This window comes from Fringilla coelebs (genome assembly GCF_963513975.1).
Source record: "Fringilla coelebs genome assembly, chromosome: 6".
In the NCBI taxonomy this organism is placed as follows: Eukaryota; Metazoa; Chordata; class Aves; order Passeriformes; family Fringillidae; genus Fringilla; species Fringilla coelebs.
The window spans coordinates 6,605,238-6,860,966 of record NC_140034.1 but is presented as its reverse complement, the minus strand read 5'-3'; the positions used below and the strand labels follow the sequence as shown (position 1 = coordinate 6,860,966).

The 255,729-nt window shown below is 42.9% G+C and overlaps 1 protein-coding gene across 1 annotated transcript; it reads left to right on the top strand.

The window, feature by feature from the left end:
* Positions 1–17,706: 17,706 nt before the first annotated feature.
* KCNH5 (potassium voltage-gated channel subfamily H member 5) lies at positions 17,707–167,742 on the top strand (the record flags this gene model as incomplete). The annotated part of the gene is made up of 11 exons (XM_084207176.1): positions 17,707–17,922; positions 30,679–30,802; positions 38,187–38,293; positions 42,594–42,722; positions 56,935–57,050; positions 61,605–61,997; positions 76,636–77,065; positions 117,584–117,783; positions 129,110–129,362; positions 139,854–140,050; positions 166,795–167,742. Exons 1-11 carry the CDS (start codon positions 17,850–17,852, stop codon positions 167,740–167,742), a joined length of 2,970 nt encoding a protein of 989 aa, XP_084063302.1. The 5' UTR covers positions 17,707–17,849.
* Positions 167,743–255,729: the final 87,987 nt, after the last annotated feature.

The following is a 255,729-nucleotide window of genomic DNA, read 5'->3' as shown; positions in this document are numbered from 1 at the left end:
TGAGCTCACAGAGGAAGAAGCTGCCTGTCAATGTTAAATGCAAAGGAAACAATCTCGGCTGAGGAAACTCCTGCAGTGCAAAATATCTATTTTGGAGTGCATGGACTGTACCTTCACATGGCTGCCAGGTGCTGGTATTCCTTCCCTTACACCTGTTCTCAGTCAGGGCTGGAAACAGGACAATGGGTCTTTTGTCTGCAGCAGCACCTCGGGATTTTGCCCTCGTGTTTTTATTCCCTGTCATGAAACCACAAAAAACTTTTTGTTGCTTTGCAAATCTTTCTCAGCAGCAACACACCTGATTTTTGGAGCTACTGTGGCTGCATATCACAGCAGAAGATAAACCAGCTTGTTGATATGGTAATCTAGATTGCAAAATTTGCATATGAAACAAAAAAATAGAGTGTATTGAAACAGAGTGCTGAAGTGAGATGCACCCCCCAGGTAACTCTGGAAACGGTCACATTTTGAAAGTAATCACTAAAAATTAAAAAGACACGTGACAAAACCTCATGAAAATCCCTTAAAAGCTTAATACAAACTTCATTAAATAACAATCAGAGCAGTAACTATTTGTGGTTCACTCTGGTCATATGAGCTCTTTTGTGGCTTGATTTTCTCTTGATTAAATTCTTTGTGAGAGCTGCTCTCAAAGGCAGGAAAAACAATGGGTTAGTTTCATATACCTGATTTAATCAGATTGCCCAAATTATAATTTTTCAATGCTGCCAGGGAATCAGAAACAACCTCATATTCTTCTCCTCAGTCCCAGTCATTTTGGCATCCACAGTGTTTTGGACCAGGGAAGTGTGAAGGAAACAGGTGGGAGCAGCAGTGGAGTTTCAATAAGTGGTTCAGGCCAGTGCAGCACTTACATCGGGTCATCTGGCTGTAGAATCTTGGAGAACTTTGTACTTGAAATAATCAGTGGACCCAAAGTTGCTGTGAGCCCCAGCTGTGACTTCTCCAGCCCCTTGGTTGCAGCCACTGTCAGTGATGCCTCTGGTTTTAGCTTTTGTATTTGTGCTGCTTTAGTGTGCAATTCTGAGCTTCATATGAGGAGATGCTGAGCTCTCTTCACAGAGCAGGGAGACAAAACAATTCCTTCTCTAGCTGGGGACCAAGGACAAATGATCCAAAATCTCAGGCCCAAGAGCACAAACAACAAATTGAAGAGAGAAAAACAAGAAATGATGGGACTGCATGGGCTAAAGCTATAAGTGAACAATTAACTCCAATATGCAAATGGAGCAGAACTTATGAAAGTGTGAGACCCAAGTGACCAGCTGTCCATTTTGTGACCATTTTGGGTTCATCCTGAGTGTAGCTGGGCTCTTGTGCTGCCCAAGGTGTATCCACTGAGCCCTTTTAATAAATCCCTCCTTTATTCTTTAACTCTGTCCAGCCTCTGTTCTAGGTCAGCCTTCACAAGGCATCATCAGGACAAAGTGGGAGTTCTTTGATGGGTTCAGTTTCAATAGAGAATTGCTGATTGTGTGTTAGAGAAGAAAAGGTCTCTCTGCAGATGCCCAGATAAAGTGGTTTATCTGTGCTGAGTGCCTCTTGCCCTCACCTGATGCCATTTGGATGAGATCTGGTCACACTGATGCACCTTTAGGGGTCTATTTGCACCATGTCTTGTGGTAGCCTGGCTGAAAAATACCCCAGCTGTCAAAAATAAACCTATACATCATTCCCTTTTGGTTTGGGATTTTTTTTTCCCCCCTAAATTTTGTACTCCAGACTTCAAGTTTGATAAGTGAAAAACCATTTAATCAAAACACCTTTCAAAAAAGGAAACTACAAATTAAGAGGACATGTTGCCTTAACAAATGTCTTCAGTTAATTTGAACCGGCCAGCTGCTTGAGGAATCCCAGAAGGATGGAACATAAGGCTGTGCCTATTTTTCACCAGCAGTCTCTAAGAAAATTTACCAATTTTTCTATTATTTATTAAGGTCTTCTGTGTTCTTTTATAGAAATCTGCCCAGGAGGGAGCAGGACTCAGCTTCTGCCTCTGATGGCCCAGGCAGAATTGCATTCTGTGTTTGACATGCTGGTCCCTCAGAGCCTGGAAAACATGAAGAAATTTGAGATGTCCTGCAGGAATGTGGAAGATATCATGTGCCTTGGAGCTTGGTGAATTTCCAGCAAAATTTACTTTTGCTCCAGATTCATATTAATTCCTCCAAATCTGCCAGTTGAGACACTCTCAGCTAAGAAAACTGGAGGAAATCGAAAATCAGGGCAGACCAGAGGCACCCTTGCACATTGGGTCTGAGTTATGAGAAAAGAACAGCTTTAGGTACCTCTGTGAACCTGGGGAAAAAGTCTCCACAATGCAAAGCAGCTGTGAAAAGCCAAGAACATTATGGAAGCTGTGTTAACAAGGGAATAGGGAGTAATAGAGAAAGTCCAGGGGCTTGACAAAATAATCAGAGCTGGGCAGCAGTTTAAGAAACCTCACAAGGATATAAACCAGAGCTGCTCAAGTGATTTGCACCAAGAGCTGCTGGATAGATGTAAGCACTGCAAGGGGTTGGGTTGTTTCACTTCAGAGGGATCTCAGGTGATACAGGAGCGCTGGGGAGAGGGAGGGGGATTGGCAGCACCAGAGGAAAAGCAGGGGTGATGCTCTGGGGGAGCTGTGTGTGACACAGAGCTCCTGTGTGTGACACAGAGCTCCTGTCTATCTGCAGGGCACAGAGGGGATGGAGAGGGATTGCACCGTGTGGGGACATGGACAAGGGCACATGGCTTCAAGATGAAGACAGATTTAGATTTGATATGAAATTCTTCCCTGTGAGGGTGGTGAGGCCCTGGCACAGGCTGCCCAGAGAAGCTGTGGAGCACACATCCCTGGAAGTGCTCAAGGCCATTTTGGATGGGTTTTTGAACAAGCTGGTCTAGTAGAAGGTGCCCCTGCCTGGGGCAGGAGGTTGGAATGAGAGGATCTTTAAAGTCCCTTCCAACCCAAACCATTCTGTGATTCTGTGATTTTTTTATTTATTGTGGGCTGAAACAGGATTCAGAACATAAGGGCAACCTGAAGCTGCGGGATTTGAGGAATAAACTAGTAGATGAAGTAAGAAAAAACATAGAAGATCTGAATAAAAAGAATTTCAGGTAATACTTTCAACACTGAGTCTCTGTTCAGACTACACAATATAGGATTAGTAAATCTTATTTATTAAAAGCAGGATTGTGTTATTTAATTTCCAATTAATATCCTTCTAGGCAAAGAGAACAGAGTAGCTGGAGACAGCCCTGCTCATGCTGCAGATCAAATTGCTTTTATCTCTTTTAAGGGTGTTCCTTACTGATGAAGCTCCTTGTTCCTCTGCCTGCTTATTCCAGCTCACAGATCACCACAGTATATTCACATTTCTAAAATACATAATGCTTTTAGAATTGGCCATGGGTAAAGATCATCTTCAGATCCTGATCGCTGTTACTCATGATATGGAACATGAAAAAGGGAAGTGTTCTTTTCCCTTTGCAAAAACATCATCTCCTTGGGTGAGTTTGGTGGCTCACTCCATTGCAGTGCTGCTCTCTGAATCCACTGTGCTTATTTGTTCTGAGCCTGGGAGGAGGCAGGGGGAGGAGGTAAGTGCAAGAAGAGAAGTTTAAGAGGCAAGGGATCAGGGTCAAAAGGAGGAAAAAGGAGAGGGGTGAGAAGAGGCATGAGGTGGAGGGAGAAAGAAAAGGCTGCAAGAGGAGGGAAAGGCACAGACACCCTGAGCTGGGAGGGTGTGGGAGCCTGGCAGGGCACAGGGGATCTGCAGATCTGAGCCAGCAAACACATCCAGCTGTCTTCTGCCCAGCTCATGGGGTGCAGGAGTGTGGAGGGACAGAGCTATCCTCTGTCTCTTTAAAAGGAAAGAAGCCCAGAAGTTTCTCTTATAGATAAGGTGAAAAGCCACCTCATGGGACCCAGGAGACTTCACTTCAAACTTAAGGATGGCTAATTGGACAAAAAGCCAAAAAGTCCCACCTGGGCAATTAACTAGAAAAAGGAGTGAACAAAGAAACTAACTGCTTTTGGGAGGTGTTTTTACCAAGAGCAAGAACGTCTAGCACCCGGCTCAGTTTTTCTGTTTGTTATTTTTTGCCTTTTATTAAATCTTTTTGTTTCTAACACTGCAACAGAAGCCATCTTGCTGATTATTGTTCCTCAGAGTAGCTGAGCTATTTTGGGTGTGTTATAGGCTTCCTAGAGCTCATTAGACCCAGCTCGAAGAGGTTACTGTAACAATTGGGCATCACCTGGAAGGAGGCTGAAATCTTGGAAAAGCTTGTCAGGAATTGATGTAACCAGGACAAAAGAGTGGTTTAGAAGAGGCAGGCAGTTTTGCTTCACAGCATAGATAATTCTGATTGTATTATGTTTTCTGGTTTTGTTGGCAAATACCTGACAGCATGAGACAACAAATGGCTTTTAACTTATTGTTTTCTCTAAGGAAAGCATTATTTTTTAAAGATCTCCCCATTAAATCTGCATATACTTGGAGCCTGAAGAAAACAATCTGATGGAGCAAGAGGATGGAACAGCAGAAAATCTATTTGCTAAGTCCTGCAACGGAGAATATATCTTTTAATGCAAAACAGTGATGGCAAGGGAAGCTTTAGACAGCTTCAAAGCAAAAGCATCCAGGCAGGCAGTCCTGCAGGACTTCAAAACCTTGCGTGGAGACAAAGCTTTTTGTACATCAGAGCTTGAAATTCAAATCAAGCAGAGATCAAGCCAAGCCAACTTTGAGCATTTTGCATTTCACTTGATGTCCTTAAAGGCTGCAAGAGGTCCTTTATCATTTTCTTGCATCACATGCCATTTTCAGAGCTGCTTTGCAGGAGTTTCTTTGCTCCTTTTCTCCCAGTTTCCTTGAGTGGTTACACAGATCTGTAGTGTATCACATGTGTTTTTTAAAGCTTTTGTTCAGCTGGATTCCCCTTCCCTCAGCCTCAAAGGCAGATTTACAGGAATCTTTCAGAGATATGACGCTGCATTATTTTAAAAGCTTTGCTCTTCTTATCTTCATGGCCTTGGAGGTCACAAAGAACTACATGTGAGAATAAGCATCAGGTTCCCCAGCAGGGAATAAAGTCAGGCTGGATTGCAAAAAACACTTTAACACATGCATCCAGATACTCTTTGCAGTGTCTCCCCTCTCTCCTACCACTGATGAGATTTCTTGAATTTATTTAAAAGAAGACAGGAAAAGGAAGTGCCAGGAAGAGCAAAAATATCCCCAAACCTTTTTCAAAGGACCTGAAATAACATTTTAATTCCATCCAAATAATGCTGGCACAAGAGTGGCTCAGTTAAGATATTTTATGACAAGACCAGCAAAAGAATTTTGTTGCCTAACTGCTGATAGGGTTTATATTTCATCAATGAATATCCAAAAAATCATCTCATGTAGAATGTTTTCAAATTAAGTGCAGAGAGGAAATTACATTTGCTTTTGTTGAGGGAGCAACTGGATATTGGAAAATTGTTGCAGGCTTTGCTGGATTTGATTGAGAGAAATGCTTAGAGCTTGGTTCTCTGTTCCTTGTGTTTTATACTGCAATTTCAGCCACGCTGTCTTTCTCCATGTGCTATTGCAATTAAGGAACCTGGCTCTTTTATAACTTACAGCTCAGCTGGGCCAGAGATGGGAAACTGGGAGACTTTGGGTGTGAAACTTTGGTTTGCCCACATCCAGAGACAGCTGAGGGGGCTGGAGGGGTGGTACCCAAACCTTGGCTCCCAGGGTGCAATACCAAAACCTGCTCCAGCTGCCTCCTGATCTGCTGGATGAGACCCAGGTGGCTGAATTAGCACCAACCCCCCTCTGCCTGGGACCAAGAATAAAAATGGGACAAATAAACCTGGCCTGAGAAAAGCTGTGCCCAGCCAGGGGTGCAGGGTGGGGCAGGCAGAAACAGCTCTGCAGGGATTTCAGCAGGAGCAAGGAGCAGTGCTGGTTCTGGCTGTGCCTGCTGAGGCTGAGGGAGATGAGGTTCAGGTGGCACAAAATATCTGCTTGTGTTCCCCTGCATTTCAGGGTTCTGTCTTTTCATAGAGAGCTCAGTTTGTCCTTCTTTCTCCTAACCCTGCTATCACTGCATGCTTTTATCTGAAGACAGAAATTAGGCTGTGCTACAAGGAGAGGAGCTGCTCCAGCAGCTGAGCTAAGGGAATGGAGTGGGATTAAGGGGTGATGGTTTCAAACTGAGAGAGGGCTGCTTTAGGTTAGATATTAGCAGGAGTTTCTGGACTGTGAGGGTGCTGAGGCCCTGGCACAGGTTGCCCAGAGCAGCTGTGGATGCTCCATCCCTGGAAATGTTCAAGGCCAGGTTAGATGGGACTCTGAGCAGCTTGGTCTGGTGGGAGGTGTCCCTGCCCGTGGCAGGGGGTTGGGAATAAAGCATCTTTAAGGTCCTTTCCAACCCAAACCATTCTGTGATTCTGTGACACTGACAGTCCCTTCAGCTCTGAGCAGTTCCTCCATCACTGTGCTGCACACCAGCTGTGTCCCCAGGAGGAGGCTGCTCCTGCAGATCCCCAGCCCTGCCTTCCCTGTCTCTGAGCAACCCTGGAGTTTGTTGCATCCCAGGCTCAGACAAGAGGGGGTGGCACAGGAACCCTCCCAAATGGAACAACCTCAACGGTGGCATTTACAGGAAAATGTGAGAGGATGGCAATTCCTGCTGTGTGCCTCCAATTCTGATGCTCTTTCCAGGTGAGGACAAGAGGATGATCTTTGCATTTTGCTCTGCTGCATGGCTCTGAGCTATTTGCTGCTGCCATAACCTTAAAGGTCTTTTCCAGCTGGAATGGCTCTGTGATTCCACAGTGAGTGGTTTCTTTCTGAGGGATGAGCTGCTCAGCCAGCTCTGGAGGATTGGTCCAGCAGCTCCTCTGGGGATGTGCCTGCCAGGTAGGAGGTCAGGGAGTGTTCAGCTGTGGCTGGCAGAGGCTCTTGCTGAAAGGCAGAGGTACAGAGAGGGGTACAAGCAGCCTCCTGTCACTCACTGGAGCGATTCCTGCCTCTGGAGATGTTGGCTCTTACTGCTCCTGAGACCAACAGGCAGCAGGAGGCTCTCAGCATCCTCTGCTGTGCAGAGCCAGGTGAGCCACTGTGCTCAACATTCCCTCAACAGCAGAAGTGCTGTTGGCCAAAGGAATTCTGGTAAAAAGCCCTTCACTTAATTTCGTGTATTTTTGTTTAATTGTTCCTAAGAATTTTTTCAAGGAAGGGCAATTCCAAATTTAGGTTAAACTGACTACAGAACACACACCCAGCTGGAGATGCTGTTAGTTTTCAGTTTGGTGGTCTCCTCAGAAATTACTGAAATCTGTTGTGGAAAAGCCAAAAACCCCAAATAATTTTGGCTTTAAACACAAATCAGCACAATTAGCATTTTGCCTTTTCCTAACAGGGAGCACAGAAGCCCCAGGCTGCAGGACTGCTGGCTGCTTAGTCAGGAGAGCAGGAGACTCAGGGGGGACCCTGCTGCTCCCTGCAAGGAGGCTGCAGCCAGCTGGGAGCTGGTCCCTTCTCCCAGGTGACAAGTGGAAACAGCTCCAGCTGTGCCAGGGGAGTTTAGATTGGAAATTAGGAATAGTTTTGTTGCTGTAGGAGCATCAAACACCAGAACAGGCAGTGGTGCAGTGACCATCCCTGCAGGGATTTGAGATGTGTGGATGTGGCACTTGGGGACATGGGTTAGTGGTGGCCTTGGCAGTGCTGGGTTAAAAGCTGGGCTCAGTGTTCTCAGAGGTGTTTTTTGACCCTAATGATTCCATGAACCCATTATTCTGCAGTTTCCACGTGAGGACAGGGTATTGCAGAGCACTCTGATGGTATGGGCTGCCTTTGTAGGTACAGAAACAATTTATGTACCAGAATGTGACCCTGTGCCTGTGAGGGAGGAGAGAAATTAATTCAGGTGAATCTGGAGCATAATCTCTGTGCCCATGCAAAGCCTTAAATGTTGTGTGGGATGCTTGAGTCAGCAGGAGGAGATGAGGAGTCCCTGTGGGCACAGGCGAGGGTTTAAGCTGTGTATAACCAACAGGGGGCATTAGGTTGATGCTTATTAAATGTGTATTTCTATTCCTAGCAGAGAAAAATCTCCGAGTAGTTTGATTGAAAACAGCAGGATGCGAATCTTGTACCCTATAAAAAATGCAGGATTCTGTTGTTTAGTTGTTTTTTTTCCCCCAGAAGATTTAATGACTGTATAAATCTGCTTTTCTTTAGGTCTAGCTTGTATCTATTCTGAGACAAAGATAAGTGAGATAGATGTAATTAACAATCAGATGATTTTTGAATGATTTGCAACTCAAAAAGCACTTGAAAAATAGAGTGTTTCTGGTACAAATTTGTTTGTATTGATAATTCCCAGTTTTCTAACCAGAAATTAATGTAAGGCTGCAATTATATCTTTCTGATGGAAATGAGATTCTGCTGCCCTTAATTTTGGAGAAATCCTCACCCTGAATTATTTGATTACTGAATGCAAAGGACCTCAGGGAGAAGCTCCAGTGCAAGCACAAATTGTGGTCTTTGGAAATGAAAGTAATATTTATTACAGAGATAATTATTATGGCTACAACCACTCATACTCCTGTGCATGGCATTATTCATACACACGTTCCTTTTATATTTATATTTTGTATTCACAGCACTGACTGTAGGAGCAACATTTTCCTCTTCACACATGAAGTGGAAAACTGTAGCCTGCTCTGCACTCCTGTCACACCCCAGCAGCTGGAAAACTTTTTTAGGTGAAGTGATTTCTACAATCTGTAGTTAACTTGAGCTGCATTTGGAAACATGGAAATAGATTAATGAATTAGATGTCAAATAGTTAGGGGATACAGCTGTGACCTAAAGCAATGTCAAAACAAATTATTGTCCCAAATGTTCAGATGCTCTGTTTCAATAAGTTGATTTAATTACCTGCCTTATGGTAAAATGGGTTTTACACCGCCTAATAACTTCTTCCAAAGTAAAGTAAAAGTTAGGATTTTGAAATAAAGAAATTATCAACCTCCAGCAGTTGCAGGCTTTTTGCCTGGGATATTCTCAGCAACTCTTGTTCCCCCACTGTCAGAGAAGAGAAATTTTAATGAATCAGTGGCATACAGTAACTCCTTTCCCCTGAGCCCTCTTTAAACCTCTGTCATAAAAAAAAAAAAAAAAAATTAACAAAAGACTAGCTTGGTTCATTTTTATCCAGCAAGAAGTTGTTTGGAGGGAGGGTTGGTTCCAGTTAATCAGTGGCTTGACTCTGAGGGACACACCTCATCCAAAGACTTTTTTCCACAGTCCCAATGTGCTGCAGGCAGTTCAAGGTCTGTAGGCTTCAGGCTGGTTACCCACTATAAACAGAAAAATGTGTTTTATCTTACCCTGTTTGTAAACACAAGGGAAGGAACCAGATCACATAGAAAGATTTTTTTTTTAATTTGTTTGGTCAATGCCCTGGCACATCCTTCCTTCTCACTGAGCAGAATTTTGTGTCCCCTAATACTTCCCTCAGGCTGAAGAGCATTTTAAGCAGGATCCCATCTGCTGGGCCAGTTTGTGTTACTCTGTGTCTCCAACAGAACAGCAAATTAGGGACACCTTTTCCATGCTAATCAATTAGTCACATAAGATGCTCCTGCTTTCCAAAGAAGTGCTGGAGTAGCAGCTGTGTGACTTGTTATGAAAGGTCTGTGTGTCAGCAGATTCTGCCTCTGTGTTGTGTTTTTCTGCAGAGCCAGCAGCAAATCCTAATAAAGCTTAATGTGAGAAAACATTGCCAGTGAGGTGATAGGTTGAGATTAACTGCACTAAAAAGAGGCAATTCCATGCTAAGTCTTTTTTAACTTCTCGGAAGAGTCACTATTATAAACATACCAATTTAAGGGCTTCTTTCTGCTCCCTTGAAAATCAATATGAAAACTCACACTGAATTAATCTAAAAAAGAAAAAGCAGCCAGCCAGCTGCTTATCCTACACTTGGACAGCCACACTTTCTGGCTTTCCAGTAACACAAGTTCTAACAAGTATGTTTAAACTCAAAATTAGCCCCATGCTGAGCTCTAATGACAATTTCTAAAAAAAAAAAATAATTAAAGAATTGCAATTGAGGTGAGCTCTGATGCAAGTAATTTCCTTCTCAAAGATAATTTTTATAGACAAGTGTATATAAATAAGTTTAAAATTGGAACAAAATACCCAACAACTTGTTCTTAACTGCATCACTGTTACTATAACATATTCCCCCAAACATATAAAACACTTAGATTGCCTGCATTGGAAGCAAATGTTGTGTTTAACACCTTTTTCTGGTTGTTTGGGTTTCTAGGTACCTAAGTTCCAGGACATTTAGTGTCACCCACTTATGTCCATCCTTCAGCTGCCAGAAAGTCTCGAGATTTTCTAGCATACTTGAGGCACAATCCCCAGGGAACACTTTGGACTTTCAGTTCTGGGGAAGGTTTTTTTTCTGCAGCTCCTGCTGACTTCAGAAGAGGCCCCAAAACTGGCGTGATTTTCACATGGAGAAGGGTCCAGAAGAGGTCTCAGATGTGGGAATAACCTGTGCCACCTCTGGGGAGGAAAATGAGGTGTCTCACTCTGCCACAGGCACCCGTGGTGACTGACTGCTCTGTGCCCCTCCCTGCCAGCGCAGCTTCCCACCTGTGCGCTACCACCTAAGGAAGGACAAAAACATTCACCATCCAAAAAAAAGAGCCATAATGAAAAGTAGAGCCCCAGATCCCTGAGTCATAGGAGCAGGGACTCTCAGCTTGCCCTTTTTCACCAGAGAAAATGCCTTCACTTTGGAATCCCCCAGAAGGGCTGGAAACCTGCTCAGAGCACAGCCGATGAAGCAATTCCTGTCTTGGAGTCTGCAGGAAGCCTGGAAAACAGCCCTGATGCAGAAATTGGCTCCATTCTCCAGCAGGGTGCTGGAGAATGGCTCCATTCTCCAGCCATCTCATCTCCCACATGTGGCCATGGCTCCAGAAGAGTGGGGGTGATTTGCTGCTGCTCCTTTCACACTCCCCCACTTCCCCTGCGTGCTGGAATTGCGACCTTTGGGGTGCAAGGGGGGATGTCATGCTCTTTGGGGCTTCTCTCAGACCTAATCCAGGCTATTATCTACTCCTGCCAAAAGAAATACCCCTTTCTGCTACAAGGGCAGCATTTATTTCTGAGCTTCCTGCCCCTGTGTTGCCAAGGATTTATTGCTGGTTCAAGTAGTCCAAAGACTTCCCCAAAATGTGGAACCCTGGAATCAAGAGCAGGGTTTTTTAACTGTACTGCAAACTGTACCCAGGAAGGACCTGTGAGCCTGTGCAGTCCTTGCTTCTGGCATGGATTTCCTCAGAGCATGCCTGCAGGGATGATTTGGGGGTAAAAATCCAGGATTAGTCAAAAAGGCCAAGAGAAGCAGAATGAGCTTCTGTGACATGTTCTTAGATGGGCAGTACTTTAAATGCAAAATGCTTCTTCTGAGATAAACCAGTGGATTGTTTCCAATTCTGAATCTTTTCTGTGATGGTTCAGCTATTGGCAAAAATAAGCTGAAGAGTATGATGTTGAAGCACTGTCATCCCATCTTCCCGTGACTGTTATTTAATGTATTACCTGTTCAGGGTAAAAATATTTTCCCCTTAAAAAAAACCAACACAAACAACAAGTCCCCCCAAAAAACCCCACCAAACCCCCCACAAAAAACAAAACAAAAAAACCCCACCAAAAACCCCAAACCCCCACAAAACAAAAAAAACCCAACAAAAAACCCAACAAGCAAACAAACGAACAAAACAAACAAACAAACAAACAAACAAAAAACCCAAAAAACCTCCCCCAAAACAACAGCAAGAAGAAAAGGGCATGAGTCCATTTTTCTTGGTCCCCTGTAATTAATGCAGTGATTTATCTCTGTAAAGCCTGCCAATAAATTATTGGTTGCTATCACCTTATTTCTCAGGACGAAACCCTGGGAGAGGAAGTTGCCATGGACTCACCAGAGCCCCCAGTGATTAATGTGGGTGCTGATATTTGCTGTCCTCATGGTGGAAGAACATTTCCTCCCCTTCTTCCACATACATTTTTGACTACTGAACACCAACCATTTACTTTTCACATCATACTTTTCACATCTGTGATTTACTTGTCCCAAAAATTGCTTCCTGGGCATCTGCAAGGTGCCATCCTATGGCACTGGTCATCCTGGGGCTTTAGGTTAAATCAGAGGACTCTTCTCTCCTTTCCAAGCAGGAGTTTGAGATTTCCACCTTTTATCTCCTGAAAGGTCCTGAAGACATGAAAACTTTCACTCTTATCATTGAATCCTTCCCTAGCCACAGATGTGCTGCAGCATGGGTCAGGATTTCCTTTCAGGGTTAGAATTGGGAGCTCTGTACCCTTGAAAATGAGGGACTTCCTTCCTCCCAGGGAGAAAGTCCACAGGAGCCTTGGTTTGGGCCTTGCAGCACCTGCCTGATGCTGTGATAATGGACTTTGAAAGTTCAGATGCTCTTCAATTCTAGGTGTTATTTTAGGTCATTTCAGAAGCTTTAATGGCTCCCTGTGTCTGCACAGCTGGACTCATGATAACTGAAGCACAGACCTTGCAGGTGAAGGAATATGAAAAACAACATTAATAAAATGATAATGTGTTAAAGGCTCTTTTCCCAAGTGTCTGATTCTGGCTAAAGAAAAGGCTGTTGAAAAGAAAAATTGGGTTTCTAGGCACTCCAAAGGGAGGCAATGGCCATATAATGGCTGGGTTGCTTCTGCCCTTATGTCTGTGCATTGCAACACAGTCTTCAGTTTCATTCCCCACAATATTTCATGTATGTGTGTGTATAAACTTCTGACTTGTGTGCAGCTTTGGCCAACTTGTGCATCTTTGGTGTGCCCACTAGAGAAAATGAAAGCTATGAAATAATAAGGCAAGGGCTACAAAAAGTGTCATGTTGAAAGCAAGCAAGAGCTGTTCCTGTTAAATGTCCTGTTAAACAGGGATCTTCCATGAAGCTGAGCAAGTCATTCAAGCCTAGGCTCTCCCATTCTTCCTCTCTTTTTTAAGAGCTCATGGAGAATGCAGAGGTTGTGATCTGGAGAAGTGCTTGGCTCTCACAGCTGTAACCAAAGCCTCCAGACACTGAATGCACAAACTTCTGCTGAACTGGGACTCCTCTGCTAAAGCATCCTGGATGTCTCAAGTTGGACACTGTGATTTCCCTGACCATTTTGACCTTAATCTCCCTGTGCCCCAGTTTCCTGTCTGATCCTGGGATGACGAGGTAAAATGCAGAAGATATTCAATGGTGCCTACAAAGCACCAGCAGATTAGTGGTGAGCACCACACACACACAAAATTAATCATGCCATACTTGAGCAGAGGTTGGCTGGGGTCCCAGGAAGGTGGCACAGGGCCATGTTGAATGAGAAGTGTAAAAGGGAGAGGCTGAGCCATTATCCATGCCCTGAGCCATCCTCAGTGCATCCCAGGTGCAGGATACACAGGGAGCCTTAATTCCTCCCAATTCCTGTGTGCTTGGCTCAGCTGAATGCTGTTGCTTCCCTTAAGTTCTGCATCCCTTTGCTTTGCACTGCCAAAGGGACTGAGGGACAGGAGATTCATAACCTCCAGGTCTAGCTGTCCAGACTTAACTTGCCCAACACAACAGAGAATAAAGTATTCTCTTCGGTGCCAAATTAGAATCCGGCGAGTACTTTGGGTCTGAGGTTTCATCAATATTTTCCATCAATTTTTATACCAAAAGCAGCGACTTTTGTCAAGTTTTTATCGATTTCCTGTCCACCAAAGTGCTTTTTCAAATTTGTAATGGGGTAAGAAGCAAAACCCCTCAAAACAGGGAAGGAAAGGAACAGCAACTTTTTATTTTTAGGAAATAAACAGCAGCTTTTTATTTTTAGGAAAGAAACAGCAATTTATTTCCCCCCCGCTCTGTTTTTTGTCACCTAGGTATTTTTCTGGTATTATCAGCTGCTGCTATGAGCAGAGGCATTTCCTCCTTTTTGAAGGCTACTGTCTGAAGGCAATGCAGAAATGCAGATCTGATGCCATCCCCTCAGCAACTTTCAGACTCAGATTCCATTTTTATGGTGAGCAGGATGGTGGGCTCAGAGATGCTGCTTTGCTTCCTGCAGATTTCTGACAAACCCCCCCACAGTTCTTGGGTAATGTAAAAAATCTAAAAGGTAAAAAAACCCCTGGCCTTATAGTCCTCCCTGCTGAGGAGAAAAAGTTGCAGTATGAGCTCCCCTGTTGTCCCACCCCAGTATCTGACAACAGATGTACTTCACTCATGGAGAAGGATTTATTAAGGGTCTAGTGCCTCTTAGGAGAAAAATCTCTTCTGCCACATTCTTTGGTGCAGAGTTGTTTTGCCTTTAAGGAGAAAACTCTGCCTGCTTTTCCACCATTAAATGTTAAGGATGTTAAAATGAAGGATGTTAAATCCTTCAAATGTCTGTCTCTGGCATTTGTTTCCCACTCGAGCTGTTGTTACAGTAATACATGCAGGTCATTGAAAATCAAACATTGCTAATTTGGAGTTCATATGTACAAACCACATTGTTCATAACAAAAGCCCACGTTCATCCTGATGGTGGTTTTAGAATGGGAAAGCTTCTGTGTGCACCTGGGGTAGCAAACAGCTCTGAGCCTTGCCAAGGGTGTCCCATGACTCAGCTCTGCTCCCCACATTTTTAGACCTGTGAAGCTGAGTCTCACTGGGTCCCCAGGGTGGTCCCAGGGAACCTGACTCACCTTGCTACACACAGCACTGGCAGCAAAGGAGATGTGGAGCTGTTCAGCAGCTCGGATGTGCCAATGACTCAGGCTGCTGGATTGGATCCGTGCCTGACCTGTTTATGCTGCTCTGTGTCTCCCTGCTCTCCTAGGAGCCCTGGGAGCGATGATTCTTCAATTCATAAATTCACAGAAGACACATTTAAAGCTGTGTGCTGTGAATAAGAACCAGTTCTGAAATGTTTAATAGTCCCTGAAGTAAAATAACCCTCTCCTGTAGGTTTAGATTCCAAGGGTCAGCTCTTCACCACGTGCAGCTGAACTTCATAGTGCGTGCTGTCTCCACTCGCTGTGGGAGCTCAGTGCTTGCCCACTGCTGGCTGGATTTGGGGTATTGTGCCTTTTGTAGAAATACCAGAAAAGAGGGAAGTCACCCTGAGCAGCTGCTTCAAATTTCAGAAGAAAAGAAATGGTGAAGCAGAAGAGGAAGGAATCGTGATTACTTTTTCTCTGGTACAGCGATGTGCTCATTCCCTTTCTGCCTTTTTTTCCTTTTAGGAAAGGAAAACTTGTTTCTTCCCTTAGAGAAACAAAGTTTGCAAGCCAGGAAGAAAGAAGAACTAGGAATGCTCTGATCAGCCATCAGGAATGTTGTTACATTTAGCTTAGACTACTTTTTTTTTTCTTTTAATGTTTTAACATTTAATTAATTCCTTAAAATTGAAACTGTTTTCAGTTACCTAAATAAAAAATAAAAAAAGGCATTTTGAATCACAGTGGGTTTTCTGCCCCACTTGAGAACAGCAGGTTGAGCCTGGGGTATTTTTGATGTGGAAAGAAGCTGCCTAGTTGTCTTTTTCCTACTTACACTGACCTCAAACCTTTCTGACAGTTTCCTGCGTGGTGGTTTGATGCTGTTTCCAAGCACAATTCGAAGATTCCCAAAAGAAGACAAGAGTCTCTTTGCAGTTCCCAGTTTGCTTTCTTTGTCAGACTCTGCTTTTCAAGGTTATCTTTAGCCTCGTCCAGCATTCCAGGAAAAGAAAGAAGTGTCCTTTGGAGTTTTTTTGCAACCTTGGTATAGAAGCATCCCACCACGTCTTGCCATTTCTGTCTGACGTCTGTGACATTTATAGAGATGTTTTTGGAGCTTGTCCCTCTCCATAACCTATTGTTTAATTAGAGCCACTGGAAATACAGCAAGAGAACTTTAAGGAGGGATCTGAAGTTGAGGAGACGGAGCAGGGAGGATGGAGTGACTCTTGGGCATGAAAAGTTTAGTGGAAAGGGTGAACAAGAAGGGGTTTGATGAAAAGGGGCGTGGAAGGGCAAGTAGCAAGTCTAGGTTTCAAAATGAGGTTGGGAAGTGAGTAGAAAAATTCAGATTGGTTGGGAGGGAACTGGGGAGCAGAGGTCTTGGCAGCACTGTCCAGACAGATCAGTCACCCAGTATTTGCCTGTGCACAGCTGGGTTAGGTGAGCTACAGCTCACTTGAAACAAACAAAGGTGTTGCCCTTCATCATCCAATTACCTGGAGGAAAATTCCCCTGTGCCTCGGGGCAGCGCTCAGCAGGAGCATCTTTTAAACCACACCACTCTAAGGAAAGCCCTGAAGATGCCAGACCTGGGAGGAAAACAGGAATGTTTGACAAATCGGGTGTGGTTCACACCTCAAACTTGTTTTCTGTCAGCATCCCCAACTGAGCTGCTCCTAATTTGCATTTGTTTAAATGAAAGGAAAACCAGACATTTTCCAGGAACAGCAGAAGTGGCACCCAGGAAAGTGCTGCTCCAGCAACAGCTCCTGGTGTGGTAGACATTTTAAACTTTAAGATGTGGAGTGCAGGTGACCTCAGTGTGCTTTGCTGGACCAAGACTCAAGCACAGGAAGGAGCAGGTGTTGCAAGAATGAAAAAATAAATAAATAAATTGCTTTTCTCACAGTGGAATGATGTCCTCTGAGAGAAGCACTGCTGCTTGTGCCAACCAGGGCAGGAGCGTGCGGCACAGCGGGATGTGCTCTGCAGAGCACGCTCCTGCTCTGGACAAACACTGATTTTCCATGTCTTAGTTCCTCCTACGATCCTTTCCTGTCTGCAGCAGCATGCTAAATTAGCAGAGGCAGAAGCAGTAGGTCGAGAAATTCCTTCCAGGATTTTACTGTCCATAGCTTTAAAAAATACTGTCCTAGTCAAGGAAGGGCTGGAGGGAGGAGGGCTGGGTCAGGAACAGGGCAAAGCGTGCTCGGGAGCTCGGGTGTGGCGGCTCCCGGCACTGACTCACCTGCTCCTCCGGGGCTCCGGCGCGGCAGAGCCCGCTCCCAGAGTACCAGGAGAAAAGAGGGTTCCAACCCCAAATCCGCCTCCTGTTGCCTCGCACGGGCAGAGGGAGGAATCCTCTAAGAAATATCTTGATGCCTTCGGGCAAGGCTAGTGGTATTTAACACGTTACGTTGCACTTCGCGTTTATCTTTTGCGGGCAAAGCGCGGCCGCCTTCCAGTGTGCCACACAAGCATTCCCGAGCGTTTTCCCTCAAACCCAACCGCTGGGGAAAAAAAAGAAAACCAAAGAACAACCACAAACAAAACAATGTATAGATGCAAAACCAGGGGGTTTGCCGAGTCTCGCTCAGGGCAGAACTTCACAGGGGACCAGCGACGGGGTGGGGGGGATGCTCGGGGGGAATGCTGGCCAACTCCGCGCGGTGCCTCCCGCATCCTCCCCATCCTCGGGCGTCCTTCCCCATCCCCTCGGGTCCCCCCCGCATCATCCCCATCCCCTCCCGTCCCCCCCCATCCCCGGGCGTCCCCCGGCCCGGCGGGGCGGGCGCGCAGGCGCAGGGGGGGCGGGCGCGGCGCTGGGTGCGCGGAGCTCGGCGCGGCCCCAGACCGCGCTGCAGCCGCCGCGGGGGCGCCACTACCATGAGCGGCCGCGGCCGCCCCTGCGCGACTCACGGGCACCGGGCGCTGCCGCCGCCGCCGCCGCCGCCGCCGGCCCCCCCCCGCCGCCGCCGCCGCCGCCGCTGCCGCCGCGCACCCCCGGCCCCCGAGCCCGGCGCTGCAGGATGCCGGGGGGCAAGAGAGGGCTGGTGGCACCGCAGAACACCTTCCTGGAGAATATCGTCCGGCGCTCCAGCGGTGAGAGATCCCCCCGGCATGCATCCATCTGCCCGTCCATCCGTCCCTCGGTCCCTCCGGCGCCTCGCCCCGGCGTCGCCGCGCCGGTGGGTCCGTGCCAAAGCGGTGCCTTCAAGGAACGCGATCCGCTCGTCCCCTCCGGAGCATCCCCTCGCGGTCCTTGCCCTGTCTCCCCGCACCTCTTACATCGCGATCGCTACTGCAAATTCGAACCGACTTCTCTTTTATGAGACAATAAATTGTCATCCTCTTCGCTCATCGGGTCTTTTTTAAAAATAATTTTTCTTGTTGTTTAGTTTTGTAATAATTAGGACTTGCAACTGTTTCCATTCAGGGGGTTCAAAGTTTTTTTGCAATTCTGTGGCACTTTAAAGTCTGTGGCGAAGGTGCCGGGAAAGCGGTGAGGGAGTGCCTGTGGTTTGGATGATGGCAGTCCTGTGGCTGAGCAAATGGGTTAAGAACGGTCTGCACTTGGTCATTTACGGCTCCTCTGTTAGGTGAATATTTACAGGGCTGGTTCAGGACTGTGGCATCCTGTTACTCCTTGCTGCCGGAGTTAATTTCACCCTTTCTAGTGCAAAGCACTGATCAAGAGCACTGTACACAGCTCCGTTAAAGTTACGATGTGTTCGCAGCCCACTGTCTCTTTGGGTGTGCTGGTGTAGATGCTGCTTTAGGCAAGTCCTGTGCTAGTTACATTCATTTTTTAATGTAGTTTTTGCGCAACACGTAACTACTGAGACATAGGTGTGTTTGCACAAGTGTAGGAGAGCCTGGCTTTGGGTTTTGCTAAAAGATAACTCCTTGTTCAGCCCAAGTTCAGGGTGATGCTACCATGGGGAAGCACTGCTGTGCCAGCATACACCTGGGGACAGGAGTGGGAAAGGTGAGCAGAGCATAGAGAAGAGTTACTACATTTAGTATTAATCAAGACACCAATGGGTTGTGAAATTATGCTGAAAAATGTTCCTTTCCACCTTTCCCTACTGCACAGTGCTGGATGTACCTGGCAGTCACACCAGCGTGGTCTGGTGTGCTGGCTTGGAGTGGATTTTGAAGGCAGGTAGGGAATTGGTGATTCATGGATTTTCCTCATGAGCAGGAATGGGATGAAGAGTTGGAATTGGTTTTAAAATGTTGTGTGTTAAAATGCCAGCCTTGTATTGAGCTGTTTTTGGGGGGCTTCCTCCCTGTTGTGTTGCCTCTGTCAGTTCCATGGTCGGCAGCTGACTCCCTGTCAAGCCCTTTAGCTGCCCGATCTCCAAGAGCTGCTTTCCCACAATAGTGTATTTATTTCCCAGAATATTAAATACAGGCTTAATTAATAGGCATTTATATAGCACTTTCCCTCTGACAATTTCAAAGTGTTGGGTGGAATTTAATTACACTTCACAGCTCCTTGTGGAAGAGGACATACAGAGGTTTTCTCAACCTGTTCATCAAATTATGGCATGAATGGGGGCTTGGGGCATCACAGCTGATTTCCCTAGGTCATGCAGCATGTCAGTGGCAGGGCTGGGAGCATGGTTTGGGAATGCCATGGTTTTGTATTGTGCTGTAACTAAATCCCACATCTTCCCTGGTGAAAGCTCAGTAAAGCTTTGAGACATCAAAAATTGGAAAAACTCAGAAGGCTTTTGAACATTATACTTTAAAAGCATGTATCCCCTCCAGTTTTTAACCTGGTTTAATTTAGGAGCATAAATCATGCTGATCTGGTCATTCATTCTGCTTTTTCTATGCCACTGATGATGTCTAAGCATGGTGTTTGCTAGAGAGGTAAATCTTCCCTGTTGGACACAAAGAGGAAAGCAGATTGGGAATTTGTATTTAACTCATGTAAGTTGTCAGTGCTGTGAGCTGAAACATGATTTAGTTCTTATTTTTGTCATCCAGGACATAGCCTTATTTATCCTTTATAGAAATAGTAATTTTCATTGGATTCAGTACTGTTTAATCCAAACTTAATAGTATACAGTGGAGCAAATCTGGTTCAAGTATCTCCTGCCAGTGCTTGGAAGAAGACAAGGATTTGGTCTGCTGGGTTTGTTTTTAGACTTGGATTCACCAGGTTCCAAGGGATTTTTCATTGAGGAATGGGATGAAGGGAAGACTGATGAATGTTTTTTAAAATACATCTTCAGCATTCCCCCCAAAAGCCTTTCTGTCACCATTCCTGGTTCAGGCACATTCTCCTTTGAGATTTGTCTCATTCATGCAATCCCATTGCTCTTCTTGATCATAAATCTTTTCTTAACAACCAAGAGAAGGTTTGTAGGTACAGGTAATAACTTCTATTAGGCTACGGGTACTGCTGGAAAAAATCAGGCAGGCATTTCAGCAGATAGGCTCTTCTTCAGGTGAAATAGAAGCAATGGCTTCAAAATGAAATGTTGATGGAGATAAATTACTCAGAGTTACCAGAGATGGATCCTAATAACAAAATTTATAGACAAAATTGTAATAATTCTAAAATGTGAAAAGTCAGGACTGGGAGCGGGTGTAGTGGGAACACGGTGTGCAGCCTTGGTGTGGTGTCTGGTGTTAAAAGCAATCATATATTAAATTTTCGTCATTATTTGGGCACTTTCTCTTTAGGAATGTTGTTTTTACCTCATATTTGGCTGCTCATCAGGTTAAAATTGTGGGAGAAGCCCTCACAGTGTGCAGCCATGAGCAAAGCACCAAGGAGCTGAGCAGAAAGGAAAGGGGTGGCTGTGACTGGGGTGGCCATGAAATGGTGACCATGGCTCTTTGCCCTCTGGGTTGGGGAGTGGGAGAGCTGGGCTGCCCTGCTGGATGCCCTGCTGGATGCCCTGCTGGATGCCCCTCTCCATGCCAGGGTGTTTGGGAAGGATGGAGCTGCTGTCAGAGCGATGCAGAGGTCCCACTGTGTTCCCCTGGGGGAGCAACGTCTCCTTTGGAGACAACTCTACACCCTGGAGCTTGTGAAGTGTTTTAGGTCAGCATTGAAGGTTGGTGTTTGGGCAGCATCACAGGCTGCAGGTCATTCCCAAAGCATGGCAGCCTCTGCTTTGCAGGGTCCTTGCCCTCCCCACAGCTGAGCTCCACTTAAGGAGAGCCAAAGCCCACGGGGAGAGCCCTCTGTCCTTAGGGCTGCTGTGCCTGGTGAAAGGGACAAGCAGACCTGTCTTCAGGGTAATCTCAGTGCACTCCCTGCAACCTTTTTTTTTTTTTTTCCTTCTTTTCAAGCACAGTGAAAATACACTCAGGCTTATCTGAGGCTCACCAAGATTGATACGATCTCGCTACAGCCTTGGCTGTGCCCTAGATCTTAAGAGCACCAGGTGTTTTGCTGAGCTGAAAGGTGTTTTGTGAGAGCACTGGGCTAAATCACATTAAGGTGGCTGCCTCTTACTGCCATTAGTATTTGGGATGTTTAATAAGGACCATCCTAAGGGCAATGTTCTCTCCCAAGATGTTCTCAGCAGGCTGTGCCTGTTATTACTGATATTGTTGTTCACTTTTTCAGTGCATTCGGAGCTCTGAGTGATGCTGACCTGTGCTCAGCACTGTGGAAGTGCAGAGGGTACAGAATTGGGCAAGTCTCTCGATCAGGGCTGGGATTTATGGACCTGTCCCATGGGCAGAATCATCCAGCAAGTTGAGCCATGCAAGTTTTGTCTTGCTTTCACAAATTCTATCAGCAGAAAAATTAAGTATTTGTTAATGGCATAATTTGCTTTTATGGTAGAGCATGAATTTGGGGAAAAGGTGAGTTGGACTTGGCAGCAATCTGCGATAAAGACTGCTGACAGTTTGGAAGAGGGGATGAATTTAGTGAAAAACTGTATATAATCTTATCTATATGATAAAGAGTCATCATTACCTGATATTGCTTCTGTTGCAATAACTCTTAGAAGCTTCCTCTTGAAAGTGGGTCTTTCACAAATGCATTTTGACACTGGGATGAAATCTTAGCTCTCTAAGGCTTACATGGGAATTTCAGCATGAGTTTGAATGAAGCTAGCATTTTATTCCTGACCTTTTTCAGCTATATGCTATATTCCTAAAAAGCAATTCCTTCACACAGACCTTTATGCCCTGCTGGGTCCCTGTGACTGGTGGGTGGCAGAATCAGCCCTGTTCATAGGTGGTTTTTGTCAAGGCAGATTACCTGGAAAGGAGGGGGAGACAAGTGTCACATCTGTGGCAGTAAGACACATTTTGAATTTTTATTCCACTGGTGTTACAGATTAAATAAGTGTCTCTTGTCTCTTCTGTTCTTACTAGCTGTGTAGGGTTCCTGTCTTCCAGGCAGGGATGTGGGACGTGATGCATGTGGGCTTCTCTCCCCTGTATTAAAACAAGCTGCATTTTCATCTGGCACCAATTAAATCACACATGCTGCACAGAGGAAGTTCTTTAAAGCAAAGTACTTCAAGTTTAGTGGATGTCTCTCACTTGGGATCCTCTGAGAAAAATGCAGAGCTCAGCAGTTCCCTAAATCCCCGCATAAAAGCAGGATGCACCGTGGGGTGAAAGTCTCCATCCTCCAGTTCAGCTCAGAAGTTAAAGAAGGGATTACCAAGGTGCTCATGCCATTGGGGTTTTCTTTGGCATTGGAAGGCACAGGGTTCCTTCTGCAGTTTCTGTGCCTGCAGGGAGCTTGCTGACATGTAAATCAATGCAAAGTGGATTTTTACACTGACAAGCATTACTAGATGACATATGTGAGGGGTTTGCAATTGCAGACACCCTGTTTTCCTTGCTTTTCAAGTGGGCTCGCTGAGCACAGACAGATTGAGCATCTCTGTTTGCTGCTGCTGAAATTGGGGGAGTTCTACATGGTGTAAAGTGTTTATTTTTACTTTTAAAAAATAGTTATGGAAGCTCTGTGCCATTTTATTAATTTAGAAACTTAAAGAATGCCATGTTAGTGAAAGGAAAAGCTGGATTTTCTTGAGATATGATCAGCTGCTTTGTGGTTTTATTTCCAATTGTGCCTCTGCTTTTCCTTCCTTCCTTCCTTCCTTCCTTCCTTCCTTCCTTCCTTCCTTCCTTCCTTCCTTCCTTCCTTCCTTCCTTCCTTCCTTCCTTCCTTCCTTCCTTCCTTCCTTCCTTCCTTCCTTCCTTCCTTCCTTCCTTCCTTCCTTCCTTCCTTCCTTCCTTCCTTCCTTCCTTCCTTCCTTCCTTCCTTCCTTCCTTCCTTCCTTCCTTCCTTCCTTCCTTCCTTCCTTCCTTCCTTCCTTCCTTCCTTCCTTCCTTCCTTCCTTCCTTCCTTCCTTCCTTCCTTCCTTCCTTCCTTCCTTCCTTCCTTCCTTCCTTCCTTCCTTCCTTCCTTCCTTCCTTCCTTCCTTCCTTCCTTCCTTCCTTCCTTCCTTCCTTCCTTCCTTCCTTCCTTCCTTCCTTCCTCCCTCCCTCCCTCCCTCCCTCCCTCCCTCCCTCCCTCCCTCCCTTCATTTTTAATTTTCTTCTTATTTTTGTAAATTTTCTTTCTTATTTTTGTAATTTTTTTCTTATTTTTCTTTCTTATCTTTCATTCTGTACTTGGTGGGAGAGGTTTCCATCCTCTCTTTTTGGGAGAAGTTTGAGAGCTGCTGAGCACTTGCCACAAGAGGTCACTGCAAGAGTTGCTGCATTCCCAGGTTAATGTTGAAACCTGGGAGAAGGAAAATAAGTAAATTGATTTTTCTTTTTTTTTTTTTAGGAAGCATTCAGGTTTTCTTGTTGCAGTTGGAAGGAGTTTTCAGCCAAAGACTAATCTCAGGAAGTGGAAATACATTTAATTAGCCTGTTTTACAGGGTGCTGTCTGGTGGTGAACTGGGATTTTAAGTTATTCTCTTGGATAGCTGAAGGAAATAGGATTTTCTGATTTGATAACATTAAATAATGGTAGATTTTGGAGTTGGTGCTCTAATAATCTGCTTTTCAGATAAAAAAAAAAAGGACAATACTTGTTTAATCAGCACACTCAGGGGACTGGCTATTGGAACTGCTAAGCCCTGGCTATCCCAAGTGCCCAGGGCCTGACTCCCCACCCAGGAGGGGTTCTGGGATCAGTCCTGGGGAAAGCTTTGCTCCAGCCCCTGGCACAGGGAGGAGAGCACAGGGGGTGCAGCCCATTTTCTGCCCAAACAGGTTTTTTTTTTTGTTGAAAAGCAGCCAGGCTCTGTGGAACTGCATCCAGGACTCGCTGCAGGCTCGGTGTTTGCAAGAAGAGCCCTGTGTCTGAAGAGCTCCTGTTACCACAATTTTCTCCTCTGGGAATGTGAAGGCAGCACTTTCATTTGTATAAAGCTGGAAGTCTGGATTCTGCTTCTCCTTGAGGGTGCCTGTGTGCCTTGAGTGAGAGCTACAGCGTGCTCCAGTTTGAATTTAGTCCCAGTACATCTATGTTGTGTTCTGCATCATTTTAATAGAGAGCAGATCCAGCAGTGGCATTTAGATGCTAACTGGGATAGGTGAGGGTTAGTTTAATTCTAGGATAAATGGATGTGTGGAGGAGAAACTGATCAGAACTGTATGAAATGTCATTTTTCAGGTAACTCCTGGAGATGCTCTCATGCCCTTACTGCCCCAGAGCTCTTCCTGGGGTCAGTGATGTGCCACAGTAAAGGCAGGGGCTGTTTGTGGCCTTCCACATTCCAAATGACTGCAGTTCATTTTCTGACTTTCGAGGAGGTGAGTTTCAGGCAGGCTCTAATTTTTCTTCTTGAGCTCGCTCGCTAAATTGCTGAAAGCTGCTGTGTTCCCAGCTGAGTGGCTTACATGTGGATTTAATATTTCAGCCAGGGCTGGATTATTCATCTTCTGTTTTATTTGAGGAGCACGTTTTTGAGGCAGGAAGTGGATAATTTCAGCCTAGTCAGTGTGATCACACCTTGCTCTGGGTTTAGCCTTCTGCATCTTTATGATATGAGTATTAAATAAAGACAACACTGGCACAGAAAGGTGATGTAAAGAGTCAGTCCTTTGAGAGGGTTTTTTTTTTTCAGGCAAGCAACACTTAATGTACTGGGTAAATTGGATGACACTGATGTTTTGCATGCTTTAAAGACACTGGGGAAATTATAGCTTTGTTAGAAAACAGCGCTGTGGTTTTACAGACAGGAGCACAAAGTGCTGGTGGAGGTTGTGCTTCAAGAGCAGGGGTTTGTCTGCAGCCAGCCCTAGAGCTGGAGGGATGCTGGTGCCTGTTGAGGCAGATTTCAGAGGGCTGTGCCCTCCAAGAGGGCTTAGGATCTTCCTCTGTATTCCATGGGGATGCAGCACATCTGGAGCACGTGGTTGGAATCAGCAGACAACACTGGGGATTGTCAGGGCCAGGACTCGCTCAGAAAAGCTAAGAAAATTCAAAAAGAGACCTTTTTTATGACACCCCTCCTGAGTACACCCTTTCCAAGATGCTCTAAACAAGTCTGCAGCAATTTGCTGACCCTGTGTAGATTTGAGGAGCAAATCTGACAGCAGTTGAAGCGGTTTGGGGCTTTTATATTAGCAAAAAAAAAAAAAAAAAGGCAAATTCCAGATATTTCTCGGCCCCCATGAGGTCTGAGCTGCCTTTGCTGTGCAGTGGAAGGGTGGTAGTTCTGAAGGACAGCTCTGTGTAAAGTTGACAGAGGTAGGAATTTGTTCCTAGATGAAAATGCTGCTGCCTTTTGTTATTATAATCATTATTGTTTGTGTTCTGCTACTACTTTATTTTCTTTAGAGCATCTTTTCAGTGGTGGCCTTTCTAAAAAAGGTCAGTTGCCAGTTTCCTTGAGAAGAAGGGGAATTCTCAAAAATGGTGATTTAAACCATTTTGGTTGCAAGTGGTACCCAAGCATTCTTGAGAAAAGATGATTAGAGACAACGTTTCTCACTTGGTTAAGCATATCTCCTGGAATGATTTAGCTGTTCTTGCTCTCCTGTCATTACATAATATGACTTTTACACTGCTTTAGGCAATTTGTTAGTTTAAAAAATTGTTCGCGCACTGTGGTCTTTTTATTTTGTTTTAATAACAAACACAAGGCTCAGCACCGTGTTTGAGTGCCAGCTACTGCAAGGTAGAGTAAGATTAAAAGCTTGCTGCTCTACAGCATAGGCTGCCTTTATACAAAAGAGCTTTTTTTACAAAATAGAAGCGTGGCAACAGCAAATGCAGTGCCTTTAAAAAATGTGTTTTCCTCAATTGTGTTTTCCAACGTGAAGTTTTGCTGACTGCATGCCTCTAATACCCTGTTTCCTTGCCATCAGCATTGAACCTTGCAAATAGGAGAGTTATGTTAGTTAATGAAAAGCCTGCTGCCTTCCTGAGAGGAATCCTGCAACTCTGAGATAGATGAGTCTGCTGGCAGACCCTGCTTTCCTGACAGACAGACAGACAGACAGACAGACAGACACTGGTGTTCAGAGGTGTCCAGTCAAGAAGCATGTACAACCTACAGAGTTGTGATTTGGGTTCCCTGCAGTGCATCAGAAAGGGGAATGGCTGGAGAAGATGGTTGGTGGAGGCAATGACATCAAGGCAAGCTTAGAAATAATAAAAATTGACCTTTTATCTGTAAGGAAATGGAGAGTGCACTTTCAGTGCATTGGAGAAATCCAGGAAGGATGAACACATCACCAGAGATTTCGGGATAATCGTGGTGTGAGTTTTGAAATCAGCTGCATGAAAGTGTTTTCAGAGTACAAGTTATCACACCATGGTCATCTGGATCCCGGTTTCCTGGAGTTTCTCCATGTGCTGGATCAGACCAGAGTCTGTCAGAGTTACTGTCCTGCTTTCAGCAGTCACCAGGGTCTTGCTGACCTGTGGGGAAGTCCCCAGCTTCTCTAGAAAAATACTTGTGAGATTGGGAGCTTCACAGAGAGAGATTTTTCTTTCTGGGCACAGCAGGGATATTGCACAAGTTTTGGTTGACAGCACCTTCCAGATGACATCAGCTCTATTTGTGCCCTGCCATTCATAACTTTGGCTGTCCTTGGCAATCCCTGTTGTGACCTTTCCATGAAGATGTGACATAATTAAAGTAAATTCATGTGTTCTGGTGTAGGTGGAGTGGCTGGGTTCAGTGATGCCCAGTTATAAGTAACTAAACTCTCTTAAGAAACACTTGTTACTGAGAATACTCCAACAGAACATATTCTCTCAAAAGACTTGCTTGCAGAATGTAGTTCTTGTCTCTTGGATCTGACAGGAATATGGCAATGGAGATCCCAGTGCTGCTGCCTTGCCCATCACCCTGCCATTTCCAGGCCTTTTGTTGGTTCTTTTCTTTTTCTTCTGAAGGGACCTAAAACACCCCTTTTATCTGTCAAAACTTGAGCAGGGAAGGAGAGGTTGCCTCTCCCATGAAGGGAGTTTGAACACCTCCATTTTTGGCTGCCCTGTGGCAACTGGAGCTGGAGATAAAATGAGGTTTTTTCCAGCCCTTGTCTCTTACAGCTGGTTGAGGCAGCCAGCTGGAAATTGGACAGAGTGAAATTTGCCATAGACTTGTGGAAATAATAATCAAAGACACAACTGTGATGACCTTTCTTAGCCAGGAAATCATGAATCTGAACTGTGGGAATATGAAAGTCATGCAGGACTTAGTCCAGAACTGGCTGGGGATCCATCCTCATTGGAGGGAACTGCAGAAATGGACTTTTAATGAGTAGTTAGTGGTGATAACATGATTTTACAAAATTATGGTTGCAACCAGAGAGGTTCTCTCAAAATGTCCTGTCATTCAGTACACAGTTTGGATTTTTACAGCTGGGTATGGATTGGCTCACGTAGAACTAAATCTGCATGGAGTTATGATTTGTAACTGTAAAATAGGGAAGAAATAATCGTGTCTTGGTTGAAGAAAATAATGACTCATGATAAAATATAAGGTAAATTAAATACAGAGGGTTCTGTGAATACTGAGATTTGGGTACCCTATAAAACCAAAGGGTCAGACACTGACCTGTTGTTCCTTCAATTTTATCAAGTTGCTCAGTGAGCAGCAGCATTAATGAAACGTGGATTCCTGTGGATTTGTGCCTGCACTGGGATTTATTGGCCTCTAACAAGAGGCAAAGATTGATTTAAGATTTTCCTTCGGCTGGAATTGCACACACACACACACACACACACACAGAGATATTGGTAATGGACCTGGCAGTGCTGAATTTGCAGTTGAGCTCAATAATCTTGGAGGTCTTTTCAAACCTAAAAGATTCTATGATTCATATTCCTGTGCTGAGAATGGGTGAATGAGCTTTGCTTGCTTGGGAGATGAGGGTAAAAAAGAAGTCAGTTAAGAAAAGGAAAATTCAAAGGGACAAAAGAAAACATCATCTAAAATATGGTCTAATTTCTAATATGAATATTATGGATCTGATCTAACATTAAAAATTAAAAATACTAATATCTACCAAGATGTTTCTAGTATCTTTTTTACCTCAAATTTTATGGGATTTAAAAGAAAAACAAACCCACAGCAATTTGGCCCGAGCTTGGCTTTACATTTTGTCCCTCCAATATTTCTTGTGGATTTGATCAGTTTGGTGGGTGCCTTATCAAACATTTTGAGACCCTCAGGTGCAAAGAAGTAAAAAATCCATAAAAAACAACCATTAAATGCTGTTTATCTGGCTGCACCACATATCTTCTGCTCTGTGCTCTGTCCTGAAACAGGGATGGGGTGGGAATACCCGGCTGAGTTCGTGCCTGAGGCTGGGGAGGCTTTGCAGGAGGGTTGTCTGCTCTTGGGCTGGGGAGCTCAGGGATGTCAGAGCACCCCTGAGTGCATCATCACCAGGCTGTGCCCTTTGTGTCGAGGTGTGTGAGCAGAATTTTGGCCAGAGATGGTTTTATGAAGACAAATCTTTCCAAATTTAACTTGCAGCCTTGGGTTGTGTCCCCGTGGGATGGGAAATTCAGAATTGCTGATGCTCCCAGCATCTCCAGCTTCAGGAGTGGGGTGGTGCTGGGGTGGCAGCCATGGGGTTGGGGGGCTGGGGGTGTCTCCCCTTTTCCAAACTGGAGGTGCTTTTGTCATTCCTAACGATGAAAGGAAAGAACCTTGCAACAGTGCTGGAGTGGTAAGACAAAAAGCAATTCTTTAATGAAAGCTGCAAAATATGGTGCACAAATATGGCTCTGTGCACATGTGAAAAAGGATTTTCACTTTTTTTTTAAGGTTAATTAATTAGTGTATCTAGCCAGTACATCCAATAGAAAATCAGTCACCCAGTAACCCACCCTTGGGTCAGCCCTTTGGGGTTGCTCCTGGGGTTTCTTTGCCCTATTTTCTTGTTATGTTATTTAAGTTCAGGTGGAAAACAAAATGTCCTTATGAGAAATTCTCTCCTGAAGTATAAGATTAAACAGAATTTCAAGAATGTGATAGAAAAGGGTTGGTTTATTATGAGAAAGGGCAGGAGACGTACTAGAAGGTATACACATATTAAAAATCTACAAGGTAAAAATAGATGAAAATATCTAAAAAGCTAAAAAAATCTTTAGACATCAGTGGAGATGCAGGTGTGGGGGGAATGCCAGTATAGTGAGATGAGCTCCAGCAAACCCAGGGGCCCAAGGGTTTGAGCTGGTGGAATCCAGAGATATTTTATGTAATGCTCAGGCTTTACTCCATGTCTCCTACTATTTGTAGTGAGGGCATCTTTCTAGGCAGGAAAGCAAATTTTTAAAGTTGACATTTAGGCTTAAAGACTATTTGTGATGGATCTGAATAAATGCCTTGAGTGTAAAAGTAGATTTCACAAAATCTAAACTTCTATTTCTCCCATTGGTTGGCTTTTAAATATTTTAAAATCTGCTTTTCTGTAGAAAATCCAATAATCTCCAGATTATTTTTTTTCAAAATTCATGCTTATAAAGAAAAAATATAGAAATACTATTTTTAAATACGTGTTCCATATCCAATAGAATAATGTTTGCAGAATGTACAATCCAGTCACAGTTATAAACACTGAGTAGGGCATGTGTAGCTCATGAAAGCTCAGTGTTTAAACTTTTAGGTTTAAATCAGTATGCACACCTGAGTGAATGTCTGTTGTTGTCATAACCATTCTTTGGCTATTATGAGGAAAATTTGTAAAAATATCCTTCCCCCCCCGCCAAGAACTGCTGAAAGGAACATTTCCTGTAATTTTTATGCAGCAATGATTGTTAATAGTTATATTTTAATAGCTTTTTAGCACCAGTGAATGGGACCATATAGTTCCATAGCTGTAGTCAAAATGAAATTGAACACTAACAGTAAAAATAAAGAAAACACTGAAGATTACCATGGACTGCAATTTTAAAACATCTGCTTTCCCCAGTGTCACCTGGCACTCTGTCCCTCATCCCAGGGATGCTGGCTGTGTCCTGCAAAACAGACTCAGACCTGCCAGGAAGAAAAAATTCCTCCACTCAAGCAAAAGAGGCATTATCAGCTTTGGGCACGCATACAATTCAGCATTTAAAACTCATTTTGCACGTTAATTTAATGTTGCTTTCAAGAAACGTATCAAATAAAAATAAAACATGCTGTCTTGCCCAGATGTGTTTAATAAATGATTGCTTTCTAAATTGTTAAGGAATTGGGGCTTATATTGGTGTTCTGTGGTGTAGGAAGCTCCTTGCATTGCCAGGAGTTGTCCTGTTTGAGCACAAATTCTGTTCAGATGTCCACTTGGATTTCCCTTTGAAAAGATAGAAATTCCTGTCAGGAATAACTCTGCATCTGCTGTGTAGCGCAAGGAGGATTTCCTTCTACTTTGCCACTGACAGCAGCCCTTCTCCCTTTTGCTCTTTGTCCTTTCAGAATCCAGTTTTTTGTTGGGAAACGCCCAGATTGTGGACTGGCCCGTAGTTTACAGTAATGACGGATTCTGCAAACTCTCTGGGTACCACCGAGCTGACGTGATGCAGAAGAGCAGCACCTGCAGGTATGTGCCCACTGCCTTTCTTGCTGCCACTTGGTGCACTTGAAAACTTCTAATCTGCTGGGAGGAATGGTGAGGTTTTGGGAGAAAGGATCGAGGTAAGGAAAGCTCCATTGTGCGGATGTTGAAGTCTTAAAACAGGATTTAAACGAAACTGATACAGAATTTATACAGCTCACAACTTACACAGAACGTGGTAAAGCACCTTGAAATTTATCCTGGCTAGTATTGGTGAGAATATACTCCAGCTAATGATCCAGTAAAGAGAGTGGGGTTTTAGGTAATATAGTTCAAAGGCACTTTTGCTAGATTATTCTGAGTTCTGCTGTTACATGCCAGGAGGCAGTGGGCTCCTCTGCAGCCCGTGCTGGCCCCTATTATTAAGCATACACAGAGCCCAGTAATGCACAAAGTGCATCTTTATTCCCAAGAGAGTGATTAGGCTGCTGATATATTTACTCTAAGCATTGCAGCTTTATGGATTTTTTCTTTTACTGGTGGTCTTTCAGGAGCCAGCAGCTGTGATTTGTTGCTGGATGTGCATTTGAGCTGTGCCTGCTGCCTCCTTTAGAAAGAGATGCTTTTGGGGAAGGACTGGCTCCCTGATGTGTGGGAATGTGTGTGTGAGCAAAGCAAACAAGGGACAGGGGCAAGCAGGGAGGGCTGAGATGCAAGTTTGTGCAGGTTTTCCCTTTCTGCCTTCAGGGACTGACCAATTCCTGGCATTGGGGACAGAGGATGGAATATCTGGAAGTGTTCAAGGCCAGGCTGGACAGAGCTTGGGGGAGCCTGGTCTGGTGGAAGGTGTCCATGGCAGGGGGTTTGGATCTTTAAGGTCCCTTTCAACCCAAAGCATTCTGTGATGATTCTGTGATCAGCAGTGATGATGGGAGATGATGCTGCCATGCCCTGGTGATCAGCTGATGCTTCAGCTGGCAGGGGCAGGGTGGGCAGGGAGTCTGTCCCTGGATGGCAGTCACTGCTTCCTCCAGAAAGCAACACGTGCTGGTTATTGTGAACAAGGTGCCCCAACGAAGGCAGGAATGATGAATCTGACTCCATGTTCTCAGAAGGCTAATTTATTACTTTATTATACTATATTATATTAAAGAATACTGTACTATGCTATACTAAGGAATACAGAAAGGATACTTAGAGAAGGCTAAAAAGCTAATAATGAAAACTCCTGACTCTTTCCAGAGTCCAGACACAGCTTGGCCCTGATTGGCCAAAGAGTCAAAACAACTCACAGCAGAATCCAGTGAAACAATCACCTGTGGGTAAACAATCCCCAAACACATTCCACAGGAGCAAAACACAGGAGAAGCAAATGAGAAAAGAATTGTTTTCCTCTTCTCTGAGGCCTCTTTCACTGCCTCTCAGCTTCCCAGGAGAAAAACCTGGGCAAAAGAATTTTTTCAGAGAATGTGAATGCCACGCTGGTGTGTGGTCACTGCTCTCATCTGCAGGGAAGAGGAGGAAGCAAGGTCTGGGACTGCTCTGTGCAGCCAAATGTCCTCTCAGGGGCAAGAGGCAGGAGATGGGCACGTGCTGTTGAAATAAAATATTTGTTCACACAGTAGCAACAGAGTCAATACACTCTGTGGGGCTGAGGCAAACAGCCTGATCACAGCTGCTCTGGAGATACATACACACTTTCCCCTTTGCTCTCTGCCATCCTCTGTATTGAACTGTCTGTGTTTGCTGTGAGCCAGTGCTTTTACAGCCTGGCTATAAAATAATTACAAATACAGAATGAGATTGTAGGAAATTGTTGAGGAGGGGAAGGTTTAGCAATACCTGTCTGATAATGATGCACATGTGCTTGAAATACTGAGGGGACCAAAAGGTTTGTTCCATCTGGGTGCTTACTGTGAACGTGATAATCTCCTGTTACCATTTATAAGGATCCTGTTTTGAGCCCATTCAAACAGGTCACTGAGGTGAAATGTACAAATCAAGGAGGAATTACTGTGGGAAATGGAATTGGTAGCAAAGATTGCTTTTTTCTTTCACCTTCATTCTAGACACCCACATCTGGATTTTGAGAGGAGCCTTCTCTACACTCAAAGCACTGTTGTGGCTGCCTCTTGGACAGCTTGGATGGGGCTTTGATCTGGTGGAAGGTGTCCCTGCCCATGGCAGGGGGTTGGAACAAGATGATCTGTAAGGTCCCTTCCAACCCAGACCAGTCAGGGATTCTATGAGTTACAGGAGCAGAGAGATGTTTCTGACTTGTTAGGAGACATTCCAGAGCTGTAAGAGCTGGACAGATTTTGGATCAAGTGAGAGCTGGAGAGATTTTGGATCAAGTGAGAGCTGGAGAGATTTTCAGTGTAGGTAACATGGAGCATGCAGCCTCCAGAGCAGTTGGAGCTGCTCTCTGATGAGAGATACAGAGATGATTGGTCTTAAAGGCAAATGGTTCCTGCTTGGACTACTCAGCAGAATGTAATTGGAGCATTTTTTTTGATATCTGGGGCTATTATTTACAGTATTTTCTGAGTCAGGCTCCCAGTCCAGTTTTGCTATGTTACGCCCAGATTATGTTATATAAAATTTGCTTTATGTGCAGGGTTTGTTTTACTGCTCTAAGACAAGTGCTTTGGGCTAAGAGTGCTGTGGTGCCACCTCCTTTGGAAGGGTCTGCTTTTCAATGCCAAAAATCCAACCAGATTAAATACACAGATACAAACAAGGCATATCTATCCCCTGATCCAAGTTGTTTTTATTACTGATCACAAATGTGATAAAGGACAATTTATAAATATTGCAATGTTTGGTGAATTGGCCTCAGGGTATAAGTGCTTCAGAGTCATCTTTCAGCCATACTTTTCTCCTGGTAGTCCAGTGAGAATTCACTATATTCTCTTTCCCACCCCATCCCCTGCATTGGGACTGTTAATATGCTCTGTAGGTGTGGCAGTCATGGGCATGGTTTAGTGATGGATGTGGCAGTGTTGGGTTAGCAGCTGGATTTGATAATCTTAAAGGTCTTTTCCAACCTAAATAATTCTGTGATTTTAAGTCTGAGCTGGTCTTGCCTGATACAGATCACAGGGAGAGGTCTCCAGCTGAAGGCACTGGAGGTGTGAATGTGATTTTTGTTCCAGCTCAGGCAATGAGTTAGTTGTGTGACAGGCTGGTAATTCCTTTGAATTTGTACTTCTCTCATCTTTTTAATCAGCAACAGTATGCTCACTGACAGGAAAATGACTTAGAAATCCCTCAGTATGAGTGCCAGTCTCCTTAGTTTCACAGGCACTATATAAAAAGCACATTGTACATAGGAGTCAGGCTATACTGGGTGATGGGAGTTGATATGTGTTCTTTCTGAGCTCATGTGGCACTCAAAATTGCATGTGTAGCTTGGGCTGATATATTGAATGATTGGTATAAGTAAGTGAGTGCTAAAATGCATAGAATTTTTGGGTGGAAGAACTTCTGCTGTGCCAGGTGAAAATGAGCTGATAATCCAGGAGGAAGGGGGCTCCTGTGTGACTGAGACACCTCTAACCTCTGTTTAACCAAAAAAAGCCCTGCTGGAGGTGCATCAGTAAGTCAGTCAGCATCCAGGAAAATCACTGGTTTTGTGCCCAGTTGTCCCCAGACACGACCATGAACACGTTGAAAGAATAAACAGTTGTAAAATACTGAAATGCAGTTTAATGTTGCAGGTTATCCCAGTGTTCTCTAAATATTGCTGTTTATCAGCTAAGCTCTGTGATTTCATCCTGCCTTTGGAAGAGCAGGCATCCTTTAATGGACCTACCCTGGCATTTGGCATTTGGCATTCACTCCAGGCTTTGCTCTGCTTGCCTTTCCTTGCACATGAGATTTTCACAGCCACTGTTCCCACTGGAATACTTGGTCAGCATCTCTGCCCTGCCTTGTTTTGATTTACTGCCCTGACAAGTGGGATTAAAAACCAGTCTGCAAGGGAAATCCTGGCTCTAGGGAAGCTAATGGCAGAATTTCCACTGTGCTCAAAGAAATGGGATTGTGCACGTTGGGTACAGCTGGACTTGAAGAAGGGTAGATTTGGTGCTGGGGTGGCACCTCTGTGGCCTGAGTTTTGTCTGTCCTTGCAGTGCCAATGGTGTCTGCTCTTCACCTTGCAGAGTTTTGAAGCTAAATATGTACAGATGTGCGTCTGTATTTGCTGTTCCTGCTGTGTGGATGTTTTGTCTCTTGTAACTGATGCCCTGACTGCTTCTGCATGAAGAGAGCTGTAAATCTGGTGTAGGGTTGGATGCCTTCTGTGCTTCACTTTTCCTCTGTCCTGGATAATTCCTCTCAAAGAGCTGCTGCTGCCCTGCAAACCCAGTGCTGCTCTGATGCTGCTGCTCTGCATCCTGGCAAAGGACAGAGCAGCACAATGTGAACTTTCAGACGAGGCTTTTCTGTGCCAAGAGATGCTTTAACAGGAAGGTGGGAGCCCAGCAATCCTAAATGACAACTGGTCTGTTTGAGGTGGAGAAAATAACTAAGATTGTGCCTCTCTCTGTGTACCTCAGCAAGTCTTGCTTCTCTTTGATAAGTATGTTTTCTATGTAGTAAGATTCCCAGTAGCAGAGTGGTTTTGATATTTATGTCTTGTACAGTTTGCACTCAAGGCATTTGACAAGCACAAAATAACAGAAAAAAAAAAGGCAGAAAAAGACAGAGTGATTGACTAAAGAAGTAGGAGTCCCTCCATGTGTACAAAATAGGACAGACTAAATTAAATTAAACTTGTGATAAGCAAAAATCTTATATAACTTGTGCAGTGAAAGGCTCTGAGGTTCCTTTGGTGCTGTTAAAAATTGCCTTCTGAAAAATGTTTTTATTGTTCCAGAAGCCTTTAAAATGTCTCTTTATGTGTGAATACAATATGAGATTTGAGCATTACAGGTTTACTGCAACAATGAGCTGCTTGTAATTTAAAACATAAAGTTGATTGATCATGTTCTGCAGCACTAGCTGGTATCGTCCACCTCTCATCATCAAGTAGGATTTGTCATTTTAACACTAATTAGTGATGACTTTTTGTATTATAAATCATGTAAAATCAAGCACTCAACAATTCTTGCTATTTTTTCCTTCAGGACTATGAGAAACATTGTTTTAAGTCTCAAGAAAACAAAAAAAGAGATGCATCAGAGCATTAAAAAAGGCATAGATAAAAAAAATTAAAAAATCAAACTCTTTTAGTTGTCATCTCATGTATAAATGCATCAAAGGTTATCAGGTGAAATGGGGAAAGGCAGGTCATTTGAAAAGCAGCGGTAGGCTGTGTTCTGCATGTCCTCGAGACAGCTGTGCATGTTAATGACAATCAGGACATTACTGCCTAGGTGAAACCATTTCCTGCTGTCAGCTGCTCTAGTGGCACCTCCTCTGCTGTCCCAAAGGTGACACTACCCCAGCACTGCCACCTTCACCACAAAGCCATGTTCCCAAGTGCCACATCCTCATGTTTTCTGGAGACTTCAAGGGTTGGTGATCCCACAGCATTCCTAGGCAGCCTGCTTCAGTGCCTGAGCACCCTTTCAGTGATGTTTTTCCCAACAGCCAATCTAATCAATGCCTGTGCCTGTGTTACCAATGAAGAGGCAGCTGTAGGGACACTCAGGTGTTGCAGCCACTCTGATTCCTCCATCAGCCAGCCCAGGTGTTGCATTTGCTGGGAGTGTCCCGACGAAGGCAGGAATGATGAATCTGACTCCATGTTCTCAGGAGTCTAATTTATTACTTTATAATACTATATTATATTAAAGAATACTATACTATACTAAAGAATACAGAAAGGATACTTATTAAATGCTAAAAAAGTTAATAAATGGAAACTCGTGACTTTTTCCAGAGTCCTGACAGAGTTTGGCCCTGATTGGCCAACGAGTCAAAACAACTCACAGCAGAATCCAGTGAAACAATCACCTGTGGGTGAACAATCTCCAAACAAATTCCACATGAGCAAAACAGAGGAGAAGCAAATGAGAAAAGAATTGTTTTCCTTTTCTCTGAGGCTTCTCAGCTTCCCAGGAGAAAAATCCTGGGCAAAGGGATTTTTCAGAGAACGTGAATGCCACAACCAGGCACCACCCTGTTGTGGGAGCAGCTCCACTGCTTCCCTGGGCTGGCTGTGAAGGGAAAAGATTCATGGTCTGGCCTTCATTGAGTACTTTAATGCTTGCTGAGCCTCTAACCACTGTGTTGTTTTATTGTTTCTTTCAGAGCAGTAGACATAAAATAAATGTTTATTGAACCTTTGGAGGTCTGTTGATCAATAAGAGAAGCTGCACTGAAACCACAGAGGCACTGATAGCTTTTCCCTTTCATATTCTCAGGGTTTTCTGTTTTAGGTTTTAGCTGAGGCTCAGACTGTTTGTGAACGAAGAGAATGGGGGGGAAGAAAAGTCTGATCAATTAAAAGTATATTCATCTAAGTGTCTGAAAGCTTTTATCTGATGTTCCATTTTCTTTCAGTTCTGTAATTGGGAATTTGCACAGAGCAGCCTTGACTTATTTTTAATCCAGGGGAGACCAACAATAAAAGCCTGGCTGTTTCCTTACAGAGACTGTCAAAAGCAAGGTCAGGGGGTTGGGTTTGCTTACACCAGCTGGAGGTCTGACCTGGAAAAGAATGCAAAGATGAGATGCTTAAGTGGCAAGAAATAGCAGAGTTAAAATTACATTTTTATATTCTCAGCCTGGACAGGGATGAGCCTCCAAAAGCTTTCTAGTATTTTCCACTGAACTATTAAGGAAATGCAGTATGCAGTAAGGAAAATGAGGATGAATTTGGTTGTCTGATAGTAGTGCAGGCATGGATACACATTGCAGTCATTTGCTCCTCACTGTTTAAATCCTGCCTCTATTTGGATTGGTATTTAGTAAAAGAATTCCAATTATCTTATTGTCCCAGATGCATCTTGACAAGATTAGATTTGCATCCATTGGTTCAGCCAACAGCCTTTACCTGTAGTAACTTACATCCCTCCTCCAGAAGGATTTTCAGGAGGATTGAACAAAATTTGGGAGATTTTAGAGGTTTTGTTCAATTTTCTCTGTTTTGACAGGAATACTGCCATGGCCTGCAGCTGTGGTGATAATGGTTTCATAAGCTGTCAGCTCTTTTTCTAACCTTGTATCCTTAAAGATATACTCAGTAAAGCACTTAATGAAGCATTATGTTGGATTTATTTGCAGTAAGAAGGTGGTCATGGTTACTCGCTATTGTAGGTGTCCTTGTGACACTCTAAATATTTAAATGGAGTATAAATCATAATTAAGCCTTGGTAAATGTCAGTTTGTAGCATCTTTAATGCTTTTGCTGTTTAAGGTGACTGTAACAATGTTGGTGTTTGTCTAGAAAAAAAGAGATTTTTTTTTTTTCTTTTTTCAGTTTTATGTATGGTGAACTGACAGACAAGAAGACCATTGAAAAAGTCAGACAGACTTTCGACAACTATGAGTCAAACTGCTTTGAAATTCTCCTCTACAAGAAAAACAGTATGTATATATTTGTGTGTGGTGCTGGGAGTGATAAAGCATATTGAAAGCATGTAAGAGACTGAAAGAAATTTTCATTTTGACATATGGGTAAATTTGGGGCAAGATTTGGAGGAGAAACAGGCACTTCGGTTGCCACAACTCAGGAAGAGATTTCTCTTTTCAGGCCAAGCATTCAGATTGCCAAGAATAGTAGCTGTTCCCTGCTGTCTCTAGTCTGACTCCTTCTTTCAAAAATATATTTAGTTTTGAGGATTGTTTCCCTGAAGGGAAACTGACTGGGTTAAGTGAAAAGAAATGCTGAATGAGGTTCCCCCACATCCCTCAGGAAACTCCCCCATGTCTCCACAAGTGAGAAGCCAGGCCCTGGTTGTGGAGTGGCTGCTCCTGGTGGTGTTGAGATGCCTCTGTGTGAGTAAACCAACATGTCCCAGCTCTGGGGAGAGCACTGAGCCTGGCACATAGCCCAGGGTTAGTTAGAAACCAGGGACTTTCGTGCTTAAAGAGATTCAGGGCCTGTGGTCCTTCTTCTTGGTGGCATTGGGTTTGCAGGCAGCTGCCAGAACCAGAGATTTTCTTCATTTTGTCATAACCACAAGCCATTCCAGCCACTTTTGCAGTACTGGCTTGTTGACTTCCAGCACATTCTGAGCACAGCCCATGCTGTTGTGTGGCCTCACGCTGGATTTGTGCATGGTGGACAGATCTGCTGGGCTGGTGGTTGTGATTCCTGTTGTTGCCACTGGAAATGAATGGCCTCCTTCACTAGCACAGACCATCTTCCAAGGCAGAAAGCCAAAACTCAGATTTAAGGTGCTCCAGAAAAATCTGGTTCCTCTACTATGCACAGAATTAGTCCAGGTGGCTGGGTTGGTGGCCAGGAGCAGCCCAAGCTGGAAATGTTCTCCCCAGTTGGGCTCTCAGTACAGGGTGCAGGTGCTGTGGGGCTGGGGATCTTTCCCCCTGGTTCTCCTGCCTGTAGCCCAGAATCTGAGGCCATGCATCCCCTGGGTGGGCTTTGATGCTGACATGGGATTGCCAGAGCTTCTCCCTGCATGCTGTGGCTGAGGGAAGGGAATGTTGTGCCTCAGGAATGTTGTGCCTGACTGCCCCACTTCACTGCAAACTCACCTAGACCTTTCATGACATTGAAGGGAGCATCCTGGACACTTCATCTTATGCTGTATCTCTGTTTTCCCTTTTTAGACTCAATCTTCCTGTGTGGGCACTAAAATAGCAGGAAATGCCTGTAGAGTTCTCCAGTTCTGCCTGCATCAAGGCATTTTAGCCAACATATTAATTAAAGAGAGAAGCCAGAGCAGCTCTGAAGTCCAGCTGTTCCTGCAGGTGCCCAGGGGAGCCCTCCAAATGACCTCTTTTTGGTTCCTAAGCATATGGATGTGTCTGTTCCACAGATCTTCTGCTTCTCTTCCTGTTTTCTGTACATTCCAGGTCACCTGGATGCCCCCTCCCATCAGGGGAATCTCCTGGGACAATCTCATGTTGAGTATCTTTGCCGGGGGTGGTGCCCAGCACTGCCATGCCCTGTGTCCATGTTTTTTCCAAACTGGTTCCCAGAGACCCTGTGCTCTCTCCAACCCTGGCTTCTCCTAGTAAATGCTGCTCTTAGCTCTTGCTCTAGAATGGGCCTGAATTTTATTCCTTCCTGTTTTAATTATGTATAAAAAGAGAAAAGTCTTCTCTTGGTGACTTTCCTGTAACAAGGCAGATGCTTTTTGCTTTGGGTTGTGGACTGTCTGCTGGAGCTTGATGATGCTGCAGAGATTTATTGAGCTGTAGTTGCCTTAATAAAATCTTCACCTTTGCCCAGATCTCCAAGCCTACACTTTCCATAAATTATGCAGGATTACAGAAGGACTTTATGGAAAATTACTCAGTATTCCTCTCCGGGCTTGAGTCACTTCCCATCCATAACATCTCTTGTCAGCTTCCTTCTCCATCACCCAAAGCCCAGAACCTCAACCCCTCACTCGTGCTAACAGGCTCACTCTGGGCTCCAGCTCAGCAGCTGGTGTGCTCAGGGTTTCCTTCCATTTGTCATTCTCTGAGCCTTGTGGAAGATGGTCCTTAAGAAGACACTGCCTGCTTATCCTCCAGGCTGAAAACTGGAGCAGAGAAGGAAATAAAGATTAGTTGTCTGTTGGTATGAATGTACTTCTGCAGAGTGTAGGTGTGGAAAGGCTTGTGTTTGTCACCTACATGAGGCTTGCAGTGCCTTCAGAGCACCCTCCCACCCACATTTTTAAACTGTAGGTCCAGGTGTGCTGTGAATTTTTGATACTGTGGCACAATATGTTTTTTTTGTTGTTGTTGGGTTTTTTTGTTTGTTTGTTTGTTTGTTTGTTTGGGTTTTTTTTTTCCCTTCACCCATTCCCTTTTGCTTCTGGCAGAGGGAGATTTTGAGGTTTTCAGGTTGTTTTCCCCTCCTTCTCTGCTGTGTTAGAGATGATCTTTAAGGGCTGATGTTCTCTGGCAGCATCTGTTTGACTTCTGCCTTCAACACTCCCCTTGTGTTCTAACCCAGCTTGTAGCTTCCAGCTTCAAGACTTGAAAGCTTGCAACAACTCTCTTCTGCTTTGCTGCATTCCCTTATTATATAGTCCTTACCTCTGCCCACACAACTATTCACCAACCACATTAGGCATGCCTGCATATACATACATATATATATGTATATGCCTGCCTCTCTCTGTATCTCTATATATGAATATCTATATGGTGATACTCAGGAAACCTCTTTAGCTGCTTTTTCTCATTTTGCTGCTTCTACAGCAGTAGCCACCTTGCCTCTGTCTTTGATTTTTGTCAGCACCCTTGTGCAGGGTGTTTTGCCTTCCTGCTTTCGTCTCAAAGGGTACCAATGGATTCCCAGGTATAAGTGCAAATTACTTCTCCAGAAAGCTGCAGCACTCTGTTTTAGTAGTTATGAAGAGTCTTTTGTCTTGGGTTAGCAACTGGGAATTAAGATAATCAAGTAATCAGCATAATAGCTTTGGAATTATCACAAAAAGCAGTCCCACGTCTCTCCCACTTCTCCAGTTTACTGGTAGTGAGTTACTGGTTTAATCTGGGTTGAATTTCAATAAACCCTTGTGGGTTTTAACCTTCCCCACAGTAATCCTAGCCCAAATGGTTTTCTCTGCCCTCTGGGACCTGTGCTGCAGCTCCTGGCACAGCTCCCGGACCTGGTGCATCAGAGGAGGTTTGGGGGGGCCAGCAGTGCCCATGTGGGATAACAGTGGGCAAGAGGCTTGTGTCAATGTGTCAGCTCCCAGGCAGCTCAGGAGAAAAGCCATTCTGTCAACTGGCTGAAAGCACATCAAACCCCAGAGGTAATTATCTGGCTGTGAAGGCATTTACGGTGCAGCGTGCGTAGGTGCTCGTTTGGGAGGGAGGGACACGGAGCTCTGCTGGATGGAGAACATCTGACATTCCCAGCCCTGCAGGGGAGCTGGGTGTTTCTAAAAAAGTTGCTCCAGTGTTGTAGGATTTCACCCCTTGTGGAGCACACCTGCATGTAGGGCACTGCCACGTGTGTGTCAGCCTGGAAGCTTCAGCTCCCGAGAACCTGCAGGAGCCCTCTGCAAACAGGGGGGATTTACCAAGAGCCAAGCTGGCCACTCCAAAACCAAGGGCTCTTTTTGGCTTTTTGTTTGGTGGGTGGCAGGATTTGAAAAACACTTGGTTTCATTTCAGAAGTTAAATAGAGATAAATAACTGTGCTGGGAGAGTGCTGCATGGGGCAGGGCAGTGAGGAGGTGGAGGTGTGACCTGAAACACAAAAAAAGAAATCAAATCGGATTTGTCCTGATAGGACATAGAGAGTCCAACTCAAGTCCTCTTAAATAATGTAGTAATAGAAAATTTGGAGCACTTCACAGTATATTCCATCATTTTTGGATTTGACAGCTCCATATTATGTAAAGAGGGAATCAAAGATGCCATTCACCTGTTTTTTTCTCACCTTTCTACATTTCAGACCTAAGTTTGTGCAACATGCTGGGAAAAAACAAGATCAAGAGGGGAAGAACAATGTATTTTATTTCAGAATAAATTTTTATATAGCCTTCTGTCTCTGTTTATCATCTAGTTAGATTAATGAAACTGTCAAAATAGGAATATGTTGTTTTCCTTGGAGGAAGTAAAATTAAAAACTCTGGAAGATGCAGAAATATTGAGATACACAGCTGAACTACATGTGTGTGTTAATAGTGGGTAAATGGGTTGGGGGTAGTCTGTGCTACACCACATTCCAATGTCACTTTTTTCTCTGCTCCAGGAACCCCAGTTTGGTTCTACATGCAAATTGCACCTATAAGAAATGAGCATGAAAAAGTGGTTTTGTTCTTGTGCACTTTTAAGGATATCACTTTATTCAAGCAACCAATTGAAGATGATTCAACTAAAGGTAAACATGAAATACATTATTATTTTTTGTGAAGGATAGTAGTAAATGCTTGAGCTCAGACCTGTCCCAGGGATGTGTCATGTCTGTGTCTTGAACTGAGGAAATGTTTTGTGACCTGTCAGAGTTTCAATGCCACTCTTCTAAATTATTTAAAAAAAAAGGGTAAGTCACCATGAGTGGAAATTCCCTACCAATATTTTTCTAGAGTCACAAGCCTTCATTTTTCTTTGTAATTCACTCCTTCATCACCACAGCAGGCACTTTCTAAAAATTACACAGTTTTGAGTTGTTTGAATGCTGTGCTGTTTTGGGAGATCTTTCTGTTACAGGACAGGTGTCATCTTTTCAGGAAAAAAATAATTCCAGCTCCTTGTGATGAGATGCTGATATTTCTTCCCATTTTCCCTCTTGGAGGTGAAATGTGAGACAGCCTGCTTGAGTCATTTATTACTGCTGAGGAGTGATGACTGCATGGCAGTGGGCATTGTGCTTGTTACTTATCAGCTGCAGGGCAGGATTTTGTTGGAATACTCTTGTCACTGAACAGCTCCTGGCCAGACCTGCAGCCTTGCAGGAGAAATTTATGGGGAAAGGTTCAGAGGATCTGACAGCATCATCGTCTGCTTTAGTTACAAAACATGTGTCTTGTGTCAGGTTTACATGTGTATTGCTTTGGGTGAAACAATGCATGCTTACATAAAGAAGGACATTATCCACGTCTCTTGGAAGTTGCCTCCTGATTATTAATTCTTTACTATGTTTTTCCCTTCATGCTTGAAGAAGGTTTGATATCTTACTTGGAGCTGGTGTGCTCTAAGCCATGTTCTTTAGGATAAAGTTGGTGTCATTTGAATGCAAACAGTTTCTTAATATCTAGATAGCAGTTATTGCTAGTGTTTGGATAACTGAAAAGTCAGTTTATAAAGGCAGACTTAAAATGAAAGGCTCCCCTCTGAGCTAACACTAAATATGACAGGGGTTTTTTGTCTAGAGAGTATTATCCATAAAATTATAAGATCCTGATATAGGAATACCTTCTCAGCCATCATAAACTTTATTGCCTCTACAATTTAGCTAGCAACCCGCAAATGTTCTTTATTTCACTTTCAGCTCCATAATGTGGAATTCTTCTGCCTGGAAAGAATTGGAGTTTTTTAGGGTAAATGTCAGTTAATTAAAAGGGCTTTATAGGTATCTGAAGGCAGGGGACTGGTCCTTGCTGCAGTGTATGTAATACATAGTGTGAGCTCATCAAGGAAAAAGGCAGTCTTTGCAAGAATCCTCTTGTAAGGTTCCCTATTTGATGCTTTCTGGGGGAGCCAAGATGTAACTCACGTGGAGCCAGCTCCCAAGCCCCCTTTTTCCCAGCTCTGCCCCACTTTCCACAGGACTGAGTTGCACTGAGAAGTGCTGGACTGCAGCAGGACAGAGAAAACATACTGAAGGAGGCTGTCAAATGCAGAAATGATGAATGTTGCCTCCTTTGGATTCTCAGCATGGGGGAATCAGACTCTGCTGCCTTCCCTGGGGAGGCAGGGATGTGCTCCAGGGGCTGAGGAACAGAACCCACGTGGCATCCAGAACAGGCATATATGTTGCTATGGGAAAGAGCAGTAGCAGTGACTTGTGTGCTGCTGGTCTGCACTGGAGAGCACCATTAGTTAAAATGCCAGGTATTAATGATGGACGTCACAAAACATTGCCTTCAGCAGCCAAAGAGGTTTGGCTCTATGTCTAAAGAGCTCTTACTTCTGTCAAAGTCATACCCCAAAACCCCCAAAACTCAACCAGAACATTGCAGAGGCAGTGCAGCCACATTTCCCACATTTCTTTAAAGCACAGAATTGGAGCCTTAAGAATCTGCTTTGGTTAGAGCATTGATCTGTGCCTCCAACAAACCTCATCACCACAAACCACTGACCCGATTTTTCTTCTGCTTCTGTATAAATTGAAGCTTGTCTTTTGCATCTTTGATATAAAGAAAACATATTCAAATATTTGCAGCACTTTGCTACAGGGGTGGGAAAACAGCACTGTTGTATCACCCCGTGTGTCTCAGCTGCGTGGATCTCTGGAATCCCACGGCACTGGGATCATAGTGGGTTTGTGTCAGACATGGTGCTATGAGAGATACATAATTCATTGTCCCTGCAGATAACATTACAATGTGCTTAGAAACTTCCAGGCCACTTTCTTTTTGAATTATGGGATTGGTAAACATGCACGTTAAAATTTAGCAGAGAATTTTTAAAGTCTTGTGGGGAAGGGTTTCAGTAAAATGCTGCTGCTGAGTGCTGGGATTTGCCATTGAAAGGGCTATTTTTTTTTTTTTCCTTTTTAAAAGAAGGATATTTCTTAAGAAATTCTGCCAGGACCATGCCATACATAATACATAACTATGGTGCAGATGAGTTACTGTGTGTTACTTATGGGAGCAGTAAATTTGAGATAAAAAAATCAGCAGGGATAAAATATTGATGCCATTATGCAATAATCTCTCCATACCAAAATGTTCTGCACTGTTCAAAGGTGTGTTGCTTTGTTGTGAAGCTTCAGTATATCATGCCCCTGTGAGGTATTTAAATCATGCCATTGGTTATATCTACACTGCAGAGTGTCTGTGTGTCCCCACTCCTGGAAATACCTGGTGGGGTTGGCCAGACCTGCTTGCAGTGGCGTTGGCATCTTGTGGAGACCTTGCCAGGGAACAGCAGGTTTGGGGGACAGAGAGTGGTGCTGAGGATGCAGATCTGCCCAAAAGAGTCAAGCAGCTTGTTGTGTTTGGAAAACAGGACAGAAATGAAACAGCTGTCTTACTACAAAGCACGTTGTCAGGGTGAGGGTTTGGTTTTTTTTCCTGATGTGGGTTTAAAAACGTGTTTGTTGAGTGCAAAAAATGCAGTTGACTTCACGGGGACAAGCCCCGTGCGAGCAGAGGGAATCAGAGAGGTCTGGGACCCTGTGACAGATGGTGTGTCTCTGCTTACCTGTGTGCTCACCACTTGCTCTGTTGATGCTGAAAGGAGGAGGAGGAGGAAGGGAGGAGGAGGGAGCTCTGCTTGCCAGAGGGAGTAAAAGTAATGAAAATTTTTCCCAGGCTCACCCAGGGGGCTGTGAATTTTCTGCAGACCAGAAAGCTGTTGAAACTTACTGGACTGTAAGCAAGACTTGAGAAAAGGGATATTTAAAAGCCACCTTCTTCTCATAAAATACAGTGACAGAGATCAAAACCCTTGTTTTCTGAGAGGGTACAGGCAGTTGACTGAAGATTGGACTGACTTGTTTTCTTGTTACTTGTGCTCCAATCTGTTATTGCTGGGTGATGCGTGGGAGACCTATGATGTATGGCAATGTAACAGTGACCAAAACCTGCTGTAAACCCATTCCTTGTAAATGGAAAATTACTTCAAAAAGTGTCTAACCAGTCAAAAGTGTCAAAACCCCCCAGCAACTCTAGCAGAAGCAGGAAAACTGGTGATGGAAGGAAGGTTCAGCCTCCTGGTTGGTGTGTTCCCTCCTGGGTGAAGGTGCCACCGGCAGCTTGGAGTTCTGGAGGGGTGGAGAGAACCTCCTCCATTGGTTTGGGTTTGGATTTATAGTGCCCCAACTCCTGAGCCAGTGGCTGATGAGCTGTGGATGGGGGCAGTGTGGAAGAAGAGGTGTGAGAATTCGTGGTGAGGCAGGAGATGCTGGTTGCCCTGGGTGGTCACTGGGCCAGTGCTTTATTTTCTGGTGAAGGAGCTGTGCTGTGCTTGTCTGATCTCTCCTTTCCTACTCCTGCTCCTCTTTGCTAATGGGAGTATTTGTCTGATCTGGATTCAGCAGCAAGCAGCAGGTCCCACCTGTGGTGGCAGAGGGCCAGATGCCCAGGTCTCCGTGCACAGCAGAGGTGGAAGGCCATTACAAGCATATGAAAGATCCTATTATATATTTTCTTTAGGTGAATAAAACCCAAAGGATCTTTTTTTTTTTAATGTTTGTACCATTGTAAGGTCACAGTTGGATGCTTTTATCAGCTTGCTGAGCTTTTATTCTGTCTTTACCCAATGGCCTTTTAAAAACATCTGAAGACTTTCAATTCCTCCAAAGACACACAGTGGCAATAATCTTGTGTTTATTTGTTAGGAAAAAAATTAAGCCATTTTTCTGGGCCCTAACTATTAGAAGGGTGAATGGGGCCACTTAAAATCTTAACACCATTTGAAGCCAGGAGTGCTGTAGAGTCTATGGAACAAAAAGTTTAAGTATAGGGAAAAAAAAAAAAAAAGACCAGCAATTTTGGTTAATAGTGGAGTTTCACCTAGTTGTGCAATGGTTTTATTCCTTTTGTTATCATTGTTATCAGTGAAGAAAAAAAGGGGCCTCTATGTAAACTTAGAATTTTTGGAATTGGCTGGGATTCTCAGTGCTTATCTGGAGTCTCTGTGGAGTGGAACGTCAGGCTTGTCACATCTGCAGTGATGGGGAAGTTCTAGTGAATAATGATGGGATGTAGAATCAGGATGCAAAGTTGTGCTAATGAGCTCCCTACAACTCAGGACAGTGTGCTGTTAACAGATGGGATCAGGAAATGGCACAGCAGGATCCTGAAGTTGCCTTTTTTTTTTCTTTTTTTTTCTTTTCCCTTTTCACTTGCTAGAGCCAGACTCTGATAATCAAGTCTGTCTGGGACAATGCTGTAATGCTTCCAGTGATATAACTCTTTATGGTTATATAACTCCATATAATGATACAACTCTATCTCAGAGTGTGACAGGGCTATAAAAAGTGTAGTAGTTGCAGAAATATGCACTTATGGCTTGCTAATCCTTGCTAAGCCTATAATTCTGATCCTTTTTTATCTTTAATAAGTGCAAGTTATTAAGCATATATAACTATTTGCACATGGGAACCTTTTTTTTCCTTGAGGGTGTATCCATCCTGGTGATAATAGAAGAAGTGGGTGGAGGGATTAGAGCATGAAAATAAGGTTTCTACCTTTAGCTGAAGCACAGTGTACCCTGTTGAGTACATCACCTTGACAGTAATCCATCACAGTAATTTAGTAGGTTACAATTTGGATATCCTTAACATGTTTTTATTGCTCTTTTCTGTGGCTGTAATAACAGGGGTCACAATAGAGACCCACTTGTTCTCATGCTGGTTCATTCTGCTGTGATCTGCAGTTTCCTTCCCTTCCAGACAGCAAGGAGATCACCTCCAGAGCTCCATTCTCCCCTGGGTCTAGAGTGCAGATTCCAGGGACTCCTAGGCTGGGAGAAAGGGCTTTGGTTTGGGAGGGGTGACAGGAATGGGCATTTGCCAGGACGCCAGGTGGGTTTTCAGTGCCAAGAGCAGACAACTCAGTGCAATGATTCTGAGAGAGAATCTCTTTTAGTATTTAGATAAGATAATATTCAGATAAAATACTATTTTAGGTAGTATTTTAAAGCATCCATTTGGGAAAGGCACAGCTTGCCAGTAACCTTCCAAGGTTGCTTTTTTCCTGTTCTTGCAGGACAAGCACACCTATTATTCATCCCTGTTATGTCTTCAGTGGTGTGCTGCTGGCACTTTCTGCAGACACTGCACAGGCTGAATAGTTACAGAGAGATTTTCTTCCTCACTTTCAGGAGTGGTGCTCCAAGGCCTTATTTCCCCTCCCCCCTCCCCCTCCCCCTCTGTATCCTTTTTTGCTTTACTGCTGCTGGAGACCCACCATGATGAAGGAGAGGGAATTTCCTTTTCCATATCCAGGGCTGTTTAGTTTCTTTCACAGAAATGAAGTACTTTTTTTTCTGAATCTGATACAGCCTTTGGAGCCCTTTGTGTGCTCCATCAGCAACCCATCAATGCACATTAACTGTCTGCAAATTTCTGGAAGTTTAATGTGCAATGAAAATGAAATCCCATTGAAATGAAATCTAGCCCTGTGAGAGATTGAATTAAACTGGAAGCTGATCTTTGAAGCAGAAGCTGTTTGTAGATGGATACACTTTGTGTGTAGAAAACTGAACACTCATCATTAGCCAAATCTAAAATAATAAGTATAAATGTAGTGGGGTTTAAAAGTCTGATCTGTGTAACACAGGGCATTCCACTTCACTAAGCTGCTCCTCTGCTGAACCCATGAACTTGTGTGTAACTAAATCATCCCCTCCAGGGAGGCATCCAGTATTGATTTAGAAGAGGCTGAGCATCCACTACATTACTTACTATGTTTTGTGCTTCTCCATTAGGCTTTTGGCATTAAAGAAGTGTCAAATTAGCCTGGCTTCAGCTTCTTGATGTGGCATCTTCTTATGTCTTTTTTCCCAGTGTATTAAGAAAGTCCCACTAAGGCACTTACACATATAATCAGCTCATCACTGTGCCTCCGTTTGATAAAGTAAATGAGTTCAGCTCCTTAAACCTCTGTCTAGACTGAATTTGGAGGTCTGGTGATGGCAGATACATGGATATTTTAGCTGCCCTTTAATCCATCTCATTGGCAGCAGTAGGGATGAAGCTGTGGTGGCCTGGATTTCATCCTCCCAGGTCCCCAGTGAGTTTCTGCAGCAATTATTGTGGCTGGGTGGGTTTCCAGCTAATTCCTCATTATTGCTCATTGCTCAGCCTGCAAGCCCAGTTCTTACTGTTATGGATCCAAGGAGCAGGTGACTTTTTGCCAGAGCCAATTACATGCTGAATTGCTCATGTGCCAAGACCTTTGGATCCTTTTCAGGTCTTGTCTTGCTTGGGACATTTCCCCCTCCTGCGCTGGAGTTACAGTTTTCATTGCTTTTCTCTGGATGATTGTTTTCTATTTAAAACATGTTTTAATGGCACGTGCCCAGGCATCAGCATATCATCCTGACTGTCCTCAGTGTTGTTTAACATTCCTTTAATCCTCCTGTCATTTGACACTTCTATCAGTCATTTCCTAAGGACTTTCATACCCTGGAGATAAGCCCTGAATAGGATGCCTGGCCACTGGTGTCCAGAAGGATCCCAGTAATAAATTTTTACTATTTTCTACTGCTCCTTGTTTGATACTTGCCAAATAATAAATTCTTCACCCATATAACCTGTAATTTACTGAACTGTGTGGTCTCACTGTCTTGTTGAGAGTGTCACACAAGGGTCAATTTGGTGAAGATTGCTGTGCAAGAAGCTTTGGCCACTCTTTGTCTCTGGGGTGATTCAAATGCAGAACCAAGATGAGATGATGTGATGGGATGAGCACTCCTATCTGACCAGCTTGTAAAAGCCAATTAACTGATATTTACAGTAATTAGTATTTTTTCCCCCTTCTTCCCCAAAATTGCATCTGTTTTTGTATGTTTTTGGGAACTAATACCCCAGTGTCCCTGTGTTTATGTATAAAGTTTAGCCTTATTTGCAGAAAAGTAAAATGTAAGGAGTTGGGCACTGTACATTTAAGGCTATTTGAGAATTAAATTAAAAAATATTTTGTAATTTTAAAATGTATGCCTAGTGTAGTCTAGAGTTATATAAATCTTAGCTCTCCTTATCAGTAGATCTCAAAATGGCTTGCAAATTAGGTAATTAGCATTATCTTCATTTTAAGGAGGAGAAACTGAAGCTCAGAGAGGTAAAATGATATGCCCAAGATTACCCATTAGTTCTTCATCCATACTGAGCTCTGCAGCAGTTGCAGTGGGTGGATGGTATCTGGGAAGACAACACTGAGCAAGAAGGGAGGTTGGATGTAAAAATTATCCCAGGAGGGCAGTGCATTTTCAGACAGTGGAACACACGGAGTTTCAATTCCAGAAATTTATCCCAATATTTTGAATTTCATTTTAATAGACTCTAAGTCCAGAAATATTTTTACTGCACCATGGGAATGATTGAACAGTGTTTGACTATTAAGCTGTTTATTCAGAAATCTTGTTTATTCCCCTCTGTCTCTAAAAACCCAGTACTGGGATTATCAAGTTTTTCAGAGACACAGTGAACTCTCTCAGACATACTTTGCCTGTAGTAAAGAGCAAACAGCCAGCCATTGTCATGATTTTACTGCTTAAGAGTCTAGAAATAGTTTGGATTTATACATGCAAACTCTTTATGCCAAAGGATGATCTGTGTTACCAATTGAATTCCACACTTCCTAACTCTGAGCAGTGCTAGCTCTTTGCTCTCGTGGGTAAGTCATAAATTATGTATTATTTAAGCATTCTGCATGTTAACTGTTTTGTGCTTCACAATGACATCAGAACAATCTTCCCATGGCTGGGATCTGTTCCCTGTGCTCCTGCAGGCAGGAATCAACACCAGCGCTGCTGGAATTGCCCTCTGCAATTGTTTTTTACACTGAATATAATTCTTAACCCAAGTGTATTCCCTGTAATCTAAGGTAGGGGATAGTTCCCTGTTACACTGATTTAAAAGTCATCATTATTTAAGACCAGACAAACCCTGACAAAAAGGTTAATTGCAACCCAGTAGAGCTGCATTAATGCTTTATTAGGGGCATCTAGTCATGTCGAGGTTTTTCAGAGCAAGTGCACCATAAAGGACATTAACATTTCACCTTGAGATTTTAAACTCTTCATAAACTCTGATGTATGAATTTAGCTTTAAAATAACATAATGTAGTTTATGAACTAAATATTTTTTTTCAGTGTGGCTGCTAGCTGGGTGGTTAGATCTGCATTTGGAACTGTACACAAACCCAGTCAGAGAGACTGCAAATTTTCAACTCCTAATTAAATTATGGTGAGAGTTCTAAAGGTTTTATCACTTGCATTTAGTTACATTTGAAAATATTTTCTGTTTTGTGAGCCTTGTGAGCTTGGAAATTCTTCTGATTCCAAGGTTTTGTCTCCACATAACCTTCAGGAAAGAGTCTCAGATGTCTTTTCCACCCTAAACAATTCAATGATCCTGTCTCCTCCATTCCAGCATCACTTCTGCTTGGGGAAGCCTCCCTTGCTGCACTTTATTTGGACAGATTTTACTCTGTTTTTTTTTTAAATTTTTTTTATTTTTTATGCTCTGCCATACACTGCATCAACATCTCTGACCTGGCTGATGTTTCTCCCTGCCCAGGTAGGGCAGCAGAGATGAGGAGCAGTGTTGGAGCTGCCTGGGGGTGTTTGTGTGCTGGACTCATCTGCAGGGTGTGTTGTTGGGGAGCAGGCTGGTGACCAGAAGGGCACAGAGAGGTCCCTGTGGCAATGCAAGGGTGCAGCTGGCAGAAATGTGAAAATGTGAGGTCTCTAAATGAGTCTGGAAAGGATTTTGCACACAGGGAAACCAGCAAGTGTGGCAGTGGAGGGGAGGTTTGTGCAGAGCAGCTGCCACAGAGCTGTGCCCATCCCAGCTGTCCAGTGTAAAACAGAATGATGGATTTGGGATCCCAGGGAGAGGGATGTGTGGGCATAATACTGCTGTTGTTGGAGGAGGAGATGATGGAAAGGCATGTGCTGTAGTGAGTAGTGGGATAGTTTGGACTTCCTGGTGGTGGAGGGAGAAAAGGATTGAGCTCTAACCTTGAAATACCATTTCCCCCTCAGGCACCATGAAGTTTCTGTAGTGGTGTATGAATCTATACATTCATAAACGACTGAGTGGCTAAATGAGCTCCTCAGACCCTTCTGGAAAGCTTTTCCTCCTCTGTGGAGGTGTTGGGTGCTCTGACTGCTTCACCTGACTATTCCCTACCTCCCCCCTGTGCTCCTGCACTCCTCCAGGCATCCTGTCACAGCATCAACAGCTTCAACCAGTGTCACAGCATCCAAGGTTTAGGAAAAATGCCTTTTAAAAAAATTATTTTGATAATCCTGTTTTTATTTCTCTTCAGAGAAACCTCTGGCTCAGCTGTTGTGTGAAGGATGTCACAAAGTCATCTCTGTCTCAGTCAGACCCACATTCACAGGGCTGTCAAATTGGCAATCTGGTTTAGGGCAAGAGGCATGGAGAAGAGTGGATGTAAAATATTTAATTGTGTCTAAAATGCATGGAGGAAGAAGGAAGTTGCCAGCTTGGAAGGGCAGCATTACAGCTGGGCCAAGGTGGAGAGTAGTTTAGCCCATGTCCATCAGCATGCTTGCCTTCTTCATGTCTTGTTCTTTTAACTCTTAAACCTCTAGTTTACTGAGAATGCAGTCATTTTACTTTGAATAATGGATAGAAACAGGCAAATATTTTGCTAGGTTCCTGTTTAAGAGAGCATTGTTTTGGATCCTGAGAATGAATGCATATCATGAGGGGATTTTTTTAAAGCAGGGGAACAAATGCTTCTTATTTTGTCCCTGCATAAAAAAGTAATTAAAGAGAACCAGGGGAAACAATCATTTTATTTATAAGCTATTCTAGAATTTTCCATTTGAGGTGGTTCCCATCTTAGTGTGGAACACCCTGCTTGTAAGGAGAAGCAGCTGCTGGCCTGATCTGGTGTGTGACCTGATGATGATGCTTTTATTCAAGAATCTGACTGCAGTGGTGCAAGTTCAGGGTGCTGTTTTTCAGGCAGTGCTGTGGAAGAAAGATGCAATCCACCTGAGCTGAAGAGAGCATCAAAAATGTTGCATTTTCTCATAAGTACATTTTTGTTTTTGCCCCTCTTGCACCTGCTATTTGTGCATCTCCTTTACTCCTTCCAGACTGAAAATATCTGTGAGGACAGACGGTCACTAATACTTGGGATAAAATTATCATTCTTTTCAAGTGTCTGTCTAAAGAGGAAAAGAAAGGAGAGAACCGTTTGAAGAAACATTGACAGCAGTAGGCAGCTATGCAAATTTTCCCTGGTCTATTTAAACATACTCATTGGTTTTAAATATAATTCTGAACTTGTCTTGTCTACAACAAGGTCAAGAAAGAGAGAAATGTACCCTCTGCAGATTATTTCAGACACAAGGCAGCCTGTGTGCATTTTCACCTTCCCACTCATAACCCAGCATCTTGCTGTTGCTGTGTTTTTAATTCTCTTGGGTTGTAAATAGGAAACAAAAGAACTTGGTACTTTTTTTCACACAATTGCAGATGGGTAGATTGGAGCAGGTAAAATAATGCCTGACTTGGTGCTGAATTGGAGAAAAAAAGTCATGTTAGTGTATTCCGTGCTTCCAGTGTCCAGAACCAAGGGCTTCACAGGGCTGAAAGAAATGTGAAAATGTGAAGTCTCTAAATGAGGCTGGAAGGGTTTTGCAAGAGGTCTGCTCTGGCACAAAGCAAAGCTTTGGTCTTGGTGGAGAAAGGACATGATGAAATGGTTTGTCCTGTGAAAAGAAGAGGTCACAGCAGATGAGCAGAGTGGTAACTTTGAATGCTAAAATGTGTGGCTTCTTTCTTTCACATGACATTGATGATCTCTTATGGTGGTAAAAAGGATTTGAAAAAAAAAAATGGTTTTCCTTTCTTTTTATTTTTACAGCAAAAGTGTTGCTGTTGTCTGGTGTGCAGCTTATTGCTCCATCTTCCCTAACTTCCCCAGGAATTCTGCATTTGTAGTTAATGTAGGATAGATGCTTTTCTTACCTAGAACTGTGATAAGGGATTTCTTACCAGTTCTGCTTTTATAAGAGAGGTATTTTAAACCCTGTATTTTTATGAGAGGGATCTCTCAGCCTGCAAAGCACCATGACAGAGGATTTCTAGAAGGTACATGAAGCCATCTCCTGTCATTGCCAGCCTCTGACTCTTCTCCAGATCCTCCTCACTGCAGGAACTGGCCTCACCAGTGAGGAGGACATGGGAGGGATCACCCTGCTGGACCTGCTGGCAGTTCTGTGTCTCACTCAGCCAAGAATTTCCACCATGGATACGTTCAGCTAGGTCCTCTGGGAATCCCCACACCATCTTCTGCCAAACCACTTTCCAGCATGTATTGTCCATGGGGTTGTACCTCCTTAGGTACAGGGCTTTTACCTCTCCCTGCTGGACATCCCCATGTCCCTGTTGGGAGCTGGAGTAGTGACAATGCTGGGATGTGACAAATGAGAGTGATTTGGGCTGCACCCAGCAGTTTGTCTGTGGTGGTTTTGTTTTTGATGAGCACTTTTGCATCACTCCTGTATCAGCTGTGAGGCAGGGTGACAAAATAAAGGTTGGGGACTGGCCCATATTTGTCCTTATGGACCACAGGGAAATATTTTTCCAGGGGAAGAGGACCACAAATGAGTACTTGAGTGTGTGAGTACCTGCCCAGGACTGGAAGGGAGTGAACACCTTCTTGGAGGAGAGCTGCTCTTTTTCCTTGGTTCTTGCTGTGTGTTTGCAGTGACCCAGAATAAATCACCTGCATGCAATGTGGCCTCCAGCAATTACTAGAAATGCTGGGGCAGAGCTGTCACAATGCTGTTACCAGGCTCACTTGGTCTTTGAAATTGCTGGTTTAGAAAAATAAAGAACAGTTCTGACTTCTGTCTTAAAGCTGTCTCCTTCCTGCAGTTTTATAGACAATTAGGGAAAGGAAAAGCACAAGGATTTTTTAATAGAAATTAATAGTTCACAGATCACTGTAGTCTGCCTTGACCTTGTTAAATAGGGAAAGTGCACATTCCTAATTGAATATCCGTGTAAGCTCCAGAAGCATGAGACGCATCCAAAGCTCACATTTAAAGTTTACATTTGAAAAGTTAATAAAATGCTTCTATTTTTTACCTTTTCCCAGTGAATTTTTTATGTGCATTTTTGAGGTCATGTATAAATAGCCAGACACAAATGTTTGTGCAGTGCTGGTGGTGTGTCACGATATTTTAAGCTGTTCTGATTGTTAAATGATGAACAATGGATTTACATTTCGGTGAATGTGATAGGTACGTGGTAAATGGCAAAGCCAAGTTTGTACATAATTTTTTCTTGAAGTTTTACTGTCTTTTCTCTTCCCTGCTTGTTATTTCATCTCCCCCAGGGCTTCCCTTAACATCCCAAGTCCCTGACTCCTATCAGCAAAAGGCATTTAAAAATAAGCCTAGCACTGGCACAGGTTGCCGAGAGCAGCTGTGGGTGCCCCATTCCTGGGAGTGCTCAGGACCAGGTTGGATGGGGCTCTGAGCAACCTGGTCTGGTGAAAGGTGTCCCTGTCCATGGCAGGAGGTTGGAAGGAGATCATCTTTAAGGTCCTTTCCAACCCAAAACATTCTGTGATTTTGTGATTATTCTAACATAGAAATGCTGTGTTTCCTTTCTCAGATATATGAATATTTTCATTTAATTTTCACCTACTCAGCATTCACATTAAATGAAAGTTAAACCTTCTCCTGACCCCTTTCCTGTCTGTAACTTCTTTGATATTTTATCCACAACTCTCTGATAAAACAATGACATTATACCTGGCTAAACTGAATGTTCAGCATCTCCTTCTGTGTCCTTGAGAATATATTTCCTTCCTAAAGATACTTGGATTTTCAATTATCCTGCTCAATACTGAGGTGCTACGCTGCTGAAAATCCTGGTGTTTTCTGTGCTGCACCCATCTGCCCCATCCACTGATGCATCCATACCATCACAAACACTGGGGTGTTTTTCCAGCAGGAATGACTTGCTGACATGTCCCTGGGGCTGGTGCTCCTGTCACTAGCAAACTGCTCCTGGCCAGGTGCTGCAGGAAAATGTTCCTCAGGGGCAGCTCACTGTGTGGGTCCCAGGCTACAATTAAAGCAGATGTTTAGCATTAGTATAATAGCTAAATTTATTTCTTAATGCCATTTGAAATCGAGTTCTTAATCTGATTTCAAATGCTTAATGATATTTTTTCTTTTAGTTTGAAGCATTGCTGCTGGTGCAGTCTTTTAAATTTTTTTCCAGTTTATTTTTGTCCCCGAAGTTTAGCTGGGGCAAAAACCAGTAAAGACTTAAGGATCAGACTTCGGGGGATGCTCCAGTGCTCCTGAATCACCAGGAGCCTTTCTGTACCCGGGAAGGATTTTCCTTCAGCTTTTGCATGAACTTCAGTGGCTTAGAATTAGATTTCAGCAGCAGAGAATGTCCCCAGAAGGCTGATAACAGAATGCCATCCCTCCAACACAATTTCTCCAGAAGGCAGAAGAAAGAATGCTTTGATTCCTTTCACATTTACCTGTGCTGCCTTGAAGGAGCAGTATTTTCCCTCTTTCGCAAGGTCTTTAAGCCCGGAGCCTGAAGCTGCTCTGTGCGGCAATTTAGAGAAACCGTTCAGGTCTGAGGCTGAATATCGCTGAGCAGAAAGGAGCTTTACTAACACTAGACGAGGCCTGAGTCGTTCTGAAGTGATTTCTGACACGGTTCCCTTCTTTCTCTGCAGGCTGGACCAAGTTTGCCCGGCTGACGCGGGCGCTGACCAACAGCCGCAGCGTCCTGCAGCAGCTGACGCCGATGAACAAGGCCGAGGTGGTGCACAAGCACTCCCGCTTGGCCGAAGTAAGTGGCTGTCCTGGGCTGACTATGTGATGCTTTTATCCCCAGTTGTCTTGTTCTATCGATGCTGAATAATAAGTTTTGCACCTTTAGGACTCGTTCCAGGGAGTGAAGGGGGGAGAGGAGAAGCAGCAGTTTGTTTTCAGACACTGCACTCAGTCCTCCACATTCCTGCTCCTGGACTGTGTTGTCTGCGGATGGACAGACAGCAGGACAGAGCTCTCTCCTTTGTTTTAGTGAGTTTAGCAGGCTGAGGCAAAGACGTTCCCTGGACTGTGTTTTTTTCCCTTTTCTTTGGGCCTGTTCAGACCTGCTCTGCCTGAACACCCCGCGGAGCAGCGGCAGCTCCACCCGAGGCCCGCCGGGCCGGGCCGGGCCCGCGGCATTGCCGGCCCCGAGGGACCGAGCAGAGACGGAGTGAGCTGAGCTCAGCCCGGGGAGGGCACTTCTGAGTTTGTCATCTCTTTTGGAGCAGCAAGGGGTTTTATTGTTTAATATTGTTTAGGTTTTATTGTTTAATAAACAGGTTTTTTCCCACTTTTCTCCAAGGAGGCATTTTCTCCCGGACCGGTTGAGGGGAAGGGCCGATTGAATCTGCTTCCCTAGAGGAGCCCTTTGGGGGTTCTCTCCCAAATTTGCCCTGACCCAGGACAGTGGGCTGGACACCAGCTTCTCCCTTACTGGGGAGGTGGGGGGAAGAAAACCCACCCTAGTTCCCATTGGGAAAGGATGTTCTTAGAGGAAAATATTTCCTGACTGATTTTTTCAGCCTCACCTCCACTCATCGTAAAGCAGCTCCACGTGGCAAGCTCACATGTTTAGGACAGGTCATAAAAACACTTTTATTTAAATGACACTATTTCTGTGCATAGAGTCCTCAGCTTCCTTGGTGTTCCTTAACGTGGGGTGCATGATGTACTTCCCTACTGTGCTGTCTCACAGTGACATGGAACCAGGATTGATGTCCTTGAGTCCCTCTCTCAGGAAAATGGGATTGTTTGGGAAACCTCCTTGGTAGCATCCCAGTCTGGGTCCCCATGGCCTGCATATATACCCTGATCTTGACTTTCCTGCAAAGCCATTCCTACAATATTTCACTCATCACTTTTGTCGTCAGAACTGATGAAATGAACTCTTTGGCAGGATGCAAATATCTCCTTAACAGTGCAGGTGGTGCAACGAGTGAATACCTTCAGGTTAACTTCTGAAACAGAGGTACTGCCTTCATCTTCAGGTCTGCTGGTAATGAAAAATAAATTGGTCAAAAATACAGGGTCAAAATATATGAGATACTGAAAAAGACAGCTCTTGTGCCAGAGAACTTTTCCTGTAGAACTTATCCTGATAGCAGCTTTAAATGTTTGGTTTTTTAGTTTCATTGCCTTTCTGGTTTTAGTGAACTTTGATAATAAAAATCTCAAATTATCATAATGAAAACCCACAGTTTTCAGGTGTTGGCAGTGTGGCATTTTCCCTTGAATGATCCCATACCAATAGCTTGGATAAATGCTGACACCTCATGGTTTTCAAATTCATGATGTTTCAGTGTCCTGTAAATCCAGTTACAGCCATTCTTGGTTTAGTCTGGAGAAGGGAAGACTGGAGAAGATATGGTAACAATATTCAAAGGAGTCCAAAGCAGCTGTAGAGAATGAGGGAGGAAATTGTTCACCAGGACCACTATAGCTAGAGGAAAAAAAAAATGGCAAGGGAGAGTTAGATCAGGCAGCAGCAAAACCTCAGGAAAGGGAGTAGGTGTGCTCAGGAATAGCTGGGATGAGGTTGTACTCAGGAGCAGTTGCTTGCAGAGTGTGCAAACTCCTCTCTTAAAAGTGGTTTATGGTTGGAAAGTGCTTTGTAGGCAAAGTGCTGTGAGGAAGGCAGACTGAGGGGCGTTCATCATCACTGCACAGGCCCCATTTTCCATATTTCTGGATGTGAGGTGGAGCATTATCTTCATAGCTCATCCCTTGCAGAATGTGCTGCTCACCTTATCAGACTTAACAGTTACCAGTCATTTTTATTAGCTGTGTACTGGAATAATTCAGACAGTCTGTGGTGAATGCAGCTGACTAACAAGATATTGTGTATTCTTTGGTGATTAAAAATCCATGCAGCATGAAAAAAATAATCATTATAGTTCAGTGGTCTCCACAGCCACTTGCCACCCACTCACCATGTCAAACTCAGCATGAGATTATGTTAAGAATAATAATTATGCTTTTACAGTATCGTGGGAGCTCCCAAGCACTCCACCACCAGAGGCACAGGGAACTATCAAGCATATGTTAATCACATTCTGCTTGAGCCCTAAGTAGTTTATTTTTCCAGCTCTAGTGAGGACATTTCCAGCTCCTGCCCCAGTGAACAAGGCAGGGAACAAACAGGCCTGAAGAAACCAGGGAAGAAAGTCCCAGTGCTGATTTATCAGCAAAGTGTTGGGCACTGATGTGTCCAAAGAGATATCTGGAGAAAACAACCAAATTATGAGGCAAAGCCAAAATGGTGTGTTAAGTGCAGGTGGAAATTTTCACTTTGAAAGAAATTTTCACAAGGCTGCTGTGAGAAAATTACTGTGTTGATTGCTGCTTTAATTCCAGGGAAAACCCCATGGATCCACCAACAAGTTCAGTGTGCTGCAGTGGTTATAGGAGCATAGAAGTGCTGGCAGTGAGTCTGTCCTGGGAACTGGGGGAGGGACACCTGAAGTTGGATGTTTTTATAGGTCTCATCAGGGGTTTGGCATCTGTGCTTGTCTCTGGCAAGTGCCATTGGGACCACAGAGGGCTTTGTGTTACACTGGGGCTGGCGTGACACGAGGCTGTTGGCAAAGGGAGCAGCCACGGGCTCCTGGAGGTCTCTGCTGCTCTCTCACTGCTGCCTGTGTAGTGGGTGCAGTGCTTTTCTGGCCATGGGATAAATCTGTGCAGTTCTGCTGACCCTGTAGAAAAGAAATGGCTAATTAATGTAACAAGTTAGTTTTTCCTTGTGTCAGCTCCACTGACTTTCCCTACAGATCCTGATTGCTACACGTGGGCTGAGGGAGGGTGGGACCAGGTAGGGAGGAGCAGGTTTGCATCCCTTCAGCCTGACATTGGCCCAGATTTGACATCTTGGGAAGCCACATCCCTCATCACAGAATGAGAGAGGCTGCTGTAGTGATCAATTGGTGTTTCCTGGAGAACAGATTTTCAGCAGAGACAGACTTTTACTGTCTGATCTCAGCAACAGCTTTCTCTTAAAAGCACCTAAAAGACAAGACTGCAAAGAATTAATGGAGAATCCCTATCTGTGGTGCTTGAGATCATATTTTTAGTTATTATATGGTTTATTCAGAGCCATTTATTCCTCTCCATTGAGGAAGGATCCTGTGTTTCATCAACTTTATACATCTGAGGCTGCTGTTTTCAATCCTGGAAATATGGTGCATCACCCAGTATGGGGCAGGTGTAGGGCTGAAATGAGTTTTAAAGTTGCTGTAATTACTTATTTTATCCCATAAAGACTTCAGATCCCCAGATGGATCCCCAAATGGATCTTTCAGTTGTCAGTGCAATAAATTGCCACGTGTGCATTCCTTTGTGCTTTTGTTTCTTGTGTTGCACTGAGATAAGAGGTAATTAGATTAGCTGGAAATGCCTTAAGTGAATTTGGCTTGGGTTTTGCAGTGTTTCCAGTTCCACAGTTTTACAGCAGTGAGCATGCAGGAGATTATAGTTCTATGCAGAAAAAATGAGAAGTAATTACAGGAAATAAAGGAGAACCCACTAGTGATATTGAGCTTGTGGGAGCAACAACTTTTTGAAGAAAATACGAAGGAAGTGTGATATTGGCAGGGTTTTAGGCAGAGGTTGTGCACATGATGCCTCATTTTAGGAGGTCAACCAGCAAAGCTGGGGTCACCTTTGATAGGTGTTGCTCTAGCTCAGCAGTGATTTAAAAAAGAGGTCAGGCACAAAGAATTAGTCTTGAAACTACAAATCTGAATGAGTGTTCATGTTTAGATTATGTGTAAGGAAGAAACTCTTTTATGTGAGGCTGGTGAGGCATGGGAGCAGGTTGCCAGAGAAGCTGTGGCTGCCCCATCCCTGAAAGTGTTCAAGGCCAGGTTGTATAGGGCTTGGTACAACCTGATCTAGTGGAAGATTCCCTGCCATGGCAGGAGGGTTGGAGATAGATCATCTTTTAGGTCCCTTCCAACCTAAACCATTCTATGATTCTATGTTCATAACTGCAAAGCATCTGCTGGTGTGGCAGTACCCTAAACCTCTGTATGGAGCCTCTCTTCCCTTGCTGTTGGCACGGTTTCCCCTCAGTCCATCTGCAAAGACCTTCCTTTTTGCAGGAATATCCTGAGATGCCATGCCTCTCCCATTCATTGAGTGATAGCTGCCTCTACACACCCTAAATAAATCAGATTATTTAGAAACTGTGAGTTGCCTTGGAATGTCCAACAAACACAGTCCCATCTCTGCTGCTCCTCACAGAAGTCTGTAAGACCCCTCACTGGATCCTATTCACTGAAAACAGTAACATTTGCCTCTCTGCCTCTTACAGGTTCTCCAGCTGGGATCTGATATTCTTCCTCAGTACAAGCAAGAAGCTCCAAAGACTCCACCACACATTATACTCCACTATTGTGCTTTTAAGACCACCTGGGACTGGGTCATCTTAATTCTAACCTTCTACACAGCAATCATGGTTCCATATAATGTGTCCTTCAAGACAAAGCAGAACAACATTGCCTGGCTGGTGCTGGACAGCGTTGTGGACGTTATTTTTCTGGTTGACATTGTTTTGAACTTTCACACCACCTTTGTTGGTCCTGGGGGAGAGGTTATATCTGATCCCAAGCTCATAAGGATGAACTACCTGAAGACATGGTTTGTGATTGATCTTCTGTCCTGTTTACCATATGACATCATCAATGCCTTTGAGAATGTGGATGAGGTAAGTGGCTGTAGTCTGTCTCAAAAGGATTGTTTTAACTAAGGATTTATTTAGAAGCTTCTTCCCTGGTGCCTTGTGAAGGCTGACCTAAAGCAGAGTCTAGACAGAGTTAAAGAATAAAGTAGGGATTTATTAAAAGGCCTCAACAGATCCACCTTGGGCTACACCCAAGATGAACCAAATTGGTCACAAAATGGACAACCAGTCATGAGTTCTCTGACTTTTGTAAGTTCTGGTCCATTTGCATATTGGAGTTAATTGTTCAGTTACAGCTTTAGCCCATGCAGTCCCATCCTTCTTGTTTTTCTCTCTTCAGTCCATGTTGTTTACGCTTTTGGGCCTGAGATTTGGATCACTTGTCCTTGGTCCCCAGCTAGAGAAGGAATTGTTTTGCCTCCCTGCTCTGTGCAGAGAGCTCAGCATCCCCTCATATGAAGCCCAGACCCACACACTAAAGCAGCACAGGATCTGAAAAATATAACAGCTAAAACCTGAGGTATCACCCAGTGAGGTAGCTCATGCTCTGGCCTTGAGCTGCTGGGATTTACCAGCAAGACACTCCTGTGTTAGTGGAGAGGTGTGTGAGGGTTCCAGTACCATTTGTGGATGTTTATTTTAGAGATGGGGGTTTTAGAATGGCTTGAATGTCATCCAAAAGCATTGGTGCAAATCCCTGTCCAGGTAGGCTGGGCCAGTTGGGATGTCCCCTGTCACAGCCTTCCTTTTCAGCTCAGTCTTTGGGCAGCTCTAACCCATTGCAGGCCTTGATTACAGTTCTGTATTTCCTCTGACTGAAGCTGGTGACAAATTTGCCACTTATATGAAAGCAGGGAATGGCTGTGAATAAGCTTTTTCTAAAATCCTGCCCTAGGATTACCTTTTGAACCAGGCTGTAATTTTAAATGTTTGTTTGAGAGGGAGATTTATTTCGATTTTTTTGGTACAATTCTTCAACCACAGCTAAAATTTGAGAAACTGTTTGAGGAGAGAGAACATAAATATCATAGATGGATGCTGAATGAAAGCTTTTTAACGGCCAAGAGTGTTAACATTTATGCAGTCGAGCTTGTGGCCTAAGCTAATACAGAAAACAAGCAATAACTACAACAAATAATGCATGCACGAGTCAGTGTACAGAAATTCATTATTAAAATGGAACTGTAATGGCTTTAGGACTTGTTTTAATTTTTCTCTAGAGCTTTTTATCTTCAGGGCCATAAACAGATAAAAAAGCCTCTGTTCATTTTTGAACATTTTAACAGTTTTTTCTTAGAACACCATTTAGTGGGGTTGTTTGTTTGTTTGTTTTTTAATTCTCAATTCTGCACTTACATATCCTCACTATATAAAACCTACATTCTTTTTTTTTAATGCAGGCTTTGCTGCAAATTTTGTAGAGCTCCTTTAAAATTCCATCCCTGCCTCTGTGTGCTGAGTAGCATCTTTTGACATTGTTCCATTTTATTTATAGCAAATATGACAGAAGTGATAATACTTGCAGCTTAAATTCAAGATCCTATGAGGGCTGCCCATCTGAAACCAGGTTGTACAGTCAGGCTGTGGAAGAAGGTGATATTAGCAAGGTTGTAGACGTAATACATCTTTTTAAGGTAACCAGTTTCAGACTAAGAGGAGCCTGATTTTTATAAAAAATGCAGCATTATCTCCAGATTTTTGTGCTGTAATATGTAAAACAAACAGAAAATTTCTGTGCCCAAGCAGGACAGATTTAAAGGATGAGGTTAACCTTTTTCTCTAACATATACATGGGAAATAAACCATCTGCAATATTTGTGACAGGGAAGAGAATCTTGACAGAGCATTATAATTGAGACACGCCTAAAGTGACAAACTTTAATCAAAATGTAGTAACCATAGCAAGGTATCATGAACCCCAGTGATCCTAGAGCACCTGTCATTTACTTTCAAACAAATGAAACATTAACCCCTTTTTAATAAAGGAGACAACAGTAAGATTCCCTTGTCATGAAGCGCTGTGTTATGGCTCTGAAGCCTCCAGCAGTTTATATTTACTTGATTTCCCTCCCCTCCAACTCCAGCTTTCCCTAGTGTCTGAAAAGAACTGAAGTGACTTTGAAAACAGGTATGTAAACAGTCAGTCTTTCCTCCCTGGGTCTGCATTTCCTCTTTTCCATGTCCTTCAGGGGAGATTTTTTTTTTTTTTGGTGATATGTCTTGATTTGTGACATTTAAGTCTTTCGAGTTGGTTAGAGTGTTCTGGGTGGTTGCAGTTATTAATGCTCTTTATCTTCATTTGTTTTTTAACATTTATTTCAACTGGTGCTTCTTGCCTGGGATTTAACATTTTGGCCACCCAGCAAAAAAACCCAGGGTGTTCAAACACTGTTCATAGGTAAAGAATAAGTAAATCCATAATCTTAATTTGGGAGAGATGCTCTGATTAAAAGCAATGTTTCTCATTAGAAGGTGTTTGTTTCCTTCTTAAGGCAAACAGGAGAGAGAAGAGTTCTTTTAGCTCTTGATTCTGCAAGGTTTTAGCTCTCTCTCTTGGCCCTGGGTGTTGGATAAAAGTCTTAAAGTTGATGATTGTGGCATTTCAGATAAAACTGCAGAAAATGAGCTTAGCAATAAAGACCTGGGGTGCAGGTCCTGGTGCCCCTTGGGTTCTTGGTGTGGTGGTGAGGGATGGACCCAAATCAGAGTGAGCAGCCCTAAAAGCCAGCTGAGTGAATCTGACCCTTGTAGTCCCACATAAAGCATCAGATGATTTTTTGCTAGCTGTTAAGGAGCTAGATTAGAAAGGGGAGCACCATTAGAGGGGGTTTCTTTTCCTCCCTGTGGGTAGATCTCTCACTCATGAAGAAGGATATGGCCAAGGAGGTTTGGGATTTTGTCTCTCTGTTGTATCTGTAGACTGCTCTATATGATACAGGTGCTTGAAGTGAACTAAGATGCCTTAAGCACTAGAGCGCTTTTTATGATGCTGAAATTAAGGAGATAAATTGAGAGATTAAAAAAAATAAGGCTGAAAAAAGGAAATGTGTGTTTTCTTACCAAGGGCTGTAGTTTAAAAATGCAGCCAGGCTGGGCCAGAATGGGAACTGTGTCTTTTCCCTCACAGACAACTTCAGGTGAAGGCTGGAGTTCCCACCTGAGGCAAACATGGCTGTAAATCAAAGTTATTTTGTTGCTGAGTACATGTAGAGCCTTGGTAGAAGGATTTGATGGAGAGGATTATGACACACAAATTGAGAACTGAGGGGGATTAAGATGATTTGAGGCAGAATTAGAGGTGTAGGTTTCCAAGCCTGGATCACAGAGCCAGGCTGTTGGAGTCTTCTCAGGGGTATTGGGATGTGTGAGAGGGAGAGGGAAAGGGACCATAATGAGAGACACCTTGTTGACATCTAAGATGATGTGATGGATGAGGAATTAAGTGACTAAGTGGTATTGAAAAGGCAGGAAAACAAGGTAAAATAGGCTGGAGAAAAATGAACTAATGGAGAGGAAAGTGGAATCCTTAGTGGGATATTTGAATTAGGAAACTTGCCAGGATGATAGTCCTAGAAAATCAGAAAATGCATATCTTTTCTAATTGGGCAGCATATCCTGCACTGAAATACATTCTGGCTAAACCAAAATCATACAGAAAACTTTTCCTTTACAGAAGTGGGACAGGGGACAACATAAGTACATACTGGGGAATCCAGGCAGTTTTCAAGGAATAAACCAGAACAGAGTGTGTGTGCTCAGAGTCTCTGAAACTTGGCTGAATTTTTTTTTTTTTTAAGTATAAGAGTTCCCTGAAAATTCAGATTTAGTCTAAAAGTGTCTGCCTGTCTTCTTTAACATTATTTAAAAAAAAAAAAAGGACACTAAACTTTGTATTAAAGGGGAATATGGTGTTTGGATCCAAAAATTTTGGTCCCATGAAGTTCCTGTAGGTATGTAAAGTATGTAGAGGCTGGAAATCAGATTTTTGTCTTGAAGTTCTATGTTTCTTGCAGTGCTTCTAATTTTATTTTCCCTGAGTAATGAGCTGCATGTAACAACTCTTCCACTGCTGTATGCTCAGTTTATAAAATTTATAGAATCATGACTCCCTGATTTTGAAACTGGAGAGTTATGTTGCCTTGAGACTTAGCCTTTATATGTGTTCTGCCACTTGGAGAGATAAATATCCAACCTCTCTCAGTCTAGGCCACCAAACAATTGTTTGGAACCATTTTTTCCATACAAGTCAGAATTATCAGCATCATATTGTGATGAAATTGTCAGCAAATTTACAGGTGCCCAAGAATGTTGATCAGGTATGGTAAAACCGTGCTAAAATCTCCCTTTGGGACCAAATACATTGATTGGCATCCCAGGACACCAGGATGTTGGGCAGGTGTTTGGCTCTTGTCTTCACATGCATTTGAGCATCTGCAAGTAAGTATTTTGAGTAAATATTCCCCAAACTAGATGGATGGACAAGCTTTTGGCCAAATGGAAAATTCTTCCACAAATTAAGGGTTAAATTCAGTTGAGAAAGCCTTTTACTATTTTGAAAAATATTTTTTTTTCCTGGGAATTTTTACTGAGATTAATGAATTTCTGAGTTTGTCATAGAATAATACCTAGAAGCTAGATCTGCTCTGTGCCAGAAACATGGTCCTGAAATGACATATCATGTACTGTGGAGAAAGGGACACAAAGTCAGGGTGGCATCCAGATGGTTTTCAGATGAGTTGTATAAAAGATTCTTTCTGCGGAAATTAATTTTTGCAAGCCAATGGCTGGAAATGAAAGCAGAGAAATTTAAATGACCTAAACCAAAGTTCTGTGCCTGTTGTTTAATAATGTAAGACTACATGACCCAGTGGCCTTTAAAATTTAGTGATCTATGCAGGGCACATTAAAGCACGGACTCCTTGTAATTGTAATTTTATTTTAATTGCCACTATCGATCTATTTCAGCATTGTCAGGAACTTTGTATCACTGCAATTAATAGAAACTAAAATTGCAATGTCTGTAAATTGAAAGCAAATAAAAGCTGATTAAGCTGGTGTAGCCACGTTCACACCTGCAGTGCTTTACTGCAAACATTCCCTTTGTAGGAGGTATTTGAAGGAGAGTTTTTGGGCAACAGGCTGAGCATGGAGAAGATAATTCTCAGAACTAAATCCTGGCTGCAGCCAAGTGTTAAACTACAGTGGAAATTCCTAGCAAGTAATGACAGAAGCACTAACCCTGGGACCTGGCATTTCCCCCCTTGTTATGCACTCAGAAAATAATTAAATATGGAGAATGCTGTCATTCTGTTGTAGTGTGTGAAAACCCACTAGAATAATAGAACAATACAGTGGCATGGGTATGGTATTAAGTTATAAATGTATCCACTGTAGGTATATATTTTGTAGAATTTCAACCATTTTCACCCCTTTCACTTAGTCACCTCTATCACCCCATTGTACTGACTTGCAGAATTGCATCTCTTCTCTTTGGCTTTTATTCTAGGATTTTATTAAAGTTCTGCCACTGTTAAATTAATCAGCCTTTAATTTTTTTTTTCTAAATTAATTAACCAGATACTTTAATGCTGTACAAGGTCTGGGATATGTCTGCAGGTTTCCCTGTGGAAACACCTGAAAGTCTCCATGATGTGAGAGGCAACTTGTGAAAGGAAGGAGCTGAGCCAGAGCCAGGGCAGGGGGTGGTGGGTGACCTGATAGCCTCATACACCTCTCTGACGTGGGTTATGGCATACTGAACTGTAATTAGATGTCCCAGTGGTCTTTTTTTTTCCATTTTGAAAAATATTTTATTTTAATGTGATGTATATATTAGTGGGAAGCAGATGTTGGGTACCATCCATTTAAATAAAATCTTCAGTCAGAGCTGTATAAGCTGATACAGAGTCCAGCAGAGGAAATTGTTTGTGGAGCACTTTCAAGGGAAGCTTGGAGTCCTGTGTGATCCCTTTTGCTCACAAAGGAAGGGAAGGCTTACAAAGGAGATGAGGAAATGAAATAATCTGATCAGATGCTCACTGAAGTGAAGCTGATGGGGGTAGCACAAATTCCTATTTTGTCCTTTGCCCACCTTCCCTATGTGAGCGAAAATTATCATATTTCATGACAGTCCCCTTTTTTTGGGCACTCTAACAAATAAGTAGTGCAACATGCCACATCTCCCTTATCTTGCATCTAGAAGAAATATTTTGCAATCACCCTTCTCTTTATAACCTCAGTTATTTACTGTTTGACATGTGCTGCACTGTATGGTTGTGCCATAAACAGTTCACTGGAATTTTATTTATAATGTTAGAGATTATTGACATTTGTGTTGGAGGAAAAAAAATAAAGGAAATTTTCTCCATCCCCCTGGTAAAAAACCAGAAGATAAATCCCAAGCAATGAATTTTGGGGTACGTTTGGAAAATGCACTAAGAAACCTGCTTGCTTACATTTTGCTTTAAGGACTGAAATTTTTGCTCACTCAAGTCTCTACTCCCATTGCTTCCAGTGGTGCAGGGTCAAGTATTAACTGGCCTCTGCTTGTATCTGGACCTGGGGTCTAGATAGCTGGTGTAGAAGAAGGAAAGCCCTTTACTCCTGTGTGTATCTACAAAATTGAATACAACTCTAAATTCTGCTCTTAAAGTGGTGATAAATCAGAAATGTCACTTTTTTTTGGGGGGGTTTTTTTTGGTCATGTGTTCATTTTGATTTGTAGCTCTGCAGCTTTATTATATTAATTGTTTACCAAGAAATAAAGATTTCTGATACAAGTTAGAAGATTTATTTTAACATAAACTCCAGAAAAGCAGAATTAAGGAGCCTAACCAGGGATTTTGGAGCTAAGCTCTATTTAAGTAGCTAAGCTCAAAAATTTCTTTTGGGAATGATTTGCTGGTTGCATTTCAAACAGCCTTTACCTCCTCCAGGATACTCCTCCTGCTCTGCACAGAATAGAACTTTTTAGTTGTGTGCCTGCAGGCTCACCTGCTCGTGTTGGCAGGCTCACCCTTTCAGTCACTCCGAAAATCTGTAAGCACTTTGTTTCCTCTTACATTGTGTGCCATCATGTAACAACTGTTTGGTGGAGATTGCCCAAGGTTTACAAAAATCCTGCCTCTTTCTCTGTTTCAAAACTTTAATTACAGAATTCACAGAATCAGCTATGTGCTTTATTTGGGTGATTTTTTTGTTTTTGTTTTTTACTTCTGGTAAGAGAAGGGAAAGGAAAGTTTTGCCCACGCATCTTTAAAGAAAGTATTTGGACTGTATTTCAAAATTTGTTAAGCATGGGATTCACCTGATGAAAACATGAGGACTAACATTGTCCACAAGGAGGTACAGGCACATCTGGGGCAGGGCTGCTCATGTTCTAAGATGCACCTCCAGAGTAGGTCTGAGGGGTCATTCTGCCCTAAAACTTCTATTTCTCACCCTTGAATGTAGTGACACTGCTGTGATAGCTCAGATGCAGACTCCTCTGTGGTCTAGTTTGGGCTGGGGTGAAATATATCCCCCCTTGAGACTGTATTTGCTTCACTTTGATTTTTCAAAGGATAAAAGCAAAAGCAGAAAAAAAAAGGTGGGTGTAAAACAAAAGGACTCATGGGGTCCTTTTGACTCTCTGAGTCATCAGCTCTGGTGAGAGGTTCATTGTATCACCCATCCTATAAACTGGTGGTCAAAAATCCACTTTTCTTCATGATGTCTTAATAAATCTCTCTTAATTTGCAGTCTGTGCATTCCTTCCTGTGCCAACCTCCTTGGTTAAATATTTCTTTTTCCTTCTTCACGTTTGTCTCCTCGATGTGCTTAGAAAGAAGAGTCCCCTGCATAAACGCCCCTATTTTTCTTTCCTTAGTTTAGGCAAACTGTTCTTGTTTAGACAACTCATTTATGAAATTTTATGAGCATTTTTGTGGCTGTTCCAGCTGCCTCTCTCTGCAGGAAGTGAAGTTCAAATGCATCTCTTTAGGGCAGAGCTTTACAGATTACTCCAGGTGGGGAATTCATCTTTACTTTGCAACTGGGGTTTGGCTTTTCCTGTTGATGGTGGAAACATTCAGCTGATCTGTCCTGGAGCTGGATTAGCCTCTTCTGTGAGTGCAGCTCACTGCTTGCTCTGAGTTGTGTGGGATGGGTATGTGGGATTAACCCATATACCCAAATATTTCTTTTTCTCAGAAATCTTCAGTTAAAGACTCTTGTAGTTGTAGACATTTTTGTTAATTTCTGCTGCAATGGATGCCTTGGGACTCTATATTGTCAAGCTTTATCATATTTTCCTTTATTTGCACATGGTTATTCTCTGTTCCTGACAGTGTGTTCCAAAGGTGCCATTAGCAGATTCTGTGACCATATACTCTTTCTATGTCGCTAAGAAGTCAGAAAAATCACTAGGAGTCACCACTTGTAACCCCTGCTAGACTCTCCTTTTAGGATTTCCATTTTCCCACCCTGTCCACAAGTTCTTCAGTCACCCTGGTATCCCAGTGGTGGTCCCTGTTTTCCCTGTGTTTCATAATAATTTCACCTCTTATGTTACTGAACTACTGCATTTCTTGCTTTAGAAAATGGGCTGTGGTATCAGAGAAAGCTATCAGGAAACCTTGGATAGATCCCAGCTAGCCTGAGCTCAGCTAACCTACTGCTCCACTGATTGCATTTTGATTTATCTCAAAGTTTCTAATTACTCTTTCCCTTAACATTTGTTCAGGTAATGTATTTGTTTATTTCCTTCTTGATGCATTAGATTTTCTGGGAAATAGCGACATCATTTTTGAAAACTAATGCTCAGGATTAATTTAATTTTTAGCCCAAGCCTGGATAATTTTTACTTCATTGCAGCTTGATCACTTTAATTGTTCTTTTTTTTTTTCAATTTTGAATTTGAAGGATCTTTGGATATTTATTTTAGTATTCTTTGGAAGGAAAAGTTCAACCTGGCATTTGGCAATTCTTACTTTATCTCTGCTTCTTCTCAAAGGTGTAGTTTTCTGTTGATCAGTTTTTTTATTTCTTATATATTGTCAGTTCTCTGTGTTTTCTTCCTCTGGGTGATTATTTACTCATTTATAACTGATGCCCAGCTTTAAAATTTTTTCCCTTTCTTTGAGTTACAACCTTTTGTACCTTTTGATGTAAGGACATTTCAGGTGTCTGACTCTTCCACCTCTCATAGTCCACCTGTCTTCACTTATTACTATCTGTAGTTCAATATTTATGATTTACCAGCTCTTGCCCTTTTGAGAGCAAGAACCCCAGTCCAGTTTACTTTGTGATTGTTCATTTTTTTATGAACTGATTCAATTCCTTCCTCAAGCCAATGGGGACTTGTGCAAAGCCCTGCCAGAACCGAAGGTAGTGTAGCATCACATTATGTGGAGTAATTGGCTGTTAAATGAAGAAATGAGCATGCAGAGCATCTCAGCCTCCTGTTATTAATAGCATTTATTCCCCAAGCTCCTCTGGAGCAGGATCAGTCTCACCTTGGGAGGCAGTGCTCTGTATTTCTGTTTTTCTGGTGCACAGTACAGATTGGGTTGTGTGCAGATCCAGCTCTCTGGGTTTCTGGGGGTGGGTTTGATTTCTCCTCGCAGCAGCTGTGTCAGCGATAGCCCTCAGCTCCTGTGCGCTCAGTGGCAGGGGAGGGAGGTGATTCATCCCCTCCCCATCTGTCAGAGGTGGATGGGGTGAATCACTCCCCTGACATGCCCCACTTCTCCTCTCTAGGGAGGAAGGATGGGCTGCTCACAGGGTCAGGATTGTTGGTCATCAGCTTGCAGCTTTCTGTGGGATCCAGAGGGTGCTTGGAGCTCAGTCCATGCTGTGGCCACATAAAACCATTTTGCTCTTGCACACAGGTGAGCCCTGGCTGCAAAATCCTCTGAGGATTTATCACTTTGATGGAAGTTTTGCTGTAGTTGCTTGTGTCCAGCATAAAGATACTAGCTTAATTTTAGTTTAACATCTGTATATGGTGCAATCACCCCTTTCACTGCATTTGCAACACATCCTACCAACATTTCATAGCTCTGGTTCTTGGCCACCCCATAAATTCTTCAAAACCCCAGTGTGCTGAACATTAAAACGGAGTGAAAAGTTGTTCTTTTTTTCCTCTGACCTTTTCTGAGACCATGTTTTCTATTAAATGATGCAGTACCGATCCCCATTTTCAAAGCTCAGATTATTTCAGTTTTAGAACACATTTAAAATGCGTATTTCGTTTCTTTTTGTTGTTGTTATTGCGTGTGTACCCCCAGCTAGCAACAAATAAATAAATAATCATGGAGTGAAATCTAATTGAAAAAGTGCCTAGAGTTACAAACACATTGCTCCCTAGTAGAAAGAAAAAGATATGCATGATTTACCATTCCAGCATCCTGGGATTTAATTTCGAGGTTTAAGCAGAATTTTGTATATTTAGATGGTTGAAACTAATGGCTGTTTTTGTTTTTTATTTTACTTTAAAAAAATAATTTATGCAATAATTTCTAACTTCAGAAAAGATTAATTAGATTAGCAAGTAACCAGCTATTCTTTCTCAGATTTTACAAACATGCTGCTCTGCTATTCTGCTGCTCCTTTAGTGTAGAGCAGACTCCGCTCTCTTTTCCCTGGTTTAGGAGGCTTTAGGTAGAGTCATTGTGGACTCAGATTATTTCCTGCCCTTGTTAACCTTCCTTTTCCTTTGGTTTCTTTTCCTTTTGTTCATTTGGACAGTGTTCCCTTCATCCTCATGCATGTTTGGCTCTTGACCCCTGTATAACACAACTTTATCAGCTTCATCCTTCCTGCTGCCTGGCTTATCAGAGATTCATTAAGTGCAAGAGAATTTTGCTCCCTGTTCTTGCTGGAGGTGCAGAGATCTGTTCCCATGCCTTGCATGGCAATTTTGGGAAACATCTGCCTCAGTCCTGTGGCTGGAAAAGTTCAGCTGGGTGCAGACACACAGCTTAAACCCTTCTTTCATTCTGGAGGACAGCAGTTTGACAGTGTGGTAACATCTGAAATGGCAAGAGTCAGGTAGTTTTAAAAGGAAGGGTTGGTCCCTCTGCATGTCAGACTGAGTGGTATTATCAGTTGTGGCTCCACTATCAAATTTAATTTTCCTTCTTAGTGTATCAAGAGAATTTGAGAACACAGACTTTGCAAAGTGCTTGTGTCAAGCAACCTGGGCTTTGTTTAATCATGAATGTCTAAGTTAATTCCAAAGTTAAACATCCATCCCTCAAAAATATCTTTCTGGATAAATTTGACAGAGTCTACATCTTTTGTACAGCCTCAGCTGTCTCCTGAATTGAAATGGTGGTACAAAAATGGCTGGTTCAGAGCCACTGCTCTTGTCCTCTCCTGATCCAGTGGTCTTAGAAGTCCCCAGGAAGGACTCCTGTGACTCACATTGGGAATAGTTAAATGGATGATGTGTGTCAGATGGGAATTTGGTTGCAAATTTGACACCCAAAATGCGGTTTTGGAGTAGGTGGTTTTTCAGTGGAAGGATTTCTGCAGTTGAGATGATTGATGATGAGCAATCTGAGTGCCTCATCTGATTAGGAGGTGATAAAATACATTAGCCAAAACCCCAAGGGGCTGGATTGGATGGTTGATAACATAAGGAGATATTCTCAATTAGAGAACACAGCCCAGCAGCTGTTACAGACAGTTTGCCCAGCTGAAATGGCAATGGAGTCACAAATGCTCCTCCCAGAAGGTTGGATTTCCAGGATCCAACGTGTGCTTTATTCACACAATAAATAAATCCAAACTGGATTACATGCCCCATTCACAATTTCTAATCACCTCTCTGTTCCTTGAGTGCTGAAGTTACTTCTGTCAGAGCAGATGCTCATCCTGGAGTAGGAGGGTATCCAAAGTATTCATTATGGAGCATAAATACAGTTAAAAGAAAAATGAAATTAAAGTCAGCCTGCAATCAATTGAGTTTAGAAAACTGAATTTCTTAATTGCCCAAATGGAATTCAAGGCAGTTAGTCTTTCACCTAACTTCTGTCAAAGATGTTGCTGAGTCTGAGGCAGAGCTTTGCATATTAACAATTGTGTATTAATTGTTGGTGATTTTGTAAGTATGAAGGTGCCAACCTGACCCAACCAGTGCTTATATAATTGATACATATATATGCACTCTACACATTGTATATCTCATATTCATTTAGCCTTTGTTTAGTTACTGTTTCCTGCAAAGTGCTTTATGGAAGAGGCTTTTGAAGCTTCCAATATTGTCTTTCTGTTTTGGAAGATTAGACATGAAATGTGAATGTTCAATATATCTCTTGATTTTCTGGCCTTAAGTAAGGGGTCAAACTGAACAGGCTTTAAGATTTACAGTGAAACTTACTTGAATGAATTACTCTTTGGCAATAATACATTTCAATGTCAGCTAAAATGAAATATTTCTCTTTGTTTTATACATAAGAGATGTGATTGTTGCCTGTGCTTAGGGGGGAAAAAAAGACAGCACAGACTTTGAAAGAAATGCTGAATTTTTGTATTATTTGTATAACTGCTAAATTGTCCATGTAACTTAGAGAACATGAAGTGTGTGTGGGGGATGGAGGTCACTCTGTAAACTCTTCTGTTCTTTTCTACAGTTGTTTGTGCAGTAAAAAGTGCAGTGTAAGCTGTGTCACTGGGACAAACTTAAACTACTGGGTATAAAAAAGGATCCCCCAAGTTTGACTTCCAGGTTTTTAACTCCTTCCCTAGCCTTAATCCTGGAAATGAATGGTGATTCTTTAATAAAAACAGCATCTCTGTTTGACCAATGCAACAGGATTTGGTCCTATGAAAAAAGCCTGCTTTTTTCTCCCTCTTTTGAAAGTTGTAAGCTTTCAAACTCAAGGTTAACTCAGTAAAATATACTGAATATTTTCAGAATAACTCTGAAACTAGTCTGAAGTCCTCTTTTTTTTTTTTTTTTTTTTTTTTTTGTGTAGATATTGTTACTGTGGTGTTGGACCCTCGTTCAGTAGCCCATTGGCCACAGTCCATTGTGTCAGGAGTATTGGAAGGGACTTCCCTTCCCAGTTTATTGGAAAACTTGGTTGTCAGAGTGCCTCCCAGTCATAAAACTTAAAGCAAATAAGTAGATATACATTTAGATGGAAATAAGGATGATACTCTGATCTCTGTCTTGTGTAAATGCAAAATGCAGAAATCAAAATGGGAAAATTCCACTTCCCTCTATGGTATTAGTCATATGAGAGCCTGAATGCAAATATAGAGCTTCAATTTATTAAGGATTTGGGGATCTGAAACACATTCCAACAGGATTTGAAAAGCATACAAGAACTGTGCCAAACAGATTACATCTAGAAATATCAGATGTATGTTACCCTTCAAATGCTGGGAAAAGGGAGGGAAGATGCAAAAGAAGGAGAAACAGAGGTGCAAAAGAGACAAATGTTTTTCTGGTATGGAAAACTCCAGAAACTCCAGTCTTTTACTGTTTGATAATATAATTAGCCAGTGTTTTGACTAGACTGATTTGATAATGATGCATAGAAAAGGGCAATTTAATCTTGGCACAGTAACTAGGAATGTTTGCCTCATTGCTTTCTATGTCTTAATTTCTACTTTAAATTAAATGTCTTCAGCTTCTGAATGTTTTATATTAGAAACCTTCCTTTACAAACCTTCTATTTTGAGCCACTAGTTAATTTAATGCACAAGTTAGTTATATCATGGGATTGCAGTAGATCAAGAGCATATTTTTGTTCTCTTTCTGCATCTCTAAACTCCCAAACCATTGTGCATTGAGAAGGACATACACATTTCTCATCCCTTCTCAGATGTTTCTATTAACTTTCTGATGGTCCTTGTGCTCTTATTCCCTAAATATTTGTATTTCCATTTATTTGTATGTCATCTATCTTGCGTGACAGGAAAAAACAACAACACTGCAGCAACACTTGCTTTAGGAAAATATCTGTTGATTGGAAAGGAAATTAACCCTGAATGCAAAGGCATGTGCCTTGTGGTCCATGTTTCCCTTGCTCAGGAAGGTGATGTGCCCACAGTTGTTTAATTCCATGTTATTCAGCTCCTGTTTGGTGGATGAGACTAGCAACAGGCAGATTTCTCTGAGTCTCCCACTGTGATTACATTCTGATGTTTCTCTTGAGCATCTCTTAATGTTGAGGGTTCTTAAAGTAGGTGTGCCCCTGTTTTGGCCAGAATAACAATCCTCTGCTTGGATTTAATAGAAGGCCGTTCCCTGGGAAACTTCAGGAAGACTCCACAGGGTTGGTGTAGTTCCATCTGTGACTCCTCTTCCACTTCCTTTTATCTTCATGTGGTCAAAAGTCTCCAATTTACTTCAAACTGGTGAAGCATTGAACCACTCCTTTTGTAATAAACTTGCTGTTTCCACTTAGGATTCTACAGAACCCTTCTGTTGCTTTGAAAGACTGAGTTTGAACAAAGCAATTTATCCACCTAGTGAGTGCCAAACTCAATTTAGACTGATGAGGACAAAAGCACTGGAGGGACAGGAGGGTTTGATCTTGTATTCCGTTATCTGGGCCTGAAAAATGGCATAGAAAGATTTTAAACAGATGCAGAAATTGCTGTATAGCCTTCTGTGCTAAACCAGCAGGATATTTCAGATCAAATAATGCTTTTTATTCCTTTCCAGGGAATCAGTAGCCTCTTCAGCTCCTTAAAAGTGGTGCGCCTTCTGCGGCTGGGTCGGGTGGCCCGGAAGCTGGACCATTACCTGGAATACGGTGCTGCTGTGCTGGTGCTCTTGGTGTGTGTGTTTGGGCTGGTGGCCCACTGGCTGGCCTGCATCTGGTACAGCATTGGGGACTACGAGGTGATCGATGAACTGACCAACACCATCAAAACAGACAGCTGGCTCTACCAGCTGGCCCTGAGCATCGGGACCCCATATCGCTACAACACCACGGGCTCGGGCCAGTGGGAAGGAGGGCCCAGCAAAGACTCCTTGTACATATCCTCCCTCTACTTTACCATGACAAGCCTTACAACCATAGGATTTGGGAACATAGCACCCACCACTGATGGGGAGAAGATTTTTTCGGTGGCCATGATGATGGTTGGCTGTAAGTAAAATCTGATTTTCTTGTGTTTAAGGGTGTTTCTGTTGCCAGTACCATGCTTGTTGAGTCTCAAGCTACATCAGAGAAGGTACAGGTTGAATATTAGGAAAAAATTTGTCACCAAAAGAATAATAAAGTACTGGAATGCTCTTCTCAGGAAATGGTAGAATCACCATCTCTGGATGTGTTTAAAAAAAGTCTGGACATGGCACTTGGTACTATAGCCTAGTTGAGGTGTTAGGGCATAGGTTGGACTCGATGATCTTAGAGGTCTCTTCCAACCTCATTATTCTGTGTGTGATTCTGTGTGAGTCTTGTATAGTGCACTTGCTTTAAGTTTTCTTGACATCCTAAAAAAACCTGTGTTACCTGTAAATTATCATGAAATTAACTTGGAATTCTTGAAAAGAGGTATTGAAATTATGTAGTTGCCGTGCCTTTTAAATTGCTGGCAAGGCTAAGTGGTCTGGGTACCTAAGTGTGCCCAATGGCAAGTTTGTACTTGGGGCCTCATCTTTGTGCTTTAAAGATGGCTTTTATCATGTTTGTAAAGACTTTGCTAGAATTTGTTTAAAAGTTACAAAGTGTATTTGAATTCAGGTAGTCTGAGTTTTGCTTATAAACTTACACAAGCCTGGAATCATTTGATGTGGTTTTATCCAATTCTTGAAACGTTTAGTGATTCCATAAATTGATTGTTTACTTTATGGCACTGCTTTGAGATATAAATCCTGATTTTATCTTCTGAATGTGGTGGCCTTTGTCATCAGCAAAGCTGGAAGTGAAGGAAATGATGAGACAATGTATTGCACCTTTTTTTCTGCTTCCTGCTGTTTCACAGCTCTGCTGAAATAGTCCAAAATCAGGAGTGGTAAGGCACAACTTTCATTTAATGTGCTGCCGAGGTTACCTCACTGAGGTACTCTACAGATAACCAGAAATCTTCAAAATAGAGTAGAGACAACTTAAAATGTTAATACCATTTGGAGAATTATTTTCCTGTTAAATCAATAACGAGTGATATTTCTGTGGTGCTATTTCCTGAGCACCATGCAAACACTAAGCAATTATGTAACAAGAGAGCAAACAAAACCTTTTGATAATAAGATCTGCATAATCTCTCTGATAATTATCTCAGCTAACACTTAGAGCTCATCTCTGAGAAATACTGAACTATAAATGGATGTTTTCTTGCCACAGTCTTTCTAGATCTTTAGAAGATTAAAGACATTCGTTTGGAGATTTTAAAATGCTTATTAAAAAGAGAGGTTGCAATTTTAGGACTCTTGCAGCATGGGGCAATGAAATTTCTGCTGAACACCATTGTTACATGATGGGTTGATATGTTGCAAAACATTTCCAAGTCCATAAAAAGCAAATCCCCAAGCCAGAGCACTAGTTAGCTATTGCAGATAGTCATCAACAGCCCACAGGAGCTGATGTGTTGTTTGTTGACACTGGTTTGTGGTATTTACAGAACCTGGGGACTTGGAGAATAAAGTGGATATAGAGCATTTTTATGCATTGTAATATTTGTTGTTGGTTTTTTTTGGGGGGGGGGTTTATGGTTGTTTTGGTTTGGTTTGTTTTGGTTTTGTTTTGTGTGCAGTTTTTTTGTGGATTTTTTGTTTGTTTGGTTGGTTTTGTGGGGGCTTCTGTTGTCCTGTTGAGGGGGATTTGACAGAAAAAGCTAAGTGGTAAATGACTTAGGGTGCAATGAGAGCCATAAAAACATGATGAATGCCGTTACTACTATTTGTGATGATAACAACAAGAACAAATACAAGAACAAAATACATGCATGGCCTCAGCAGGTGAAAAGGAAGGGGAGATGGTAACCTGCTTTGTGTCTGTTCCAGGTGGATTGTTTCCTTGCTTTTTCATCTCTGAAACTCATATTAAAATGGGGAATACAAAGTAGCAGGATCAAAGTTGACGCTGACAACAGCCTGTGTATGTGGCACTGGCTAACAATTTCCATAAGTGTAACCTACAAAATTACTAAATGTTCACATCAAATTTATAAGTGGCAACTGTGAATTTAGCAGTTGGGAAATTGTGTGTAGGATTATAGGCTTTTAGACAAAGTCAAAAGGAGAATATAAAATTTAAGAAGTGTGGGAAAAGGAATACTGAGTTGCTTATTGCATCAAAATAATAACACCAAAATAAACGTGCCTTCTCTTGTGGGGTGAAGAGCAGTGGCAGGCAGGAAGGCTACAGACAGCAGAAACCTTTTTGGTTTATTTACAAGTAAAATTTACAAGCAAAAGTGCTCAATTATGATCAAATAGTGAATCTTCTGCAACAACATCAGTGCAGATTTAAAGATTCCTAATCCATGCGCATCAGTGTGATGAGTGCTCCTGACTGAAATCCAAACCTTGATTGATCTTTTTCCACTGGTTAGAAAATAAACCAGCTTTGGAACAGGCACTGGTCATGGGCTTAATATTTGCAATATTTGTGCAGAGAGATCAGACCTGCAGGATCATATAGACATGCTTTTCAGAGCCAGCTGCTGAAAGCCTGGCACTCTGAACTCCAAAATGAAACAGGAAGCACAACAAATAGTTGATGGAAAATACAATTTCCCAGGCATTCAGAGTGTCCACTGAGCTCAGGAAAAGGATTTGGCCTCATGAAAAGGTGTAACTAAGAACTAAGTTATTTTCAAACCAAGATGATTTCGTTTCTCTTTTGAAACAGTGTTTTGAGATAAACATTCAGTAAAATTCAATTACGGTTCAGTCAATAAATGTGTCTGGTCCACAAACACGCTCCTGTTATAAGCAGAGAGAGGCTGTGAAATACCTTTGGTAGTTCTCCTGAAGAAGTTTGCTAATACCAATAGCTGATATTGGCAGTGTTTTTTTTTTTTTTTTTCCAACAGACTATGCCAAATAAATGTTTTAAACTTAGCACTGGAATCAGAGATAGTAATTCATCACAATCCCAGCTGCCTACTCATGCAAACTGCAGATAGGAAAGGAAATCTTGCCAGCCTTGTCAGCGAGCTGCAGCTTGTTCTGAAAGCCCAAGTTTCCTATTCATGCTGGCAAAGTTATCAGGACCTGGGAGGAGTATTTGGAGAGATTTGCAAATCCTTCTGGTGGGCAGGATTGCAGGATGGTGTTCTTGTTAAAAATAGGCAGATTCAGATTCTGTAGGTGCTGATGAAGCATTGCTTGGTGCGGGGAAGGGGCGGGGGAAGCCCTGATGGATGGGGAGCTTTTCAGCTGGATTGGCAGCTTGTCACTTGCTTGTTCACTGAGGACAGATCGAGTGGGATATTTAAGCTGAAATGCATCACCTGTCTTGCAGGAAAGAGAGCTTTGAATACTTAACCTCATCTTGTGGAGCTTGCTTCAGATTTCTTTTTGCCTCACTTGTTTTATCTTGGTGTCCAGTGCTGCTCAGCAATATTTTTTTTCTGTTGCTTCTTGACACTTGAAAAGCTAAAAATAGCCAACAAAGCATCCTATGACAAGGAAGCAAGGTTTTTACAAGGGGTGTTGTTTAAATACCTATTGTGAGTTTGCTGCCTAGAGTTGCTGAATATGCATTGAAAATCTGATTTTTGTAGCGCCTTTTGTGTTGATCTAGGTCATTTCATCCCTTCTCTGTGAAGAGCAGAACAAATAGGTAGGTCTGTCTCATCCTTCGAATGCACCAGGAATCATTTATCATTCAGGAAGGACCTTTGTTGTAAACCCCCCATTATCTTCTGTCAGCTCAGAACCTCCAAACAAAATCTCAGCCTGTGCTTCTGTGTGTTGCTCTACTTCTGTCCACAAGCAGCTGTAAGGCTCCTGCAGCACAGCCAGAGATGCAGATGTAAGCTGACTGGGATTGTGTCTTTCACAAAAAAACCCACCAAAAAATTCCAAAAAAACAACAACAACAACTTCCCCCCCCCAAAAAACCCCAAACAACCCCAAATCGTACATTGAAAAAGAGTAGAAAGAAACTTTTGCTGCATACACCACTATCACTATCCTGCAACTCAGCACAGCCAGGCCTTCAGCAAGCAGAAAATAAAAGGGAGAAAGCATTTTGGGGAAGGTGGCAGTGTGGTTGGGTGAAATAGCTTGAAAACTTAAGGAGAGACGAGTTTTTTTAAGGAACAAGTGTGAATGTTTAAACAACAACAGTACAGTCATATGCTTTCTTCCTTCCTGTACTTTCACTGTGAGAACAGCAGGGAGCTTCCCAAAGTTTAGGCAGGGATAGAGTTTATTTTCTTCCCAGTAGCTGGTACAGTGCTGTGTGTTGGATTTAGAATGAGAATAATGTTGATAGAACACTGAGGTTTCAGCTGTTGCTGGGCAGTGCTCTCAGAAAGTCATGGACTTTTCAGCTCCTCATTCCCTGCCAGGGGGGAGGCTGGGGGGGCACAGGGAGCCATCGGGGACACAGCTGGGACGGTGACCCAAACTGGCCAAAGGGACATTGCACACCATATGGCATCATGTTAAACAATAAAACTGGGGGAGCTGGAGGGTGACTGGTCAGCAGGCAGTGAGCAATAGCATTGTGCAGCACTCGTTTTTTCTGTTCTTTTACCATTATTATTATTTTTTTTCCCCACTTCCTTTTCTGTTCTGCAAAGCTGTGCTCATCTCAGCCCATGAGTTTTGCCTTTTTTCCTGATTCTTTCCCCATTCCAGTGGGGGAGAGGGAGTGAGCAGGTGGCTGGGGGAGTTTTAGCTGCCTACGAGGTTGAAGCACAGCACCCAGCCTGGGGCTCAGAGGGTCTCTGACACATTTCATGCTGCTGGTGTAATCTGGAGTAATGGGCTTGACCCTGCCCATGTGCACCAGTGAAATGGCTCTGTGTGGCACAGAGCAGATTGCAGCATCAGTCTGGCCCCATAAATACAGCAATTACAGGAGTTTATTTGTCCAGTTGAGTGGACCTGGCATGTACATCCAGGCAGTTGGAGAAATCAGTATATTCCACTGGTCACTGAAATGCTCCAGGGATCTGTGCAGCAGGGGAAGGGCAGAATGAGACATTGAAGGCAGGGTGTCAGTGAACATTGAATAATTCAGTTTCTCAGGCTGTGAAAAACTCAGAAGAATCTCTTAGTTACCCATTGGTCCCCAGAATTGCTGAGCAAAGGGTGCTTTGTTGTTCTTCCTTAAGGGAAATACTTTTATCTATATACATAATTACTTTGGCTCCTATTTACTCCAGTTTTATGGGGAGATGATTGTTCAGTTTGTGGGAGAGATGATATTTTTCAGTGACTGGTTTTAAATTATAGTGAAAACAGGCCTGGCAATTCACATTGGTTTTGCATATGAGCAGAAAAATTTGTTGTAATGATTGTACAGGAAACCTCCTCTGGAAAATGGGAGTAATTTCCAGATTCCTCTTTCCAGGACATTCTAGTTTAATGGTTCAAAATGCTAGCTTCTTGTTTTCATCTTAAAATACCCAGGTTCATGATTTTCAGCTTTGAAAAGGAGACAGATGTAATTGCTGCCACTTGGACCCCAAGTTATTATTGTTCATGGGAGAGATGATGAAGGAGAGTGTGGGTGGGTTCCTCTTGATATCCCAGAATCACAGAATACTTTGGGTTGGAAGGGACATTGAAGATCATCCAATACCAACCTCCCTGCCATGGGCTGGGACATGTTTCACCAGAAGATGTCTGCTAGACACATAAATATAGATATCATTGATATCTTAGTTATTTCTAATGTTATTTCTAATAAACACATAGATGTCCTGCCCTTCTTCTAATTTTATTAAACAGAGAGAATAGAGGACAAAGTCTCAAGCTACGTCAGGGAAGGTACAGGTTGAATATTAGGAAAAAAAATTTCACTGAAAGAATAATAAAGTACTGGAATGCTCTTCCCAGGGAGGTGGTAGAATCACCATCTCTGGATGTGTTTAAAAAAAGTCTGGACATGGCACTTGGTGCTAGAGTCTAGTGGAGGTGTCAGGGCATAGGCTGGACTCGATGATCTTAGAAGTCTCTTCCAACATCATTATTCTGTGATTCTGTGACTTGCTCTTGCCTTTTTCAAACCGGTCAGATGTTCTCATCTGAGCCACCTCTGGCCCTAAACTCGCCTGTATTTGGCAAACAGCACTGAGAGGCTGCTGACTGCTCGTGGCACCCCCCTTGCTGCTGCTCAGCTCTTTCAGAGCTGTGACGTGGGGTGCCAGGGGCTGTCAGTCAAGCCTCCATTGATCTGTCAAACCCAATTCATGATTGAAGTGGCTTCTCTCATTGTTCCAGCAGCGTTTGGCAGCTCCCTACCAATATTTGGTAGTTAGCCACTTGAATGCCATTTGGATGAATCATGGAAGTTTATCCAGCAAATTTGTGCAGCAGTGGCTGAGCCCACGCGCTGACACAACAGTGTATCATTGTAGGGAAGCGCTTGTCTGGCAGCCTCCCAGACAAGCAATCCCAAGAGCCCATAGGATTTAATTTTTGATCCTGAGGAAAGTGTGTAAGATAGCACCTTCCAGCAAAAATCACTGCCAGCAACGTAGATTAAATTGTATTTTTCCTAGCAGCAGATACTAATATGAGAAGGTTTTACACCTGTAGGAATTCATAGGCTGGAGTGTTTAGCTCTGGTTGAAATCCAGGTCTGCCCCTAAGGGTGTCCTACAAGAGTCAGTTGTGTAGAAGGGCAGTTTATTTCCCTTTCTTTCCTTCTTTTCCTTCATTTTCCAGAGGTCTGGGATGTGGGGGAGATGTGGCTCTGCATCAAGTAGCAGCAGAAGGATTTGTTTGACCTCTTCAGCAGTAGGGGACTAGTGCCAGTTTTTGTGCTGCTCTTAAAGTTTCTTAAAATGGGGGCCAGTGAGGGGATGTCTCTTCCAACAACAATACAGCCCTGCTAGCAAGCTCTTAATTGTTTCTTAGAATCACAAAATGATAAAATGATTTGGGCTGGAAGGGACCTAAAGACCATCTGGGTGCCAACCCCTGGCATGGGCAGGGACACTTTCTACCAGGTTGCTCAGGGTCCCATCCCTGGCCTTGAACTCTTCCAGGAATGGCACATCCACAATTTCACTGTGCAACCTGTTCTGCTACAAACAGATGTAATCCTCAAGCAATGAGAAAGGTCATAAGTTGTTTAACACCCAAATCAGGAGAGAGTAAAACTGTACATTCACATTTACCCATTAGTGCAAAAAGAAGAAAGTGGCACAGAAAGTTACAAGAAGTTGCCTTGCAAGGGGAAATTTCTGCTCTTGAGTGCCATTGAAAAAGCATTTTGACACTTTTGGATTGCTGAACCATAGCCCAAGTGCTATTAGCTCTACAAAGAAAGGATATCAGGGTCTTTCTGTGATATCTTTTAGCTGTTACCAATCTTACTTATGTCTCACAGCTGGGACAGATGAAGTATTTTGAGCCAGGTTATTGGTGTCAGTGCAGCAGTTGAACTTGGCAATCTCAATATTCTCTGAGCAGCTGCATGGAAAAGCCTTAAGAGTATAATCACATCTCAATAGCCTACAGTAAAAAAATCAAATTACTCTTAGGGAGTAAAAGATGTAGCATCATCCACTTTTTAATGGAACTTGAGTGTAAGAGTGAGATTGTAAAATCGTTGTTTAAGTTGGAAAAGAGTTGTAATGTCATTGAGCAAAACCATTACCATGGGGTAAGCTGCCAAGCCCACCACTAAACCATGTCCTCATATACCACATCTACACCTCTTTTAAATATCTCTAGGGATGGTGACTCTACCACTGCCCTGGGCAGCCTGTTCTGGTGCTTGACACCCTTTCTATGAAGAAATTTTTCCTAATATCCAATCTAAACCTCCCCTGGTGCAACTTGAGGCTGTTTCCTCATGTCCTGTCACTTGCTGCCTGGGAGAAGATGCTACCACCCTCTGGCTACACCCTCCTTCCAGGGAGTTGTAGACAGCAGCGAGATCCCTCCCATCTTTCTTTTCTCCAGGCTAAACACCCCCAGCCCCCTCAGTTGCTCCTCATCAGATCTGTGCTCCAGACCCTTCCCCAGCTCTGTTTCCCCTCTCAGGACAGGCTCCAGCCCCTGGTTTTATCCGCCAGATTGGGGCCTTATGCGCCTTGTTTTGCTGTAATTCTGTCAGAACAGAAGATTTTTAGATATTCAGGTTCTAGTTTATAGCAAAAACATGTGTCTTTATATAGAGCTTTAAAACTGTAAAACAGCCTCCTTGGGAAGCTTTATGGGATTTTTTTTGTCAAGGTTATAGCTAACGTGTTTATATAAGGTTTACTTTTATTGTCATTGGCTTGATGTGTTTAAAGGAAATTATGGTATCAAGAGAGATAGGACAGTGAGTGGGAGAGGTAACAATGAAGAAGGAAATGTTATTTCATCCTACTGAGCTATATTATTTAAAACAACTGAAAATTGTTATTGAATAAATGATACGTAAATGTTGAAAATGAACCTTTATGCTCACACACAGAGTGCAAGCAATCACCTGAGATGGTCCCAGAGGGATTATCAAGTAGTCCTGGATTACTCAAAACAACTGTATCTCTCAGGAAACAGAAAGTTTTAATTAGCCCAGCTAGATCAGCAAATATATCTGACTGGCTAAGAACATAACACAGCTCAGTTTTATAGCATATTGTGCTAGAGGGATAAACAAATCTGAGATAAAAGATAACCCCCAGGGTGTCACACTGCTTGGATGGAAGGGGCTCGGGAGCCCCTTTGTGTTTGCCTGTTCTAAAGCTTCAGACAGCCAAGTGAGTGATCTGAGTCTGTGTCTGCACAGAGATCCTTGGTTAATTTGTGTACCCAGGAGATAACACCTCAGTGTGGTTGGCATTTAAAAGGGAGAGTTACCCAAGTAAGTCAGGCCAGTGAACAGGTAAGTCCTGCCTGGTATCAGTGGAGATGTGCTCCTCACTGGGCCCTGCTTTCCATGGAAAAACAGGTATTTTCTCTTAAATTTCCTTAATATTGGCCCAGTTTTGCTTGCTGTGTTTTATCAACTGGAGTGGAAGTTAGGATGGGCAGTTCAGCAAGGAGACAAGTTGTTTTAACAAGTGTCCTGTTGCAGAAAATTTGTATCATACCACTGAATCAGGCCTTAAAATATAATTTTTCATGTCCAGCAATAGATTTCCATGCTTAAATTTTGTTAGGCTGACTTTCAGATCTGAAAATCCGTGTGACATTGTCACACATCCAGAGACGCTGACAGAGCTGGGGGTTTTGTGTTGTTTTTGTAAAATATACAAAAAAGCCCCAGTTTCTGGGAGGTTTCATTATCACAGTGCTGCCTGTGCTGCTGTAACATGTTTGGTGGTACTGGGGGATGTCAGGTAATTGGATGAAAGATGACAGATACCAGTTCTTGCTTTCTAGTTGCTTCCTTTCTGTAGGTCTGAACTAGTGCAATGTCATGTTCCTCTTGAACATTCTGAGCACTGAGGACTCAGCCTGTGTGTCTCTCAGCCTCGTTCATCTTTCCTGTGGCCTTTTCTACAAGAACTTTGGCAAAACCAGGAAAAATAAGCATATTCTGTGTAGGAGTATGACTGTGGCTTCCTCCTTAAAGACCTTTACTCCTTTCCCTTCCATTTTGGAGGAAGGACAGGAGAGCATCCAAACTGGCATCTCTCCCCTGGGTATCTGCTATGCATCCCTGCAAGTGCTGAGTCAAATTTGGTTGTGTTTCAGTAGGAATATTTTGGTCATGAATGATTAAGACTAATTTTCTTCCACTGGCCAGCAGCCAGCATGGATTTGTCAAGATGAGTTCATGGCAAATTAATCTGATTTCTCTCTTTGACAAGATAACTGCCTAGAGAATAAAAGGAATTGAGCAGATACAATATATCTGAACTTTTTAGAAGTCTTTCTGACAGTTTTTACTTAGTGGCCTTACAGCAAATATGTGAAAGATGATCTCAACACAGTCATAACAAAGTTGGTGATAACTGATTGAACAATCTCTCTCAAAATATAATCAAGGGCTTTGCTGTCAAACTTGGACAGAATTGCCAGCGAGATTTTTGCCCTGCGTGTGATTCTGCTCAACACTTTCATTAGCAGAGATGAGTGACAGAACAGAGAGAGCACATTGGGAGAGTTCTGGGAAGGGTTGCAAGCAGTTCAGATGACAGCATCAGAATCCATAATCATCCCAATCAATTGGAAAGGCGTCCCCAAATCAGCAAGGTGAATGTCAAGAGAGGGAAATGCAGTGCACCACGTGCAAAGAGGGCAAATCAAATGCATAAGCACAGTCTATGGAATAACTGGGTCTGGTGCTGTGAGGCTGGAGAGGATTTTGGAGGATATTGGAGGAGAAAAGGGATAGGTAACTGCAGACTGAATGTAACAACGCAGCAGTGGGGTAAAACCTGTAAATTTTACTCTGGAAAGTATCAGGAGCAGTGCTACAAACAAGCTGAAAAGGTATTTATTCTGCTGGGACTAGGACTGGGTAGACACCTTTTTCCTTTCTTTTTTAGAAAGGAAACAGCACTTTAAAGAAGCTGTAGACCAGCTGGAGGGAGAGGAGATCATAAAAATGTGTTACAAGGCAGGATCTCAAGGGAACATTTGGAAGAACTGACTTTGGCTTAAGCTGATGGAATCTTAAGGGGAACATGAAGATTGACTTCTACTATGGAAAGAGTGTGCTTGAAAGGGAAAAAAATATTGATCTTCTGTGTTTCCGGGAGGGCAGTCAGGTCACTTAGGAGGGAACAAAAGAGTGATGTTGGAAACAGGGATTCCAACACCAGTCCACCAAAAATTTTACAGCTTGGGCAGAACTCTGCAGATCATGGGCAGAGCCAGCAGCAGATTTGGTGGGCTCCAGTTCATTGGTGAGCATTGCTACAGGTAATCCTTGCTCCTCCCTCGGGATTGTGCTCTCTTGAGGTCCCTCCCAAGCCTACAAATCTCTGATGCCACAGGGACAGTAAGGCACAGCTACAAATCCCTGTTTTGTCTTAGCAAGGCCAAGCTGGCAAAGCTCACTTTTTCTAGGTGGTTGACCATCCCTAAACATCTAGTGATTAATTTCAGTACAGGAGTTCTGACTTTTTTTGGCTTTAAAAATTTTTGAAACGGAAATATAGTTCTGAGCTAAAAGTTCTTGCTTCTGGGGTTTCATAATGACTTTTTCATTAATAAACACTAACACTAAGGAAAGAAAAAATTAATATAGGACATTTTGTTCCCCCACCTTTTTTTTTTCCTTGTCTTTCTTTCTTTAAAGTTTGTGGTATTTTAAATGCTGCATCTTTTGGTATAAGATGCTGGAAGTATAGTAGAAGGATGGAGGTTAAATTTTCCTTGAAGACTGAGGAACCAAAAAAGAGAAATTTGGGAGCAATTTTTTTACTTTCAGCCATTTTTCTCTTTTTCCAGGGGAAACGAAGCAAGTAGGTAAAAAGAAGACCAACAGATAGAAAAAGATATTTTAAAAAAGTTGAAAGATTAGTAAGCTTTTATCTTACTTTGTCTACATTTTTGTTGCATAACAACATGAAGGATTTTCTAATAGAGCAGAATATTTAATTTCTTCCAAAGTGTCTCATGAAAATTAAAACGCATCTCAAAGCTCCATTGTGAAGTGTAAGCAGAATTGAAATAGGATGAACTTGATGGAAAAGGGTTTATAAATATCTGCTGCTGGTTTCTGCATGGTGATGTGACAATGGGAGATGGAGTGGAGGCTGCGTTCCTCTGCAGGAAAAGCCCAGCTCTGTACCAGTGGCATCATGTTGGGAGAATTGTGTCAGTTCTTCCTCAGTGGAAGATGGTCAGTTCTGAGGTAAAAGCCCCTTAAATTGGAAATTTTTTCCTAAAGTTAGAACGCTGGGAGGAGCAGTCATATCCATGGCCCTACAAAATTTGTGGTTTTGCATGTACATTCCAAGAGGAATGGTGGCTGCTACAGAAAAATTGTGATTCTTATATTGTATGGGCAAGGTTGAACAACCTGAACTCAGCATCAGTGTCACCCAGGCAAACACTGTCACCCTGTGAATGGGTGCTGCATCCCTCAGGCCTCATCTCTCTTGCCTCATATGTGATCTAAGGATATTAGGTTAAAGGCTAGGAGGACAGAATGAGGTATGATGAATTCCTGTCTATGTTTTAAGTTCATTTTACCCAGCTCTTCAGTGCTTCCTGAACTGGGAACTTTAAACTCCAGGTGTGTTTTAAGTCCCACTGACATCGTTGTTTCTTAATGAGACCTTACCTTTATGTGTTCTCTGGCTGCAAACCGTGATGAAGGAACATTTCTGACATTTCAGGTTTCTTGGTGAATCTTCCAAGTATTGGCAAGAGGGAATTGGGGGGGTAAGCCCCATTTCTAGGCTCATGCCTAAAATCCTAAAATGTGTTGTAAAAACCTCAGCGTCCATTTCAATGAGATCTCATGTATGGAAATTTATATTTTTTTTTTACATTATATGTTTGAATGACATGGGATTGGTAAAGCCATTGGAACAAACCATCATTCCTGTATATGGTGAAAGGACAAGCTTCATTTTCCTCCTTCTTCCTCCTCATCCAGGAACATTTCAAAGCACAAAATCTGATGCCTGCTTCCACTCCCTTATTTTTGAATAGGAGATGAAGGCATAAAGAAGGTTACTACTGAGCTTCATTAATGCAAGCATTTCCTGCTGAAATTGATAATCCACCTTACCTAAAGGAAATGTAACTTTCTAGTTAATCAAACACAATCTATCTTGAAAGAGGAAAAAAAAAAAAGACAAGTCCATAATGTAAGAGAGAAGTTCAGAATAAAGCTGCTGGCAGCAGTGCCAAAATAGGAGACTATTTAATAGCAGTGAGTCTGAAATAATTAAGTGTGGCTGAAGATTGGTCATGCAAGAAGGATCTTGTAATCAAATCTTCTTGTCTGAAGATGAATGAAGGAGGAGAGAAGGGAAAGACAAGTGTGTGAGATCCCTACAAAACCTGTGGCAGGGTCACAGCCCTTGGAGGTTCTTGGCCAGCCCTGCCCTGCCCTCTCCTGTGCACGAGGTGATTTTAGCAGAGCCCTGTCCAGTGAGGAGCCAGGCTGAGTGTGTGTGGTTCCATGGCAGTGATGCTGTGCTGAGCCACATCACATCTTGCACTTTCTGCCTCCTCTGGGAAGTCAAGGGGTGGCACTGGCTGTTAAATGGGATGTAAAATGACAGAATTGGAGAGATTTATCTGAAATGTTACTCTATGTCAAAATAATAAATCTTCATTGGGTGAACGTTCTTAGTATTTTTCAGGGGTTGCAACAGATGCTTCTTATTTGTGTATGTGTTGATAAGCAGGGTTGGAGCAGGGTTACAGTTTTGCTTTGTAGATCCCACAGGCTGCTTTGGATATTTTTGAAGAAAGTATTTTTTTCCCAAGCTTCTGAGTGGGGCCCAGCACTGCAGCTCTTTTTTTATGTTCCACCAACTGCTAAGGGAGCAAAGCAAATGAAAGCACAAGCTTAGAAGAAGTTTCTGTTTATCCTGGTAAAAACCCAAACAAGCCCAGCAATAGCAGAAAATATTAATGAATTAAATTCTGAGTGCTTTGCTAAACAGAGGATTTAATGATAAATGTTGGGGCCCTCCCACTTCTTCCTGTCTTAGGAACAGCTGAGATTTAAACTCCCCTGCATTACAGACAAAATAGCAAGAAAATTATTCATATGCTTTAAACATGGATGTTCTCTTGTTTAAATGCTTCTTATAAGCATTTAAACAAATGTTTCTAAATGGTTGCAATATTCCATGGGTGATTAGAGGCTTTGAAAGGAGTTTAATGGAAGCTGCAGCAGTACTGAACACCCACACGGACACCCAGAACAGGAGGGACAGGAAGCCGAGCTGAGCAGATTTGATCCAGCCTAATTAGTCAGGTTGTTGTTGTTTTTACAGTCTATTATTGATACACAAACATGCTGTTGAAGAATTAGTAATCTACAACACTGCAGTTCATTAGAGTTTTTAGTGGTGCTCTAATAGCCACGCTCCATCTGGATGATAATAAGAAATAATGGGCCATAGAGAAGTTATGCATCCTCACCTTCTAATCCATTTTCAGCCAGCTGAGAAGGCAACAAAGAGGATGTTTGGTGAAATATTAGAAATTCAAAGGGAACAGAGTCCTCTGTTCTTTATCTCTGCAAAAGGCATTTATCCCTTTATTCCTTTGTGTGCTGCTCTACTGTTTCTAACCAAATTTCTGCTGTGGATAAAGGCAGATCATCGTGTCAAAGTGACACAGACATCTCTGCAGTGGCATGATATCTTTAATGGTTTTTGTGTTACTACAATGAGAATGTCAGAATTAATCAGACTTTCTCATAAGTTTATTGTCTGTCAGGTTATAATTGCAGCAGCAAGGCATGCTCAGGTGTACTGGCAACACATGGAGGTTGTTTACTGATGTGTTTTCATGTGTACATGAAAAGGAGAAGGACTCAACTGTGGCTGCTTTTAATTGGCAATGTTTAATATAGAAACAAGAGCTTTTGGGTAGAGGTGTCTAAAGGCTGAGGCTTTCATCTTGGAAAGTGAAACTTTTTGGTTTAATTTCCAGATCTGACATAGAATTGTGAACTTTGGCGTTTGATAAATATTGTGGCGCTTTATTCCTCTCCAAACCCACACCTGATTTGTTGGTTTAATGTTAAGTGGTTGGGAGCAGGAACTCCACATGTTTTTATAAAGTGCCTACCAAACCATATTATGAGTTACAGGGAATGAAGAAAAACAAATCACAATATTCCAGGAATCAAATGAAAAATAAAGTAAAAAAATTCTAACTGCACTGAATTTCTGTAGCTGACTCCACATAACTGGTTCAGACCTTGGGTTTAGTTCAAAGAGTGCAGGAGACATTTAATCTTTGCCAATCTACAGCTTAAAAGCTGAGGTGAAGGCAGAGGTAAATGTAGGATAGTGTGCATTGCTGTGGCTGGCCTAATTACCTGCAGTCAGCATATTCCATGATAGCCAAGAGCTCACATGGGCCTGGGCTGTAGCATTTGTGGGAATAAATCAGATGAACCTTGCAGTTCATCCTAATTTAAAAAATAATAAAATACATACATTGTTTTGCTTCAGTGGATGGAGCCTAACAAGTAGGGCTGGAGGCAATACTTTCTACCAGGAGCAATGTGTTCCATGGTAAATAGTTCCAGGATTATTATAGCCAGGGTACATGGGAACTGTACAGATTTGTACTGAAATTAGCCCCAGTCTCATGCTGCTCAGACAAATGTGATGAACATATGTAGGCATAAAGGCAATGGTCTGATACATCCTGATCTTTTAAATTGATAGAGTAATGTGTTTAAGGCAGAGCCAGTGTTATTTAGTTGAATGGCAAGAAATACCTGGCTGACATTGCAAAGGCACAAGTGGTATCTGCTATAAATATGCCAAAGTCCCCTAATAGACACTGGAAATGGAAATTGTATAGGATAATATGCAAATATTGAAAACACCAACAGAGCTTTGGGGAGTTTTATGTCCCATTCACTGTCAGAGAGATCTTGGCTTTAACATCATGTCCCTGTTTTCTGTAAGCCTTTCCCATTGCAATCAATATAGAACATTTCAAACTGGTTTAGGATCTGCTCCTTGCTCTCTTTTTGCTCTCCAAAACAACACAGAAATATTAGTCACAAAAAGGAAATGTGAGATAATAGCAAGGTTAAGATAAGCCATCAAGCTACCACTCAGAGGCTCCTGACCTCTGAGCATGAGGTCTTGGAGTGCTAAGCCTTAAGAGTAAATTAATATTAGACACTTCTTTTTTGTTTCATAAAGAACAGGAAACCACAGTCTCACTGTTTTCAGTTTTTATATTGCTTTGCACTTTCTGCATTAGATTTTCTTGGTGTTTTGTTCTTTCAATCTGTTTCTGTCTGAAACATTTTGTATTAAGTTTAAAAAAACCCAAAATAAATCCAGTTTTCTGTAGATGAACAAATATTTTTGAAATCTTTTCATATTAGAAGGATATTTCCAAAGCTTTTATGTGCATTTTATCCTACTGTGATCAATAATTGCATTGAATTTGAGGTGTGTGCCAACAGTAGCTGCTGTTGCTCTTAGACATACTTCCAAAAATTAATAAAAAAGTCTGTATTTTTCATGTAGACTAGAACAGATGAAAACCAGCCAAAATAATTTTCCCTCAGATTTCTTTGGAACATTCACCTTGACGTTGGAAAATATCAGGCCAAAACAAATTAGTCTGAGGAAAAGAAGGAAGTTTAGAGTGGGAGGTGAAACTGTCTCAGCTGGGGAATGCAGTGTTCAGTCTGCAGATGATAGTTTAACTGTCTTACTTTTTAATTAAAAAAACCCCCAATGCTGACTATACTTTTGTGAGACATAGTATTGCCTCACTTCCATTTCCTGCCCCAAATGAAATTTGGCAATCAGCTCTAAATTTGCAATATCCTCTTTCCTTCGTTTTTTAGTTGCTTCGCATTGAAGACACCTAAATAAAAGCATCAAGAAAATTAATATCCTACTCAGTAGATTTGGTTGAGAGTATCACAAAATAAGGACAGATTTAATTTTTGACAAATCCATTTCTTAGGTTTTGATTCTGTTAGTTCATTTCAGAACCCAGTACTAAACAATGGGCTGTACTCAATTCTATTTAAGCAGTCTGAGTGTCTCATAGATCAGATTGAGATGTTTTGTTAATTACTCTGTTGTTATCCTCAGAGACTTTATCCTCATATGCTGTTTTTCTTGAAATGTGTTTTTGGGAAGATGGTAATTAAATTTTTTCCTACTCTTTCTCCCCAAATTGCTGTTGTGGCACAGCTATGCAGGCAGCTCTGGAGTTCTGTTTGGCTGTTGGGATCAGGCCATCTATCTTGTCCCAGGGCAAAATCCTGATGTCCATGTTACCCCTGTTGTTTTGACAATAAAGGAAAACCTACAGGATGCATGGGCTCAGCTATGCAGCATGATAATAATTTCAGCTCACTTTTTGTGACAAGGTAGAACATGGAGTGTGTAACCTTGGAGGCTGATCCTTTCAATGAAACAAGGGAATCCTCTCTCCTCTCTCCTCTCCCCTCTCCCCTCTCCCCTCTCCCCTCTCCTCTCTCCTCCCCTCTCTGGCTTTACTCAGGGTGTATTTGTGATGTTGAGATGTAAAAGTGGGTATCTCTTAACTCAGGGTTATTTTTTATAGCTGATCTGTTTCTATAAGCCTGTGTTGTGCATCACAGTAGAATATGTAATTCCAAGAAAAATACTTTTTTTTATTTCATTATGAAATAATCCATGTGATCCCATCATGCAGTGGAGATAGCATGGAGCATGGGAAATAATTGCTGTTAATTAAACCTTCCTGATTTAAAACCATTTCTGTAATCTAATTAGGCTAAATATGTAGCTCAGTACTGTATGGATTAATTAATGAAAATATTTTTGAACATGAATCCTGATGAAATTAGAAAAGGTTAAAATTAATTATAGTCAGGAATTTTTCTTCCTCTTTTCCAACCCTATCTGTGGAAATGAACTGGGATGTGAGGTCCCCTCCCTGTGATTCTTTGTGCTGGCAGAGGAGAGAGATTCTGCTGTTGTCTGAAACATTTATCACAGCAACAGCCATAAGTATTTTCTTTCCTTTGGGAGGTGAGTGCTCTGTGTTCTTTATGCAGGATAAATAAGCTTTTTCACAGAATTATGTTGTCAGAGTCTTTAAGTACAGAATATTGGAGACATTTTAAACATCTATTAAAAAGGCACTTTGGGCCCATTTCGTAGCAGTCATTCTGTTTGCTTTGGCTTTAATCTTGCCCATTTTTCACTGGAAAATCTGATGCACACTTTTCCCACACGAAGGACAGACTCCCACCTTTTTGTATTCAGCACCTACAGAGCTGTCCATTAATCAAGCACTTAGTACAGAGTACAGCAAACTTATTTCAGAAGCAAAGGACTCCCACTTTTAAGGAAATACAGGTACCAAATAGCTGTGCTAAATTCTCCAAGGAGGAGGATTCAGTTTGCCTCCTCCTTCCAGTGGCTGCACTGGCAGAGCTTGTTTATGGTTGTTTTATGCAGATCCCTGAGATTTCACCTCAGCAAAGGATGAGCAAAACTACAGGCAGAGATGGTCCAAGGGAAAAATGACAGAGGAGTTGTCCTTATCCAGACCTCATGGAAGAAGAGGGGCCCAGACTTTGAAGTGTCAGTAGTGTCCTGGGTTCATGTTAAGACCTGGGTGAAACTGGAATGGTTGTTCTGTGCAGGGGGCTTGTTTGCAATGGAAATGCCCTCATGGAAAGGACACTGCATTATTTTATTTATAATAAAATTAATGCATTTCAATTCCAAAATTTTCATAAGTGAAACAATCAACATAGCCAGATTGAAATGTTCAGAGCTTTTAGTCTGTCAGTTCTTTTACTGGCCTGAAAAAAATGCAGTGGGGAAGAAGGAAAGAGAGAGACAGCATCTTCTGCTCGGAGCATGCAGGGGGGAATTTCAAAGCACTTTCTCCTCCTCCTTGAGAAGTTTATTCCTTTACCTTGTGATCCTAATTCCATCAGAAATTCTGTTCCTTGACCTCGTGGTTTTAATCCCTTTGCTAATTCTACTCCAGGGTTCCAGGTTGAGTGGAGTTTTGTGTAAGCACATCTTTGAATCTGGTACAGTGCCTTCTTACCTTGTTTCTGATTAAAGAAACATGGTGGGAAGAGAATTAAAAAATGCTTTTATGCACATACCCTAAAAAATTCCAAGGGACAACCAGTGATTTCTGATCTCAGGAGTTATTGTGAGACATTTAGGGCAGGAAATGTTGGCAAGCAGTGGCAAGTTACCTTACCAGGGGTATCATTGGCTTAGATGAACATTAAACTACTCCTGTGATGGGTTTTGTAAATATGATTACCATAGTCTTGCAGCAGTGTCCTCTGGGAGGATTTGAGTTAGGAAAATTTGCAATGAAGAGTTGGATGTTGAGGCTCAGAGAGTACCAGGAAGGTTTGGGTTTGAGTGTGCTGTGCCTGTGTATGAACCCAGCCAGGAATATGGATTTACTGGCCAGCACTGAGCATAGGCTGAGGATGGAGAGATGAAAGCCTGTGCATCCTAAAATTTCTCTTCTTTTGAGCTTTTCAGCTTCCCAGGATGCATCAATTTTTAAAATGAGACTTAATCTACAATATTTTAGCCCCTTTAATGAAGGTTTGGGTTTTTCCTTTACTTTTCCCTTTTTGCCAGTTACGTAAAACCATCTGCTGTTTACATTCTGTCACTCTGAGTGCTCAATCCCTTTCTTTATTTTGTTTCCTTCTGTCTTTCACTCTGTGGAAATAATCCTGGTATTTGGAAGTTTGATTTGGAAGTTGCTCTGTGTTTGGGGTGAGTCCAGTGGCTGGCAAGCACAGTAAGGCTTGGAGGTCCAGTGACACCCTTGATACTCAGGGTTGATTTTCTGAGGGCAGAGTGAGTGCAGGAGGCTGGGAATGGCACTGGCTCCCAGCATCCACACAAGCAGCTTTGTAGGGATGTTCTGTTGTGCAGCTGTGGCCTAGAGCTGGTTTTCAGGATAGCCTTGAGCTCAGCATTGCAGTAATTTGTTTTCTGGGCCCTGTGAAGATCTGGTTTGCCTTCCATCTTCTGTAGAAGATGTAGAGGGGAAGAGGTTAATCTGAGTAAATTTGGGGTTTGATACTCAACTACTGCTAAGCAATTATTCCTACTGACAGGAGGAAGGCATTTTTCAAATGCTGGTTTATTTTTTACTCTCACTTTGCTGGAAAACCCACAGATTACTGCTTTACAATTTCTCCATTTGCTTATCCCAGCTTTTGATCAGCTCTAGAGGTACATATTAAAACTGCTGACAAAATGTTCATCAAGAGTATCAAACAAAAAAGAGGAGGAAATGGATTGTCAAATTTGTTCCTGAACATCCTCTCCTTCCTTTTTATCCCGATGACTCTGTTTCTCAGTCTTGCCTGACTTGGGGTAAATTCTTCAGTGCAAATTATCATCCCAATTATTATTTAAGAACCACTGGTTTTAATTAAAGAGAAGTTTTTTTGCTATCCTTCCACCTCTCCTTTTTTTTTTTTGTTTCCTTCCTCTTTTTCAAAAATTAAATGCCATCTGTGTATCCACTCGACAGCCTCAGCAATTTAAACATTAAATACCTGATAGTACATCGACTCTCAAAGATGATACATTGCAAGAGCTGTAATGCAAACAACTCTTGGAAAAACTCCCCAAAACCAGGGATGTCTGTGCACCCTACATTTTACTGTTGGTCTTAGTTGTGTTTCATTTGTTAAATGCAGAAGCAGTGGTGGTGTGAAAGACAAGAGAGCTGATGTTAGACAGCCTGGCTCTTTAACCTGTCCTTGTTCACTGGGTTAAGCTGAAGGATCATTTAATCTCCTCCCTAAGATGATGTGATAGTGCAAAGACTGAATCCCTTTTTTATAGGAATATTGCAGTGAAAAGAAGCTTTGATATTACGGCAAAAACACAAATGCTGCATAACCTGATGTTAAAGTAGCTTAGATAATAATTTCTTAAATATGAAGAAAAGTTGGAATGGACTGTGTTTGTAGTCTTCTGGAAGCCATAGCTTAGTTATGCTAGAGATTTTTAATTGCAGTTTTCCAGGGTTGTTCTCAGCCCAAAGTTTTCTTTATGCTTTATCTTGTGGCAGATACTTTATAGGCATTTCAGTCACTGAGGCTGCTATATTTAATGTCTGTATCACTGTTACCACAGAAGGTGTAATATCCATAATGACATTTCCCCTGAAAAAGCCAGCAGCATTTATTCTTGCTCTTTGTCTTTAAGGTGATTGTCAAGATTTTGCTATGTTTGGAGAAGGAAATTATGACATTCAAGCCACCTCAGAGTAGTAATTCCATTAGAGTACTTTTCAATTCCTTAGCTATGGCCTTGGCTTCTTTAATTAGCAGAAAAATTTAATAGAGATGTATTAGTGAAAGGAAACTAGCTTTGGAGTGTTATCTGAAGACAAAAATAAATACCCACTTTCAAGGGTGACTGAATGTGGACAGCTAAACTGGATCCACAGGATCTTCTGCAAGGATTTCTTTTGCAGGATGAACACCAGAAGTTACAAAAATGCCCCACCATGACAAATGTTCAAAGCACTTTTTGAAGCTACAAACCTTATAAATTCTGTCAGGGAAAGGTACCTTTTCCCTGCTTCCTGCATGGGACAGAACTATGGAAATGGCCAAAAGAGTTCAAGGTTCAGTGGGTTTCTTGTTGAACACAGGGAGTATTGAAATGCTGGGAATCCCATGAGCAGAAGGTTACGAGGCAGGGTGGCTGCCAGGATCCTCTGCCCATCTGGGATGGACCCAGCCCCACAAAGGCAGCAGGAGTCAGAACTTGCTCTTTGACAGGAGCCAGGGGTGATTCCCCATGGCAGAGTCACTGCCCTCCCCTGTGTCCTGAGGGGGAGCTGGTCATCTATTTCCCTAGGAAAATCTCCCTGAGGAGCCATCTGTGGGCTGAGGGGTTTCAGTCCCTCATCATTCACCCTCTAGAGGTTCCAGGTCACCTTTCTGGCTTTTGCCTCTTCCTGCACCCTGCCCTGGGTTCCTGCCTGTTTCTTCCCCAGGTGTTCCTCCCAGGTGAACTCACTCATCTAGGACCTGGCCACCCTTCTGAACCCCTTCCCACATCCTCTGTGTTTTCAGCAACCTCCACTGTTTGCAGGTCCTTCTGCCTGGTGCCTCCCATATCTTTGCTGAGTCTCTGCAGAAAAGCAGCATTCAAGGTGACTCGGGAATATTTAGATTAAAAAGAGAAGCAGCTGATGGTTCTGAGTAATTCCAGGGTTAGTCCTTATTGCAACACAAAGATTCAGGCATCAAAATTTTCTTCAAGTTTGTTTTCTGCTTCTGTTTTTGCTCTGGATCCGTTCCACACTGGCCAAAGACCCTACCAATGATTCAGTTTTCACTTTGCATGGCACTCATCCAAGTGAAATTCTGCGTCCTGAATGTTTATGCTGAAATGCTCTGGCATCACAGCAAAGCTGCGTGTACAGACCAGTTTTGCCTGCAGTACCCTGCCCCTGGTTTTTTAAAAAAATAAAATTCTGTGACTAAGAGCATTTAATACAATTACATAATTGCATTAGGAGAAAAAGTAAAATTTTTTAAATGGAGTGCTTCTTCCAAAATTGGTATTTTAAAATACTTGAAAAAAAGTCTGCTTCTCGGAAAAAATCAAATTACCAAGATGGTATTTTTTGTGCAAATGCTTCCTTCTTTTGAAGGCTTTATTTTTCAACTTTTGCAAAAACAGTTGAGTACATTAACAAGCAGTTGAAAAACATCTGAGAACACTGTAGCCATTTTATACTCCTTACGAAGAAGGGAGAAAATGAAGATAATGTTTTGCCTTTTTTAGAAAGGTATACTTTTTGCATAAGTAATAGGCTTTTATTTGTCAAATGCTTTTCACTGCATGTTTACTGCTATTTGTGGGAAAAGCAGCAGCTATAGTACGTTTCTTGAGAAGAAAAGCTGAAAACAGGCAGCTTAAAATAACCACGGTCAGGTGCTTGTTGGGGATACGGGCAGAGAGGAAAAGATTGCACCTGTGTTTGCCATCCCAGTGCAGCTGACTTCTTAAAATCTTTGATCACCCAGTTTGTCATTTCTTTTCTCAGTCAGAAATAGTGCTTGGCTAGCAAAGCGAAGCACTATCTAAATTCTTTTGCCTTTTCCCTTTCATTTCCTCTTTACTTCTGCTGGTGCTAAAATCAATACACAACTCCCAGAAACGTCTCTGGAGTTGCCTGGGGCAAAGGAGTCAGTCAGGAGGTTTTGTTGTCAGAGTGGTGTTAATTCAGCACCTCCAACAATGCAGATAATGTCAAACTGTCAGGATACAGACACTTTTTGAGTTCTCAAAATAGGTGGCAGCTTTTCTGTATCGATTTTGAATGGATCATGAAAAGTTCACGTAGCAAAGGTAAAAAGATTCTAAAACCATTACTACCAACAACAGGGAAAAAATGTTACATATTTTCAGTCTAGCCTCAGTCCTCCTTCCTCATCTTACACCCCTTTCCATTCCCTTCTTTTCCCTTCCCATCAAGGGACTGTTTAAAAGTTCTGTCAGCTCATAGGGAAGGACTGCTGCAATCACTGGAATTTGATTCTTCTGATTCCAGTTTTATGTAACTTTTTTTCCTCCCAAATGTCTATTGTCACTCTTCTCTGAATAGAAGACATTACACCTAATACAGATTCTTCTTGTCTTTTTGTCATTTAAATGTAAAGTCCATAAATTTAGAACCTGTTAAAAATTATTTTTAGTTAGGAAAAGAAAGTGCTGGGTAATGTTCTTTTCTCTGACCAACTGCTGGATACAAAGAGCTGGTGAACAGCCTCCAGAGCCTCCAGTTCGTCAGTGACAGTGACAGCATTAAGTCATCTTTTAGATGCATGCAGAGGACAAAGCCACCGCTTCTCTGCGGACAGGTGTGCTGCCCCTGTCATGATTTTAACAAAGAGGAGTTTTAATGATTCAGTTTCTGTTTGAAATGAAGTAGGTGAAACGTAGTGAGAAATAGACTCGTTTCTGAAAGACTGTGCTGTGTATTTTTAGAAGTTGGCACTGAGAAGTTCTATTTTTTATTTTTTTCTGAAGGAAAGTGAAAAATATCATGTGGGGATCAGTCATGGTAAATGTGCTCAGTAGCCTTTCCCAGATGTCGTCCCAGCCTATGTGAGGATCATGAGATCAAAAAGAGAAGAGTTTTCTTCTTCTGGAAATTAAGAAAAATCAAAATACTGGATGTACAATTGCTTTCAAATTGCTTGTATAATCTAGTACTGGACTGTGCCACAACGGTAACTGGCCTGAACATCCTCGTGAGTTTCAATGCTCAGATATTCAATGTGGCCCTTGTGAGTCTGAATGCCCTGAATGCAAATATCATTGGAGCATTGCAGAAATCCCTTCCTAGGAAACAAATTGGGAGATTATTAAAGCCAGTTCAAATCTTTGAGGGAGAATATTATTTCAATAGAAGAAGCTAATTTGTCAAAAAAGGAAGCATTTAACTGATCTTGCCAAAACGTCTTTTAAAAGCTTGTTAGCATTCTGTGTCCCCTTCATTCCATTATGGGCTGGTAAATTCCATATGGGACAAACTGACCTATCAGTTTCATCATTAACCATCCTTACCTTTGAGATTTTTATGGTCTCTTGTTACCTAGTGGAATATAAAATAGTGCAAAACTGATTTTATTTTAATTCCTATCACCATAACCCACCCCCATCTGCCCACAGTTTTTAAATCTAAAAATTATTCTTTCTTTCCTATTTGGACTCAAAATCAAAGCTTCCTGGGAAGAAGAAAATCTGAGCCATATCAATCTCTACATATGTTTGAGGGAGATGGCAAAGGCAAATATAAAAATATATATGGTACCTGTTAATTAGGAGACCATGAGGGGACATGCTTTGCCATATGTGCTTCATTAATGTCTTGGTGACATTAATTTATTTTACTTATCAAATTATGGAGCAATTAATGACTCCATGTCTGCTTGTGGCAGGAGATTTATGGGGTAGACAGAGATTTGCTTAAATTATCTGTGGGTCCTGTGCAGGGTCAAAAAGATCATTTCTCACCCTCCACACAGTCCCTCTGAGTCTATGTTCTTTGAAATACTTGCTGGTGGCTGACTACTTGTAGGGGAGGAACCTGGAAATGGACTGTAAATTCATTTTATGTAAATGAGACGGGAGATGGGCAAGCTCTTAGTAATTAAAATCAGTAAATTGTAGCTTTTGAGACTTTTAATTTGGTTGCAGAGCTTGAAAATCTTTCACAGATGAAAATAAATATATTAGCTGAATAAATCAGTTATTGAATCTGCCCCAAATAATAATTTTAAAAAAATGGAATTTAATAATAGCCTTATGCCTCTGAAGTGTGAAAGGGAGATAACATCAAGGACTTCAGATACAGTTTTTTTATTTGACTTTTTCCTTAAGTTTTCATTAGCTTTTTATCCTAGCCTAGTCAATGAATCCTCATCAACAACAATAAAAGCAGGTTTTGCTCAGCAAGTTTCTTAATAATGTATAAATGAAAATAAATGGATTTTTTCTTACTGTGCAAAGCTTGGCTATTCCCAATCTGTATAATTTCTGCAGTATTGAGCACATAGTTTTGAAGAGCAGAACCACAACTCCAGTGGTGTGTGTAAGTAAAAATAATGAATATAGTTAATATTCTGTTTTGCTAGAGACATTCACAAGGACAAATACACTATGGCCATGCTGTGCATTTCTGACTGCCCTAGATGCAAACTGTGGTCCTCTAAATTGTTCATAATTGCCCAGAAGGTTGTAATATCAGCAGTGTGATCACTGTCCAAAGCCAGGCCAAAAGGGACTGTAGGGATTGAGCTCTGAATGCTGCTTGGTGTGTACTTAACATGCTTTGGCTTCATTTCATGTTTTCAAATTAATTTTCAAATTATGTTTTCCTGGTTGGAAAGGTCTGGGTCAGGAGGTAGAGGAGCTTGTGAGAAAATTGGGATTAAAATTTGGAGTGATATAAGGGCCAGGCAGGAGGGGTTGGGGTTGTCAGAATTGAGGGGAACTTGTACCATGGACCTCTCTTACAAGTAGGATGTCAAATTCATCTGGAGCTCCTGGCTGTGCCCCTGCTCTTTGCAGGAACTCCTCTCAAGGTGCCCCTTTTTCTGTAGCTGTACAACTCCTCAAGAGCTGCAGAGCCCTGAAAAGCATCTCAGCCATTCATGTCTGCTCTGAAATGCACAGTCTTAAATCACATTGCTGGAATTACAGGAAGCTTGCCTGACACTTTAGGGTGAGGCTCCATCTTCTTTGTCATCTCTGTACTGTAAACTGCATTTTCTTCCTTCCATGTTTTTAATTGATGTGAATGGTGCAAAAGCACTCAGCTGTGACCCAGGTTGTCTCCTACACCATATCCTCATCAGCTGCCTCATGCTGATGGTGCTGTGCCACCTCACTGCTGGTTGCCTTCCTCTGGGTGCCCTTGGCTTGTCACATCAGGCATGGCCTATCTGCCTTCACATCCTGGCTTGTACCAGCAGCAGTGTGGCCAGCAGGAGCAGGGCAGTGACTGTCCCCCTGTGCTGGGCACTGGTGAGGCTGCACCTCAAACCCTGAGTCCAATTTTGGGGCTCTCATGACGAGATGGACGTGGTGGAGCTGAAGAGTGTGCAGAGATGGGAACAAAGCTGAGAAAGGGTCTGGAGAACAAGTCAGATGAGGAGCAGCTGAGGGAGCTGGGGGTGTTTAGCCTGGAGAAAAGGAGGATTAAGGGAAGAACTCATCGCTCTCTACAACTCCCTGACAGGAGGATGCAGCCAGGTGGGGGTCAAGCTCTGCTCCTGGGTAAAAGATGATGGGAGAAAAGGAAATGGTGTCAAGTTGCTTCAGGGGAGGTTTAGATTGAGTACTAGGAACAATTTCTTCATGGAAGGGATTGTCAAGCATTGGCACAGGCTGCCCAGGGCAGTGGTGGAGTCTCCATCCCTGGTACGATTTGAAAAGGGTGTGAAGGTGGCACTTGGGGTTTAATGGTGGCCTTGGCAGTGCTGGGTGGAGAGTTGGACCCAATGATCTCAAAGGTCTTCTCCAACCTAAACAATTCTGTGATTGCATAAAGCTGTGCAGTCTTGGTCACTATCAACAGAAGATGGCTTTGCAAAAAACCAGCCCCAATTTTAGCCCTATTATTCCAGTGAAATCTGCCTGCAAGGATTAGCTCATTAATTATTTTTTATGGATGTGTGTGGAAGTAGGGAGCTGGTGAAGGCAAGATGTTCTGCATAAATTCTTCAGGAAGATCCAGGAATGGAGAAATATGGAGTAATTTCTTACAGTGTCATGGCAACCAGCTCTACCCAGAGGAGGCATCCTATCAATTAGGTTAAATAATTACAAACAACATTGAGTAAAATGAAGAAAAACAGCTTAGAGTCATGTCAGGTGGGAGGCAGCTGAGCTACTAAACAAAATAAAAAATAAGCTATATCACTTCTGGAAGAATTCAGCAGAGGCTGAAGGCAGATGTGGAGAGGAGGAAGAACTGAAGGGAGTTAATGAGATAGTGAAAAAAAACTTGTGGTGGAAATTTACTCAGATAAAGTAAACAGTGTTTGGGAAAATCCTTAATTTTGTTGAAAATTTCTTCTTATTCTTAATTATATATTTTGAGGAAAAGAATTGATACACACAAGGTTTAGGGTTTTTTTACATCCAAACTAATATGTCCCTGTTTTCCAGAGAACTGAAAAGTCCTCTCTTGCTCATTCTCTTACTCTGCTATTCAGATTTCTTTGTTTCACACTACAGTGAAATGAGAAAAGTTCTTCCCTTGGTTTTTCTGCTGGAAAAATGGGGGGAAATCTTAAGTTATTTTAAAAAAAACTTTACTTGGATGTCAGAAAAGTAGAACATATTAAAAAAAAAAAAGAAGACATTTGACTTCTACTTTCACTTTAGTTAGGTTTTCTGCAGTTAGAAATTCAGACTAAGACTCAGATTAAGGTGTTACTTTTTTTTTTTTTTTTCCTAAAGCTTATCCTATTTCATAGAATAAAAGCAGCAAAATAATGAAGTGGGAAATAGCAATTTTTAAAACCAAGAGTGCACGTCTCAATTTTATAAAATATTTCATTCTGAATTTCCTAATAAAAAATAGATCAGGGACAATTGACATAAATGATTGAGTGTGGAACTTAATCATAAATGTTTAAGTATGGAACAAAATTGAATAATTTACCTTTCTTTGTAAAATGCATGTATTAATGAGAAATGTGAAGTGACTGTGAAATGATGATGATGATTATTATTATTCCTAATTCTAACTATGAATAGGCATGAAGAAAATTAAAATTGTGTCCCAAAGGCCTTTTCTCCTGCCTTTGGGAAATTTCTCATACAGCTTCTCAAAGGAAAATACACTCATATGTGTTTATTGCCAACCCTAAAACTCACTAACATCAGCAGCTACTTTTTATTGACCTCAGTGAATTTTGGACCACAACCTCTGGGAAAAATGACTTCAGATTATTATCATTAAGAACTAAAACAGGTTAGCTTGCAAATTTGGTTCAAAGTGTTTTTATTTAGGTTAGGTAAATGTGTTTTAATGTTATGCTTACTAATATGTACTCGCAGGAACAAGCACTTGCATAAAATGAGAAATATGTGAAAGATTGTTTCTCCCAAACCATCAGTAGAGGAGATGAAGAGGCTCTGCTCCATAGTTAATAAATCTGAATGCCTGAAAAGATTAAAGGAAATATTTGCAATTTGATCAAACAACTGTGGGGAATAAGATGAACTCCTTTGGGATTGGATTTGTGAAACTGAATAAAAAATGTAAAGAAAAGAGCTTTGCAAAGTCAACTGCAATTAATAGTTCAGTATAAAATTAATGTACTATACTGCAAGGGCTTGGGAAGAAGCAGGCTGGAAGGCCTGAAGAGATGTGCTAATGGATGGGTTGTTGAATATCATTTTCCTGGGGTTTGAAGACTCCATCCTGCAGGGCTTGCAGCAGTTTCTTACAGAAGTAGTTGGGGGTAGGACAACTCAAAGTGAGTGATACTTGCAGGTGTTTAGTAGCACTCAAAAAAAGCATGAATATACTGTCAAATTTCCCATTCCATGTGCAATGCCTGTTTGGTGTGTGATTTCAGATGTCATTGTCCCTAAAACAGGACATTATTGGCACATGTCACCAGCCATGAGTGCCTTGCAACAGCTGAGAAACAACTGAGGGTGGCAAAAGAAGTGGGGGGAGAGACCCTGCAATCATTCCCTCAGCTCTTAACATGTGAACAAGTATGTCAAAAGCATCGAGGCCACTGAAATTAACCTCTTGCATTTGTGGCTGATCTCACTGGTGTGTGAATAAAGAGAACAAGATGCTCAGTGTTAATGGCACATTCAGGCTACCTGATAGGAGGGCTGAACGTGTCCTTTAGAAATTCATGCTTTCTCCTGCTGTTAAAGAGTTAATGCTTGAGAGATATCCCATCCCATAACTGTTATAACTGTTGGGTCAAAACTTGATATTTTTATTCTGTTAAAACTCTTGTTTGTTTTCACTGGACCTTCAGGGTTGGCTTAGTCACTCTTGGGAAATATCCAAGAACAGCTTTGTCCTGCTCTGGGAAATAGTCAGCCCTGCTTGTAGTAGAAAGATGATAAAATCTTCCCAATTATTGTGGCCTAAGCTGTGATACTGGCATAAACCTAAACAATTTTTAAAACTATTACATTCTGCACAGACTTCTATTTTTAACTCATAGTTGTATCTAAATGCAGCTTAGGAGACAACTTAGCTTAGGAGAAGCATAGGAGAAAACTCCCTTGTGCTGCAGGTCTCCTGAATCCTGAAATCAGCGTTTCTGGTTTGGTCCAGCTATGCCACCACAGAAGTGATTGTGAAAAGGACTGCTGAAATTCAGTGTCAGTGTGCACAAATGAGTAGACAGCTCTCCCTACACAGTAATGTCTTCTAAATCAGCAGCTCCCACTGAGGGATGACACCTGACTCTTACTGCTGAGAGTTCCTTGAAAATATCGGTGCAATATTCAGTACCAGTCAACAAATGGCAAATAGGATTCCTGGGCAGGCAATTGAAATTAATGTTGTTGCACCACACTGCACTGTTCTGCAGCAAGATGCTGGAAGATTAAAAAGGGTGTCTAAAAGTTGACAGGGATGAGGCAAGGCATGAGGGCTGGAAACACAGAGTGGGCGATGGTTTGAAAAAATCAAGAGTGGAGAGAAGGAGATGGAGAGGAGCAATTAGTCACTTTCTAGAAAGGGTGGCTGAGGGTGGTCAGTGTAAAGGCTGGAGCAGCAGAGTAGCACAAAAAATTAATGTTTTGGCGAGGAAAAAAACCCAGAAATGGATTTGTGGAATGATATTAGATATTCTGGGTGGAGATGGTTGGTGTGAGTGCAGTCCCTGGGCTCTCTGTGTTTGTGGAAACCTGAAAGGAGTGGCCCAGGGCAGGAGTGCACTCTGCACCCTCCTTCTTGAGCTCTTCTCATAAATATCTGGAGGGGGCTGCAGTCAGGGGATAGTTTTTGGCTGAGGGAGCAGTTGGTGTGGTGCTGCTTGTCATATTTATCACCGTACACATCTCTGTGTTCCCATCCCTGGCATCTTCCAGGCACTGTCTGGAGCTTTACAGCAAGAGCTCCACGGTCCCACAGAGCAACTTCACTGCAGCATCCCAGAGTAAATGCATTTTAGTGAAATGGGACATTTAAAAATGCCACAAAACAGTCATCAAAAAAGTCGAAGGAAAGTGATAAAATAAAGTCAAAGGAAAGTGATAAAATACACTCAATTATTCTCCTCAGACACTCTCCAGACACCAGTGTAATTTCATTGACTTCAGTGAAATTAGTGTTAATGTAGGAATGGAAATGCAGCAAATCTAATTCCAGCATCTCCTTCCTGGAATAGTGAGCAAGAAAACAGAGAGGTAATAAGGTAGAAACAAGTGCTGATCAGGAGTTGGATGGGGAGGAGAGGAGCTCCAGGAGCTGCTGCCAGGAAATAAAGATACTTTTCCAGTCTCACATAGTCATGGAGAGTTCAGCAATACATGCACTGAGGACAAAATGAAAACCAGGCTTTTTTTTGGTCTTAGTTTGACAGTATATGCAATCTTTTGTTGTTCTTTTGAATATTCTCAAACCCTTTCTGCCAGGACAACATTGATGGGTAGCAATGTGTTAGCATCAATGGCTAGCTAGTCCTGTGCAACCATTTACCTTTGCACAGGACTTTGTGCAGTGTGCTAGCAATGTTTCCAGGAATGTTTTTTATTTTTGATGCTATGGAGGAGGGAATGGTACAGAGCTGTGGGACTGGTGTATTGTAAATCAGAGGTGACTCCGACGTTGGTGAGGGAGAGAGGATGATGCATCTGACTCCATCATCAGAAGGCTGATGAATTGCTTTATCATACTATACTATCTACATTGTATCTGAACTGCCATGCACTCTTGCTCACAACTGCACAGAACTGCACTCAGCTCTGATTCTCTCCTGTGGCTGTCTTGTGACAGTCCCACACACTCACACTTGTTGGCCCTGACAGGCCAAGGGAACAAAACATCCTCACTGTGGGTAAACACTCTCCATATTGCATTCTGATTTAGCACAACACAGGCACAGCAAGCCAGATAAGAATTGTGTTTTCCTTCTTCTCTGCTTGTCTCACAGCTTCTCTCTGTTCAGAGGGCATGTGAATACCACACTGGTGGAGAGAAGTGGAGGTAATGTGAATGGTACAGTACTTGGATAGCTTGTTTCACTGAAAACAGATCTTTTTATAGCCTTTGGAGTGCTGATGTCCAGTTCTGCATTTAAATTTATAAATAAATAAATAAATAAATAAATGATATCTAATACTATCTGGCTTTGTGATCCTATGATGAACAATGCAAAAAGATTTTTGGGGTGTTGCCTGCCATTTTGCTCTTCACAAGGTTGCTTTGTGTCACTTTGCAAGGTGAGCACAGAGAGTCTTCGTAGGATTGTAGGTGTTCTTTGAAGTGCTGTAAAACTCCCCAAATATACTGGAATTCAAATCAGCATTGTTTAGGGAATGAAACCTTTTCCTTAAGCTCATTCACCTTCCCCAAAGAGCCCTTTCCCCCTGGTAAGAAGTGGTTTTGTGGCAGCTCTGAGTGACTGCCAAGCCACAGACCTGTGACAGAAGCAATCCCACCAACATTTCAGGCAGGGGGGTGGATGATGTGCTTTGAGTATGCAAAGGGTTAATTGATAGTGCTGAGTGTCAAATTGAGAGGCCAGCTCCTTTCCTCATCCCAGAGGGATGCAGCACAGAGCAGGACATGTGATTTCATAGAGTTGAAAAGTGGGAAACGTGCTTGTTTTCACAGTTGGGTTTCACTTGGCTATTGGCTGTTCTACAAGACAACCACAGAGGAAGCACTGAAGAAGCTGTCAGGCTTGGTGACAGCTCAGCATCTGTCACAGCTAAATCAATAGTGCCATGGAGGACAGCTTCCCAGAGTGAATAATCAAAATAGAGTAAAGCTAATTCACCTTGAAAGTCTGAAAACACCGGTGTGAAATTTTTTAGACAAAACCAGCATTATTCCAGCAAAAGAGGACAGGTGCTGAGGCCCATCCCTGAGCTCTGCCCAAGCGTGGGAGTGGGGAGCAGGCTTCACACCAGTCATGTGCACAGATGTACTGATAAAATGGAAATCTGGTGCTAATAAATTGGGCAAAAAGGAGTTTGGATTGGCCCTTATTGCTAGCAGTGTGCTAGGAACTCATGGCTTGGTTTTGTGGAAAATATTCCATTGCGATATAAACTGAGGGTATGTGTGAAGATAATGAATGCTCCACTTTTTTTTTTTTTGGCTGTTAAGACTCTTTTTTTTTGCATCAAAATGTGATTTTCTTCCATTGTTCAGCTTTCTAATGTTTAAAATTGAAAGACTGGAGGAAAAATGTTTTGCTGTGGATGGTTTTAGTTTTATAAAACCTGGAGGGGAATTGTTTCAACTTTTTGTGAAACTTTTTATTTTTCCATTGGTTTTAGTGCAAACGTGTCAGGGAAGAGAAATTTAATCAGAGCTAATCTGTCAGCATCAGATGGAAAATTTTGGATACAAAAGTTTGCTAAGCTCTGTCTAGAAGTGCTGCTATTTGCTGGATAAAGAAATAGAGAGAAAGTGCTTCTGTAGATGACTTAGATGAGTAAGAAATATTATTCTTGAGTTGAGTGAAGCAGTTTTGTGGTCATTTTATGAAGCAGAATTACTCTGAAAATAATAGGATGGAAACATCATTTCCAGATTTGAGGCTTTTAATATTAAGGGTTAAGTACTTTACTTTGTTCCTAAAAATACTGAATAATTACTCACAAAAATCCATCTTCACACAGAGTTCAGGCTGAGTTCTACTGAATAGAAACAATATTGCTTTAGCTGTTCTCATTAATATTTTCAGACAGATATTGTATAACTACTCACTGTTGTGGTAACAGGTGTGTTTACCACATCTCTCAGGGCTGTACATGGCCTGTATTTTATAGCTGGAATAATTCCTTTAATTGGCCCAAATCCATTCATGTTATTTGTGCTAAGATAAAACCGAACATTTAAGTAAATGAACCAGCAAAATTGGATTTTAAAGAACTAGAAAGAACAAGCAAATTAGAAGACTCAAAGGAAAATTTGCACCTGCCAAAATTCCAAGCCCACTGATGTTGTATGTTCATTCACACACTGTGTATGTGTGTATGTACATCCATAGATGTATATTTATGAGTATCTAAACCACACCAGCACACAGGGTTATACAGCACAAACTTCTGCACTGGCATACACATAAAAAAAGAGCCCAGGAATACAGAGCTAGAAGCATCTTTTCATTCAGTGTAGTACTTTGAAGGTGTGTTTACAAACTTTCCATTATTTTTTAACAAGACAGGCAATTTAGGTGGTGTTCTCAGTGTGCAAGTGATGTTCTGGCATCCTGCCTCCAGCAACATTGCTATCCTGAGTTCATCTTAATGTGACAAGAACTTGGTGTCCCACTAAAAAAAAAAATCCTTTAAAAGTATTAAAGGGGGAAAAAAAATCAACAAGAGAAAAAAGCCTCGCGGCTCAAATCCAGCAAGGAGCTGTGAAGTCATTTCACACAGGGATACTGACAGCTGCCAACTTTGCTCAGGAAACTTTTTTTTTGAGATGATCCCTTTGGTTCCTGTGCTACAGTTCAGTAGTGCTGGAGACTCTTTGTGTCCTGGGCTTGCTATTGGTGACAGTTTTGACGCACTGAGGAACAGAGGGGAAGGCACAGGAGGGTTTTGATCCCTGGATCTTAGTTCTGGACAGTAACAAGAGTAAGGACAGCACTCTGGGAATGTTTTTTTGATGGAGAATGGAAAGAGAAAGATTTTTGTGATAGGTGGATGATTGTCTGACAGACACAATTTTCTGAAATACGGGAGAGATTTGCATGGAAATGAGGCAATGTTGGAGATAATATTCAAAATGGAGAAGATGATAAATAGGGATGGAGCAAAGTGTGCTAGAGGCACAGAAGTTGCTGGAATTCATGGTGAATGTAATTCTCATGAACTTTGGTTAACTTCTGCTTCTCTACTTTCCTCCTGCACCCACTGTAATTTCTTTAGGGTAGTGATTGTGTTTTAATTACCATTTACCTTTGCACAGGACTTTTTGCAGTGTATGAAATGCTAGACGTGCCATTTGGCAAGCAGGTGATGGCTTTTTGAAGAAACAGGAATGATGAAGCATTATTATAAAAAATAGTTTCACTCATTTCACTAGTTAATTCTTATCTGTGTTTGTGTCATACTGTTCTACTAAATGGTAAGTTAAATATTCCTGCCCCAACTGTCACCATCAAAAGCTGTGACCAATTAAACCCAACTTCTATTGCATATGAAAAGTGTAAAAGAAGCTCTAATCAGCCTTTTACTTCAGAGCTCTTAGAGAGAAAGATTCTAGAATTAAGGCCTTTTCGCTCCAAAATGAGGATTTTTCCAGCAAAGTGATGCTTTTACCATTCAGTTAACACAGGGTACTGCTGTTTGCCCTGCTGCCTGTTGTGGTGTAATTGCCACCATTTTTCAGGCTGTGCCTTCCCATATGTTGCTTAACACCCGTGACTAATGTGATGAGGAAGAAGCAGACCCTGGCAGTCCCAAGACCTGTAAAGCTTTCAGATGGGAAGAAATGCAGGAAATTCAATCCAAATAGCAACAGGAACCCCCTGAGCTTGTGCAGGGCTCTCTCTCTGATGGCTGGCACTGTTTCTCAGGTGGAGGAACAAAGTAATTTGATAACCTGAGGTGGCTGTGGAAGGGAACATTGGGCAGGGAATGTGTGTGCAAATTGATTTGAAGCTGCTTACCATCAGACCTGGGAGCCCTTGGCCCCTCATCTTCAGGGGGTTGAAATGAGGAATTTTCTTGTCTGTGCTGCTGAATAACTCCATTTCTTGTCCATCACTGCCACAGGATTGGAAGCCAAACTCACTGATTGCTCTGGACAATGCTAGCTTTAATTTAAGACTGTGTTTTGCAATACCATTTCAGCCAGTCTTGGCTTGCAGCTCTGTGCAAAAGTGCAGGGGGTCAGGTCATCACATCTGCATGGTGGTGAGGCATTGGAGCTTTAAAGTAAGTATGTTCCATTAGCTGAGTATGCTCATGGAAGAAAAACCCAAAAAGCTCCCAGGTTCATCATTTAAACATTAGTGACTGACCATACAAGTGCAGTTGAAAGCCTTCACTTTAATAAGAATTTATGCATAAGGAATGCCAAATGCCCAACTGCCTCCAAAGTAGCTGTCCCTCCCTTCTGTGCAGTGTCCCCTGGAAGGGGGGAAGAACAGTGAGAGTTCCTACTCTTCACTACTGATAGTCATCTAATTTACATATTCATTTAGTTCTTGTCAAGCAAATATCAATGTTTACAGGGATTTTACAGGCCTATCTTTATTATCACTATTATCTTAATTTAGGATTTGCACTACTGTGGTATCAGGAAGGTTTTTAAAAAAAGACTGGATGTGGCACTTGATGCCATGATTTATTTGAGGTGTTGGGGCATGGGTTGGACTTGATGATCTTTTTTGGTCTCTTCCAACCCAGTGATTCTGTGAATTCTGTGAATCCTGTGAAGCTGCTGGGCCAGGAAAGCAGGGGTGGATGTCAGCTGGACCCAGGGAGGAGCTGTGCACCTTGTGTGGCTGCAGAGTGGGATGTAGGAATGCCACCCAATGCACCACACACATCTGGACCAGGCTGCTGCTGGAATCAGACTGGAGCCTGCAATCATGGTGGGCTTTTGACCAGTTACAACTGTCTGGGACTCCCCCCTGATTTCAGCAGTCAGATGGTTTTGGTGGGGAGTTCAGAGCTGAATTTCATGGCTGAATCCAGCTTTGCCCATTAACTTCTCCTCTGCAAAGTGGGCGTGACAATGCACATTTACAGGAGGATAAAGACATTGGATGATGTGACTTGGGACAATACAGTGATCTGGCTGCAGGGGTAATTGGAGGAAAGTTTTTTTTCTTTAATGCTTTGGATGGTTTTGGAAGAAAAATGTAAAAGTTAATGTGCTCTGGTGTTGGCATCTCCCTGAAAATAGGGGAAAACAGTGATTGAACACTGATGGAAAACATTGCTGGGATGGGGGAGAGTATTTTAACAACAAAATATTTAGTGGGGCAGAGGATTTAGAATCAGGGCTGGCCTTTTGAAGAGCTGTAAAACCACAGGGCTGTGTTGGTGCTTTCACTGGCACAGCTGGCAGACCAGAGTGTCCCTGAGGGGGAGAGGTGGGAGGCTGGGGCTGGCATCAAAGAAGTGCTATAAAACAGTGATGGGGGAGGGGGCTTAGCAGGATTATTTTCTCCTAAGTCGTAACTTGGTTGAAATGTGTTGGTGGATCTGAGAGAAGCTATTTCTGTTAAGAAAGTGGCAGCTTTTTGCTGCTGCATCATCTGAGCAAGGCTGTTTGACATAGGAGATGGTCCCTGCCTGGTGTTGCACCAAACAGAGCCTGCAAACATTTTGCAGTCTGAGCAGATGTATTAAGGTGAGGTGGAAAGAAACAACAGAAAACCGCTCAGCTTCTAAAAACATAAATCAGATATTTGGATACTGGGTTTCTCTCTATTTATGTTTAGTAAATTGTAGTGGTTTGACCCTGTCTAGATGCCAGACACCTACCATGGTGTCTGCAAAACTGATCCTGTCACATATTCTCACCCTTCTCCTCTCTGGCTGCAGTTACATCTGCACAATACCTTTTTTTTCTCTTTATTATTCTTACATATGATACCACAGTGGTGTTACCATCATTTCTAATTGACCCAGCCTTGGCCAGTGGCACATCTATCCTGGAGCTGCCTGGCCTTGGCTCTGCTGGACTTGGAGGAAGCTTCCAGCAGCTTCTCACAGAAGCCACCCCTGTGTACACAGAAGCCACCCTCTCAGTACCAAACCCAGTGCAAAAATGTATGTTGGAGTTTTTATTTAATCTCTCCTGAATGATAGAAATTTAATAATACTTACCTGAAAATCTTGCAGGAATAGCTTATTTCAAAAATTAGTTGAAGAAATTGCAGCTAGCCTCAACATGAAGAAATGAAAATCTATATTTTTCCAGGATCAGGATCTCATAGAATTGTTTAAGTTGAAAAAGACCTCTATGGTCACTGAGTCCAACCATTAACCCAGCACTGCCCAGCCCACTGCTAAACCAAGTCCCCAAGTGCCACATCTGCATGTCACTTAAATCCCTTCAGGGATGGAGACTCCACCACTCCCTGGGCAGCCTGTTCCACTGCTGGACACTCCTTCAGTGACGAAAGTTTTCCTAATTTCAAATCTAACTCTCCCTTGGCACAACTTGAGGCCATTCCCACTTGTCCTGTTGATTGATATTTGGAAGAAGAGGCTGGTACCCCCTCACTAATCTTCTTTACAATTGCAGTTTAGAGGAACATTGTATATGCTTGCATTAATAATACTCCTGGATGTAAGGAAAATCAGATCTCTCAATTAAGCCTTCAGTTCCTTAAGGCAGATGTTCCTATCTGGATGTATTTAGCATACAGTCAGGATAATAAGAGATCTGGAATGCTTTGGGATTATTTAGGTAAGTCTGAGTCATTTTTTCTTCCAGAAAGTTCCTTATTTTTAAATAGGGTAAAACATTTATGTAACACCATTGTTAAATCATTCAGAAATGTTTTATAAAAATTCAAATGTAGTAACATTTTATATGTAAAAATATATAGTACTTGGGTTCTTGTATGTAATTTTGGGGAGATTTTCCACACTTAAGAGTAAAAATTGAACTACAATTACAGTTTAACCACTTACCTCACCTTTAGGACTGAGAAAAAATATTTCTGCATCATTACACCAAATTTATCTCTATAAAATTTAGTGAAGACTGTTCCAGATCTACACACATAGAACAATTGAGTTAATGAGTGTTGCATGACTGTAGGAACATAACAGGAAATGTTTGGAGAAATTCAAGTCATTAAAGAGGAGGTGAATAAATGCAGTTTGACCTAAGCGGTCTTTTCATGAAATTGGGTAATTTCACCTTCAACCTCATCTCTCCTGTTTATTGTAAATGGAGACACTAAATTAAAACTATTGAGTTTTAAGTGTATGAATTACTCAGAGATTTCTTTAGAGGTTGTTTAAATACTTTTACTGTAAAGAGAGGCACAGCATTTTATTTTCTTTCAGAACCTTTTGCACATGTTTTTTACTGCCAATTCCACCTGCCAAAAATAATTAAAATACAGGAAAAGTGAAATGCCCTTGGTGGTGCTTATCTGCCTTTGTTTTTTTAATAGGTGAGGGGTAAGACTCACACTTGTCACTTCAATATTTGCTCATTAAATAGAGATTCTCTGACAAATCTTCACTTGCTAATTATGGACAATATGGGTTATTGATGGAAAGCCTTAACCCCTTGAAGGTGACAGCAGCATTAGATGCTTGTCAGCATCTCCAGACTTTTGTTGCATACCAAGGCCTGGAAAATGATAAAATCAGCTTTTTATAAATGACCTCCTTTTCTAGTTATCATGTAGAGAACAGGAATGGGGAGAGGATTTACAGAGATAGGTAAATTATGAAAAATCTTCTGTCCCTCCAAAACCTGCAAACCACCCTCAGCAGGGTGTGGGCATGAGGGAGCACCACAAGTGAGGAGAGCCTTTGAGGCACAGCTCCAAAGCTGTGCAGATCTAAGTAGGTTCCCTTTAACTCACTGCCAAAGATCCCCTATGCAGTAATCTGTGAGAGAAGTGGAGTATTTGGATGAACTCAACCATTTTTACCATTTCCAGTTTGAAAGGAAGGCTTTGGTTTCTGACAGAGAAACAGTGCTGAGTTTGTCTCTGCAGTCTCCACAGCCTGGTGGATTCTGCCTTAGTGAGGTATTGCTGGGTGGTGTTTACAGGGATTTTGTGTGCTTGATTCAGTAATTTATTCTACCCATAATTTCTTGAAGAAACTTTTCCAGGACCCTATATTTGAGACACAGAACCAGAATTTCTTCTCTGGCTTTATATTTTTCTACAAATCCTCTCTGCCAACAGGAGGTAATAGGTGCCAGTTGCTTCAGACAAACTGTTTTCACCACGGCATCCTTAGCTGTTTCCAACCTGGCAGGTGACAGAGTTGCATCTCTTTGTGCCAGTCTTGCAGGGCACATTTTAATCAGCCTATGTGCTCTAGGTAGGTCTGCATGGCCAGTTGGGTTGTAGGCACGGGATTTGCAGGTGCAGTCTAGCTGTAGTTAGAGGTTGTAGGAATTCTACTTGTGCAGAAAAGCAGCATTTTGGAGGCAACTGGGGCTTCTCTATACATTTATAATGATTTGCAGTAACATCTAACATCAGGGATATTGTGCCCTCACATACCTGATGAGATGAGTGCATGATAAATCAGCAACTGTTCAAAAGGATGAGGGATGTTGCACTTAAGAGAAGTGATATTTCATCAGGTTTGTCCTGCTGCAAAAGTCCAAAAGAGCAGAGAAATCTAAAGAAATGAAAAATTCATGTGGCATTCATCCATCTAAACTTTCTTATAATCCATATGCTTGTACTCTTAAGTGTTGATATATGTCTGAATGGATACAGAGGTATAGAAAAATTTTTCTGTATCTTGCAGATATGACACAGCAATCAGAAAAGCAAGGAAAAAACCTGCCCTTGCAACATCACAGAGACTGTTATTCTGCTCTGTTTTCATAAACAGAAATCTTGTGTTCATTTGTGCTACACATTGTGTGACTTTCTTTTGCTTTGAATCCTGTATTTGTGATGAACTTCGACATCTGATTTCTACCTGGACACATAAAGATCACAGTGTGAAATGGGAGTACACTTCTGCTATTAGATAGGTTTTAGGAGAACACCATGTTTCTTTAAAAATGCCACCACTCACGTAGGGGTGATGTACAATAGTAAATTGGTTTGAAACAAAGTGGGATTTCTGGAATGAAGTAGAAATGGGTTGTGTAGAGGGAAGACATTAAGCACTGAGTGATAGAAGGCATTTTTTCCTTTCACAGTGGTTTATTTCTTACCATTTGTAGGCTGCAGTTGTTCTGTTTTTTTTTTTTAAGCAATATGAAAATGCATAGCTGAATTCTGCTATAAAGTACATCTGAACAAAGATTATTAAAAATGACAGGCACATTTCTGTGTATTTGATAATGTCAAAAAAAAGTAGTGCAGCACATTGGTATTATGAGATACCAGAATATTTCTCTTTTCTGAAAAGTCTGTAATGTCTAATGCTAGAGTATAAAACATAAAATTCTCTGACATTATCCTTGAATTATGATTAGCATTTACTAGAGCATACATATTTATTTTCAATTTATTTTCTTTTTCCAGCTCTTCTTTATGCAACTATTTTTGGAAACGTCACCACCATTTTCCAGCAAATGTATGCCAACACCAACCGGTACCATGAGATGCTGAACAATGTGAGGGATTTCCTAAAATTATATCAAGTCCCAAAAGGCCTTAGTGAAAGAGTCATGGATTACATTGTCTCAACCTGGTCCATGTCTAAAGGAATTGACACAGAAAAGGTATGAGTACCTGAGGTAACAGTTTAGATAGCAAGAGTTTGTGTTCTTTGTGTGCTTTCTTCTGTATAACAGCTTATAATTTACTAGCAAATTCTTAACTGCATGCTGCACCTTTATTATGTTTGTGTTTGGAAAAAGCCATGGCTGTTTTAAAAATGGACTATTTTGCTGCTTTGAATGTATGCCTGTCTTTTTCATTGTGGTAAATGTTTTCTGCTTTCCAGTCTTAGTTTGTCTAAATGCTAAATAATTTTAATGTACTTAACTATTGAAATCAATGGGAAATTGGTCTTCAAATTAGCCCAAGAACATAGTTTGGTGTCTAAACTACATCTGTATTATCTTGAGAAGTATTGGCATCTGTGCATTGCAATTAAATGAGTTTGATTGGCTTGGACCTTCTGCTGATGCCCAGGACATCGGTGTATCCATCAGCATAATTAGTATAAGCTTTAATGGCAGTAGAGATTGATCTCCCTGAGCTCAAATCTCTGGAATGGTACTTCAGCCCTTTGGTAGCAAGGTACAGAGAATGTGATGCCCTTGGCATCCATGCCAGGGTGGAAATCCTGCAGGACTTTAGCCCTCAGAAGGAACTGGTAATTTAGGTTTCTTCAAAAGCTGGTTTAAGGAGGTCATCTTTGGAAAGTGATTCATCATGTGCCAGGACTGACCTCATGGCTTGTCCTCAAGAATTCTCTTTCTGCACTGCATATGCAGTGAGCCTGTCCAGCCTTGGATATTTCAGAGAGCTGAAGTCAGATGAGGGAAGGGTTCCAGCTAAAATGCCTTGAACACAAAGCTAGATAAAACACCTTTAGGGTCAGATTTTGTTCAGTGAGGATCAGCGATGCTCATGTGGACCTGGTACACGTCAGCTTAAATTAGGCATTCAAGCTCCAGTATCCATGATTTCCCTCCTGAGAACTTAAAGGCCAAGGGTGCAAAGGAGTTAAGGAAGAGTCATGACAGATGACAGATGACTCTTGAAATGTGCTTGCAGAGCTTTAAAGTTCTTTCTTCAGTGGAATTTCTGGTGCAATCTGGGAGGGTGATGCAGATTGTTCAGGTGTGCCAGGATGAAGTGTCTGTGCAGAAAAATTTAGTCTTACATCATGATTTTGCAACACCAGGTCTCTTATTTATCATCTGCTGTGAAATTCAGTTTACCACCCCAAATACAACTACTTTAAGCAGCAAAAATCTTGATTTCTTTGATTCTTGTGCTTCAGTATGCCACACTCTTTAATATGTTAACTTCTTATACACTAATACCCTAACTTCCTAATCCCAATTCCCAAATGTTAAAAGTGAGCTTTTCTATTCTAAACTCCTGTAAATGCATTCAGTCCTATTGTATAAACTTCCAACTACATGAAAATTCAACTGCCGTTTGCATTTGTCTCCTTGCTATTAAGCCAGAGTCCTGTGTTACTCCACTACAGTTTCATTAGATTTTAATGATGCTTTGCAGTTAATTAGGAGAACCTATGCTTTAATTACTGAAATTTCCTACCATAGTTTCCGCATGTCCAGTTTTATAGAAGATAAAAACACAGTTAGAGCCCTAATCTCTGACTCATGTCAAGCATTGTTCTCTGGTCTATAAGATGGAGTGGCTGCTTAGCTAGATAATTAATTTACCTGTAAAATCTGTGACTTAGGTTTTTAACAATTTTTCCTTGGTGAAGACTTGCCTAAACCTAGGCCTGGATGCAAACCCAATTTAAAAGAGTGGAAGGATTTCAGGAACCTCTGCATCTGGACATCAGTAGTTGCAGCTAATGGAGCTTCCCAGAAAAGCCCATGGTACAGAAGAACAGAGACAAGAGAAATGTAAGAACTTGAGAACCGGGTTGGATATTTTGGGGTTGTGTGTCCCTTACAGCCTGCAAGTCTCCAAAAGCAGCAGCTCCAGGGGCCTGTAGTGCCTGCACAGAGCATCCCAGGGGCTGGACAAGGGCAAGGACAAGGCAGTTTGCTTTCTGCTGCAAAAACCTTGCCTTTAGCAAAAGCTTGGGAAGCTGTGTTACAGCCAGTCTTCCATTTATCTCCACTCAGGAAGGTGTTGTGATGTACATCACCCAAACAAATGAGAAAGTGTTATAAATTCCAGCTGAAAAATCATAGAAACAGTGGTACAGTCCTAGAGATTGGTCATCTAAGGTGGGTGGTTTCTCTTGCCACCCTTTCACTAACCTTTAAGCCTTGCTGTATGACCCTCTGCACTTAAATTGCATCCATCTGCACCAAACCTAAAGCAGCCAGAGGAAGGGAGCAGAGGGACCCTGAGGTACCCAGTGTCACATCAGATTTATTTTTGTGGCTACAGAGGGGCTAGTGGGATGCACTGCACCTGCAGCTGAGCTGCTGAGTCCAGACAGTGCTCCAGCTTGGAAGAGGGGATTCTTCTTCCAGGTCTTGGATTGCTTCTCTGCACTGCTTCTTCTGACAGCCTGGACCTGACCTTAGAGGTTTCTGCCAGTTTCATTTTCAAAGCTCCAGCAATGACATTCTGAGCAGTCTGTTGTGAGGATATATTTGCATCACCTGATTTCCTATTTTCCTTAAATTTTATGAACTTTTCATTAAGCTTCTTATTATCCTGCAAAACACACATGTGCTTATGACAAAGGATAATTACTGAGGAATTTCAGCTTTTCATTTTCCATCAGACAGATCAGACAATTTCTATCATCCAAGGATGTTTTTCGACTTAATATACTCTATTACATCCTAAGTTGTTCCAAATATATCTTCATGGTCACACTGGAGTGTGTTTTGGGACATCATTTGCCCCACATTTGTAATACATTTCATTCAGTCCCTGAGCACGTTGAAATGGCTGTGTTTTCAACCCCAAATTTAAAGAAGAAAGAATGAGTTTTTTTATGAGTAATACAATAGGTTTCTGTGGTGTTGAACAATCCCAGTATTGATGAAGCAAGAGTTAATGTGTTAAGAGTTAATGTTTCTATGATAATTAAAGACTTGAAATCAAAATAAGAGTTTAAAACTTGATTGAAATTACTACCCCTTCACATCTGTTGATTTGTTGCCTCAAATATTTATCCCTGAATAATGCATTCATTGTGTAGTCCCAAAGAAGATTTTGGCCAAAAGTGATGAGTCCTTGCATGAGAACTGAAGGCAGAGTGGAAGTTAGAGTGGAGGAGTGAAGATCTAGTCCTTGCTGCCTGTGTAGCAGGATGTCCTGAAAAGAATTTAAAAGCTCCGTGTGTTTTCCTTGTATGTGGAAGAGGATTTGGTCTCCCACACTGAAGTGGAGGTGCTTTAAGCTCAGAATTTTGGCTTCCATGATCTCCTTGGGAATAACTCATCTTTAAATCCTGCCTTCAGACCACATTGCTTCATCCTGTCTCTGAGTGCTCGCAAACAAGGAATTAACAATGACACTAAAAGCATTAGCATATTTATTATTATTACCTAAGGGGAAGCAAGTGGCCTCTGATCCATAATCTTAAATCACTTAAACATGAGAGCCCTCCTCTGACAGCTGGGATGAGATGTGTAATACATGGACACTTCTCTCCTGGTGTAACTGTGTAACTGTGGCTCAAACATGATGGGATTTTTTATTTTTAATTTTTTTTTATGTTTAGTGATGCAGATTTTGGGGTTACTCATCTAAGAACAAGCAGGGTTAAAAACATGACAAAACTGAAAAGCTTTTACATATTAAGCAGTATCTCTCATCCATCAGAACCTGGGGTTATTTTGTGAGAGGTAAAAGAGGTAGTGCTTTCTGTGAATCTGACCATTTTAAAGTAGATTAAAAAAAATCTTTGCAGAAATAATTTGGTATATAAAACACACTGAATTCAAATATCTTCGTTTTTATTAAAATATCCAGGCAGCAAATGCAAAATTTATAGATACTAGCTCTTCTCTAAGAAATAGGTCATTATCCAGGAAAGCAGAACAACCATTAACTAGCATGCAGATGTCTCAAGGTCTTATCTAATGATAACACTCTGAAATGTCTGTAAAACCCAAAGATTTTCTCATCTTGACCTTTGTGCTGTTGTATGGCTTACAATTTGCTCAGAAAGCAATTAAATAAATGTCTGTCATGTTTTAACAGTAGTTTCCTTCAGAAAAGCCATAGGTTGAATGAGAAAAAATTAATCTTATTTAGTTTCAACCTGAACATCAATGGCAATTGGGATAATGAAAGCCAATTCCACATTGCACTGACTGAAATGGAAATCACAGGAACATAACACAGTACTAGAATTATTCACTGTTAAGCTTTCATAAAGGAGATGGGTTTATGTTAAATAGACACAGGTTGTAACTTCATTAGACATGAATCTACATGAGGACAGTGCAGCTTATTCATGTTTGCTGTTAATAAGAGCTTCAAGAGCTGTAGAAATAATTAGTGATACCCTGAGAGAAATAGAGGAACCAGGCTGCCAGTCCTGCCATGTCCCATCCCACTGAGGTGTCCATAAGTGCTGGCTGGATTTCCTTGTGGATGACCAGGAGTAGAAGCCTGCCAAGCTTTGTGGCCAAAGAGAACCTCCACAACATTAGCTGTGACAGCTGCACACAGTTCCCTGCTGGGAAGGGCAGGTAAAAATCATTTGGAGGAGCATTTTTGTTTTGTTGTAGAGGCTGCAGAGGCTGTTGGTCATTCCTTGCAGATCAGGATGAACAAGGAGTTGTGCCTCATCTCCTAGAGCTGAGCTAGGAACAGGTACAGTTGAAATCCACAGATCTCTGGAGAGTGGGAGGCAGGAGAGATGTTCAAGGTCTCACTGTCCTTCCCATGGGTCTGTGAGCAGGGCCTGTGCACTGGTGGGGCTTTCTGTTTCCCCTTTATGGATTGTTTGCCTCCTGGATGCACTCTGCAGGACCAGGAAAGGGTATTCACAATTATCTCTGCCTCTTGGATGTAATATCTTGGGATTAATACAGAATAAATGGTGAATTTGTCATGCTTGAGGAGATGCCAGGGCTATGGAGCTGCTCATGACCTTAATTCCCTGGGGAGTAAGTCCCTGAGTAGATGGGCCAGGCAATTTCCTGGACACTGCCACCTAAGGGATGGAGCAGACAAAGGAGCTCTCAGTTCCAGACCACATCTCAGGGAAGGTCTGTCCACATCTGTTCATCCTTCATTTCTTTAAGTGTCTTTACTTAATGCTGCATGTGAGAAGATGAAGCCGCCTCCAGAAAAAGCACAAAATGAAACAGTGCACTGAACAATTCCATTCTTCCAAGGGTGACCTTAAGTTCCAGAAACTGTTGTGACTTGAGAAATTCTCTGATGTGCAACACATTCTTTCTGATGTTTCTTTTTCTTGTTTTATCTAAAAAGCTGGTTTTTAAGGATAGATTTCCCAGTAATGTGCTATCCCTTGACCCATTAGAAGGCTGTGCAATAATTTTGCTTGCTGTAGTTATGACAACAAAACTGAAAACTATAAAACCTTTAAATATTCACCCTTTAGGGATGTACTACTTGGGGTCATCTGTGGATAGTGTGCCCCTTTTCAGTGCATTAGACAGACCAGTAGCCCCTGTGCTGGTGAACCACTTGATTCCTTAAAAGACATTTTGTTGCCTTTCATCTTGCCCTGGTTTTCAAAACCTTAGCCAGATTCTATCTGTGTTGACAAAACTGAATCTAATGGACTCTACAGCCAATTTCCAGGGATTTTTAAAATGTCTCTAACCAGTTACTTGGTTAAAAAAACTAGTTAATTTTGTTATGATACCACTAAATCTGTCCATTTGAATCACTATTATTATTAATAAGAAAACAAGCCAAACTCAACTTAGATGTGATTTTCAAATCTCAATTTCAGAGCATTTAAATCCAAGTGACCTTGGATCTTAGTGCAATTAAAACAGAGCACAGCATTGCTGCTGACATTCAGTTCTTAGGGCCAAGATACTCAGTGATGTGCTAAAGACTACTCTAATGTGTGCAGGGTTAATCACTGCTCAGCTCCATACATCATCTTTGAGATCCTTACAAAATTACCTGATTATTACAGAAAAATGCTGGGATTTGCCAATCAGCCGTTTTCTTACCTTTGTCTCTTTGGCCTCCATCCAGTGATGAATGTTTTGGCCAGGCCTGAAATAGAATTCCATACTCATATGAGCCAAATCTTTCTAAAAAATCTGAGTAGCTTGGTCAGCTGCCTAGTGAGTATTGTGGGTTTTTTATAAAGAGCTGACCTTGATTCTGACTGCTGAATATGTCTGAAAACCCAGAGTGGCCTTTCTCCACAAAATAAAAAGACCTCTCTGTGGCCTCAAATGGGTTTGAGGTTGGAGGAGTTTATTTTCTTTATTTTCAAAGCTGGCATTTTTAGTATCTCTGATATTTGTTACAGTTATTCATTCAGGAAACAGTCCTAGTTATTGCACCATAGAATGTCAAAGCTCTTGGCTTGGTTATCAGTCAGGATATTCCCAACCTACAACCCCCAAAATGTGGGAATCCTGTGTGCTGAAAGAGGATTGATAGCTAATGTTCATTATTCATTGGCCATTTTTGTTGACAAGTCTTAACAGATTCTGTAACACCTGCTAAGTCATCCTGTAGTGTTTTCCAGCTGGGGAAGATTTTTAAACAAATACTAAAACCTGTAAACCCATGCTAAAAGTTATTGTTTGGACACTCTCTTAATCTGTGCAGTTTTTTGTTTTGATTCATTTGCTTTTGTTTGAATATTTTATAATCTCTGCTCCCTGTAGAGCTCTTTGAGCTGTTCAGGAAGCTTATCTTGAACTGTCTGCACATGATGAGGAAATGGATGAGAGAGTTAAAAAATCAGATGAAACCTTCTGGGGGGTTTAATTCCCCACCCCTACAGATCTTGAGCTGAAGACTGTGAGACCTTTTGTACTAATTCCCTGAGTCTTCCAGAGCTGGTTCCTGCCTTTCCCAGTCTCTAGCAGCAACCAGAAGCCATTCTCTCACTGTCAGCATTTTCCATATGAGATGATCTAGAGATGATGGTGCAGTTGAGTCTTTGCTCTGGGAGTCATCGTGCTGGGGTCTGTATCAGCTGGGTGCCAGGTGGGGATGGCAGAGCTCAGCAATTGTCTTACACTGGCTTGGAGGAGATTCAGTTTCCTGTGCAAAGAGGGAAAGTGATAACTATTATTCTGTGTATTTAAATATTATTCTGTTTATTTATTTTGCTTTCCTCTCTCCTCCCTCAGCTTTGGAGGGCTTCAGATCTTTGTGGATACCTGTGTGCTTTTCAGGGAGCCTTGCTTCTTTCCTGGTGAAATCAGAGTTGGTACAGCCACAAAAGATACTCCTCTGGGTAGAATTCAGCTTCCTCCTCTGATTTTGCACTGATATGTAGCAGGTTCTGTTTTTCATGCTGCCTGGACATGTAGGGGAGAGCTGGCTGCAGAGTCTGTGGCTGCAGATTTATTCCAGAGCAAAATCTGTAGCAGCACAACACCTGTCCCCTCCAAGTGCTCTAAACCCCTCAGTTAGCAAAACATTGCCATCAGCCACCTGAATACCCTGCCTGCCTTAAAAACTGAATGTTTCACTGCAAAGGCCACAGAATCCCAAAGGAAATTTCCTCTTAAGAAATTTGTCCTGGTAGTTCTTGCTGTGCTGCCTAAAGAACACACAGGGCAGGACCAATGGCCCAGCTGAGCTTTGGTTCTGTTGCCAGGATGTGTTGGAGATATTTCCCTGACAGTGAAAAGATTGACTGAGCATTGCAGGATGTCCCCTCCCTTTACCTAATTTTTTAATTTACACCCACATGAGTGCATTTGTAAACAATGTGGACTCAGGGACAGCCGTGGTGCTACTAGTTTGTATTTCTTTGGCTGCGTGCTGTCTTAAAAATGCTGAGATCTCAGTGAGAGCAATTCACTGTAAGAATGTCCAAAGTCTTGTATTGTCAGTAAGGGGTCATTTTCATGAATATTCATCCGAATTTGAAGTGCTCATTTGAAGAGCATGCAGCTGAATGTTGTAATTGTCTCTCTTTGCTTCTTCCCCTACATGTATCTACATTTATCTGTAGCAGTCAACAATGCCTTGCCAAATCTTCTACTGTTAAATATTTGTTTTACTTGTCATCTGTTTCATTCTCTGTTCTCTATGCCTATGTAGCAGGCAAGAAAAATCAAATTAAGCATATTTGTTCCTAACTCTTAGATCATTACTCATTCACTGCTGATGTTGATAACTGATATCTCCATATATCTCTGTACAGTGATTTGTCATTAGGAGAATCACTTTATCATGACAATTCCTGAATTATGCTTTCTAAGACTGGCTTTTCTCTGTGCAATGAATTTTTTTTTTGTGTCTCTTCATATTAGAGTGTGTAATGATAGATATGCTGCTTGTGCCTATAAAAAGAATAATTCTTTGACTGTTCACTTTCAATACTCTAAGTCTATATTTGTGAGGAAATGGTATGTTGCTTTGCATCCAAGTGCAAAGCAACATTATTCTTGAGGGACACAATTATTTTGTGTCCAAACAAGCAAAAGGTCTTGGAATATCTCAGAATCTTACAGGAACAACCTCTGCATCAGTTTAACCAATTTTTTCTGCAGTTTGGAAGCTCAAAAGCTAAAGTTTGGTAATCAGTCATGTATGAACACAGACATTTTTCTTAAGACCAACGCTTGAGAATTCCTAGCTCGTGGCCTTGTTAAGTCAAAGGCACTTAAATTTCTGAAAGTATTAAAGGGACATAAAAAACTTATAACCATGATTCAGGCCCAAGAGTAGATAAAAATGTTCAAAATCATCAATCATGGTAGAAAAGAAAGCAGAATTTTTCATTAAGTTACTATTGAGATGAAGAAAGATGGCATGTTTCTGTTTTATTGTAATAAAGACAAACTTTCTGTTTGATCCACAAGTAAGGCTGAGGTGAAACAATCACTCTCAAAAGTAATCTTTTTTTTTTTTTTTTACTGAGAAACTAAGTCGTGCCCATATTTCTACTGGTAAATGGAATGACTCAGGTAAATAGACTTTTGTAAAATTGACATTTGCCCCTGCTAAATTATGGAAATGTGATACAGAACATGGTCTACAGTGACTCAGACAAGATACTATTACTAATGCAAATGATGGCTTATAGAGAATATGCCTTGTCAAATGTGTTTATTACTATTTTTTAGGATAAAACATACTTATGCAGGGGATTTTCATGTGTTCTGTATAGCATTTTGCTACAGAAAAATACCATTAACTCAAATTGACTTACTCGGTGTTAACTAAAATAAAAGCTAATGATCTGGTAGCTCTGGGAAGTTGGTTGTAAGTGAGAAAACCTCATGCAGGGGGCAGTTTCCAAAGAGAGCCTGTGCCTCATAGTGTTAGGCAGAAAAAGCATCTTCTATCTCTCTTGTTTTTTCAAAATTGAGAGGTGACCTGCTCATATTCTATGAACACCTGCATGTGGAAGAGATTTATGAGTATTGCAGGTCTTTTATCTCAACAAGATCAGAGATTCTCTGGCTGTTGGCTGAAAATTAAAAAAGAAGAAAAGAGAAACAACATATGTTTTGAAAGAGAGAGTAGCTGTCCATCGGAACAAATACCCTGTAGCATTTGCAAACTTCCAGGCTATAATTTTACCAGGTATTCTCGGATTGATGAGAATATTTGGAGTGGAAGAGGTTAGTGCAGATGGGTACAGTAGCCCCTGCTCACCACACACTGTCATAGACAGAGAATGGGAGAATAACTTCTGTTTCACCTTTCTGCATTCATTATGTCTTTGATCCCAAAGGCACTTTGATCTATCTGAATAAGGAAAGGACTAATTATTATTATTAAAATAGAAGTTATTTATTCTTTTCACATCCTGTGCTTTAAGAGCTTTAGTAATGCTTTGCAGTAATTTGTTTTATACCTCTCCTGCATTAAACAGAAATTAAAATCGTGGCTTGAGTTTATTAACATGACCATTTACCTCAAAGCTTCATCAGGGTTACCAAAGTCTCCCTCTGCTATTATTCCATGATAGTCAACTCATTAACCCAGTGTCCCTGTCTCCTGCACTGTCTGCAGAGCAAGCTGCCAGATTAATTCCATATGATGGGAAATTAATCAGTACTATTGATCTGCAGTCTTCTTGATATGAGACTTCCAGGGTGCTCTTAGTCTCATGCTTTTTTCTATCATTTAAACTCGAAAAACATTAAGAGGCTTTATATGTTTCTTAGTGCAATTAGCTACTGTGCAATTTGGGGCTAGGAGAATGTTAGTGTGTTTAGGAGGGCGTGCAGATATTAAACACAGTTTACAAACCCAACAAAACCCACAGGTTTTCACTTTCTTCAGGTGTATTTGTGTTACTGTTTCAATAGGGAAAGCTATTTAAGGTAAGAAACTAGTTGGAGGTCTATTTGATTGATCTACAGTGAAGATGTGTTCGTAGTGGACAGTTCTTTACTCACCTTTACTTTACATTTCATGAGGTTTCAATATACTTCCTTTTTCCTCCAATCTCTTTGGATTTTCTGGTCTAGTAGGCCCTCCTGAGCAGGTAATTCCTTGTATATCTCACTGAGCTGAGCCCTGGGTGTGTTTGGACATGGGTTGGTAAGTGGTCACTACATCAAGACTTCTGAAAGTTGGGTTTTCTGAGTGTGAACAAAATGTGGTGGTTTTCTATTGTGCATGGTCTGTCTTTGCATGTCCTTGAGCTCCTTCAGCTCTGTGAGTCTGTTCTGTGCTCCTGCAGGGATTGAGCATAGCAGCAGGCAGATAGTCTGGGACCAAGTCTGGAGGGACACCCACAGAATGGACAGAGCATTTCCCCCTCTGGAAATGAGTGTGAGATTCTGGAAATGAGTGTGAGAGCTGTGAGGAGTGAGCAGAGTGTAACAGAACAGTCCTGTCTTCCACATCACCCTTTCAGACAAAGTGAAAGCAGTAGATGGGTGGGAAAAGACTCCCCCAAATCAGGATAAAACTCCCACCACAAGCTGTATGAAATGATTGGATGGATGGATGGATGGATGGATGGATGGATGGATGGATGGATGGATGGATGGATACATGGATGGATGGATGCATGGATGGATGCATGGATGGATACATGGATGGATGGATGGATGGATGGATGGATGGATGGATGGATGGATGGATGGATGGATGGATGGATACATGGATGGATGGATGGATGCATGGATGCATGGATGCATGGATGGATGCATGGATGAATACATGGATGGATGGATGGATGTATTTCAAGATTCCCCCAGGCACATCTTCAGACCCGCTCATCCAGTTTATTTGAAACATAATGATTATTTTTCCATCTTTTCTTTCACCCAGGTCCTGTCGATCTGCCCCAAGGACATGAGAGCAGACATCTGCGTGCACCTGAACAGGAAGGTTTTCAACGAGCACCCTGCCTTCCGGCTGGCCAGCGACGGCTGCCTGCGAGCCCTGGCCGTGGAGTTCCAGACCATCCATTGTGCCCCGGGGGACCTCATCTACCACGCTGGGGAAAGTGTTGATGCTCTCTGCTTTGTGGTCTCAGGATCCTTGGAAGTCATCCAGGACGACGAGGTGGTGGCTATTTTAGGTACTGTCATCTCTGCTGGAATGCTTGTGGTCTGTGTGTGTTTTCCTCTTGCTGAGGTCTGAATGTTAACGAGTTTTGCCTAACATCAGCTGGGACTGTCGGAAGGTAGCAGTTGTCATAAAATGGAGATGCTGTGCCTCCAGAGATCCTTCTCTAGAAGCAAATCCTTCATGTTTTGTGCCATTGGGAGTGCTCTTTCTGCCCAGTATGGCTCAGTGGTCACAGCTACAGCGTCTCTGAGCAGAAGAGAGCAGCATCTGTGTGCTTGACATGTTTTAAATGGAGGAAATGCACATTGTTTTATCTTAATCCCTCAGGAGGACTTCCACATTAACCTTCACACTTTCATTTTTCTGTGTTCTAGCCCAGAGTAACACCTGCAAACAGTCTCTGCAAAGTGGCACAATTTTTCCTTGTAGTGAGCTGGCTTTACAGAAAATAGAGTCTGATCTGACTTTGCAAGGGAATGGGGTTACACCATGTATCAAACCACAGTCATGAGAATTCTGAGTAATGGGGGAATTCAGGTAAATCACCCTGACACTGCACTGTGCTGTCTGGTTTTGGGAAAGAGCCCAGTGCAGACCCTTGTTAGATTGTATGGGACTGGGAAAGGTGCACCACGTGGTGGGACTGAGTGGTCAGCACCAGTGTGGAGGCAGGAATCCTCCTCAGAGGCACAACTATGTGGAGGAAAAACTGGTGGCTCTGCAGAAAAACTACCCAGAGCCTGTCTTGTCTGTTTCAAATAGGCCCATTTATTGTAGAGCTCATATCCTCTTGAATATTTGCCTTCTCTTTAGGTGGAGCTGTCAGTCCCTGAGGGCAAATCCAGTGGGTTCCTGATCCTAGGGCAGCTGTCAGACCCCACTGAGGCTCTGTGCTGCTTCTTCCCTCTAAGGGTGGGTCCAGAGGGCTCCGGAATTTCTCTAAAAATGTGTGTGTGCCTGGGACTGGTGTGGGATTGGGCAGAGTGTGGATGGGGCTGCATGGGAACAGCTCCCCCAGAGCATCACTTGGATTTTCCCAGTTGGATTAGGAGCTCGGACAACTCACATCCATGCTCTTTGGAAATACCTGCTGCACCTTTCTGTATTCTAGTGTACCCTGAGTTTTTAAAAAAGAGAGATTTAGTGTAAGAATGAGTCTGTTTCCATATTCAGACGTGAAGTCATTATGATAAAAGCTCCTAAATCAGCAATTTCCATAGGAAATTATTCCTTGTGTTCCAGTTCACTGGACCATTTCATTTTTATAATTAATCTCAGTGATGATATCTTATATTTGCTTATAGTTATTTAAAAAACAAAAGGCTTAAGAGGAAGTAGCAATATTTAAACAAATAAATGTTTTTTTACAATGAAAACAATAAGTATGTAATTTACTGAACTAAGAGCTATCACTCTTGGATTACATGCAAAACTTGATTGCAGTTATTAATGAATACTGTGTGTTTGGAATGACAAGACAGCAAGAACTTTTTGTTTCTAGCTTTTAGATGTATTAAATCTAGTATCTATGTTAATCCCCATATGACCAGAGAGAATTTTAACCATATGTGGTTAAATGAATTAACTTTAATTACCAAAAGTGCCTTCAATTCTTCCATGACTCAGAGCTGTGTTCATCATGTACTACAGGGATTGGCAGAACGTGTAAATGTAACTTAAAGCAAGATAAACTGCTTCCTCTAGTCCTAAAACACACTGAAGAGTTTTTTCATGCTCTGACAGATTATTTAGCAGAATAGTGAACTGAGTAATCATGGGATATTTTGTCCTAAAAATTCACTTGTGAAAGAAAATCTCCCCCAGATGTAGTTACAAAGGCCTTTCTAGTGGCAGCTGTGGCACCTGAAACAGCAACTGCAGATCAGACAGTGAAAAACATAATTTTTATTGATCTTTTCTGCCTTGAGAAGTTCAAGCACAAGGAACATGAATCTGCCTAAGGGGGAGACCAGGTTTAAAAAAAATTACTAATGGGAAAACCTCAGTACCTGCTTTGAATGCTCCAAGCATCTGCTGCCACACTGGTTTTCCCAGGGAAAGTCAACTTGCAGGATTGTGCTGCCAGTCTGTCCATCTTCTGCACCTCCCAGCAGTGACCTAGAGTAGAGGAAATGCAATTAGTATCCTTTGGAAACTTGTCCTCATTAATTTCCTCTATGAGAGCAGGAATGAACAGGACATTCTGTCTGCAGCCTCTGCTCCTTGCAGAGGAAATAATAGTGCAATGTGGTTTAATACAGTAGTGTGTGATTTGCCTTACTTAAGGAAGAGAGAGGGAGAAGGGGTGTTTTGTTGTTTTTCAACCATGCTCACCCACAGATGGGTGATCTGATGTATTTTTAAATGTGGAATATCCAAGAGAAGTGAGTCAGGTAGGGACATTAAAACAGGTTAAGAACCATCATGTCCCATCTCTGACATTCGTGCTTCCGTTCGAAGTGCAGGGCTTCATCCTCCCTCAGGTCCTGCCATGAATCACTCCATGGATTTTGCTGCTTTTTCCCTTTGTCCATCTTCCCTTATCGTGTTCCCTTGCCTTCAGCCAGGGTGAGTTGGCACATCCAGCCTCCCTGCCTGCAGAAACGGTGTCCTCAGGAGACTTGGCATCCTGTCCAGGTGCTTTTCTTTTTTTCCACCTTCATGGAACAGCCATCCTTTCTTTCAGCAGCTTTCTTCCTGCCTCAACAGTGCCAGCTTTGGTGTTCCCTGTGCTTGAAATCAGGTGGAGCCTGGTGATTGACAGGGCAACTTGCAGCACTGTAACATTTGGTTCCCCACAGTTTGATTTTGTTCTCATTTGTGGATAATTAAACGCCCAGCCACTGCAGTAATCAGCATTACAGAAACACTAACAGTAAGAGAATGACTCCAGTGGTAGACCTGCAGTTTTTAGGACTCATTAAAGGAGCTATCCAGGTGCCCCATTATGTTCCCCTCATTAGTTACCTCCCCTTCTCAGGGCAGTGTCCCACCTTTTGCAGGTCCTGGCTGTAGCAGGGAGCACTCCCATGTGCAGGGCTGGGGTGCTGCTACACTGGGGAGAAGGAGACACGGACATTTTAACATAACTCATCTGCAGCTGCCAGGAGAATGGAGAAGGGCAAACAGTCTTGTCTCTAATTATCCAAACTTTCCCAGCAAGCGAGGTGACCCTGAGAAGGCACGTCAGTAATTTTCCACCGTCTCAAGCAGGAGTAAACAATTTAACAGCCACTGCTCTGCACAAGGAGGTGTTACCAGCAAAGGATCTCAGGGAGGACCAGGGGTTTGGAGTCCCCAGGCTAATGAAAAGAGGCATCAGCTACCAGAGGGCACCTCATAATTCACCCTGCTGCAATTAACCTGAATTTCCTTCTCATGAGGAGTTACACATCGGTGGCAGTGCCAGCCGAGTGGCTCTGAAAGTTGCCTTCCAGCTCCTGCTATTTGCACAGCTGGCTGTTTAAGTTGTGCAGTAACTTAAACTGGGCATATTGATTAACAAGGTTTAAAGAAGTTGTTTTTTCAGCAGAAAAATAATGGTCTACTGCGTTCAGATGTTGATTGTAGGAATTGATCAAAAATATTGCTCAAGCTGCATAGCGATAAAAATATATTGAGCAGTGAAATCCTGGTGGGGGTTGCTGCTGAGTGAACTCAGTATGATAGTCAAATCAAAATGGATATAAATGTAATAGTTCATGTTTCAGCCACACTTAGGGTCCTGATCCCATAGTATTCAGTTATTTGCCTTTATGTATTACATGTTAATTCGCAGCATGTTCTGCATATAATTCCAGAGTAACCCATTGTTGATTGTTATTAGACAAACCAGACCTTATTAAAGGTCTGCTTCATTAATTATTTCCAAATTTTTTATCTGGGAAGGGGATATGATGCAGTATCAGAGGAGCAAAACAAGTTTCTTGAGTTTGGTATGGTGGGTGAAAATAGGGATGAGTCTTTTTCTGCTCTTAATACTACTTGTGTTTGGAGGTCAAAAGACTGATAAAAGATCTCCCACCAAATCACACAGAGAAAAGTTCTTTAGAGGAAGAGCAAGTAGCAGGTCTCATTTGGGTGAGAGGGAATCCCAGGAGCTCCATAGCTCTCATACATGGGCATAACGAGATGGTATTTGGTATCCACGCAGCAGCACTTTGAATTTCCATGCCTGAGCAGCCAGGCATGTGCTTTGTGCAGGACAAGACTGACTGTGCATGTGGTGCACTTCGTGACAGGAAAACCTGCTAGTCCAGTTCCATCTCACACTATTAGTGGCTAATTGCCTGATTTTAATTTGTTTAGTTGCAGCTTGGGTTTCTTCTCAAGTGAAATGAGAGTGGCAGAATTGACTCCTGTGTCAAATCAGCTCTTGTTAATTTACACTGAACTTTTGTGTTGTTTTCCATGTGAAGTCGACCAAGGCAGACTAATTGTGAACATTTCCCCAGGTTAGTAGCATGCACCTGGTAGCAATTTATGGAACAGGCTGTGTCCTATTTCATCTATAGGAAAAGTCCCCAATGAGTTAAAGCTCTAAATTAACTAAGAGGAAAATGATTCATAGAGGAAAGGGCTCGGGTTTTTTTTCAGCTAGCAGAACTGAAATAATTAATGTGATTTAGGCTGGATTTTAAGTGCTAAATCTGAAAGTATTTTGCAAAATACTTGAAGGGTTACTGGTCTGAAACTAGTGTGATTTGCTGGTCTGCACTATGCAGTTCTCCTTAAGTGCCTTGGAATCAGTCAGGTCTTGCAGCTTTGGGTTGACATCTGCACTACCATTGTGTGATTTAGTCCTACTGATGCTTGTTCAAAAGTCATTCGCTCTTGCTGACAAACCTGAATTTTTCATATTGTTTTGTAAATTTAATTTATTTTTGTGTCTCTGCATGATGGTTAATTATGATAAGAAACATCAGTCTTAATTTAGTGCCAGCTAGTGTTTTACAGATTTGATCCACAGCCTCCAGAGTCAGAAGGATTCCTTTCTCTGAACTGATATGTTTTTGAATTAGACCTACATGCTTCACTGCCAAAACTCAAAAGTATTGCCAGCACAAGAATAGGAAAATTATTTAAAAATCGTGTGGTATAGTTCTTTTAAATCAGACTAACAGTTTTAGGCAATCTGATTTGCCCTATGAGTTTTCAAGGTGGTAGGAATGGTCATGCTTTCAGGTTTATTTCTCAGTCAGGAAAGATAGAAACCTATTTCTACATGAAATCAAAATGGAAATAACCTGTCTCTAAGAGCTGGGGCTTCTAGAAGGATGTGAGGCAGTGATGATACTTGCACAAAATCTTTCTGGACTTTGGGCCCTGCTTGCAGCAGTCCTGAATGCTGGAAGAAAGGTAATTCCTTTGTTTCCAGGTACAGATGGGGAAGATTGCACTGTGTTAAATAATGCAAAGTACCTTTGCCAGCGTGGACCAGGGTTTTGGCACAGTCTGTTGTCATTGCTGCTTTACTGACTGTTTGACAATGCATCAGAGGCTGGAAATGCTGTTTTCTCCTGTCATTCTGCCCTTTCACATGCAGTCCCATAGAGTTGGTTTATGTGCAGCTCAGTGATCATCTCTGGTCTGATTTTCAAGGAAGTTCTGGCCTTTCTGGATGTCCCAGAAGTAGTTGAGGCTAGAACATTCACAGGAGCAAGAAGACCTTTCTCACAGTTTAGAATCATCTCAGCACATCTTGGGCTGTGATATCCCAGATGGGAAGTGCACCTGATGGATTTGCACCACTGCATCACCTTCTCCAGACACCCTCTTTTGGCAGAAACCACCATTTCAGCTAAGCCAAATTTCTTGGGGTGACTTTGTGGTCTGGTATCCTCTATTTTTTCCCAAATTTCTTTCCTCCCAAATTTGTCACCAACCAGGACACCCAGAAATCTGGCCAGCCCAGCAGCCTGTCTCCAAAAGTGGTCAATAGCAGAAGTGCAGGAGAAAGTAGGAAGGTGAAGTGAGGAAACTATGATGTTTTCCCAGGATGTTTCCACCCTTCACTGGACTGTATTTCATCCAGAGTGAAATCTTTTGTGTTTAGTAGCCACAGATGGATTTTATTCCATGAATATATTGCATCATTTTGTAAACCTGTGCTACCAGTCCCAGTGTGCCTTGGTGAGGAGATGGAGAAATGCTCACTGACCCATCTCAGAGCTGCTCTGGGTGACAGGAGCTGATTCACTCCCTGCTCATTGGGTTTCTACATCAGTTTGGGACATGTCTGTCCTGCAGCAGGAGGTTTCACTGCAGATACACAGAAATATGAATTTGTATGAGTATAGACTCCAATATAGGTAATTATGACCTCCACTTGTGTGCATGCTGCCATCACTTCGTGGTATTTGGCACTTGAGCTGATTGGATGAACATTTTCTCTCTGTGCTACAGTTTTACTGATGTTCAAACAACATCAGCCTTTGCTTTTCATGAGCAGTGTAAGATTTGAGTGCATCCTGATGGAAAGCCAACATCATTCATCACGTCTGGCTCGTGATAGCGTGACTGATGAGGCTTTGGAGATATTTTCAAATAGTTAAAGGGTAGCTGGTTTATTACCTAAGACTGCACAAAAAAACACTCCTTAAGAAGAATTGGTCCCCTTTATGTGTTTTTACCCAGTGCTATTTCCCACAAAGAATTTATTCTTGAACTGCCTGGCTAAACTTTCTTCCAAAGGATTCATCAAGCTCTTATTTCTGCTAGGATATTTATTAGCTCAGTTTCTGTCCCCATCTGAAGGACGATAAATTTTGTCTCTGCATAAATACACATGTGAATTCTGAGATTTTGTTTAAACAGAGTGTTTCTGAGTGTTTCATTCCATGTGCAAGCTTCTAGGAGGTTCCATAAAGCCCTTAAGAATTTTTTTTCCTGGAAGGTCCAGGCATGAACTCCTGTCTGGCAAATTGGCAGGTCAGTCCATGGTGTAAGGATGCAGAGAACACCTGTCCCCCCAGATCTGTTTGGCAAGGTCATCAGAATATAGAGGATAAAGCAGTGCATAGAAATATCCTGACCTGTTATAAAGCTGCATACCATATGATTGCCCCTAAATATATTTATGTGAATATGCATGAATATATATGTATATTTTATGTAGAGGCACACATACACAGTATTTAGAATGATAGCAGTGTAGCTATTTCAGGAAAAATTATGCCTGCCACCAACACCCTTCACATGTCCTCTTGTGGCAAAAATCTGAATTTTTATGATCTTAGTGGTCTTTTCCAATCCAATGATTCCATAATTGTGTAGATGTGGCATTTAGGGGCATGTTTTAGTGTGGGTTTGGCATTGTTGGGTTAAGGGTTGGACTTGATGATCTTAGAGGTCTTTGCCAACCCAAAGGATTTTATGATTCTGTGATGTGTAAAATGTATGCAAGTATTTCCCTTGCACTCTAATTTACAGCATTCCTTCTTCCAGCCATGCTTGGGGCACTGGGGGCAGGGGCAGGCGGGTTTCCCAGAGCTTTCCCTCCGTTCAGGAGGTGCTCAGGACTCAGGACAGGGCAGATTTGGGAGGGAATGTACTAAGGCCTCAATAAATCTCCAGAGAATCTTTGGATATTTTGCAAGCTGCATCAGCACCTCTGCATTCCCAGCTCAGCCCCTGCAGCACTTCCCCTGGAGCTCTGAACATCCCCTGCAAGTGAAAAATTCTTGTCTGTGTCTCTGGGTAGCTGTGTCAGACCTAGCCAGTTAAATTTGCTGTTTTGCAACCGTGGAAATTTTGTTTTTATTTAGTTGCAACATGTAAAATTACCCTTGGAATCATGGAATGGGTTGAGACACCTTGCACTAGACCAAGTTGCTCAAAGCCCCATCCAGCCTGGCCCTGAGCATTTCAGGGATGGGGCAGCCACAGCTTCTCTGAACACCCTGTTCAATGCCTCACCACCCACTGAGTAAAGAATCCTTTCCTAACTTCTGATCTTGTCCTGAGTGAGAAATTACCTCTCTGCACAGTGAACTCCAGTTAATAGGGATAAAGTACAGTACATTAATCTCTGTATTTATGAAAAAAGAGGCGTTGTTTTGGAGAATCTGGTAGGCTTTGTTTTCATTCTGTACATTCCTTAGCACATTTATAACCAGCAGACAAGCTCAGAAGTATGTGTGGGAAATGTCAAATTCAAGATCCCTTAAAGGCTTCCAAGATTTTGTACTTTCTGAAGAGTGTAAACCATAATGTAAGAGGAGTTTAGAGTTTCACCCTTCAAATCCAGTGAGTGATGGCTCATGGAAGAGTGAATAAATTCAATTCATTGTGTCCCAACCCTTAAGTCCCAACCAGTGTAGTCCTACATTCCTGCCACACTGAAGGACACCAAGATCTTCTCAAACATATAGATATTATTTCATTTATCCATGGTCTATATACAGATTATGTAACACACTGTTATCCTGAGTTTTGGGGTGAGCATCCACTGCTTTCAACCTCTTGGTTAAATTAACTACATATTAGCCTAAATTTGAAAAGAGAACAAGTGGTTTGCTCACATTTCAGTGGTAAAACCACTGTCTTTTAACTGCATTCTGCACTGAAAGTAGGACTCAGCTCTGTCCTATGTCCACCTCAGAGAGCAAATCCATTAAGCAATTTTCTGCATTTCAGAGATGGACTGTTTTCTATAAATTATGTAACTCTGTTGAGCATGCCTCTAAACTGGGTTTTGAACTCTAAGTAGAGACAAGGACAATTAACTGCAAAAGGTAATTTCAAAACAGTACATTGTATAAATTATAATGTTGCTAGAAAATGCTCTGTATTAAGGAAAACATTTTAAAGCACCTTGTTTTATAAATTATAACAGCTGTGTTATGTATTGTAGTTAAATTTAATTACATAAAAATATGTAGAATCAAAAGCAGCTCAATGAGATGCAGTTATAACCTTTCTAAGGGATGATTCTGTTAGAGAGACATTTTTTGGAAAATAAAAAACAGAGAAGGGAAGATAAAGACTTGCACATTTTATTTCACTCTGCCTGAGAAATGTTAGATATGTTTTACTGGATACAATACAAAAAGCAGAAATGGAAATAGAGAAATAGAGCCTCTGACCCCTAAAAGTAATAAGGTTGGATAGATTACCCCTCTGGTCTGTGTTTCGACAACAGAGTGGAGCAAAATGTTAAAAGTTCTTACAAGAGGAAATACTAAAATCCATTACCTTTTTTGTGCCAAAACTGAAACATCCCCAACCTTCACCAAGGGGCTGCTCGAGATGCCTGAAATCAATAGCCACTGGCTGACTGATCTGAGTTCCCTTTTAATAACTGCTGAAATACAGAGTTGGGATCTCTCTGGGGGTCTGAAACAAAAAATGCCCCTTGTACCATGGTTTCTGCTTCAGGATTTGAGATGTCAGCCAGAAACCACACACTAAGGTCCTGGCCAAACCCAGGTAGCAAGAGGCAGCTTTGGAATGTTTCACTGTGTTCTCTGTTGCCTCTTCTCAGAGCAACCAGGAGGTCCAAACCTGAAAGCATATCTCCAACCTGCACCCATGCTGGGCTTCTGGTTGGGTCAGAAGTGGGATTTTGAATCTGGTGTCCTCATCCTCTTCTCCTGCTTGGCTGTCTAGCACAGGTGTGGGTGGGGTGTGGATTCCTTGCAGAGGAAAGAAAACTGGGTTAAGTCAGAGAACTCCCAGTCCCTGGAGCTCTTCTGTCCATGGCACTGGACTGCAGCTAGTCCCAAATCCTCAATCAGCTGTTCTGCAGAAGTAGCCTTAGGTGTAATTTTCTCCTGTGGTTGAGGGTACTTATACATGTGGGTGTCTCAGGTGTCAAACCCTCCCTTACTCAACAAACACTGAAATACAGAATTAAGTTTAAGTCTCTACTTATACGGATGAATTTGGGTTTAGAACTATACTTTTGGATGTATTTAAGATTTAGAGGTGGTTATTTAAAAGTTAAAAGTCTAGAGAGGCTTTTGGTGGGTTTTCCAGAAGGAGTATTACCACTGACGCTGAATTAAAACTGTTAAAATGTCTTTTAAAACGTGGTCCTTGGGCCCTGAAAGCTGGCTCCTGCCCCTCACTGTAGAGCCATGAGGATGAAAGAACCTAGATGTCAGAAGGTTTTTGTAAGACCAGGACTCCTTAATCACTTGGGAACAGACACCTGAAATATTCAATCACCTGAACATTAGTTAAGTGGTCATTATATTTGGTAGCCTTTGAAAAATCCATTACTTGAATCCTCAGCTACAAGGAGACCTTTACAATCTGGCTCTTATGCTTTGTGACACTTCACAGAGCAATCTATAAATACCTTAAATCCTGGGGCTACTGCTAAGGATGCTCAAGTACCTCAGCTAATTTCAAAACTTTTACCCTTCTTAGTTTTCGTGGTTGGGAGCTTGCATTGGGATAATTGGGAGCATAAGACAGGTTGTGAAAAAATCATCTGTGTGCTGAGAAACTCTGCCTAAGCATTACCTTTTAACAAATCTGCCCTGCTGTTTTTCAGGTAAAGGTGATGTGTTTGGTGATATCTTCTGGAAGGAAACCAGCCTGGCCCATGCCTGTGCCAACGTTCGGGCTCTGACCTACTGCGATTTGCATATAATTAAGCGAGAAGCCTTGCTGAAAGTGCTGGACTTTTACACTGCTTTTGCCAACTCCTTCTCGAGGAACCTCACGCTCACCTGCAATCTGAGAAAGAGGGTAAGCTCCTTATTTTCCCCTTCCTCTCACCAGGTGCTTGCAGTGTTTAACAACCCCCCATTTCCTCCTGATGTTTTCAGGTCATCGCAGATTGAGTGGCCTTTCGATAAATGCTCTTGTCACTGTTGGTAATGATGGCTCAATAAAAGTAACCTGTAGATTTTCAGCTCTGGAGAGCAGTCCTAGCAGGATGACATATGGATTGCATTTCTTTTCCTTTTCTTCATAGTTCATGGTTTTCATTTTGTTGGTTTTTTTCCACCCCGTCGCATAAATGTATAAAGTTATATTTTATAGAATCCAGATTCTGGATTTCTCAAAGTTGAAGTCTCTGAGATACAGTTCAGAGGAAAATCTGATAGATCTCCATGTTATAGACCAACTAAGAGAAATTCGTTGATGTTAAATAAATAAAATACACTCATCAAAGGTACTGTATTAATACCTGCTTCTTACAGTTGCATAGTCTAGAATTTTAATATGGCAAAGTTAATAAAGCTGGGTAGTGATTTTACATTCACAGCTCACTTCTTAAACCCTCCTGCTCATTTTATAATCAATCAGCAATGCTCACTATCCATTAGTCCTTTCAAAGAACACTCCATCTGAAAATTAATTAGCTATAAAGACGTATCTTGAAAACAGGCTAAGGGATCCTTTAATTCACATTGCGGCTGCAAAATTTCATCTTTATGATTTTTTTTTTACGATTGATGAGGGTTATATAAATTTCATTTGCATAGAGCAATCTCATAACAATGATTTATAGATTGCTGAGCATTAGCTGTGATCCTCTAGCTGCTGAAACACGTTTTTGTGCAGCTGTACCTTGGGCATCTCACCTGATAATGTACCAAGGCTACCTCAGTATTTCACAAGAGCGTTTCAGCCTCTGTAGTAAGAGGACTTCAACACAACTACAATTTTACTTTATTAAGTCTAGTTTCTCTCCAGCCACTGGAGCTACTTTCAGAGGAGGTTTCAATTTCTGTGCATCACTTGTGCTCATCAATACCCCAAGTGTGTCACAAAATACCCATGGCAAGAAGCAGATGCAATAGGATTACAGTGCCCCTCTGTCTGTGCTGGAGCCTGAAAGAGCTGAGTTATAATCAGGTTTGGTTCCAGCTTGTCAGCTTACCTCTGACTCGAGGTTGTTAGCTCCACTTCAGACCTGAAGGAGGGCTTTGGGGCTTGGAAGCTGGTTCATGATTTCTAGCTTATCACTTCTCTGTTGATAAGAAGTGCTCCAAGCCTTGACTTCAGCATTCCCCCTCTTGCCATCTCACCAGCTACAGCCCTGCAATGACAACTCTGCTCAGGCATTGCTGATGGTGATTTCATGGGACAAGATAATGCCACATATATTGTACCAAAATGTATTCTTTCCTTCTTAAAACTGTGAACCTGTCACTCTTGCTGGCTTCCTGAGAAAAACATGGACATGTCTATTCCTGACAGGGCAGTGTGCTGGAGTTCAGCTCTGCAGTCCAGGGATGCATATGGGGAGGAGCCTCCTGGCTGAGTTGTCACAGAATTTCTTCTAATTTTCTCTCTTTCTTCTCAGAATTTCTTCCTCATTTTTTTAAGGAAAATTGGTTTCCCTGCAGGGCCCTGGCATGGGGAATCACCCAGGTGGAAAAACTCATGGAACTCAAGTTGCCAGTAGAGATATCTGCTGTTTAGCTCAGGGTCAGGTACATGGATTTTGACTTGGGGACAGTGATTCCCAGTAAGGAACAGCATTCCTAAAGAAACGTTGGATTTTACAGAAGGAAAGGAAATGCTGTTTGGGGGAATGTGTGGGCAGTATGTGAGAGTGGATGAAGAGTCAAAGAAGGGTTGTATCAATGTGGAGCATGGAGAGTAGAATTCATTTCATTAAAAACTGGGTGATGTTGTCCAGGGTAGTCACCAATCACCTCCATAGTCCATGAAGGGGGAACCAGTTTGGGTTCCCAGTGTGGGATGGGAAAACTATTCCCTTTTGATTTCACAGAGTCCATGATCACTAACTTTTAAGTACCTCACGTCCGTCAGCTGAACTCCTCCCCTCTCCTGCAGTTCCAGTCAGTAACTGTTTGGGAAGCAGCCTGGAATTGCAGTCAGATGCGCTGAGCCAGAGCCTGCTTTGCAGAAATTCTGTGTTTTGTTCCTGGGCACAAAATAGATCATGCTACATTCAACACCAGGGACACAATCCAAGTCCTGTTACATAAAGATATTCAGGGGATTGTTTCAAACCTCCTATCTGCTGGAAGAATACGTGATTCCCTGCTGGGAATCACAGAGGCATTTGGCTGTTAGTTCACCCCTGAGGAAAATCGTTGCCATCCAGGACAGTTCCATCAGGTGAACAGAAAGCAATTGTTCAGGCACTGAGGCTGGGCTGGCAGCTGCACTGAGCTGCAGCAGCTTGTGCTGGAGTCATGTAGCCTAAATGGAAAGAAAATCATTGTCTCGTTTAATTGATTTCTATAGAAATATATACTTAGCACTTTTTCTACATAGTCATCACTCATAAGGTTTGACATTTAATTATAACTTAAATAAACTCCTTGGGGGTTTGTGCCTGAGAAAATGGCTGTTCTGACTGTAAAAAACACATAGGCAGAAGTATTCTTGCACAAGGTCTGCTCTTTGAAACACATATCCATGGATTTGGGTGCACACACCCTGTGTTTGTGCTGCCCTGTCCCTCAGCCAGGACTTTGATGCAGTCCACAGACTGCAATATATTTGGACATTCAAAAGGCTAATAAATTAATAATAGCACTGAGCACAAAAGGTTATTTCCACATGACAGGGAAGCTAAAGTCTTGTTGAAGTGGGAAAATAATTTTTTCTCACTCCCAAATAGCATTTAGAGCCTGGCATGTTGAATGACCTCCTTAAGGCATCTGCTCAGCAAAAGTATTGCAGCATATCATGTTTCATGCTCTGATATCTTTACAGCATGTCTGACATCACTAATGCACACTCCAAGGCAGTACCAGGACTTTGAAACTCTTTTTTTTTTTTTTCAATCAAGGAAAATAATTATTCTGAAAAGATATTCTTTAAAATCACAATGAGATTACATAGCTGCCTCTGAGGATTGAGTAATAAAGCAGGGTTTGGGATGAGTCTTCAAAGAGTTAATTACTGCCTTCTGATGCTGGAAGAGAATATTAATAATATCTAATTCATTAAGTGCCTCTCAACATTTCACACAGCTGGAGGGAGCCCTCTCTGAAAGCTTGAGCCATGGAGTCTGAGGAGGGGAGTCATGACTGATTTTTAGGAGGCTCTGTGGCATCCAAACATCAAAGGGAAGTGAGCACCCAGGGTGGAAATCTTGGGTCGAAAGGAGCAACAGAAGTCAGGGGGTCTGCAAATGGTTGCAAAGTTTCATTAGTAAATTACACACTTGGCATGGGAATTTTTATGAATTAGTCCCTCTCTCCTTGTGTAAGCACACAGCAGTGGGTTTTGGATAAAGGAGTGGGGGGAAAGGGAGCAGAGGAGGAGAGAGATGAATGAAAGCAAACAAACAAGCAAAAGAAGGGTGAGGAAGAGAGACTGCCAGTGCTGGCTCCAGTTGTTCCAGCTGGGGTGTCCTGTGGGGTGCACACATGCCAAGGCTTTGTGGGGGTACCTGTTTGTAAATAGGTTTTCCCATGCTGGAGATAAGTTTCTCAATTTCTAACTAATTTTCTAAATTTGGAATCATGCACAGTCACTTCTTCCAGACCTTCCTGGCATTGGGTTGGAAGGCTTTGATGATCTTGGGTGGTCTTGATCCCGTGCTACTGTCCATGCCCACATCTCAACCTCATTCCCGCACTTGTGCTGTGCTGTGTTGTTTTTATTTCCAGGAGCCAGGACAAGCATGTTTGTCCTGGAAAAGTGCTGCCTTACCTACCTCCATATGGCCCCTGCTCCAGCCACATTCTGGGTCTTTTATTTTTTTTCCTTTTCTCATCATTGCTTCCATTTGCTAATGTACCAGCTCTGCTGAACTGCGAGCCCAGCACAGCCTGTGCGAGCGCAGGGGAAAATCCAGATGAAACCTTGTCCTTCCTGAATTCACAGCCTGATTCTCCTGTGCTTCCATACAGCAAAGATTTCAGCCACAGCTTTTAGGGCACACAGTCACATCCTGCTGCTTTCTGCCGTGGCCAGAATGAGCTGTGTTAAAGGAATGAGTCAGGGGCAGCCGGGGAAGAGGACAATTGTTCCTGTCTGACCCCTGGTGTGTTTGCTCCTGGAAGGTGTGCTGACAGTGAGCCAGGAGATGTGAGGAGAGATGAGTGCCTTTAAGGCAGTGAAATCCCATTTGGGGAGCTCAGGTTTTTTTCCCTGTGATGCTCTTAAAGCCAGGGACAACGCTGTAAGCAACTGATGTTATCTAATACCTCCAGCACACGGAATCTCTGGGGCTTTTTAGCGGGTGAGGCCATCAGACTGTGTTAACACACACGTCCTATTTTCCTTTTTTCCTTCGGATTAGAATAATTTCTTTTTAAATTGCCTTCCTCTTCTTGCTTGAGGTTTTAATGCATCACATATGGTTTCTTGACTGAATCACTCATCAGTTCTATGTCACATGGTTTTTAGAAAGCTTTATTTTAAGTTGAATTCTGCATTCACGTGTCCTAAAAGTGAAGGTTGTCCCAAGGTTCATTTCACCATCCCTATTTTCATTTTCCAGACCCTCCTAATGGTGTGCTGTGTTAGTGACAGTCCTGATGCAGAATGACAAAGGCAGAGAGCATTGTTCAGCTATCAGCCCTTGCCCCTGAAGGTCATTTGTGTTCTGGTGGCCCTGAGGACTTCCACCCATTTTGAGCTCTGAATTGAGCTACTCACAATTGCAGGAGCTTAGTTCAAAGCTGTTAGCTCTTCACCAGCTGGTGCTTACACACAGTCCCCACCAGTCCTGGGGAGTGACTTGCTTACATGAAAAGGGGTCAGAGCATCATCCTTGTCTCAGGCCTTTTCTCTCCCTCTCTGGTTTTAAGTTGTCTGGATTGTTTTTCTTTTATATGAACCTGTTATCCCAAAAAATTAAGTCCTATTGCTATAGTTTATCTTTAGAGACTGTTTAGTGTTATTACCAAGCAAGTTACACCCTCAAAAGTCAATTTGGTTTTGTTTTGTTCACATCTTAGGTGACTTTGCAGCTGCCATTATGCTTGGAAAGACTTTCACTTTGGAACATTTTTGAAGATTTTTATTGTTTAGCTTTATTGCAGTCACTGCTCTCTCCAGATATGTTAATACTCAATAGCAATATTTCCTAAAGGACTGTTCCATTGATTTATATCTAGCACCACCTCTGATAGTGTCAACACTTGTATGTCAATTGGGCTTGGGTGGGAAGAGCCCACTCCAAGCCTTCAAATAAAGTGACCTTGTCCAAATTGTTGATTGGTGGTCTCGGGCTGGAAATTTCTGGAGAAACTGCTCAGGGATCTGAGCAATCTGAGTAATCCAAACCCATGTGAGGGATTTATCAGTACAGATAGTGCAGCAATTCCTTGTGTATTTGTAGCTGTGTGGTTACAGACAGTGCAGCAAAGGCCATCCTCCTCCTTCTGCCACTGAGAGCCCCAAGGATCCTTCCAAGTGAGAATTACAGATCTGAGGCCAGAGTTATTTCTGAAGCTCTTCCTTCCCATCTCCTGGTCCCCTGAGCAATTCCTTGAGTCTTTGCCCCTCTTCAGGGACATGGGGATTTGAATTTAAGGCATTCAAAGCAAGGAAGTGAGTCCTTGGAGGACTGTGTGTGACTTTGCTAGGTAGAAGAGCAGCATAAAAATTGAAAGGGAGAACTGCAGCAGCTTCAAGTTCAGCCCCTGCCAGACAGCTTGGGGTAGCTGGAGCAGAGTGGGTGCTGCAGGAGCTGCTATGGGTTTGCTGTCTCACTTCTGTAGCTGTGACAGAGCTGGACTCTTCTCCCTGAGCCTCACTCCTTTCCCTCTCCTTTCTGACTGCTTCATATCCTGTACACTCATCTCTTCTCCAGGTCATCTCTTCTGGGTGCTCTTCAGGTCATTCTGACCGTGGGAAATGAGGTGCAGTGAATCCTCTCTGAATCCCCTCCCTGGAGGAGCAGAGGGAGCACAGAGGTTTTCTCTTGCTTGGCTCTGGCTGCACTTGTGGCTGAGTGCAGAACTTGGTGCTAAGTGTGAAACTCTTGAATGTACCAGGGAAGCAAAGCTGGTGAAAGGGCTGGAAGGAGTGTGGGGAGCAGCTGAGCACTTTGGGCTCTCTAGTGTGGAGAAAGGGAGGCTGAGGGGTGACCTCATTTTCCCCTGCAGCTGCTTGAGGAGGGGAAGGGCAGAGAGAGAACTGCTGATCTCCCTGGGGTCTAGCGGCAGGATGTGTGGGGATGCTTCAGAGCTGCTCCAGGAAAGGTTTACTGGAAATTAGGAAGCTTTTATTTCCTGAGAGGATGGTCAAACACTGGAATGGGCTTCCTAGAGAGATGGTTGATAACCCTCAGCACATCAGTGTTTAAGAGGCATTTGGACATTGCCCTTAAGATCATGCTGTAACTGTTGATCAGCCCTGAAATGGTCAGGTAATTGAATTAGATGATGGTTGTAGACTCCTCTCCTCTCCTCTCCTCTCCTCTCCTCTCCTCTCCTCTCCTCTCCTCTCCTCTCCTCTCCTCTCCTCTCCTCTCCTCTCCTCTCCTCTCCTCTCCTCTCCTCTCCTCTCCTCTCCTCTCCTCTCCTCTCCTCTCCTCTCCTCTCCTCTCCTCTCCTCTCCTCTCCTCTCCTCTCCTCTCCTCTCCTCTCCTCTCCTCTCCTCTCCTCTCCTCTCCTCTCCTCTCCTCTCCTCTCCTCAAACCCACAGCACTGAATATCCCGTGGGATCTTTGAGAGGTTTGGGTGCTATGGATTCACAGCCCAGTCTGGATTAGCACATTTTGCCTTCAGACTGCAGGCAGATGCAGAGATCAGCCAGTGCACTATCATCTTTAGTAGTTTTTCAGAGCCACATAAATCCCCCAGGGTACCACCAGGCCAATATTCTATTCTGGATATAATCTCTGAGTTAAATACCTTCCTCAGACATCCTGACCATGCTTCTGTAGGAGCAAGAGACAAATCACCAGCTCTGTTAAAAGCAAGACTGAACCCAATTCTGATAATCCTTTGGCATTACAGAGGTAGACTTATTATTTTCCTGTATGTGGAACTTCCCTGTCTAAATCTAAATCAAAAAGTTGTTGTATGTTGTTTTTCTGCTGGTCTTTATTGAGAAATGCAAGGCAATTTAGCATACTTCTCATTCAAAGATCTTGGAACAGCATTGTCTCATGGAGAAAAAAGAATCCTGTGTGCTGGTGTGATGCTTTCTGCACTCAGAAGACTCAGCAGCTGATGTTAAAGGCACTCAGCTCATGGACCCCACTGAAAGGTGTGAGCATCCCCTCCTCAGGCAGGCAGTGCAGTCTGGGTGATTTGTTTGTGTGTGGAAAGATCATAAACAGGAATGTCAGGGATGGGCAGGTCCATAGGGAGACAAAAATGTGACTGGCTCTGTTAGAGTGAAGATCCAGATTGATGATTATTTGTTATTGTGCTTTCTGTGAATTAATACTATTTTCTTGTTTAGAAAGCTCTCATAATTAAGATATTTCCCTTGGCTGACACAGAAAGCATTCTGCAGGCTGTCTGCTAATACCAGTTCAAGGCAGCATTGCTTGCACAGGACATGACTGTTAATAAAAAAAATAAATCAAAAGTTTGCTATTTTTTCTCTTGTAAATATTAAAAAACAAATATTTTGTATTTACATCCCCTCATCAATTAAAATTGATGCTTTTAATCTCTTCCCACTGCAAAGGAAAGGGAGACAATGTGCATGGTGCAGTGGGAAGGAACATTGCCATTTCATTTTTGATTTCCAGTTAAGGAAGTTTTTACCAGCAGGCAGGATTCACACAGAAAGTGGGGACAGAGGTGTGTTGTGTTACCTCACACCTCTCCAAACAATTATTCCAGACCAATGGATTTCTTCTTACAGGGGCTTCTGAGTCTAATTGCTGTGTGGATCTATGATTTTTTTTCAACCTGATAACTTCAAGAAAAGTGGGAGATGTTAAAAAACTGAGATGGTTTATTCTGTCATTGCTTCCTGGAGCTGAACACCAGACATTTTAGCAACAGCAAAATATGACTTGAAGGTATAAAATGAGCTTCTACCCCAGACATCTCATTCCCTAAACCTTATTTCTGCCAGACTGGGAATGCAGGTAGAAATGCACCCAAAGCCATGGCTGGGGAAAGAGAGCCTCTGCCTGTTCATGAGGATCATATCAGTGGATCCCCATGGGGTTCACAAGGCACAGGCAGAGAGCTTGAGCATTCATCCAAGTGGGAATTGTCTGGCTCTGCCCAAAATGGGATCCATTTTGACCCATCTAGAAATGATCAGTGACAATTTCACAGCAGTTTTGCAATGGAAACAGCGCTGATTTTATTTATTAGGTTTTTGCCTTGACTTGAACAAAAAGGCTCCTCAAATAAATAAATGAATAAATAGCTTCTCAAATGCTAAATAAAACTCCCTGTATAAGGCCTTTCTTTTCTGTGCAAGTATAAATCCATTAATCTATTATTTTTTCAGCTCACACTTCACAGATGCAATAATACCCAAATGTGCTAGTTCAGCACAGAATAATCATTGCAGTCCTGCAAATCCCAGATTTACCTTGCTTTCAGTGGTATTTTGGGGCTGCTTTCTACAGTGCATGTAGGAAAGTATTAAATTGTAAACAAAGTGCGAGAGGAACTTTGTGGGAAAGTTTGCATAAATCCCACTAGTTTTAGTTAAAAATAAAACCCAGCCTGTCACTTCCAACTTGATGATGGCTGATTGACTGTGCCTTTTTTAATTGTCTGCCAGTGGCTGTGATTAGCAAGCTGGCTCAGTTTAGGTCCCATGCAAAGAAACTCTGGAGGAACAGATCAGGAGATGCTTAAATATATTCCAGAGGTGGGCATAGCTGTCAGGAGGGACAGGGACATTCTGGGAAGCACCTGAAATAAGCTGAGTCCCCTATTATTGCACTTCTGAGCAACTTACTGAAAGCTAAAAATACTCTGTGCTTTTAGGAAAGAATAGATATTATTCATTTATTTTTCCCCCATATTTTTATTTCTCAGAGCTTACAGCCCTAGCTCTTAATTTGTTTACCTTCCTGAAGATAGCAAAACCATAATATAGGTTTTAGTTGTAGGTTACTGTTAAAAAAAGGAGCACAGTGTGAGCAGTTATAAAAGCCTCTGATTCTCTCAACTCCTTAATTAAACTGTCAGTGATCTTTTGATATTTTGAACTTTGGGACCTCCTCTCTGACTTCTGGGTGAATATCAGATTTTTTATTAGTACTCCACAAAGCTGTCTCAGCTGCCAAAAAGGTTCTCTATACTGTTTCCTCTATTAAATTTCCATCAGTCACTGTACCTGCAGAGCAGGAGGACTTTACCTCTCCGTGCTCTCTGAGTACATATCCCTTTGGAAGCAGTCCATTGTCCTCTTTTTTATTATGAACAACACTCCAGTTACCTCAGGAACAAGTTCTGGCTTCTTCTGAGAGCCTAAACCACTTCACACTCCCTTAAAAATGTGAAAATGGGGACCTAAGCAACCAGCAGATGACAGCAGCAAAGAACAGCCATTTCTAATCAGGATATTTCTAACTGATGAGAAGAAATGAAGCCTTTTTATTATGATTAAATTTGCTTTTCCATTCATGCCCACTGCTTCCCTCTCAGTGCACAGACATCCACTTTTCCTTGTCCATGTCCCTGACCTTTACAGAGCATCCTGTCATCTCCATAATTAATTTCTTGTCTAACCTCACCATTTTCACCAATTCTGCCTTCCTTGACTCCATGCCACTGCAGTGAATTTCCATCTCCCTTGTTTATCTGAGGTAAATCCATTTTAAAATGGGACAGCTGTTGGTCAGAGCAGCTCAGTTATGAATGACCATCCTTCTCCCAGGCTGTATTTGCCATCCTGCCAAGGAAGGCCACACTAGAAATGTAAATGGATGAACTGAATCATGCATGTTTTTCATGTGTGGATAATTGTCCCTGTTCCCATTTAGTGAAGGACTCAGCCAACAACCTCAAGATGTTCTACCAAAGTACATGAATAATAATTTACAAGCTCAGTGCAGCCATGCATTAATGTCCCAAACAGATGCCTGGCTGAGCCTGATGAACCATCAGCTGTTACTTAAAGCATTTGTTAGAAATTTTGTAGTATGTGTCCCATGAAGAGCTTCCTGCCAGACCAGTTGGGCTCAAATTCAGACCAGCATGTCAGGCAGCTGCTAATGGGGATGGTCAGGAATCTGCTAGGACAGAGACTGGGCTTGCAGAACCCCAAGAGCCTTCTTTAGCCTTGATGGCCTTCTTGAGGACAAGATGCTCTGGCCCCGTGGATCAGCCCTGCCCCATGGTGGAACACAGAATTACAGAATCACTGACTAGTTTGGCTCAGTTTGGCTTTAAAGATCATTTCCACACCCCCTGCATGGGCAGGGATACCTTCCACTCCAGCAGGTTGCTCTGAGCCCCATCCAGGGAGGCCTTGAACACTTCCAGGGATGGAACATCCACAGCTTCTCTGGGCAACCTGTGCCAATCTTCCTCTCAGGGAAGATTCCTTCCTTAAATTGAATCTAAACCTTCCCTCTGGCCATATAAAGCCACTTCCCATTGTCCTATTACTGCATGCCCTCATCAAAAGTCCTTTGCTAGTTCTCTTGTAGCCTCTTTGGATGCTGGAAGGGGCTCTCAGGTCTGTCTCCCTGGAGTCTTGTCCAGGCTGAGCAAGCCCACCTCTCTCTGTCTGTCATTACAGGTGAGGTGCTGTAGCCCTCTGAGCACCTTCATGGTCTTAACATCCAACACAGTTGTACATTTGTCCCCAGCATCTAAGGAGAGTGACAAACCCCACTGAGGAGAGTCAGCCTCCTGGACAAGGCTTTCCTGGGAGAAGGTGACAGAACTGCTGTCTTGTGTGGGAGGCTTGGGGTTAGCTGGATTTTTTGGACCTCAGGAAAAAAGAAATTCAAAGAGAAAAGCAGGAAGATGCTTTAGCCAAAGTTTCTGAGCTCAGAAGGAGCTCTGGGAGGCAAACACAGCATCTGAGATGGAAAATAACAGAGGTAGAGATCTGTACTTTTGTGTAGTGTCTTTTTACATCCCTGCAGCAGTGTTTATCTTGCACCAGCTGGTGTTTCATTAATTGTGTGTGCACAGGGAGTGGTAGAAAGCAATACAAACTGTGTGTAAACAGGGTGAAGCATGGCCAAAAATGGGGAAATTCAGAATCGTCAATATTATTGATTGCAAAGACCTGTTACTTGTGCAGGTACAGGGTTTTCTTCCAGCCCCAGACAGGAAGAGGAGATTGACTCCAGTTTTACATGAAGTAATTTCTGATCAGTTTTAAAGCCAGGTTTTCCAGAGCATACAATACTGAGGATTACAAACTAATTTGTTTAGGTCTGGAGCAATGAGATAAGTGAAGGCTGCAAAACCAGCAGGCTCAGCCCCTGTGGAGCATCCTGTGTCAGTGCCTGAGTACATGGATGGGAACAAAAACACTGCTGGTGAGCTTTACAGAGATCCACAGCTGGCAAAGAGGCAATGGCTGCCATACAGATAGCAGGGAAGATCACCAAGAAGCATGTGAGAAAAATGGAAGGAGCTTTCCCCGAGAGTAGACGAAGTGTTGAGACCCAATAGAATGATACCCACAAGCAGGATATGGTCAGATCATTGAAACCCTTCACAGCACAGCCTCAGCTCATTGCCATGAAAGCCCAGGGATTGATTTAATGCAGTCAGTGTGCAAGTGGGAAGGAAATGGCTCTTCACCACACCATCTGTTCATGCCATCCCCATAACCCCACCAGCTAACTCTCCTGTGCTGCCTCTTCCTCCTGTGGGTGCCCTTCAGAAATAAATGTAAGGCTCTGCAGAGTTCCTACTTGCCAAATGCCTCAGTGACAACTCCTGAGCTGGGAAAACATGCAGTGCTCCCTTTGGGGGCAGGGAGAGCACTTCATCCTGGGGTGTGTGTCATGGAGGCAGCCCCGTGGTGCTGTCCAGGAGTGCTCTGCCATGACTGACATCAGCAGCTCCCTCTCTGCACAAGTGGCTTCAGGGAGCAGCACTCTGAATTTTCACATGGCTGATGCTGTGTTTCTGTGCTGTGGTAGAGAGCTCACTAGCTGGTGGGTAGCTTTTGTCCTGGCTTTTCCAGCTGTGTGTGATTTCCCTTGACTCTGCACCAGAAAGGAAGAGCTCTTTGTTGGTGCACATTCAAGTATGAGGAAACATTAGCAAAATCTTTGAAATGGCATCTTTGCTCTCTAAAAATTAATTTAATTTGATCCTGCCATAAATAGAAGGCTCCTGCTCTGCTGACAATTACAGATACCTCTAAAAAACTGTGATTCCTTCAAGTCTCCTGAGCTAAAGCACCCTCAGTGGCAGAGCTATGCCAGCCACTTAAGGCTAAAGGGAGAAGTTTTAGGTGAAAGTAGCACATCCTCTTCATGGTATATTTCTTCTTGACAGCATGCTCCTTAATGTTTGCATGCTTGTGTCTTGGGTCTTTTTTTTTTCTCCCCAAGTGGTTCCTCCCCACTGAAGCAGTGACTGTCATCATATTAAAGGCAATTTCAGCATGTTCCAGCAGCCAGCACTCCTTAATCACACACTGCCAACTAAGAGCTCCCAACTGGGAAAAGCTTTGCTCTTGCTGGGTGAGATGTTTCACTTGAAGAATCCCTGGGATACTTTTTAAGGTTATTTCACTAAGCTTTCTGTAGTTAAATGAAGTAGATATTAAAAGTTTAAATAACCTTTTAGTCTTCTTTTGCTGTCAAATTTGGATTTCCCAATGGTTCAACTCAGTTATTTCACATCTATTGCGCAGTGGGCTGACCCTGTCTTTCAGAGGTGTTAATCCTTTCCAAGTCTTGATTTCAAATTAAAAGAATTGTCAGATCACCCTGCCAGTGGATTTTGTGCTGTGTCTCTGAGTTGAGATGCAGACATGTTGCTGAATTGCCCCAGCTCGTTATCCCTGGCAGCATCCCTGTGGCTTCATTTGCAGGGCATCCCATGGGTAAGGTGGGCACTGGGATATGATCAGTGGTCATTTGAACTTAGGTTTCATCCAAAACATCTGTAGAAAGGGAGTGAGTGCTGGCAGAAGTCCTGAGTTTGTCCTGAGTTTGGTTTAGACAGCTTCAGTCTTCTCTGATTTGGCAATAGACTGTATAGGAAAAGAAATAACTGAGGAAATTTTGGCATGATTGGTTGGCAGAGAGCAGAACCGTGGTGCTTTCAAGCTTTGAGCTTGAAAACAGAGAGAGATGAGAGCAGTTCTGAGTGCAGCCTGATCAGAGAATCACAGAATTCCAGGATGGGTCAGGTTGGCAGGGATCTCAGTTGGTCATCTGGTCCCATTTCCCTGCTCCAGGAGGGCCACCCCAGAGCACAGGGCACAAGGGTGTGTCAGATGGTTCTGGAATATCTCTCAGGACAACCTGTTCCAGTGCTCAGTCACTGCATAGGAAAGAAGTTTTTCCCTCATGTTCAGGTGGAACTCCTGTGCATCAGTTTCTGCCCATTTTCTCCTACTTGGTACCACTGAGAAGAGCGTGGCTTCATCCTCCTGGATCCTGCCTTTCTGCAGGGGGACACTGCTGTGGGACAGAAGGAGTCCTGGTGCCCTTCCCCATGGTGTGACATAGGCAGGCCCTCACTTTTAGCCCCAAAAGGTCAGGTCCTTGACTGGAATCCAGAAGCAATTGGGAAAGAAGCAAATTACTGCCCATCCAGCAGTGTAAATCTGCTCCAGTCAGGAATTCTGGAATGTTTTTCAGTTACCTTGGGTCTGGAGTCAGTGACTTTTCCACTAAAGAGGTCTCTGTTACTAGCCCCTGGTTGAGGTGAGGGATATCTGACAGTGACTGAGCAGCATGTTTTACCTCCCTGTTTTGTAATACAAGCTGGTGTCTTGGCTCTTCTAGGTACAGAGGCTGCCCCTTGTCCCATCCATTTGGGTTTTCTAAATTATTTCTTCATTTCTGACTTAGCACTTCCAAACAAAACTCATGGTGTTCTACCTTGCATGGCAATGGAAGTGCATTGTTCTAATTGAAGCTCCTGTTCTAAAAGCTGCTCAATAAATTAACAAAACATTGTAAGTGATGAAGTCAACAGAGTAGCTGGTGGCACCTTCCATATAAAACCAAGGTTTCTGAAAGCCAGGTGGAATGTTCTCAATGTCAGAAGCAAGGCTGATAGCAATGGGTGCTATTTTTTATTGGCCAGTGGATATAGCTGGAAAAAAATCAAAAATCTTTCAGTTGCAAAATGCTTTTTCAGGTCTGAAGACTTCAGATTAAATTTCAGGCACTTTATAGTCTGGTACAGTAATATTTAAGTTAAAAAAGAAAGCCATAATGATTCCAATTAATTTAAATTTCTACTTAAAGCAGACAGCAGAGAGTAGCATATTTGGGGAACAATTTGCAATTCTTTTGCTGATGTATTACTTTGTAAATGGAGTGACTCTCTTAGGCATTTAGTGAGACCATTTAGTCTTCAGGCAAAAAGCAAAAAGCAATAAGAGGCAGAAATGTAGAGAGGAAAACACAAATTCTGCAAATCCTCTGTGCCCGTGTTCTGAGTGGTTTTGTGCTGGGAATGTGCAGGAACACTGCACAAACAAGGCTGGCCAGAAGCCAAACATGAGGATTTTGATATTTTTCATTGGAATAAAAGCACAACCTTTGTCACTAAATAAACAGAAATAATTCTGCCTCCCTCCTCACCCCTCTTCCAACAAAAACCTGAGCAGCAGTAAGTTGTCCTGGTCTAGGTTTAATTTCAGCAATTAACTGCAATTAAAGGTGAGCCTTTTCAATTATTTCAAATCAAGAACTCTACGCACCAGTTAGGACAGTGGTGAAAAGAAGGGTTCTTGTTATACTAATATGTTTTGGGGTTTTTTACTTCTAAAAATATATATTTGCATGTTTAATCTTTTTGCAGTATGGATTTGCCTACTTTAGGGGCTTTAGGTTGGAAACCTTGGCTCCATCCCCCCAGCTTATCCACTGAGCAGCTCAGTGACCCTGGGCCAGTGCTGCATGACCTCTCTGTGCCCTGCTGCTGGCCTCTGGCACACATGGCAGCTACGTAAATCCAGCTTCCTCCAATGCAGGGAAAGGGGAGGGCTGGATTAGTGCTGCATTTTATTATTGATGATTGATTTTCTGCTCCAAGTTAAATCAGGCTGAAGAGCAACTTGTAAAGTCTTTTGGCACTTTTTCCCTGGTTCTGCAGTGTGCCCCAAGCTCAAACCACCCTGCTGTCATCTGGAGACTTTGAACTGTGTTTCCCTCTCCCTGCCCAGGAGCGTGTCCCCCTTAGGAGATCCTGGGAGAGCTGAAGGCTGTTTTCTTCTTTTAATCATCTCTGGTAAAATGCAGAGACAGTGACTAATCTGCAGCACAGATGAGTGTGGATCAATTGGCAATGCTGCTGACTGACATTTCATTAGGCCAGTGCCAATAGCAGATATTGATCCAGCGGCCAATCAATATAAATTTGCAAGGACCCAGCCTGCCTGATGGAGTTGGGAGCTGCCCTGTGGAAGAGGGCACTGTCTGGCAGTGAGCCCAGCACCCCTCTAGCTGGGCTGGGAGGCAGTGGGAAGCTCCCTCTGGCTCTTGAGCCCTGGGGGTGATGGTGATGTGCTGGTAGGGTTGGTGGTGACGTGGTCGTAATGTGCCACGTGGTGCCACATGTCACCATCTCCTTACCTCTGTGGGGTTCTCTGAATGTCATGAGATTGTCTGGTAGGGGTGGGTGGAGGCTGTCTTTGCTGGAATTCACTTCCACATGCAGTGAAAGATCTTGGGTGTAATGGGCTTGGATTTTTAGCCATCTGCAGGGCTCCTCTTTCCCCCTCTGTAAGTACCTCAGCTTCTCGTCTTGCAGGAGAAAGAAATATCTGCAAAATTGAAAAAAAAAAAAAAAGAAGAAATCCTGTCAAGAGAAATCTGCTTTTCCCTCTGCCCTAATGCCAGACAAGGAAATAGGAGAAATATCTCCCTTGCCCTTTGCTCTTTAATAATTGCATCTGCAAAGAAGAAAAGAGAAAGGGGAAGGAGGGATGAATATGTGATACTCTCCATCAAGAACACATCTGGAAGTAGTTTCCTCACCAACCAAATGAGCAGTCCAGATTAGATTTGTTTACATGGGAGGGTTGTTAGGGAGTGAAGGAAGGCATGAGTTTAAATCCCAAAGTGGATAAACCAGTGAGAGGGAGCAGGGGTCCCCACAAGACACTGCTCAGTAATAGTTACACTGCAGCAGTCACACTCAAATTGTCCTTTGTTCAATTTCCCCATGTTTAACCAAGTCTATGTGATATACAGAAAACAGATTAGACTCTGATTCAATGTATTATTTCAGCTCTCCGATCCAGTTTTGTCTTTTTATTGAGTTCAGTGTAGGATTTAGGATCCTGAAAAGGAGTTAGGAGGCTAAAGCTGAGTTTCTTTGCTCCCAGTTGTGACAGGAGCCCAAGAGGAGCTGTGACCATGGTCACAGTCCTTCTGAGGCCACAGAGATCAATACTTCACTCTGCAACAGACTGACCCTAAACAAGGCTAAGCAGCAACAGACCCTGGTTGAAACCCACCATAAATTCATAAACAAAGTAGCCTTTCTGGTTTATTGATTGAAATGATTTTGTATGTGGAAGGAGCATTTTGCTCACTTGGATAGTATTGCAGAAATCATTCTGAATCTGTCTGCTCTGCAACATGCTAAAGCATCTGCTGTTTGGTTACAGCAAAGAAAACAGAAAATAGTGAGTGAGAAAGCAGGAAAAATAAGCAATCAATACCAATTCCAGAGCCTCATTTAAAAACAGTGGCAAAGCTCCCCACTTCCAAAGGAGCACAGTGCCCTTCTTCAGCATCCCTTTCCAAGCAGACAAACAGAGCAGACATCAGACAACAGCTGAACCTGCAGCCACAGGAAATCCATGAGTTGTTTTTCCCTGGGGTATGAAAAGATGGAGGCATCTCTGGGCAGGAGGTGCTCAGGCCTGGGTGACTGAAAGAACAGAAGAGCTCCTGGTTCAGGAAACTGAGCTGCTCTCAGATAATGCTCTTGTAGTTGGTGGAAAACTGTATAATTTTGCCAAGGGAGGAGAAGGTTTTGGCATTTCTTTTGGAAATCTGATTCCATAGCTCAGCCCACACTTGGCTGAAGGTGTAATCACACCGTTTAAAGAACCCAACAGGCCAGCTGAGTGATCTGACTGATCCTTCCTGGCAGAGTAGGTGTCAGTAGGTGTTAGTGCCTTTAATCAATCAGAGAGTGATGTCTCAGGGGATGAGACCAGGACTTCATGTAGCACTGTACATCCATTGTGCGCTGCCCTAAACATCTTAGGCAGCAGTGCCCTGGGCCCTTGATCTCAAGCTGAAACCCTGAGGACACCTGTGTGCATTTTTCTGTGACTGTTTTTTTTTGTTAATGAACTGCCTCAGTTTTGGCAACAGACCAGCACAGTGACCTCTCTCTGCTGTCAGCCATGGGTTTTAGTCTCTCAGTTGTAAATAGCAGTGACAGAGAGATTTCCAGTTAATTGGGGAAATGAGGGCAGTGTTATTATCCTCTCTTACACTGGGGGAGATGGAGACATGAGGAGGCAGAGTGATTTGTACAGGACTTCCCTTCTCTTGGCTGAAGGTCAGGCCAGCAGGATAATCCATCCCTGTGAATCCCAGCCTGCTGCTCTGTGTGTTTGGCCACGATGCTCCAGGGATGTGACAAATGAGACTTGGATCTCTGCCCGCTTCCCTCCTCTTTCTTCTTCCATCCAGACATGTTTTAAATGAAACCAGGATCCCTTCAGAGCCATACCAAGTATGAAGAGGAGGGGTCAAGCTCTCAACCACTTTCTTCTTAATATTCATGTTTTTTCACAAATGCAGATCAGCCTAATTGGCTGCCAGCATGCACAGATGTCTCTCTGCAAGAGTACTCAGGTGCTGAAAATTGATTGTGAACATGACATGGAACCAGATTAAAATTTGACCTACAGTAATCAATTTCTAAACAGTAGGACAAGCAGTAAGGAGATGATGGAATTTCTGGACTTTGGAAATCAGCTTTTGGCTGTTGTTGTGCTTTTTTAAAGGTGTCTCCCTCATTACATGCTCTGATTTTTCTTTAGATGAACAACTTGGGGGACAAAGATCTTTATTAAGCCATCATAAAAGAATGAACCTCTTCCTTGCATATAAAATGCCATTAAATATCCTTTAAAAAGGCTTTTTCAGCATAATGGAAATAATTCTCATTTCCTTGAAGCGACATCACTTTGTTACTTGGATTGGAAATCTTCACATCTTTTGCAGGTCAATTCAATAGTTGCTTAGAAAGAATGTATGTGAATACAGTTTCTCCAAAGCAAAATTAAAATGTGCTTGGTAGGAAGCTTTTGCTGTAGCATGTTACTGTGTCTGTGAAGTCAGGATCAATGGAAATTTGCAGAAAGGCTATTATTTACTGTTTCTTTCAAGCAGCTGGAAGACTAACCTGCAGAAATCTTCTTTTCCTCCAAAATCCTCCATGAAAGACTGTTTAGTGAGACATCCCTATCCTGGAGATTAACTAATTGCTCAGCAGTCAGTCATTTTCACTGCACAGCCAAGGACAGCGATTCCTTTCTCACACACAGATGGAGCAGTGGTTTAGCACAAAACAGTTCCTGGGACAGGAGGATTAAGGGGAATTTACTGGAGAGCAATTAAAAGAGTTGTTAGAGCAGTTTGTTTTTGAGGCTGAATTTCACATCAAAGTGAAGCTATCTGAGGAGTGTACAGAGCAGAAGAACAATAAAGCCATCATTTCAAACCATCTACTCTGCATCCTTGGAGTGCAGATTAATAAAGTGAGCTAAGAGTTTATGGAGATTTGCAGGAGTGAATTAAGAGAAGCAGCCTAAAGGCTTGTGTGGGGTCATTTCCTATAAATCCATTTCTGTCTAGTCCTTCATAGTTTGACTTTTTAAATTCACATTTTGATTAAGGTAAACAAAAAAAGAAGATTTTTTAATATAATGGAAGTTTTTTGTTTTTTTAAAAAGATAATATCTGAAAAATAAGATTTAAAAGCATTTTAACATCAAGTATTAATAGTGAGTCTTGTTCTCTGGGACCTGCCTAGATTTTAAAAACACATTCATTTTGGAGCAAGCCTTTTCACCAAGGGTTGTACATTAGGAATGGGGTTTGACTGGCCTAGTTTTCAGAATATCAGAAAAGAGGATCCCAGATATGCCCTATTTTGATAGCTGGCTCCTAGAGGGGACCAATCCTCAAGGACTGAGGGATGCAGCATCCCAGACCCCCCTGAGCCCATCAGAACAATGGCCTGGGAAGGGTTTGCTGGGTTTGGCAGTGCCAGTGCTGGGAGTGACCCAGCAGGATCTGTCCTACAGCACCTGGAGTGGGATGAGCTTTGCAGTGCAAAGGGTGGGTGTGCAGAACAGACACATCTCAGGTGGTCTCCAGTTTCCTATGGGCTGGGGAACTTCCAGCAGGGGAAGGGGCATCCCCATTCTGGATGTTTTCTCTGGGAAGTGTAGTGAGAATAAGGGGGAAGGGATGGGTTTCTTTTCCCTGCTGGTGGTTCATCCAGGAAATTGGAGACCACCTGAGATGTGTCTGTTCTGCACACCCACTCTTTTGCACTGCAAAGCTCATCCCACTGCAGGTGTTGTAGGACAGATCCTGCTTGGAGCACTGCCACCCCTGGCACAAAGCCCTGCCAAACCCAGCAAACCCTTCCCAGCCATTGCTCTGATGGGCTCAGGGGGGTCTGGGATGCTCCATCTGATTTTCCTCAAGCTCTCACTGAGAGCCACCAGTCTGGCTGGGCCTCCTGGGCAGTCATGGCTTGTCCTCCCTCTGCAGCTTTTGGAAGAGTAAAGTTTGTCTGTAAGGGCTGGCTGGGCCCTGAGGCTGTGGGGAATTCATCCCAGCCAGGAACTGGCAACACCCCAACACGCTGGGGTGGAAATAAAAACAGCACCAGATGAAGGGTGCAAAACACACACACATACACAGAGAATAACTACAGGAGGCTTTTAATACACTCTGCACCAAACCCTGACATTTGCACTGCCAGAGGTGGGGATTTGAATCCTCCATCCCCACCATCCATGGAGGGTGTCTGCACAGAGGCGACAGGCACGGAGCTCACTATGCAGACACCAGAGACAAGCAGGCAGCTCAGGGTACAGCTTGTCTGACCTGCTTTAACATCCAGCTGCAGGTGAAATAAATGACTCACACCTTCCAAGTGCCTTTGTCTTCCTCCCTCTGCTGTGCAGAGCTCCTGGAGGGTGAGTTGAGATGCAGACCAAGGCTTTGTAGGTGAGCCCTGTTCCGAGTGTCTGTGCTCTGGAAATTGGGTGTATTTTATGGGGCAGGAAATGTATTTATGTATTATGTATTTTCAGGAGCAGGAAATAGCACACAGGTCTGTGCTGGGGTATCCTGTGTCTGTCTAAATCCTGCATCTGACATAAATCTGCCTTCCACATTAGCATGACAAAAATGTAAATTACTTTTGTACAGTGCACTCCAAGATGTGAAAATTAATAGTATTTTTTGCAGACATCTTTATGGAAATTTATGTTGTAAAGCCTTGTAGCATTATTTCCAAAGAAAATGAGATCTGTGTTATTGCAGTATTGGATATTGGTTCTACCACTTAAAATTTTTTAAATCCATTTGCCAGCTTCAGCTAAGCTTGTGTAATTTCAGGCCAAGGAGGCAATGAAAGGCAGCTCTCCTATTTCCAAAAAAAAAAAAAAAAAAGCTTATATAAAAGGCAGCCAAGACCAACACACCTTGTGAGGACACTAATTCCCTTTTTGAATGGGAATTAGACATTCCTGGAGGAGGTGGACCAGTCCAAATCCTTCTGGGGGGATCTGAAAGCTGGTGAAGGAGCTGATGGGTGGGTCTAAGCCAACTGCAATCCAGCTGCCAGCTCTGCAGTGTGGCTCAAAGGAGGGTGCCCTTCCCTGAGCTCCTGCCTCCATCACTTGGGAAGCTCCAGCTCACATTTTCTGCTCATCCCACTTGCTCTGACTGCAGTGTTTCAAGTTCAGCTCTGGACCTGTGCTGCAGGTGGGTCCAGGTTAGAAAGAGCCCTCTATTTCTTCAGATTTATTAACCTGCTTCAAACTTGATGATTTTGATTCCAACCTTAATGATTCTCTAATTCTTTGATTCTTATGTCACTGATCTCAGATGCCTTCTAAGAAGTTGCTGTAATAAATAGGAACAAAAATACAGAGATCTGGACAAATACATTGGGTTGTGAACAACCAGATCCAAGGGAGATGGGGCTCCTACAAGACACGACATTGAATCAGACGAGATAATTACCCCTGAAACAAACTTTTGAGAGATGATCAGCACTGACATCAGCCTGGCCTGTGCTTTAATGAGAGTGACCTGTGGTTACTGAGTGGATGCAGCTCTGGGGACTGAAGTGTGGTGTTTCTGCCTCAGAAATGTCCAGTGAGCTGAGTCAAACCAATTCTCCCAGGACAGGGTCTTCACACTGTGAAAATCTTTGCTTTTTGGTGGCTTTGTGTGGCTCTCCCTCCCTCCTTCCCTCTCTCCCTCCCAGTCAGTGCACACAGGCTGCCTCCATCACCATGACAACTGTGTTCCCTTTGGATCCATGGCTGTCCCTTTCTGTGGATTTCTGTGGAGAGGAGCAGGCACACCTTGAACACCACTAACAACAGCATGGGATGTTCAGGCACAGGACAGGATGATCTCTGGTCAAACAGCTGCCACTTTTTATGAACTCACTGTAATTCTTCAAGACTTTTACCAGCTCTGTAATCCCTTCACGTACCTGCCTTGGAGTCACTTATTAAGGGATCTTTGTGCAGATCTCCTGGATGGAGCAAGGTCATGGAGGGATGATTTCCGCAGTACTGCTACAAAAAAAAAAAAGACAGCAGACAAGGGATGCATTTCAAAGCACCTGAAAAGGCCACAGCTTTACTCTTTAATTCAGTGTGTGTGTCTCAGCTTTGATCTGGCTCCCTGACTCCTCATTGCTCTTGCCCTCATCTGCACTTGGCTTTGGGGCTGGTTGTACAAGCTGGCACCTCACAGGAGCTGCTCCAACAGCGACATATCCACTGCCAGTACCTGGGGTAGGGGCCCCCTTTGGAAGGGACAGAGTTCACACTCACATGAGTTTCCTCTTGGTGGGGAAGGGAGGGCAAGGAGGCTGAGGTTGAGATCAGATGGAGAATCTCAAGTTGCTGGTTTCTCCTCCGTGCCTGCCTCATAAATAATTTGAGTATTTCAGTCTCCATGGCTGGCTGTCAGTTAAGTTCTGCTTCATCTTTGCCAGCTCAGTAATTAATGTCACCACTGTTGCCCCTTCTACCCAAAGTAAATACACTAAGAGAAACCCAGGAACCTGGACCCACAGGACAAAATTTGTGCCACATGGAACAGTCTTTCATAATCTGATCCATAAAGGAAATGGAGTCCTGCACTTAATGTCTGCTACATTAATGAATTTAGAACTTGGTGTGAGACAGGAGTGTGGCTATTTACTCCTTAAAATAAATTCTGTACACACTTAATTCAGCTTCTTCTTTAAAGATTGTGACTGTTCCTGGGACATACAGTTGGGCAGGCCTATGTGTAACTTCTCTGAGAAGGGTCAGGGACAAATTAAATAGCTCATCCAGTTTAAGATTTCAAAATAATGCTCTCCCAATCTGCAGAGAAATGTCAGATTGCATGAGATGTTTTTCAATTCTTAATTATAAAGAAAAAATGCTGGTTAAAGTTATTAGACATTAAAAGAATTAAGTTTCCATGTAAACATTTGTAAATGTAAACACATTTTAACTATTCTGGTTTAGTTTAAATCACTGTGGAACCAGATTAAATCCAGCCACATGAAAAATCTCCTAATATGGAAAAAATTGGTAATGAAAAATAACTATTGCTCTGTTAGTGATAGAATTCACATCTTGTTTTTTTTTCTTCAGTACTTTGTCTGTGTAGGATCTCTCTTTTCTTTTACTTGTACATATTCTACTGCTCTCAAGTACTCCTGACCAAAACTAGATCCTTGCTGTGCTAGGGGTGCATCTTCCTTGGTTGAAGGGAAGGAAGAGGGGGAAGTTCTCCATGGGGTAAAATGATTTCCTTGGCAGAGTAGCTCAGTGGGAGGGTGAGGACCAAGACCTCAGTCTCCATCCAAAGTGCCATTGTCCCACAGGGTCAGTTGGGATGTGAGGGTCTTACTTATGCATTTCAGAGTGAAAAAGAAAATAATAAACAGCTATGAACACATCCAGGTTACATGAGAGAGCCAAGGGGAGGGTAGGCCCAGGGCTGTGCACCAGCCCACCTTTGCTCCATTGGAAATAGGGCTCCACTGAGGTGGATCACTCCTGAATTCTTGGTTCTCAGCTACCCCCTGGATTCCTGAGTCCCTGGGCATTTCCTGCACTAATCAGCATGTGGCAGATCTGCTTCTTCAAAGGAGCTGCATAGAACCATTCCATGCTGGAGCATTTTCTGTCCCAAGAGAAGAGAAGGGCAATAACTCATTGAAGAGCTCTGTCACTTGTGTCCTGCAGGAAGCTGAGAGAACATGTTCTGGGGAGGTGACAGCAGGGCTTTGGGTGTGTGTCTTCTCCACTGCATGCCCATAAAGCAGGGGTAAAGCTCATGGCTGTGGGTGGTTAGTGGGTCCTTGGGCTCACACAGCAGACCAGATTTGCATTGTGTACCTGGTGGCATTTGCCACTTTGGCCACCATCCCTTTCTTCTGTTCCCAAAGTGTTTGCTCTGCTCTGAGTTACAGCAGCACTCAGGCTCAGACCCCCCTGTCACTAGGCTCAACTCATCCAAATGACACCTTTCCAAGTGGCTCTGGGGCAAAAAGCTTCACAGTAATTTCCTGACTTTTATAAGGATACACTTCAGGAGCATGAGGTACAGGTGGTGTCAGATTAGAGAGGTTTTGGCTTTTCTTCTGCCAAACCCAGCAGCAGCAGTCACTGGTAATTATATTCTGTGCAGGGAGATAACTCTCTGTCTGGAGAAGGTTTGAACTGAGTCTAGAAGAGGGATAAAAGAACCAAGATTGGACTGGGGGAGAAAGGGAGGTGAGGGTAATTTTCAGTGAAGTGCAGGCTTTGGGAAAGGAATCAGAAACTGCTGCTGTGGTCTTTGTTGCTGTCATTCTGGTGATTATAAACATGCAGTAGGAGAGAAGTTGTCAGAGTTGCCTCCTGCCTTTCCCAATGGCACATCCAGTGCCACAGCGGCCTGGGAAGCACCGTGGGCCCATGCCAGGCTGCTGGAGATGCCTCCCTTCCAGCATCCCTCCCTTCCAGCATCCCCCTCTGCCTCTGGACAGCGCCTGCCAGGCACAGGCTGCCTGCAGGGAGCAGGGTGCTCAAGCTGTGAAACAGATTTGTGGCCAGAAAGCAGGGGAATCATGGAAACATAGAATGGTTGGGGTTGGAAGGGACTTTAAAGATCATCCATTTCCAACTCCCTGCCATGGGCAGGGACATCTTCCACAGACCAGGCTGCTCAGAGCCCCATCCAACCTGGCCTGGAACACTCCCAGGGATGGGGCAGCCACATCTGCTCAGGACAACCTGTGCCAGTGCCTCACCACCCTCACAGGAAATAATTTCCTCCTAGCATCCAGTCTAAACATACTCTCATTTTAAAGCCATTCCCCCTTTGTCCTGTCCCTACACAACTTTGTAAAGCATTGGGTAGAGGAAGTTTCCCCCGCTGCAGATGTTTTCAGGGACTCAGCACAAGGCAGAGCAGTGCAGCCAAATGGGGACACCATGAGAGGAACCAGCCATGTCCCCTGAGACACTCCTTGGGGACACATCCTTGCAGCTGGTTGCTTTCACTGTTGCATCTTCTGCCAGAGGTGCTGCACTGCCCTCTGGGGCAAGAGAGGCACAAACAAAACATCACAGACAACCCACCTTCCAAATGTGCCTTTAGAGAGCGTGGCTTCAATTAAATGTGACCACTCAGTTTTGAATCAAGGGCAGTTTCTCTTGCCATTATTGGCTCTCAAGAGTGACCTGAGAGAGAGAGAGAGAAGCTCCATGAGGGCAGCTGCTAATGAAGGGGAGCCTCCAAATGAGGGAATGTGTCACTGCATCTAGGTCAGAGTAGTCAGATTAAAGTAACTTCCATGGTTGTCCCTTGGTTTTGTTTATATATTTTTTTTAACTGGGCTTCTTATAAGCAAGTTAACCAAATTATTATAAGCAGCTGTGTTTATCAGCAGCAGGCAAGGAGATACCAACTGCATTTGAAAGCTCTCTAATGAAGCTTTGAAGTCCAGCTCATCCCAGATTCATGCAGTGAAGGATCTGTAGCCATCGTGGCACTTCTCTGCTGACTTCTGAAGATGTGAGATTTGAAAGTAAATAGATTCTCAAATATGGATACTCAAGTTGATATTTCAAAAACCTACAGCTGACTGACACAGGGTTTTGTTTGTGTATTTCAAGGGCTTTGTTTTCCTTTTCTTACCACACTATCCCTTCACAGTCCATATTTGTATTTAATCACAGGCTGCTTTTCACAGTGTTGTCAAACAGAGAACCAGTTTCCCAGATTCCCAGTCCCACATTCAAGAAAACTGGATGAACCTAAAAATAAATCAAAAAAAATCATATGAGTAACATGTAGAAAATCAACAAAAAGATTTTACTCTGTGGATCCTCCCTCAGCTTGAGGCTCAAATTCCTTTTTCTGTAGCAGCCTGAGACATGCTGCTGGGTGAAATAACTCAGCATTAAATGGCATGGCATGATTAGAGGGTGGATATTGCTGGGTTTTAGAGCCACACGCAGCCCTGTTATGCTGCTTCTCCCTGGTGCTTCCAGCTCACCTACACATATTAGGCATACTAATTCTGCAGTAAACACTTGTAAAGAGTGTGAAGCCACACATGTGGCCCATTGGGAATCTAATTGCACCCTCCAACACTCCTAAAAAACCCTAGCTCTAACAGCAAAACCAAAAAGTATTGGGCAAGCTGGGATTTTCCAGCCTCTGGAAGGGTGTGTACATTGAATTTATCTTACAGCTGTGTAGTCCCTGCTGAATTACTGTTTCCTTTTGATCTGTACTAAAGGTAGTGACAGAGCAGGTATGAGTGTGAGTAATGGGTAGGTTGGCATCACAGTATTTGGGTTCTTTGTCAATGGCTTTCTTCTCTTTGTTCAGTTTCTTTCCTTCTGTTGGTGTCAGGATATTTTTAGTTCTTCAAGTAGTAGTATCTTCTGCATCAAGAAAAAAGGTGAAACCCACTTTTAATGTATCCTGTTAAGAAAGTGTGTGTGTTTATGTGTAAGTATCCTATCTGTATTGGTTAACCTTGAGATTGCTGTGTCTTGATCAGCTCCATTTGAAATCACTACAAAAAATTAAGATGGAAAGGAAGATCAGAATTAAGAATAAAGAGAGAAATGGCTGTTCTCAAGACTTTTTACCCATCTCAAATTATTATTTTCATGCGATGTCCTTTGGGTCCTGACTCTGTTGTGGATTTATCCCCCCACAGATCATCTTCAGGAAGATCAGCGATGTCAAGAAGGAGGAAGAGGAGCGCCTGCGCCAGAAGAACGAGGTGACGCTGAGCATCCCCGTGGACCACCCCGTGCGCAAACTCTTCCAGAAATTCAAGCAGCAGAAGGAGATGCGCAATCAGGGCTCCAGCCACGCCGACCCCGAGCGGAACCAGCTGCAGGTGGAAAGCAGGAGCGTGCAGAACGGGGCCTCCATCACGGGCACCAGCGTGGTCACCGTGTCCCAGATCACGCCCATCCAGACCACCCTGGCCTACATGAAAAGCAGCGAGGCCGTGAAGCAGAACAACCGCGACGTGATGGAGCTGAAGCCGAACGGGAACGGGGAGCAGAAATGCCTCAAGGTGAACAGCCCCATGAGGATGAAGAACGGGAACGGGAAGGGCTGGCTCCGGCTGAAGAACACCATGGGCGCCCACGAGGAGAAGAAGGAGGACTGGAACAACGTCACAAAGGCCGAGTCCATGGGGTTGCTGTCCGACGACCCCAAGTCCAATGACTCTGAGAATGGTGTAAATAAAAACCCCCTGAGGAAAACAGACTCTTGTGACAGTGGAATCACAAAAAGTGACCTTCGCTTGGATAAAGCTGGTGAGACTCGCAGCCCCCTGGAGCACAGCCCCATCCAGGCGGATGCTAGGTGTCCTTTCTACCCCATTCCTGAGCAGGCCTTACAAACCACGCTGCAGGAAGTCAAGCACGAACTCAAAGAAGATATCCAGCTGCTAAGCAGTAGGATGGCTGCCCTTGAGAAGCAGGTGGCAGAAATTTTAAAAATATTGTCTGAAAAGAACGTATCCCAGCTCTCTTCCCCCAAGTCTCATTTATCACCCCAGTCCCCTCCCCAGATACCCTGTCAGGATATTTTTAGTGTTTCAAGGCCTGCATCACCTGAATCTGAAAAAGATGAAATCCACTTTTAGCATATACCTATGTGTATATATGTATACAGTATATATGCAGAGGTGTATATATACATTTATACATATATATATATAAAAATGTGTGTGTATACGGTAAATATATATACATATATATTTTCACTTGCATCCAATATGACTTGAACACACCAAGGATTTTGATATGTAAATATTGCATGTCCAGCTGGATTCTGGCCTGCCAAAGAAAGCAATTATTAACATAGATATTGCTTGTATAATATGCAGTTGACTGCATGCACACTTTACATTTATTTATAATCTCTATTATGTAATAAAAGAATGACTTTTGTTTAACAAAGGCAATGTACTATTTAAAGAATCAGGGTCTAACCTGCCAATATTGCCATGACAGTTTTGATCTCAGGCTGGGTGAATTGAGCTTTTATTTCCTCACTGTCTTTTCTGCCGAGTTAAACAGTAGATTAATATGACGTGAAGGACACGTTCAGACTCCTGTTAGTATTGTTTGTTTCCTGGTATCATTCCATGATAATATACTGTATATTTGGTGATGAATTCCCCTACTCCTCCTAAAGGGAGGGCTCAGCTCAGTGGGCAGGGAAGGGCACCGTGCCTGGTGCTAGGGTGGATCACTGGAATTTATTTGTGTGGGTATTGTGCATGCACAGCATTTTATTTCAAGTATCCTCCTGCTCTTTTAACATCGTAAGTAAGAAATAATAATAATAAGAGTAATAACAATGGTGATTTATGTAACAAAATGAAACTAACAGAAACTCTCTCGGTTGCACTCCCTGAGTGTTTGGGGGTATCTTCTTTCTTGAAAGCCTCCTTTTACTGATGCCATTTTTACTGAACTGTTAGAATAATATTATGTAAATTCTCTTTGCAGCACTCAGTGGTGTCCAATTCTGTCAGTATCTTCATTAGCATGTCCCATTTTTGTGGGGTTGAGGTTGCTCTCCCCCTGTCCCCCCTATTGCCCCTGGCAGAAAGACTTTGCACGAGGTCTGAGAAAGGGAGAGAACTCATAGTTGAGCTGAACTCATAGTTCAGCTTCTTGGGAACCACAGGAGCAGGTTTGAAAGCCTGAAGTTAAAAGGCTGCAGTAAATCCCCCTCCACTCACTTTCATGAGGATATTTATCAGTCTGCAGCTGCCTTTAGAGAGACAATAACTGGTCAGGATGCAGTTCTCTGTAGTCCAAGGTGCTTGGATGATAATGTGTGGCTGGGAGAGGGGTGGATGTGCTGGGGGGATGGAGCCCTGCCTGGAGTGCTGCTCCTGCCCTGGGCTCCTGCAGGTTTCAGTGCATGGAGGGGCCATGTTTCAGGAGCAGGCTTGCAGTGCCCACAGGTCACTGAGTCCCTCAGTTGGTGTCAGAGGCTCTGTCCCCCCTCTTAGCTGACTCCCATTGGCATCTCCCAGCCTTGGGCTGTGCTCAGACCCCCTCTCCACCTCCTGGGCTGGAACTGCTGGCTTTGCAGGGCTGCAGCAGGGCAGGCTTTGCACTGGATCTTGTTTGATCTCTTGTTTGGAGCTGGACTTTTGGACTCTGCCCCTGAGTGTGGTGAGGGTTTTTTCCTCTCCATTTGCACTGGTTTGAATCCAGGTACACAAGATGCATAGCAGAAATTGCCATTGAAGCTTCAGAGGTGTTACCTGGTGTAGTTTGAGGCCTGCCCAGCAGAGCACAGTGGCTCCTTCGGAGAAGGATTCCCCCTGGCTCTAGCTTAAATGACCTCTTGTATCAAGATCCTGTGTTTTCAAAAGTGCCTGGAGTAAAACATGGATGTACCACAAGGCATCACTATGATTCAGGTATATCAAATACATGGGTATAATTAGTGAGCATTCTAACACACACCAGTATTAGATCCATTTTTAACATTAGAAAACTAGACTAAACAAAATCACATCCTGAAAAAGTAAAAAAATCCCTAAAACCCAAACAAACCATCATTTGCTGTAGTGGAAATTAGGAATCTACATCTTAGGATGAACATATCTTTGACTGTGAAATCCAAACCCATAGAGCTCCAAAAGCTCACAAGAAAGCCAGAGAAGTCATTGCTTCTGTTGTGTCAACTTATGGAGGCTTTTTGGGAGATGATAATTTTTTCTGTCCTGTTTCTGCCCCAAAAAAAAGGGAAAGAACAAAAAGCCACAGTAGAGGACAGCTCTTCCCAAAGCCTGGTGGTCAGACCACCCACTCATTTTAGTTCTCTGCAGCTGCAGTTGCCTCTGTCAGAATTTTCAGCTGTATTTTGCAGCTGCTGTTCTGACACAAGTGCAAATCCATGACTCTGCAGCCGTGGTTTGGACTGCAAGAACAACCTGCACCTGCAAAACAACAGGACTTCCCATTCCTGTGACAAGTCCCACCCTGGGACTCGGAAAGAATGGGGAGGTTGTGGGGTTAGGGAGTTACAGGGTTGCTGCAGGAGTCTGCACAGACCTTGTGGGTACAGTTTAAGTGCCAAGATGTCAAGTGTTGAATGTTCTTGCCTGACTTGGTCTGCTGGTTAAGACGGACGCGCAGCCACTGCCCAGGGCTGCCTGGTGAATAGCTGAGCCACACAGGCTCAGTCCGGGGGCCAGACTTTGTTAAAATTCCTGGAATGCATGAAAAAGAGACAGCAGGATAATGGGGGTTGGCTTTGTTAGAAAGCTTTAGCCTTAATGGCATTCCTCTGCCTTTGTGACAGACTGCTTTTCTTTCTCTATGACTGATATTAATTCTAGGTAGAACTGCATGGCATGCAAAGGGATCTCTGTTTAGGTTTATCTTGCAAGTCAGGTGTAACTTTGTGCCACTTTACAATGAGAGAATGTGTTAACAGGATTAGTCTGACCTTGAAAATCATTTGGGCAGGCCCAGAATGTCTATTACCATTCAAGTGCAGCTTGAGTGGTTCAAATGTGTAGTGAGTGGCTAAATAGTGTAAAATACCAAGTTCATGAAACAAATACAGTGTCTCCAGGTCTGTTTCTGGCGCTGCTTTGACTCTGATATCCCAGCACTGTCCATTGCCAGATCAGTGGGACCAGCTTGTACCTTGCACAAAGCAGTGGTGTGTGTGATGGGCACAGCCTGTGGATGGGCTGTCCCAGGCTCTGTGTGCTGGGGGAGGCCCAGTTTGTGGGGTTGGCAATGGCTGGGGCGATTCTGAAGGACTTTGCCTCTAAAATCTGTGTTGGGAGCGTTACATGTTGCTTCATGGAGCCGTCAGCAGTTCGTCTGCCGTGGGGTTGTCATTGTCCCCTCATGGAGATGTCGTTGTGCATGATGTGATGAGTGACTGGGCTTTCCTTCTGTTAAAAAGCATGATTCACAGTCCTGTAGTTCAGGTTGGACTGAAAGCAACCACCTTTAGTCATTAAGTGCAATAAGGACACCAAGGTGTCACTTCCACCCAGGCCAGTGCTCAAGCAGTGACACATGAGGAGGGAGCTCTTGGCTGCATGCTTTCCTTTCCTTTCCTGGAAGAGCTCAAAACCTGTACAGATGTTCCTGCCAGATGCTGGGAACAGCATCCTTAGCACCTTCCCTGTGCTTTGTGTGTCCAAAGCATTTTACCTGCACACGAGTGGATTTTATCTTTCTGGACTTTGGCATAAAAATAAAACGTGTACAGAAAATGTGTACAGAAAAGTAAGCACTTCCCAAAGCAAATGAACTAGAGTACTTTTAATAGCTTTTTTTGTGTAATGTTGCATATAAGAGATAGAACAGCACTTCAGGATAATTACTGGAAAAAAAAAATTGTTGTAGTGAGCATTCAGTTCTTCTGAATTTGTATTTGTAAATCCTTTTTTTTTTTTTCCTGTCTTTGCCAGGGCATGGGGGTTAGAGCAGAGCTGATTCTGGAAGTGACAAACTTAAGCTTTGTCCATTTTTCTTTTCTGTGTTCTGCAGAAGTAGCACAACCATAGGGGCTTGATGCTGCACCTGAGTTTGGGCTCGTTGCTAGACTCAAGTTCAGTCTTCATTTAGCACCACATGGAGAGTAACCCTATTGCACAGGTGTGAAGGCTGAATCTGATAACCAGATCAGACTTTAATATGTATTTTGGATCCCAGGAGAGTTTCAGAGGACTGGAACCTGCAGAAATAATGTTGTACTCTTTGCAAAGCCAAGAGCAGTTGCCCTGGAAGTAACTGAGACCGTTCCACAGACTTCATCATTGCCTGGGTCAGAAAACAGATGTTGTGCTCATGAAATAGCTTAGAGGCTTTTGGGGGGAAAAGATGTCCTGAACTGGAAAAAAAAAAAAAAAAAAAAGCCAAAGGTTTAATATGGAATTTGGGAGTGAGGACATAGAAGGATATATTGTGAAAAATTTACACTTTTTTTAACTTGGATTTTGAGCATTTGGAAAACCCAGGCTTATCTTTTTGGATGTCAGAATTGGACAGATTGTCTTTTAAAATAAATACTTTTTTCTCTAAGTGAGGTGGTGTCAAAGTGATACCTGGTTTATTTTTTAAAAAAAATGTTTTTAAATACCATTTTCCTGCAGAGGAGGGTTTGAATGGGTTTTGTCAACATTGCTCTTAATAGGCTGTAGTAGGAAAAGTTTGATCCATCTAGATTTCCACATCTGGGAATATTTTTTATAACTCTCCCCTAATTTTTTTGGTGCAAGCAGACAACACGATCTCTACATGTTTTATTTGGTTTAATATGCTATGGTACATTTTCAAATGAAATATGTTCTTAAAGCAAAGTGCTGAATGGAGCTAAAACCGACAAAGTCCACATTTCTTCTGGCAGAGAAGCAGTGAATGTTCTTACTGACATAAAGAATATTGTGCAAAGATTAGCGCTGTGATATCTAACAAATGACAAACAAACTAAAATCATCCTTAGAGGGTGCATTTTGCCAGGCAGAAAATTGACCTTGTAGTGCACAGTTGCACAAGAAGGCACATATTGATTTTGTACACTCAAATAGCAGAAGCATTTAAAAAGGGCTTGACCAAGCCATGCTGAATAAATTGTATTTATTTCTTATATTATGCTAATCAGCCCCCTGGTGCATGGCACGTGGAACCAGGAATCTGAGGCAGTATTCTCACAAACCTTTTGATCTGTTTTCTATAAAGCAGATAGGTTCTTTTCTTTGTTATTTTCTTCTTGGAGATGCAAGCTTGTTTGGCCCACAATCTGAGACTACTGGTGTGCACCAACTCTGTGTCTGGCTGTCTGCCATGAATACATCAATTAGCCTTAATTAAAAGCCCTATAAAAAGGATTTTGTGCTAGGTTGGGCTCAGCCTTCCCTGTTCCAGGACAGGATGAGGCTGGCAGACTTTTCTGGGGTGACAGGGAAAGTCCATTAAAGGATACTCAAAAATATACTGTTAGGGGAAAACGCTTCAGGAGAGCCAAAGCTCTTCCAGTATCCCAAAATCCTGTTGGAAAGGGGCACAGAGTATCTAAATTATGTAGCATCAGTGTATGGATCCTGGATTTGCAGCTGGCCCTGCAATGAACAGAGGGGGTTGGACCAAGTGATTTCCAGAAAGTCCCAAGTTCTGTTTTATCATTTGGTGATTTTGTAGATTTTAATAGCACAAACAGGAGGTAAAATTTGAAGGTTTTTAGTGATGTCCTATTTTTTTTCTGGTTTTCAGTTTAAATACCATGCGGAGGAGCATGTTGCCAATTTTCCAGATAATAGCTGTGAGAGCCAATACTCATCAAACAGACAGCAGAGAAATCTGGCATATTCTAAAACTATGGCATAGAAATAAATTAAGCATTTAGTCGGGCATCAGCTAAAATCCACACTTGGTGCCAAACACTGAGAATAATGTCTCGGTGACTATGCAGTTTCTGGAAGCAGTGGGCTGATATGGATACATCAACAACACCCACACCCTCTTCCAGCCTCTTCCCCAGCCCAGTGAAAGGTGATTACAGTGTCTGAAAATGCCATCAAAATATCAATAGCATTTGAGCTGGTTTTCAGTGCTGCCCTGGCAAAGTGCACATCCAAGGCTGTAGGAAATGTGCAGGTTTCTCATTAGTGGCTGCATCTGGAGGTGATTTTCATCCCTCTGGGTTTTCATCCCTCTGGATTCAGGCTGCTCCTCAATGTGTGGACACCATTGATGAAAAGGCCTGGGCTTCTCCAAAGGGTCTGGGCACATCCATGGGGTCTGGGCACATTCTTAGGGTCTGCCCAAGCCCCATTCCCAGGCTTATTCCCTGCTTGTCAAGGCACATCCAAAGGTTTACACCTGGCTCTGTTATTAGATGTTTTCCCAGACTCTGTAACCTCCTCAATCTCTATGATGGTTCACAGGGTTACTCACAAAATCCTTTCCAATCTGTGGCTTAGCAACAAGTCTCCAAATTAAACAGGAATAACAGGGCAAGGCTTCTGTCATTCTCAGGGCATTGTTTTATTAATCAAACCTTCATTTCATTTTATTTAATTTTATTTTATTAATTTGTGGCCCTTTTGTAGCACAGTGTTCCATGGAATGGCAGGGACTGGGGTGTTTGTGGGTTTTTATGAGCCCCTTTGAGAAGGGGAACTGGATTGAGACACCAGCTTCTGCCATGTGTGTGACCATCTCTACTCCAGTTACACTTTGGGTGAACTTCAGCCCTAGCAGCAATTTGAACCAGTGCCATGTAGCAATAGTGAAATTTCTCTGTATTTCCTCAGGCAAACCTAGGGGGGCTCTGCTCAGCTTCTCCACGTGTCCTATGCCAAGACATGCAGGCACTTTCCTGTTCTGGACTTGTTTTCAGTAGAGTTTCCTGACATGTTCCACCTTTTTTCTCTGTCACCACTTTTATTTCCTAGAAAAAGGAAAAAAAAAAAAAAAAAGGCACTTTCTGACTAATCATTGGGAATTCAGTTGCATCCAAAGCTGCTGCCAGGACCATTAGTTGGAGGTCACCATTCAGTTTGTAAATTGGGTGTTTTATCTAAGCTCTCATGGAAAAAGGCTTTCTTTTTTCTAAAGAAAAACAAAATTTCTGCTCTGCTTCTAATTAGTCCTCTGTTGTCCCTGCAGGATTAATTACTGCCTTCTTCACTCGAATCACCAAATGCTATTTGGCAACAGTTTCTTTTTTTTTTTAATTTTATTTTATTTTAGGTATAATTAGGAGTCCTGGCATTACAAACAAGCTCAGTCAGGTTGTACCTTAAAATTTCAGAGCTGAAATATCACCTCAGCTAGTTGTTTATACCCAACTTTTTGAATACCAACAACCCCACTGCACTCAGTGCATGTTCAGAACTCATCCCTTTGAGGTCTTCAATAGGTGAGTGTGAACATCCTTCTCCCGAAATCAATCACAGGGTTTTATTCTGCAGGATCCTCCCACCATGGGACTTTTAGAAAAGGATAATGGGTGCAAGGATGTAATGGCACCTCCCAACCCTTCCTGCTGCCTGTTGATGGTCTGTAGATTCCCAGACACATCTCTTTTCTATTTAAAGGAAGGGCTGAGGGCCACCAACTGCCTAATTCTATCAAGTGGTAAATTGAATTTATCAGGTGAGAGAGGCAGTAGCCAGCAATAAGGCAGGATTTGGGTTTTAAAAATCTGCCTGGTGGGAATTGGGCAAGCTACCAGAAAGACAATAAAGGATTTATCTGGCAGTGCATGCCAAAGGAATGCTAAACTTGTGAGCAGGAGAATTTATTGATACCAGTGGAAAAGCTCATTAGCATTGAAGTGCAAAGCAGGTCTGTAAATGTTCCTTTCAGCTGTCCCAGTAAAATCCCTGCACTCAGACAAGAGGAGCTGTGGCACATTTCTGTGGAAGGCACAACTGGCTAATGAGCTTTCCCAGAAAACTTGCACACAAACCATGTAATAGCTGGCACAATTTCCCTTCCACGAGCACATTTCACAGCTGACCTCAGTGTCAGCCTCCCCCTGCCCCTGGTTTCACAGGGATTCAGAGATGCTCCTAAAGCTGTGCTGCAGCATTTCTCCTAGGGCAGCTTGGTTCCCCCCCTTCCTTGTCATTGATTGTGGATTATTTGCCCTTTAAGAGATCTGCAGCCCTGTAAGGGATGTGGGGCAGCTTGTGGGGCTGCAAGCAGAGGTAAAGGTTCACCACATCTTGTCTGGAAAACATGCCAGCCATAAAAATACTCTTGCTAACTGTTTAAAGCTCCAATGCCTTATCAGCACCGTTTATGTAACAAAATCCCATTAGTCCTGCCAACCACCCTCACATGAATTAGGACATGATATGCTTCATAAACCTTACATACCCATTGACTGTTCTTCTGCATAGAGACTTGCCTGGGCTTTTATGTGCAGGTGTAGCTGAGTATCTTGAGTTAATTTTTGTGCTTTGAAAGCTACATAATATGAAGCAGGATATTTTCCACAATGAAATGCAGTGTTTTCCTTGCTTATTTGTTTGTTTATATCTTTTCTCTTTCTCTCTCCTTCCTTCCTCCCTTTTTTTCTTGCCTAGATCATTAGGCTAGCAAATTGTAGAAATGGGGAGATTGATTAAGTGATGTTGCATCAGCAGATTTAATGAGGTAATGATCTGTTTTGCTGTTTGTGTTCAGAAGAAATAATATGCTAATAAGAATTGTAGCAAGAGCAGATTTTTTAATGTCCTGCTTAAATACCAGCCAGTGACTGAGTGGTTCAGTAAAGTGATCTCAGCAGATCTTCTAAATTGTGTTCTCAGTTTTGGAGGTAAATATTTTCAAGCTTTGAGCATCTTGTGTAAATATTCCTTCTAAGGTCAGTGGAAGTCTTTCCATTAATTTCTCTAACCCAGTTCGTGCAGAGGGACCAGGACACTGAGTCCCAGCGTGGGCTGAGCTTTCTCAAAACTGAGAACTGTGGGTAATAGAATTTTAATTTCAGGCCCTTGTCTAATGCAAATGGGTCCAAGATTTCATGCCCTACTAAATGCTGCATGCTGAATGCAGAAATGTAGAGGATGTCTTTGAGGATTGGGACAGCAAGGTGGATTGCCATAAAAATCAGCTGACCTGATCAGGGAAAGGGCACTTTTTAATTAACACATATTGGAATCCAAAAGGCACATTCTTGGTGTCTGAACTGTCAGTAATTTCCATCCAAAGTAACTGCTCAAAATTCATGACTGTCTAGAATATCCTTGCACAAGCCAGATACGTACATAAGCTGTGCAAACTCTCTCTGGGGAGAAGCACAGTTAAAAATAAAGCTATTATTGCTACCACAGAGAGAGATGATGACAAAGACAAGGGGCTGAGCACCAGGTGCTGTGAGGCTGAATCCTGCCATGCAGCCCTCCATCTGAGCATTGCTGATCCAGCTGTGGGCAGATGTGCTCAACTTTTTGGTCCTGTTCGTGTCCACACCTGGAGCAGAGCAGGGAAGGGGCAGCTTGTGGGGGGGTCCTGAGGTGTAGCCCCCAGCCCAGCCCAGGCTTTGAAGGCTGAAATCCTGGCTCTGTGAGGGACACATGGGTTTTAGGCTTCCTCCCCTGCCTCCCCCATCCCTTTGATATGCTTATGAGTTCCCACACATTTAGGCAACTTGTCATCCTAGACTCCCAAATGAAGAAAAATCTAGGGAATTTATACTGGGAAGAAAGAGGGACAAGGGGTGGGCATGATCTGTGCACCCTCAGCTTTGCAGGAGTATCCTGGTAGGAGCATGCTCACAGAATAATCACAATTAGTGGCAGGGGGAGATTATTTTTTAATGAATTGTCATCGCAGGGGACCTCATTACAGTCAAAACATTGTACTGTTGTACTGTTTTTCTAGGTTTTTTTCCTTAGGCTTCCCCCACCCCCCTCCCCCAAAATGACAACAGAACTAAACTGAGCAGGAGCTGCTGTACAAGCCTGCACAGAGATGTTGAACCTAAAAACCAGCCTGCCCTCACCAGGTACCCATGGGGCTGTGCTGAGCACCCCACCTTGGCATAACCCGCCTTCTATTTATTCTATTTATTTTTTTTTTCTGCTGAAATTGTAATGTGCATTTTTTTCCTTCCCTTGTATCACCAGCTCAGCACTCCCCACCCCACATTTGTGGCACATTTGTGCTGTGGTGTCTCTCTCCACCCTCAAGCACCTAACAGGGACTAATCCCTTGCTTGTGGGAATCCTTCCATGAACATTAGCATGACTTTGAAAGCATAGTGAGCTTTAAATCCTATTTTTATTATTATTTTTTTTTTTACCCTGAGGTCTTTACTTTTTCTGTTCAAGTTTCAAGGTGTCCCATTAGCTGAAAAAGCACCAGCTGGTATAATTGTGTTTGTGCAACCCTCGTGGAGAAGTTGGGCAAAACAACTGGTTTTAAAAGCTCATGTTGGAAAACCTGATCTACAGAGTGACTGCTGCTTTTGAATGTATGTGATTCACAGACACGGGACTGTGGGGAGGAAAAGTATTTTGAGAAAATTCTTTTTTTTGCAAGGAAGAAATTGGGGGAAAGGGTTATTGCTGGGGTGATGTTTCTTTTGTTACTACTTGCTGCTCTTTGTACACTAGCCAATGCAAATGACATTCATGTTCCCGACAATATTTTTGAACAGCCCAGCTATCTTTTTTGCTGTTGTTAATATACTGAGGATTTGGGAGGATTTTAAATGCCTCTGCCTTTCAGGATTATTTCTACAAAAGCAATTGAGAACTGTGTTTTGACAGCAGGAAGCTTATAAAAACCTAGAGGAGAAAAAAAAAAAGAAGAAAAATAAAGCGTTTGAAAGTGAACAGCTATGAGAGGAATGCATCTCTGCTACCATATCTGAAACCTGCAAAGCAATCCGGAATTGCATCGAGGAAGGACCATCTTAAGCTGGAAATCACACATCAGTTTGTGCAGTGGATGCTCCCTTGGCCACGTGTGTGCTGCCCAGGAGGAAGGCTTGGGAGTGCTTTTGTTGGTTGTGACTCTGCTGTCACCCCTGGACGTTGCCGTGTGTGCTCGGGGGAAATTGGTTTATCTGTAGGAAGCTTCTTGTTGCACTTTTCTGTTTGCTAAAATTCAACAACAAGGAAAATCGTGGGTCACTTTAAAGCATTGGCAGACAACTGTTTCTAACCCAAAGGAAAATGGGTTTTAGCACAATGAACTGTACTTCTTCAGGGAGGATCAATGTTGATTTTTTTTTTTTTCCACACGTCTTTATTTACATGTGGCTATATTTTCATTGATACAGAATAAAAAGTGCATTTTATTGACCTTAAGTGTTTGTGTCCTTACTTTTCTTGAGCACCATAAAAGCCATAGCTCTTTCCTGACCAAAGCAGAACACAATTTGTTGAGATTAATGAGCAAAACATAATCTTATTTTTAGGTGGTTTGGGGATGAGGGAGATACATAAATCTATTGGTACAATGGAGCTTCTCTACAGGACAATAGGAACAGTTCTTGACCCTCCTCCTCGTTAGCCTGAAGACAATAGGAAATAAATCAAGCTGAGCTGGTCACAGATACCTCATCCATAAAACTTCTGTAGCATCTAATTCCCTCTCCCAAGCAAATCAGGCTGAAGAGGGAATACTTTATCTAAGTAGAAAATAAGTATTTTCTTATAACCTTTTGTTCATAAAATGTTCCATTTTATTTGCTGCAAATGGGTAACCTTGCTTCAAAAAAATTACACTGCAGATACAAAATGAAGATTTGAAGGACAGTGGGATAGAGGCAGAAGTGTTTCACTTGGAAATTTAAATAATTTCTAAGACATGGTTCCCTTTGCTTCTTGCATCATTAGCTTGGTTACAAATGCATTCCCAAAAGAACTGCCTGTGCCAAGGTACAAGAGATTTTTTGGCACAAACACACACAACATTGCTGACCTGTGTTTGAAACCACTGTTGCTTTGGGGCTCCTTCAGTGCAGAAACCAAAGCATGTGGAATTGGTGGAGGTTTTTACATTCCCTTGCAAGTGGCTTTGACCAGAGCCTACAGGTTTTGTCCCAGCCAGGAATGGTGTCTGGGTGTGAGAGACAGTGTCATCAATTCAGTTTGAGGATAAAGCCCCCAAATCTTGGTGTCCACAGGAAGGTTTTGCCATCTATAAAGACAGGTGCAGAAAACTTCTTTAATTTATGGTGTAAAATATTCACTGGGGAGCTTTTATTTTTTTTTTTTTTAGTCTCTGAGACTACTCTTAGCATCCTCAGCTGGGGTGAGGAGACCCTGGGCTCAGCACAGGAGGGAGAGCAGGCAAAAGCCTTCAAACCCTGCTAGAACAGGCCATAATTTCCACTGCTGAAGAAAACAGTGTCAGGGACTGCTCCTGCTGCTTGTCTTTTGTAATTGGGGTTGGCTTTAGCCAGACTGGGAGCTGGCAGCACCAGCACAGCAGCTTCTTCCAAGTGTGCATTTGGGAGAGTGTCAAGGCTGTTCATCCCAGCCCTGGGAGCCTTGCTGGAAAGGAGCTGTCAGGATGGGCTATGGAGCAAGAATGGATTTATTTGCAGGAGCTGATTTGGCTGACAGCACTGGTTTGTGGGGTCCTGCAGCTGTGCTTGAGCAAGCTGGCAACTCCTGTCACTATCCATGGGATGAGCCCTCACCAGATCCCAGATTCCTTCCACAACCCCAGACAGGGTTTGCATTGGAACCTGCAGTGGAAAGAATGCTCTCCAAAGCGCAGGATCAGTCACCAAAATTTCCGAGGCCCCGGGGTACCCATTTTGCTTTGCAGAATGCTTTGCCTGTGCTCATAACCTCTGCCTAGACAGGCCCTGTGGAGCCAGGGAAACAAGTTAGTATATGCACATCTCAATCCCTTTAGGAGAGCATCATCCAACACACCAGGATGAAGATTTATTCTCCATGGCTGATGGAGGCTACTCCATCTCCAGGCTACTCCTGATTCAGGATCCAGATATAAACAACATGTACAAGCCAACACAGGGCAGGAGCACAGGGCAGAGACAGAGCTTTAGTTCAGTCCAGCTCCCTCCTCACATCAGAGCACCTTTTACAGGCACCTTTCTTACAGAAGTTTTTCCTAATTTTTCCCAGTGATGTTACACTGGCTGGGCTGGATGGGGCTTGGAGCAGCCTGGCATGGTGAGAGGCGTCCCTGCCCACGGCAGGAGGTGGAACTGAATGAGCTTTAAGGTCCCTTCCAGCCCAAACCCTTCTGTGATTCTGTTATTTGGCAGAGAATGAGGCTAAAATGATCATCTTACACATCTGATTAAGTGACGTAATGAAGATGGACCAAGCAAGTTCTTCAGCACTGAAAATTCTCTGTCTGCACAGAAATAAAACAGCTGCTCAGTTCAGGGCACAAATTGAGCCAGACATCAAGAGCCACCTGAACTTTTGCAAAGCACAACTCAGAAATGGATAAAGAGAGGCATGCCACTGGTGCCAGCTATTTTTCTAGACACTTTGAGACCTTTTCCCGATCAATAATTTCCATCTAGCCAGGTCTGTCTGAGTAAAGCCTCTTGCTCACTTGGTTGCACTAGAGGAAATTTATAAATCATCACTTTCAAGCATGAGCAGGGTGGTCCTGCAAGCCTGAGAGGGATGTTTGTGCGTGGGCAGCACGGGACAGAGGCACTGAGGTGACATTCCCAAAGAGCAGCAAAGCTGTCCCAGGGAGGATTCCTCCACAAGTGCTGCTGCAGGGATTACTGCTGCTCTGCACCTTCCTTGGCAGGAGCTGTCTGTGGTGCTCACAGAGGGGAGCACAGCAGGAGGAAGGGTGGGCAGGCAGCAGGGCAGAGCCCAGGAGGAGTGGCTCTGAGAGCTCCTGACCTGGGCAGGTGCTGGCTGTGAGCACCATCGAGGCTGGCAGCGCATCACCAGGCACTCAGGACACATGGCTGGAGCAGAGCTGGAGTGTGCCCTGCCAGGGAGTGCCACTGATGGGCAGGAAGATGGACTGACCAATTTAATGAACCTCTGCCCTCCCTCCCCTAGGTAATCCTGTGACATTTTCTCCATAGTTCCAAATTAATCTGATTGCACTGAAGCAGGCTGTCATCAGCCCCTGGGGAGAGCAGAAGGATGTAGGGATCCATCCCAGCTGAGAGCAGGTGAGACTGCTGCTCCAAAGGTACCCAGAGGGCAGGGGGGACCCTCCCACAGGGTGCTGAGTCTGTCTGCTAATAACTAGCAGAGAAATAAGAAAGATAGGATGAGGAAATAGGTTGAATCAATTTATTTCCTGCTAGGTAAATAAATATTGGGAAAGAAAAGAACTGAGATGAGAAATAGATGGACAGAGAGAAATGAGGGATTAATCAGTCTTATCTACTTACAGGATTATAAATCAGTGATATAGACACTACTCAAAGAAAAGCACATCTCTGTGTGAGCTCTAGGACTGCAAAGAAGGCATTATTCAACATGGGAGGAGAATTTGGGCATATTTATCTGTTTTTCATGTACATATATATGTGTGTGTGTGTTGTAACATTCAAAGCCCTCAGCCCCACGACTCCAGAGCTTGGCAGTAGCCTGCAGGTGAGGCAGGAGGGAAGTGGGAAGAGCTGCAGGGAGCTGGATGGATGCAGCTCTGCTGCCTGCCTGTGCTCAGGTTTATTGCAGCCATCAGGAAGCATCAGAGTGAGGAGCTAGGCAGGGCAGACATGGGAAAGCACATCTTTCACTTAACAGGCAACAAGAGGAACTCCAAATCTGTGATCATGAACACATGAACATTCAGAAGTCACATAAAGGATTCAACACCAATGGCAAGGTTTTGTTTGTTGAGATGTGAAGGGAGGAGGCAAGAGGATTGGAGAAGAAGAATTCTGCCCCTGATGATTTCCCTCTTCTGCAGTTTCTTATATTCTTCCATTCAGGTGCCATCAATTAAGGGCTTCCATCAGGAGTGTAGAAAATGTTCAATTGAAATAATTTCTCACAGAAACAGAAGAGTGAAGAATGACACCCCTAATTTCATGGGTGGGAGAAAGTCAAGGAGTCTGAGAATATCCACAGCCTTTCAGAAGTACCTCAGCCTGTTGTTATATTCCAAACTTTCTCACAAGGGTTCTGCTTCATGCTTGAGACTTCCTTCTCCACCAGAAGTTTTCAGATGGGAAAAGCCCTGGATCAATGGTTATAAGGAGACTGAATCCCATTTGAGGCTCACAATCCAATAACACAAATGGTATTGTTTATCTAAAATGCCCTCATCATCCTTATCTGCTATTTACATTAACAGGGCCAGGAACAGCACAGATTTCCTGCAGTCAACAGATCACTCACCCTAAAGATTAAAAAATGCTACCTCAGCCTTTCAATTGTAATTTTTTGATTGTCTATGCAGTCAGCTTTTCTTAGTGAAAAACGAAATGTTCCAAACCTCCTAAGCCATGAGCAGACTTCTGCATCCCTGTGAGAGAGGAGGCCTGACTCCACACAGACTCATTTCTAATAAACCCAGAGTTTCAACAGGTTGGTCAGCTTTGTCCTGGGAGCATATGAAAGTGCAGTGGCTTCACAGAAGACTTATTCTTCCTTCAGTAAGGTGATGCCTCTTTCCATTTCCCTCTTCACTTTCCCTTTATTCTTTCCTTTTCTCTCTCTTTTTTTTTTTTTTTCTTCTTCTTTAGCTTTCTTTTCCTCTTGTCCTTTGCTTTATCCTTTTGAGCTCCATGCAGAAATGCAGACATTTGTTCAGGCCAGTCTGACCTGCAGCATTCAGCCTGGCTTTTTATTCTGGCCAGATGACTTTCTGGCTGTATCAGGGAAAGGAAAAAGAATGGAAGAGATCCAAGACATCAATTGTGACAGCAACTGTATGCTGGCAGTCTAGCACACTCTATATTTCTAGATAAGCTTGCTTGAAACAAAGACAACTAAAGAAAACAAACAAACAAAAACCCCCCAACCTCTTAGAACTTGAAAGAGCTAACCCCTCACCATATGATATTTGCTAATGAACCGCATGCAGTGAAAAATGTGTGAGAATCCTTCCCGTGCCTTTTTGGGGAGGGAGATAAATTAATTTGAGTAATGTAATAAGCAAGTCTGAAAATGGGTTGTGGTGGGTGGCTGCTTGCCCCCCCTCTGCTAAATCATGCCATAAATGTTTCCCTCAGCAGATGCAGACGCACATAATTTCTTTCGGGATTTTATAACCATGACAACCAGTTTTAAAGGAACCTTTTCAGTTTCCACAGTTTAAATTAGAAGTGTATCCAAAAAGAGGGTTGTAAAATGAGCAGAAGTCAGCTACTACTGCCACATCTTCCTCAGAACAATGGGGTGCTGCATTTTTGCTTTTGTTTTTTAATACAAATATGATAACATGTAAAATAAACCTTCTGTTCTCCCTTTTACTTTAAAATCATTTTTAAAAGAAAATTTTATTCCCATGCTAAAAAGCCTTCATTTTAGAGATAGTGAAATTAAATCTTTCCCATTTAACTCATGTTAGATTTAATGATACTGTAATTTATAATGAGTAAAGCATGTTGACATTTAATGCATATGCCTTCTTTGAAGTTACATCCTTTTAGTAGAGATGAATTTTGATGAGTTTTACCAAAGGGGTTGAAAGAGTTTAGGCAAGCTAAAAATAACTCAGGAGCAAGTTTAATCTGGGTTAGACAATGTTCCTTTTATTTTACACTGAAATCTCATTAGCAGCAAGGTGCAGAGAACCTTTCAGGCCTTTCAAATACTTTAAAAATCGATGCCAAACCTTTGGGCTGGAGTCACAGAGAGGACACTGCCCAAGCCCAACATGCTGCCAGTGCTGCTGTCCTGGTGACCTGCTGAACTGGGGTTTCACCCCAAAAGGTTCTTCTGTGCTCCCATTTCTGTTTAAGGCCATGTCCAGCTCCACCCTGGGCTCTTCAGCCCTGACCTGCTCACCTGGAGCCCAGCAGAGCTCATTAACACAGGTACTGCCCAGGGTAAGAGACAAAAGATTTGTGCAACACCTGTAGAAAGAGAGAAGGAGAGAGAAGAAGATGATCCTGCCCCAGAATTTCCTTGAGTAAAACTTTTTCTTGAAACAGAACATGTAGATAGGTCAGATGAGCCATGCTGCAATGAGCATCTCTTCCTCTCTTGTTGTAAATGAGGCCTCACAGAGAGGCAGGTGCATGCTTTTGCATGGATAAATCCCATCTGTTCTTGGAGACTCTGATCTGGCAAAGCATCCCAGCAAATAACTACAAACCTTTGGTCCCAGGGCCCCCAGAGAGCAGCAGTGCTCCCAGCCTCTGGTTACAGCACCCTGCCTGCTGCCCTCCTGCTTTTGCTCCGTATTTTGGCTACAAGAACTTTTATTACTCAGATAATCAATTTGGGGTTTAAACAGGCTGCTCAGCAGGGCTTTCTCAGGGCTGCTGCTTTGTGAATATCTCTTCACTTTGCACGTTTCACATGATTTGTCCCAGGTTTGGCATTTGCAGCTCCTGTTTCTAACCCATCTTGAAGCAGTTTACATCACATCTCTGTGGGGTTTGTTTGCCATGTTGCCAGAACACTGTGCCAGCCTGGGTGGGTGGTGCAGCCCCTCCTCTTCTCCCAGGGCAGGGCAAAACTCACCTGCAAGGTCCTGGGCAATGCCAGGGTTCATTTACCACGTGGCACATATGAAAGCCTGCTCCCCAAACAGGCAGCACACAACATTCAGCTGAGCCTTTCTGCACAAAGTCAGCATTACCCTGGCACTGCTGAGAGGTGCAGGTTGTTCTGTGCTCAGCTGCAGAAAACAGCAAATTCTCCACCCTTCTGGCTGGGGATCCACCAAAGGAAGATGAGCTTGTTGGGCTGTTTGTTACAAAACCACTGAGGACTCAGTACTTGTGTAACTTCTCCCTAGAGATGGCTAAGGTGTCTTGGTAATTCCTCCCTCACAGTGGAAGTCTCCAGCCTTATCCTGAGAAAGCAATTTCAGCCTACATTGCAGCCCAGGTTTCCAGTCTGAGGTTCTCCATCACCACAGGGGCTTTTCCTGCACACCCAGTTGCACACTGTGAAATTCACATTCTCTGAAAAAAACCCCTTCACCCAGGATTTCTCTCCTGGGAAGCTGAGAACCTCAAAGAAAAGGAAAACAATTTCTATCTCATTTGCTTCTCCTCTGTTTTGCTCATGTGGAATGTGTTTGGGGATTGTTCACCCACAGGTGATTGTTTCATTGCATTCTGCTGTGAGTTGTTTTGACTCTTTGGCCAACCAGGGCCAAGCTGTGTCAGGACTCTGGAAAGAGTCAGGAGTTTCCATTATTAACTTTTTAGCATTGTGTAAGTGTCCTTTCTGTATTCTTTAGTATAGTATAGTATTCTTTAATATTATATATTGTATATTGTATATAATATATAACATATAATATATTATATACAATATACAATATATATTATATATTATATATTATATATTATATATTATATATTATATATTATATATTATATATTATATATTATATATTATAATAAAGTAATAAATTAGCCTTCTGAGAACATGGAGTCTGATGCATCATTCCTGCCTTGGTCTGGGGGGAATGCAAATACAAGAGCACACCCCTGCTGGCTCTGCTAATTGATGGTCCACTCCAGCTGCCTGCCCAGCTGGGCGCAGCTCCTGGGAGCTCCCACATTGCCCTTGCTGCAGAATCACCTCAGTGATGAGAGTGATCACCTCACCCTGTGCTGAGAGGATTCAGACCTGTGCCTTGCTTCCTCAGGCTTGCACTTGTGTGTTCCTTTCAAACCCTGGTGGAGAGCCAAAACAAGCTGCTGGAACAGGGCTACAACAACCAGCTCATGTTTCCTTGATCTAATCACATCTTTTCACGCTGAGCAAGGAAATCCCAAACAAATGAAGCAAAGTGTTGGCTTCAGAGAAGTGTGGCAGATGATTGTAACTAGGAACTGATTATAGGAGAGCAGCACACCAGGCACATCAGGTAGCACAGAGTATTCAGAGGAGAGGTGGGGTTTAATCTAGCACAAGGCCTGCTTAGGCTGAGGGTTAGAGAAAATAATAATCTTGGTTTTTTATTACTATTTTAATGGAAAATTTCTTGACATGTGGCAGCTGTACAAGCATTAGACCCTGCAGCTAGATGAGCACACCAGAGCCATCATTTACAGGTTTTCAAGGTAAATGAATGCTCACCAACCCTTGGGAATAGCATGCAAACATCAGAAGGAATTATGGCCTCGAACTGCTGTGTGCAGCAGCTGGATCTCTGAGGGGAACCAGGCTCATGGATTTTGGCTGTGCAGTGCTTACCATGCTGGCTGCCATGGATTGACACTAAACCTGGTGCTCTGAAAGCACCTTCTATTTCTTTCCTGTTTAAACATAAATTTAATCTAACTTTGATATGGAGAGAGACTCTGCACAACTGAATTTCACAGTGATACAGAATTTTTTGTCAGGGTCCAGCTGAATTTTCAGTTCCCTGCTGAGCCCTCATTGCTCCCCTGCCCTGTGCACCCTCTCAGCTGCAGCTGGAGCTGCGCTCTGGGTGCAGCACCAGACCTGCAGCACACTGGGCAAAGCCAGGAGCAGCAGCCACTCCTTTGGAGGCAGAACTGAGCACAGCAAAGGCAAACAGCCCCATTTCCCTTCCCTTTTAGCAGCAGGTCAGTGATGCAGCGTCTCTAATTAGCGCTCACAGCTGGCCATTGCTGAGTGCTGGGAGATGTTCAGTGCCCTGCAGGGATTTTGCCATCCTCCCCTTCCACTGCTGGCTGCTTTCAATGCTCCTGCTCCTGACTGCTGTTATTTGAGCTGCAGAGCCAGCTGTTACACTCTGGATGAGGTCAGAGGATTTTTGTTACCTGAGTGAACAAAGGAGTGGGCAGAACACAGAGAGAATCTTTCACAGACACATCAAACCTTCCCCGTGTCAGGAATTAAAACCAGGTTTGGTTAGGGGCAGTGTAAATTCCTTCCCTCTGAAGATCTGGTCTAATAGGATCAGACCCCCTAGATCTGGTCTAATAAGAAAGTGCTGGGTGTGATTCTCAAGCAGAAGTGAATATGTGTGAAAATTCACCATTTAGAACAGGTCCCTCGGTCTGTGAGAGACAAGCATCAACACGATTTCAGTTCAAATCAGAATGTACAGACACCCCTATATAAAAATGTATGCTGTGCACATGAATGCATACCTGTGTGCTCCCATATTCCCATGTGCATGCAAATAAAATTATTGAAGGCATGGACTGAAGAGAGAAGGAAAAAAGCAGAGGGAGATGGCAAGGTTTCACCCTCTGGAACAAAAGCTGGTTTTAGAAGAACTGCTGAGGAGACAGCAGTGTAAGGCTGTGCTGTTCCCACAGTCCCTTTCTCCCCTAGCTGGTGCTGCTCCTTCCTTTTTGGCCTCTGCAAAATAAATTAAGCTTAAGGAAATGCTTCCCAGCCTCAGTGATGCAGGACTCCTCCAGGGCTTTGCTTTGCAGCCTTTTCCACCACGAGCCTGGGAAGGGCAAATGCTAAAGGCAGCCAGGCCCTCTGCAGTGCTGGGGTCTGCAATGCCACAGGAGGGGAATTTTCACAGATTTTCACAGGCTGGGGGCTGGCTGCAGGAGGGAAGGGCTGGTCTGGTCCCTAGTTACAAAGAGCACCAGTGTTTCACTAAGCAATACTGCAGAAAAAATATCATTCAGTTCTGTGAATGGCAGTGCTCAGAAAGACAAGAACTCTTAAAAGAACAAAAACAGAACGTTCTGCAGGTTGGGGTTTTTTTTTTTTAGGAATCATCCTTTCAAATCAGCTATGACACACCTAGCAAACCTGTAAGGCTTGATAGGGTGAGTGCTGTATTAGACTCTCTTCCCAGGGCTCTTATCTTAATTTTATCACAGCTTTCAGGAAATTAAATGCATTTTATACCATTCTTTCATTTGTGATATACCTGACCTTGGTCTAGATTTAGTTTTTTCCAGCTGGCTCAAATTGGGCACTCATAATCCCTCCTTTTTGCTGTGGCTGAATCTGAAATACCTGAATTAATGAAGTCTCTTGTTTCACTATCACATGATCTAGGCTGCCAAAATATTTACTTTCTCCCTGAGTGATGTACAAAAGAATGAAAATGTAAATTGTCTACGTGCTCCTTCAAGCTCTGCTTTACATATAAACTACTAACCTTGCTGTCTTCCACTTTCCCAGCTGTACACTGCAATACACAGAGAATGCTCAAATTCTGTCAAATTTAACCACAAGTATAAATATAATCCTGGCCATGATGGGCTTTAGACCCACTTAAACTGCAAAAAATCAGCTTAACCAAACTATCTGCTTATACTGTATCTTTGGGCTAAGTCCCTCAAATATATAGCTCCCAGCTCACAGGATAAACCAAATGATGTATTAGGAACTCGAATGAAACCATAAAGATTAGGGATAGCTAAGACTTTAAAGTCCTTCTAACATTAATTTGAAAGTGGAACCTTTCCCTAATGGGAGAGGAGAGATGAAAACCTAATAAAAATACTTGTACTTTGTGCCTCATCTAATGAACAATCCTGTAACAAATGTTAATAGTTAAATAAGGCAAAAACCATTAAAGTGCTGTTGCTCAGGCCCTGCTGTCAGCTGGGATAACTCCACCTCTTCAATGAACTGAAAGCCAGCTCAGGAGCAGCAGAAGATCTGGTCCACTGTGTTTCTGAGCAGGCAGAGAAGCATCTCAGCAGAAAAACTTCCCTTCACGTTTTCTCCCTATTTCTGAACACACAGATGGCTGGAGCAACTTTCCACTTTTCAACTTGCAGCCTGGTGGAAGGAGATGCTGGAACTCAGGACATCCCTCTGGGAGTCTGGAGTTGTTGGGACCCTGCCAGGGGGCTCAGAGACCCTGGCACAGAGCTCAGAACACCAGTGGGTTCGATTGTGACCCATGGAGCAAATTGCCAGCTTTGTGTGAAGATCTGCAAGCCACAGCAGTTTAATTAGTGCAATAATAAAATTATCACTGGGTGAAAAAGGAGATTTTGGGATTTTTAGAATGGTGGTTTTGGGGGCAAGATGGAGGGATTTGGGTGAGTCTAGCCTTTCTTCTTCTTCTTCTCTGCCTCCATCTTCTGGGTGATGTTGGCACTTTGAGATTGGTTTAGAGTAGAAGCTCACTAACAGAGGTGATGGGTGTTGGGAAGTGATTGTAAATATTGTACATGAAGTTTTTAGTATGAAGAGATAACACCGCCCTGGGGGCAGGCAGAGTGCCTGGAACTGTCCTACCTTTTATAGATAAGAAGCAATAAAGGATTCTGAGACTGAGAACTGAAGAACTCTGACATCCTCAGATCGTGGGGCAGAGACTTGTCCCACATCTCGGGGTGGCAGTAACCTGCACCTGTGAGAAGGAGAGAAATCCCCACCACAGCCAAACCAGGCAGCAGCCAAGGTACTCTGGTGCCCAGGTATCTGTGTTTCTGCAAGCTAGCTGTGTGCCCTAGCTGCCAACAAATCTGTATTTAAGAACACAAATAGCGTTTCTTCCAACCCAGCCTGTAGAAAATACCCTTGGGATAAGATAATTAGGTGCAAATAAAGAATTTATTGGGATCAAATCAAGGAGGTGCCTTGTATTTAGCAGCAAATACAGAGAAAGGAATTTTATCTTTGATGCTTCACTTTGGTCCAGGGGGGACCTTGAGAAATTTGGCTGGGACCACAGAAAACTCATGGAGTGCAAAGAAAAGCTGTGCAAATTCCTGCAGCTGGAATTACAAAGGCAGATCAAGTAGAAGCAGACAATATAGCAGGGGAAAATCCCCACAAATTGCCATTTTGGAGGTTCAGGGATAAACCTTCCATCAGGAGGGTGCTGCAGTGCTACAGCAAGCTGCACAGGCAGGTGATCTCAGGTTCATTCTTGGTGGCTTTCAGGACACAGATAGACAAAATCACATCTGAATGGAAAATCAGAGTATAGATCTCCAGGGTGATTCCTGCCACAGATGTGTAATCTTCCCACCTTCCTCTGCTGGTAAAACCTTCATTTTCCCAGATAAATGGAAGTTTTGTGATACATCACAAAGTTCTGACAAAGCACAGGTGTCGATGAGCTTCTGAGGAAAACTTTTGATCAGAAATTTGTTTTCTTTGTGGCAATCTGTTTTTGTCCTTCATGTCCCCTGAGTATTGAAAATGGAGAAGTACTTCAAATATCAACATAATAAAAAAAAATAATTAACTGATAGTAGGGTATCTGCTGCTTTCACTACAGGAACTTTGTCTCCTTTGAAAGAGGAGTTCTAGCTAGGGAGACAAAAATCATTTATTATGGGTAGGGATACCAACAGACCCTTGCTTGCATTAATCCAAATGGAGGATGGGCCACGGGCTCAGCCAGTTCAGCATCTCACAGTCAGTGCAAATACTGTGATTTACACCAGCTGAGATGTGGCTTTCTATTTTAATAAATCAGCTGAGAGAATAAGTTTCTCCTTACTAGCCTGGCGTGGTTCTGTAGAGATGTTTAACCACACTAACACAGCGACTATGATTTCAGTGCAAACCACAAATGAAATATCTTCTGTGCCATATAAAGCACATCTTCTAGCTCAGGCTGATTGTAGAGGTGCTAATTATATTAGTGTTGCAGGAACTGCAGTAATTCACTTCTAAAATCCATTTAATTTCTTTTTAATTACTCATGTTTACCAATTCCTTTCTATTCAGGAAAGGCTCAAAATTGCAGTTAGCAAAGGAGGCTTGAAGTGGAATGATTAAGAGCATCTGGCATATACATAATTATACCAGGCAATTTATTCCACCATTACCATTTCACTATAGCCATGGTAATGAGCTGGGGCTGGATTCTATCACTTTTCTGAACATTTCCAAGTACCTTACTACACAGACAGCCTCACTGATATGACTGGCAATAATTAAAGGGTATAACACCAAACCTTGTGAGAAACAATGGTAGATTCTTTCTCTTGCTAAATAAAAATGCCAGCCCCAGATGTGTGGTCAGCTTTGTCCATCAACTCAAACAGGCAAGTTTGAGTTTATCTGAAAAAATGTTACCTGAATGTAACTAAATAGCTTGAAGAAAATATGAATCAATACTAAAGTCATGTTGATTTTCTGCAAAGATTTTATCTTTGGAAAAAAAAAAAAAGCAAAAAGTCAGGCTATCTCACACCCCAGTGTTACAAGGATCTTTATAGTTTAACATTTCATTCTTGCTTTAAAATGTTGCATGAACATAGAGGAGAAATTAAGTAAAGAATTTTACTTTCAAACCATGCTCAGCCTAGTTTTCTTTTGTGGGACACTTAAGAGATTTACCTCACTTGAAATTTGTGCAAGGCCAAATTTCCAAAGCAACTCAAAGAAGGACTCTGATCTTCATAAATATATTTCTGCCTCAGTAAGTGTCATTATGCAAATGATGAGGCTGGTTGATCAGACTGACTCCTTGTGGCCAAGGATCTCTTCATTTTACTCCCATCTTTTTTGGATCTCTTTGTGCTTTGCAATCACTGACCAGGCACAGGTCAGGCCATCTCCTGGGAGGTGCCATGAGCCACAGGGTCACCAACAGCTCCTATTTCCTGTGGTACCATGGAAGAAAACATTCCTGAAAGTATTCCAGGGGGATTTGGCCAGAGTCAGGAGTTGTGATAACCCAGGAGAGAACATCTGAGAGAGCTGCAGGATGACTTGACCACTGTCAGGAGTAACCTTAAGACCCAGATGACTGCCGAGAGCCTGACTCCTTCTGTACAAATTCTTAACAGAGAAAAATGAGCAAAAAACAAACCAGTGAAATCTAAGTTCCTTTCTCTGCAGCATTTCACGGGAAAAATATTGCCATCCCATTAATTTAGCATCTCAATAGTCCAATTTGAAAATTCCGCATTATGGATTTCCATGAGACATGTAATGGAAAAATCCAGCCCTACTGTGCAGTCAGAACAGCTCCAGCTGCAGTGAGCCAGGGCTAAGTAATTAAATGTGAGAGGGATATTATTTGAGAGTTTGGAAGTTTTGAAGTGCTCAGAATGTTGTCACCACCAGAGCTCACCACCGTGGCCAGCTGGTGGAGGGACAGCTCAGCCCAGCTCCCCTGCCCTGCTCACCTCACCTCCCCTCTGGGCACCAGCCAGGGCTCGGAGCAGGTGGGCTGCTGCATCCCCACAAAATTGTCCTCTCACCACAAAACTGATTACAAAAAGAGTGCTGATCCAGGCCACAACCCCTCAGCTTTAGGGATGGCAGGATACACGCTGTGTGCTGCCCCTGTACTGCAAGTGAGCAGAACTCTCCCGTTTAATAGGAGAGCAATATTGCCCAGGACCATTTCCTTGTGCCATTCCTAGGCAATATTGCCCAGGACCATTTCCTTGTGCCATTTCTAAGCAATATTGCCCAGGATCATTTCTTTGTGCCATTTCTAAGCAATATTGCCCAGGACCATTTCCTTGTGCCATTTCTAAGCCATATTGCCCAGGACCATTTCCTTGTGCCATTTCTAAGCAATATTGCCCAGGACCATTTCCTTGTGCCATTTCTAAGCAATATTGCCCAGGACCATTTCTTTGTGCCATTTCTAAGCAATATTGCCCAGGACCATTTCCTTGTGCCATTTCTTCAAGTTCTTAGCCCAGGATCTTCTTTTGCAGCCTCCTCTTCTTATCAATCATCTGTTAGTGGCTCCTAGCTGCCATGTGGAACTGATTTCCTTTTTCATTTAGGCAGTCTGTCAATTCTGCCACAAAATTGACCCTTACTTATCTTTTCTTGTGGTTTTGTGTGCCTTTTGCTCCATCTTCCTGTTTGTTCCTTTGTGCAGTTTCAAGACACCTCACTTTGGTCTGTATTACTCTCGTGAATGCAAGTGACAATTTTATTGAAGATTCAGCTTTTCCTCTGTGTTCCCTGTCTGCCAAATATTGAACCAAGATATTTCAGAGACTACTTTTCAAATCCAGGCACCAAAAATGCATATGCTTCCTCCAGACAGACTTTATAGGATGCAGTCCAAACTTGATTTGAGTTGGCCCAGCAGCTGCCTCTACAAAGTAACATTAGCATTTCCCTGCATAAACTGAGTCTTAAAAAATTCATTGAAGAATGTTTTATTCTGAAAAAAAAACCCAAACCCAACCAAAAACCAAACAAAAAAACCCCTCTCAACATTTTTATATGAGATGCATGTTCCTACCTCAAATTTAGATTTCTTTCCATATATATCTTGCCTGGGCATACTTTCAAATTTCTACAAGGAAAATTCTTTCATGCTCTTTCAAAGGCTGAATGGAAAGAATTTAAATTTTTGTTTTGTTTATTCTAGTGGCTGCTGTTTTCATGTGAAATACTTTATTGACATATTTGCATGTTTCTTGACATCTGCAAATTTTGCATCTGTGGCCAAGTCATGATTTGATTCTTCCTTACAGAGTCAAAATGACTCCTTGTGTTTTAGCTGTGGAACCCCTAATTTCAGTCTGAGATGTTCTGTTCTAAGTCTGGCCTGCACAGCTGTCAGTTTTCCTTGTTAACACAAGACTGTGCACTGGTACAAAAGGCACCTTAAATCTTCCTTCCTGCAAGCCATCCTTTGGTCACCAGGTCTCAACACACTGAGACAATCAAGATAATTTTCAGGAATGTCTGAGAACTGTACCAGTTATCTTTACCATTGGGGTAAAGATATAAATATTGGGGGTTTTTTTATATTTACTTGGATGCTTCTGGCTACAGTCCAATCAGCAGAAATTTCCCATGAAGACAGCTCTCAATAGACTCATCAGTCCACCCTATTATTTTTTTTTTTTTGGAACTACAGGGTTGCTGTGAACAACAAAAAACAAGGAAAAAAAAATTAAAAAGCCACGGAAGGAAAAATAACTGAAGTAAGTAGCAAACATGGAAACTCAAAACTTAGCTGGTCCAAAGATTTTATTTCTATTAAGTGCTTGTTTTCTTAGGTCTCAGATAGCCCATTTCTTACCCTGTGTAAATACAAACATGCCACTACTGCTCACTCTATCTACTTTGCAGAAAAAATGGGGATATAAGCCCTCAACAGTGGCAATTTCCACCCTTTCATCAGATTTAGACATCACCTTTATGATGCTATAAATCAGTGTTGGCATCAAACCTTGCTGAGGTGTGCTGCTTTTGGCTGGGTAGAGTTAATTTAATTCCCAGCAGCTGGTGTGGGGCTGTGTCTGGGATTTGTGCTGGACACAGGGTTGGTAGCACAGAGATGTTTTTGTTATTGCTGAGCAGGGCTCACACAAAGCCTTTTCTGCTTTTCCTACAGCCACACTGATAAGGAAGCTGGGAGGATTTGATTCTTATGGTGTGGGGGTTTTTTCTCACTTCTTTTTAGGTAAAAAAGGTTGAGGAAAAAAATTTAGAGCTTTGAAATAAGAATTAAAGAGAAGAGGAAGCATATTTTCCTTTTCTGTCTTAAAATAATATTGGCAAGCCTTTCTGTTTTGTTTTGCTTTGCTTTTCTTGGTTTTAATAGAAACCATGAGCACGCTTGGATTTAGAGCAGGTGTGTTCTTTGGGGTTACAGCTCTGCCTTTCCCTGCTGCTGTGAAAATCCACCAAGCTACAAGGCTCATTTTCATGTGTTTTCTTTTTTTGTTTTTCCTGAATTTGGCTGCTCTTGCTTTTGAAGGTGACAGTTTTCACCTCAGAAGATTTGCACATCTCTGACGTGGGTGATCCACGGGGCAGCACCTGCTGCAGCCAGGGGTGGTGGATGTGGAATTTCTCTCCCACCACTGCTGAATCTCACTGTGCAGCACTCAAATGAGGGGCAGAAAGGACAAGGTGAAGGAGATGGAAACCACACAAAACTTGGTGAGGCAGGAATTGGGCAGGGAAGAAAGGAGTTAGGGAGGAGGAGCCATCAAAACAAGAGAATGGAGAAAGAATGAAGAGGCAAGACAGGGTCTGAATTAAGGAGAAGGGTTCAAGGCAGGATTGAAAGACCCAACAGAAAAAAGAGAACAAAAACCAGGTTGGAGGTGGAGAGCTGAAGAGCTCAAGTTTATGGATGGAAGAGCAGAAGGATCTAGTCGGGATTTCCAAGGAAAAACAATGAAAGTTTGGAAACTTCCATTGGAACTCTCTGAACATCTTCAGACACCCCAAAATCTGGTAATGTTGCTACAGGGATAATCCCAGCTGGTGAGGGGCTCTGGAACAGCAGTAAAAAGGTTTGAAGCCAGACTTTGCCCAGTGAGGAGACAAAAATTGTGCCCAGTCAGGTGCTGAAGAGTCAGGGGGATGAGATGGTGCCCAGCCAGTTAAAAACCACATCACAAAGTGTCTGCAGAAAAGGACTTTGCCAGAGTTCTCTGACCCTGGCAGTCACCTGTGGGTGCATAACTCTGCACTTGGTGGCTCTCCTGGGAACTGGCAGTTCTCCCTGTGCCAAGGGATGGTTTAAAGGTTTGCATCACTTCATGGTGGTGGTTTTCCACTGGCTGTAAGTGAGCTCAACCCCAAGCTGTGCTAAAAGTTTCACCCTTATTTTATGTAAGTTTTCCTAAGGGAAGAAAGGCTCCTCTAAGATGTGGAAAAGCAGCAGTGTCAACAAGACCATACTGAGGTGGGAAACAAAGCAGAAAAGAAGAAAAAATCTGCATTTTTTTCCTTAGAAAATGCAATGTATAGCAATTTGGAACTCTAAGAGTATTTTAAATCCATTTCACACTGCATTTAAACTTGTTCCATTTAAGAATTAGCTGATAATACCATTTTCTATCTGTCTTTTTCCTCTTAGTTGATGAATAGAGGCAAGGAAGTCTTTATCAGTAAATAATAAAGCAATTATTTTTCAACAATTTCAATTTCTCAGTTGAAATAAATAATGAAACAATTATTTTATCCTCGAGTCCTTCACAGAAAATCAGCACACCCTGTCTCTGAAATATACATGTGGCTCATAGACTTTTACTTCTAACCACAAGAAGAAGGCTTTGCTCCCCTCTTTACCATGGCTACCCCACTGGCAGGGATGGTAAATGCTTTAACTTCAGTGACTGATAACCTCATGTCAGCCTACAAGGTGAACATGAAGTGTTTGCATAGCACAGCTTTTTATTTAAATCTCAACATTTTCCTTGATTAAAATACTTCCTACCCTCTTCTTCTGTGCTGACAGGGTTCTGCCTGCAAGCACCCAAACTGCAAGTGGCCAGACAGATAAAAAAGGACACAAACATGGGAGAGCACAGCGCCTTTCAAACATGCCATGTAAAAAGTGCCATTTTTGGAGGGATGGGGTATGCAAATATCCTGTTAAATTCAGCTGACTCTGTGTTGCTGATTTAAACAATAAGCCCAAAGAAGCTCTCCAGGTTATTGATTTTTGCCATGCATTGTGTGCATTTACGTAAATCTAATTAAAACCCTGGGCCTAACCCAATTACGAGCTATTCCCTTAAAGCAAGTTTTATATTTATCTAAGCCAAGCTGTGCCAGCTGTGAGAATAACCCTGGATTTGCATATAGTTATTGTGTAACAGCTGAAGTGGTCAGAGAAATACACTGAGGGTTTTGCCTTTTTCCTAATGGATCATGTACTTGTGGATCAGGACTGGTTTTGGCTTTATCAGGTCACTGAGTTGTAGATCAGATTGCTCAGAACAAGTTAAAGGTAAAACTTGAGATCAAGTTTAAACTTTAGGGTTGGATGAGGGACAACAGAAAACCCTCTGTAAAACCCAGCACTAGCAAGTCTTCCTACAGTGGTGTTACACCATGGTTCTGGCAGTAATAGACTATGCATACTCTTTTCTACTATTGGATGAAATATAAGATTCAGGAGGAGCAAACACTGGACTGAACTTTTCTTTCCAGCAGTAGAGCCAGCCTTGAACCTCCTTGTCCTGTCCAGGAGCACTTTGAGAAGTGCCCTCACTCAAGGCTCAAATCTACACTCCTCAGTTTAGGAAGAAGAGCTGGCACAGGAAAACCCTTCCTAAGCCTGGGGAGAAGGAGAAGGAGGATAAATCTGGCTGAACCATGCAGGAGAAGGGAGAGTGAAGCAGGAAAGCCCAGCTAGGTGTATGCAGAGCCAGTGGGAGAAGAAGGGGAGAGGAGAAGACAGGGAGGCAGAGCGTGGCTGGGACAGGACAGAGGGACAGTGGGAAGGAAGGACACAAGACTTTCTCCAGTGAATTAAACACTGTTCATCACTCTAAGGCAGGAACTGATGCTGTCAGGTGGAAAGGCCAGGTAAATTCTCACCTGTGACCCTCAGTAAATGACTTTTCCTTTCCTCTCTCCGTTTCCATGCTCTTGGGAACAGCTTAGCAGATCAGCAGCTTAGAAACCATCCCAACCCAAGCAGCACTTCCCTAAGCAAGACTTCAGCTCCCAGCAGAGTGCCTGCAGAGGCAAAGCTGCTGCTGCAGAGCAGCATGACAAGGAGCAGCCTCTCCTCGTGTGACCTTTATGTGTGGGCTTGGTACAGCGCTGCAAGCATCCCCCTGGGGCAAACGAGATTGACTTGGCAGCTGAGCACATGTACTGCCCATCCCCAGGATTTCAAACTACATGCCACTTCCTTCCAGTTGGAGACAAGTTTATGAGCTTGAGGAGGCAATAAAAGCTCCTCTCTGCATGCTAATGAAATGTCCAAGTCCTAATGGATTAGTAGTTTTCATATCAGATTATACATGCATTTTTTGCTGATAAAGACAGAGAAGTCTCTCCTATTAGGCTTTCAGATTCTGTTAGTAAAAAGACACCTCAATAGAGCTCAGTGCCTGTGGGATGCAAACAGGACAGAAAAGGCAGTGACACGTGATGGGGGGGCTGCTCAAAAACTCTGCTCTGCTCCAGCTGGCCAGAACACAGCCAGGCAGTGTGCAGAAGGATGCTGCAGATGGGGAGAAACCCTGGGGATGCTTTCCTAGAAGAAAGTGTCCTGGAACTCTTCTGCAGCCATGGTCAGTTATAGGGCTCCTGGAGCCATGGGAAATTCTCCCACTCCCTTCAAAGAGCCCAGGAGATTCTGGAATCTGCTCCACATGTCTCTTTGTGAAGCGTCTGAATGAACAGTGACCCCAAACTCAATCCTCATCAGTAACTTTCCACCCTAAAGAACTGCAACTGTTATTTTGGGGTACAACATCAACCCCAGTTCCTCCAGAAAGCTGCTCAAGCCGTGCCTGAGCTGCTAAAGGAAACAGCCTCAGACACCCAGCACAGGTGGGAGCAGCTGGCTCACATCTCTGGTGGACAATAGATGTCCAGCACTTCAGCTGCTTCCATGCCTTTCATCCAGCAGCACAGAAATTCCCTGGGAGCCTGGCAAGGGGTGGGATGTCCCTGTGTGGTTGGACTGCCCTGAAACTGTGATGCAGGAGAGCAAGGTTCCCACACAGGGCAGTGGCCCAGCACAGCCACTCCAAAACCCCCCTAGCAGGAGAGAATTCCTGGCTGTGGATCCCCCACCTGCAGCTCCCCATGGGGGCCCAAATTCTGTGTCTGAGATCCTGAACCCCCCTTGCAGCAGTGCCTTGTCACCCGTCCCTTTGTGCTTTGCAAGCCAAATCTTCAGAGTCTCCTCTGGGGAAGTAGTTAAATAACATGCAGGACAAAATTGACTCAACCAGAGGGTACTTTGCTGCTATTTTGTACTCATGGCTAGTCTTTAAAATTTTTTGTTTGTTTGTTTGTTTTAATTCTTTACCTTTTGGAAACTTTTGCATTTGTTGTTTTGGACCTTAATACAGTGATGCCATTTTCCATTTCAATCAGTGACCCCGCTCGCTCCCCCTCTTCCATTTCTGACCGAGTCCAAGGAATAAAAAGTGATGGATGAATTATGGCATTTGAAGTCGGAGGAAAAAACTCTGAAAGGAAAATGTAATTAAGAAATAAATTGAAAAATGGAAGCACCTGTGATACAGTGACCAGGAATTATTATTTTAGGGGGGAGACCATCACAGGCAGCCTAATTCCATTTCATTCTGTTGCTTTGGGATTTGGACTGTTTGCTCATTTATTTGGATAAATGGTAAGCCTATTCTACTTGCACTGTTAGATGTAATGAGTATTATTTTGCATTTAATTAAAATACTGACACATTCCCACTGATAGAAAAGTTTCCATTGCTTTTCAGAAAGTGCTGGGTCATTTGATTTATAAGACATAGTTATTAACTGCTCAGCAAATACCTGGAATGGAAATAATTTTACCTGTTGGGAAAAGCACTGCTGTTCCTGTAAAAACAGAGGTTTCAAAGAGACTGAAATGTCTGGAAAAAATTCAAAGTGTGAAGGGAAAATTCACAGGAGGGCGACTGCAAAAATGGTAAAGTGACATTTTGAGTGTCATTTGTATCAGTCATTTTGATCAATGACTGATACAAATGTAATTACACATGGAAATGTGTCTACACTGGGACAGGAAGCACTGTTGAACCTCTTGTAAAGTCTGGATTCAGAAGCTGAAGTGGGATGAGTTGCAATAAAAGAACTGATATCTGAAAAATGACAGAATGGGACTGAGCCAAAGCTTCCCACGATCTGAACTTGCACGGTATAAAGGGGAACCTTTTCCTAGGTGAGTTTGCTACTTTTACAGTAGTATTTACAGTTGCTTCATTGCTGTGGGAGAAGGTGAGCAGAGCAGGAGACAAATCAGAAATTGACCCAAAGTTCAGAATTAACACTCAGAGGAATTCTGCCCAACAGCAGCCCTGTGCTATCATTCTCTTCCAGCTGCCTCCTGACATTTCTTTTTCTGCCCGAAAGCAAAACAATTCTTCCCAGTACCAGGACTCTCTTTCCTACCAAAGATTGGTTTAAAGTCTAGAAATCAGGGAGAAGGGCAGTGGTTCTCTCTGGAAATGCCTGCCCAGTACAGAGCTACACCCAACAAACAGCATCTTTTCTGGTGTTTTAAAAATAAACTACCTCCATTTTCCAGGGTTTCTGCCTTTTGGAACAAGAAGGGACAGGAGAGCTGCCACAGCTCTATGCTACAAAGGAAGAAATGTCCTTCAGGAAGAAATGTTCCTTCATGTCTTGGTGGACTCAACCACCACCTGGTGATGGGAGCATCCAGCAGATCCCTTTGTGTGATGGGGCAGGCTCTGTCCTGGGGTCCTGTATGAGCACCAGGGTTTGTCTCTGGTCCCACTCACAGGACCTGGAAGCAAGGTCCCATGGAAAACCTTCTCCAACAGCACAGGAGCACATTGCTCAGATGGATCTGAAGCCATCCCATCAACACAGAGCACTAAACCCTGTCACTATTTTTTTTTTTTTCCAAAGCTGCAGGAAACTTCTGACCTCTTTTCTTTTATATTATCTGTGGCACAGGGAATCTTTGGTAGAAATTACCACTGTGGCATAAGAAAGGCTACCAGAATGTGCCAGTATTCCTAATTCCTAGTCAAGCTAGCTTTTTTTTCTAAACCTCTAAAGAAAGAGAGGTGTCTCATATCTAATATTTGTACCTCAAATGATTTCAATGTGGTTTAGTTGAAAGGCTGAAGAAAAACACAATTAACAAATGAGAATACAAATACAACAAATGCTATAAGTGATTTCAATTCCCAACTTTTAACAGCACTTTCAGGATGCTGTTCACTTCTGTGCTGTTACACACTTAGGAATAAAACCTTAACAGCTGAAAAAAGGGCTGAAGCTGCATAATCCCACCAAAGCATCACATGGGAAACCAGGGAAAGGGATGAGATGACATTAGTCTTGTTACTGGGTTTATTAAATCTAAAAATAGACTAAAAATTTTAAAATTGCTGCAATTAATTGCGACCAGAACTCTGAGGCTTTGAGACAGCAACAACCTCCATAGAGAGTAACTGAGATGAACTTATAACATTTATTTTACTTATAACATTTATTTTGTCCTAAGCTTCCATGAAAAACAGGCACAGAGTCCAGTTAGGAGTACATCAGACTTGGAAGGAATCTAGAGCTGGTGTAGACAGCAATGTTTCAAGGGCTGGTGTCTCTGCCTCCAGAACTGGGCAGTTTATTATGGATGTGGAATTTTTCACACAGCAGCACTGGGAATTACAGCAGGTGAAAGTTTTGTGGAAGTGTTTTTACGCTAGGAAAAATTGCACTGTAGCAGATTGAAACCACATTGCAAGCATAGGGACATGCTGAGGGGGAAAAAATACAACAGCAAAGCCAACACACAAAAGTGTTTTCAAAACAAATATTTCAATATTGTTGCAAGCAAACAGAATCACAGCTTATGGAATGGATAAGGCTGGAAATATCCCTGGAAGCAGCCTAGTCCCACACTGCCAGGCTCAAGAAGAGTCTCCTAGGGCAGGCTGCTCAGGGCTGCTGATCCAATGGGTTTTTCACCCATTCCCCCAGAACATGACCCACCTGCATTTTACAAAAAGTCCTCAGATGCTTCTCAAACAAACACTGATGGTCAGGACTGTGGATTTGTAAAGTCACAGTATGAGGTTTATTGAAAAATATAACAATAAACTTAAACTTATTAAATAAAATACAAATTAATAAACTTAATATTAAACATAACTTATTAAACAAAACATAAAAATATAATATGTTTTTCAATATATTTAGGAATTTTTTGACTGATGCCAACAGCTATAGGTGTCCAAGGGAGTAGAGAAATCCTAGGTTGTTTTAAGGATTGGTTTCCCAAATATTTGGCTCAGTGGAATCATGGGGTGGTCCTTGATGGCCTGCACAAAGAACAGAATGGACACATTTATGAATGTTCATTTTTATTTCAGTTCCATGGGTCAGCACTGAGCTTTTACTACAGCTCTGTGAGTCTCAGCCTCTGGGGGCCTGCAGGGCAGCCCAAGGCCACGTCTTTGAAGGGAAGATTTCTTCAAATGACCACTTGATGTCACTTGACACCATGCTAATAATCTTGTTAAGGCCCACTTCTGGGCAGTAACTAAAGGTTCTTAGCAAAAGGTGTCTGAAAATGGGAAAGCAAAGTGCTAAAAAAGTCCTATAAAAAGGTCATATTTATTCTGCTTACTTGTTCTTGTAAACCAGTACTGACCATTGCCAAATTACTTACAAATCCACAATTTCTTTTGTCCAGAGAACCCCAGGATCATAAAATCATTTAGGTTAGAAAAGATCTCCAAGATCATTGAATCCAACATTTGACTGATCCCCACCTTGTCCACTAGACCATGACCCTAAGGGCCACATCCAGCTGGTTCTTGCACAGCTCCAGGGATGGTGACTCCATCAGAGCCCATCCCAACGCTCAACAACCTTTTCCATGAACAAATTTTTCCTGATGTCCAAGCTGAGCCTCCCCTGGCACAGCTTGAGGCCATTTCTTCTCCTCCTGTTGGTGGCTGCCTGGGAGAAGAGACCAACCCCCACCCTGGTATTGGTGCCCACTTTCTCCTCCAGAAATGGTTTAGAATTAATCACCAAGACAATGTTTTACTAAACTGGGATGTGTTCCTCACTTCTTGGATGCCCAGTTCTGGAGAGGCATCAACGAGGCACGGATGTTTCTGGATTACTCTTGCACAAATAAGATTCCATTAGCAACCCAGTGTCACCAGTCCCTTTAAAAGTTTTGGCTAAGCCTTAGACTTTTTTCTCCCCTACAGCTTCATTCCTGACTGGCACTGAGAATTTCACATTTCCCATGCATGTGAAATACCAGCTCTGAAAACTAATGCAAGATTCCATATTTCCTCATCTATCTAGTCCAAAGGAAAGTGAATTATTGTTCCCTGACAACATTTTTCATACATCAGCATGACCTGAATCCTAATAGAGTCACATGATCAGAGCCTTAAGGTCTCTCCTTTTCCACTTCCCATTTATGTGCTGCAGGGATCTTGATTTATTTGTGACAGACGCCTTTGTCCTGAGACTTGTATATGTTGGTTTTATCTCCTGGTAGTCACCATCTAGGTGGTCTTGCACAAAAAAAGATCTGTCTGTAAAATAAATGTTAACCCAGAATTTTTTCAATCCCAAAGCTGGTTGAAATATTTTAGCCAGAAGAATTTTTCCCTGCAAGTTTCCCTGCAAGTGAAATGTTTCTCTGGGTACTGTTTTCAAACTATTATTAGATAGGGAAAAAAAAAAAAGTAAATTTTTGACTTATTGAGGTTGTCCCATTTTGTTTTGAAAATGTCACAAGAAATTTGTTCTTACTTTAATCAAAGCAAAATGAATAAGCCATATTGAACTATATTTTAAAAATATTTTATATTGGTTTTGATGTCTTTTTAGTATTTGAGTCGTTCTAAATTTAAATAGTTTGGAAACTCTGTTATCCTAAATTTTGCAGAACAGAGTAGTTTCTGCTTCTTGTTTGCCTTTCAGCATTAGTATTTATCACAAAAAGGAAAATAGCCAGCCTGGTCATATAAATGTTGGGCACTTGTTCTCATTTATGATGTGTTTTATTTGGAGGCTACACAGTTTCACCCAGGTAACAAGCTTTTCCTTGGCAAGGCAGCCTAAATCTGCTCCAACAGGCCAGTGACTCTCCTCATTCACTGCAATCAGCTGAAAACAGCAGAAATTCACTCCTTGTGCTTGAGGGCTGCCCGAGCCCCTGCAGGTATCTCACTTGTGATTTGCTGTGCCTTATCAGCTGTCACTCTTCCTGCTCTGCCCTTCCATTCTTGGCTAGGACCAGAATGAGCAGGGGCAGATCCTCCTGTGAGCTGTGCTGGGGGAGAGGCTGCCCAGGAGCTGGCAAAGGGCAATTTCAGCCCAGAAAGCAAATCCCATTCTGGGCAGCAGGGCCAGGGAGGGCATTCTGCCCCTCTGCCCCTCTGCTGAGAGCCCACCTGCAGGGCTGCTCCCAGCTCTGGGAGCCCAGCACTGGAAGGTCCCTGGGACACTGGAGCCAGGCCAGAGGAGGCCGCCAAGAGGATCAGTGGGATGAGGGAAGGATGAGTGGGATGAGGGAAGGTGAGAGCATTGGGATTGCTCAGCCTGGAAAAGAGAAGGCTCTGGGGTGACCCAAACACAGAATTCCATGTTCTGAAGGGAGCCTAGACAGAGATGTGGAGAGACAGGGCAAGGGGGAATTGCTTCAAATGGAAGGTTTAGATCAGAAATTGGGAAAAAGTCTGTACTTGAGGGTGGTGAAGCCCTGGCACAGGGTGTCCAGAGGAGCTGTGGCTGCTCCATCCCTGAGAGTGCTCCAGGCCAGGTTGGATGGGGCTCTGAGCAATCTGGGATGGTCGAAGCTGTCCTTCTCTAAGGCAGGGGAGTGGAATTGGATGACTTTTAAAGTCCCTCCCAACCTAAACCACTCTTGGTTTCTATGATTCAATAACTCCTTCAAGAAACATGAGATATAGAGCTTTTCCATAAACCTTCAAGGGCATACATGTAATGTCCATAACTGTCCATAACAAATTTACTGTACTCAGTAGCTGAGATTATCTTTTCTTTAATGCATGTCAAACCGTGGTGTGCACACACCACGAAGTTTTCAGGAGAGGTCTTTGGTGGTGCTGGGTGGAGCCACAACTTGGAGGCCCCTTCCATAAATATGTGTTGCTCTATAATACTGAGTATAATACTGACTATAATACAATACTGAGTACTGCCATGGTTGGACAAGGGGAGGATGGTCAGCAAGAGAGCCAAACTTGTAGGGTTTCAAGCAGTCCAAACAAAATTTCTTGTATATTGAATCTGTCTGTAAATTAGGGCTGGCTGTGACTCCTTCAAGAGGACCAAGGTCATAAAAATGAACTTTACATAGCAGACATAAGCACTTTTTGGACATCTTAAACTCCTTTACTTTCTACAGGAAGAATAAGCTGGAGTATTTTCAAAGAACAAGGCATAATTTTTTTCAAGAGAATTAGGAGAAGTGTCCTCCATGCTCTCATCTCTGGAAGGTGGTGTCTTGAACACCACAGTTTTTCTATTTTGGCTAATTTCCAGATTTTTTTGCCTATACCCCAGGTCAGACCTGTTTCAAAAGTTCTGATACCCAAATAAATGAAAGACTAACTATATAATTATCACTATTAACCCTCTTGCCTAGGGAGGTAACTTTAGAGACAGACTGCCTTCCAGCACCATCCTCTCTAGCTGCCAGTGTTTGCAGTTCTCTAGTGCTTTATAATCTCAGTTTCCATAAACACTGTGCAGATATTGGTGATTTATTCCTGTAATTATTGTGCTCTTGAAGCTGTACCAAATGGAGTGTGCAGTTCTGTTCTAAACACTGTGAGTTAAATCCCACTGGTCAGGAAGGAGAAAAGCAGCACCACTGAAGGATGCCTAAAGCAAATTTCAGCACTTGCTTGGCAGTCCATCAAGCAAGATGGTCTACAAGACAGAGATGAGACAAGGAAACACACACAATCCATCTTCTTCCAGTGCAGGCAGTGCATGCAAGTTATTTATCTTGTGCTTTAAACTGTGTCCCTTGGCCCATTGCTTTGAAATGAGAGTTTATGACAACTTCTAGGCCCAGGAAATTTCGTTGTTTCATTGCCAATTGGAATGAAAGCTGCAAGTATTTTAAGAAATCATGAGAATAATTGGTAAAGCCATTTTGTTGCAGTTAGAGAGTTGGGTTCCGATGCACCCTGAGATGTGATAATGGTGAATAGTGACAGAAAGCAAAAGCTCCACAAAAAACAGCAGAGATAATGACCATATCCTACCAAAACAAGACATTCTGCAGACACAGAAATGATCAAACCATCTGTTCCCATAGAAAAGCATATTTGCAGATATTTTTTGTTAAAAGTAGATGTGAACATTTATTTATTTACTTAACTTGGGACTCCTGACTTCATGGGTGAGGTGACAATGCCCTGTGATCTTAATATAAAATAAAAAGCGAGAGTCAGTGTATTGCTGGAGCCAGCATCTGCAGAACCAGAACATGCCAGTGTTCTCTTTCTTCCCACCAGGTTGGCAACCCAAAAGGAAGGGGGTTGGCACTTGCCTGATGAGTTTTTCAGCTCCCTCAGCCTTTCCCTATAAGAGAGGTGCTGCAGTGCCCTGAGGAGCTGGACACAAATCCCAATGTCACTGCTTCAGCTCAGTGGTGCTGTGGATTGGATCACCAGTTACCCATAATTATTCCTCTCATTAGCAGCCATTACAGTGCATTTTCCTTCCCATTTTTTTTCCCCCAGCTATGTTTCTGCTTGCATTAATTCAAAAAACTCTTAGGGCTAAATCTGGTCTCGGAGAGTTGTAAATCAGGCCAGCATTGTAAATCAGGTGTCCACAGGGGTATAACAGCCACGAAAATGAGATTGGAAGAGACTTGCAATTTCGTTCTGTGGAGAGAAAGCTCTTTGCTTTTTCAGCAAGTTAACTTAGCCTTCCTTCTGAGAGATGACCACACTTAAATATGAATCTGTGAGGAAGTGGAATGAGCCCAAGCAGCACACAGCAAGCTCTGAATGCAAAGCAGCCACAAGCAGCTCTCCCAGCCAACCAAGAATCCGAGGAACTGCACCAGCAATAGTTAATGTTCTATTGAACACCTTTGAACTGTGATGAAGCAAGCCTTGGGAAGACTATTGCTTTGGTTAAAATCACAAATTGAAATGAAAGATTGTGGCATAGGTTCACAGCTGTGTTTCATGTCTGTGCTCATTTGAAGGAAGCAGACTTGAAGGCAGTGGTGGAAAGCAATTTATTTACTGGATGTACTCTGGCTTTCCACCCAAAGGCATCAGGAAGGCACACAGGTAGCTCATTAGGCTTGAGGATAGATGGCAGCTCAGTCGCAGACATTAACCTTAGAACGTCTTATAACCTTCCAAAACTTCATATCAACACACACAGTCAATTACTGGAGGTGCAGAGCAGGAAATGCCATCCAGAGTTCTCCCTGCGTTGATCAAACTCAACTGAGTGCTGCTCCACACAATTCCCCCTCTGCAAGCAAAACTCTGCTGGAATTTCAGAATTGGATGTGCCACATTAATCACCCTGGCGTGGCACAGCACGGACCTGCAGGGTTCTGGAGGCAGTGCCTCACCAGGGGCCGGTCAAAGGATCTCTTGGCTGGCTCTACACTGACATGGGAGCTCAAAAAGGAAAACCAGCATGAACAGCTGGTGCTCGAGTGCTTCCCATCTCTGTAGCTCAAGAGGTGACCTGCACAATATTCATCACATTGCACATGTGGAGGAGTCATGTGTTGGGTCTGTGAAAGAATGGATGGACCAGAGGGTGCTGTGATGTTCTGCACACCTGGCAGTGAAGTCTGTCATCCTTGTCCTTCCCTGAAATGGCCTGTGGCTCCCACCCTGCTTCTGGGTGAGCTAAAACTCCTTCCATCCTCAGACTGATACTGTTCCTCACAAATTGTTCTAGGCCGAGGTGCGCCTTTACTAAAATCTCTTTATAGTCAAGAATTTGGGACCATAAATCCCTGTACTCTGTGACAAATACAGGCTGAAAGTGAGCCCCAGAAGTCACCCCTGAAAGGAGGTAGCTTTTAAGAGGAATTTGCAAATGGTGGTTTCCTTTTTCACTTGTCAGAATCAGATTTCGGTGTTGATTATGTGTTTGACACGGAGACAGATATCAGTAATTAATATCTTGTGTCAAGCTCATCTTACAGGGCTGAAATAAATAATGTGAGTGCCACTCTAATTCATTTGAACTATTGAACTGTGCATCATTTTCAGAAGGAAAATGCAGGCTGACTGTATTTACAGGTCAGAAAGCACAGAAAGCCACCTATTTGTTTTCCTGAGAGGTTTCCTAGGGCACACATCTGCACAGATTCAATTTACAAAGGATTTTTGAAAGCCAGGATGCCACTCTAAAGTGAAGCACTACAAAGGTAACAGACCTGCTATTTTGTAAAAGTATTACATATTCTTCCTGGTCCCTCTGGAGACAATCTGCTTTGTAGCTGCTTTGCTCCTCACCTTTCCAGTGCTCCTCTTCTTGGGCTCCAAATACTTTTTAATACCCAAAATACCATGTGTGGGCTACACATTTGTCCCTAAAAAACCACTCAACAGGCCATTTCTTCAGGCCTTTCATGAGCTGCAACATCTGCAGTGCAAGAGCAGTAAAGGCAGTGAGAAACCAGGGAAAAATCTTCTCCTTTCCTTTCACAAAACCTCTGAGCCAAGGAAGTCTCATGCTCACGACAGGGCTGCTCCCCAAATGAGGAACTCAAGTTGCCTTAAAAGGCATAAAGCAAATGTAAAATCCTGCAGTGAGTCAGAAGAGGGAAGAGCGAGGGCAGTGGACACCACAGACTGAAGAGTCAGGCATCCTGCCCTTCAGAAATTGGGGAAAATGGGGATGAAAGCAATGAGAAAGATGCCAAACAAACTCAGGAGATCAGTGGTTTCCTGACTCCTTGCTCCCTGTTGGTCGACAAGGCTCAGCAGGATGAGGTCAGCCCACAGTATCCCCATTTTCAGCCAGACAGAAAGGGAATTTTCTGACTTCACCACCACTTTCTAAGGAGTTCTTGGCTGCAGCTGTCTCTCTTTGGCCACAATAGTTTCATTACTGTGTTTCTTTACAACTTGGTACATTAGTTTCTGAATACTTCATCATTTTGCCGCAGGATGTGTCCATCCCTAAATGTGCAGAAACAGAGGAGATTCCAGACAAACCCTTTCCAGACCCAACAGAGAGCACTTGATCCTGAAAGCAGTGAGGATGGATGAGGAGTACACTTCCTCTGTCTCCTTGACCAGATCCTGCAGGTGACATCCAGGCAGCCTCAATTCTGCTCAGGTCCCAGAACTGCTGCAGCCTCTCTGCTCCCCAGCACTGCTGAACCCTTGAATCTCAGTGTGCTCCCAGGTGGCCAGAGGCTTCTTTGTGCATCCTCAAGGCAACACTTCCTTGACTGAACTATTGTGTTTGGGCCTCCAGAGCATCAACATTTTCTGTTTGGTGAAGGACACACTCAGCAGGGCAGTTTCCTCAACCAGCCCAAGGATGGAATAGCCTCAGCTGCAGGGCTTTGCTCAGAGGGGTTCTATTCCATCCCAGCTGGCTGCTGTGGGATGGGGATGGCGACTCTCTGCCTTTCCTGGGACATGGAGCAGCCAGAGGCACAGGAATTGCAGGGCAGTGGAAGAAGAACTCGGAGAGAAAGCGACAGTGACTCCCAGGTTATGTTCGGACACTCAGATGTCTCTGTGTGGCCTGGAGCTGATCCAGCTGGATTTGCTCCTGGCTGTGAGGGCCTCCTGACAGCTGAGCTACATCTGGGGTTGGTGTGAGGACAAACTTCACCAGTGCTCAGGAGAGATGAGCCCAATGAGCCCGCTGAGGGAAAAACACTCGCACGGACCTGACATTTACTTTTCGGAAAGTGTTTTAATAGATATTTTGTATTTCTTCAGTTTACTTCTGACTAATGATTTGCTTCATGCCCCCAGAATTGGGGCTGAAATCAGACAGGCAGAAGCTAATGCAATGAAATTGGTTTAATGTCCTCCACAGCATTGGAATAAAATTTGAACAGAGTGAACAGAACTACAGATAGTACATTTATGTTGAAGTGGAAGAAGGAAAATTCTTCACTCATCAGAAATGTCCCAAAATAAGCACAGCAATATCAAAGCCAATTAGGGAGACAGCAATGTGATTCAAAGACAAAATAAGGAGCATTCTGTGATATGGTTTATGAACAATTTATCACCACACTTTGGCTCCATCAGGAATATAGTCCAATAAGCTATTGGCTTCAACTTACCTTTAGATCTCTGTATCTGACTCAAAATGATGGAGCCAGGACCTGAGAGTGGTGATAAAATGAATTATTTCCAATTATTGAAACTCAACAAAGGGTATTCTAACAAACACATTGAATACATTAAACTGAATTAATTTCCTTTGATGGATTCCCAGCACTGCTAAAATCAGTAGATCAGTGGAGTGAAAAAAAAAAAAAAGAAAAATCTGTGTGTTGAAGTGAGAGCACAAATCCATAACCAGATACAAAACTGCAGACCCCCAGCAGCCTGGGAATGGAGCATATTAGACTAAATAGGGGATGACCACTGCTGGAGGGAGGAAAGGAGAGTGGATATTGTGCACTCTTTGCCTAATGCACCAAATTGACACAAACCCCGTGTTTACTCCAAAAGATCATTGCAGCGGTAGAAGAATTTGAAAATCCTGCTTCAGACCAGAGAAACCATGCTGAGTGTGCTGGAAATGCTGAAACACATCAAACACAAAATGAATGGTCACTTGAGGAAGGCTTTAGCAAGGACTAAACCGAGAAGTGCACACATAAAATTTCCCTGGTCTTTCCTTCTACAAATCAAGAAGTGATAGCAGGAGAGATTACAAGCCTAGGCCTGGTTTTGAGTGAGCTGGAGGCCAAAAGTAGGCCAAGGTTTGGTTGATTTCTGATTCCAGAGTCACATTCCCTGCTCTCAGGGACACATTTAAGAGCAGGACACAGCAGCCAGACCAGACTTCTTGGTCCAGAGTTGCAGAAAGTGAAACATCATCAGTGAAAGGGAATTGCATCAGGGTCAAGTCACCCTTGCCTGTTGCAAAGATGCTGTGAGGATTGAGACTCTGATGTTGCTGTTGGAAGAACTCACAGATGGGTGGTCCCAAACTTCCATCCAGTGGTTTGGACACCAGCCCACCAAATCCCTGCTTCCCACCAAAATTTTTCTCATGAATGCCCTGAGCACCAGCAGCAACATGCCAAGGGACACTTTGATCCAGCCTTTCCATCAGTGTCACTGTGAATTGCTTATCCTGACCATGATGGGACACAGGGGAGGGCAGGAGGCTGCACAATCACCAAGCAATCTTTGAATCTTTGGGGCAAACGCCTGAACCTCTCTCTGTAGAAAGCCAAACTCAGAATTTTGCAACTTAGCCGGAAATGTTCTGCAATTGCAGCGCACAAAGCAATCCCCGCTCCAACAGCACAAGGAGGAAATGCAGACCCTGATTTGCCCTGCACAGACTTCAAAGAAAAGCAAGAGAAGCACAGGGGGATGCTGATTGAGCTACAACACACAAGGAGCTGCAGGCAACCATCACACAGGACAGGGGCAAATTCCTCACACCATGATGAATGAAGAAAGCAAACAACTGCATTTGTTTGTAGCGTCTCCCCATGCTCAGAGGATCCTCAGCTTCTGTGAGGATCCATTTCCTTCTGTTAAACTGCTCAAATCCTCTCTCTCCTCCTTTTTTTAGGAAGATTGATTCATTTTTTCACATGGACTTATTGGTTATAAAAAAAAGCAATAATAGCTAAACTGTCTGGAAGGTGGTGCACTCATTCTTTTGAGTTTCTTAGCTCCAGAGCCACCACAAAAAAACCTCAAAACTCAGAGTGCAAGAGGTAAAAATTTCAGTTATATCAGCAAAGTGGAGGGCTGATACATTCCCTACCAAGTCACAAATTAAAATAAGCCTAAAGCAACATGAAATTTCTGACTTTTCCATGTGTGTTTTTATTTCCAAATCACTGGTGGCTACCTACAAGGAGGAATATTTCAAAAGCTTCCCTTAACTCTGAATTTCCAGTCTGAATTATATTATTAGTGCCAGCAGATGCTCCACCATGTTTATTTAACTCATGCAGCATGCATCCTGCCTGTTTTCCAGCCAGGCTTCCTGGGATGCCTGTCTGAACCTGGACAGGAGAATCTTCCCTCAGGAGGAACCCTGTGGGAACTGGGGAGTCCTCAGCAGCATGAAAGGATTTGGGCTCAGCTGTGTGTGTCTCAAATTGAAACCCTCCCTGCTGCATTCCCTTCTGAGGACACCCCAGCAAGCCTCACACCTCCTGTACCCCCACTTGGCCTGCTCCCATCCTACTGCATCAAATTTTCACTGGGCAGTCAATCTAAACCAAGAGAATAATTAGCTCAGGTGGCCTTCCAGGAATGAAGAATAATCAGGGAGGATGGGCAGACTTACAGACTGTGCTGTGCCATTTCCCCCCTGCCACAAACCTCGTGTCACTGATGCCAGCAGGACGTGCAGTCCTGCCTTCCCAGCCTGCAGGGCCATCACAGCAGTGAATTTGTCTGTACACCTCCACCTGCCTCCAAGCCTGTGAGGAAATCCTGCTGCTCACTTTGGAGGAAAAGCTGCTCCCAGTTTTCAGGCTGCCACTCTGCAGACAGTCAGACCTCAACATCTGTGGCACTCAGCCAGCAGCAATCAAAGCCACAAACTGTTCTTTGCCACTTCACTCCTCCAGCACAGCCCCAGCCAGGCTTGTTCTCCACTCCTGTGAGTCAAAAAAAGGGACAGAGAGCACAGGTTCAACTTGGGGAATGTTTCACAGATAAGTTCTGCTTTGTAAGCCTGCTTGACTTTGTTCACTGCCATCTGAACTGCCTGAAAAGGAATCAAACACAGCCTTTCCTAGCAACAGGGTGTTAGAAGAGGATCAGACTTACAATACCTGCAGTGCCTAAAAATGGAGCATTGTAATGACTACAGTCAGTCAGTTAAACCTAAAAATCCTAAAATTAGAGCCTGAGATTCCAGCATTTAAAGGGATGATTTTCCACTTGAAGATTTTTAGACTTGAACACTTTTCTCCCAGCTTGCTGAGGGAGCAGCTTGTCTGATGAAGAAAGTTGTGCTGCTCCCCAGTTTCTCCTTCTGGGGGCTGAAACCTGGATTTTCCTGACACCTCACCTTGCACTGCTTTTCTGTGTGCAGTGACTCTGTTGTAAATGCCATATAAGAAGCAATGAATAGCATACAGTTGTTTTTCTCCAGCAGCAGCAAAATTAATCTCCAAGGATAACATTAACAGTGGTTAAAGCCTTCAAAAACAACTGCACCATAACTTTTTGCAGGTTTGGGAAAACCTAACAGCTTCCTTTTTCATCATTATCATTATTATTATTATTTTTTTTTCTTAACATTTTCTGTGTTCAGCCTTCACCAGGAGAGCTGAGGCTACAAATGCTTTTTGGCATGTGTAGACAGCAATATCCCTCATTGTCTGATGGCAGTGTACTTTTCAAGCCTCATATTCATGAATCTCCTAAATGCCCTGGGGATAACCAAGTACCACTGTGTACCACTATGATAACCCAAGGCATAAAGAGGGTAAGGAACTTTTCGTGCATTACCAACAGAATCAGAGCTGGGCATGGAACCTCCAAGGGCTGATCCCTCATTTTTTGTCCAGCCACTCACCAGCCACTCCTTTCCCAGTAGCCAGGCATGATTTCCAAAATTTAGCTGCTGCTTCTTCTTGTTACCTTCAGCAAGATCATTCACTGGCAAGAATTCATCCATTGCTTATGTAAATGGAAAAGTTATTTAAAAATCTTAGCATGGACAACTTGGATTTTCACTAAGGAAAATCCACCTCCAAGTGAGAGAGAGATAGAGCTGGTTCCTGCTCCATCCACTTGCTCTCCTCCCTCCTAGGGATCCACCTTGCAAGCAAAAGTCTGATCCAGCAGCCACCCTGCTGCCTTGCAGCCACTTTTGGAGGCTCAGCCTGATGCCAAGTGTGCATTATGGCACCAGAGAGACAGTGGGAGGAGGTGAGATCTCACAGCAAGGTGTAGGGAGAGGAGGGGAGGGAGGAGGAAAGGCAGTGGAGCAGGAGCACCACTGACAGGCTGCGTCTCCCCAGATGAAAGCAGTTTGGATGTCCCTGGTGCAGCCTCAGCCCCTTTCTGAGCCCTCTTGCACAAAATGAGGAGGACAGGCGTTTTTGTATTGCCTTGACTCTCTGCCAGTGGTGGTCACTGTCTTGGTTTAGGGCAAATTTGGGAGAGAACTCCTGTAGCGGACCCTGAGATGGCCAAGGCCCCGTGGAGGATGTGACCCTGAGATAAGGAAATGCTGAGTCAGCACAGCTCAGCCTGGAGTCCTCACTTAGGTCCTCTGGCCTAGCTTATCTCTGTGACCCTACAGGCCAGTTTTCCCTAACCCTTACAATTGGTCAGTTTTCAATCCCTCCTAACCCTATATAAGTACCCACCCTGGCATATTCCTGTAGAAGAGCTGCCGTAGGAACCCTTCACGAACTCCCTGCAAATAAACCATGGTGGAATCTCCGAGGCCGCCTTCTCCTCTCTCTCCGTCTGCTCTGTGGAAGCCACTGTGGCCGCATCTTAGCGAACAAAGAGCTGAAATTATAAAAGAGCTGGAAATCACTAAGAGCTGATAATCACTGAGCTCACTAAGGTGTCAGGCTATAGGGCATTTAGGGTTTAGACCCTCGGCCTGCTGCAGGCTGAGCTGCCCGGCCCCACACTGCTCGCCTGAGGAGCCCTGGGCCCGCCTCGCTGTCCGGCTGGAAGAGGCCCAGTGGCGGAACAAACTCCCTAAAGGGGCTCTCCTAGGGGAGCAGATTCAATCGGCTTTCAAGGTGGTTTTTAACAGTCTGTTGTACCTCTCTACTTTTCCTGCAGCTGGTGCCTGGCAGGGTACATGGTACACCCCTGGCCCAGGTGTTGATGAGGCTGTTCTTGAAATGAGTCCCATTGTCCAACTCAATCCTCTCAGGGGTGCCATGCCTCCACAGGACTTGCTTTTCCAGGCCCAGGATGGTGCTCTGGGCAGTGCCATGAGACACAGGGTAGGTTTCCAACCATCCCGTGGTGGCTTCCACCATTGTGAGCACGTGGTGCTTCCCTTGGCGTGTCTGGGGCAGTGTGATGGAGTCCACCTGCCAGGCCTCCCCATACCTGTACTTGGACCATCTCCCACCGTACCACAGGGGCTTCACTCACTTGAGCAAGGTATTGGGGAGAGGAGGGGAGGGAGGAGGAAAGGCAGTGGAGCAGGAGCGCCACTGACAGGCTGCATCTCCCCAGATGAAAGCAGTTTGGATGTCCCTGGTGCAGCATCAGCCCCTTTCTGAGCCCTCTTGCACAAAATGAGGAGGACAGGCGTTTTTGTATTGCCTTGGCTCTCTGCCAGCAGTGGACACACAGTCAGGCTGGACACTGATGAATTTGGCTGCAGGCCTCCACATTGCATTTAGGCCTTTTCCAAAGCAATTTCTATAAGGTGAGACCAGCAGATGCATTTTTCATTTTAAAACAAGCAGGCTATTTTAGCAGGGATTAATCCTGGTCTGGAAGGGAAAAAAAAAAAAAAGCCTTAGGAACAAGTTTTAGATATTGAATTTTGGAAATCAATGTGTGTAAAGGTGACCATCCACTGCATCTCCTGGGGCTGTGCCCTACAGCCACTCACACACCTGGGGTATCCAAAAGGGAGGTAGCCATGGGCTGTCTCCTCAGCTGAAAACTCCTCCACAGCCCAGGCTCCCTGGGGCTGGAGGGCAGAGGACAAGCCTGTTTAGTGGGGAGCTGCTTCCCTTTCTAAACAAAGTGGATAACTGCACAGCCCTCCTGATGAGGAGGTGACAGGGAAGAGACTTTTAACCCTCCATGTGTGCAGTTGATGCTCTGGCAAGACTGGTCCTCAGCCTGCCAGCTGCAGTCCCTGACATGGGAAGAGCTGGGACTGCACAAATGGGATGGTTTCTTCCAAATTTTGCTCCATTCTTACAGGCAAAGCTGACAGAAGTGATGTTGTCCTTCACAGGGGTCAGAACCAGGGGCTCTTGTGGGGAAACAAGGAGGGAGAGGTGTCAATGAAGCTCCCCTGAGAAATCCCCTGTGGGGCTGTACAGAGGCCACAGAAAGAGCTGGAATACTGGAGACAGAGGCTCTGCCAGGTTCCTTAGCTCTGCAGGATGCCCTTTGATCACTTCTTGCCCTGTTCTCCCCAAAACATGCCTTACTTGAAGGAAACATTTGTGACCTCAGATGCCCAAAAGAGACCACTAGCCACAGCTGCCTGCCAAAAATGGCTCCAAACAAGTTTCTTACAGGTGGTGATGCTTTGTGAAAGCTGGCCTAGAACAGAGACTAGACAGAGCTAAAACTAAAGTAGGGATTTATTTAAAAGGGCTCAGTGGATCCACCTTGGGGAGCACAAGAGCCCAGCCAGGGCTGCACCCGAGATGAACCAAAATGGTCACAAAAGGGACAACCAATAATGGGGTCTCTCACTTTTATAAGTTCTGCTCCATTTGCATATTGGAGTTAATTGTCCCATTCCAGTTTTAGCCCATGCAGTCCCATCCTTCTTGTTTTTCTCTCTTCAGTCCACATTGTTTGTGCTCTTGGGCCTGAGATTTGGATCATGTCCTTGGTCCCCAGCTAGAGAAGGAATTGTTTTGTTTCCCTACTCTGTGATGAGAGCTCACCATCCCCTCATATGAAGCCCAGACCCACACATTAAAGCAGCACAGAATCTGAAAAATATAAAATCTAAAACCTGAGGCATCAATGAGAAGACCAGAAGAAAGTGAGGGTTGTTGGTACCTATCCCCAGATCCAAGGATCAGCACCTGCCAAGCCCCCTCTCAGGATCTGGAAGGTGATGGAGCAGCAGATGCAGCCCCTGCTCTGCCTGAAGCTGCTGGAGGAGCAGGAGCTGTGTACAGACCTTGTGACCAAAGGGCTGAGAAGGGGACAGCAGTGAGAAAACAAAGCCATTCCCTGTGGAGTGGTTGCTGGAGGAGTGGGAGAACCTGGCTCAAAGAGAAGCCCTGCAGCAGTTGTATTGCTCTGGTGTGAAAGTGAAATTGTGTGTCCAGGGGACACAGGCTGCAGTGCTGTTTTCCACATTAACTGTCACCAACATGTTTTCTGAAATATCCTTTCCTTAGGGTTTTTCCTCCTGAGAAGCTGAGAGGCCCCAGGAACAAAATGTAAACAATGATTGTCTGCTGCTGTGGGATGCAACAGGTGGATCTGTGATTGGTCTCATGTGGTTGTTTCCAATTAATGGCCAGTCTCAGTCCAGCTGTCCAGACTGTCTCAGTCAGTCACAAACCTTTGTTATTCATTCCTTTTCTATTCTTAGCCAGCCTTCTGATGAAATCCTTCCTTCTATTCCTTAATATAATATACATCATAAAATAATAAATCAGCCTTCTGAACATGGAGTCAACTTTCTCATCTCTTCCCTCACCCTGGGACCCCTGCAATCCCTGTCACAATTAACATCATTCTTTTGTTTATGAGAGACAAAGAAGAAGCACTTCTTGCAGTGCAGCTAAAGGGAGACATCCTCTCCGGGGAGTCTGACTCAATTTTAACATCACTTGTTGGCCAAAGCTGCCAGTATCTGTTTAAAACCCTATATTCAGATTAAAATCAACTCTAAGCAGTTACTTGAAGGCTTCCTCTACATCTGAGAGATTTTTTTTTTCAGAAATTCTGGTTGACCATCACCAGAATTTTACTTTTTTTTTTTTTTTTTTTAAATAATAGGTCCAGGAGAGAATTTGCTCGGATATGTAGAAAAAGTAAAAAAAAAAAAACCCAAACCTAGATCCATTCCTCTTCAACAAGAAAAGCACAAAACAGCCTAAAAAAATGACAGACACTTCTGGTCTGGCAGCATAACAACTACATAATGACAGATGCACTGAGGGAGTCAAGGGCTTGGCAAAATTAAAAGCAATTAAGACAATTACCCAATTGTCTTAGAGAGCAAAACCAGCACTCATTTGCAGAGTCATTGTGGAAATACTGACCAGAAAGTCTCTGCCTTACACCCCCTCTAAGACTCTCTCATGCTCTATTTTCACCATCCTCGATTTTCCACAAGAATAAAGCATTTTTTATGATCTGTTATACACCCAGGCAGGTTTGTAAGGAGAGACAGTAGCCAGTGACTTCTTTTTTTAGCCACATGATAGAAACCTCAGACTTCAGGGCTGCTGCTGGTACATGAAGCAGACAGTAAGAATCTCACATTTCTCTCTTATCTTGCTGAAAAATTTAATTTCTGGTTGGTGGATTTTTGTTTTCCCTGCTTTCTCTGGACACCAAAGAGCAGCCAAATTTCAGCATAAGAGAGAGGCTGATTTTCTGGGGCTCTCAGTGAAATTCTATTCTCTGAAGTGTGCAGGGCTTGCACTCCAACAGGTTTGGAACTCCCTGAGAGGGATTTTTCCCCCTAGGTAAGATAAGCAAGAATTTTGAGGCATTTCTGGCTTGCTCCCTTCATGTGCCTTTTCTCTCTTCCATAATCTCAAGGAAAATCTGTTTATTGAGTTCTCTGGTATCAAAGGAGTGTAAAGACATTGCTGACTCCCTCAATCTCTTCTGTTCTCTTCCTGTCACACATTTAAGGCATTTTATTTTTTACTACAGGCCCAAATGGGACATGATTTCAATGCCTCTAGGTGTGAGGATAAGCCTGTGGAGTTTTTTGAGTACTTCTTGGTCTCCTGATCTTGCAAAGGACCAAAATCAATGCCCTGGGGTCCCTCTTCCAAGCCTGTGTCTTTTTTATTTTATTTAACTTTTATTAAATGCAAAATATACAACAAGCCACATGAATGAGATGAAATATTAGAAGGCTGCTGAAATTGTACTGTAGCTATACATGAACCTGTAATTTCTAAAGTATCACCTGAATCTACCCAAAAACTGGATTCTAAGGGTTAAAAAAATGCTCCATAATATCTGTGCTTCCTGCAATCATTCTATTCTGACAGTGTCAGGAACACAAAGGCTTGAGAAAAGAGGAGGAGGGCCAAACTTTTGCTAAAAATATCCAATATTGGTTGCTTCAGGCTATGCCAGCAACATTTAGTTTCCCTTAGTACAAGAGCTCTTTCAGGCAGCATTTTAACCATGCAGTTAAAGAGGCCAGTCCTTTAGGAGCCCCAGTCTTCTATGAGGATTTTATTTGCCACTCATCCTGATTACCACCTCCCACCTTGCAGATTCTCTAGAGCAATGGCTAATGTTACATGCCAGTTTATATAACACACTTTACAGGCAATTCAGTTTCAGTCTCTGAAAATAAAAATTGCATGGAAAAACACCTTGCTTGTTTTTCCCTGAGAGACACGGCATTGAGTGTGCTGGCTTTCTATTCTGATCATTTTTATTTGCTTGTGGTTCATATTTGAAGGATATGGCACCCACAAGGGCAGGACATGAATATTCACAGAATCACAGAGTAATCAATGTTAGAAACCAAGGTTAGTAATCAGGAAGAGACCAAGATCATCTAGTCCAGCTGTCAGCCTAATCACCCCTAAACCATATCCCCAGGAGCCTCTGGATTGCTCTTGAACACTTCCAGAGGTGGTGACTTCACCACCCTCCATGGCAACTTATTCCAATTCTTTCCCAATCTTTCAGTGATTTTTTTTTTCCCTGATATCTAATCTGAACTTCCCCTGGGCACTCCTAGAGGCCATTTCCTCTTCTGCTTTCACCTGGGCCATCCTCACCAGCCCTTGTGTCTAGCTGGGCTCTCCCTGCCTCTGTTCTCCCCACCCTCTGCCTTTCTGATCTGCAGTGCCAAGCTCTGTGGAAAGGAAAAACCAAATAATACAACTGAAAATAGTCCCAGCAGCATGCACAGGCTGTGCCCTGCAAGCAGACCATCCAGCTTGACCAGAGTCCATTATTTGTTCCTTTAAAAAATGACACAGAATTCCAACCAAAGCTGAGAAGCTGTGAAGCACTCCAGAAATCATTGCAACCCTCTGGCCCTGTGGTCAGCAAGGAGCTTTTTTGCCTCGCTCTAGGTGACAAATCTCAGGTGTTTTCAAGGATTACCAGTCTCAAAGACAGAGTGAGCAAGAAATAGAGTATTTGAGCACCAGCCTTTGGAAATATCCTGTGGCAAGGCACTACTTGGCCTTCTGCTTCCTTTAGATATGGGCCACCACCCTGATGGATTGAAGTGCTCTGAGCAACTACATTGAAAATGACACATCCACTCTGTCCTTGGGGTCACCACTGGCTGCACTGGCCCAGCCATGTTCATCCAAAGCAGCATTTTTCTCACTTACACCTGCCAGTGCTGCAGGGCTGCAAGCAAAGAGCAGCCTTGACAGTCTGTTAATCAAAGGCCAAGACAAAAGAAATTAAGAAGCTTCAGCAGCCCTCACCAGCAGATTCTGACCTCTGTGTGTTGGGGTGAGCTTGTTGCTTGTGAAATAACATCTGCAGAGTTTTTTATTTTGCCACAGGCAGAAAATCAGTGAAGGCCTCAGCACTGTGTGGTTTCCTCTAGCAAACCCCTAATTTCTATGAGTGTATCTCAGTGCTATGAGATCTAAAGATCTTAAAGATCTCAGGATCTAAATATCTCAAAGCTTAGTGATAAAATCATTATGTTCTACATCCAGGCATTTTAGTGTCTGTGTAGGGTAACACAAAACCTTTCTTAAACTGACCCCACTTTAAACAGTCACCAATTTATTTGGATTGCAAAGTTTATTGTCTGAATGAACACCACTACACCCACATCACTGCTTTGTACAGTCCTGGATTTGATCACTACCTCAATAAAGATGTCCTATCACAACATCACAACAACCTCAAGTGGTTGAGGTCCAACCAAACCAAGGACCTTGATAGGATGTCCATGATTAATATTTAGATCCTTCTGAAAGATCAGCAAAATGTTTCTGATCAGAGATGGTCCTATTAGACAAAGGTAATGCAATTTCTGAACAAATTCTATTACAATAGAAGCACAGATGCCCTTTTCCCCCCAGAAAAAAAAACAAAAACCTTTTCCACCATTGCATGTCTGTGATTTTTAAGAAAATATCCTGAAGAAGAGCATTTGTTAGCTGTCCTCAGAGATAGCCTGAGTGGGCAGTCAACCTGAGCTATTTTCTTTTCATCAGGATATGAACCAAGGCATGACTAACAAAAAACAACAACTAGATCAAAGCTCCTGGTTTTGTATCTTCTTGTTCACAAGATAGTACATACCAACTGAAATTGTGCAGGTTTTTTATTAAATTGCTAAATCTCCACCAGCATGCAGCTGTCCATTTCAGGGTAAACTCTGTATTTCAAACACTACAGACTCAGGCAAGGATGCAGCATTACTGCAAGGTTCTCAATCTTGATTAAAACAGGATAAATTGGAGGCCAATTCTCTCATCTGGTCAATTAACCCAGACAGACACTAAAGCAACTGAGAGCCATGGAATGTCTTTATAATGCCACTTTAATTATGATCACCTTTGTTGTCTTAAAAGATTCACTGTGTAGTTCCATATAACAGCAACATGTACATTTGTTGTGGTATTATTTCCTAGTGTTTTCATTTGCAATCTCCCAAGACATGAACAGTGAAAGAAAACATCAGTTCCTAATGGTTAGAGACACAAACAGAAGATCTGCTCTCTGGTTTCAGAACAAATCATGCCTCTCCCTTATGTTTGCCAGCTGCACAAGGACAGCCAAGCCTCCTCTGCTCAGCACTGTGGATCCCACCTCTCTGTATTATCAGAGAAACACAGGTCATAGAATGGTTTGGGTTGGAAGGAACCTCGAAGATCATCTATTCCTAATCCCCTGCCGTGGGTAGGGACACCTTCTGATAGTGGAGCCCATGGAAAATGTTAAAGATAGAATCTGAAAATGTTAGGCTTTGTGTTTTCCCAGATCAACTGCACCTGCGTAAGCAGTATGATAAATGATATAATTGTTAGATGCGATGATTGTTTAGTGATTAAATATAATTATTATATAACCATAAGAAGAATTATGAGAAACTATGTTGGAAATTTAAGGGAGGCTATGCTTAGCTGAAATCTATGTATACAATAGAACAATATAAGTTTTAATAATTAACATGAAAGTTATATAATGATAGAATATAAAAACATGTTCATCTCGACTGTATGGTCAGAGTCAGATTTGGGTTTGTACTCCTGACACCCAGAGCTCTTCGTTAAAAGCACCTTCATATAATCATTCTCGTGATGATATGTTCCTGAACACTAACACTTCCACCAGACCAGGTTGCTCCAAGCTCCATCCAGCCTGGCCTGGAGCACTTCCAGGGATGGGGCATCTACAGCTTCTCTGGGCACTGTGGGCCAGGACCTCACCAAACTCACAGTAAAGAATCTTTTCTTAATATCTCACCTAAATCTACTCTCAGGTCAAAGCTGTCCCCCATGTACTGGCACTACATGCTTTTGTAACCAGTCCCTTTCCTTGTAGGCTGATTTCAGGTACTGGAAGGCTGCATTATTAAGGATAAACAACAGGAATTAAAACATATTTCACTGCAGACTTGAGTGAAGAGGTTGAGATGAACTTCTCCTGAGGTGTCTGGTGATCCATCATTAGAATGCATGCCTTACCTCCCTTAGCCAGCCTCTCCCAAGGTTAATACCTGTGGTCAAATGACAAATTTTCTTTTCACGCTTTTTCTCATTTCCTGAACTGTCTTTCCATTTCCAGCGCTTTCAATTTCAGATCACAGTGTTTAAATCCATCAGTAAATTCATTGAGTCATTTCATTTTATTATTCACTTCCCTCCTCACTAAGGTAGATGATGCATCAAACCTCCAACCCCAACTTGCTGTGCCACCTCTCAAAGAGATCAGAAGTTCTTGCAGAAAACTCACCCCAGCATTTCTGATTTGACACATTTAGGTGAATTTAACTACTGGCTTGTGCAACAAAAGCAAAAATACTCCTTTGACACAAGCAGAGTTAGAGGCCATACAGGCATTCCTGAGCCATGGTCTGGCAGAGAGTTTGCATAACATTAAGTGTCATAAAAGCACAAATACTTGATGGCTGTGGAGTTATTTTACAATATCCCTACAGGGTACATAAAGCGTGGGTGCCTGACAACCTGGGCAAGTGACTCCCACTGGAGGAGTCAGTGTCTATGTTTGAAGACATGACTTTCTATTTCAGTTTGGAGAGAGTGTTGCTGGTTTTTGTTGTTGTTGCTATAGCTGACTGATCCTATGCTCTGGTGATATATTACTCTCCCTTGCCTGCCTTCACCAATCACTGCACGTCTGTCAAAAATGTTAGACTCAGTTGGCACAGCTGCATCAGGAATGGGAACAAGCCAGGTCTCTTGGAAATCCTTTGAATTTTCATAGCCTGAACCAGTTAGCTACAGCACCTGGCTGAAATTTTAGTGTTCTTTAAGGCATTGAAAAAAATCAGCCAGCACTTAACAGGTCTGGATTATTGAGGCTGGAGGTTGAAAAAAAACCCCAAACCCAATAACAAAAAATCAGTCAGTCACAGAGGACAATTGTGAATTCTGAGAAAGCAATTGGAACATTTAATAGACTTTTTAAAAGGCCTGAATGAAGTCATGAAGTCCTCAGACACTGAATTAAGATATCCACAATAGGCTCTTCAAAGTGGAGCCTGGGATGTTTCAGAAGTAGAATAAATTTCAGACTTTGTACTCAGTGCCAAGACTTCAATTGCAACTTTTAGTTGCTTCACTTCAATATTGTCTAAACTTACTTTTTTTCCTTGTGTGTTGAGATTTAGAATTGGTGCTGTGCTGGCAGGAACTGTTATTAGCTGTTGAAGAATTCAATCATGCAGAGGGGAGTGGGGTGGGAATGAGCACGAGGTTATTTATTATCTCTCTATAGGTGCCCCGCATTTTGCCCAGGCAGCATCCTAAGGAAAATTTCATTGTGCTCATAAAGACAAGGCAACAATGCAAAGCATGGTTAAAGGCTAGAAATTCTGATAGCAGCTCTGTATTCAGTCTGGTTTATTTCAGCTACATATCTTCAATATATGTCAATCTAATTAAGAGCTGGTGAGCAGCTATTAATAGGCAGGTATCTTAGATCCTAATATTGTGGGCTTTATGCTCCTGCCTAGCAAAGCTGAGATGTTAGAGGTGATAGGAGTATTAGTGTCAGAGAGCTGTCACACTTGCCAGGGTGGGTGAGCAGCTCCCTGTGGGAAGGATCTTCCTTTCCAAGAGCCCCCGTGAGCACTCACAGTGCCCCTCTGCCTCCCTGATGCAAAAAATGAACATTTATAGTTCCCAAGGGGTTCAAAGGATTGGCTGGTCTTCAAAAAGCTTGGATGAGAAGGGGGTTAAGCAGCAAGAGAAGCACTTTGTGAAGCAGCATCTAATAGGTGTCACCTCCTCCACCCCTACACACAACCCTGTCTGGCTGTTACAGCCCCCTGAGCTCAGCTCCAAAGAAACAAATAAAGTCACAGCCTCCATCAGGAGAAGTGGAGCACATCCAGAGGGGGACTGGAGGCATCCTGTGCAAAGGCAGACTCTAAGGGACTGCCAAAAAACATTGAGTTTAGCAGACAAGGCTACCAGTCCTGTCAGGATGGAGAGGGAAAATCTTCTCAGGTCTGGTGCCTGCCTGGTGCTGCAGAAACTCCATGTTCGAAGGAAGGTGATCATCTCAGAGCTTTGGTGGGTTCTCCTGTCATCACAGGTTAGATGTTCATCATTCTGAGACAAGTGCTTGAAAGGATGAAGGGAACTCTAAGATTAAATATTTAGGTCGACTGAACAGAAAATCAGATGGAAAAGAGACCTAAATCTCCTTGATGCCTTTCTCCATGCTGGTTATCAGGATCTGCCTTTCCATCCACTGGCACTGTTTTTACACAAAATATCACAGATGACAGTGGAATAACAAGTCCAAAAGGGCTGCTTGACCAAGTTTTACAATAAGAGCTTTTTTGACTGAAGTGTGAAAATTGGGAAATGCTTCAAGAAGGTATCAAATTCCATCAGTTCTTTCACCAGAAATTACATTTCACTGTGATGGATTCAATCATTTTGTTTCAATAGAATAATTTCAGCTACCATTGTGACAAGCAGAAATAAGAGCAAAATGTTCTAAATTGCCATTACGAAGCATTTCAATCAAGACATTTCAATGTTACAAGAACAAAAAAATTCCCCAACTTCACTTGGTATTTAATTTTGGCTTCTAGTGCTTGTTTGAAAATAAAATTGTAAGTTTCCTACAGAATGAATATTTCATTTTCTGACCTGTCACATTCAGTAAAGATATTTCAAATGTAATTTAGAGGAATAAAATGGGTCTGTTTCCATGCACTGCTATGGGACACTGTTCCAGTTGTCTCTTGGTCTGCCAAGAACCTCCTCCTCCTCTCACAGGGCATCAAATAATATTTCATGGGCAGCAGCAGTGAGCTGCACACAGCCCATCAGCCTGCAAAACTAGCCAGGAGGGGTCTTCATCACTTTAAAATATTACTAAACCAAAATCAGATAAATCTAATAAACCAAGGGAAAGGAAACCCATTTCAGAGAGCACTAGAAAGAAAGAAAAGGAGAGGAAATAGAGTTAAAAGAACCCATTTACCCATCACAGGATTGACAGTGGGTCTCTCACATAATTTGCAGAGAGAAATTGGGGTGCAAATGTTTGATCTCTAGGTCTGATAAACAACTCAGACTCAGACCTTCCAATATTTTATGGTTTTACCCTTATTTGTATCTGAGAAAGAGTGGAAAGAGACAGCCCTAAGGAATTTCAGTTCGCTTGCATTTCCTTTACCCACGTACTTGGTGCGCATCTCTGTGCTTTTCTGGGATGGTGAATGCCTCATGAAAAAGCCCTTTGGAAAGGCTTTTTTGCTGTGGAGAACAGACCAGACAGGTATTCCTGTGGTGCCTTCTGTCCTGCACATACTCATGCCCCACACCTGGACAGGTGGGCAATGGAGATGAAGCTCCCTGGAGGAACCACAGAGAGAAATTTAATTGAAGAACCTCTTCCCATCCAACACGCTCAAGGATCTGCACAGTTTGGAGACATTTAAATGTTCTAGGGTTGTTTTTTTTTCACTTACTGATCTATTTCACATCCCAAAATAGTGCTTCCTCAGCTGAGGGATAGCATGGAGGGTTACAGCATGAGCATTGCTTTCCACAGAAGTCTTGAGCACGTTTGCCCAAGAGGAAGGAGAGAAGGCAGCAGGTACATGCAGGGGCTGTGCTGCACAGCTCTGCACTGGGGCAGCACCACAGCATGCTGTTCCACCCCAGCCTCCGTGGAAAAACCAGCTTGGATTCATTTGGGCTGGGGCTCAAATGGGTGCTCTCAGTGTCCCACACAGCCCTGAGCAGGGAGAGAGGTACAGAAAGGATCTCCAGGCTACTCCTCCTCTTTTTCTGCTTCCACATGGCATAAAGGCCAAAAACTACTGTTGGGTCGCTGCAGTTATGATATTTTACCAAAAATCCTTTCCTTAGGATTTTTCCTCCTGAGAAGCTGAGAGGCCTCAGGAACAAAGTGTAAACAATGATTGTCTGCTGCTGTGGGATGCAGCAGGTGGATCTGGGATTGGTCTCGTGGTTGTTTCTAATTAATGGCCAATCACAGCCCAGCTGTCCCAGACTGTTTCAGTCAGTCTGAGCCTTTGTTATTCATTCCTTTTCTATTCTTAGCCAGCCTTCTGATGAAATCCTTCCTTCTATTCTTTTAGTATAGTTTTTAATATAATATATATCATAAAATAATAAATCAGCCTTCTGAACATGGAGTCAACTTTCTCATATCTTCCCTCACCCTGGGAACCCTGCCAACACGGTCACAGGTCACTTTTGCCCCTCTGGAGAGACCCCCTCAATCTGCTGTCTGGCCCCTCAAGTGGACTGTATGCCATGAAGTCAAAACACTAAATTTGGGGGTGACCAGAGATGTGGTTAACAACCAAGGGGCTGCTAATGGGACCTTTATCAGCACCCACATGTCCTTCTGTCTGCACTCTGCCCCCACACCAAACCATCCCTTACATCCAGCAGGGATCCAGGTCCTTCAGCCTGATCTTCTGAAGATCCTTGCACTGGGAGCAAGTTCTGTGGGTTGTCTAAAGCATCCCCTCTTTCCCGTGCTTTCCATCTCCTCCCTGAGCCACAACAGCTCAAATAGGTAGGAAAAGGAGGGGGGTGTAAAGGTAAAGGGTCTGAGAGAGGCCAGAAGCATGAACCTGGGGATAACAGACACCAGCACAGAGCCCAATGCCTTTGAAACCAACCCACAGCCCAATGCCTTTGAAACCAGCACACAGCCCAATGCCTTTGAAACCAACACACAGCCCAATGCCTTTGAAACCAGCACAGAGCCCAGTGCCTTTGAAACCAGCACAGAGCCCAATGCCTTTGAAACCAACCCACAGCCCAATGCCTTTGAAACCAGCACAGAGCCCAGTGCCTTTGAAACCAGCACAGAGCCCAATGCCTTTGAAACCAACCCACAGCCCAATGCCTTTGAAACCAGCACAGAGCCCAATGCCATTGAAACCAGCACACAGCCCAATGCCTTTCTGGAGAAGTTGCAGGGCTGGCTCCACTGCACCAAACACCACTTTCAGCAGAGGGGCACGCTGCCAGGACGTGGTCATCTGAGCAGTTCTGAGTCCTGTCTGTGCCTTTCCTGGTGTGAAAGACACACTCCTGCTGCAGGCTGTGCAGTAGGGATGGATCTCATTTGCTTGTCGCAGGCAGCTGGCCTGAGCACCAGCCAGCAGGCAGGGATGTGACGCTGACAAGGCAGCCATCAGCAGGGTTTTGTTTCCTAGCCTCTTTTAATTGCAGTGTTGACTTGTCCAATACCACAACACTGCTTTCCCATGACCTTTGTTGTTAGCCAGAGACTTCAGGGCAAGTTGGATTGCTTCTCATCCTCAGCAGCAGCTGTGGGGAGCAGCCGACTGCGTTCAGGCAATCTGCAACAGAGGGACTGACTCAAAAGCATTAATTGAAGTGTGAAATTTGCCTTCCCCTCTCCTCCTAATCAGCCCTTCACATTTAAAACCCCTGTAAGTACTTTGATGCCACCATAGAGGGGGAAGCAATAGCTGCCTGAATACAAATTATGGTTCATGCATTAATGATGAATATTCATTAAGTGTGCCAGCTAGTGCTGGTGTGCTCCTGTTTGGAAGGGTCTCAGCAGCATGAAGAAGGCTCTTTAAAAAGCAGCATTACTTTTAGGACAAATGAACAGTAGTCCAAAAGGCCAACAGTTGTAATACACATCCACACCCTGCTGGGAGATTTTCTTGCAGGAAATTTGTGTATCCTCCATGTCCATTAGGTCAAACTCTGCTCTGGCTGCGTTCCCTGCTGATGCTTCGTGTCTGAACCATGTAAGCACACATAAAGCTTGTGTTGCTTCAGGCCATGCAACAGCTCTGATTCAAAGGAAATCATTTCTGTGGTCACATCACAGCTCTGCTGGCTTCTGTGTGCATTCCTGTTCCGAGGATGGGTGGTCCAGTTCACAAAATGAAAATATCATTCTGAAGAAAATTTAAATTTGCCACCTGACACACAGTCAGTTGAAATTATTTTATCAAATGTTACCAATATGGTTTACAAGAAAAACCCCCACTCTTTGGAAATGTTAACAATGCAGGATAATAATAAAAATATTAAAAACCTCAGATAAATTAATGGCTCCCAAGCTTCCAAAGGGCTTCAAACCTTCCAAAATCACTTTCTCTTGGCAGATAGACATGGCCACCCTCCCCACACCCTCCTCAAGGAGAGGCTGTCAGAGCCAGACATCGTTTGTGTTATCTCCTTGGTATCTCTCTGCAGCCTTGAGCTTCATGTCTAGCATAGGACAAAATGGTTACACTTTCCACAAATAACATTAAATATTCTGAGTTCAGACCACTGCACATGCAAACTGCATTGCCTACCCTGCTCTGATGGGGCAATACAGGCAGAGAGCAATACACTGCTCCATGCCAGCAGTGATGGGCTGGGTTGGTGATGGGCTGGAGAATGGCACACAGCCCTCCAAGCCTGGGCTGCCATCAGTCCTGTGGGGCCAGTGTCCCCACACTGTCCCTGCCCTGGGATCATGGGGAAGGGATCACTTGGGCTGCCTGGTGCCCACTTCTTTTTCAGGCTCTGGACCAGCACACAGAGGAGAAGTGCAGCCAAGCCAAGCCAGACTCTCCTGGCAGAAGCACAGTGAATAGTCTTTCAGCAATGAGAAGTTGCAACATTTTCAAAATATTTCCCTTGTAGGCTTTTCACATGCTGCCTGTTGGACATCTGGGGTTGATTTCGGGGCAGGATAGGTTTCTTCTCAAAAAGCAGGAGGCAGGTAAAGAGCTACTGTGGTTTGCAAACAGGAGATCTTCTCTCAGTTACATCAGGGTACACACAGCAAAACACATGGTGTCTTCATAACACTTTGTCTGAAGTGAATCAATTCTTTTAGAAGAAGTTCAAATCCTGGCACAGTTCAATCACCACTTCAGGGTTCTTAATGCAGGAAAGGTGTTTAACCAGCCTTGGTCCTTCAGGTGAGAGCAAAATCCTTCTTGTGCTGAAGGAAGTTCATAGAACATTGTGTCCTCAGGATGTGATTTCATCATGAATTGTAACCTCTCCTACAAAGACAGAGGGACCTGGGGCAGTTCAGACCCTTAAGGAACCTTCCAGTACCTGAAGGGGCTGCAGGAGAGCTGGAGAGGGACTTTTGACAAGGGCATGGAGTGACACGACAGGGAGGAATGGCTTCACACTGAAAGAGAGTGGAGTTAGACAAGATATTAGGAAGAAATTTATCCCTATGAGAGTTGTGGGCCCTGGCACAGGTTGCCCACAGAAGCTGTGGATGCCCCATCTCAGAAAGTGCTCAAGGCCAGGTTAGAGGGACTTTTGAGCAACCAGGTGCGGTGGAAGGTGTCCCTGTCCATGGCAGGAGGAGTGAGATGAGATGATCTTTAAGGCCCCTTCCAACCCAGACCATCCCATGATTCTGTGATATTTATCCATGTACACACAGCTACACCTCGTGTGTCACTACTAAAGACGGTGACACTTCATTGGTGTAGGGTATTTGTAATGAAAGAGAGAAATCTGAGGCTTCTCCCTTCGCTGCTCTTTGAACCAGCTTGTGCACACATAGCAAACACAGTGTAATCTTCAAACATTTCCATCTCAGGGCCATACAAGTGGGCTAAGTTGGTGCAACAAGATCAGTAAAATATACCCAACTGATCTGAAAACTTTGGTTTAATTAGAGGGAGATGAACTCTCCCGATTCAGTCTTCAATAAAAAGCAGCTCCTCTGTAACCTTCCCTGAGTGTTTTGATAACCAACACCACCGCTCAGCTGTTAGTCTGTGATCAGGAGCTGCTTGGGATGGGAACAGCAGAGGATGCTTCACACCAAGGGATCAACACATCTATCTGGGGCAGTCTCAACACAGCCCACGGTCCTGTGTCTGCCTCATCTCCACACTACTCATCCCTTGCTCCCATATGAGCTGAGCTCCATCTGCAAACTTAAAAATGGAAAAAAAAACCAAGCAAACTTTTTTTTTCTCCCCCTATCAAAATCTGTCTGAGCAGACAGCTTTCAGAAGGCTCAGCATTTTCTGAGTTGCAGGTTCCCTTTGGATTTCTCACAAAGTGGTTGCCCACAGTCATCAGATCTGCTTGAAAACCTTTGCCTTCACCAGTAGGAAATTAGATGCACAATTGCATTTCCCCGGGGTTTGGAATGGTCTGTGTGGCTCGCAAAACAGAGCATGAAAGGGGCAGGTTTATGTCAGAAATGCAGACAATAAATGGTAGCTCTCAGTGTGAAGATTTATTTATTTAGCAAAGTCTCAGAATGAAAAAGGATGGCTTGAAAGGAAAGGGCAAATGTATTTCTTATTTTGTCCACCACATGGAACTTCTTTTCCTAATCCTTCACCATTTGAATATGACCGTTCCTGGAGGCTGCCAGGATCAGGGAGATGAAAGGGCAATCCTTCCTGTAAGCACCAGCCCTCCACTTAAAAAGCTCCCCATGCATCCTTTCAACTTTCAACTGCCCCCAATTATATGTTTTTAAGATTTGAAAATGCTTTAGGACAGCAGGGGCCTCTGTCACTCTTGTATTGTTCACATGTCATCACCCTCTGCCTGCCCTCTCCCACTTCAAACCCTCTCCTTTTTATGACAAATACCGTAATAGTCTTGTATCCCAAGGGGGGAAAGGTGGGAGGACAGAGGAGGTGCAGCCCTCTGGTACCTGCTGCCTGTCTCACAGCCTGATCTCTGGGCTCTGGGAGGCTCTGTCTGATTGCAGCTCTCCTGCCACAGGAGAAGGGGCCAAGCTGGGCGCACACCTGCATTACCAGGGCTGTGACTGCACACCACTGGTCCCTCCCCTCTGGGACTCTCTTGCTGCAGCCAAGCCAGAAGCTGCTGCTGGCTTCATGAATGGAGCTACAGGTGGAGCTGGCAGAGCTGGAGAGAGGAGAGGGCGAGGGGCACACAGCCCCTGAGCCTCTGTGGCTGTGGGACTGAAGATGGGCCAGTGAATCTCACCTGAGAGGGTGGAGGAGAGGCAGCAGAGCATGCAGGGCAGGGTGGCTGTCAACTCAAGGCCACATTCTCTCTGTATAAAATGTGTGGACAGCTGGTGCAGGCACTCTGCCTTCTCAACTTCTCTGAAGAAGATGATGCTGTGAGGACCATGACACTTATCAAGGAGGCCCTGTGCTCGAGTGATGAATCCCACACAAGGGGATTCCTGGGGCTACAACAAAGTGTTGTAGCTTTCAACTCCCTCTGTTGCATTTTACACTCACAAAAACTCAGCTGAAGGTTCATCTGGTCCCACATCCATCCTCCTTGCTGTTTGGAGCTGATAAGCCAAATCTACCGAAACAGCCAGGCAGCATCCTCTGATGAAGGCTGGACAGCCCATTACAGACCCAGGGAGTGAGCTCCTGTTCCTTGGGCTACCCAGCGGTGGAGTCCGTGCAGGAAACCAGAAGGTAATAAAACCACAGCATTTAAAAATTCATATCTGCATAATGAGTCCTGCAGCTGCTCTCTGTACCCAGAGTGAGTCAGGCCCACGTGGCTGGGGAGAGCTTTCAGAGCAATAAGGCAGCACTGCTGGCTCCAGGTTGCTCACACAGACACTAACACTGCAGAGAGGGTCTGCAAATCACAGGGTCTGCCCTGCTGCAGAGCAGCCAGCCCAGCACAGTGTGTTCCATGGGCTGCCATCTTGGCCATGGTTATTAAAAAATAAATCATGCACAGAAAGGGAGGGGGGGTCTTTGTGCTGCTCTGCAAGGGCTCCTGATTAAGCACGCTGCTGCTCTTAATGACCCTCGAATCTGACCTTTTAGTGCCTGGCAGGGGAGCAGTGCTTTGATTTCACAGCATCCAGGGAACATGATAAACAGATTCAGATGATTAAGGTAATCAATAAAACCTTTTGATTCCCATTTCTTTGTAGAAAACTGAATTGCTTAAGGCAACAAGGAGAGACAAAACTGTCCTGATGTGTCCTCATTACCTCGAGCCTCATCACAGATCTTGCACACTCATGGCTCAGACACAACCAGTGACTATCAAATACCCATTTTCACCTGTGGATGAAGCCTGGGAAAGACTAATAAAAACACTGAAGTGGGAAGGAGAAAGTTTAATACCTGCACAATTTCTGTGCCATTCTGGAAGAATTTTACTGGTCCATCCTGACTAGATATCCTGAGAATTTGAAAAGATGTAGTCCCAGCTGCTTTCACTGCTCACCCTCCTTCCACCTGAACAAAATGCTCCATCTGGATATGAGGAAAGGGAGGGGAAGGGAATAGCTTTTCCAGTGTCTCTCATCCCCCTCAGCCAAGGCTTCAGGAGGTGCAGGCTGTCCTTAGAGAACCTTCCCACCCAGGGGTGGCCCCTTGAGACACATGGGAAGAGCAGGAGAAATGGGCAGGGCTTTTCTCTTTGTAGGATTGCGGCAGTAAAGCCAGAGGGAATCTCTCTGAATGCAAATTCATCACAGTGAAAATCTCTAAATTCCCCCTGCCCTTCCTCTCTGGTGGCACAGCCTTGCCAGGTGCTGTAGAATATATCTGCAGGTGTCAAGGTCAGGGGAAAATACTGCCATTATCTAGACTGACTTTCTGTGTAATACACACCTGAGAACTTCCTGGGACTTCTCCCCATTTGGAGTTGAGCTCCATTTTGAAAAACACCTAATCTCATTTGAAGACATGCCAACAAGCAGGTGACAAGAACACTCCACATGAGCTCCACTGGTTATCTGCCACTGCCATGGAAAGCACGCTCTGGTCCTGGCCTGGTTTTCTCTGGAAATCTCAGTAGTGCCTGCATTCAAGGCTCTGAAAAGGAAATGCAGGTTTAGCAAAGAAGCACAAAATGTGATAACCTTTTAGAAGACCTACAGCATGAGGAAAAGCTCTTTTTTCTGGGCTTGTAACCAATTTTTCTCAAAGACCACAAGTACCAGCCCTTCACCAAGATATTAGACCCAAGTGGCATTTTCTACTCTCCATTTAAGTCTGTCTCTGTAGCAAAGATTCCCTTTAAAGGCCTTGATCACAAGGGTTATTGCAGACACCAGTATTTCAGATAGCCTGACCTAGCCATTAAAATGATAACCTCAGTGTATGTTCAATAAGTACTAACAGTGCTTTGAGTTCAGTGAAATCCCCAACTTTTATCATTTTATCCCATTTTTCAAAAACTGATTTTAGGCATTTTTCTCATATTCTCTTTTTTTTTTTTTTAACTTGAAACCAGCTTGTTTTACATAAGAATATTAAAAATACAGCTTTGTGATACTTATCTCTCACCTTCCAACCCGTGTTAGCAACTCAGGTTGCAGTGAACCCAAAGTGTCAGTTTTGGACTGTCTCAGAAGACGGAGTAGATGCAATTACTTGCATTCTTTAAAACATGATTGATCTAATGCTGTCACAGGAGAATTCACACTGGATTCTGATGGCACAAACACTGCTGAAATGAACCTAAAGTGTCAGTCTGTGACTAAGATACATAACGAAAGACAGAAGAATTTTTTTTCAGCTTGGGTCAAAGATCCTTCCTGATGCCTCATGGAAAATTCTGAAGCATGCTTGGAGGTGATTTTGATGACAGATAATTTTCTATATTTTTCTGTTTATTTTAGGCACAATCTTGTGCTCTCTTTGTCATCAATAGCCTACATACTTATGCAATTTCCTGGGTTATGCATCCTGATACCTGGATGAACAGATGATCTTTGGAAGATTCAAACCACACCTGCTACAACTGGGTCTTAAACCATCTTTTGCAATCTTTTGTTGGACATGTAATTAGGAAACATAGTGGGAATTTTTTGAGGAAGGGAAATAAAATTACTATGATTGTTCATCAAAACCTGCTGGCTGACTGAAACCAAACCCTTTCAGGGAAATATACTGATTTTGATGGAAGGTGTGTTAACATTACTGCAGAATTCAAAGTTTTGCTCAACCCAAATACAAAATTATTCTTCCTCAATGTGAGTGTGCCAGTTTAAGGTTAATAAGTAAAGATTCAGAACCTGCAGACCTCCTGCAATCTAGGGAAAAGTGCTTACATCCAAGCTCTTGGCTGGTTTCTGACTCCTTTCCACAATTCTCCTGTTGGAGCTGATGCCTTCTATATTATACATAAAATGTGGGGAAAGCAGCAGTTTGGAGACTCAGATCCAGGACACTCTCCCCAAGAACAGGGAGGAGTTTATGCATCAGCAGGACAGCAGACATGCAGAAGAAAGCAGAAATGATGCTGAAGTGGCCATTTGTCACTTAGAAACTGGACAAATTCACCCTAGGAATAAAAATAGGGAAATCTATTCTGGAGCTGGAAGCACACTTGGGCTGAATCTCATCTCATGGGCATGGCTTTATCTCAGGTCCTTTCCCTTTGATCAGACATTTCACAGTTCCCATCTGCCAGGGCAGATCAAAAGCTTCTGATCTCCTTAGAATGGAGTTTCCCCACAAGATGCACATCAGCCTGTCTGGGATGATAACCAGCAGGGAACAAGGATCACAGACTAAGTAGGGCAGCACAGTCCCAGCCTTCAGACCCTGGTCCTGCGTTATAAATACAAAAACAAAACATGACAATCAGAAGAAATTTTGAAGTTTTCTCACCGAAGATGCCAGAGCACCACCTGCGTGTAGAGGAAATGTGGCTGTGGGACCTCTGCAGGAATAACCCTGTCATTTGGGGTGCACCTCAGCTTCCCAAAACTGTGCCTTGGCCCCATCCTCCCTCATACCCACACTTCTAAGGGATCCCATTCCCACTGGGCTCCTCCATCCACAGGAGAGTCTTACCAGCCACAAAATAAACTCATTCTGGGGCATTTTTGGGATGGAGTCACTGCTAAAGCAAGTCTAACAGAAAAGAAAGTGTACTAAATTTGGAGGAGAAATTGTCTGGGGCCAAATTCTCAGCAGTTCCACGCTGGGTGGAGCTCATCCACAACAACTTCCATGGATTTATAGGAGTGTTGACAATCAGCTGTGTACCAAATAATAAGAGTAGAAAAGCACTAGTGAAAACATGCAGAGAACAAGGATACACAGATGTCTACAGTCTGTAAGAGAAAGGAGAATTGCTCAGGAAGCAGCAGTTATTTGGATCCCAAGAGGGTCGTGTAATGAAGCTGAGGGCAACAAGTGGCTGTGAGGTGGTTTGTTGGTTAATAAAATCACTGACAATGAAACCACTGAGCTGCATTTATGAAAGATGGATTAACATCTCATTTGGCAGAGTAAGTGGCAGAAAGACTCGAAGCAAGGTGGCATGGCAAGTCTAATCAAGTCAAACTATGCACAGCAATGACACGAGCAGGCAGCAAATTACTTCCCTGGCAATTCATTTGGGTAATTGACCAAGAAGATACAGAAAACTATTGAAAAAGAAGCTGTTGGAGGAAAATTAACTAAGTGGAACAAAACATAAAGAGCTCCTACAAGGTCTTTGTTTTCATAAAGGGGTGTCATAAACTCTGTTTATGTCTTCACCTATGGAATTATAAAGCCATTGAGGGAAAATCTTCTGAAAGGATGTTGAGAAACTGCATTGTCTTAAAGATACATCTTGAAAGAAAAGAGAAGAAGCCCAAGCAAAGCAGCAATTTGCACACAGCGTGATCTCACATCTGAAGCTATCTTTTCATAAGAGAGGTTTTCAACACAAAAATCATCTATTTAAATGAAATTTCCCTCAGAAACACACCAACTGAAATACTTGAGTCACATTAAAACATTGCAGTTTCATGTTGCTCCAACAGGTTACCTGCATTTTGCAGTAGTTTAATAGAAGTTGGGTTCTGACACAATTAATGTAAATGTCCCAACTCATTATCCTTCATGGAACAGAACGTTTGACTTCCATTTATGCTATTTTCTTTAGCAGAGAGAAAATTAAGGTGTGAGTTAAATGAATTAAAGAGACAGGAGGAGTGGAAACAGGCCTCATGCAAAGGACACTTTAAACCAGCAAATGTAGCAATCCTTGGAGGTTAAATCTACACAATCCAAATATAGAATAAGACATTTTGAATGGTCACAATAACTAAGAATTGGAGCAGAATGTAAAAAACTGGAGGAAAAAAACAGGCTCACAGGAGTGCCAGAGGCTCTGGGAAACTCTTTGTGGCATGGCTTTTAACTATTTCTGCTACTGTAATCCAGTTCTGGATTATCATAAAATAAAAACCCTTTTGCCCTGCTATCTCCATCACTAAAGACTCTTAACTGTAAAACAGAGATTGTGCTGTCCTTGGGACTGACCAGAAATGTGTTTGCACATGGAGTTTGCCAGAGCTTTGTAACCAGGTATGACCCCTGTCTGTGCTGGAAAAGTGCTTAAATATTTTACTTTCTAAAAAATGGTGAACAAAAAATAATAAAGGGACATGAGGTGCACTGACCATCACCAGCCCAATTTCAACTGTAAGGAGGTACTGTAGAATTTCTGGTATCATCTTAGACCCTCTTCTTGAACCCAAAATCTTTTCAGCTGTGATCACACTAACAACCTCGTAGGGCACATCTTAATTGTGTGAGCAATTCCCAGAAGTAAAGGTCAGGAGTTCATAACAAATAAATTAACAAATATCATAGAAAGGTTTCAGCTGGAAGGGACCCTAAAGACCATCTCATTCCAGCCTTACACTAGATCAAGTTGCTCAGGTATTCCAAAAGTCCATCTCATTCCAGCCTTACACTAGTTCAGGTTGCTCAGGTATTCCAAAAGTCCAGCCCTCATCTGGGTCTCACCCGGATCTCAGGCTGCATTTAGGAAAAAAAGGAATGTTCAAGTGACATTTTATAAACTACTGACATGAGAGAACAAAACTCTCATGCTGCTGGCCAATGATACAGGAAAAGCATTGAATTTATCAACAATTGCACAGGCAATGAGTGCTCATGACAAAAACATCAACCGTCGAGATTTTGTTGTTTGGGTTTAGGTTTTGATTTTTTTTTTTGCCTGACTGGCATCTGCATGCTGGATCAGCATGTTACCAAATGAGATTTAATTAATAAATATTATTAATTAATTGCATTTATTCCAGTGACATATTTGCATTACTGTAAAGTCAATGTCTATAAGAATAACCTTAAGATAGTGGAGCAATTATAGCATTTCTTAGTGAAATGAAATGGTCTTACAGTCCCTGCCAGGTCTGCTGCTGATATCAAGACACCTTTTTCCAGATAAACAATTCTAAGATTAAGCTCCAAATAGTTACCAAATCTAATTTAAAATATTTTATAGACTATTTTAAAGTTCCAGTTTATTCTGGAATAGTCTGAAGCCTCTTCTCTCACTCAGGGGCTTGTTTAGATTAAAAAGATTATCAAGGGAAGCTGCAAATTCTGCAGCTCATAGTGTTGTTAAAGATGAGTAAATCTCTGTGTCTGAGAGGTCTGTTCCAGCTGATACAGAGATGGGTATTCTAATTAATCCTATTAATGATTAATAACATTCTAATTAAGCTAAAAAATCACAAACAACCTGCTCTCAATGACTTCTTCCTATTATATCTTTAGTTAGGGCAAAAATACACTGCCATGTGACATTTAGGTTGAAAATGAGCAAGCAAAAGTAGCAAACTACAAAAAAATGCAAAAGTTAAAAGGCCTCATTCCTTTTGCAAGTCCAGAACACATCCCAGACTAGAAGTTTTTCATAGAGGAGACACAGAAGCTGCAGAAATCCTTCCATTCCTGGACTAAATTCACTCCTCCTCAGAAACAAGCAGGGGCACTTGGTGTACAGTTGCAGTTCAGTCTGGGTGTTGCATTGAACAGATGATATTGCACAAAGCTTGACTTGGAGATATTTTTAAATCAGATGCTAGACAGAATTATTTAAGAGTAGTCACAAGGCAAAGGTCCATGAGACCTGATCCAAGATGGGAAGTAAGAGAGTGAGGCTCTCTCTTGTACTTCTCAACCCAGGGGCTTGGTCTGTGATGGGGAAAGGGTGACAAAACCAGGATAGGAAGTGGAATACAACATATTGGGAGCCACACTCCCTGCAGATTCTGAGCACATCATTGTCTCTTGGCAGACTTAAGTAGGTTTGACTTAAGACAGACATTTCTGGGGACAGAGCTGTCAGTTCCCTGTCTGGACTGTGTCTGATGTCTCCATGTGGCAGGAAGGAGTCTGAGTGCAGGCTGAGGCTTCTCCTCAGAGAAATCTCTTGGTGCCTGACTGGTGCCTCCAAGGGTGTCCTGGGCCACCAGCCTGAGCCCAGGAAAGGGCCTGGACCTGCCCTTGCAGCAGGGACACGATCTGCTCAGTGCCCATCACCGCTCAAAGCATCCACAGGAACAGGGCAGGACCTGGAAACACGGTTGGGAAGAGGAGTCACAGGAAAATGGGATAAATAATACAGCCTGTACAAGCCTCCTTCCTCAGCCAGGGCATTCAATGCCTGCCATGGATAATATTTTCCCACTGGATGGGAAAAGAAACCTTTTTAATTGACTCAAAACCCACACCACCACTCAGGTGGCATTTTTTTCACTTAGCCCTGCTCATTCTTATTAGCTTGGGGCTTTTTTGATACAAATCTTAGTAATGTTTTTAAATGGTAGAAATTACAATCTCAAACAGAATCTTTCTTTCTTAATACTTGCATTCCTTCTTCAAATGCACCTCAGCTAAAAGTTTCTTACTTCAGGTAATCCAGGGAAAAATATAGAGACAAAACCTCAGAGGAAATCAGAGGAAATTCAAGTTAAAAAAAGGAAACCACACACCAGGAAAATCACTTTCAAGAAATCTTTCACAGGCAAAGCTTCTTCTTCAGGAGACTGCTAACAAAATGACTTCATTTTATTTATCCCAAGTGAATGTTTCTCCCATGGGGTGTTTGAAGAACAGAAGGTGGCTGCAGGAAAGGGTAGAACTGGGAATTTCTCATTCCTCTAAAGCACAAACTGATAAAAAGCTATACCAGGTACCGAGCAGGGATAAAAAAATAAATTATTCTGACCAGTGAAAATTTTGGAATGCCCAGGTGATTCTGCCATACATTGGGATAAAATTATGCCTCAATTTTTTTTTTTTTTTTGCTTTGGCAAAGAGAAGAGTCTGTGGCTGATTGCATGAAGGATGCTCAGCTGGACTCTGGCAAGCTGAAGGGCAGGCACTGCTCTGCCAGCAAGAGCTAATCCTGGCTCTTCTGCCGTCTCTGATTGCTCTGAGGATTGAGATGAGGAGCTGTTCCAGCTCTTGGAAGAGAAATTCCACTTTTTAATCAGACTTTGGGCAGGAGGAGCAGGCAGGCTGATGCTCTGGGCTGCCAAGCAGCACCTCTGTGCTCCAGGGGCCAGCTGGGCAGCAGCAGAGCTCACCTGGCTGCGTGCAGGTGAGCTAACACGGCTGGCCACAGCTGTGCCTCAGGGGAGATGCTGAGCCAGATTAATTCTGGTCTCCTCTGACCAGGGGCAGATCCATGAGACCTGTTAGTCCTACAGGTGGAGTATGTTCTTCAGAGGGATCATGTTCTTCATAGTGCCTAAATATAGGGCAAGATGTGTTATTCACAGTGCAGCTTCTGACAAAAAGTGTGCTAGATACTGGGGCCAATCCAGCTGCTGCTGCTGCCTGTTTTCAGTGCAACTAAGAACACTCTAAAAATAGAAACCAGTCAAAGGACGAAAACCCTACAGCAGCCTGCGTCACTGCTGGATATCTTCAAACCACAGCAATATGAGATGATAAATAAAAAAGGGAGAGAAAACCTCCAGGCCATAAAAACAGAGAAAAGACATACATTTCTAAGGGGGGAAAAAAATATAAATCTCTCAAATGTTGCAATTTTAAATGAAAAACAATGGAACATTAAGATTAGCATTTTATTCATTCCAGGACAGAGAGAAATATCCCAAGTGTGTAAAGAAAAATATGTTGTGGCCCAGAAAGTGTTTCCTATAAAGAAGTGCATGGAATTGTTAGGTCCTACAGCTTGGGGATCAAAGATTCTCCACCCCAAAACCACTATCAAACACAGTTTCTTTGAAAAATGCCCATGTTTTAGAAGGCTGATTAATCAAGTCTAGGATGATGATGTTCCTCTGTATTTCCTCATAAGCAGTTTCAGTGCTCAATAATCCTCATTAGCAAAATCACACTCTCTGTTTTCAGCCCGGTTTTGTCTGAATTTCCTGTTCCACTTCTCTGACCACATTCTGTCTTCATTAGCTTGAAGACCATTCCCCAGTCTCAGAGGCCATCCATCATCAGAGATGGAAAACTAACTCACCTTCAAGCTCAGCCTCTCCAGGGCACAGTCCCATGTCTGCAGACATTTCTGTAGCTCTTTTCTGAGCTTTCAAATCTCTGTTTTCAGGGCGGCTACCAGAACTCAACATCTTCCAGCCATGAGCTTGCTAATGCCTCCTCTCCCTCTCCCTCTCCTCCCAACCAACAGCACCTGGTCTTTGACACCCCAGGGTCACATCTTGAAATCAGGGGAGTGGAGGATGACTTTTGGGCCATGGGAATGTGAGCAGAGCAGGCAGAGCTCCCCCTTGCAATAAATAAGTGACCCAGGATGGGGAGCTGGGCACACCAATTCCCCAGGGAGCTGCTGGGCGGGTCTCTGGGTGGGCTGAAGGGGATCATAGGCAGCAATCACGGCTTACATGGACTCCAGGTATTGGCTCCCAGACTGCCCTCCTTCTTTCTCAGTGGGAAAATAGTGAATATTCTGTCTGCTCCCTCTCCCACCCCTGCTGCTTGTCACACCCAGGCAGTCAGCAGGGTTGCTGCCCCAGCCACAAAGTGATTATTTTTCTCCCTTTTTATGCTAACCTAAATGCTTAAAAAAAATGAGCAGTTATTAATTCACAAACCCTTTTTTAGCAGTGAGGGGGCAAGCAGGGTGTTGTTTTCCTTTCCTTCCATGGTTACTACCCATGGTACCATGAGCAGAATCTTTATTGACTTCACGCCTGTATGGAAACTGGGGGCCCTGCTGTACTGGGGGCAACCATCTCCTTGTCCTGCAATATGAATGCTAAATTTAAATGTCATTAAAACTACATCAGTCTGAGGCTTTCTAAACAAAGCTGGGTAAGTAGAATCCCAGAAAAAGCTGTTTCTGGAAGATAGTGTTTAGTTATTCAATTTCTTTCTAATAGCGTTATCACTTAACTCTTCAGAAACAAGTTTTAAGGAAAAAAAACCCTCCCTAATCAAAGGTGCAAATTTATTATTCTGCATTTTCTTCTGCATTTTACATCTATGTTAAGAATGTGACTTTTTTTTTGTGTAAAAGCTACAGAGGACAGCTTTGTGCACCTTCAGTAAATTGAAATACAAAATACAAACAATTGTGCTTGGTAAGGTTTATAGAGTCCTGTAAATTAAAATTTCTTCTCAATTCCCGCTGCTATTTCTAGGCTGCTGCATAATAACAACAAAAATATTGTGTGGCTAAAAATAGGTCAATGAAATTTACATTGTCCAAGCTGAAACTAAAAGCAGAATTGATGCTAGAAACCACTGAAAATCAGTAACATTATAAAGGCTTCCTGGGAAACTTTGACAAAAGCAAAAACATTGAGGCCTTTCATTCAATTTTTCCCTCAAGAGCTTCAGTAATTTTAGAGAAAGTGAGAACCACAGCCTGGCTGATGATTGTTTCAGTTTTGGGGGAACAATGATGTTGTCTTCCTGACTCACCTCTCACTTCTGGGATTTTGCCTATCTCAGCTTTAGCCTCAGATGAAGTAAAGAAGATGATTTTTTTCCTAAATTGCTAAAGAACAGAAGTCTCACTGATTTTCAGTGTATCAGCTGTCACCCAAGACACCAAGCTGGTTTCGAAAGTCATGAAGTCCTGGTTTCTGGTTTTTCTGACGGGATTTTCAGTCCTGTAGACTCTTTGATAACAGCTCAGTGTCTCAGAAGAAAGCAGCCCCTTCAGTCTTCCACTGACCACTTCTAATCACAGAGCCACAGAATGGTTTGGTTTGGAAGGGACCTTAAAAATCATCCAGCTCCAACCCCTGCTACTGGCAGGGACACCTTCCACCAGACCAGGTTGATCCAAGCCCCATCCAACCTGGCCTCTGCTAGTTTTATACATGGAATTAGTGAGGTTTTCAAATGTCAGCACAGTTTCAAGCATGAAAATTTGAGCTGACATTTCTCATTGATAACTCTATGGGCAGCAAATGAAAGCAAAATGAGAACTCAAAGAACAGCTGTCCTCTGCCCCAGATGCCACAACACCAAGGAATGCAGCATGAGAACACCTCTCTACATCCACTGGCACCCTTCAAGGTACAGAGAAATATCAATTAATGTGATAGTATTGCATGGTGACAGTTTATTGCATGGTGACAAATCATAGCAGTCTTTTCCTTGATTTCTTAGTCCCCTCACCTGGGGTTGTGTCTTCTGAAATGTACATCAAGCACTGAGAAATCTGGAAAGTCTCTCTAAAAGTACTTTAGAACCCTCTGCAGTAGTAGCACTACTCTCTTGACAGGGCTTCTGTGTTGGGGCATTAAAAAAGTAAGGAAAACAAGGATTGTTTCTTAAACCTGCCTCCTCCAGTACCACTAAGCCAAACACAACTGAGAAATCACATTGCTGCAGGACTGAGGGATGGAAAATACATTAAACAAACAAGAGATCAATGAGAAGAAGGGATGAAATGTTGCCTAACAGATCACTGGAAGCCCAGTGTGCCAGTGGGAGGCAATGGATTAGGTGTAGTTTATGGCCAGGAGTTTAAAGGCAGATGCAGCCCCAAATTGTTCCCTGAATGAGGAAGGGATGTGTCTAACTTCAAATGTGAAATCTTATATGAGGACACTTGATTGAAGAATATATTGGGATCCTGATTATAAATTCCCCAGGTTCTCCTGGGGCCAATTTGCAAAGGTTTCTGTGCAAGTCTAATGCTGGGAGATGAGAACACAACGTTGTTTAACACACAAAGAAACCTTAACCAGGGTGCTGTGATCAGGGGACTTCAGGAGTATCAAAAAAAACCAAACCTGTTGAGCTTGGAGCCAACATATCTTAGAGACATGTCTCAAGAAAAGTCACTTTTAAGGCAACTTTACATGTTGCAGAAATCAGTTTGTTACTAAAGTCAATTAAAAATATTTTGAAGAGAAATTGAGGGAATTAAAATACCTTCTGATTGTTAGGGTATTTTTTTCCCATAAAAAGAGAGATTCTGCTTTTTTAAAAAAATTCAATGCACTAGAGAAAATGGAAAACCAAAGCATTTGTACTCTGAAAATTTAGCAGATTTAAGCCAAAGAAATGGCAGGTGACTGGTTGATGCTGAAATGCCACTTGTTCTTTCCATCTGTCCAGTCTCCTGTGGGAAGCATGGAGATGGGATACAGGAGGCCTGGCAAGGTGCCCTGGAGAGGGGGTGGTCAGGAGGCCTCGTGAGAGAATGGATGCACCAAGTGTTGAACTGCAGCTCCCAGCCTCTGCTCCAGCAGCATTTCCAACCAGACTGGGAGGAGGAAGTGAAGGAGTGCTTGCTTTCTTTTTTCTTTTTTTCTTTTTGAACAGGAGGAAGGAAATATATGGTATTCACATTCTCTGAAAAATCCCTTCACCCAGGGTTTTTCTCCGGGGAAGCTGAGAAGCCTCAGAGAAAAGGAAAACAATTCTTATCTCATTTGCTTCTCCTGTGTGGAATGTGTTTGGAGATTGTTTACCCACAGGTGATTCTTCTGTTGGATTCTGCTGTGAGCTGTTTTGACTTTTTGGCCAATTGGTACCAAGCTGTGTCAGGACTCTGGAGAGAGTCACGAGTTTTCACTATTATCTTTTTAGCATTCTGTGAGTATCCTTTCTGTATTCTTCAGTACAGTTTATTATAGTATAGTATTTTTTAATATAATACAGTATTATAAAATAATAAATTAACCTTCTAAGAACATGGAGTCAGATGCATCATTCCTGCCTTCGTCAGGGCATTCCCAACAAATACAACAGAAACACCCAAAAAAACCTAAATACTCAACAAATACCCTAAATTCCCAACAAATACAATAGAAACACCCTAAAAAAGTCAGTTATATTGGCTGAAAAGTCCAAAAACCTCTGTAGGAAGGCCTTGCACCCCTCCCTGATCCCCATCCCCATTTGTGTGACCAGGGTTCCTGGGTGCTGGTGCAGTGTTTCTTTTTAGGGAGAAGGAGGAGACTGTAGTCTGTCATATCTGAGGGAACTGGGTTAGAGACAAGAGGCAGATGACAGGGGTGGTTGGGCAAGGTGTTGGCAGGGTGTCAAGGGGAGCTGGGAGGGGGTGGGAGCCATCTGCCTGGAGAAGAGGGTTGCTGAGATGGGAGCCAAGGGGGTGGCAGAAGGAGAACAAGCCTGCACTGCGCTTCAGAAATACTTTTGGTGGAAGTTTGGGAGTGGAGTAGATGTGGACACATCCCCACATGCAGGGAAGTTATTAATGGTGCTTGATATAAGCTTATTTTCCTTGAAGAAAAGGTGGGTGAAGTCACCCTGGGGGACCTAAGGCTGTGGCAATATCGAATCCACCTGCAGGGAAGCTGATTTCAGAAAAGCTTCAAGTGGGTGATTCATGCTCCTTCTGAGTATACAAGCCAGAGGGTCTAATCACAGGAATCTGAATGGCAACCCAAGATTCCTTCCCAGGTTTAAGGTGTCCTTTCCCTGCATGCATCATTCATCCCCACATAAGCAGCTTTGGGGAGAAAAGCTTCAGGTGTTCCTGTGTCTATAACCCTAAATAGGAACATCAGCAGAAACCAAGTCCTTGCAGGTTTTCTGGCCTTACAAAGCAGAGGGGATGCTCCTGAAAATGGATGTGCATTCCTGGCTCATACCAGCCTAGATAAATGACAAGGGGGGGCCTTCAGCTGGACAGCACTCAGAAATACCAACTATAACATAAACCTGAGGAAGGCAGAGCTATGGACCACGTGGGAACAAGAGCAGCTTGAGGAGGAAAGCGAATTCAAGCAATAATTGATAAGGAAAGTGGCATTTTATGTGACTGTTCAAAATACTGAACTGCACACAAGTGTTCTGATACAAAACCACAAATTCAGTGTCAGGCAAAGCAACAAAACATCCCAGAGCTGCAGGACACTCAGCACTACCAAAAAATTACAAACCTTGGTCAACAGATTCATGGTGGTGTGAGATGAGCCCAGAGGTCTCAACTGGGTTTGTGGGAGTCTTTCCTACCTGCTAAAAGAAAAAGAAAAGGAAAAACGAAAAAATGTCAAGTTTTAGAAGAACTTGAAGCAAAATACTTCACGTTTTACAGAAAGAATAGTTGAAAATCACCAAGAAAGCCAGAAAGGAAGAGCAACAGAAAGGTTTTTAGGGAAATTTTCTGAATGGAAATGCAGCCACAGAAATAGAGACTTGATTTCTTCTCCTCTGGAAAAATGGATGGGGAGGATGGAAAAGGCTGAGGTTCAGCACCCTGAGCCTGTGTGGTTCTCAGCCAAGCTCCTCATACACCAGGTCTCTGACACAGGCAGGGCACAGGACTGGAGAGTTTTCTCCTGCCAGCCCAGCCAGAGTCCCAAATACTGGCAGTGGAGTCTCCATTCCCTCTTCCCTTATCTCCTCTCTGAAGAAAATAGCATTATAAACAGCTCACCTCTATAGAAAACTGGAGTTGTGAATGCACTGTTTCATCAGAATGATAAAAAATAACTAGATTTGTGATCTCAGAATCAGCAGAACATTCAAGCATATGCTAAAATCCCATTGAGGTCAAACTACCTGGTTCAGTTCCATGAAGTCTTTCCATTAAATAAAATTAGTCTAAGTGTGGCAGGCTTGCATATTTGGCAGCTCATTTCTCCTGTTCCTGGAACCCATGAAACCCCTCCCCATCTGGAATTCAGGATTCACTCTTTTACACAGGCCTGGCAGTATCACATTCAGCTCCAGGGAAAGACTGATATGCAGCCTCTCCTCAGAAATAATTTTTGTATGCTGTGAGTCCAAATCTACAGGGTTTGCACACTAAATGGAACTGCAAACATTTTAATTATCTCAGTCTAAAAGAATGGTTCTACTTCTATCACAATCTGAAAACACTGAAGGGGCGGAGGGAAAAACTGCAGATCTTATCAAATTTTCAAACCTCAAATAAATCTATGATAAATTCCATGAAAAGTCATCTTTGTTCTGCTGGATAAACCTGTCTTGGACAGGAGGTCTACATGGAAAAGAGGAGATCATTGCTGCCACAAAGGCAAATATAAAATTTCATTTGGAGATTAATCAAAACACCCTGTACAGAACCAACCTTCCTGCAGTCAGACTGAATGGAAACTGGAAGAATCCATGTCTCATGTCCCAAAAATATTTTGGCATTCTATAGCAGAGTGACCTGTTTGAACCACCACCAGCAAAGCCACTGAAGAGCAAGAAAGGCCAAAGGATCCCAGGGGACATAAAGGCAGGTCTGTGAGTGACATGAGTGCTCCAGAATGGGTCAGGTAAATATTTTGATCAATACTTGCAGAAATGAACACTTCCTCTCACACAAGGGGAAAGAAAGAAACAAAAAAATTAAATTTGTGAGGCAATGTTCTCAATGATTAATTCAGCTAGGTCAAATCAATTCCACTATTTAGTCTTTCCATGTCCTACTGATCTGAATCTCTTTTCCCCACCTCCCAAGAAATCCTGTGAAAAAAAAACCAAGAGGAATGATTAATTTTTTAGTGTGAGACAGCCTGACCTTGTACTCCATTAAGCAGAGTGTTTCCATAGTTTCCATGTAATTTGTTATGGATGAGTTCACCTATGTATCAAAGTCTTTATATTACTAGAGTTGTGTAGAAAAAAATATCTGAATTGCTGCTGTTTAACGAAAATACCAAAAGCAAAGTGCAACTTCAAAAACCAAACATTCACATTGTCTGTAGGTGGCCAAAACCCACAGCATTTTTTTTGTTCTGTCTCCTTGTGAACTTGGAAGGCTCTTCACCAAATGAACAGACACTGTGACACCCTGAGCATTTCTGAGGCTGTGAGTTCAGCAGAAACACCTCAGGAGAAAGCTTGGATCCACTGTAATCAACAGGATTTGGACCATTGCTTTCAAAGGATCATAAAGCTACACAACAACTTGTTAGAATTTAATTTCAGGACTTTAATTAAAGGTTTATCAACAGAGTCCCATTTATGCTGCTTTCCTGCCAGCATTAAATGTTGTCACCCATTTGGGGATTTACAATTGTGTTTGCAGGTCTCCTTTCTGGTGAAGGCAAGTGGGACACAGCTTGGAAAAGTCCAGCATCCCATCCCATCCCATCCCATCCCATCCCATCCCATCCCAGGCTGGAGCAAATCAGCAGAGGACCAGGGCAAAAGCAAAGGCAGCAGCACAGCATGGGTGGCTCAGGTGAGGATGCCAGAATCCACACTTTTAAAAGAATGTTGGGGTTTTCTCCCCTAAATTTGCTGAAGGAGAATAGTTTGGAGTGAAATAGAGCAACCACAGGCAGAAATAAAGTTTCTGTGCAAAATCTCACAGGCCCAGGTGAAAGATGTGTGATCTTGCCACATCTCTCTGTGCCAACACAGAGAAGTGAAGCTGGCTGGAGCAATCTCTAAGAAAGTACCCAGGAGCAGTTGTGGACTCCCAGTTTTGGGAGTTTCAAAGAAAAGACTGGATCCTTTTTCATAAAGATGGCAGGAGAACAGATTATGCCACCCTTCCTTAATGCATTGGCAGCTGATTTAGAAGATAAAAGCATTGCAGCCTTCAAACTCACCTCCAAGCCAGATGAAAACACCAGCTGACAGAAAAAGAAGTATTTTCACTTTAGAACAGATCCTCAGGAAATGTAAAATGACTTAACTCCATCGATTTCAAAAGGGCAGCATCAGTTTAATCAGACAAGGATTGATACAGGGAATAATGCTGCAGAACACCCAGGTAATGCTGACCTGGAAATGCCCAACCAGGGAGTCAACACTTTTGGAAAAGTGATAAACAAGAAATTGCCTTTGCTAGGATCAGGAAATATTCTGCTGTCTTTGAGAAATCAGTGATTTCTCTACTAATTCATACACAAAATCCACTGCAATACAGACGTTTATTGGCACCCTTGAAAAACAAAATTGAACAATGCAAAACTGTCTGTAAAGCAATAACTGTACAAAGCCATATTAATGTGAAGAAAATTCCCCCACCTTCAAACTTGCCATGAGTTTTGATATGATGAAGTTACACTGGTGAAATATATCTGCACTGTGAGCGTGTGCATGTGCATTCCTCTAATTTCATTGTGGTTTTGGGTTCTGTGAACCATGGTAGGGAAATGATTGATATCAGTGATGGTAACTCAATTCTACATCAGCATCAAGTCGTCAGTTTTCTGGCACCCTTAAAAAAAAAGAGCCTGAATAATGTTCTATTGATGTTCTGTAGAGCTTCTCCTTTCTGATGTTATGTATTATTGCTTCAGTTTCTTCCAAAATTGTAAGGATCTTTATTGTTTACAAAGTGAATTATGCTTTCATATCTTTTGCCTTACTGTTTTCCCAATTGCTTAGCAACAATTCTCCACAAAGAACAAAAAACCCAGAGCACTCTTTCTTTTATGTTGCACATCAGCAGCATTGCTGGAGCAGCAGTGACCTCAGACAGCTGAACACATTTGTTCAATTATCATAATCCTAGTGCTCTCTACAGGGTCTATACATGTTAATATTGAAATATTGCCTTTCTGAATCTGTAGCTGCTCCAGTCCTGGGGCTACAGCTTTGTGAGCACTGTCTTCCACCTTCAGCATTTTAAAAACTACTATTCATTCCCAGTTCTTGCTTTTCAAGAGAAATCAGCCTAATTCCAGAAGTTGAGGTAAGCCAGACTTGTGCTAGGTTGAAAAATCCTGTAGCTACTGATCCTACAAGTTCATACACACAACACTGGGAAGATATCTCTGTAGCTGTAACCAGCATAAAATATCTCCAAAATTAGCATTATTGTTGTTGTTTTAGACCCAAAGAGCCACATGATGGCCATCATGAAACAAACTTGTCCTTTCTTCTTTGTTTTACAGCAAGTCAGTGGTCTCTACTGACAATTGATATATGCTAAAAGAGAGGCCAATAGCTGGAAAACTCTTCTCTTTAGGTATTCTGTCCTCCTAAAAATGTCTGAATGGGGAAAGACAAACTGGGTGAAGGTGATGCACAAGTAGTATGGAGAGCAAGGAGAGAAAATATCCCAAATAACATGAAAATAAATCTTCACCAAACAACACAAAGGGTCAAACTGGAACATCAAGGAGGTGCCAGCCCTAAGCTGCCAAGGGAAAAGCACTGCATTATCTAATATTATTTTCTGTCTTTAATTTTAATGAACATCAGGCTGCTATCTTCAACGAAATGCATTCCCAGATGGGAAGGTTAAATAGGTTTACAGGCTCATATTGGTTTTAGAGTGCACCAAGTCAGATGACTGCTAAGATAGGCTGGTGCAGCTCAATCAATCTTTAATACAACTGAGATACACAACAGATACACAGTGTGTACACCTCTGCACTGCCTTGATGAGTTTGCCAGTGGCTGGAACTTTTAACAATAGCCTGCTGTGATATTTTGGTTTGGTGGAAGGTTTCTGCTACTCAGGTGACAAATGCCCCAAATTCCCATGCTGAAACCTCCTTCCCACTCTGCCCTGAACCCCCGGTGTGTGTGTGCAACCCTGCTCTGGTACAGCCTACACCAGGCAAAACTCCAAGTGGAATTCCTGTATTGTGGAGAAATGAAGACATTTCACTGAAAACCCCCAACCATGTTCAAAGCAGAAGTCCTACCAAGTTGTGTCTCCTACTAAGGACCCAGCATTTCTAATTTATAGTCCTTTTCTTTAGGATTTGGAAGACAGCCATCTCATCCCTGCTAAATTAGCATAAGGGTGCTTTTCCAGCTTCAGACAGGCAGCATTTAAATGGCTTTTGGGAATGAGTGCATTTTCTGTATTTTGATTAAAATATATTTTCATATATATATGTAAATGTATATGTGAATATACAAATATGTATGAATATAAATACTATCATATAAAAAATACAAAGCTGTTACTGGCTCACACTGTCCATTTCCATGGCTCTCATTTTATGTTTCCAGGTGCATTTAATTTTTTCATGTAAAGTAGAACTTCCCAAGAGAAAGAGAATGCCCAAACATGCTGGCAGAGCTGGGCATTCTTGCAGGGAGGTCTCTGAATATTGTATGTGCAGGATGGATGCTGAGGATATGGAATGATAAAGTTCTGTAAACTCAAGGGAAGAGTTTTCAGATCCCTGGAGGCTTTAACTCTAAAGAGCAGAACCCATATTTCCTTACCTTGAAACATGAGCCAATCTCCTCTGAACTTAATGCACTCAGAGCTTTTAGAGCACAGTATGTGCATTGGCAAAAAGTAGGTGAGCAATATTTGCAAGGGATTCTGGTAAACACAGGATACACAGGATACACAGGAGGACAAAACTAATTGCCAATAATGACAAGAGTTGTTATTCACAGGCAAACACAGGCTGCAGTTTTGCTAAGCAAAACATTTATCAGGACATGCTATTACACACAGTTCAACTCCAGAACACCTGAAAAAAGTTTGGGCAGGGGAGTGGCTCTGGGATATCCTGCAATTTGGGCACAAGCCCTGTATAAGGACTGACCTCAGGTTCCATCCCTTCAAAAATGGGAAGAAAACACATTTTTTCTGGGAGTCACCACCAGACTCCAAGTTTTCCCCTTGTTCATGCACTGAGCATCACTGATGGCCACACTGAGAAAGAGCAGCCAGGAGCTGACTTGGCTCTGCTCGAGGCTCACCCCTTCACAAGCAAGGAGAGCAGAGCACAGAGGTGGCAGACAGAAGCTGCGCTCCATATTCCTCAGAAAAACACCATGCACATCTGGAAAAGGGTGTGGGCAGTCCAGTGTCAGAACACAGGACATCCCTTTGGGAGTCTGGAGGTGCCAGGACTTCTGCTAGAGTGCTCAGAGACCTTAGCACACAGCCTAGAACACCAGTGGGTTCAATTATGGACTGTAGAGCTAGCTTTACATGAAAATCTAAAAGCCACAGCAATTTCAATAGTATAACAATAAAGTTATCACAAAGTGTAAATGGAAGTTTTAAGATTTTTAGTATGAAGGTTATGAAGACAAGATAGAAGGGCTCAGGTGTGTCTAGCCTTTCTTCTTCTTCTTCTTCTTCTTCTTCTTCTTCTTCTTCTTCTTCTTCTTCTTCTTCTTCTTCTTCTTCTTCTTCTTCTTCTTCTTCTTCTTCTTCTTCTTCTTCTTCTCTACCTCCATCTTCAGAGGTGATGTTGGCACTTTTAGATTGGTTTAGAGTAGAAGCTCACTGTCTAACGTAGGTGATAGGTATTGGAAAATAATTGTAAACATGTTACACGTAGTTTTTAGTACATAAAGATAACACTGCCCCGGGGGCAGGCAGAGTGCCTGGGACTGTCCTGCTGAGCGGACCTCAGCTGAGCAGAAGAAAAATTTTATAGATAAGATACAATAAACAACTCCAAGACTGAAAACTGAAGAACTTCAACTCTTCCTTTGAACACACAGGCTGAAGCAAAGACTTTTAACACATCTTGGGGTCACAAAGCCCTGCAATCATCCGAGAGTCCAGGAGAAAGTCCTCAGTGTGGTAGCTCTGCTCTCTGCATTAGAAAATCTCCTGACAAGAATGGTGAGAGACCTTCATTTGTGTCAAGGGAACTAGCCACTGCTGGAATCTCTAGTTCAAGTCACAGTTCAGCTGTGTATGGGCTGCACAAGCTCACAGAAATTACCTGGATCTGACAAAGATCTCATCTTCTTCAGCTGTAAATGGAAATTATCACTCCACTTTTGTTCCTTCAGCAAGACTCAGCTCCAGTGGTGACTGCAAGGCGCTGCCATTCAAACAAAGACCATGGAACAGCCACACCTTACACAGCAAGCAAAAGTCTTTACCATGTGCTCAGTTCAGTTCACTGCTGCCCATTTCTATGGAAAGGTGCATGACTCTCTGGGATACCTTCCAGAAGTGCACTAGAGCAAGTCAGGCTGCAAACAGCTCTGCCCAACAGCAAAGGCATTTCACAACAAAAGCAGATATCCTCTCTCGCCCCATAAAGCTAAAAGAGCAGAGAGTTAATATTCTCTAATCCTTTCCCACATCTGCCAGTGCAGGTAAGGGCCAGAAGGACGTATTCCAGCAGCTCACTTGGTGCTGAAACACTCTTACAGACTAAAAGCTGAATGAATAACCACCCCAGGCTCATATTCACAGCAGCATTTAAGCAGTTATGTGAAAGCAAATATCCTTGTTTGCAAAGCAATCACAGCTAAGGGAAGTATACCTGCAGGGTATGGGCAAGGCAATGTGGCAAGAGGAATCATTCCCCAGGGGAATGTTGCATTCCAGGAACCTTACTTTACACAGCGTTGATTACTTTCAGCACCTCGCGAAAAGGCTGGCAAAGAGTCCATCAGGACTGTTATTAGTGCTGATTTACAGGAAATCTATAGTAATTTTTTAAGCATTGCAGGTTGGGAGAAGACATTATAGTGCAGCAACCTGCGCATAAAGACTTAAAAAAACCCACGCTGAGTTTCTTGCTGCAGCTCTCCTTGAATTGATTCACCTGATACACAGCTTGGGGTTTGCTGCTTCCAATAATTCTGCTCTGCTTTTGTTCACTTCTCTAAGTGTGATGAGTCTGTGTTGATTCCTTCCAGACAAACAGATCAGCCTTTGCATATATACAAGGTTAGGATCCTGTCTAGTTATTTCTTACACAACCCAAGAGGTCTTTACTTTCTTTGATGTTTCTTCAGCAAAACAAACAAACCTTGGCTTATTAGAGTAAGGCTTCCTAGCCTGAAAGATCAAAGGACCCTTAGCAGAAGAAGAAGCAGAGAGAAAAATCTCATACCCACCCATATTCCAGGTGCCTGAGAACCATTCACCCACATTGAAAGGCAGAGGGCTCCAGGACCTGCCAAGATCCCCACGGGCAGCACCCCAAGAGTTTGGCAGAGACAGGGATGTTTGTATTCCCCAGAAGGCTGAAGGGGAGGTGAGGAGCTCTGAGGACACCTTGAGACAGCAGCACACAGCGTGCCACCAGCAAGATCTCCTCATCCTTTCAGCCACAGGGCAGCTCTGGGCTGGAAGCAGTGTACAGGCTGGAGCAGATGACTCCAGGGGCACTGATAATTTGTATATTTTGTCAGGTCTTCCCATTCCAGACAGGACCCCACAGAGCCCAACTTCCTCTCTGCAGACACGGAGCTCCTGCCAGTCCTAAAGGTGAGCTGAGGTTTGATTGCACCTGGGCACATCCACAGGCTGTTGGCTCTCCAGAGTGGGTCATCTAAAGTCTGTTTGAGACATGCCTAGAGGAGGATTTTTGTCATGATGGTTTTACCACCTCCTTTGGTCCATGGCCAAAGGTGCCCATCCCTGCAGGTGGATAAGGAGAGGCTGGATGTGGCACTTGGTGCTGCTCTCTGCTTGGCAAGCTCCAAGGTTGGACTCGAGGATCCCAGAGGTCTTTTCCAGTCTACTTGATGTTTGATGGCATCTTCAGAAACGTGCTGGCCGTGGGGTTGGCACACCCAGAACTCCAACCCGGCAAGGAGAGGCCCTGCCTGTTCTCTTGAGAGTTTTTTGCAGGACAATGAACATATACAGCATATGCACAATCCAGCCTACATAGAAACTGAGTAAGGTCACCATGCCCTTGAAGGACACAAAAGGAGAAGAACAGGCTCAAAAGCAAACAGTTCAGGATGCAAAGGCAGACAAGAAAACCGCAGCGAGACACATGAAGAAGGAGGACTAACTAAAATTAACTAAAATATTAAAATGCGTGCGTAAAAAGGATTTAACCAATCATATATTAGCTCGAGGCATGAACAATAGAGAACAGTATAAGAATGGCTTGCTTTTTGTAATAAATTGGCTTCACTTGATCATATTGATCATGGCGTGATGTCCCGTTACTGTTCCTCCGCATATTTTGGCGCCCGAACAGGGACGCTGTTCCATAATTCCTCACAAGAGACTTTCACCACTGCAGGGACCAAACCTGGCTCTGCTCAGGTAGGGAAAGCTTCATGTTCTCACATGAAACACCAGAAAAGTTGTTGCTGACCTGAAGAGCTGCCACTAGATTTTGGGGGACTGAAGAGAGGATGGACAAATTTAGGAGATGTATTAAGACACACCCTGTCCTGGCAGTACTTGGGATATTTTGAATTTTAGGTCAATGTGAGGGAAAAAGGAAGGAAATCCACAGTTCTTGTCCCAGTTCCTTCTTGCTGACTGCACACTACTATAAGTACTATGGCTGGGTGAGTCATTCAGAAGAAATTGGTAATTTGACATTGTTGACCCATTTCCGTTTCACAAATCACTTCCACCATCGTATTTTAATTCAGTTTTTTTTACAGTTACATTTCTGCAGCAGTCTTTCTCAACTTCTGTCAGGGTGCTGACTGCTCATGCATTATTTATTGTTCAGTAAATAGAGTGTACTGACTTGTCACCAAATCTTGAAGGTGCTGTGGAGGTTCATGGGTCAGCTTCAAAATGAAGAGCAAGTGAAATTTGTTTTGTTAATTTTTAGACTTGGTAATTTCAGATGAGCCTATCAGATACTTAACTGAGTTCATTAAAAATATTTTTAACCAAAAGTTTGGGTTATCAGTAAATGTAGGAAAATAATTTAAAAATTATAGAAACCATGCGAGACGGCTCTAAGACAATTTTGTAGAAATATGCCTATGTGTGGATTTTCATTCTGCATGTGGTTGGTGGTCTTCTCAATCAGCATTTTTTCCACATTCTTGGAAATAAAAATGCATGCCAACAATTCTACATCTAATTTTATAATATTTGCAATCAAAATACCCAAGTAATTTACCAACAATGCTAAAAATACACCTCCCAAGCTTTTATTCTTTATAACCTATAAAAGCTATAGAC